Genomic DNA, 288,358 nt, shown 5'->3' with positions numbered 1-288,358 from the left:
CTGGAAAACAAAAACAAATGAAGAGAGAGAAGAAAAATCAGAGAAGTGAAACTTTGTAGCTAAAATACACATTGTGCTAGCACCTTGTTGAAATTGAAGTGCTTTGGATTGTGTTGGAGACACTAGATAAAAAATTGCATGGAGAAAGTCTGTGGATATCAAATATACCAGTACTTAAGACAATTTTTTTTTTTCTTTCTGATTAATAACTATTTCCTAAATTCCAGAGGTAAGGAAGATGCAGCAGAGTCGCATGAATTTCTTCAGAACTGTAAAATCTGTTGGAATATGAGCAGCATGCTGCCTGTCAGCGATAATAGATGGAGTCTGATATTAAGAAATGGCAGCACTGCAGAATGAAAAATGTTTCAATTCTGCTTTCTTTCAGCTTACAGGGAGTGGCTAGAGGATATGTAATGCTGTCTACATTCTCCATTGGTGTACACTTGAAGAAAGCATGACTGTTTTAGACTGACATGGAATATCTATATTAGAACTAGATGGTAGGAGGGCAAATGGCATTTGTTCCCTGATAGTTAGCTTTTCATAAACAGTGAACCCATTTCCAAGTTGCAGGTCTATTTTATTTCAGAAAAAAAAAATGTGGAAAATCTTTGTAGTTAAAATACACATTGTGCTACCACCTTGTTGAAATTGAAGTGCTTTAGATTGTGTTGGAGACTCTAGATAAGTGAACTTGTATTTTATTATATGGAGAAGTGAAAGACTGCAAACAACTTCTAAAAATGTATAACTTTTTATTCCTGTCTCAGCAAAATAGAAGGCAAAAGTAAACTGAACACAATTATTTCTGCTGGAGAGAGCTTGTCATCTGCTGGAGGCAAGCAGAAAGAAATAGTCTCATGCAACAGATGAATACTGCATTCAGATATCCTGATGATAGGGGTTCTTACTCAAATAGGATTTTAAAATAGTAGCAATAAAATTAATAACTAAAATTTGTTTCTGAAAGTCATAAATACTTTGCTCCCTTAACCTTACTGGGTTTACAATTACTCCAGTGCTCAAGAATATGTGTTTTGACTTCTATAAATATTTCTGGCAGGTTGTGAGTTCTTTTAGAACATTGTTAGCTCATCTACCACTATTGTTTTTCAAGCCAAGAAATAGACGGAATGAGAAATGTGCATGCATGCACTGTTCTTTAACTGTGCACTCAGAGGCAGGGCAAACCTAGTGTTCATACTCCAAGGAAAGAGAGATTAGTCTGTGGCTCATTTTGACTATATTGTCATGATCAGTAATAGTTCTGCCCGTCTGCAACGGTGCACAAATAAATATAGTATAAACATTGTTAAATAAAAGACTGTTGCATTAAGTAATATGACCTTGCTACCTTTTAGTTGCAGTGTTAGAGTACAAACTTATTTTAATTAGCAGTCAGCAACCAGACTGTAACTTCACTGAAGGAGCATTGAAGAATCACTGCCTATTAACAACCCAGCGGTAAGTAAGCCAGCACAAATACTTATAACCAAATAGTGTACATTTCAGGAGTGGAGAGGATTAGCTATTGGGCACACAACACAGTGGAGGAAATTGCTTTATTCCCAGTACTGCTGGGTACCAGGAGGCAATCACTATGCCTCTAGCCCATTAACAGCATTCGGAGTGTTGCTTCCCATAGAAGGGGTTATTGGCTAACCACTGGGTGACCAATTAAAAGCTATGAATAAGTCCCAAACCAAACAGCATGGGGCCTGTTTGTGGCACAGTGGTATCATTACTAAAGTGAAAAACTTGATGAGAAAGGAGCATATTTAATTATAGTACTATACAAATGGCTAATTAGGACTATAAAGTGAAATGAATGACTTTCCAGTGGATTTTTGAACGTTACTGATAACTGCTCGGCTTCTTTGGAGACCATGAAAGTGATCTACAGTGCTAGCCTGCACGTTATAGTAATGAATGGATCTTCATTACTGGGGACATGTTTGACCTGGTTGCTCAGGTAGCATGGGCAGTCCTCGATTCCACTCCCTGCAAGGGTTCTAGTGCAGTCCCTGGTCTGCTGTGGGCTTCGCTTGCTTTCACCCCCTTCTCACAGGTTTAGAGGCAAAAACATTACCTGCAATCAAAAGCCCCTCTTACTTTGAAATCAAACATCTCACTAATTTTGCAGAAACTTAGACCCATGCTTAGATTTGGCCTTTAAAATCACTAATGGGTTTGAAAAAAATCTTTCCCCTTCATATCCCTCCCCAGGATCTTACAAACTCCTGCACCTGTACCAGTTATTTTAATCTTTACTGCACAAAGTAGAGATTCCTTTAAATTACTTAGTCTAGCTTCCAAAAGAGACCCCAGAGCCCAATGATTTCTTAATGAGTAGTGAACTTTTCATTTCTTCGCTACATGTATCCTCAAAATGAGGAGAGGAATGTTTCTACTTCACAAAAATAAAGAGACCTGATTTTTTAACTGAGCTTTTTTCCAGCTGCATAAGCACTCTGAGGCCTAGAGAGGATGCTTATCCAGGCAAACAACCCATGCAATTATTTATTGACTCGATTAGTGGCAACAGGAAAAGGAGAGGCTGAATTTTGGTTAGTGTAGTGTGCATATTCTACAGCTGCATAAACATTATGTGTTAAGATATATCCATGCCACACAAAGTAGTAAAGACAGAGCAAAGCCCGGCCATTGGACTGCCTTAATGCTGACAAAAACCCTTGCAAATAATAGGTTTTAGAGCTACAAGAGTTGTGCTTACATTGTTTAGACAGTGTCTGTAGATTCACTGAGGATGGGGGTCTTGCATGTTCAACATACACAAAGACCGTGGAAGGCCTGGCAGAAGTTTCTGTGCACTCATCCCTAGCCAGAAATTGGACTCATTACTTCTCAGTTTTACTTTTAGTGAGTTTTGCCTGCATTTCTCAGTCTGCAAAAGAAAATTGTCTTTCCTCCCTGATTTGCAAGATTTTTCACCCTAAATGATCAATGTTAAAGGCCTGAAAGATTTATTGCTGTCAATGCGTTATGGCCTCACTTTCATTACATCCATTATCATATAAGTACACACCAACTTTTCTGTCCTAACATGAAGAAATTAATCTAGGTCCTTGTTGACAAATGGAAAATCAATTAAATGTTTCAAATAAATAGTAATCTCAATTAGATCAACATGCTTAAAATGCCTTTCTTTGCTAATCAACCTGTGAGTCCTATTGTGATTTAACAATGCACCATGGAGATGACAAATACCTCACCAAGGCTTACTTTGATGTTTGGCTAAGATCCTTTGAATATATTTCAAAGTGACACTAACCACTCTTAGGTTTTATACCTCATGAAATATGAAAGTTCAGGCTATGATAAAATCAGCTGTGTTTGATTATCTACTTTTTGAGGAAGGTTTGTTTTTTTCTTTTTTGGGTGGGGCAGTTAGTTGGGTGGTTTTTGTGGTTTTTTTGCTATTTTCACCAAGATAAGACTTGCCAACAGATGGTTGTGGATCTGTTGTTTCATAAGCCTATAAAAGAAAACAATCTCATCAACAGGAGACCTTCGGATTTACCTACAATGTCCAAAGTCCTTGTCTCAAAAATAAAGAAACTTCTCAAAAGCAGCAGAAGATGATCATCAGAACCCATATAATGCACATTTCATTAAGAACAGCAGCTTCTAGGATATTTCAGATTGTGAGGCTTTTTCCCTGAAAAATCTACCATGTGGTTTTTAGTAAAAAAATGCATAAATTAATGACTTGTAGAGAGAGGATATACAGAATATATTTCTTTGCAAGTTTTGTATGGAGTTAAGTCATAAAGCTGGCATGTGATTGATTAGCACACGATGATATTGGACAGAGAAGTACCAGAAAAAGAACTTATCATGGATCATTCAATACTCTTGTGAATCTGAAGTTTTCTACAGATGCTTGTATTAGAGATTCATATATCAATGAAAAGCTTCTTTTCATAGAATCAAGGGGGTTTTTTTCTGCATGATTTACTTGTGAACACAGAATAATGCTGAAAAATTATTCCAAACACTAATCACAACTGATGCTTTTCTTTAAATCACACTACGCAGCAGTAATCACTATAAACTGTTTTCATCTTTGACCTGAAACTGTAGCAGAAGATCTATCTTCAGGGCTGAAATATTGTTTACAAATACGTCTTGTATTGATTTCATTTATTAATTGATATTCAGTGAAAAGCCGACAATAAAGATGTGAAGTAACTGACATCACAGAAAGTGTGGGAATATTTCACCTTTAACACAGGAAACACTATTTTAGTAGTGTGACTGTGATAGAGGGAAGATATTTAGAAAATGGTAAATGATCAACTCTTTAAAAATTACAATTCCAGCTCTAATATGCAGAATACTTTTTTTTAATTTCTGCTTTAGGGAAAGATCAAAAATGTGATTTGTCCAAATCTTCTCATAAACTTTTCATTCCTAATATGTTCAGTAGTCTGTAGCTCCCCCTATCATTGATAAAAAATTGATATGATCCTATCCTGACATGGACTGTACCATTTCACACTATCAGAAATTTTTCAATCCTATTATGAAACTAAAAGACTTTCTTTTTTATGCTGAACAACTGTGGTAACAGAACAGAGAGTACACAGTACAAATTTTTAAAAGCAGCAATTGCAGCAAGCATAGCAATATGATTTGTCATTCTAGATTAATCTGAATACCTAGACATAATTTACTGATGTGGTATCGTGCACGGATTAATATATTGCAGAACTAAAGGAAAAAGCTCCATTCAATGCCCTAGTTAGTGCCTGTTGTCCAAGTTAAAGTTGGCTATGTTTGTTTTCAAAGAAAGGGTAGAAAGGTGTATAGTGACCACCCATGGATCCAGCAATCAGACAATTGTTGCAATTTCAGTGTTCTTTGGTCAAGACAATGGTCATGGTCTTGATCTATCAGAGGTGAGAGAAGCCCAAGAAACACGAAGTTCAATGTGCTAATTTATGCTCAGGCTAGGTGGGAACACCCAGGTACCTCCCCTGGGGTGGGGAGTCCTGTGCTGCATGATTTAACCCTGGGGATAGTGAGGCACTTCAGCAGTCTCATATGGTCTAGGACACCCTCTGAGATGTGACAGCTGCCTCTCACATCAGCATAGTTGGGCCAATTATGCCCATCAGAAGGGATGAGTACCTTCAGGACAACTGCTAATGTGCCAGTACTTCCCAGGGGAAGTTTTCACACCAGACCCAGTTATGTGAGCAAGGACAGTGTCATGATACCAGCTTGCAGCCTCCTGTAGGTGTTGGGTGTGCTCCCCTTCTGCACCTAGGCAGCTGCTTCAGCAAAACACCCACTGCTTTTGCAAATGGCCAGATATTTTCAGTTACTAACCATTAACAGTTTGGTCTACCACACTTCTACTCTCTCGTATATTCATACAAAACATCATATTTGATAAAGGTTTTCTGATAGATAAAATTTTATCCTAACTTAGTGGAAAGTCAACTGCCACAAATCATATTTTTTTGCCTTTGTTATACCATAGACCTACTTAATGTTCCTCTTGCTTCATATGATGAAAATACTTGCCACTGTAGTCCTATGCAGCTGAATAGCCCAACGTGCATATTAGTCTTTTAATTTACCATGTTTGTAAATACTATATTCTTAAATTAGAATGAAAACGGTGGCATATATGCCGTTTCTTTCTTAAGAACATTAATGTAACCTGAGACTCCAATGCTGAAACAATGGAAACAAAGATGTGGCTAAACAGACATACAGTAAAAAAATGAAATTTCCTCTCCAGAAAAAGGCGGTGTGGTGGGTAGACCTTGGCTATCCTCCAGATGCATCACCGAGATACTCTATCATTTCCTTCCTGGACAGGGGGAAAAGTACAAAGACAGGCTCTGGGCTGAGATAAGGACAGGGAGCAGTCACTCACCTATTACTGTCATGGGCAAAATAGTTTTGGGAAAAATAAAGGGGAAAATAATTGGGGGAAAATAATGCAACTTATTTTCATTCAAATCAAAGTAGGAAAATAAGAAATAAAAAGTATCAAAGCACCTTTTCCCCACCTCTCTCTTCTTCCTGGACTCAACTTCGTCCAAATGCTCTACTTCTTCCCCCTCCAGTGCTGTAAGGGAACATGAATGGGAGCCTCTCTGGAATGGAATGACCCTCTCTGATATGAGGGGATGCTTCTGGCATCTTCTCAAGGAAGCCACCCCTGTAGTCCACTTCCATTACCTAAACTGTGCACATAAACCAAATATACAGAACTCTTTTTAGCCAACAGAGATCAGTGGAGGCAATCATAATATTAAGAGGGCTGTAGAGGCTGTAGAGGAAAAGAGATATGAGTAAAGCCCCAGTAGTTGCCAAATTCCTGTAAATGGGTTGAATATTTGGGAACAAAGAAATTACAGTGAAAAAACCTAGTATCTATAAGAATGCATGTTGTCTAAATATTGGGATGTTGGGAAGAAAAGAAATTAAATAGATATAGTCCTTAGAAGCATAGTTTACACAAGCACATGTAATTTCTTGTGTGGGCATTTGTTGCTGAATAGGTGGACATGAGATAGCTGGTAAAATAAATCAGTGAAGCACTAGACCTCAATGTCTGAGCTCTGCTGAGAAGTGTTGGCTTAGACACATTTAACATAGTAATGCAACCAGATGTCTTCCAGACAGAGACACAATCAAGCCTGAACACCTTGAAGTGAAGGGCAAGAAGTTCACAGCTCTTACTTGGACAGTGACAGCAAAACACTGCAGATTATTGACATGTTTGAATTTTGATGTTATGTCTTTGTCTGATGAGATTAGCTCCCAGAGAACAATGAAAAAACTCGGTTCTTAGAAAAATGGCTGCTTACCTATGATTTCTTTTCAGTGTAATTTTTTTTCTGGACCTACAATTACCCAAGATTACTTTAAGGAAGACTGTTAGCAGCAATTTTCAATCTATATTTGGTCATCTAATAAATGATATTTATGAAGTTATCTATACTTTTGAATTGATTATGAATGCTTTTTATCTGTACCTGAGACCTAATTAAAAAAATATATATCATACTCATTGCCTTCATTATTGAGATCCCTTTTCTCTTAATATGCTGAAGAATTAATTCTTATTCTATTTCCAAAAATATGCTTACAATACTTAGAGATACAGACCAAAAGCTGAAATTTGCAGAGGAACTGCAAAATAAATCTGGCTTTCATGTCAAGTTTTGTGGTTCTCATAACGGTACTACTATGTGATACTCAAAAGATTTCTTTGAAGCAAATTCAAATGATGATAATGAATTTTCTGTTGGGTCTTCAAGATTTTCCGCATCTTTTTCTGCCGCTTTTCTTGCATGGTTCATTTTCTAACAGCAGAGAGAAATCATCTTCAGTAGTCTAAAAGGGAAGGATCTTCAAAGACAAGCACAACACCTTTCCTTCCCTGTGTGTACACAAGCTCCTTCAAACTATACGCAGTGATTGACATCTTCCTATGCATACTATGGTATCTTGTCAAAAGTGATGGAAACATGCTGTGTATTTTTTTAATTCCCTTTGAACATCTAATTTTGCATTTAAATTCTAAGTAGCGCAGTCAACTTAGAATATCCCATCTAATATAGTTGCAGTTCAGCCTGAGAATAATGACTGACTTGCAAGGTGAGCTGAATAGCAAGCATGACAACAGTGAGATTGCCATCAGTTTACTATTCCCTCAATTTTCACAATGATTATATGAGAGGTACTTTTATCTTTGACCATAGAAAAAATCAAATATTAGTGTTTCTTATACAGAAATAGAAATATGAAATGTGTTTCATTATCTAATAAATTTTTTGAAAATATTTTTATATCATTTCACGTCAAAGAAGTTTTATTTTTGGTGTGATACATTGTTGTTCCATGGACGAGTAATGTTGGCCTGTTGCCTTTTTCTTTTCGAGTGTTGGTGGTTGGATTGGTGTTGTGTCATTTCTTGGCACCACTGATAGGTGCAAATAAGAAAGTGGGTTTGTTTTGAAAACTAGGGCACCGACACTTTAAAGAGTAATTATTGCTCTATCCAATTATCTCAGGATTTTCTTGCTTTGGCCAATATTTGTGTGCTAGGGAAGTACTGACATGTCTGTCAAAATATTTGGCATTTGACAGCCAGAATAAAAAGGAAAAGGTATCTTATTTCTTCCTTGAACACTCACTAAGGTACAGTTATTTCAAAATATATCTTTATGTTAAACAGCAGATTTGTACCCTATGCAGTGGCATTCCTTCAGTGCCTAGTCATGAAATAATGTTAGTGACCTAACTAACACTAGGATAACCACATAAAAGGATGTGGTGGGGGTTTTGTGCTTTTTAAGGCAACTTCAGGGACTGTGGTAATCTAAAACAAACAAAAGTTTACATCTGAAAAAAAACCAAACAGTTTCAAAATGCTGTCTCTGTTAAGGGAAGGTTAATGGCAGTCCATAACATCCACATTTCACAAAGAAATTTAATTTGCTCTGTCCTCAAATCAAGGCCAAAATTCAGAGTTTCTGGCCTGGAAAATTGAGCTTTCTCTAACTGTGAAAAACCACCTTTTCCTTTGCAATAAATTGTGACTTTGATTTGCCTTCAAACTGAAAGAGTTATCTTCAATTTGGTGCAGCAGCAGTAGGGTCACAAAAATTCCAGGTAGAGGAAACAAGACTGATCCCACAGGTCAGTCCCTAGGAGTTCTGACACTTGCAGGCACTATAAAATTTTTCTCATATGGAGTATGGGCTATTAATTCAGGAACTTTATTCAAATTTAAGAAATCTGCATTTTCTGGCTCCTTGAAGAAAATGGAAGAAACAGGGAGATTTCTAGCTGTATTGCTTTAAATAAGATTGAAGGGTTGTGGGGCAAGAATAGGGAGCCTGAGAGGAAGAGCACTGTGAGTACTCCTTGTTTTCACAGTAGACTTAGAATCTTACTGCTGCTTCTGAATAAGAATTGATATAAGAAATGTGGGGATACTTTATTTACATTAAACACTCTGCTGTAGACAAACTGTTCTGTAAAATATGTCTCAGTAATAAGTCCCTCAAGCATCTGTAACAAATATCAGCAAAGGTGCTGCTTTAATTTGAATCCATGCATTTGGGGATTCCATTGGCTAATAATGACTTACTACTCTGGACTATGTCAAAGGCATCCATAACACTCTTTCAGCCTGAACTCAAGGAGAAAGAGTTTAATTAGCTTTAGCTATCAGCCAAGACTGGTTAAACTCTTACTCAGTTTTCTGGCAGTACAAGCAAGAGACAAGCAAAACATCACTGGACAAGGCACAATATTTTCACCTAAGTCATGCTTGGAAACCACTGTAAAGGAAAAAATACCTCACCTGTGATTTTCCTCTGTGCTTATGACAATAGGATTTTGTATACAAATAATAAAAGCCATAAACCAAAGAAAAATTAATGGACCTTCTTCAACTCATGACAATCTTCAGGGTTATAATAGCGAATGGCTTCTTGGGAAATAGGTGACCCAAGCAACACTTATAGAATTGGGTTGTCAAGGAGCCAATCCACTTAGAATGCAGGCATTTAGTTACCTGTGCAATTAGAGCAGTTAATCACAGCAAATTTGTCATGAGTTGAGTTAGGAAGGTTTTTATCCCCTGAAAACATGTGAAGGTCTGGAGTAGTACAACTATATTAAGGTCTTCATGTACATTCTGAAAGTAATTTCTGGTTAATGAGAAAGATATGTTGCTAGTAATTGAAATATTGCATCATCATTTGTTATTTTTCTTGTCTGTACTCCTGTTCACCTGAATGAAATGAAAAAGTAAAATATAAATCAATTAAAGTAAGAATTATACCATGCCTAACAAAATGTGTAATTATAAAAAAAAATGAATGTTCTTGGAAAGGTTATGTACTCTATCAAAATGAAGAAATATATTACTGCTTAGATGCAGAAAGCATATTAAATACTGTCATAAATGTGAAATAAGTTAGAAAATTTGCATGCATGATCATCTTCAAATTAGCATGTATAAAAGTAAAATTAACTTAATTTTGAAAGTTGTGATTTTCGTATGGAAAGCTGGTATTCTAGGTCTACACTGAAAATGTCACTGCAACAGTAGACTCAAAACAGGAAAGGAGAGTGAAAGCTTTAGTCCAAAGAAACATAGTCAGTATTTGTCATTATGGATGTTCTGTTCTTTTTGTGAGCTGCCCTAGGTCCCTAAGAGAGACCTATTCTAGAACATAAGAATTTTTTATTTGAGTTATTATGTTAATATCAAGGGACATGCCCAGGAAACTAATATACCAAGAAGTGGTATATGCTTGTTCTGACACTGTCCCAAGGCTAAGGGATTAGCTTTGCCGTAGTCCTTAATTTCCATTTTGCCTGGGAAAAAAATGATTACCAGATGGCACATGGCTATTTTTACATGTTGGATGGCAAGATTCCAGCTGATAATTATGACATTACCGCAAGAATCTATGTTTTGTGTTATGAATATTTGGCACTTAGCTTAGTAACCACTCCTTAGAAGTGGTTTCTTCTCTTGCTCTTTCCTCCTCTGCCTTTCTCTCCTCCCTTCCCCTCTTTGCCATGTTCAGCTGAGACAGAAACAAATTTCAGGAAATGCTATCTAAGAAAGAAATAATATTTTCTGGAGTCTATGCTTCAGAAAGGAAAAAACAGACAACTTGCAAGTAAAAACCTCTTCCATTAAACATGTCTCACTTCCAAAAATTGTGTAATTTTTGGGTTTGTATTTTTCATTTCTGTTTTGATGTCTTAGACTCTATCGAGGTTAAGTCAGGAGAAATTGTCTCATTCATTGAACATCAGAAGAGCCACATACTTCAGCGGTGAATTTGCTGCTAATGCTTTCAGGCCTGTCACACAACAATGTTACAGCATTTACTTACCTGTTTTATTAGCAATTTTGCTTTAAAACCTCTGAGAGAGCCTGTGAGAGAGGGAGAATCTGAAAGCAAAGGTAATTGTAATTACAGCAATTTTGTGCTGCTTTGGTGCAGTAATAAATCTAGAATTGCAATGTCGCACTGGAATAGAGAGGAGTCTTAAAGAATACTGGAATTAAGAGCTGTATGTTGTTAATGAGCCAACTCACATACATTGAAACAGGGAAAACATTACTGTATTATTTTTTTCCAAGTGTGGAAGCCTGTCTTGATTACTTTTACTCTTCTGAAGACTATGTACTTTACCTCGAATTTCCTAGAATCTTGCCTCTATCATCCATTTAATGCTCTTCAAAACATATTTTTAAAGGAAATATATCCACAAATGCAAAAAATATATTTGTATATACAGCATAAGCAAGAGATGGGAGGGGGAACGTAAGAAAATGGAAAGTGAGTATTTTTTAGGATAGTTGCAATAGAATGGGGGTTTATTTTGTTACTCATGATTCATATATGTTTGCCAGTTTGTTTGCCAGTTTCCATGATAGCAAAAAAAATGCTATGTTGCTTGAATGAAAATTAGTTCCTTGTGTGCAAAGAAAGTCTTAGTCAAAAGCTGTGCATTTACAAACTGTATTGCTCTGCTTAGACAAAGTGAATGGGAATCATGCACAATTTGGCTCTGTTCCTTCTGTACTTGTTTGCCTTTAGCATGTACTTTAGGCTAATTAATCGTGTTGAATATCCTTTGCGATTCCCCACTCCAAATAAATTAAAAATTTGCTTTCTGGAAATGAAGAGCTGTAAATTTCTCTGAGTGAATTGTACAAAGCAAAGCAAAATGCAAAAGAATAACATTTGAATATTACTTACTTCTGTTTTACTCAGAAAAAAACTTAAAGGAGCAATGGCCCAAACTTCCCTTAAACTCTTAGTATTTTGGGGGGTTGGGGGAGGAGAGGGAGAGTGGAACATCATCCAGTAGCAGACTGCATATGCCTAGTCCAGTTTGCAAATGCATTGGCCAGACACAGAGAATAATTCTGAGAGGAATTGGGAGCTCTAGTTCTATTTCTTACAGAAAACAGAAAAAAGCAAGCTTCAGAATGAGACAATCTTTTCAAACATTCAAAAGAAAAAAAAAATCAGAAGAATAATAGGAAGAGGCTATGCAGTCAGATTCCTTTTCTCATTAAAACCAACCAACCAAATAAAAAAAAAAAAAAAGAACCCTGGTGTCTGTATAAATTGAAGCTACAATGTAAGTATCTGCAGAAAATTGAGAGCTTTATTAACAACCTAATAAGGAGAAAATGGAAATAATAGGCAAAATGTAATGACAGAACAATGATTTTAAATCTTTGTCCTAATGAAAATTTTAAAGTAAAAGCATTTACACATGCTAGACATCTCATGTCAATGGACTCTGTTTTGCCTTTAATGATTGATCTCATTACAATTGAATGTGGCTTTAATCCTCTTGTCCTTTGCTGCACTGAATTTGAAGATTAGCATTCTGAGAGACTGAGTTATCAGGTTATTCTGAACAAGTTGCAATCACTGACTTTGAGACAAGTTCTGATCAGTGCAATACAAGGTTAAGGTAATACTTGCTCTTCTTGACATTTTGCTTCTCATTTTCGGTTAGGGAGACAATCAGCTGGCTGTGAAAGATTTCACAAGAGAAGGTGTTTTAAAGTATTTTATAAAACCAAATTAATGGCACAAAATAATGGGGAGCCAACCTATTATAAGGCCTAATTTAAACATATTTTGCCAAATTGAAGTGTAGCCTTTCACCTGTAGTGCTGAACATCCTATCCACATTTGTCTTTTCATTTAATTTCTGCAGAATAGCTCAGTCTGAGACATCTAAATACCCAAAGCAGAAGTCATGTAAGCCTGATACCATACCATATATCTTCTATAGTAGCATGCTGTCTTACTGGACAGGTGTGGAGGAAGTTCATGTTGTTTTAGTTTTCAAAGTGAGAGAGACTGACATAGTGATGGTTTATGCAATATCTTTGCTTACAAGATTTGTTTTCCAAATTGAAGGCCATTCCCCATGATGGTGTTTAAAAGTTGAATTTACTTTTATACCTTAATACTAAGAAATTACTTTCAGGAAAACCTTTTATCTCTTGGCTTTATTATATGCATCTTAATGAGTTTCACAAGATGATGATTTCTTCTGAGCATTGCTCCTTGCTGCATTTGCATTCTCGTCTTTCACCAGAGAGTTTTTGCAGGCTCCAATATTTTTAATTTTTATTTTTTAGTTGATGACCCTGTTCTCTGTGTAGTTGGGTGGTTGATTTCTCTTCTGGCAAAGACATGTTGCTTTCTTAGTTCTTTTCTTTGGTGTCAATAAAAGAATTCTCAGTGTCTCTGTTTTTCAATAGGTATCACAAATGCACATCTATATGCTGCCTATATATGTAGGCAGATAACTCTTTGAAATTTAGTTCCTTACACTTTCTTAGCAGGCATCATGATAGACAAAGGGATGTGTGTATTCATGCTCTCAGTTCTTACATGTAAGTAACTAGCTATTATTAAAAAAAAACCCTCTTGAAAATAAGAACTATCCTAATGACATATATAGAAATATGCATTTACTGCTCCATAAAATTATACAAGATCTTTACATATAAATTCACATTAAAGAATATTCTCCAAAGTATGAACATATTTTCAAAACTAGTAATGGATACATTGATTAGATAAAGCATCAAAGACAAGTTTGAATTAAAATACAGTTTTACTGTAAATTAACATCTTCAAAGCTTCAGTTATTTTTTGTTTTTTCACATTCTTGAGCTATTTTTCTAGTCTAATACCCAGCATTGGAAATTTGAAGACCTAGTGAAGAGCTAGATATTGACAATAATATCTTTATTTAACAGATTTTTCTTCTCCAGAAATTGCAAAATTATTGTTTTAAAAGGTATTGAAAGAAGAAAATCAACAGTTAGACAAAAATTTTAAAGAGAATGCATTCTGAAAGCTAAACTCAATAGAAAACAGAAGTGCAATATATACACAACTCATTTAATGTGCTCACAAGGATTTCTTGTTACAATGGTTTTTTATCAATGAAGGTAATTTCAAAGCTCTTAATCGGAAAAGACTGCTTTAAAAATATTTTCTTATTGAAAAATCTTTAAAACTTCTAAAAGCTTCATGATTTCATAATATTTTAGTGTTTAGAAAGAGATAGTAATTACATTCAAGAAAAGCTGAACTTGCTCATAAAAATAAGATTTTTAAAAACCAAAGTACTTTTTTTTCACTTATAAATTTCAGATGTTCCACTTTTCAGCTGAACTAGAAAAAAATTTTTAGGAATATCTTATGTAGCAGAAATACTGATTCCTTTATATCATGAATCTGACTTTTTGCTGTGAGGATGTTCATAATGTTAAATTCAGAGGCATTGCCTCTCTGTCATGGTTGTCTATAACTGACTCAATTATCATCGTCAACTCTGACAGTTGCTGCTGAGAGTGAGATTCATCAGATATTTAAACACAAAATCTTGACTTCTAATAACAGTTTTCTCCTTCAGCATATAGGTTTGTTTTGTACATGATGCAGAACAACACTTTTCTGACAAAACCTCTTTTCTTTTGCTCTTAAACAGATGGGGACAGAAATTGTGTAAGGAAAAGCTCTGTTTGGTTTGGTGAGGGAGGCTCCTACATTATTGAGTTTATATGTGTGCTATGCTGGGCTTTTTTGATTTTCTCATCTGAAATTTTCTATTTCTTGAAGCATCAACTGTGCTGACATTAGACAATTTAACAACAATATTAAATCCATATAACTGAGATATATGTATATTAACCTTTATATCAGTCTTCTGCTATTCTATACTTCCTTTCCCCCTTTTATCATCCTGTTCTGTCTGTGACTGCTCAAATACCTTTTAACGGCATGTGCAATTAAACCCCCAATTATTTAACAGCTGTTTCCCTGATCTCTGTGGTCTATTATGCTAGAATACAATGTGCAAATGTCAGAATTACATATACTGCTGTCATTATTTGAAACTTTTGTGGGTTTTATGTATGCAGTCTTTTTGTTTGTTGCATTTTTATTCTCAATATTCATAAACTCATTTTAAACAATTTAGAGGAGACCAAGCAGAGTAGAGAACCTGACTTCATTGATTTTCTGCTTACAAAATTTACAGACATTTGGTAGTATGTATTTCAAGACTCATTTAGAGTAGCAGGGGACAGCAAAAGCTGTTGGTTGGGAATACATGTAACACATCAATGTATTTTGGATGCCTATTTTTCACCTAACATGGATCACTTCAACTTCATCACTGGAATTTCAGGAATGTCTTTATACTATTGGCACATGTCTCTCCATTCATACATATATATACACATATGCACAGACACACAGATGTGAATACATGTATGTGTCTTCATCAGTTAACCTTTTAAATTGTACTTCTGTATGTGTGTGTACACTTAAAACTCCAGTGGTATTTCTGTTGTTGCAAAGTATTATCACATCTACAAAAATGAATTAACTTCGTGGCAGAAACCTGGGCAGAGTACCACTCTCATTTTAATATATTTGCTGGTAATTGTAAATTTCTCAGTTGTCCTTTAACTGTCTTTGAAATGTGCTGTCCCTAGGAAATATGGTTTAAGTCTTCATTGTCCCTGCTGGTGTACATGTGGGTACCTAATCTTAAGGGGCAGAATATAGAGAACCAACTTCATTGTCAGATGAGTCTACCAAAATTTCATTATTTTACATTTCCAGGACTGAGAATGGGGCAGGTTGTGAAACAAACATTGACAGTAAACCATATGAAATGCACCCCTTAAAAGCTGAGTAATTCGAGTGCAAAGAGGAGTGAGTTGTTTCTTAAAGCCAGTATGGAGACTGGCCTGGACAGTGTCTACAAAGACATGTAAACACATGCAGGCTGAAATTGTGCCTGATTCTCATCATTTCCACTTCTCTTCACACTTCTACATGGACAAGGTGTGTTATAATGTCTAACAAGTCAAAGTTACTACCACACAACTCTCTCTCTCTGCCTTTACATATATATCTATATATGTGTATATATATATGTATGATTATTATGAGTGTGGAGAAGATGCTATTTCAGCCTGGTCTAGACTGAGCAGGAGAAAAGGGTATCTCCAAAATAGATACTAAAGCCAAGACTGCTGCCAAGTGGTTTATTTTTTTCACTTTTCTAACAACTATTGAAAGGAGGTAAGACTTTACTCAGAGCACCAGCCCAGCCAGAGCTGTGCCAAAGGAGAAGTGTGAAGTCAGGTATCTGACCACCTGGATTCATGGTGACTCCCTAAACTTTGCCACATGTAGGAAGAAACACTTGGCACCACGCTGTTTTAATCTGTGGGGAAGGCTAAAAAGACTTCTTTGAGTGAATAGGACACTGGAAATAAGAGAAGCTGTGCTCATCACTGGAAATAAGAGAAGCTGGTGCTTTGAAGCAGGACAAAGAGAGAATGAAAAGACGGGGAGAAAAATATAAGGTGGGTTTTGTGGTGGCAACATGAAGAAGGGAGAATACAGACGAGAGATTAACAGAAGTGAGGAAGATTTAAAAAGTAAGATTTACAATAATTATTTGCTATTTATATCCTTGAATTTTGGCAGATTTTCCAACTGTGAATTTATCATAGGTAATCATGTGTGCATATTAAGGCAAATAGTTATACACATATGCATATCAATAAATTAATAAATTAATGAATACATTAAAAAATAGACAAATCAATAAACAAATACATTAATAAATCTGTGCATAAATATATCTGTGTAAGTGTCCCTGCATGAGCATCTGTATGTATATATGCAACTGTATGTGTATAAAATCATGTATTTATGTGTATATGTATAAAATGTGTGTATACCTATTTTTGTTGTTTCACTGATTGTATTGACAATAATATTTGCTCTGTTTTGCTTAAGGTTGTATACATTCACAAGTCTGACTGGAAAATAATTACTATTTCTTTATAAGAGTTTTAGTTTGAATTTTAGAAGTTGGATTTTTATTCTCATGTTTGGTTCTGGTTTTTTTTAAAGAAGGCCAATATTTAACACTTATTTACTTGCCCTCAGTTCTCCAGGCAACCTCAGTGACCAAAATTTGTTGTTACTCAAAATACTGAAATATGAGATGGACAAAGATATTGTTACTATTAGATGTTACTATTAGATGTTGTTACTTCAGCTAGGTGAAGTCCCAGTGATTTGTGAGACGGAATCATCACATTTATTTCTGAAAGAGGTAAAAAGAAGCATGATAAAACCACTGATCCATCAGCCTTCCCTCTGTGGCCAGTAAAATCCTGAAACTGATCTTGCTGGACAATTTGTCAATTGTATCAAAGACTGGAGATTGCCCTCATGGCTGCACCACAGGCAAATTGTGTCAGACTGACCCAGTGGCCTTCTATGTTGGAGTGACTGCAGCAGTGCACAGCTGAACTCCTGCAGATGTCATCCACCTGGAATTCTGTTACACCTTGGACATGGTCCCTCCCAACAGAGTTACCTCTTGATTGGAGAGATATGTGTTTGATGGGTAAACTGCTAGATGTATGGGCACATCCAAGCTGTCTCAATATCTTAAGGTGGAAACCAGTGGACACCAGTGGTGTCCCTCCTGGGTCCATACTGGGACCAATAGACATTTTTACATCAATGACACAGACAGTGGTATTGAATGCATGTTCAGCAGGTCTGTGGATGACACCAAGCCGAGTAGTGTAGTTGATTAATTGGAGGGAAAGGATGCCCTCCAGAGGGACCTTGAAATGTGCGAGAAGTGGGCTCATGGGACCCTGTTAAAGCTCAACAAAGCCAATTACAAGGTCCAGCACCCAGGTTAGGGCAGTCCCCAGTATCAGTAGAGGCTCTGTGATAACTGGATTGACAATAGTCCTGCAGGGAAGGATATTGTTAAAGGAAAAATATATGAGCCAGCATGACCACTCGCAGCCTAGAAAGCAGTAATATCCCATATAGCTTTGACAGGTTTTATAATAAATTATTGAAATCATAATTTTGTACTTAGAAACAAAATGGAACATTTTTATAGTTGACATTTGACTTTAATTCTTTTATATAATCTGGGCCTTTCCAGTGTGAGAACAATCTCTACAGAATTTGTATCAGTAGTCACCATTGTTCTAGAATGTATTCAATAGCTGGGAAAGAGATGGCTGTTACCTTTAAAAACAACAGAAGAAAACTGTAGTCCTCATTAGCAGCAAGAGCCTATAAATCCATTTGGGTCATAGGAGTACAACAGGTACTCACAGAGAAAGGCCATATTTCTTGTAAGCAGCAAATTTTAGGAATAAATGCATTGATTAAAAACAAATTCATCTAAGGAGAAGAATTTAAGTATTAATTAAATAAGAGTTTTAAAGGAATTTTTTAAAAACTTCAGCAGTATTCTCAAGAGACATTCCAACTCATTTGTGTTTCTACACAGTGTGTTTGGAAAGGCTGAAAACTGTTTCTTTGTTTTGGATGGCGGGAGATAAAAGATACAAAAAAGCCCTAGATATTGTGTGTCTATTTTGCAAATGCATGCAACATTTGACATAGTAGCTGGAAATCAGAGTTATAAATCCTATGTATAAATTGGCATCTTCACTGTAATCTTCAAAAAAGGTGTTGCAGTTGAGAGATGAAGTTTCAAAAAATAAGTCTTTATCACTCTTTCCTGATGATTCATTTAGATGTTTCCTCCCTGAACATGCAGGGCTGTGCATATCTATTTTTAAAACAGTATTTTTACATCATCACACAGGCAGTTCAAGTAACTAATTTTGTCATGGTAGGAAGAGACCTTGCATTAATTGCTAATAGTGTAAAGAGGTTTTACCATTTCATGAATGGTCGCTTTAATTTTATTGCCCTATTCATAAGGTAACACAAACTTGCAGGAAGAGAAAAGATTCCAGATGTCCATTCAGCATAAAGCAAGATCTGCTTCCTACTACTTACATCTACAGTTGTGATAAAATATGGGGAACTAATAGCACTAAACACAATTCATATATCATAGATAATTATAGAAGAATTAAAAAATTTTAAATCAGACTCCAAGACTTTAGGATGTATATTAACACATGCAATAACAATGCTTACAAAATATTTTAACAATAACTTTTAGCAAAGTTTGAATTCCTGGACATCCATGGGAAAACTAATGGGACATATAATATCCTCCTATATAAAAAACCACTTGTATATTTAGTTATTCATCAGTTATGAAACTGACTCAAAGTCCACCCAATTAAATGGTTGGGTTTTTGTTGGGTTTTTTTTTTTTTAATCTGGAAGGACCTAATTCTTCTGTTGCTGTAGTCACAGGGATTTTCATTTTAGTGTAAGACCATGATCTGTCTACCATGACGTGATAACAATGGATTAGGACAAGGCTGACAATAAATTTTCCTCAGTTTTCAATGGCAATTTGTCTTCACCCACCTCTCAAGTGGATGGAAAGCAGGAGTGGGCCTGGGGGAGCAAAGTCTCTTGCACTGTAAGAGAAGAGCAGGTTTGTGACCATCTGAAGAACCTAAAAGTCTATGGAAGCTGATGAGATGCATCCCAGAGTCCTGAGAGAATTGGCTGATGTAGCAGCCAAGACATTCTCCATGATATTTGAAAAGTCATGGCAGTCAGGTGAAGTCCCAGGTGACTGGAAAAGGGGAGAAATGCTAGAAAGAGGAGTCCAAAAGCATTGGTCAGTATTAAATGTTCAGCTCCTCCAGGCTCAAGAATGATGTATTCCAATGAGGAACAAATTAGGTCAAGGGTGCAAGAAAGCTCTGGGGATGAATAAGGAACTCCTGCACTGCTCAAGTACAAGCAAGAAATACACAAGATATGTAAATGGAGTCAACCTACTTGGAGGGAATATAAAGAGGTGAACAGAGCAGGCATTGTTGAGACTAGGAAGGCCAAGGCTTATCTAGAATAAAATCTGGCCAAGGATCTCAAGGATAAAGAAAAGGGCTTTTCAAATGCACAAATAACAAAACAAAAAGAAAGAATAATATTGTCCCATTAGTTAACAGAGACAGGACAATGGTAGCAGGGAATACAGAAAAGGCAGAGCTATTGAGTGCCTTTTTTGCATCAGTTTTTACAGATAAGACCACTCCTCAGAAACCTCTGACTCATCAGACCAGACTAAATGAATGCTGGGGGAAGACCTTTGATTAAGGAGGATTGGGTCAGAAAACACTTAAACAAACTCAACATCCAAAAGTCCACAGAGTCTGACAGGATGCTTTCATGAGAGCTGAGAAAGTTGGCAGACATTACAGCCAGGCCACTCGCAATCATCTTGGGAGGGTCATGGAGTCTGGGAGAGGTGCCTGAGGCCTGGAAGAAGGCAAATGTCACTGATCTTCAAAAAAGGGCAAGAAGGAAGACTCAAGAAACTACCTTCCAGTCAGCCTCACCTCACTCCCTGGAGAGGTGATGGAACACCTCATGCTGGAGGCCATCTCTACCTACATAATAGACAAAAAGGTGATCAGGAGCAGTCAGCATGAGTTCACTGAAGGTAAGTCATGCTTGACCAACCTGATTGCCTTCTGAAATTAAACAGCTGCCCAGATGGATTAAGGGAGAGAAGTAGATATTGTCTTTCTTGACTTCAACAAAATTTTCCACACTGTGTCTCATAAAACCCTCGTAGCCAAACTCAGGAAGCATGAGCTGAATGAGTGGACAGTGAGGACAACAAAATATTGGAGCATTTCTCTTACAAGGAAAGGCTGAGGGAGCTGGGCCTATTCAGGCTTGAGAAGAGACAACTGGGAGAGTTGAATGAACTCTTGAGGGTTCATCAATATGTACAAATATCTAAAGTGGTGTGGTGCCAAGAAAATTGAGCCAGGCTCTTCTTGGTGATGCCAAGCAATAGGACAGGAGGCAATGGACAGAAACTGATATGCAGGAAATTCCACATGAATATGAGGAAGAACTTCTTTACTGTGAGAGTGACCAAGCACTGGAACAGATTGCCCAGAGAGGCTGTGGAGTTTTCCTCACTGGAGATATTCAAGAACCATCTGGATGCAATTCTGTGCTACATGATCTGACGTTACCCTGCTTGAGCAGGAAGATTGGACCAGATAACCCACTGTGGTCCCTTCCAACCTGACTGATTCTCAGGTTCTGAAAAACAAAGGGAAATTTTTTTCCTTTTGGGGGAAGGAGAGGATTTCCCCTTGTATGGGGTCCAGGGGGTTACAGCTGGATGAACATAGAGAGGAGCACAGCAGGAACCTGGTACTTTGGACAGCATAGCCTTGCTCAGCACCAAGCAGCAAATCCATGGTCTGGGAGTCTGATGAGCTGTGCCCAAGGGGCACCCACATACAGCACTGCAACATTTTTTTCATTTCCTGCAGTAGAAAATAAACAGTCAGGTTCTGTTCAGTTAGAGCTGGGACTTCCTGATCTTAATTCTCCCTAGATTATATCACTGGGAATATCTCAGCAAAGCATATGATAAAAAATTATGCCTACTTATATTATGCTCATTAAGCATGTACTTCATTTCACTGCTCTCTTTCGTATTTTAATGTTTACTTTAATATTCCAGGAATGCAAACAATGGAGAGTTCATGGAATTAATAATAAAAATTAAAGTTTTTATATCTGTTTAATAAAACCCAACCAAACTACCAAGAATCAAAGAAATTCAGTCTATCCAAACTTAGTGCATCTAAGTTTTTACTTTTGTGTATGTTTTGTTCTTTGTCTTGGGTGATATTTGAGTGACATTTACATCTCTATTACTTTTGCTTTTAGACACTCACATGACAAGCACAACTAACAAGAAAAGCATATAGATTGCAGTTGGAATGGGCACCTGCATTTGGGGGATATACAAGAAACACTCTGTGACTTTGCATAGTCATTCTTCGTGGCATTTCGTAGCTCACTGCTCCCCAGAGGGTTGCTCAGGTATTGAAAAGCAGCCCCAAAGTATTAAACTGTAGCCATTAGTAGCAGCACATTAGTTTCTGGGGAGCAAAATTAAAGTTCAATAACCAACTTTAAATATTGTATACTGACTGGAAACTGTTAACTATCCCTAATTTCTGTAGGCAGCCTGTGTGTTTGCACCTGCAGCCACTGATTGTGGTGGTCTCATTCTTGCCACATGGGTAGGCATGAGGTAGCCCAAAGCCTCTAAGAAAGACTGATCTAGAACTGCTTTGAATGTTGTTTTGCATCACCAGTATGTTTGCAATTTTCCTCCCTTTCAGCTATTGATTGTTATGTATTCAGTATTCATGGATGAGTGCATGCTGAAAGCAAAGTAACAGAACACATCATCCTCTTTCTCATGCTTTTGATCTCATGCAGTCCTTTGTCTTCTCCCTGCATACCTTTAAGTTTGGGGGTTTTTTTAATTTCACATACTACAGGCTTCCATTTTGCTTTTGTCTCTCTTGGTTTTATTTTCTTATGCATTCTAAAGTAAGGCCTGTCTTACCATGTTTTCTTCAGAATTAATCACAGCCATTGTAACAATATATTTCTAATCTCACTGGTTCTGTTTCATCCTTCTTCACAACATTTTTCTTAATTATTTTGTCAGAGGATGTTAAGGACTTGCTAAGGACAGCTGTTTATGAATGCTTAGATTTTAGGTGGTAACATTTTGATGAAAGAACTGTAGAAGAGTTGTTACACTGGCATTCAATATGTGATATACCCTGGAGGGTAATATTTCTCTTTTTTTGGATTACTTTAGGTTATAAAGACATATATGATCTTCTCTTGTCAGAAGAAAATTTTTGTTCTGCTTAACAATATTGCTGAAGTATATGAAGTTCTGCCTCCATCATTGTCAGTCCAAAATACTGTTTAATGATATTCGTTTTTACCTGTGTGCTAATGCGTTTAGTTTATGTTGCTGCTTCAGAAGATTTCTAATCCTGTAACTATAAATTAGCTTGCTTTAGTCTGCCTTTGTCTAAAGTGTAGGAGGTTAAGGTAATCTGTAAAAACTGTGTGGACGTATACAGTCCTCATAGGTATCCAGTTTATCTCTTTGTTTCATCTAAGTCATTATGTCTAATGAGTGTTTAGGCTAAGACATTAATTTCTGCAATCACCTGAAACAGGGAAAAATACCATAGTATTACACAGTACATCTTCAAAATTTTGAGAAAGACAAAATATAGGGCTAAACAAAAGGTGACCCCAAATCATTACATATAACTCTGAAAAAACAGCGGAAGTCAGCGAAAGTGTTAGTTAATTTGAAAAATTTTATTTCAGAGAGAAGTGCTGCAGAGAAAATCTGTAACCATATAGAAGCAGACATGCCTTGTTGGTCTCCTGCCTTTCAAGAAAGATGTCTTGAACAGATGGTCTGGAAGAACAACGGGAAAAAAAAAAGGCTGAAGTAGGACAGAATAAAAGCAGGGGGCTGTACAGGATTGTGAGTAAAATTAACTAGTACTGATTTACTAAGCATTTGTATATATTCATATAAGATTCATACAGAATCACATACTCATAGAATCATTTAGGTTGGAATAGACCTCTACTGACATTGGGTCCAACCATTAACCCAAGACTGCCATGTGAATTGGAGGGGACACAGCCAGGACAGCTGGCCCCTGGCCCAAACTGGCCAACATGATGTATATGTCTGCTCAGGAAAAAAAAAAAAATAAGGGAAAGAAGGAGGAAGACACACAAATTTGTTATTTACATTGGTTGTGTTCCAACATCTACTTCCCAGAAAGTGGCAACCTGCTGCTGGAAAGTAAAGAATAAATATTTTGTTTTCCTTTCCTTTACATGTGGCCTTTGCTTTTGCCACATGTAAAGGAAGGGAAAACAAAATATTTATTCTTTACTTTCCTTTACATGTGGCCTTTGCTTTTGCTTTATTAAACTAATTTTATTTTGACCCACCAGGCTTTTTTCCATCTTATTTTCTCCCCTCTTTACTGCTAAGAAGAGGAGTGGTATGACAGCTTGGTAGGCACCAACCAAGGTCAACCAACCACAGATGTCAGTTCATGTGGTAATTTCTGAGTCAACGGAAAACACTGTGGAGTCATACAATAGCAATCCTTCTTTCTTTGTTATTACTTGAGCTTGTGAGATATTAATTTGCCACTTGTTGATCAACACATCAACCTCTAATTTCAGAGGGAACTGAACAAGGTGCAGCCTCATGGTCTGACATCACCTTGGTTTACCTCAGTGACCACTCACATCAGGTAACCAAAGAGAGGTCAGGAAATTCTGCTCTCGATCACTGTGGAGGTGAGGCACTTTCCACTACAGAAAGCAGAGACAAATCTATTTAAATATAAACAAAATGTAATTACATATCTGGTAATCAGTGTTGGTGCAGGTGTTGCTGGCATAAGATTCAAGCAGATTAATTATTTACACAGATTATGTCTATGATTTGCAATGGACTTATGGGAGGCTTCCTGGCAAGGATTGAAGGAGGTTTGTTTGTGATTAACTTAAAAGCAAGGATAAAGCAATGCTATTATTAAGTAAATACTGCAGTCTGAATCAACATTTACTAACTGCTGGATAAGTCTTGCATGCTGATTGCCTTCAGCAGGCAGCCTGAAGACAATGCAGAAAAGGTATGGGGGGCAGAAAGGGGCAGGAGAGGAATGCCATGAGCATACTCAAATTCTGTATTTGTGTTTTTGTACACACTCCCTAAGAATGGCTGTCTAGTAGCAAGAGAGTGGGAATGAATTAGAATTCTCTAAACACCGAGATTCTGTTGACATAATGTGCTTATAGGTATTATAGTGGAAGTGAGTATCTGGAGGCAGATTGAAAGACTTGACCTAATGCCCTTATCTCTCAGTCCTCCAACTCTAATCTAATGAACATATACCCATAATTATTTCTCAAATAGTTTTTATCTAATTTTAAAGTGGTAATTTATAGCACTTGTAGAAAAATGCTGTAAGTTTTATTAAAATGTTCAGCATTAGAAGATCTTTGAGCAGAATATATTTCCTCACTTTCCTACAAATCCATACATATTTATATTATTAAAAACTCTTCAGTTGCTTTAATAATATTTTGTTCCACAGATCTGAATGCTAATGTTAATATATCTGCTGCATGTATTAGAAGGCTGTGCACAGAATAACATATTTTATACTTTCAATTTTTTGCATTTTTCTGATTTTCATTTATTTACCTTTAATTAAAAAATGTTTCATTATAAACACACATTGTAAGTAAGAAATAAAGACATTGTGTAGAAAACTAATGCTCTGTGGGGCCCCAGCCTGGCAGCACTGAACATTTAGAGAAGAATCATAAAATTGTTTAGGTTTGAAAAGACTTCTACAATCATGGAGTCTAAACCAAGCATTGTCAATTCCGGCACTAAACCATGTTACTAAGTGCTATACCTGCACATCTTACAGACACCTCCAGGGATGGAACCTCAGCCACTTCCCTGGACAGCCTTTTCCAATGCCTGAAAAACTGTCAATCAAGAAATTTTGTCTATTATCCAATCTCCACCACCCCTGAATCTCAGCCTTCCCTGATGCAACTTGAGGCCGTTTCCTCTTGACCTTGTTACCTGGGAGATTAGGCAAACCCCCGGATTGCCACCACTTCCTTTCAGATATTTGTAGAGAACAATAAGGTTCCCCCATGAGGTTTCCACAGACTGAACCGCCCCAGCTCCCTCAGCCACTCCTTGTCCTCCAGAACTACCATCAGCTTCGCTGCTGCAGTTTAATTCTCTGCAGGTCTGACTGCTAGCAGCTGTAGCTGCTCTATACCAAGCAGGACCCAACCTTTGGGCTGCTCCACTGTTACTGAAAGGTAAGGCTTTGTAAAGGAAAAGGCCTTGTAATATGGCCCAGGCATGTCACTTAGGATAAGTAGAAGGCAACTATGGGAGAATGATTCAGCTGGAATAGAGGGACATGAGAAACTGAGAGACTGCTGCGTGGCATTCGAGTGTCCACCTAGTGGTGCTTGGTGATTGGTTGACTTGGGCTTGTTGTGCCTTAAAACTATGTAAACTCATAACCAGTTAACTGCTTAAAAAGCAGTTTTTAAGCTTTTTAAGCAGTTAACGAGTTTTTTCTAATAAAGGGTCCTCCTTTGCACCTGCCTGTGGTCTCTGTGTTGCTCATTAGCACCACAGCCAGCAAATGAATGCAACACTTCACCACAGTGGTAATGTGTGGGCATGGGCAACACCAATGTTCTCACCTGGGACAGATGTGCCTGCCTGCAGCAGTAGGGTTGGAGGTAGATGACATTTAGAGGTCCATTCCAATCCAAACCATTCTATGATTCTCTAACTGTGAATCTACTCAATGTAGTAACTAAGCAGAGATAATTTTTTCAAAATGCTGATTTTCATGTCTTTGCTCCATCTGGTGTACAGAAACATCAAACACCAAGGCTTCTTCTGAGAAGGAAATTCTAAAATTGCTGGAAAACAACCTAAGTAAAACCACAACAGAACTGTGTCAAGTTGAGCATCTAGGAGTGCATCTTCCTTGGTCTTCTCTGTCAGCTATCCCGGCCCGGGAGGGTGGTACCTCCTCAGGGAGTGCCGGGGTCCTGCGACTGGGCAGGGTAGTTATGCCAAAGCTGCATTTGGAGAACATCACAGCTGTGCATTACCACCAAAAAGTTCAGACCTTATCTCATCAATGAAACTAACAAAAAATATTGCTACACTTTTGTGGGTGCAATTCTTCCGCTGTTCATAACTGGAACAGTGTTCTATTTTCTTAGCTTCCCTAAAATGCTCTTGTCAAATAAACTACATCTGCTCAAGACCCATGAAGTAGCTGTACAAAGTGTTTGGGCCAGCAGATAACAGCCTAGATGATGATGTCTAGTGGAGTAGAGAATGCCTAAGCAGGTATACATTTCTTCAACGGCAGACACTCATGATGTTTTAGGTTTAAAGTACACGTGCAAAAAAGTGCCTTGCAGTAACTTTGGACACGCTGTCTGCAGGCAGAAACTTCTAAAAATCCTGATTCAAAATTAAATTTCATCACTGTATCAGCATGCTTGTGTTTTCACTGAAATCTCCTTCAGTTTACTGTGTACCTGCTGGGAAGTGTGAATGTGGTTGTGTCTGTGCCTAGGTAAGTGGTTTTACCATGGCTCTGGGCATGTCAGGGTTTGACCCTGACTAAACGCCAGGCACCTCGACTCTCTCTTGCTACAGAAAAAAAACCTGTAAAAATACACAACAATCTCATGAGTCAAATGAGATAGGACACTGGTTGGTAGGACGATGCAGAGAAAAAGGGCAAGCAGGCTCCAATTTAAATCTGTATAAAGGTGATTTAATTACCTAACAGAGTTGGAGGATAAAATGCAAGGCAAAAATAAACTTTTCATCCATTATTTTGTTCACTCCCCCCTCTCCCTCTTACGAATCCATAGTATTCACCTCTTTCCTCTTTTATAATCAACAAGCCTGGGTAGGGAGGCAGGGTGTGGGGTATTTACTCAGTCCACAGAGCAAGTTCATAAATCTATTCATCACCACACTTCTTCTACTACAAATACTCTTTATCTCTACTTGTTTCTATCTTTCTCCAGACAGTTTTTCTGCTCTCACCCCCACCCTTTTAAGAAGCAGTCTCTGTGCTCACCCCCCTTCCCTCTTTCCAAACCAGCAACACAGACAGGGGGCAGGGTGAGAGGGATTTTCTGGTCAGTCCAGTCAGGGAGAGGGGTTGTCTGCTTAGCCAGGGGTCCCTCCCATGAGAGACAGTCCTCTGGGAACTTCTTTGGCGTGGGTCCAATCTCATGAGCAACATCCCGCCCGAATTCTGCTGCAACATGAGTCTTTTTGTCCATAAGGTGCTGTGCAGACTCTCCTGAGCCAAGGCCAGGCTGCTTCCATGCCAGGAGCAAGGCCTTTCTCTCCCTTGCAAGGCCTCTGTAGCTTTAACTCTTTCAGTGAGACTCTCACTGGTTCACAGTCTTTTCCAGGCATCTACCTGCTCCTCTGGCATGGGCTGTGGGTGAATTTCTGCATCCTTATGCACTCCATGGGCTGCAGGGGGGAACCTGCTGATCCCCCCATGGTTTTCACCACGGCTAGCAGAGGGTTTTCAGCTTCGGTGCCGGGAGCCCCTCCTCCCCCACCTTCTTCACTGACCTTGGTGTTTCCATGTTGTTTTCTCTCTACATATTTTCACCTCCACCTCCTCTTCCTCCAATTACAAAGAAGTGAAAGAAGTGCATGCCTACCTTGTTTTGATTTCTTCTTAAGTATGTTTTCACAGAGGCATAACTAGCACCTCCAATTGGCCCAGACTTGGCCGGCAGCATGTCCATCACCTTCAGAGCCATCAGAGATTGGCTCTGCTGGACTTGATGTAAAAACTTCCAGAACTTGCACTCAGGACACACAGGAGCCATCTTTGTGCCACTCCCCACCCCTCCGACACCTCCCCAGGCCTACTACAACAGCTTCTGAGGGGTCCAAATTTCTCCTAGATGTTAAAAAATACTTTACTGATGTTTTGGGCCAATCAAAACTACCACAGGGCATATGGACAAATAGAAGGTGGGAAAAAGGAATCTTGAAAGTGGAATCTTTATTACCAAAAAGTTAAATATTTGTTAAGTGGCTTATTGCAATTTGTTTTATTTTTTAAGGATGTGAGTCTATGATCTTTTGACAATCCTGTATAATGACTACAAAAAAAATTGTGGACAGTTAGGAAATCAGAACACAAGAAGACCTGCGTAGGACAATCATTACAGGAAACAGAAAGATGAAAAATTGTGCTGCTTAGTAATAGGCACAGCAGGAATAAAAGAACCTGCAATATATTGCTGAATTAGGAGCTTCACAAACGGATTAAAGGAAACAAATCAGTCTAGCACAAATACAAAATATTAAAGTAGGATGATGAAAACATAGACATCCCATGGGGATTTATATAATTTTATGTCCACCCCTCATCCATCTATCTGTTTATGTAGACATGAACAGGGCACAATAAGATTTTTAAAATGCAGGAAGTTTTGAAAATGTTTAAAATATAATTAACTGAAAAAAATGAGTCAGCAGGGAACTGTGTTCATGTAAAAAAAAAAAAAACAAAACAACAAAAAAACCCCAAAAAAACCCCAAAAAGTCCCCTCATACATTCAGAGATAATGTTACAAAAGGAATGCAAAGGCTACAGTACAATTTGTTTGTTTTTTCCTCCCTCCACTTCCTGTAAGTATTAAATTACTGAGCAGTTTTACACAGCATACTTGTCTCTTCTGGCAAAACATGGAGGCTTGGTAGAAAACCCCCACTTTTGTTGTAAAATGTCAATTCAGTAGAACTAAGATTTTATTAATAGAAGAGAAACACTTTAGAATAACTTTTCAGCTGGAGAAATTTTAAGTAATATTTTCTCCAAATAGCTTTTCTAAAAGGAAAAATTGGGATTTTATAACTTAAAAATGCATTAATCTTAAACTACTGTATTTTAAATATTCAATCTAAAACTAGTTAAAATCTAAATGAAAAACTTCTCAGATGTTCAAAAGGAAATGTAAAGCAATAAAATTGTCTTCTTTCCATGTGCTACACCTCCACAGCTTGTTGGCATTTTTCTTCTGAAACAGTGTTAACAGTAACAACATGTATTCTGAATTTAGGTTAGAAAACTTTTAGACTGGCAACTTTGAGGCCTTCTTTAGACTTACACTACTTCAGAGACAAAAATTACTTTTACTCACCCCTAATCTCCACTCACTGTTGTGAAAAGACGTTATTAGTATTAGTGAGAGAACCGTGGAGGAGAAAACTAATATATAATAATGCATACACATAGAGTGCAAGATATCAATAAAAATCCTGCCATAGCAAAGAAGGGGATAATTTTTAGTTGTGAGTTAATAGAAAATGCATTTGTTAAAAAATCAAAATTTTGGGGGAAGACATGAAACATGCTTTTTCAGGGGTGGGGGGAAGGGCATTTTGCTTTGGTTTCTTTCTTTTTTTATCAACCCCAGAAACTTCACAAAAAATACAGCTCTCAAGCAGAAGTGCAGCATTATGGAAAAGTAAAATATTTACAGATAGTGCAGTGAAACTGACAAATTATTATGAATCCATTTTTAGTGGGAAATGGCAAATTAAAACATGATGTCTCTCTCTTTTTAAAATCATAGGAACTTTTCATCTGAACAAAAATAATTCAAAATTTTTGTAATTTAAATTTAGGTCAAAAATAAATGCTAAATACGAGACATAGCACCATATTGATGGTTACAGTAAGGCATGTGTATGTGGAGTATTGGCCTCTATTATCTTTGCCACTTAGGATTAAAAAAAAAAAAGTAAATTTTTGAGAGGTTTACCTCAGTTATTCTATTAATAGATAGCAACACCATCACAGTCAAAATCATATAATTAATTACCAAATCAGAACAAGCCCAATATGATGCAACAATTTCCATAAAGGTTCTCCAAGTAAAATTTCTCACGGAAAGTATAATTGCAGATAGAATAATTATAAGTCAATGTTTAATATATTTGAAGTGCAGTACAAACTATAAGTATCATAAAAAAAGAGAAGATAGCATCAGCAGAGATTCCTGGTAATGTTCCTTACCTAGGAAAATCAGAAGTGGTAGAACTGAACTAGTATAGCATGGATATCCAATGTTCTTAAAGAACTGCAAAAAACTTTGGCTTTATGTAGATCCTTCAGATCTGTAAAATTATCTCAAAGCAGCTTATGAAGTAATGATGAATCAAAACCAATATAATGCAGAACCTATTTGAGTAAACAAGGTCTTAGTGAGAGCAGAACAAATATATGTAGAGATTTATGCAAGTAGGCATCCCATCAAGCTAACCCGTTAATCCATATTTGTGCTGAGTGCTTAAATTACTGGTTCCCCCCCACCCCCCCATGCTCATTGTTTTGACATCTGGATACAGCACAAAAATATATAAGTGTACAAAAAAAAATTGAGGACTTTTCAGAAAAGGGTAGAGCACTAAATTACTACTTCCAGTACTTCAGAAAGATGAAACACCTGCCATAAAAAAATCTTTATGAAGTCTTGTTGATACTAGTAGAGATGAAACCAAGTTCTTGCATTTCTGCCAGTTCACCAGAGCTGTGTAGCGGAGAACAAATGTTGCACATGAAGACTCCTGAAAGTCTCCTTTTGTCACAACTGTATTAAGAGCAACCAAGCCAGGAGACTCCTTGTATGCTGTTTTGTCAAACAGAAGGGCTTTTTCATATGTTTTGCTTTGCTGAACTGGTGTAAACAAGAATCTGCCTCTGATTCTGGTATTGTGGTTTTGTTGTTGGCTTTTTTTCTGTAAGAGATGAAAAAGAAAAGGCACTTTCATTCATTGGTGAAAGAAGTTAAAAATATCTGAATTCAGACACATGGAGAGCGTAGATCTTAGCAGAATGAGGCCTTAATTAGGCCTGTGTAAAATCCTGAAGGAAGAGAACCAGACTGTCACTAAGGCACTGTTTGAGATAATAATTTACACAAAACCAGAGATAATAGGTAGATCTAAAAGAAAGGATTAATCTATAAGCAGTTCAGACAGAATTTCTTTATGCAGAGGATTACTGAATAATGGAACAAATTGTCAAAGGCAGTGATAGAATCAAGTGTGAATTATTCTGACACATTTCTGGACGAGAGAATTGGAAAGTGCAGTTGTGGGCTAGATTTCCAAGATAAATGATGCTATAAGAATTGCTTGCATTTCAACTTGGTGAGGCTAAGGAAGGGAGGAACTGTATTAAAAAGTCACAAGGTTAGTTGTGGGAGTTCATAATGAGCCATGCCCACTTCCTGATTCCCTTAAAGTTCCTTTATGGTATTATAAGGCAAAGTTTTTACATAACTAATAATGAAATACCCTAGAGGCCCCTAAGAAGAGAACAAGTTACTTACTGATAAAGATACGAAAGAGCAAAGGATCACAAAATATTTTTGTTTTTCTTTGTGTAAACATTTTCTAAGGAAAGGGATTTGCAGGAATGATTTGGCAACTTTAATAACATAAACAGTAAAAATCTTGTATAAAAAACCACTGTAGTTGGGCAAAGCATTAAACAAATCTTTCAAATGTGTGTATGTGTGGTCATATGGTCACTTGTGCTAAAGCCCTTGCCACAATGACTAGTAGCCTTGCAGGTGTTCTCAACATTATAAGACACTGTGCACAAAAAAGCCTAGAATATTTCATTTTTAAAAAGAACACATTAATATTTAAAGCTTAAACAGAAGCACTACGTGTTAATCTACTTTCATACACAGATTCATGAAGGATGAAAATGTGACAATAATTTGTCTTCTTTGCTCTGCAAGTCACAATGAAAACTTTAAGTGGAAGAAAATAAAAGCTGAATGCTTTCCTTAGAAATAAATAAAAATTTCATATGCACCTGGTTGGAAGTAACTGTCTTCCTTCTCAGTCTACTACTTGAAATAATGCTTACTAATAAAGTTCTGCACAATAAAGAGTACCTATGATGCATATATCATATTAAACCACGGAAGAAAAATGTGTTATAAACAACTTGTTCATCTATTGTTAAATCTTCTAAAGTAGTCGTGCTAGTGTTGATTTTTTCCTTAGGGTATTTTTGGCATATAGCTCCCATTATGTGAAGATAGTATATTAGCAGAAACAAGTTACTGCTGTTCTGTGAAAATTAATTTGACAGATTTTAGTCATATGACAGATTTATGACATTTGACTTTGGGTAATCAAAGAGTATTTCCCAAACTCTAATGGAGTATGAGTGAGAGAACTTATTCTTCCATTGAATTCGTATAAAATCCAGTGTCCTAAATTCTCAATAGAAAATTTAAATTATGACTCAGTTGAGGGATATATGTATTTGCTGGTTCTTGTATCAGGTTTACTAAAATGTTATGAAATGTTTTTAAATAGGCAAAACAAATATGCAACCAATCTATATTCATTAAGAAATAAAATTGTTTGCTAAATTTAGCAAAGTTAGATTCAGGGAATCCAGAACACTGTTCTCCAAATTGCTATGGGAGACCACTTTATTTAATCAAAGGAATGGGGAACAAAACTCCCATCTGAATGAGCTAATGCATCTCAGACTACACAAGCAGCAGATTGGTCAAGCATCTGCTTGAGCTACTTCATGAGCCATTTTCAGTGATAGAGATGGGAAAAATGGGCTTCAGGACTTCTGCATGGTTTTGGAGAAGTCTCAACAGATCTGAGGCAGGTTTAATGAAGCAGGCTCACCAATAAGGGTAGCTTATGAGGGCAGTGATCATTAAATAGAATTCTAAAGATTTACTTTTGTGTTTCACCTAAATGTATTCCATTAATGAAAATTTTGCTTTTTAGTAGAATGTAAATTTTTGTCCTAGGCCTGCTCTCATAATAGATGCTACTGGATCATCTGAAACAAGTCAGATACTCTGGCTCCCTGAGGCTGGCACACCCACTGCTGACGCAGGCAAAGGCAAATTTCTAGAGGCTGCCTAACCCAAAAGGCTGTCAGATGTTCAAGAGCCTGTTGGACAAGCAACAAATAAGGTGAAAGCATTCAACAGAAGATGAATAAAATTAGATGTTGTGGGGAGGCATCTTCATTAAATGTCAACAGTGTCTCTTAATTATACTTGTGTTATTTTCACAAGAATTGGATATACAGAATATGTCCTACTTTTTTTTCTCTCCATCAGCCTATGAAACAAATAAGACCATTAATTTCTCCTCTAACCACAATAACTCCTAAGGAGACTTCCAGGCAACCTGAGTCAACTATGGATTGTCCTTTGGATTGTCCTTATGGTTTGGTCTGGTGACAGCAACACCAAGGATATAGGAAAGAAAAAAATGTTCAGGCTGATCATTTCTGAGCCACTTTGCACAGGTTTTTGCTCTCTTCATGGAATGTATTTCCATATCCCAGAGAAACCCATTATATAGTCATTATTAATCATATCAAACATTCCTTTTTTATTTCTACTTCAATGGATTCTCTTTCCTTTTTTGTTCCACACCCTTCACCCCTCCCCTCTGTTTTTATAAAGTTATATAATCTTTAGGGAAAAGGGAAGTTGTTTACAGTTTGTAATCATTGTACTAAAAAAAAAAAAATCAAACCACAAATTCATTGCAGAGCGTTTGATCCAGAATATTGTTAGAAACATAATTAATAGCTGAAAGCATTTGAAACCACAGTCTTCAACTTAGTTGTCAGACACACAAAAAAATACAAACACCAAGCTTTTCAGATTTTAATGTACAGATATTTGTTTTTCATTTCAATATTTGAAAAATTAATTTGGTGAATCATTTTGTTAATGGAAAACAGAAATTACCCCACTTTATAATCTAAAAACACTGTATTTGTTTAAGGGTTGTTGATAGTAAATATGCTGAACTTCACTGAAGGCTCTCATTTTGCACCCACACCACCTTCAAATCTTCAGAGAGCCTTCAGACCCAGGAAACACAAAGGGAACAGAACACACAGGCTGGGATTACACACTTAGTGAGCTACATACCTAAATAAGGTTCAAATTACATGACAGAATCACCATTTTTAATATGTTTCTCTGGCTAGTGCAAACCAGTGCAACTCTGGAATTGTGCAGTACAGTGTCAGCTCATGGGGGTTTTGACCCTGGCAGAATACTTTTCTTCACAGTTTTCTTCCAAGTCTCTCTTTTGTTGGTTTCCACAGTTTTTGTTGTACACTGGAAAAAAAAGTTTTATGGATCATTAGGCTTCATACTGTTCATCATTGCTCATCTATTCCCACTCTGTTATTTTTACTAGTACTTTTCTTGTTGTACTTTGTTTTCTTTTGTTTTGAATTCAGACTACATACAAGTGTGTGCATCTTAACAAACTCCAGTTGTTCAGAGGGATTATTTTCTGCTCCTGTACTTTCCTCCTTCTGGTCTTACTTTCTTTGGATTACTCACATCATGGTAGTGCCTATTCATGGGTGTAGGTCTCAAAGCACACAAGAAAAATGTCTTAGTGCATAAATTGACATCCACTAGGTACGAGTAACTTAGATTTGCACCTGTTATATTTGTGAAGGCATAATGCTGCCAAAAGTGTACTGAGAAGGCTGGGAAGTTTCTGCAGTTTTCTGGGTGCACTGCAATACTGGACAACAGAAGCAGGAGAAAGACAGCTTTCAGTCAGCAGTCAGGCTAACACCTTTAAACATGGAATAAGATCTAGAGCAACTTTCACGGGGCCTAGATACAATGGATTCCCACTCAAAGTAGAGAAAGTTGTTTTTTCCTCTGCGGTAATACCCATGTCTAATGATGTTTCTAAGGCAATGGAGGTTCATCTGGGCTATGCAGTGTTGTTCCACTGTTGCAATGATTTGTTGCAAGAAGTCTGTAGCAATAAGATGATCTCTTTTTGCCCACGCAGGAAGCACAACTTGGGAAAAGTTTGTCCAGTGGCTGCTCTGTTAAGGTCTGCCCTGCATACATAGCAGGTCTGTCTGCAGCTGGATTTGCATATCCTTTCAGGATTATCTCTGTTGCATAGATATCAGCACAGCATTTGTCAAGGATTTTCAAATATTTGAAGTCTGAATTATAATACCAGAGAAAGAGAAGAGAGCTGGAAAAATTTAAATGTTCTAAACAAATTTACTTTGGATTTGATGTAGTCAGTTCCTTTAGCAGTAATCTTAATAGATGTATTTTGTCACAAAAATTTTGGATGGGTTTGTGCTGTTTTTATTTAATTTACTGATTTAAGATTCTAGGGATACTGGTCCAACTGATATAATATTTCTACATCATTTCCATTTTAGTTTATCTCAAGTTTTCCCTTATGCTGAGAGAGTTAAAAACTGATGTTATTTAGGCTGGACTTACCTTAATAAAGTATATGAAAGTATAGTAATTTGTGAATTTTATCTTCTATAAACCAGCTAAACTACAACAATCTCCTAAACTGAGCATAACTAGTAAGTCTTAGAAAGAAGACCACTCTTGTCTATCACTGAATGCTTTATTTTAGTGCATCGCAAAGAAAGATGCTGTAAAAGCTCAAATTGTAAGTCAAAATTCAGTTGCCAGACAAATTTGTTTCCAATACAAGTATGCTAATGATCATCTTGTGTGTGGAAGTAATAATGATTCAAGTGTTCCACTGGGATTTCATGAAAACATATGGCTGAATGGTCTTCTACTCCTGCAGCAAACTGATGGGAAGTGCTCCTGTTTGTTATTAAATACAAGCAGATATTGTTATACAATAAAGGCAGGAGTCAGATTACTTTGTGCTGCTGCCTTTCTCTGTACAAGAAAGCAGGAGAACAGCAAGTGCCTTCCAGCCCCATTGTCTGTTAAACAGAAAAGCTGGAGTCTAAACATCCTGATGTCTCGGTAAGGCACTAAGAAGCGTCTAAACCAATTAGCAGAAATGTCCAGCTGGTACCTTTACTAATTCTAGTCCAGACTCTGACTGTCTGTACTGGAAGTAACAGAGAAAATCCCACAAGCCTGTTAAGTGCCTTCTGCAGAGGTCAGCCATACGTTCCATACCATGCAGATGTTTTGATGAACTGTTGCAGTAAGTAAAAGACTATAGTTGACCACTGAGGGTGGAATATACACTCCTTGACCTCCACCCTTCATGGGATTCTGATGTCCATGGGGGAAGACTTTTCCCCATGGTATCTGTACAAGTGGCTTTAATCATAACCTGAATGAAAGCATGAATCCTAGACCTTCCAGAGCTATGACCTCCACCTGGTAAAAAGCTCCAGCTGGCTGGGGAAATTAGTAATCAGGTGATGAACAAATTGTTTTCTTGTCTTTTTTAAAAGATATTTCTTGGTGAGTGAGTGTGTTTGGATTCCTATTTGTGTCACAAAATCCATGAGAACTAGGAAATATGGCAAAACTATTTCCCATTTTTACTGAAAGACTGTGTTGTCCTTTCAGCACAGGTACTCATGTCACTGTAACTAGGTGCTCTCTAGTGGCTGCTGCCTAGAGTATGCCGTGGAGGTGAGCTGGATGATTTGCCATAGCACCCAAGACTCGAAACTATTCTGTTCCCTTCATCATTTTTCATTTTGCTTGCTTTCCATGATATATTGTGCATCATTCATGGTGAACTTCCAACCAGGAATCATCTGCTATCAGACTTGTAAGTAGAACACAAACTATATGCAGCCAGGAGCATTTTGGACCAATAACTTTTAATTTAAGAGGCTTGCAAGATGGATGAATATGATCAATATAAAACTGTTCTGCCAAAGTAGTTTTCAGCATGAGGACTATTGGCCAACCTTGCAAACCACTGTCTACCTAACACTTGCATTGCATCCAAATAATCCTAAGTACACTGCAAATTTTCTGTATAAATAACAGTCTAAGCTATGCTCTTCTAGATGATTCCATCCCTTTTCCCAATGCAAGTTTTTTCTCCATTTTTGACTTGCACACTCTCACCTCTGTGACTCCAAAGTTTCCTCATATGCTACCTCAACTCCATTATAATGCACCAAACCTTCTGTAAACCGATTGAGACCAGGGGCAGGGGGAGGGCAGCAGGGCAAGGAGAGAAGCAGGAAGATTAAACAATATGAAAATTGAATGCAAGTAGTAGGAAGTATGTTTACTTCCAGTAGTTTCTGTAAGAAAATTGTATCTACTTAGAGTCTTTGCTTTAGCTTTTAATATATTACATATACCTATCCTTAGGTTCTGTAATCACAAATAGGTTTTAATTTGCTGTATGTTCCATGAAGTTCTTGTAGGACTTTGTCTTTGTTTATTATGAAGATATTATTTGCCATTTAATTAAAATTTTTCATTTCCTTAACTTGAGTAAAGAACATTTGATAGTCTCAATCCTCAAAACAGATATATGGTTAGGAATATTTTCCAGGAAAAAATGTTTTCTTTTGTCCTTAGATCATAATTATATGGGATATGCTGATCTAAATATAAACCGCATGAAGAAGTATATCCTTCATTTTTTATTTTCCTAAAATCTTTGCTGCCTAAAATCTTAAAACATTTTAAGTCATTTGTGATGGGAGTGATCCTAGACCTTCAAAAGCATATGACAGTTTTGAATCTACTGCCTTTGAAAAGGAATGTGATCTTCAAAAACATTTCTCTAAGCTTTCCTACAGGCATCTCCACGAGAAAATGACTGCCATCTTACCTACAATTAAGTCTGTTTTTCCAGGTGCTTCATATTTTACAAGGTCCACTCTTCATTTTAGAGGGGAAAGAACAGAACATGTGAAGTGCTTTACCCTGAAGAGAGATAAATAATTAATGAAAAAAAATGCAGAGTATAGCTCCTTTGTGTCTTAAAAATATGTAAGATCCTAAAGGGACTGATTTCATTGGATAAACGGAACTAAATATCATATTTACAAAAAGAAACTCCAGGACTGGACAATACACAGAACAAATGTTCCATGGTAATAACTAGGGAAAGAAGATTCTCAGATGTTGCTGGATTTGAGGAGATGTATAATATTTTCCTGTACTAAAATATTTGTTATGGACTATATTGACACAAGAAACCAAAATTTTCTCTCTCTCCTCTTTTAGCTTATATATCCATTACTAATAAATTCACAGCCTTGCTAGTTAGAAGTATATGAAGTTGTCCACTGTGTTTAGCTTGACATTTTACCATGTCTGAACACCTTCACTGTTGGCAGGCTGATAACTCTTCATGAAGCAGGTTTTAACAATGCTTTCATGTTTCTGGTTTATGATGTCATCAAAGTCATCTTTTCTCATATTACAAATAGAGGTATTCTCAAAATAATCCAAGCAGCAATTTAGTATAGCTTTTATAAATTCCTGTATTATTAAACTTATTTGAAATATTAACATTGTTTGCATTTCCAAATATACATTTCTTCTTAGTAAGTATGGCATATCCCTTAGGCTAACAGAAATGTCTATTGTCTGAAAGTCAGAGGAAATTCAATTGTACTTTAGGAATGTGATTCTGGGGCACAATTCACTGAACAGGAAAATTATGAATTTGATGGCAGCAGTGCTGATAAAGTAGATACCTACATGAAAAGCTCAGATTTTCAAAACACTCAGCACCCAGCAGTTCTCTTGAGGATATTCAAATCAGGTCATGCAGTCTAAACTTGGAGCCAAATGTGCATTGTCATGATACTGTGATCCTAGTTTATAATTAATTCTGAGGGAAAAAAAGCCTTATAGCACAGAATTAAAAATTATTCCACGTTGGTTTATTCTGAAAAGCCTATGAAAAGTTCTATTACTCTACCAGATGTTCATCTTTTCTTTTCTATCAAGAAACCTGTGGGACCCAAGCATTTGTTTTAATGGATTTTATGTACAGTATCAATATTCTGTCTTCTTTGTTAGAATGATATCAGAAGAATGATGAAATGCCATGTATAACAAGATAATCCCATGCTTGCAGAAAAAGTAGGTGTTGAACAACAGTAAACTTTATTGCCAAAGATATTTGCTCTATTGGTTTCATGAAAAATAAATCCTTCAGAACCAAAGCAGGCTGGATGATAATATTGTCCTGATCTGGGAAAAGAACCTTACAAGCTGCACACCTCTGTAAAGTAGCAGCTGCACAAGGCACTGTACTCACTAAATATCAAGAGTTCAGCATGAAATAAATTCTGCCCTTAGTCTGCTTTTGCTGCAAGTGATAGGAGTTCTGGCCTCAGTCCAACGGATCACTGAAGCACATGCATAATTTTGAGATTGTGAGTAACCCACTGATTGTGATGACCTTCTGAAAACAGGACTCTCTGTGCATACCAGGGAAAATAAAAACTGTTAACATGGTAGTCTCCACTGGATAACTACTCCTCGTAAGAAATCTATCATATTGTCAATCAAAATTGTGTAAAAACCTTCAGTTGAGAAACAAGAGCTTGCATAAATTAGTTATACTTTAACCAATAGAAAGATCTATTTTAAATCATTGGAGCTTCCTTAGTGTTGGGTATGGAAGGAATTGCTCTAACAAACAGAAATAAGGGATTTGCCCAGAAGAAAAAAGAATGTCTCCCCCTATTCCTTTCAGACTCTGCACATTCTCTTCTGGTTGAAGCTGAAAATTTAAACAACATGTTAAACAGAGCAGATGCTATTCTGTGCTAAAATACCTTCAGATTATAATGAAAATATGGTGGGGTAAAATCAACTCTAAAATTATACGACTACTAGTGAACTTTTATGAGTAAGAAAACTAAACTTTGGGCTTTTCTAGAATGTGATTGCAGTCCTGCAGAAACAGATGCTTTCATCAGTACAACAGAAATGGAGAATCATAGTGGCTTGAATTAATTGTCAGTTGTCAAATATTTAATCAGAAAAAAAGAAGATTATATGGTATCAAAGACAGAAAAATATTTTGATTTTTCTTGTGTTTCCATATGCATTATAATCATTAAATTGTATCATGTGGCCCTGGAAAAAACTTTTGAAATCAGGAAACTGTATCTCACTCAAAAGGTATTGGTTCAATATATCTTAATTTCATCTGTACTGTAACTTAGGTAAAGAAGCTTGCCCTATATTGGATGAGAGAATGGTAAATAACCAGAGAGTACCACATCCTGTACCTTGTCATTCTCATTTATATTATGGGTCATGGTCCAGTATTTCCTGTTAACTTTTTTATTGACAGTTTTATTAACAGTTAAAGCTTGTTTGGATTCTCACTCTTAGAACAGTTGAGTTATTTCCAAGTTTTATAGTGTTTTGGTGTTTTCAAAAAAAACACTGACAAATATGTTTTATCCTCATTTCAAGCTTAAAACGTTTCACTGAACAGATGACTGTACTAAAATCCGGCAAAACCTCTTAACTGTTGATATTCCACAGTATGTGTACTACTTCCTTTTTGCAGAATCATCTTCATCATAAGAAATCTTTACATAAACTGAGTAGTTGCCTCTGAGGTCATTGATTACTTCGAAAATTCTCCCCATTTGTTTTAAGCATTGTTTATGTCTTTGTATAACATCACACAAAGTCTCCACAGGACACCATAACACAAACTATAAAATTCATTTATACTGTATGTTGTTAATTCTTCACAATCTTTCATACCACTGAGACCTGTTCCATGATCTTTTCTCCGAGTTTGACAAATAGAACTTTATGATGAAAACCCCTCAGCTAATTTCTGTCATGAAAGGAATGTAGAAAAGTTTGGAGGAAAGAATTGTAATAATATTTCCAGACATTATATGTGAATAATATTTCCAGACATTATATGTGATAACTGTATATTATACAGTTAATCCATCAGATTATTTGTTATGAAAAGCTATCCTCTTCAGAAAAAATACATTGTCCCAGAGGACTCCAATTTTACCTAACTGATTTTTTACAAAATTATAGGTGAAGAAGCTGCAATAATGTCTATGTACCTGGGCATTGGTAAAAACACTATAGCATGAAAAGGGTAATGATTATTTAGGCTAAATATAAGGGATCAAAATTTGAACCAGGAGTAAAAGTGTTCTGCAGAAGAAACAACAGTTGCTCAAGAGATTCTCTCTCAGTTCAGATTGTAAAATCGGAATAGAGTCCACCAAAAACAAATCTTGGAACTGACCTTGCTGGATTTTTAAATAAAGATAAAAGGTAAATATATCAGGGTTCATAGGAAGAACTACATGATCTTGAGAACATAATTTTATTGTATTTACACACACTCCTGGGAACCACTGTTATAAATTGTACGCACATCATTTCGACAAAGAGAAAGAGAAAACTATCACCAGCATGGATGAGATTTTAGAGTAATTCACCTAGGTAATGAAGCTGTGAAAGGTGAATGTTTTCAGAAAATATGCATAGTGCAGTGTATTTCCAGCAGATTTAGTTTGTTTAATGCTGCAGAGACTGTAGTAGGCATCCTCAGAATACCCAATGCACAGCTTGAGAAAGATCCAGACATCAAGACCAAATGATGATTGAAAGTCCCACAAAGAGGGCTTAAAGAACCAGGTTATGTTATTCTAGAAACTCTGGAGTGATTATGAAATATTAATATTTATTAATTATTAATATATTTCTTGCACAAATAACATGAAGGGAAAGCAAATATTTTAGACAATATACATAGGAGTTTTATAACAAAAAAAAGTATTTTCCCCTTGAGGCCACAGAACTGGTGAACCAGTAGGATTCCTCTTCTACCAGAGCAATTCTGAAAGAGTTTTTCATTGCAAGTTTCAGGATAAACAAATTATATTTATATTTATATTTATATTTATATTTATATTTATATTTATATTTATATTTATATTTATATTTATATTTATATTTATATTTTTATTTTTATTTTTATTTTTATTTTTATTTTTATTTTTATTTTTATTTTTATTATTTATATTTATATTTATATTATTTATATTTATATTTATATTATTTATATTTATATTTATTTATCTGCAAAGCACAGCACTCTAATGGACTAGGTCATATGTCTGCTAGAAAACAAAACTGAAGAGCTATTATGGCATTTTGGGGAGGAATTTCTTCAGAGGTACATTCTAGGAAAAAAAGGTTTCTTTACAAAAAGAAATAATAGTGTGAGACACTTTTAGATAAGGAGAGTCAAACTACATATTTTAATGTGTTTCTCTTCACCTATTTCAAAATCACAACTTTTTACAGGCATGCAGAATAAAACTTATGCCAGTGCTTGAAGATGCTGAAATTATTGTCATAGGCACATAGTCCTTAAGCATGTTTATGCACACTGTTTCATTTAAACTGGGAGTAGAGTGTTTGTGTACAGAGCTGCATTGCCTTCCCCTTTCGTTTTTTCTGTTATGTGCTCTGCAATCTGTGAAATCAGTGATGCTCTTTGCTTAAGATTGTAATTCCTAATGCATATTGCACATTAAATAACTCCTAATTCACCCTGTGGGGAAGTTCAGAGAGATTATTTGGAATTTTGTGACTTTTGTGCGCAGTTTAGAACTATATTCATTTGAACAAGGGAAATAATTTTCATTAAACATTGAGCTATGATAGGTCACTAGAGTATATCTTGTAAACTCATATCTAAAAGCTACCACTGGGAGATCACATATTTCTGTTCCAGCCTAAAAACTCAGTTAAAAATTGTCTGGCATCCAAAATGTGCAGTTGTCACATGTTGTGTTTTCTTATTCATTCAATACTTTTTAGCTTCCCTCATTATGAATAAAAAAATTGCTCTGGCATCTCTCAAGATGTTTTGTTATATACAAACAAAATTAGCTCAACTAAACCAAGGTGTAGGCAGAGACAAAACAGTGCTAATGGAGACCTCTGTTTACACATTTTGGGCATTCCACATTTGTTATGCAATCTTTTTCAAGTGCCATTTTCAAACTGAAAATTACTATGCCTTGTCATTCCTTTTATGACAAGCTTTGAACAAATTCTCAAGTATATGTTCAAGATTTTTTGACACAATTGTTAAAATGAATACATACAAAATATGACACACTACACTAAGAAAAAAGCTACTTTTGTATTGTGTAGTAATAGATGACAATGGAAACGTTCTTCTACTTTGATAGATAAAAATAATAAAAGTGGCAATAGCAAGATGAGGCTAGCAAAGAAATAGAATAAATCAAAATGTCTCTTCAGCTATCATCTCTAACTTGTTTCCTCTCTGATTTTTCCCTGTGATCTCAAGAGAAATTAATCTCTGAATTTAGTACCAAAACAATCCATATTTTCTGAAATATGGAGAGGTTTTGAAAGAAGCCATGAATTTGCTTCAAAGTCTCCTTTGCTGTCCAAGATCTGCTGCAAGTGATTTAGATGAAGAAGTCATCCTTTTTGCAATGCCAAGAGAGGTGGTGTCACAGCCAGCATACTGATACGCCATAGAGGAGATGGGAGCTTGCAGAAGCTGAAGTCAGACATTAAAATGAAGGCTAAGGAATCCACAGCTATCTAAATGAACAGTAGCTTTCAGTGTGTCTTCACTATATTGTGCCAGATGACACTGGCACAATACTTAGAGGATATATCTTTATTAAAGGTAGAAGGGATAAAAAAGGAAAGGCAAAACAGGTCAGCCCAAGGCTAATGTCAGATTCTGAGTAATTCTTCCCAGTTCTCCTGTGTTACAAAATGATTTTTTTGAGGGAAAAGGAGGAAGTTGAAATGTGAAGCAAGAAACAGTGGTCAAACTGAATTCAGGAATATATGACACACTTTTTTCCCATGAAATAATGAGTAATTTCAAATGTACCCAACTGTCAAATTCTACATGAATGAAGTGTTATTCCAATCCTAAAATTTCAATGTACAATTGGAAGGTTAAAGCCATCAGTCATACGCCATTTATTTCTATACAGTATAATCTGAAATTTTATATTACAATCAGAGAATGAGAGCAAGACATGAGCGAGTGGTACATGTATTGGGTCTTCAGTCCCTCCTTAATCTAACACCCTGTGGCAGTTGTTGGTTGACTGATCTCTGAACAGCAAAAAATATTATGTTTCATAACAAATTATTTGATTGCATTTCACCTCACTGGACACAGAATACTTAAAATATTAGTCAAAGTCAAGAGAAGAGACAGTAGAGAAATCTGTCCATGGTGAACATAAAACTTGAAACAGTGACATAGATTTCTGTCATCTAATTTTTTTTGTCCCTGCTGCTGCTGCTGTGCAATTCACAATATCTAGATCCATTTAAAAATATTCATCCTGCAACTTATTCTGTAAAGGACAGTCCTCAGATCCAGAGCTAAGCTGCTGAGCAGTGCTGAGGGGAGAAGAATGGCCAGCCCTGGAGAGAAGCTCTTGTCTGCAGGAGTGGCTGTACTTCAGCAGAGGTGAAATGTGGCTCTGGGTGAGTTTCAGCACAGAAGTCATGTGTGAGTGAAAGCAGAGAGGCCTGTGTTCAGATGCCAAGACTGCTGCCCAAAACTCCTCAGGTCAGAGGGTATGATCACTGAATGTCACCATATGAACTGTGTGCACACACTCAGGATGTCTTGTATTTTTGTAATGTAAAAGGAGAATTATTTGTACAGTTAATGAGAAATCCTTTGCAGAATATTAACATTATGAATGCTACAATCCCTTTTGTTGTGTACAGTCAATAATGACTGCACTTAGATCAAACTCAAATGAAGTTATGCACCGCTTCTCCCAGGAGCTTGTGCTCTAGTTCAAATACAAAGTGTTTCAGGCACAGACGGCACATGGTGTGCCAGTGCAAGGTGTTTTGAGGTAAAGCAAGAGCTGACCTGTTCTCCTTGTTCTAGCTATGATACATGTTCTCTGTGTACTCTAATTTCCTCATTAGTACTGAAAGAGGGTAAAAGGAAAGATGGATTGGTAGCTTCCTTTTATTTTCCTTTTTTTTTCTAATTTCTTTTTTAATTACAGAACCATAAGGAATATCTCAGTTGCAGAGAGAACATGAGGAGCTGCTGATCAGCATGCTGGTGTAGCAAACTGCAGAAAACAGCAATGCATCCATATGTGGATTTTCCTTAGTAAATTCATGCAGTTAAGTGCATGCCAAATTTCTAATTGCAACAACTGAGTGGTGGTTTTAAGGACAGGTTCGGAACACGCATGAAGCTCAATTTTAAAATCTCATGAAATTAGAAACAGATATCTAAGTTAAGACAGAAAGTGTGGCAAATACATAGAGTATTTGAATAAAAATAGGTACCTGGCATTCTTCTAATTTTTATAACTTATAATTTCTCACATCCTTAACCTAGTCTACTGATAAAATATTGGTGCTTGAGGAGGGACATTTTTCTTTAAAAAAAGATAAATTGGGACTTAACCATGGGAAAATATAACACATGTTACACAAACCTGGTTTTATACGGAGGTCTCCAAAATGCCTAGTGAAAAAGGCAACACTATGAAAATTAAAAAGACAACACTAAGAAGAATCTTTATTTTCATCTAACCTAATATTTTGGCTGATACTAGGAAATTTTTTTGGCTATATCTTGAAAATGCACTTGTAATGACAAACAGTGACACTAATGCGACACTGCACAAATCCTGCCATTCATCATTTGTTTGAATATTGACAGTTAAGGTGGCTTTATAGCTATTAGCTCTGGTCCTTCTACCACAATAAAGGAAAAAATTAAGTCAGGATGGTAATAGTAAATTCTTTCCTTTATAATTTATATTTTTCCTTTTAGGAGGGGGCATACACAGAATTTGTAAGCCCCTGTACAAGTGTACTTTCAATTGAATCTTGATAGAGCTTGTATTTATTTGTGAATGAATCCTCATGGGGAAAAGAGCAGTTCAGTAAGCTACTCTATTTATAAAATAGAAAGAAAAAAAAGGAAACAAAACCAAGTAAAACAAGTTGCAGTTATACAACATATATTTTTGGCTAAAATGGTGTGAGGTGTGAAAGCTGCTTCAATTACAGGCAGTAAAAAATAACTCGGTAAAATCACACAGGAAGTCCTTATTCAACACTTTGCTTTGCTCTTTCCATTTCTTTGAGCAAATCTGACATTATAAGCACAACTGACTCTCTAAGGAGCTCTTAAATAATTTAAAGATGCTGAGCTTCATATTCTGTGGGCAAAAGATGCTGACATTATTTTAAATTAGGTTTTTATACTTAAAATATATTATAGTGCATTTTGGGGAAAGGAAGTTTTGCTATCTGTGCTTTTTTTGAGAGCTACTATGTGCAGAACAATACTGACACTGTGGGTAGAATAATGTTCACATGCATAATGTTCACATGCATTTCTGTATATTTTAAAGAATATTAATAAACACAACATTGTCTTTTTCAAAGATGAGCTTGATAAATCTATGTTATCTTCTGGAAATGTACTAGGTCACATGGGGTTTTTTGCAAATTATTGTACACGATAAATGTAGATAGTGTTTATATCAGGTTTCGTGAATAGCTAAAAACATACCAGGTAAAATTGTACACTGGCCTTTTTGAGGGATGCTTTGACTTCAGTGAAAGTCCAATTTTGGTCTTTCTTGCCAATAACCTGAACACATTACCCTCATTGTTATTTTTACTTCTAACTCTTGATGCCTAAGTTATTTGCCACAAGCAGCTGGCCTCTGTCTTACTCACCCACGTTGTTCTCAGATGTCCTTCAAGTCATAAACCAAGCGAGAAAATGTAAAGAGACTCATGGATAAATGAAATTTCATTTTTAAAATACGGGGAGCACTGAGAGAAAGAGTTGACTCCTGCATGACTTGTTTGTGAAGTTTATTTTTATCTTCTTATGGCTGTTGGGTAATACTAGTTTAACAAACAGAACCAAATAAATCCCTTGTAATTCTCCTGAACTAAACCAAAACCAAAAGTGACCCCAAATTTTTGTGACTGTGCTGCCTGCTAAAACCTAATGCATGCTGGGATTAGGCATTTGCCAGTTATCTTATTGATCATGTCTGGCAGCGCAGACGTGATCAATAACGCCAAAAGTCAAGCATCTCCATATCAATTGCCATTGCATCATCTGTGAAGCCCTAGAGATGAAAGCATTTCACAAAAGCAACATCCTATGCCCCCTCTCACATTTGGCTTTCAGCTTAAAATAAGAAGCTTTTAAATTCATAGCAAAGCAATACAGCAAATCCAGCAAATCCAGCAAATCCAGCAAATCCAGCAAATCATTGCTGTATTTACCATCTAATTTTGAAGCCATTGGACTCTACCTGCTCCACATTTTCAGGTTTTACTCTGAAACTTCAACAGCTGAAATTATCTTTTCTTTCTTTATGAAGTGGTACAACTCTCCTGTATTCATTGCCCAATTAGGAAAGACATAGGAAACATGTCTACATGTCTAATTTCTGCCTTGCAGACATCCAAGGGGAGATAAAGGACTCATTGTTCACCTAAACTCATCTGTTACATTATGAAATAATATAAATAATTTCTCTTTTGGTCACAAGACTCTGGGAAATTAAATTCAGAGGCTAGAAAAGACTTCTGCTGGGCAGTTTAGCTGCTCTGCACCTCTGGCTACTGCTCAGCAGTCCTCCAGCAACCTTCACTGATGGTAGTGGTTGTGACTAGCAGGAAAGCAAACTATGTATGAGAGAGAAGGACGTAAAGCTCATCACCATTTCAGAGGCTTTGATAAAACCCTACCCATATTTCATCTGTTTAGTCAGTTTTGTTGTACATGTCAGTAAATCCAGTTGCTTTTTTTTTCAAGGATAAAGCACTTGCAACCAAAGAGCACAGTACATCCCTTTCGATGAAGTTAGAAGATAAGGTAACGGGATTTTTTTGTTGATTTTGTTGCTTTCCAAATGGGATGGCCCCAGAAAAAAGGGTACTTTTTTCCCTAGTGGCAGCAAGTTCACAGAAAATATGATATGAACTCTTATATTGACCAATGACTTTGTGTTCAGTCAGTTCTAGATGACCTCAATTATGGCCATCACTTATAAAAGAGTTTGAAAAAGGGAATTACTTTCATCATAGCAACAGATATGTCATGCCTGTTGCACATTGGATGGACTTGGACTACACAGGCCAAAGAAGACCTAGGATTGAAGGCTGCAAGCTCAGTGAGCTGTAAACTGCAGCTTTCTGAAGTTATCCAAGAGGGACTTTCACTCTGGTCAGAGAAGTGCAGCTGCAATTCTAATGTCTTGCATGGAACACACTTTTTTGTAGTAAGTAGGCAAATGCCTCATATACATGTTCACACACAAGGACTCCACACAAAAATAGCATTATCAAAGGTTGACATTCATCTTGCAAACACCATCTGGTGAAAAAAATGGAAAGCAATCAATACTTTTGCATAAGACTGAACTTATGGTGGAAACTGTCAAACCAAGAGGCTATGCTGAAAATTTGGCTGAAAGTCTTGGAAGTCCGGGCAGAAAGGCCAACAAATAAACTATTGGACACTTTTGTCCTTTGTTAAAGTCAGTAGTAGAGATGGGAGTAAAAAAAATTGTAGTTGCCTTAGGCATGCTTTCAGTGTACATTTATTTTGTTGTTGCTGCCTGGTTCATTGAGCTGGTTTGTCTTTAATGGTTCATTAACCTTTGACTACTGCAGAGACTATGGTAATTTATTTTACTGTAGTAATGTCCTGGGCTGGGACATATGTTGGTACTTTCAAAGTACCAAATTAGGTAAATATCAATAATGTAAGTTTTCTTACCTGAAATTAACTCCTGGACTCCAAAATCACAACCTTGTTAAATGGAAGATGCCAGTCCTGAAGGACAAGGGATATTGTTTATTGGTTTGTTTTGAATATTTAGTGTTTCAGATACCTTGACTTGAGATTTAAGTAATATAAAGTGCAGAGGTTTATCTGAATTAGAATTAAAATGCAGATAAAATGTTATTTGGAGCCACCAAACCCACGAGGTTTTAAAGCCAAACTACATTCACGGACATTTCTCTTAGGAGTAGAGTGACCGAGTGTGTTAAGTGTCTCTCCTGGTTTCAAAAAAGTTGTTATGGTCCAATTATTACAATTATTAGGGAGGTGCTTCTGCACAAATTTAGACGCTAATGAGACCACATGTTGAAGTTGATAGTGAGGAGTTTGTTTAATAGTAAACATGAGACAGAGAGATAGAAAGAAATAGGAAAAAAGAGACTCAGGAAGAGAAAGAAAGTGACAGAGAGACAGATTAAGTAGAAAGGTATCACTACCCCTGTGGATGCACTGTTGGATTCTGTAATCTATGGTTTCAGTTCAGGTAAGTCTAAATCAATTCTTTCACACTTCAAAATCATGAAAACCTTACTGCTCTAAAAATTGTAGTTTGGTGGGGTTTTTTCATTGACATCATTAAAGATCCCATACAGCAAGTAATTTAAATATGATTGCCTTCTCTTGATGGTGAAATCATGGAGTAAGTGACACACAGAATGCCAGTATTATTGAAGGTTCCTCACATTTCTCATTCTCCTCTAGCCAATTAATTACTTTTTCTCCTGACAATGATCATCATCATTTTCTTTCTTACAATGAGCAGAAGTAGGATAAGTTTTGTTTAATATTATCTATTTGGAGGAAGTTTTGTTTGTACCATACAGCTCTCCAGTATCGTAGGCCTACTGACTGCTTGTATTGTTTGAATTTTTAGAAACCATAGGGGGTTTTGTGCAAGAATTATCAAAAAGCATAAGATTAATCACCTGAAAAGAGCCAATTTGTATGTCATCCCTGCAAAGACATTAGCACTTTTTTAATTTGCAATAAGCGTTGAAATAAGTTTCCTCTAAAAGTAGTATTATAGATAATATTGCTGATTCTGTCCAATGTGCTTCAAAATATTCATAAGTAACTTGTCCTGAATAAACCAAAAGGTAACCTAGGAAAAGTTCTAATAAAGTCAACTTCAAAAGAAAATTGTAGCTCTTTCAAGACCTGCACCAAAAATATGACTATGAATATGTGGCATGCCTATTAGTGAATATTACTGTACTGTTATTGTTCCAAAATGCATTTCCTACCCTTAATTTGGTACAATTTTCCCAAGGGAAAAGTAATCACAAGACAGTTTGCTTCATCCCAAAATCTCCCCATGAAGAGATGGGGACAAAACTTCCATGAAAAACCCCAAAAACCCATGAACAAATACAGAAATAAATGGAATAAAATTCATGCCTACTTTTGGTATATTTTGCCTTTTTCCAGCCTGCTTTACTGCTACCCCTAGAATTCTGTCACGATGGATTTGGATGGCTTAATTTCTGCCCTTGTACCATTTAAGCCTGTAGTTCTATAAAAGAGAAGCTGCAGCTGGGAGGTTACACTTCCTTGCTTTGCATTTAGAAGTACAATTGTAACACAGTGCAACAGCAGAAGAAATTAGTTTTGAAGTTGTAACAGTGTTGACATTAGATCTTCAGAGATGAACTTGAAAGGTCTCCGAAATGAAATGCATTTAGATGTTAAACCTGTCTCTTCCTTTCTCTAAAGCTTTCTCTTGTATTTTTAAGTCCAGCTTCTGTTTTAAAGATTTAGTGTTTGTTAATAAGTTCTTTGTACACTGATACATCATTTCTGCTCAAAAAAAGAGTGAATTTCAATGACTGATACACCACAATTATGCAAACTTATTGCTTTTCATATTCTTCAAGCCTACACCTAACATATCTAACTTCACAGCCTCACTAACACACCTCAAGGGTGTACAACTGCAAAAGAAGACAGAGTCAGCAACTTCTTTATGTGACTTTTCTTTCCTTAAAAAAGAAACTCTTGGAAAAGTTTCAAAAATTTTAGGAGTGCAAATTATTTCCGACAAGGGCAGAAACAAAGTTTGTGGTCCTCTTAAACACTGACACAATTTTTAGTGCTTCTTTTTTTCCAGTAGAAAAGTGAGGTAACAGCTTGGCCAGTGCGTTGAAATGGCTACTAGTGCTATACACAAAGCGCTGTGTTGCTGTTCTTTCTCTTCTTTATTCTTTCTTTATATCATTTCAGATTTATGCTGAGTCAAATTTTGGTCCTAGTGAATTTTCAGTTATTTAGAGAAATCAGAATTTTTTCCCACAGTCTTTCAGTATATGATTTCGTGAAAGAGAACAAAAACTAATTTTCTGGGTAGTAAATGTTTCTGTACCCTATTCCAAGCCCTCTGGAGTCAATTTTCTCATTGACTTCTGCAGGCACTGAGCAAGTCCATAGATTTGGCTGCATCAAAGTCACAGACTATAAAAATATAGATTAGATACCTAAAGGATAAAAGTCCATGCATACAAAATTGTGCAAAGCAAAAGCCTCTAAAGTTGGGGGGGGGGAGTAAACAAACTACATTCAACAAAAAGTTTTCATTTTCCTGAGAAACAGCCTTTCATTCACAATATTAATTAATAAACCTGGTAGTTCCTAGACTGACTCATGGCATTTATGTGCATGCAAATCAAATTCTCTAAAACTTCTAAAGAAGGCTAAAACTGAGCACAAAGCTCTAATATGGCTATGTGGCTATGTGACTGAATTTTGTCTTCCAGTCATTGCCACTGGCAAAGCTTCAAAGTCAAGGTATGACCTCAAACAAATCAATCATCTCCTCTAACAAAAAGACAACCTCTTTCACTGTCTGCATTTTTCTGGACTAATGAGATAATATTTGATGAGTCATTCTCCATGGAAGATTCAGTCATGTTTATCATAAGCTTGGCAGCCCCCAAATGAAAAGGTAGGTGTAATACAGGTCCAACAGTATTTCTACTTCTTTTGTTACCAGTTTGGTCTCTTCCAAACTTGTGACATGTAAAACAGGACACGTGGAAGGAGAGCCATAACCTAGAATAGAAAAATAGTGTCGTTTTCTCACTGCTGTTTTCTTCTGTGTTGTATTCCAGTGGTGATAGTTCTTGCACTCACCCTCAGTGTAAACACCAAAGAAGTTTATAAGCTTTGTGCATATGTACTTCAGCAGACCACAGATTTTTTGCTATAATAGAATGCAGTTACAGGTCTCAAAACACTGTCAAAGACACAGAAGGAACTTCCCATGAGATAAGCCACCAGACTAAGAATTCCCATTGTGAGAACTTGAGATAAGCATGAATGGCAACAATGGGAAGATGCTAATTCTTTACCTGGTGAGTCAGATCTGGGTTACCTATCCTGACAAAAATTCACACAGGCAAACCATAGGGAAGGAAGCAAGTCCCTATACATATGTCAGCCCAAGTTGTGGGAACAGCATCTATGCCTCATGGATACCTGGGACTCTTGGTGCCTTCAAAAGAACAACTCTGAAATCCCCATCACCAAGAAGACCTGGGTGATGAAGGACCAGCTGGACACTGTGGGATTCACATGGCAGTGACTCTCTTTCTACTTAATCTCTCTCTCTCACACACACTCTTTTCCCCCACTCCCTGAACCTGTCTTCCAATTTCTTTCTATCTCTCTCTACCTCTTTCACTTTTCATATCCTTCTGGATTAGAAAAATTAATAGAGCTAATTACTCTTCTGAATATTGCTGGTATGGTAATCAGAAACATTGCTAGCTAGAATTTGTCTGTTTTACACTACAAAACCATTTTAACACCTCAGTAGCAATGTGGGGAAAGTAGCCCATTAAACAATAGGTCTTTTCAATCTCTTTTTGTATCCTAACAGTGAGATGTATGTTTTGTTTCTGGCCAGAGCAGGGTTAATTTTTGCAGTAGCCAGGAGAGGGCATGGGTAGGACATGGAGGTTATTCTATTCACCTCACAGTACTGCCAGGGCCAGGGGAAGGATTCTTTTCCAGGGACAAGGGGCTTCCTCCACTCAAGCAAGTGTGGTGGAAAGAGCAGTCAGGGTAGCATGGCACCAGACCTGAGCTGGAGGGAATGGTGGGGTGGCATGGCTGTGGTTGGGTCAAGATCAGGGAGCCTCTTTGTGGGAATCACTCTCTCTTTTGTACTCTTATCAATATTTTTGGTGTTACTGGCTGTTTTCTTATCTCATTGCTATTTCCAGTAAATTGTTCTTATCTTAATGTCTAATCTTTGCCTTTGTGCCTCCAATTCTCATCTCCATCCATGGAGGAGTAGGGGGTGTGAGGGGGAAAGGAGAGCACGCAATTAGCAGTGTGGCTTGGAGAGTCAAAGGGGGCAAACTAAATTGGGGAGTACCATTCTTAAACCAAGACAATCTCCCTGTGTAACAATTATAAAACTCTCTTCCCCCTGCACGCACACACACACACACACAGAGGCATGTAGAGATGTATATATTTTAGAAAGAAGCTGTTAGAGCTCTAATTTTCAAAAAATTCCATTTACTTTTCAGCAAAGCAGAACAATCATTCAAAAGGCATCTAGATTTTACTTTTTTAATCAGAGGTACTGAGGAATAAATTTGTTGGAGATCAAATGTATTCTACTACATGAAAAAGATTGTGATATAAACTTATTAAGGTATTACATGAAAGAGGTAGAGAAGTATTTCAATTCAAAGAGACCAGACACCATACAAAATTACCTCCTTGCTTCCAGGTAGAGCAGAAGATGTAAATGTCAAGATGAATGTGAAAAAAGTGTACTTCTGCAACAAAATTAATAGGGTGTAGAAAAATCTGGTGTCTTTTGTGTTCTTTTGCATGGGAGCAAATGCAAGGAAATTGTTAATGAATGCCAATATTTTTACCATTCAGTCATATGACCTGCACAGACCATTTGTTTTCTCTCTGTTTATTCTAATACTAGATACCATAAGCTCTCTACAAGCACATCTATGGCCTGGCAATGAATATCACATTTATTCAGACAGATACTAAGATTATTCTGATCATGGTCCTGACTTCTGTGACAGTCAGTGTCCTCTATCCCATTCCAGTGTCATGCCCTCACACTGGAAAACATGGGCTCTTTACCCATGTTACAGAGTTTGAGGGTGAATCACCTGATGTTTTTAGCAGAACCAGGTTGTTACCATTACTCCCCATTTAAAATAATCTCCATTAATTGCCATAAATACCCTCCTTATGATATCACTACAAGTGTCACTTACCTAAGATAGTTTACAACTCACATTTATATGTGACCTGATTTTAGCAACGTTTGCAACATGGACACAAAGGTGAACTTGATAACCAACCTGCTGCTTTAACTATTATTTGCTGTTAAAATTAACCTAGCAAAAATATTCATAGAATCATAGAATCATTAAGGCTGGAAAAGACCTCCAAGTTCATCAAATCCAATACAGCAGACTATAATTCATTTGCATGTTTTAGTTTTTCTGATTTGTTTTCTCATTAACATTTATCATTCTTTTAAGATAGCAGCCCTATTTTGCTGGTAATAGTAATCTAGTGGATTCCAGGTGCAGCAGATTCAATAGTCCACTGTTTTATTGTTCCGTAAGTGGGAAAGCTCTATAGGTATTGTCAAAGACACTAATCTAGTTAGTAGTGGAGTTATCAGTTTGATTTTGTAGAGCTAGGATAACATTCAGACTGCACAGTCCAATGTTCCAAAAATTCAAATCAACAGCCTATTTAAACAAAAGCTTTACACTGAATTCAGTTGGAATATGTGATCCTACTTGAGAAGTGGCCTTAGTCTTTCCCTGTACCTATTTTTCATCTCTAAAATGGGGATTAGCAACCTATCCCCAACTCACTACAGGGCAGATCATTTGGATGTAGTAACACACAGTCACACCCAGCTCTCTTCACCTGCCTGTGCCCCACAAAGCCTCCAGTGTGAAGTTAACTCTAAGGTGACTGAAAGAAAAGGGGAATGAGGCAGCAATGGTGTGTAGGCAGCCAAGTAAATCTGCCCTTGGGTGCTAGAGTGAATAAATCTGGGATGGAGAACTATAGGTTCTTACAATAGACTCCTTTTATAAAAAATAGGGAATTGAAGGCTGCTGGAGAGTGGGAAGTTTTGATTCTCAATGACTGCTATGGTAAGTAACTTGAACTCAATGGTTACCAGAGTTCATGAAGAGCCAAATTAGATATACCTTGCGCATACATCTAGAATTAAATATCTGTATATAAGTATTTAACACTGTTTGGTTAAGCTATCAAACATCAGTCAAAAAGAATTTTTTGTCATCTTGTTTTTGTTCCAAATTCTTTGCATTAAAGGTTTCTGCAATTGCTCTTTCCCTGTCCTTTTCATTGGTTACATAATTCTGTAATGCATTGTGGCTTAAAACTTTCTTCAAAAGTAGGAACATAAAAAATAAAAAACTTTCTTCAAAAGTAGGAACATAAAAAAGTAGGAACATAAGAATCATCATGAACTTATCTGTATCAGATCATCCATTTCCTGTGCATTATCAGGTTACTCAGCCAGCTCAACAGACAAGTAGTGTTTAGCAGTGTTGTACCTCCTTGATTCTGTGGTGAGCTTGCGACTACCAGACCTTGCTAGACAGAGGATTTTAAAATAAACAAAGTGTCATGTCTTTAAGCACAGAGCTTGCCATACAGTACATAAGTACCCTCAGTAAATCATAGAAAACACTTCTACAGACAGCTCCATTCGCTGAAAATGCTTGCACCTAAATGAATTTTAGAGAAATATTTCCCACTTTAAAAAGGTTTTTTTAATGTGAGCTCTTATACTATTAACTTGTTTTCCAGTCACTCAGATCTTTCACCAGAACTTGCCAAACTGTGATAACATTAGGAATCAAAAATCAAGGACAAAGGGAGAACATACTCTGAAAATAAAACCATGAGTTCAAAGGATATTTCTGTTTTGAATCTCATATCTAACAAAATGCTGTACTGCAACTAGGCTAAAGTTATCATCATCTGTATTCACAAACTCCAACCACATACAGTGCAAATTAATTGAGATTTAAACTTCAGAACCAGTTATCTGTATTACAGAATTAATCTCTTATGAATTTCACATGATTTCCCCATCCAAACCTAGCCCAAAACATCATAATATATTTTATTAACCCCTTGTATTCCATGTGTTGGTTTAAGTCCAGGCAGTAGGAGAGAATCTGCTTTTTACAGAAGTCCTTATTTAATGCTGGATGTTGCTATATACAATCGATTGTCCCACATGAGTTCAGTCTAGTCTTGTAGCAAATATATGGAGTGTTCAGGGAACCTAAAAGGTTGCACAGAGTATAGTTCTTTTTTCTCAAAGTTGGCTGCTTGTATCCTGAAAGAGACAGAGCTCATGGCATTTGAAATCAAAACCAGAAAGTTAATGAGGAAAGTATTAATCTTCTTACAGAAATTTATAACTCCCTTTTAAATTAAGTAATGAATTTACTTTAAATAATTTTCTCCAAGTTCTTCTCTGACACTTGAAATTCCAAGTTTGCATGACAACAGTGAAAAGGATTTCCAAATGTAAGAGATACAATCAGGCTTGATACTGCTAAAGCAGATTTCTGGCTTTTGCAGTCGGATGAAAAGAGTAGAAAAATGTTAAAATCAAGGTATTTATTTGACCTATTATAGTCATGATACCAATGCTTCCAATTCTCTTTAAGAAAGCCAAAGGAATTTCACAGAGTATGTTTTCAAGGATGTATTTTGTTCCTTAGGTAGCTTTTATCTAGGAAAATCAAATAACTTAGCCATCCTCTGTACAATCAGCAAACTTCTGGCTGCATTATTGGATGGTTGTTAGGGAAATAGTGAGACTAATTCTTCTTTTACTTATTTCAGGTTGACTGAAGAATCTACACATAGAATGCTATAAGTAAAAACACTGAGATAACGAAGAAATGAGAATGCATATTTTTCTCCCTCCAAATTGTGCGTGGATACATACATACTTGTATATTAAAGTCTGATGTTTATGAGTTTCACTTTTCTGTACTAATGATAATTTCAATACAATTTATTAGATATTTCACTGCCTTTTCTTTAAGGATCATTGTAAGGACCACTTCTAAGTGGTTTGAGAAGATGAAAACATTGGTAGTATGGAAGATGAAATACACAGGTGACTAAGTAGCACAAAAAGAGAGATAATTTCATCCCTAACTATCCCTCTGGTATATTAAAAGTACATTTGGCACCACATAGCTAAGGATCAAGGAGGTGTGATGAAAAAATGTCTGCTACTAACTAGATTAGTGTCTTTGACAATACCTGTAGAGCTGAGTGTCACTGCTTTTTTGAATGCCACAATTTCAATACTGAGTCCCCAGCAATACAGCTGAAGTGTTTAAAAAAAAAAAAAACAAACCTACAATATTTTAGTAAAGTTCTTGCTAATGTATCACACTGAAGCAAATCAAACTCACAAAGCAATCTCACCTCATTCCTTTGAAATCAGGTTCTGTGTTGTACTGGGAACAAATCTCTTAAATAGCATTGTCTAGTGTGTGCTACAAATTTCCTCATTTCCGTATTTTCCAAGATGCTGTATACATGTAAATATTTTTCAGTATTTGTCAGTACTTTTCAACTGATTACTTACAATAATAACAATGAGACTGCAATACTAAAACCTGCAAAAAACATTGTCAGTTACTTGCTTTACCTTTAGTAGTGGAGTGTATTTCTTCTCCAAAATCATGCCATTTCACAATGTGATGAAAAGCAGTCTCTCTTTCTGAGGAAAGAGAATTACCTAGTCCAGAAACTTCATCAATGTTGTGGTAATGCCAGTGTATTACAATTCTTCTGAAGGGTGGCATTGTACAAATTTGATTGCAACACTGCATGTTTAGTGCTGACTGAGTCTAGATAGGTAGTCTGACTTTAGATTCATTAATGTTGTGCCATGTCTTGGTATTGACCAAGGGATAGTGTGAGTGAGAAAGAGCTCCATATTAAAATGGAGTATCACAGAAATAATTCTGAATATGTTCAAGATAATTAAATAAAGTGGTGAATACACCACTGAAATGACCTTTCCAGTATTGTCTTCTCCTAAGCTGTAGAAGAAGCTTAACTAGAAATGTGTTCAGATTTCAATGAAGCTGTTGAACTAAGGGCTCTAAGTCTTGGAAAAATCATTCACATTGGATAGCACAGAAGTGTGCAAGCTACAAAATTATTCAAATACTCTTATGTAGCAATGTGGTTTTGCGGGGTTCCACGAAGTTTTTCCTTTGTTCCCCTGCTTTGTATGTTACTGGCTCTTTTTGAAATATGCATCCTGCCTTATCAGTAATCTGTTGGTGTGTTCCCCTGCCTTTCTTCCCCTCAGACTTCCTGGGATTGGCTCTGCAGAGCCAATCCCTCCCCTCTTCTCTTCCCTTATAAGCCGGTGCCAGCGTCATCCCTACCCGTCACCATCTTCGGCCTGCCAGCCCCTTCGCCCTGCCCCGGCTTTCCTCCCCCTTTCCCCTTCCCTGAAGACCCGAATAAATCTCCCTGGAAGACCGGAGATAGTGTCCAGTATGTCCAGAAATGCCTCACCTGCGTTTCCTGAAGAGTTTCTGTCGTTCGAGCCTCATGCCACACTGCGCACTCCCGCGTGCTCAGGGCGGCCCGGCCCCGACCGGCCCGGACGGCATGGGAGCTCGCCTCGAGGGCGGCGACCCTCTTTTCATGAGGTTTCATGGTCCTGCCGCCTCCCCTGAGCGAGAAACCTCACTCTTATTCCCTCCACTTTTGGATGAGTTTTCCATTGTTTCTTTGAAACAAACTGAGAAAAATCCTAAAACATAGCATGTTCTGCCATAGTTCTCCAGCACTACAGTAGAAAATGCACTGAATGCTGCAGATGTCAAATGTAAAAACAACCTCTAGCTATGTAAAAACAACCTCTAGCTATGTAAAAACAACAAGTATTACCACTTAAATACTTAATATAAAGCTTAGTACAGCTTAGTATAAAGAATAATAACAGGTGGTAAATAGCAAGTCAGGCAGGGACATCTCACAACCACTGAGGGAAGGGTGCAAGCCTTGGACTCATGCAGGTATTTATTAATTACAACACAGCTGCATCACATGACAATTAAGTAAAGTAAAGCAAGCAAAAGTGCTAGAGCAAAGAGCCATGTGCACTATTAATTCATCCATATTGGGATTGCATGGCATGGTTTTGGTTCTGTGGGGTGAAAAGGGTGGCTTTTGTGAATAGATGCCATAAGCTTTCCCCATATGCTATAGAGTAGTGCCAGACAACTCCAAGACAAACCCACAGCTGAACAGGTTGTGCCCATCAGGGCCAGAAGTAGTGCCTCTGGGGTAATGTATTTATGGGGAAAAAATTATTGTAAGGTAGCAACTGAAGCCAGAGGAGAGGAGAGTGAGAGACAGCCCTGCATATACTCAAGTCAGTGGAGAAGGACAAACAGAAGGTGATCTGGGTGCCGGGGCAGAGGTTCCCCTACAGCCCTTGGTGAAGACCATGGTGTGGCAGGCTGCTTCACTGCAGCCCCTGGAAGCCCATGGGAGCAGAGATCCACTGTCAGCCCCTGGAGGACTGTACACTATGCAGGTGGATGTCTGAAAGAGGCTGTGGGGCTGTGCAAAGCCCGTATTGTACTAGATTTCTGACAAGACCTGCAAGACCCATGGAGACAGGAGTCCATACTGGAGCAGGTTTTCTGGCAGGACTTGTTGCCCCACAGGAAAGCCATTCCAGAGCAGTTTGTGAAGAACTGCAGCCCTTGCAAAGGACTCACTTTGGAGAAGTCCATAGAGGACTGTCTCTCGTGGGAAGGACACCACACTGGAGCAAGGAAGGAGTGTGAGGAGTCTTCCACTCAAGGAGGAAGCAGCAGCAGAGACAGAGAGACAGCATGTGATGAACTCACCAGAGCCCCTATTTCTTTCACTCCCTGCACTACTGGTGAGGAGGAGGGAGAGAATCTGGAGCAAAGCTAAGCCTAGTAAGAAGGGAGGGGTGGGAAGCTGGTTTTACTACTGGTTTTTTTCTGTTTTCTTAGTTTTATTTTTTATTACTTTTCTCTGATTGGTAATAAATTGGAAATTAATTTCCTCAAATCATGTCTGTTTGTCCAATGGTGGTAGTTGGTGAATGCTCTTTTGCTGTCCTTATCTCAACCCACAAGCCTTGTGCTTTATGTTTTTTGCCCTGATCAGTTGAGGAGAGAATGACTTTGGTGGGCACCTGGCATTCAGACAGGGTCAACCCAGCAGGTCATCCCTCATATGTGTACCTTAATTACAGAATCAGATACTATCTATTTTCCTCCCAGACCCCAGCTTCATTCAGCACTCATGGCTTAGTTGCAAACTCTCTAGTGATTGTCTTCAAACAGAAGAATTTTTTTTTTAAATGTGTTATGCTTTCACTGTACGTGAAAGCAGGTTTTCCCCACATACTGCAAAATGTGAGACCCTGGCACAAAGAGTGTACCTCCCTATCTGTTATCTTTCTTGGCCCAGTATTAAAGATGGAATTCCTATATGGTTTGTTTCTTTTCAATAGCTGAAAGTCTGTTCTTAACTTCAGTGGAGACATATATTCCTTCTTTGATAAAGCTTCCTGAAGCAAGCATGACTTGTTGCTGCATGTAATAAAAATAAAAGAAACCCCTTCAGCCTGAATTGCTAACATGTGGCAAATTCAGAAGCATTTACAAACCAATCATGAAACAGCAGTAATAAATTTAATTACTGTCAGCAATTTCAGCAGTATGATAAAAATCTACTGTAAAACATGTGGAAGTGAGCATAAACCTTTCAAGGTCAGACAGTAAACCTGTGAAAACAATATTCTGAACACAAGAAGTATACGTGGATTTCAACAGAGAGTGGACAAATACTTGGAAAATGCACCCTTTGAGATCTATTAAACAGGTAAAATATAGAGCTATCAAGAAAACATCTAGATTAAAAATATGCCAGGAGAGCATTGCATTTTCCCACCCCCTCTTACTCCTTCCTATGTCTCTACTTCAGGCACATGTACTTTGGCCTTTTGTTTTCTTCAGATTAGACTTGTCTCACATTTTGCTTTGTGGCTCTGTGTTTCCCTGGGCAACAGCATTACCTGTCTAATTGAGCAAAGCACATGCCAGAGGGGTTGTGACCGTGACCCAGAGATTGTTCAGGTGATTATTAGGAATGGCATGCTGCAGATGTCAAGATGCCAAGATGCCAACTCTGGTGCCCATCTTGTACCCAGAGGTGTTCCATCCAGCTGGGGATTATCCATCTTTAGATACTTACTCTTGGTAAACACACCAGGGCACTGTCCCAGTCTGTTTCCTAGTGTGATCAGGATCCCAGTCCTGGCAGAGCAAGTGGGGTAAGTTAGCCACGAGAAGGGGAACACACACAGCTAGGAAAAAGGGAAATTCTCAATCCTCACCTCGTCACCATGGCTCATATCTTCGCCTCTGTGTCTCAACTCCTTTTAAATAACAGCTGTGGTGCTGGTCTCTATGGAATATTGACCTGAATCAGGAGAGCTATTATGCTGCTGGTAGCAAAGACAAGACAAGAAATATTCATGAGTGCATCAAAAAATCTAGGATGTTGCAGAGATTCCTTTCAGATTCCTACCATCAGATGGAAAACAAAAGGTTTTCCTAAGATCTGAAGAAAGAATACAGACACCTGAGTGGCCTATTGCTTTTCTGAGTGCTTCTAATCACTTCCATGTATTTTAATTCAAAGATATTAATTCAAAGTATTTAATTCAAAGTAGTTGGACATAGCACCTTGACCATTCAGAAATAGATTAGATGCTTGGCTATGCTTTAACCTGGAAAAACCCCACAGCCTGAAACGGATGCATTTTGACCTACACACAAAGGAATAATCATAGGAAAAATAATTCCAAATACGTTACAGTAGATCTCTAGTTACAGGCACTTTGGGAGACTTACTTGCTATATGAAGGGAATTTTGAAAAAAGCAGCTTGAAGATCAGCAGGACAAAAAGAGAAGAATTACAAGGGGAGATTGACAAGTTGATTGTATATAGCCTGACTGAACAAGTGCCAAATGACAAAAAACCCCAAACCACTTACAACCAATTGATATTGTAACTACTGTCACAGAACTGAAGTTGTTATTCACAGGTGTTGAAACATAATTAATTTAAGGGTATTAGAATAAAGCTGAGAGAAGAATCGGGATCAGGAAGACTACCCTGGAAGTGACATTTGCTGAATTGCAAGTCTCCCAAGGGTATGGGAGAGTTTTCAGCATATAAATCATTTAACATTGAACTGGCAAGTTTCTCAAGAATATTGCCATCTTGTATTAGCACAGAGAAAGGCTGGATAATCTTTACAGAGCTTTCTTCAGTATGTTAATGTAGGATAATGTAGGATTATTTTTTTCCTTACATCAGATATATCTTGAAGCATATTCCATTAGGAAATGATGGCTATATAACTCCTCTTTTGAACCAATCTCTTTGCAAATTAGTCTCTGTTTAAATTAGTCTCCTCTTGTATGTTAAATTTCACCCTGCTTTGTACTACACATATTTATTTTTCCTGTGTTGTAACAAAATCTTTGTTCAATGTAGTCAAACAAATTACAGCAACTACAATTAAGTTGAAGTAAAACTTTCACAGGATACAAGACTTCATATGTGTGCTTTCTGAAAGACACTAGAACTATAAAATGACAACAGGAAAGACAGAAGGATAACACAATGAGCATGACATTTTTTTTTTTTATTTCATCTCTGATGAAAGAGAAGGCTTGACTTTACTGCAGAAGAAATTACTCTTCTTATCTGTCTCTTATGCGATTAGCCGCAATTTGAATTGACCACAAGGTCCAAAATTCAGAGTTGACCTGTGACATTATTTGACAAGCCAATCACAGTCAGACTTCACTGCTAAGACAGAGCAGAGCCTTTGCCCTGCACTTACTAGCTTGCCCACCTTTCCTGGACTTTTTTCTTCGTGCCCTCAAGTGGGCACGAATTGTCACTGAGTGTGTAGGGCAGAGAAGGTGCCAGTACTTGTCCAGAACAGGTAATATTTAAGGGTCTTTGCAGTTTTATAGCAGCTTTTTCTCTAAAAAGCTGGTGTTAGCTTTAGCACCCTGAAATTAGGTAAATCCAGTGCAATAACTAAAATACTGTCAGATTTGTAAAAGAGACTTTTCATGTTAAATCAACATTTTATTCAATAATAAGTTTCTTTGTAAGATGTTTTCTCAAGGCAGGGATTTTTTAAGTTTTCTATTTTAAGAATTTGTGAGAAAAAGTCTTCAACACACGGAAGTAGAAGTTACATCATACTGTTTGACCAAGCTCTTTCAAAAATTGTATGTGGCCTCCGGATGCAGGGATGGTCTTGGGTGAAACAAATGCTCTTGCTAGGACACTCAAAGCACAGAACCCCTACCTATGCTCAATAACTCCAAGATCTCTGGATACAACTAGTCAGGGTTTCCATACATGAATTTTTGGCAGTGGTTTTGGAGGGGTTTTGGGGGGTTTTTATGTTTGTTTAATATTTGACATTGCTGTACCTTTCATTTTGCATGACACTGCCTAACCAACCTCAAAGAGAATCTGTCTTTCTGTCATGAGTCATAGAAGAGGAAAATAGCCAAGACAATTTTCATTATTGGGGACAATAAGTGATATTTGACTGAAATAGCTGAAATTCAGTGTCAGTGCATTATGTGCAAAAGCCTGAAGTTTTCACAGGAATCTAACTAAAATTATGATAGTTACTATCTAGAAATACCATTTACTTTAGCATCAGCCATGTCATGCTGCTTGGTGCCAGCACTTTTAAACAGCTTTACAGCGATGCGGATGGAAATTTTCATAGACTGTGATATTTCTTCTTTTTCCCCACACAGATGTGCATACTGTATGGCTGCTTCTCTCTCTTTCAGATACTGACATGTTGAAGCTGTCTTCAAAAGATGGGAATATACTGAAGAGTATGTCCAAGGTACAAAACCCAAATGGTTCAATATCTAATGTTCCAAATGAATCAACTCCACCACAGGGTCAGTGAGATCAGTGCATTGATTTTGAAGCTTGCAGTCCCTGAAAAAGTGGTCAACACCAGCTGGTGTGACAGTGTTAGGATTCTACATCTGAATTTTTGTTTGATTTCTTTTACATACATTTCAAATTAATTAACTAGTGCTTCTGCTGCTTATAAAGAATGAGACTTGGGCTGTGAAGTGCTCTTTGCAAACTGAAACTTGTGAATAATGACCTGTGCCAAGGTTACTTTTGCACTGCCCATGGTTCTTCTTCATGTTTTGCTGGGATACTCTCAGGCACACAGAGAAAGGGAGTTATTTGCGAGAGAGTCCCTGAGTATGGCTGTATTGCACTTGTAGAGCATGCAGAACTGTAATTGCTGTATAACCATGCACAACTTGCTGTAAACAAAGCATTTTAGATCAGAGTGCCTGGGGATATTTCTCCCTGCAACAGCACAGCGTATCATGGGCTATTCTGCATATATCCAGCTTATGTGATCAGTAAACCTCCATGTGCTTATCAAAGTTATGCCAATTTAGTTGACGCTGAGAAAGGAGTCCTAAAAGTTTGGAGGGTTTGCCCTGCTAATTTAGTGGTCAAAACACTCATTGATTGTACCCTGTAGCTAAAGAAATAGAAACTGCTTTTAAGCATACACCACATCTCGCATTAGGCACCACTGCCTTTGCATGAATACGGTTTGGAGAAGGTCAAAGCTATTCCAGAGTGTGTATGTTTCCTGGGAAAGGGCATTCCAGCAATGCATTAATACATAGTCTGATTCATGCTGAATCAATGAAGTAATTTCACTATTGTGAGCCTGCACAATAGTGAAATTAGTGGGCCAATGATACATAAATCAACAGATGGGGCCTCAAAACATTCATGCTCATACTCTGTCAACATGATCTCCACTGAATTTCCCTTATTTTTGTCATCATTTTCAGGACTGTTTGATGGTTTGTGTATTGTAACTAACCAGAAAGCATTTTGCCTAAAGATAGTCCTCTCCAGACAACAACACATCATCAGTTTCTGACTGAGAAAATATGGGCATTCATAAGTTACAGTTTGTTGATTTTAGCCACTCAGTGGTGGTTTGGCAATTGGTTGTCAGCTCTGAAAGGTCTGAGGTACAGAGTGCTGTGCAACTTTGTTCAAGCTGTGTCTTGATGAGATGAATTCTAATGAACCCCTCCTCTACACGCTGAAGCTTAATCCCTATTCAGAAGGGATTAGTATTCAAATTTATCATAGATTCAAGACTGATTAGTGGTCTAACACAAACAGTATGTCATGGAATATTCACTGGAAAGCTTGTGACAATTCTTGTTTATTTCTCAATTTTTTGATATTCCAACAGTTAGCAGGGTGGCCTTTCTCACTGTTGTCATTTGCCACTAGAAATTATTGATTAAAATGCTGCGAGGAGCTGGTGGGGAAAACTTCAAGACTGCACTGTGCGACACTCAGCAGCTGTATGCAAATTACGAGAAAAGTTCTTCGTTTCCTGGGGGAAGGTCAGTATGAAATCTGGTTGGGTGCATTGGCTCAGTAGATGTAGTTTTGATCCTGCCTGCCTAAAGAAGTTTCTGCTGGGACATTTGATCACAGTCATGAGCTGCAGTGGCAGGCTTGTAATGGAGCATTTGACTGAAGAAGTCTTGCAGATGGAGGGCATGGATAGGAGGGCTTTGATTAAAGCAATATTTTAAAGTTCCTGTCTTAGTAAAATGGAGCTGTTTCTTCCAAGACTTAGAAAAGCCTAAATTATCCGAGGAATTAGATAGAACTAGTTTGAAGAAAACAGGAAAAGTAATACAACTAGGTATGTGCACCACCAATCAACTCAAATTGGCAGTGGTTGCTGCTGTGAATCAAACAGCTCCTGAGTTCAGATTAACACTTTTTAAGAAAAATTTCATCACAGGGGGCTGTGGTCACTAATGACTTGGTAATGACTTCAAGATTTCAGATATGCATTTCAAAAGCACCTTTCTGTCTCCCCCTTTTCCTCCATAGTGCCCATAAAGGAAAGAGTAGGGAAAATGTTTCAGATTATCTCATAGAGATAGGTGTTACAGAACATAAATAAGAACAATATTTCTTTCCACTTCCATTAAAAATGCAAATGTGTAAAGTGTTATTACATACTTTTGACAATTTTTTATTTTAGTTCAATTGAAAGACTATTGAAATCAATGGAAATCTTCCTTTGATCTCAGTGTTGTGTGGGCCTTAGTGCTTAGGAATGTTGAATGAGAAATAGAAGAATGGGGAAGGTTTCCAGGTCAGAAAAAATGACAAGGCACCAGGTTAATATATAGGTCCCTGGATTAAAAAAAACCAATCATATTGTCAATATATAAAACAGTCCAATACTTATTACTTGCTTATAGATACTATCAAGCAATTGCAACTGCATTCATTCTGCTGCCATACCAGCATGTAGATAACCAGACTGCTCATGGAGGAGTCCAGTACTTTATGGATTTATTAAATATTTGATATAAATAAAAAGCTGAGCAAGGGACAGTAAGGGAGGGCATAGAAGCACAAATGGTTGTGCCTACTTAAGCTGGAAGTTGTGATAGCTCAGTAATGTGATGCTACTTTGCAATTTTTTATACCTAGTGTTGGGTGTTGTGATCTTTCCTAATCTCAGATGTTAGGTTAATATGAATTCTTTTATGAATTTTTATGAATTTATGGATTTTTTTTATTTATGAATTCATGGATTTGAAGCCAAAAATGTGCTCAGCTACCCAGGGAACGTGAGCTTCAGCTTTGTCTGATGTAAGACAAGTACAGCTCAAACCACCATGGTTAGTTGCACCTATCTCCATGAGCCCTAGCAGAAATAGATATTTTGACCCATCTCAAAATACATCCCTGAAAAGAATGTGCACTTTTGTTTCAAGGGAATGGACTAGAAGTCCTAAAAAGTAGGAAGAATGAGAACAGACATATGCTGATAGCAAGATGTGGGTAGAGAACTGGTAACAGTGAAGTAGTGAATGGTGAACAACAAAAGGAGATTTCTGACTCCTTTTTGAAAGCTGTTTTTTGACTACAGTCTATGAACTTGGTTAAAACTACACCACTCCTGAACAGTTATATCACTTAGCAGCTTCATCCTTCTCACTGGAACCTCATACATGGCAAAATACCTTCTAAATGCCTGTTGCACCGATGTTTTATTAAAAGAATAGCAAAAATAATGTGCTGTCCTGCATGCACTCAGAGCATTCTTTTGCAGGCAGAGTGTGTCAGAGAATCACAGATTGGTAGAATAGGCTGAGTTGGAGGAGACCCAAACAGGATCATCAAGTCCAACTCCTGGCGCTGTGCAGGACACAACAAGAATCACAGCATGTGACTGAGAGTGTTGTCCAAACACTTCTGGATCTCAGACAGACTTGGTGCTGTGACCACTTCCCTGGGGAGCCTGTTCCAGTGCTCCATGGCCCATGGGGGAAAGGCTTTTTCCTGATATCCAACCTAGTCATCCCCAGACTCAACCTCACACCATTCACTCAAGTCCTGTCAGTGGTCATGAGAGTGAAGAGATAAGTACCTGCCCCTCCACTTCCCCTCATGAGGACACTGAAGATCACAGTGACTTCTCCCCTCAGTCTCCTCTAATCCAGGATGAACAAACTAAGTGACCTCAGCTGCTCCTCATACAGCTTCCCCTCCAGACCTTCACCATCATTGTGGCCTCCTTTGGATGCTCCCTCACAGCTTAGTGTCTGGTTTATATCCTGGTACTCACAATTGCCCCAGCACTTGAGGTGAGGCTGCTCCAGTGAAGAGCAGAGCAGGACAATCCCCTCCCTTGCCCAGCTGGCAATGCTGTGCCTGATGCACCCCAGGACACACTTGGCCCTCCTGGCTGCCAGGGCACTGCTGACTCATGTTCAACTTGCCATTGACCAGGCTCTCCAGGTCCCTTCCCATGGCACTGCTCTTCAGCATCTCATTCCCCAGGCTATGCATACAACCAGGGTTGCTTCTTCCCAAGTGTAGAATCCTGTACTTTCCCTTGTTAATCTTCATACTGTGATTGCCCATCTCTCTCATTTGTCTAGGTCACTCTGCCATGCCTCTCTGCCTTTGAGGGAATGGACAGCTCCTCCCAATTTCGTGTCATCAGGAAACTTAGAATTCCTTTCAGTTCTGCATCCAAGTCATTTTTGAAGTTGTTGAAGAAAACTGGCCCTAGGATGGAGCCTGCTGAACACCACTAGTGAAGTTCCTCTCCTCTGCCACAGTAGTTTTATTCTCATTTCTAATGCTTCTCTGCACACAAGCATACAACCAAATAAACATAAAATGATTTCACTAAATCTCTTTTCTGGGTAATCATTGATTAATCTTGGTAGTTTGAAGTCTGTATAGCTAAAAAGGGGAGTAAAAGAAAAGCTGATAGCAAAGTTTCTTCTATTTTTCTTATACAACTTAAAATGAGAAAAAGAAAAAATTATAATTATATATTGCATCAGTTCAGAGAATTAAAATAGCTTCTCTGAGTCAGACCATGAAGCAGAGACTGTGGAAGATTTTGTGTATCAAACTCTGCAGTACTATCCATACAATCAAAAAGTTTACTACAGTACTGTTATCTGTTCTTCTATATTCACGACTTAGGTGATAATCTTGTTCATTAGATAAGTGATACTGCTTGCCTCACAGATGCCTCACAATATTTGGAGTATGTTACCAGGTCTTGGTTCCATTGCAGCCTGATGGTGCCACAGCTGGTTTGCTATGGATTTTGCTGTCTCTATCTCCTGATCAGGTATTTATAGAGTTTCATCAGTAACCCACAATTGATTAATGAGATGAGAATACAAAATACTCCACCTGCCGCGGCAGCCATGAAAACTGAATTAATGAGTAAGTAAAAAAGGGAAAACTAGTCTCAAGGCTTCAGCATACTGGACAAGCAAGAGCAGCTGCTTATTTGCCACAGCTCCTAATGATGCTTTTTGCAAATGAGTTAGTTGCTTCCTCATTTAGACCACTAACAGACTGTCATTCCAGGGATAATTATGCATTACTATAATAATTATTGTATGCCATAAAAAACATCCTATCTGTCTTTAAGACTGTGATCTTTAGGAAAATTCTTCACAGTCATTATTTTCCGTGTAGTATTTAAGAAGAGTAAACTGCCTATTAAGATACAGAGTGGAATAAATACACTGAGGAGAGTTTTCATAGGCTGTGGAGAATGTGCATTGGATATAACTGACATGTTTCCAGTCATTTTGTTTGGAATATGAAGGAAAAATCTTTATTTACTTTATTTCACATTAAGCAATTTAACAACCATAAACTTGGGTCCAAACTGTGTGACTCTCGCAAGACATTGAGAAAGTTTCTCAGTCTTTCTTTCAAATATGTTAGTAATCCTTATTTGAAAGGTAACATATGCAAACAATCACATCTTCATTTAAAACTAGATCCATTAATTTCTCTGTTATGTTTAAATTAATGTAGATCTTAGCAATCCATACCTAAACAGAATCCATGAGTACTTTAATAATCAAATAAGAAACCATGTGCTTCCTTTAAGTGGGGAAGGCTTTCAGCACACTTGGCAAAATAATCAACTCAAGCTGTTGAGCCGAAGGGAAATCCAGAAGATAGTAACTAAAACTGTAGTCACCACTTTTGTTACTTATGAAAGGAATGTGTCTCAGCAGCCAGGTAGATGGAAATGTAAAGACTTTTACATTTTAAATGCTGCCATTTTAAAACTAGTTTATCAACTTTTTTTTTTTTTAAATCCGCAGAGTTTTGAAGACATCATTTGCAGCTGATTTTTTAAACCAACACTTGCAGTTTTCAGCGAACAGTGAGGAACTGACATCTGCAAGCGAGAGTTCTCACACTCAGCTACTGACTGCCAGCAGTCTTTCCACTTTCATTTCCATGGAAACTGAGCAAGAAAAGGTTGTATTTTTTATCTTTTTTTAATTCTTATTTTTATTCACCCAGCCACTTAACTTGCAAGGATGGGAACTAGCCCAGAGCATCTAGGGGAGTTTATATGTGACTGGTGCTTTTAGCAGATGTAGTCCAAAGCTGCTACCAGATCTAAAGTTCATTGACTGGAGCTCCTTGTTGTGACATTTCTACCCTTGTTGGTTTTGTTTACTGGTAAGTCTCAAAAGCTTTGGTGTTTCAGTAGCAGTTTTGCTCCTTAGGTGCATACTAAGTAGAGGGCTGATGAAAGGTGTAGATTTCTTCTGTAGGGCTTTACATGCAATTTCTAGACTCTAACTACTGTATAGCTCTGAATCTGTACTTGTTCCCCCTATCTATAGCTGAACACCACTGAAGAAGGGTTCTGATTCAGAATTAATTTATTTCATATTCAGCTTGTGCAGTTGTATGTCTTCATGGAGTTTAATTAACTAATCCCACATTTACCTGAACATTAGATTTATATCAATTGCATTTAAGAAACGTGAATGTCAGCTAGTACTTCGGACACCACTGCAGCTGGTAGCTGTCTCAATGACAGCACTGAAAAATATTATTACTGCAAGTTCTAGAAACCTATCTTCCATAGCCAAATTTACCTCTGTGAATCTATTTAGTCTTGTGCAAGAGTGTTTACAAAAGGAAATATTTATAAAAATGCAATGTTATCCACTTCCTCTAACAGCCTTTATGGCAGTGCTGGATCTCATTAGTTTCCTGGTTTTGTGGCCTAAGATATTAAAAATTCCAGAAGTGGCTGGATTAATCAGGTGGCATTGAATAAGTAAGATGAATAATGAAAAAAAACCATGAACCTATAAAAGTATTCTGATGATTGGTAATAAAAAGTTCAGCAATTATTTGGTCATATTGTGAATAATTTAAAAAAAATGGAAATTTATTCCAGAAAAATGTCAAAATTTGTGGTATGAATAATTCATAATGAATAATTCATCCATCTCTACACTATATAGAAATGTTCTTGGCATTCTCCACATACATGTATACCATTACTTTAAAGCTTCACTTCCAGTGGCTCCAAACACTGTTCAGCAGCTGAATACATTCAGGACTCCAGCAACCTTCCCATGCAAAAGAGAAGACCAAATAAACAATGCTTGCTCATGACAGCCCAATTGACACATTCACCATTCTAGTTCAGACTGATCAGGGGTGCACAGGAGCTCTTGAATATGCTCCCTTTCCAGGGCCAGGTGTTGGAGTCTCCAGGGAGAGCTTCAGGCACAACTAATCACTGAATTTCTGAGGTTGCATCTCCGATTCACATGGAGAAACATTTCTAAGACACTATTCTCCCCAGTTTTGACCTGCAAGGTTGTTATTTCCCTCCCTGGGAGACATCTCAGTCTCTGTATCACATTGAATTCAAAAGCTTGTTATTATACACCCCACCTTGCCTTTCTCTTCAAGCTGCTCCTGAAAAGTCACTGACCAGAAGTCCACATGCAATTCAGGAACACGCTGGATGCAGTCTTTTCAAATATGGGTCTCCCACTAGCTACTGAAGCCCAGCACACTTTTCTTTGTTACAGCAGACTGTGGGCTTCCATGTATCATTAGCTGTATTTTCTTGGAAAAGAAAATAATATTTCAGAGTTGCTTTACAGTTGCTGCTACAACTACCACTGCTCCCGTTCTAGGGAATCTGTAACTTGAATGTCTCTTTTGACGACAGCTGTGACCTCAAAGTAAGCTAAAAACTATTTTTACTTCAGCCCATTTTTCTCATTACTAACTTACATGTGAAGCTCCCTAAATACAGTAGTGTAAAACATCACAAACACTTTCTTTACAAGGAAACATCTTGGTTACTGCATGTAGTGCATGCAGAGACACTTTCCTAGATGCAGAACAGTAGATTGTGCACAAATACTTCCCTTTGACACCAATTTTGATGTTTCAATGATTGTTCACTGATTTGAATAATTGTATTTTAGCAAGATGAAATTCTGGTCATTTTTATTTCCTTTTTCAAAAACATAAGCTGCAATGGTGTTTTTCTCTATCAGATTTCCCTTTTATGTAATTTTGTAAGTTTATTGTGATAGCATTCAAAAGGCTGTGCCTGAAAAGTTCTATAACATATGGCATATATTTAACATTGCTTGTGAATTAAAAATAACTGCCTGCCATCTGCCTTTCTGAGCAGATTTTATCAAAGTCTAAATGAAAAGCTCAACGATGTGAATGTTGTCAATTAAAATATGAAACACTCAGGTTCATGACAGGGTAAAAGTGTTTAGACTTACCTTACTTGAACCTGAGTCACCAGCAGCTTAGCCTCCATGTTCGAGTAGTTATTTTATAGAGAAATAAAACATCTTACCAAGCATCAAGAGCAAGTCTGGTTTTAAGGAAATATGAGCTTCAGAAGTCAGCCTATTGTCTGTTGGTTTATCACATATGAACTGTTTGAAAAAGTGTGATATCAGTAATTTTCACTTATGCTGACTACTTAAATGAGCATTTCTATAAAGTGTCTTTAAATCTTTTCAGTAGCAATTAGCTGATGGGTTCATAGGTTTTGCTGTAGTAGAGCAATACTGTATCAGCAATATCTTCCCCCAGTTTTCTTCACTTATTGAAGTTAGAATTACTACTAATTGATCGTTGACTCGTTTTTAGCTTTAGGGTCATTTGCTGGGTTTTGGGGTTTTTTTCCCCAAGCATGTAGGTGCTTTCACCATTTTTTTTAATGAGGAAAATGACAATCTATTTTAAAGGAGAAAGTAAAATTATTTCATTTTTAAAATGTCAAAAAGAGAAACAGAGAATATTGAAAGAAATCTCCCACTCCCTCAATCTCACTAAATTTTTTAGCTAAAATTGCATACTAAGTTATGAAAAGATATAATGGTAGCCTGACTGACACTGCCTGCCCATAATATTCCATATTTTTGAGACCTTCAGAGTTGATTATTGCAACTTTTTACCCAAACTGCTTACAACTGGTGTACCGCCACCTGACAAGAATTACAGAGTTTTGTCCTTGTCACCCCTAGAACCTGTTCAACCTCAAACATAACTCAAAACACACACTGTAATAGTGCATCATAAATAGGACCAAACTTTTGTAGCTTCTGCTCAGTTCAACTCTGAGTATGCTTTCTGTTTGATGTAAATACTTTTTATTTTCACACTCACTTTTTAAATTCTTTACTCGTTTTTTTAACTGATTAAGCTTTTATATAAATTGAGAAGAGAGGGAGGAAGCAGCAACTTTTGTTTCTACCTTCAATACAGAACAGGACCTCAGATGTCACAGTGACACTGTACAGCATCTAAAAGAGTTTGTGACATCCATAAAATGTGTCACTGGAAAAAGAGAAGCTGGTCCATGTTTCAGTCAGTTGCTCCATCCTTTGCTCGTGTATGATACCATATCACACAGAAAGCTCCTAATTCAAGTAAAATAAACTAAACTGCGTATGTGGGTGGTGTGGAACCGATTTCTGTCACCTTTAGTTTCCCTGAACTGCTGTATGCTGTCTAAAAGAGGGATCCAAGAACAACGTCTGGAATCTGATTGCTTCACAAAAGTGTCTAGTATGGGGGAATCTACCAACATCCCTGGAGAGATCATTCCAAATGGCTGATTGTTCTCAATGTGGAATAAATTTTCCTTTTGTGTCCAATCAGAATCTCCCCAGGAGTAATTTGTAGCCATCACCTCTCATCTTTTCTGTGTGATTCCTTTTAAAAAGGGACCCTAGATAAGTTAATTTGAATTCAGTGCTCAGTTTGCTTTCAGCATTTTTAGTAAAACTTCAGTGACTTCAAAGAATGTAATAAAACTAGGTTAATATAAAACAAGTGTAAGCAAGTTCCAGTTTTTAAAGAGAAAAGCAGAGTTACCTTTTTGAGCAGCACCATGAAGTAAGGGAGTATTGAGTTGCAAGCAACATATGACCTGGTCAACCTAGATACCTTAAACAAGTCAAAATAGATTTGCTTTTGATTTCACTAGGAAAGTGTTGGAGCAATTGTAATGATTTATTTAGCTTAGAGAAAAGACAAGTCTTATAATCATATTCTCTGCAATATGTAGAGTCAAGAGCACAACTCCAAAAATGTATCGTTAGGGAAAAATACAACTTCTTCATGAAAATGAGCTTTCTCTTTGTGAAGGTGGATTGGCATCAGAAAGTGTCTGGCGATGAACATCTTTGAATCAGTTACCACAAGACAGGGAAAAAAAAGCTTCTTTGAAAATGAAGAAGTAACTCAATGAAGATATGAGTAAATAAGATCTTACATCAGGCCCTCCAGAAAGCTCATAAAGCTGCAGGAGTTGTGGTTCCTCACTTACATACTGTTTTGGAGCACATTTTGATAATGCACCAGATCAAATGCATTAGTATTTTACAGCCCGCCAAGTTCAGTGTATCAGTGCTCTCTCAGACACAATTAATTTGTCTAGCTGCAAACATTCAACAGCTTCTCTGTAGAGCAGCCTGAACTTTTGGAGTTTTGCCATTTCTCTGACCTAGTCTTGTTTGGCCATTTATCATCATCTCGTTCCATTTCACCATCTAAGTAAATAAACAGAAGCAGAAGGGATGTAGAACTGTGTAATTTTTTGTCATGGACCTAGTGAATCTTTTGTGTAACTTCCTGTGCAGTTGGGGGAACAACAATTTGAAGTAAAGAGGAGGTTTGTTGTTAAAGCAGAGGAGTAGTAGTCAAGAAATGGTCTTCCTTTCTCAGTTGCCATGGATGTTCCATGAGATCACAAGCCTGGTTTCTGCATATTGATACTTAGAATTAGCATTGATTTGGGTAGAAATAGAAGCAGACTCATAATCTTATATATCATCTAAAAAGTGGCATCCTCTTTGATCCCATAGAAAAGACTGTGATCCTCATAACTGTTCTTGAAGGGCTCCTGGGAAGAACAAAAACATTTGTGATGACAAGTAGGTAGTTGATATATTAATAAGATTATATAAAGGATGTACCTGCATATATACATAATCTATAATTCATTCTGTACAGACTTAAGTAGATAACAAACCGTTTGGGAAAAAAATTGCCCTGCATTTGCCCCCTAATTATCCTTCCTAATCATCTCTTCCACATTTGCCTCCAAATACCATGCCTGGTTTGTTTCTCTTTTTTTAAATTTGACTAAACTGAGTAAACTCTGAGAAGAAATTTTGATATATATTTCTAAGCCACTTCTGCCAGAAAAAAAAACCAAAACAAAAACAGGTGTAAACCAGGAAGTATTTTACTTGGAAGTTGTCTCTCTGTCATTTTCAAATTTCTTATGATTTGCTGGGGAACTGGAAAATTCTGTTTCTTAGGTTTCATTGCATATCTTCTTCAGCTGCACACTTCACAGAATTACAGAGTTGTTGGGTTTGAAAGGGACCTCTAGAGTTAATCTACTCCAACACCCCAGGCAAGACAGAGTCATGTTACACAGGAACCAATCCAAGAGGGTTTTGAATGTCTTCAGGGAGGGAGACTCCACAGCCTCTCTGGGCAGCCCATCTCAATGCCCTGCCACCCTCAGTGTAAAACAGTTCTTCCTTATGTCGAGGTGGAACTTCCTGTATTTTAGTTTATGGCCTTTGCTCTTTGTTCTGCTGCTGAGCACCATCAAAAATAGTCTGGCCCCATCCTCCTGACACCCACCTTGGAGATATTCATAAACATTTATTAGATCCCCTTCAGTTTTCTCTTCTCCAGACTAAACAGGCCCAGCAGCCACAGTCTCATCTCACAAGAGAGGTGCTCCAGACCCTACTACCTTCATGACCTCCACTGGACCCTCTTCAGTACTTCCTTGTCCTCCTTGCTCTGAGGAGCCCAGAACAGAACACAAGGCTTTTTATGTGCCCCCAGATGTGCCTCACTAGGGCCAAGCAGAGAGAGAGGGTCACCTCTCTCAGCCTACTGGCCACATTTTTCTGAATGCACTCTGGGATACCATTGACCATCCTGGCCACAAGGGCACACTGCTAGTTCATATCAATTTGTCAACCACCAAGACTCCCAGGGCTTTCTCTGCAGAGCTTCTCTCCAGCAGGTCAGCCTCTGATCTGTACTGGTACTTGGGGTTATTCCTCCCCAGGGGCAGCACCTTACACTTGTCCTAGTTTAACCTCATTGGGATTCTCTCCACCCAGACCTACAGCCTATAAAGGTCCTGATGAATGTCAGCACAACCTTCAGGTGTGTCAGCCACTCCCCCAGTTTGGTATCATCAGCAAACTTGCTGAGGATACATTTCATCCCTTCATCAGGTTGTTGATAAACATAATAACACTTGAGACTTAACAAGCTCTGTTGGTCTCTTCATCATTTCCAGATAAACTCTTGAAATGGCAATTTAAAAGGCCATATCAGCTGGAACAATCCTTCCCACACTAGGCTCCACAGAGAAAGTTTCAGTGGTAAAGGTTCTGGAGTAATACTATGAACCTGTATAAATTAGCAGCACCAGTTGTGTGCTGTAACAGGTCCTCATCACTGAGACCTCAGAGTGGTCCATTTGCTTAGTTACTTCCAAAAGTAAAGATAAATATTCCATCACTAAGGAATTGTTTAAATGGGGAGTGTCAATTTTGTGGTTTATGTTTTTTTGTCTTGGTTCTTTAATCAGCAGGTTTCTACATTTCAGAAAGTCCTCTGCTATAGGATTGAAAAGGAACCCTCCACAAACATGTTTTTTGGATCACACTGAAATTTAAATATACTTAATATTAATTTCTAGTTACTTACTAGTTAGGATTTAGAAAAACAAGGAAAATAATTCACAGAAGGAATCCTAACTGACAATGCAGTTGTAAGCCAAAGAATGAAAGAGCTAATTTTAAAAATGAAAAATATAAAACCACAAACAAACAAACAAACAAAAACCTCCAACCACATAACCCAGCTCTGGCAATCAGAAACAAAATGTTTAATTTCCACCCCAGTAGTTTCTGGGAACTTATCTATCAAAAAAAGGAATTATCAAATTGAGGTGGTATTGGATCATCCGTAAGAACTTGTTTCAGCTTCCAACAGTTCTCGCACTCTCTGCTAAAAGCTCTTTCCCTTTTTCATGTCATATGAGTTGACTTCAGAATGACATGGAGAAGTGGGTCTCATGTGGTCCCTGCTGAAAATTCCAGCTTAGTATCTCTAGTGACAACAATAAGTGTTAAACCAGAAAATACTTTCCAAGTCTATGTTGAATTAAACTCTGTTGCCTGTTAAGAGACACAAGTTGAGGTAACTACATTCCTCATAATTCTGGAAGTGAACAATATGGAGAAAAGAAAGAGCTCAGAGAACAACTCCTCAATAGCCAGTGTTTGCTCTTAGTTTGTCCAGAGGCTACCAACTAATAAAAATTATGTATAAATGCTAAGGACCAAACAGTGGATCCCAAACAAAACCAACAGAACCTACAACGAAGAGACCAATGAGAATATTATATATCAATTCAAATATAATGAAAGATCTAGATGGTCATTCTCACCTTCCCTCTGTAAATATCTGCTCTTCTTTAGAAGAATGCGTATAATTTACCAGGAAAAAGATTTATACATTTCTCTGAAGTGGAGATGTTAACATCCAGTGACCATGACTCTTTCTTTAGCTAACCGCTGAAAAAGATAAATGACAACATATTGTTTAATCAATGCAATGGCATAAAATCTGTTTCCTGAAGCTGCAGGTAGTGGACATGGAGAGAACAACAAGTATGGCCTGCTGTTTACCTTGGCTCTCCCAAGCACAAGGAGTCAGTTTGGCTGCTGCTGCTACTGGGATAGCAGCTGGAGATGCCATGTACCAGAAGTCGACCCCACTGTCATCCACTCTGTTTCCCTGGGATGCCTTCGCTTTCTCTATAGCAAAAGCAGCTCCAGCACCTTTGTCTGAGTTGGCAGAATTCAGCCATCTCTCCAGAACTGAAAAACCCTGAACTTACTGATGTCTTAATAATTTTGGGGTTTTTTTCTCTTCAAGTGTCTGTAACTTGGTGTAGTTCTGTGCTCTTACAGAATGCTGCAAACCTCTGTTCCCAACACGTTTAACCAAAACAAAGCCCTCTGGATAGAGATTCAAGGACATATTCGTTAAACTAGAAAATATGTAATCAATGGTGGAAAGGGGGGAACAGGGCCTGGGGTGGTCAATATCATTGCCTGAAGGTGTGATTGGAGAATTAGGGACCAATATGCTAACAAGACAAAACTTATAAAGAGCTCATGACCCAGTGTCCATTTTGGGTGTAGTCCCCAAGGGGGACTTTGCTTGCCTGAATGTACCTTGAAGGCCTTGAATAAATTTGTCTGCTTTTTACATACCTAATTGTTTTGGCCTCTGTTTCAGGTAGCATGTCTCAGGCATCATTATCATGAATTTCAATCATCAAGCACTTTGCATTCAAGTATTTAAATGTAGTAGGTAATGCCAGTTAATTCATATGTTGCAAAATCAAAGTGATTATTTTTGAAATGTTATCATTTTTACATTTTTCAAAAATATTAGGAAAAATACTAATTTTTTACTCTCCCAGTCTCCTTTTTGTAGCAACAAGTATGTTTTCAGAAAAACTTCACATTTATAGGCTTCATAAAATATGCTTCTTTTATATTTTTTAACTAAATTACATTTTAGGGGAGGAAATGCTGACAAAAGAAAAAATCTCACCAAATCCTAGTAGCACACAATAAAAAACTTTGGATTCAGTAACCAGCCATCAAAGCCTAACTTCCTGTATATGTAAAAGCAGCAAGCTTCAAAAGCAGAAAAGTTCTATTTAAGGCAAGACATTGTTTATCACTACTATAATTTTGTCAAGCGTGTATTGCCAGTGCTAATGATTGCCAGCTGTAACAATGTGGTCTCTTTACTACACTCATTTTACATATTTGGGAAAATGACAGCAATTCTTTTCATTCCAATTTTCTTTGCCCATATAGGCAATAGTGTTAATAAGAATAATGGTGTCTTCTCTTGGAGCAGGAATTCTTGTTTTTCTGCAATTTCTGCAATTCCTGCTTTTCTGTGTCGTGACCTCTGATACTTCAGGTAACCTGTATAGGAGGCAGAGGCCTCCTGGGCACATGTTCCAATTCCTGTGCCTAACTAGAAGCGCAGTATAGTGCCAGTCAGTAGCTCAGTAGCTTTACAGTGTCAGTGGCCCTGCAATGCCTTGCAGTGTCAGGTGTGCTGTGCCTGAGAGGAACCTCTGCAACCACTCAGAAAATCTAGGCATAATGGGACCTGACAGCTAGGTGAATCCAAAATTGGAAAGGGAGAGGGTTTAGTTAGGGAGACCTGCATACTCATCAGTCAAGTCTCCACTAAAGGAATGAAGAAGCAAAGCCATGTGACCTGGGATGCAAGCAGGATTTGCTTGTGCCTGTGGGGTCCTAGCACATTGCTGAAGCAAGCAAGGGCTGCCAAGCATTACTGACAAACAGCTTCTAAAACTGCAGACCCCCGTGCAGCAGCACCCATCCTACAGCCACCCCTGCCAAGCAGACAATAACCCAGCCTCCCAACAGGGAACCTAGAGGCCAAAAATGCACAGCTTTACAACTGTGGGCAGAAAGCAGTGCCAGTAATCTGAGATGACAATAATAAAACATCTGGAGCTCAAGCCTTGAGTCAAGCTACAAAAAAAGAGGAAGGAAAGAAAAAATAATCCCAATGACACAAGAAATCTATACTGGGAGACAAAGATATGGAAAGATGTTAGAAATCCTACAGAGGAAGAGTAGCAGAAAATACCATGTCACCAACTACTTTTGGTGTCATGTGCTACTGGCTGTATGGCACAGCCTAGTTATCTTGTGCCTGTTCTCTGTAATTTACCTGGACAAAGAGAGGGATTTTTTTTATCTGCAAAAAGTTGCATTGTAAAGGGAGTTCAGAGATTTGTGTTGGTTTAAACCCTGCAGCCATTCTGAAACAAAGAGTTTGTGATTAAGAGAACAGTCACTAGCAATAGTGACAGATGTTGTGGTTTGACTGGGTAAAGCGTTCTCTCTTTTTGAAGCAAAATTTCTATTGGAAGATACATCTAAGTGTATCTTCCCCCGAGGCTTACAGTGGTGATAGGTAACTAGGCTGTAGGTAGCATTTTTGACTCTGTTTATGTTCCACAGAGATCTGCCCAGTAAATTATTTTTCCTTTGCACTAGCTGAAAATGCTTGTTGATCCAGAACATGTTTATTTGAGGGGAAAAACCTTTTTCTGAGTAGTTTTAAGTATCATTCAGTTTTTTCTGCTATTTGACAGTATTGAGCATACCACAAATTGCACTAATGAAAATGCAAACCAAGGGTTTTGAACAAGTTTAAGAAGAATTAATGATTTCCCTTTTGAACTTCTACAGCAAGAGTGAAAGGACTGGCGTAAGTAATTTCTGTTTTGCGCAGTATGTTCGGAGTTCAAAGACACAGAAATCCGTGGCAGGCTTTAGCAGGATCTGTGTAAATCCTTTGCTATATAATTCAGTATAGGTTTTGTGTGTTATAAGATGAAGGACATACTAGGATTTGCCCTGGGCACTGAAAATTACTGGGCTTGTTATCCAGCTTGTTATCCATTCTGCGTTGTAAAGTGACAGAAATAACTCATGCCAGCTACATGTATGACACATGCAAATTCCTTTTTAAAAAGCACATGTTAAGGCTTTTTAGTATAGCATTGCACAGAGGTAAATGTAACTCATATTGGTGGTGCTGGAAGAACATAAATTAGATCCTAGGTCTCCTCAGCTGTTCCTTAACTGTGAAATCAAATTTGAGTTACAACATTTCTTCTCCTCGAAGAACAAAAAGAAGTTGCTTTTTTATTATTATTTAGTTCTGACACAATTTTCTGCAAATACAAAACAGAAGAGTCAACAGCCAGCAGAAGTTTAAATCAATTAGTAAATGTTTTTCCTAGAAATTTATTTGTATTTACCCATTTGGTCCTGTTGGTCACCAGAGCCAGAATCTAACCCACAAAAATTATACTGAGGTATCCTACAGTATGAAATTGTACAGTAATTCCATGGCAACACTAATTCCAGATTCTTTTGCTAGTTTGTTGTACAGATGTGCACTGCATTTCTCTTTCCTTCCTGACATAATCTTCATAGTCTTATAGCTCTCAGTTATTTTGTGTGCCCCAGCAAGGGCTAACAGGTGAACTTACAGCATTATCAGTCCCATTAAAAATATAAGGATAAAACATTTCATGCAAAATATTCCTTATTTATAAGAAAACAGATTGAAACACAAACATAATATATATTTGAAGGCTAAAATTTATTACATTTCCTCAAGAGCAAATTTTTGACATGAGATGGTTACAAAACCACTGTAGTTGTATCCACTTAAAATTCAGCCATATTTCCCTGCTGATGGACACAGATCAACAGAAAGTTTTAATGGAAATATCCACCATGGGCTTTACTCTGATTTAAGAGTGGCAGTACTATAACCCTACAATCTGTGACTGGTATCTGACTTCAAGTCATATATACAATGTGTAATGTGTAATGTGTAATGTGTAATGTGTAATGTGTAATGTGAGAAAAATACAATGCATTTAAGTCAAGTCATGATATAGGATTGGTTTATTACAGAACACAGAAGCAATGGCACTGGTTAAGGATCAGATAAGATTCATACTGGGCACATGAGGTTTTTGAATTTGTTTGTCTGTGCTAAAGAGCACCTGTGAGGACAAGGAGGTATGTCTGACCCAAAGAAGGAAATGAAAGTGATCTGGTTTGACATTTATTTAAGTACTTCTCTTTTATAAGACAGCGACATTTTGGTATTTAAAATAAAAGTCAAAGAGTCACAGAAACTTAGTATAATGAAACATCTGGATTTGGAAAGGACCCACAAGGATGATCAAAGTTCAAATCCTGGCCTAAAACAGGAGAACTCCAAAAATCACACCATGTGCCTGAGAGGGTTGTCCAAATATTTCAGAACTCTCTCAGACTTGATGCTGTGACCACTCCTCTGGGGAGTCTGTTCAGTGCTCAACCACTGTCTGGATACAGAGCCCTTTTCTAATATCCAACCAAACGTTTCCTGACAAACTTCCTGCTGTTCCTTCAGGATCTATCACTGGTCGCCCCAAAGAAGGGATTGTTGCCTGCCCCTCCACTTCCCCTCATAAGGAAGTTGAAGATTGTGATGAGGTCCGCTCTCAGTCTCCTCCTCTCCAGGCTGGACAAACCAAGTGATCTCAGTTGCTCTTCATATGGCATCCCCTCCAGAACTTTCACCGTCCTTGCTCTCTAACTGTTCAATGTCTGTTTTACATTGTGGTACCCAAAACTGCACCCAGCATTTGAGGTGAGGCTGTGCAGAGCAGAGTGAGACAATCCCTCTCCCTTGCCCAGCTGGTGATGCTGTGCCTGATGCACCACAGGATACACTTGGCCCTCCTGGCTGCCAGGGCACTGCTGACTAATACTAACTTTCCACTGACCAGGATCCCCAGGTCCCTTCCCATGGCACTGCTCTTCAGCATCTCTTTCCCCAGTCTGTGCACACAAACAGGGTTGCCTCATTCCAGGTGCACAATCCTGTACTTGTATTTGTTAAACTTTATATGGTCCAGGCTTCTGATTTGTTGAGGTCTCTCTGCAGGGCCTGTCTCTCTTTGAGGGACTTAACAGCTCCCTCCAATTTACTGTCCTCAGCAAACTTACTCCATATACTGTGGAGTCATATATCCAAGTTGCTCATGAAGGCGTTGAAGAGAACTGGCGCTATGATGGAGCCCTGGGGAGCCCTGACTGATTGGTCGTCAGCCATCTGGAGTGGCAAATGCCACACAAGTTCAGGAGTAACTGGGAATTTATCATTTTCACAGCCTCAGCTCAGGACACAACACTCACATTCTCACATCCTCCATCTCAGTACACTGGGACTCGCACAGCCCAGCTTTAGTGCTGAGGACTGAAGCGAAGAAAGCAATTGATATCTCTGCCTTGTCCATGTCCCTGATTGTGAGGTGACTATCCTCATCATCCCCAAACAGGACAAAGTCATTACTGAACTGCATTTTGCTGCTGACTTATTTTAAAAAGCACTTTCTTTTGTCCCCCACAGTACTGGCTAACTTCAACAGGAGTTGAGCTTTGGCCGTATGAATTTTCTCCCTACAGTGGTAAGCAGCATCTGTGCTCCTCCCACGTCATCTGACCTTGCTTCCACAGGCCATGCACTTTGTTTTCTTGCCTTAAGGCCAGAAGAAGATGCCTGCTCATCCAAGCCAGCCTTCTGCCTTGTCTGCTTGACTTCTGACATATTGAAATTTCTTGCTCCTCTGCACTTAGGAGCTGGTGCTTAAAAAGTGACCAGCACTGATGGACCCCAGCTACTTCAAAAGTGTTTTCCCAGAAGACATCATTAAGTAGTTCCCTGAGAAAGCTTAAGTCTACTCTCTTCATATCCAGAGTTGAAGTTTTTCTAGCACTTTTCCTGCTGTCACCAGCTTCATGATGTCTGTGGTCAGAACGGCCACCAATAACCACTTCAGCCAGAAGACCCTCTCTGTTAAATTAAATCAAAATAACAAATCAAGGAGGACATCTTTCCTAGTTGGTTCCTTTGTGACTTGTACCATGATCTTATCATCCAGGTATTTAGGAACCTTTTAGCAATGTTGTGGACCTGTTCATAGTCCTAAAGACATTATGCAGGCAAACCACATCTCTGTCTCCCTTGTTAGCCTGCCGTTCTTTGTCACAGAAAGCCCAAGACAGGAAATAAGGATGTACACAATACTCAGCTGAAACTCGGAAGGAAATTTAGGTATCAAAATATCTGAACTGGCATTTTGCCAGAATAGTTAATATCAGGTCTCAGTGTAATAAATCATGAATAGGATTTGTAAGCTTCTTAATGTTGACTTGTACACTGAGAACAGGACAGCTGATATCCACCAGTGTAAATACAGAGTATCTTCATTATCCACCAGTGTAAATATCCACTCCTGTAAATACAAAGTATCATCACCATCAGATGAGCAAATCACTTTTCAAGACAATAAAAGAGTAACACTTTTCATAGCAACTCAATACAGCATAGTCTATAAATCTTTAATACAGAAAGACTTTCCGAAAGCAATCTTTTACTCATGCTTTGCAAAAGATTTTGACCATGTCCGGAAACCGTCATTCCCTCCCTGAAGACAATGTGCTGCTGTTGAACAGCTATGGGGCAGACATGGGAAAGGACCAAAAATACCCAACAGGGACAGACTGAACAGAAAATAAAGAACACCTAACAGGGTTAGAGGGACATAATTTATAGTAATTTTAATATGGAAATTGTCCCCGATGAAAGAAGCCATCAAACTCTCTTGTTTAGTGTAAAAATGTGTAGTCCAAAATATCTCTTTTCTTCAAGAGCTCATGACTTCATACAGAAATAAGAGAAACACCCTGTTAATTACACAAATGCTTCCTACCACACACCTCCCAGTCTTGGGAAGGTGGCTTGCATACTGTCTGGAATGCTGATGGATAAAACAATCAGGGGTCAAGCTGTTGATGTGCGAAGTAACCTCCCACGTGCAGAGGGCAGAGCACACCCACCACCTCAGGATATGAGTTTAGCACAGAGCAAGGTCAGAAGAGAACTCTGAAAGTGGGGTACTGCCTCCTTGTCCTTGGTTAAGTGAATTCAGCCATGATAACTCTCTGGCCAGGAAAGCACAGGACACTCACACATAGCCTGAAGGTATTCAGCTCTGCTGATGGGCCACAGTGGGCCATAATGCACTGGACTGCACTGATGCAGGGGCACCTGGCCACAGAAGGTGTCAAAGACTCTCGAGCTGTCCTGTGATCCACAACATCAGCTCGCCCATTGTGAAGCTCCTCACCTCTCAGGGGAGGTGCCTGGATAGTCACACCTGAACCTGAACTCTCTGTTCTGTGGATATCCCCCACCCCTGTCAGATCAAGACAGCAACCATCAGACATTGAAATTGCAACCACCAAGCCTTGTTGCAGGATCCAATGAGTGGTGACTATATACATTTTTGCTTTTATTCCTTCACTTTCTTCTCCCTATTTCTTTCTATCTCCCTCTACCTCACATTTACTGTTAAACAAAAATCCATGCTATTGACTTCAGCATATTGGCTCATTTTCATGTCCTTTCTGGCAGATGCCTCTCTCTAATAACCTTAATAATTGGATAATAACATTATTCAAATATTTTTAAGAGAGATAAACGTAGATTTTTTTACTATCATTTCACAAAATTCCTTTGTTAAAAAGAGTAAACAACCAAGAAACTCCATTGTTTTCTTATGACTAATCAGCAGCTCAATATTTAAGAAGTAAGAGGATACAATGGCTTAAACTGATCAGTGTGTCCTACTGTGTACACTGAAAAAAGTCCAAAAGTCTTCTGCAGTGTTCCAGAGTTCATTTAATGGCAATGGAAAACTTACCAATGAAAGCAAAAGACACTGATTTAAGATCACTGCTTCACAGTCAGTCTCAGTTGTGGCCCCTTCCTGGTTCCTTGGCTGCACTCCAAAGTTTAGGTACAATAAATATTGATCTCACTGCAAATTTAGGAATGGCAGTTTGTAATCAGATAATGATTCTAATTTCCCTTTTTCTTCTTTTTTATGTTTTTAACTGATTTTTTCCCCACTACATTTTAAAAAGCCTCCTTTAGGGCTTTTCTGTGTTTCTTCTGGAAAATGCAAAAAGCAAATTTTCAGTCAAAATTAATTGTGTCACTCACGGACTTGTTTCATGCCATTTTCATGAGCATTTTCCTCTGATCCCTTGTTTGCCTAATGCAGACACCTTGACAATGTCAGTAGTGACAGTGTTGATGACCATAAACAATTTGTGACAATATAATCCCCGTAGAGAAAGTAGAGAATAGAGAAGGACAATAAATTTATAATGGTATAATGTAATTTATAGGGGGACATATTTGATTTCTAGTAAAACATGACAAGCCTGTGACTGAAAATACAGTTCATTTTCCTGTCATGTTCTAATATGTGGCTCTAGATATGTAGCTTGCTAAAGTAGAAGATTACTGTGGTGGGTTTTTTCCTTTTATCAAGATTTTTACCACTGGGGAGGACTTTTCTTTTTATCAGCCTCTCCAGCTTCTGTATGGTAGCATATGCCTCCAAGTATGCTATACACTTGCATCTCAGTAACAAGAAAAGCAGAACACTGGGACAAAAACTGGTATGGCAAAGTGTTGAATACAGAACTCTGTTCATTAAAGGAGAATTCACTTTATTTAATTGGACATGAATTGTTGTGTTCTTGTGGTGCCCTCATAATCTCATACCTCTTGGCATAAGTGGTATGCTTTTTTACTAGCACAGTAGCAGGCTATGCTGTGCTCAGCCTTTTGTGCCTGAGCCCCTGAGTGCCTCACTGACTATACCTGGGCAGGTTCCCATGGGAGGCTGTGTGCAAGGGTTCATAACAAGACCTCCAACAAATACCACTAAAATTATAAGTGAAACAAGTGTGACTGAAATGGGCATAGTGTGTGTTCAAAACAGTAGCAGAAGGCTGACATTTTTGAATGAAAACAGGAGGAAATCAAACCTTCCCCTGCTCTCTCTGCTTCTAGGCCTCTGATTAAATTTTCAATTTGATTCAACTAAGCAAGTTCACACAGCAGGCTGACAGTCATACTTCAATTATGCCTGTTTTTCTGCTAGCTCTTGTGACTTATGTCACTAGTACTGCAAAAGGAGGTCTTCACTGGAGTCAAGAGCCACAGCATGTAATGTTTATAGGAATTGGTGATGGCAATTCAACTACATTTGTGTTCTTACTAAAGTCAGCCTTTTTAGAAACAGACAGAAGGCCTATGACTAAGAGTAAAGGGAGGTGTGCTTCAGCTTTGTGTACTGCAATACTTGCCATTTCCTTCAGAATGAGATGGCATGGCAAAATGACTCAAGTAAGTAAGAGACAATGAACCTTTTAACTTGTTAATTTCCTGTGGTGATCAGAGCTCTTTGTCATGTACATACATGTGTTTTGGCCAAGGATGTGATGGGGGCAGAGCCTTCAGCCATATAGACATGTCGAGGTTGTTGTTCTATATTCCCCACATCATCACTGGGGGCAGATGTAAGGTATTCTCACTTCTGAGAAGAAGGGGTATGACTTTCGGTGGAGGATAAAAGGAGCTCATGGTGGGCCTGCAGCCATTTTTCCCTTTTCTGGGGGACAGAGTGGCAAGTGAAGCAGTTTGTCCAACATTGTTTTTCATTGTCTGAGACTGGGGAGGAACAAACCTGCATGTGGAAGGTCTGGTGGCCATTTTGTTCTTTGTCTCAAAGGGCCACATGGCACCAGACCAGATCAGTTGGTTAGTGAGCATTTTTTGTATGCCAATCACCCTCTTTTAAAATTTTGTTATTAGTATTGTTGCTGTTACTTCATTTTCTTATCTCATTGCTATTTCCAGTAAATCGTTTTATCTCAGCTCTGGATCTCTGCTTTTTTTCTCTTCCACTGGACTGGGTAGGTGTTGTTAAGCAGCTCCATGGGGCTTAATTTCAGCTGGGCTTAAACCATGACAACACGTCACATTTGTCTCCTAGACTTGGTTTGAGGTAGTTGCAACTGATTCTCTGTCCAGTTCATGGCTGCGTAAGAAATGTTGTATAGAAATGAACATTGGTATATCTGGCTTTCAGGCAAAGAAAATATCCTGCTGTTTTAAAGTGAGGCTGTATATTTGATTCATTTGCATGTCAGCCACATATTTAATTGCTGAGAATGTATCAGTTAATACCAATCTTTTAGACAAATGTCAGTCTTAGTGTTCTGTAGCTGGATGTGACCTGCAAAGGTGCAAAGTACAAAGCTTTGGCTAAAGTGCTATCTGTATTTGTTATAAAGCAGAAAACTTATGCAACAAGTATGATAACAGAAAGCAAACTGAATTTGTTGCTTTACATGTTGAATGTACCTGAGCACCATGAAATATTAAATAATTAAGGAATCATACCTAGAATTAAACAGTTGTGCTGCTTTATGAGCATTTAAACCTCAGTAAATATAATTGTGTTTACTTTTTTACAATGTTTTGTAAAACACTGCCACATCCACATATTTCTGGAGAGTCTAGCACATAAAAATATTTTACATTTACTAATGACATTTTTAACAAATGTACACAAGACAATGATGATATATTATACTGCAAATACACCTGCAAATGTCTATTCAACATGTCATCAATAAAAGGGTGTTTTTTGGAAAGCATTGTAGCAAACACACAGACACCAACAACAAAAGACTTATCCTTACACATTAATTTAACACTAATTCTATTTTTCCAGAGACATTAATGTCTTTAAACAAAACTAAACTCTCTTATAGAGAACTCCTTCTTTCAGGGACATTTCAAAGTAGGGGACTAACCTGGGCACTCTAGGTCGTTTCCCTGAAAAACTCATTTGTACCTCCAGCTGAGTGGAAGAGAAAGAAGAGGAAAATTGCTACTTGTAGGTCCATGTTGGTCTGAACTATCCTTAAAACTTCAAAAGATTAACCCCCAAGACAAGACTAAGTAACGTGGTTTTATATTAAAGAAATAGTGAGTAAATAAACAGATAAAATATTTATTGGTTTAAATGTAATCAAACAGATGATCTGGAAGACTGGTGTGATGAAAGCAGAAATTAAAACTGTTACTTCTCTAGAGAAAAGATCCCTTCCATGAAAAAATCCCTTCAGAATACAAGAAGTGTTAAATTTCATAGGTGCTTCCAAGCAGAATTGTTACCTAGCTGCTGAGTAATTGATTTCATCCTAAAATGTTCCTGACACCTAGGAGACATTAAGCAAGACATGTCAACAGCTCCATCTCCATCTGAGATGTTTCCTGTCTGAGAGTGCAAGGATTTTCAATTTATGGTTTCAACTCCTTTTTGAAATACTTTCCCAAATGGTCCCGTTTCAATTTTCTAATTGTGCTTTTCATGTATAGACCGGGCTTTTTCATTTTAATGCATTTGAGCTGTAAAGACAACAAACCACGCCAATTCTAGGGTGAATATTTTCAAAGGGCTTGAGGGACATTTCTTTCCTAATTTAACCTCTTTTTCCTCATTTAACCTCCTTTTCCTATGCAAGGTTTTAAGTCAATATTTAGCCATTAATAAAATGCTTGATGAAGCTATCAGTACAATATATCAGTGCATTTATTAGGAATTATAGGGATTTATTAAAAGTGTGACAGAATGAGTTCAGAGTTATTTGCTGGGTTTTAGTACCCAAACTGGGTATTTTCTGATCACAGATCTCCAACAAAAATAAATGCCTCTCCTAAGCTAAACTGGCAAAACATGCAGGCTGCTAACAGTTTGAAAACTTTGTTGCTTCAACAGAAACACACAAAAAAAAATCTTCTCTGGATTAAAACAATACTGGTATTTGATTTGATGACATGTAACTACCACAGTAAATGTGTATATCTACATGTACTTTTGTCACTATGGAATAGAGTGCATCAGATTTGCCTTTCAGCATTGTAATTTAATGTCAAATACTCAAATAAAAAGACATGCAACAGTATGAAAAGATATGAAACAGTATGTTTCACGAATATCAGTGTTTTAAAGACTGGGTAAATAGTATGATGGGGTAAGAAGATGGATATGTGCATGCCTCCTGCTATTTCTTTATACAAACATTTATGACATCTCAGTTCACTCATCAGCTAAGAGATAAAAGAGGCTTGAAATTCAATTGAAGAGCAATGTTTCTTTTTTTTTTCTAAACCCATTGACTCAGTGACTTCAGCTATGTTACCAAGGCAATTTTAGGGAGCCATGCACAGGAGGCAAGTGAAATTTTTACCTCCTTTACTACACATCAGAAGTAAAAACTTGATGACAATTTGTTAAGAACTAAAGCATGTAAATGTCAAACCAGGAATTTTAGACAGAGAGTCAAGTGCTTAGGCTAAAAAGGCAATTGTTGTTTCATTGACATTTGGAACTGTATCAGACCAAAAGCAGTGTCAAATGGTTCCTAATTTATGTTATGAAAGTGCAGAATTAAATAGGTCATATAGTTTACATGCCTTTTCTTAACCTGGGTAAGACATGAGGTGTTCAGTGCTTATCAGGTTTCTGCACATCTGTCTGTTCTCCTACCCCATGCTTTTTTTGATCTACTGGGTAATTTCAATTAAACTTGACAGGTCTCAAAGACAATTCATTTTCTCTGAATACAGTGAAAATCACTGATTGGTTAGATGGTAACACCCCTAGTTCAGGATAAGTTGAGTGAAAATCAGCTATTGCATTCTCAGATTTCACCTTACTTTCTGGCTAGCCAGGCAAGACAAATATAGCACTGGCGATTCACGCAGCAGGGCAAAGTCACATTGGTCATTGGCATTATGAGAAAAGATAGGAGGATGCAAAGGACTGAAATAGTGTGAGAGGAAAAGGGATAAAAGGGTAAAAGGACACAAAACATGTAAAAATTTAATTCATTAATGTTCTTTACCGTGTGTCTTGGGTACAGAGACAAGGGTGTTGAGATCGTCAGTGCTGGCTATTCAAGTACCACTCACATCACAGCCATGGGTGCAGTTTTGGCAGAGAAAAAGCCATGGCCACAACTGGAAAGAGGTCCATTTTGTCCAGCTCACTGAAGTGAAGGGCAGACCCCAGCACAACAAAATCAGCAGGTCCTTTCCTATTTCTGAGCCTTTCCAGGACACTTCTGCAGGACAAGGTGGTGAGGACAGGCATCAGGGCTATTCCCAAGTCAAATGGTACTGAAGTGACAGCTCCAGAACTTCAGCTGGGACCAGAGGATCAGAGGGAGCTGTTCTTTGGTGACTATGATGACTAAAAGCAGAGGCTAAGACAAATTAGTAGTACAAAAAGCAGACAAATTTATTCAAGATATTCAAGGTACATTCGAGCAAGCAAAGTCCCCCTCAAGGGACTACACCCAAAATGGACACTGGTTCATAAGCCCTTCACCTTTCATAAGTTCTGTCCTATTGGCATATTGGTCCCTAATTCTCCAATCACACCCTTAGGCAATGATGTTAACCACCCCAGGCCCACTCCCCCCATTTCACTGTTGTTTACATATTTTCAGGCTCTAGGGCAACGAATGTGTCCTTGGATTTTCTATTCGGAGGGATTGTTTTGGCTAAAGGTGCTGAGAACAGAGGTTGTTAGCACTTTGTAAGAAGCATAGAACTACACCAGGTTATAAAAACACGAAGAATAAAAAACTAGAAATTATTAAGGCACCAACCAGAGAGTCCATTTCCCTCCCACCCACCCCCTCACCATCGGGGCAGTTACCCAAGACTGCACTGACACCAACTGAGTCCAGCGGGCGGCAGGAGGAGGCAACAAGGGGCAGCACTGACCAAACACACCCACCCCATTGAGGTTGCTGAAAGGAAGTGGGCCTGACACCAATAAGGACAGAAGAACTAAAACACAGCAGTGCAACCTTGGAGAAATACATAAAGGATGTAACTTGGGTGAATATGAGTTAGGCACAATGCAAGCAGCATGCCAGCTCAGCTCTGCTAGGCTGACAAAGTAGAAGTTATGCAAAACAACAATATTGCACTTACTCAAAAGTGGGGATCGAGGAATGGCCACCTGAAACGGACACCAAACATTGAAGACAGACCCAAAAGAACCACATCAGAACTTCTGATAAGAGTACAACCATGTAAAACAAAGTAATACATATATATGAAGTAAGCGGGGATAGCTGATGAATATGTAGTCTGTGTATGATAAAAACTCTGTTTACCCAGTGCCTGCAGCATGCAGTTAGAGGAAGGAACTGTTGAGAGACCAGTGCATTGCAATAAAGAATGACTGATTTCTAATACTCAAAATTGTGTTAGAAACTTTCTAGCCAGCAGATTTTGGTGCCAACACTCCAGGGCCAGAGCTTCCCAGGCAATGGCAGCAATTCCCATCTGCCACCTGAACTCCTCTGTAAGCCCCTGCCCTCCAGGTTTTTTGTTCTGGGGGAACGTTGAGCTGAGAGATGCTTTTCCCCCATATTGTTTTTGTCTTCTGGTACACATGGTCTGCAGAAGGCCACCATCTTGGGGGGAAGGGTCTTCTCCCCCATCTTCTTTTCTTGGTTCCCAGGGGACCAGGTGACTCAGCACCCTTGTGTACAGTGGTTAAAACTGAAGGGAACATAACTAATTTTGGAGTCTTTGCCTCTTATAATTGTCTTAAACTGAGACACCATGTAACAAGTTATTAAACTACTATGGTAAGGAACAAGAGTTTAACTGATACCTAAAACAGAATATCTTCATTTTACCTTTTTTGGATTGAGAAGAAGGAGAAAAGAAGGAAGATAATACTCAGAAGTTGAGATGCTTTTATGTCCATGGACCAATTTTTTTAGCTGATTGGGATGTCTTCTTTTATTAGTTTCAGGGAGACTTCTGGAGTTACTGTACTTCTGACTAGTATGGCTATACTTTGAAGTTCAGTAAGTGCCTGTGTGTTTAAGTAGTATAAATGTCAGAGACCATATATGAATGAAATCTATGGTAACCTTGCTGGGTTGAAATTACAAGATTGGCCGTTTTTTCTGCAAAGGATCTCTTCACATCCTCTCTCTTCAAAGAAATGAACAAAAATATATTTATAATACCATCAGGAAACACAATACTTAAAAGCAAGAGGATTTTGAGACTGTGTGAATCTGCAATTTACAGTTACGAAACAGTTATAGCTATATTAAAAGACATATTGTGGACATAATAAACAAAGGGTTACTCATTCCAGGTTCAAATAAATGTGTATCTGAGCCAAACAAGTTGATCCTCCAACCCATGTTTTCTTGATTGTAAAGTTCCGTTTTGATTATCCGGAAGAAAAATATCTCATAATTTAAAAAAACTGTAGCATAGATATTATAACAATTAATGTCTTTATCAAAAAAGAGTACTGCTCATTGTTAATTCAGTTATCATTGCTTTTTCGTGAAAGTAATGGTACATCCTTAACATAATAAGAGAAGTAATGAGCACTATTAGTATTAAAATTCTGTCTGTGTCATTGCATTTAGGATGGATCAACATATGCCATTGAAGTGATTTCCTCAATCTTCATTGTCTCCTTGTAGATGGACTTAGTTGTAAGCTCCTAATTCATTAGGCTGCTGCTGAAAGACCAGAATATATGTGAAATCTGTGTTTATGATGATACATTTTAATGTGCAGACAGAAGATGGAATGAGCTTGGTTTCATATTTGGTTTAAGGAATTCAGAAATGAAAGTTATGTCATGAAGACTGTTATGACCTACTGTGGAGCTGCTCTCCATATGAGACAACACTCAGAATGTATTTAGCTCTGTCTCTGATGAGCGAGTAGAGATCTTATAGGTCAGGACAAAAGGGGGTACAAGTAAGGGTGACACTGTTGGTGTGTGCTACAGGCTGCCTGATTAAGAGCAGGAAGTGGATGAGGCCTTCTACAGGCAGCTCGAAGCAGCCTCAAAATGAGGCACTGGCTTTTAACTGCCCTTACATCTGCTGGATGTAAGGGCACACAGCACAGCACAAGCAATCCGGGAGGTTTCTGGAAAACACAAATGACAACCTCATGTTTCAGGTAGTGGAGGACCCCACCAGGAATTATGTGCTGCTTGACCTCATCCAAACAAAAATGGAAGGCCTTGTCAGAGATTCAGAGGTTTTTCTGAGTTGGAAGGGACCAACAAGGATCATCAAATCCTACTCTTCAATAAATGGTCCATGCAGGGATTGAAACCACAGCCTTGGTATTATCAGCACTGTGCTCTAACCAGCTGAGCTCATCTCAGGCTTCTGTGAAGGTTGGGGGCAGCCATGGCTGAAGGGACCATGAGATTGTGGAGTTCAGTACCAGGTGAGAAGGAAGCAGGGCAGGAAGTAAGACTGTAACCATGGACTTCAGGAGAGCTAACTTCAGCCTCTTCCGGAATCTTGGAAGAATGCTGTGGGATGGAGAAACCTGCAGCTGAGAGGGGTCCAAAAGAGTAGGTTAATATTCAAGGATCACTTCCTGCAGGCTCAAGAATGATGCGTCCTGACTGAACAAAGTGGGCAAGAGGCACATGTGGATGAAGACAGAACTCCTGTCATTACTCAAGCATAAACAGAAAATACGTAGAAGATGGAAGCAGTGTCAAGCTACTTAGAATGAATTGAGGTTGTCAGAGTAAGGACAGATGAGATGAGGAAGGCCAAGGCCCATCTGGAGTTAAATCTAGCCAAGGATGTCCAGGAAAACAAGAAGCTCTTTTCCAAGTATATCAATGATAAAAGGAAACCAAAGTATAATATGGACTCATTACTAGAGGGGGAGCCCTGGTAAGAAAGGATGTGACGAAAGTAGACTTACTGAAAGCTTTCTTTGCATCAGTCTTCACTGACAAGTTCATCTCTCAGAAAACTCTAACCCAGGAGACCAGGGTGAAGTAAACTGGGAAGACAGATTCTAACCCAATTCTCCTTGACTCCTGGTCAAGTAGACTCAGGTTAGAATCATCTAGGTAAACTTGACATCCACGCGTCCATGGGCCCTGACAGGATGCATCCTTGAGTGCTGAGAGAGCTGGTGGAAATCATAGCAAGGCTGCTCACCATCGTTTTTAAAAGGTCATGGAGTTTGGGAGAGGTGCCAGAGGGCTGGAAGAAAGCAAATGTCACTGGCCTTCAAAAAGGGCAAGAAGGAGGGCCCAAGGAACTACCCACCAGTCAGTCTCACCTCAATCCTTGAAGAGGTGATGGAGCACTTCATGCTGGAGGCCATCTCTATCAATGTCAAGGAAGTGATCAGGAGCAGTCAGCATGGGCTCACTAAAGGTAAATCATGCTTGACCAACATGATTGCGTTCTACAATGAAACAACTACCTGAATGGACAGGGGTAGAGCAGTGGATGTTGTCTACCTTTAGAAAGGCTTTCAGCATTGTCTCTCACAAAATCCTCATAGGCAAATTCAGGGAGTGTGGATTACAAGAGTGGGCAGTGGATGGAGAACTGGCTGGACATCAGATTTTAGAGTGTCCAAATCATTGTCACAGAATCTAGTTGAAAGCCTGTCATCAGTGGTGTCTCCCAAGGTTCAGAAATTGTATTCTGTACCCAGAATACAATACTTGGGCCCAGTATTGTCTAACTTATTCGTTATTGACTTTGATGAAGGGGAAGATGCCTTCTCATCAAGTCCACTGGTGACACTAAGCTGGGAGGAGTGGCCAATACCAAAGACTCTTATGTAGCCTCTCAGAAGGACCTTGACAGGTTGGAGAAATGGGCAGACAGGAACCCTCTGAAGTTCTACAAAGACAAATGCAGAGTCCTACAACAAGAGAAGGATAAGCACAGGGACCAATATCAGCTGGGGGCTGATGTGCTGGAAAGCAGCTCTGCAGAGAAGGACATGGGGGTCCTGGTGGACAGCAAGTTGTCCATGAGCCAGCAATGGGCTCCTGTGGCCAAGAAGGCCAGTGGTGTCCTGGACTATATTAGGAAGAGCATTGCCAGCAGGTCGAGGTAGGTGATCCTGCCCCTTTAAATCATCTATACAGTGATGATGAATGCCAATGAAGTTTGGTAGAATAATATGTGTTGAATGGGAAGCTACAGAACTGTAGAAAGAACATAATTAACTAGACGTCTAAAATAAGAAGATGGCTAGTAGACCTGTAATTCAATAAAGAAAAATAAAAGTGTCAAACAAATAAGAAAAAATACTGCAAGTTAAGATTAGGAAGTGGATAACAGCAAAACCAGAAAACTTACATAAAAGAATCATACAGCAACATTAATATGAAATAGTAGCAAACACTTAATTGAAACAATAGCAAACAGTTATATTTCAGAAAAATTTGTGGTATAAAGTAGATCACAGGTACAGATTCCTGAGAAATCTATACTGTTCAGCTTAAACACAGGCATTTTGTAAGTCAGACAAACAAATATAAGCAATTAAATTAAAGCTTTGGCAGAAAAGCAGGCATGAAACAAGGTATGAATTTTAAAAAGCACTTCATTGAAGGCTGGATTTCAAGACTTAAACAACCCTGATTTGAACTTCCATTAAAAAAAATACATTTTCTCCATTTCAAAATCATAACCCTTCAATCACAAATCATCTTTTTTGTAATGGTTGTTCAGGTACTTTAGATGCAAGCATAATAATTTTCTGTGAATATTCAGAATGCTTTTGCAGTCTTCAGCATACAAAAGAACTTGTGAAAAAAATGTTTTCCCAGAAGGTAAGTACTTTGAATGTTACAGTTATAATTGCTGGTTTTGTTATTCAGAGAAAGTATGTTGTAGAAAATTAAGTTATTTTATGATTGGAAATAAGCAATGAAATAAAATACACCAAAATATTTCCCAAAACAATATGAGGGCACACTGGGTTTAAATCCTATCTAGAAAACAAAACCCGTTTGAGCTGCTCCCTTCTACCACTGCCCCTTCAGAAAATGGAGGAACACTGGGAGGGATTATAAATTGGAATAACAATTTACAGAAACCACAATAATCTTAATATTAATGATAAAAAGTGTACAAAAGAGAGACGGTGTTTTATTCATAAAAGAGTATCACCACCTAACAGACAGAAATGCTTCCCGAAGGCAGCACCTGGTATGGTTTCCCAGACAAAGGCAAGATGGCAACTGGCCCTGCACTGGGACCAGAGGTATTTGGGAAAGCAAGAAGAATGTGATGAATGAGAGCTTCCACAGTTTAATGTCTCCTCGCCAAGCCCTGGTCCAAAAGCAACAATGGAGAGCTAAGGCAAACAAAGCCTCTTAGAAGCTGCATCATCTGTGTTGCCCCCTCAGATCACTCCATTTCTCTGGTTCACTTCCACACAGCTCCCTGCAGCTCTGCTCAGCTCTCCTGGAACTTGGGCCCCACACAGCTCTGCCCTCACGCTGCTGCTGCCGCTCTTGGTCCTTTTTCTTTCCTCAGAGGGGCATCTTGGGCTCACCATCACTGTCTTTCAGCCACAATAAACCAACCCACAAAAACTGCAGCTTAGAGGAAAGGGAAAAGGAACGGCTGGTGGCAGAAGCAGGGCCAGCTCCATCAGCCTGACCTAGTACCTTCTTCCTGGAGACAGCCAGGCAAAAATGGCAAACATTTTGCTTCCAGCCCCAGCTTTTTCCTGTTGAAACCATGACCCATGTGCAGTGATGTGAGTGGTATTGTGTTGTGGTGGATGATACCACCTCAGGAACTGCTGGGGAGCCGAGTGGTTCCAATACAGCAGGGCTCCAGTGGTGGGAGACATCTTAGTCTCCCCCCTGGAGAACACGATGGTCCATCCCCAAATTATGTAAGTCCCCCCAGCTGTAACCTAACCCCTGATTCCATCCCTTCCTTCTCACCATTGGTTGTGGTGTTCCCCCCGCCTCCTCTCCCCTGACCCTCCAGCCATCCCTTTAAATGTAGACGGCTGGGGTCTCTCGCCCTCTTTCACCCTGGAACCCTTCAGAATAAACCCCTGGAACCTCCGGCTGACTGAGCGCTCTGAGTTCTTTGTCTCTGGTGACGCACGAGTTATCCAACTCCGTGGGTGAGTGAGAATCTGTGCCTTACACCGGCACGGGTGTGAGAAGGGCCTTTCTGTACAGCACCAGGCAGTGCTGGCTGGAGTGATCTCTCGATAGCCATAGAGACACTTTCGGTAAACGCAGAGGCCTGTTCCACCCCTCCTCCCCCACCGCGTTAGTATTGAATAGATATCACTGAAAGCTCCACTCCCTTGTCTCTGTACCCAGGAAACAGGGGTACAAAAATCAGGTTGAATATATATAAAATTATAAAAGACAGTGATTGAAATTTGAAAAATATAGGCTCCAGGATATTATAAATAGCTTTGTGAACTACTTTGGCTATGGCTTTTAGTGGCAAAGTCACAGTTTGAATTCCTTTACGTTTCAGTTTGGACAGAAATACTTCTTAATTTAGATCTGAAACACATCTTTTTCTCTCTAAATATTAAGCAGCTAGGTTTGCAGTGTAGTTTAAGAGATGCAACAAGCAGGATTTCTGATATTCCTGAAATCCCCATTTATGAGCCAAACTGCTTTCAGAGCCCTGACAAACAATCACGTAAGAAGCAATTAATGTGGTAGATGCTCTTGTGCTCTGAGTGTGTAGAGATAGATGTTGTAATACGGACAATGTTATAAGCACATGGGCTACATGGGCTCTGTGTCTCCATTAATGTAAATTGAGATAGGTTGCTTAAATCAAACCTGAAACTGGATTTTGTCCTGGAGTGAGTTAGGACAGAGAAATGGAAAGTGCTTTTTCTCTTACTCCAGCTGAACACAAAAGATATCTGCTACAATTACTCTATGCAGGTTCACTGGCCTCTGGCAGGAAAGCAATGAATGTCATATCTGTCCTCCAGAGGGTGACAAGGTTTCTTAACTTTCTTTTCTCCCATTGTCTGCATCTCTGTATTCCAAGCACTGGCACATCCACTCTGAAAAGGATCAAATCAAATGAGAATCAGCTACATGTGAATATTACCTCTAAATAACTGCTTGTCATAGTTTTGTTTTAGGAAGTGATTTAGGGTAAAATAGAAATTACTAATGTAAAAGAACTAAAAGCTGGATAGTAGTAATAATAATATTTTTGAACTGATTTAGAGAGCTAGAGATTGTATAATGATTTACTAAGATATGCCAGCTGCGATCCATTTATTATTTTCTTGATGAATTTTTGCCTACCTGGCATCGGGGAGGATGGAGAGAGGAGAGCCAAATAATTGAGAGAAACCACCAAGTGTAACCGAGCATCCCGCCCTTGGACCCCAGAACTGGTACGAGTTGGTTCTCAGGCTTGGATGTGGACCAAGGACCAAGGGAGCATGTGCAAGGGAACAGGGTGAACAGTTCATTCTGATGAAGAGTATGGATCATGTAGTAATCAATCATTTGGGACCCTTGCCCACAATTAATCTGGGACACTGCGCTTGCGCGAGCATATTTAAATGAACTTTGAACTCATTATAATAGGAAGCGGGGATAGATAATGAATATGTATAGGGGCTTTGTGTAACTTTATGCATATGTAACCTGTAACCTAATATAAACCTAGTGAAGTGCTGCTGAAGGTGTGCAAGCCTTTGGAGGGGCTACCCCCCATGCACCCCAGCTGGAATAAACACATACCTACTTCATAACTATCTGAGTTGTGGAGTCAATTCCGTGCTTCAGGAAGGCAGGACAAATTTTTCCCCTAGAAGAATTTTCATACTGCTATTGCAGTGTAAAAGAAAGCACAGAGGTCAAAATAGACAAAATAAATTTAGATTACATGAAATTAAATAACTTTTTTTGCAATTAATGTTTGCAGTCTTTAGGTTTGACATGTAACACATACCAATAGCGTCAGAGAAATTAAGCTGGCATCAGTGAGAGCCGGGGAGCTGTATTTCACTCCAAACTTACAATTATGCTGTTTAAAGCTGGATTAGGGAAGAAAGCTCATAAACAACAGACTGTGTTGGTGGCTGGTATAAACCAGTTCTTTTAAAGCCTCTTGAGTATGTTGATTTCAACAATTTTTGGTGATTCTACCACAATATTAGTAAACTGCAGTTTATATGCAGCTTCAGATGGGAATATATTTGTTCAATGTGGTAAAATATTTAAAACTACTTAATCATTTTCTTAGCATGTTGTTCTTCCTCTCATATTTGTGCTTTTCTGTTTTTTCTTTAATATGTCTTCTTTTTAATTCAGTAATGCAATTAATGACTTGCATTGTGTGATTGTTCATATGTCAGTGTTTGTTCATATGCCATGTATACTCAGTTCCCTGATGCATTTTGTCCTGGTTATAGCCAGGACAGGATTAATTCTTGCAGGAGCCAGGAGGGGCCATGGCTAGAATCTGGAGGTTGTTCTGTACCACCTCATGTCATTGCTGGGGATAAGGGGAAGAGGGTCTCCTCTGGGGAGAAGGGATTCCAGTCTGGTCAAGCAAATGTGGCAGAGAAAGCTGTCTGGTATTGTCTGTTGATGGTGGGGTTTTGTGTGAATCCTTTCCTTCTTGTACCCTCTGGCATTTATACTGTTGCTGTTACTGTTTGCTTTCTTATCTCATTGCTGTTTCCAGTAAATTGTTCTTATCTCAACACTTGTTCTTATGTCTGGTCTTTACCTTTTGTGCCTCCAATTCTCCTCTGCAGCCCACCACAGGGGAAGAGGGATGAAAAAGCAGGGGAGTGAGAGAGAGAGAGAGAGTGGCACATGGTTTTAAAAGTCTCAGTGGTGGCACTGAACTGGGGAGAGCCATTCCTAAACCATGACACATTTCCTCTGTGATATGAAGATATTTCTTAGTTGAGATGCTTGGTGAAATAGTTGAATATAGTCCCCAGCTCTGCACAGTGCACTCAGTTGAACTTCTAATTGGTGGAATTTTACATGCAGCGGTGTCAGTAACTTGGGGGTTTTTGACAAGTCTTTGATCCTCTACATTTGATGTATAGGGAATTAATCAAGTCATTTTTATTGCAAGGGAAAGTAAAGTCATATGGATCTCAGAGAGGTGTGTTCCTAAACGGTTACTGCCTAATTTTTTTTAGACAGAGCCCAGAAATTTTCTAAAAGAGTGTAAAATCCTAGCAGTAATATCTCAGCAGGTTCTCAGTCTTACTGAACTGCTCAGTCCCAGATCACAAGACTTTCAAGAAGACATATTATGTTACCAGAATATATTATAACCAGGAAAGTCTAAAGGATGACATTTTTATGGTAAGGATTCTATTTATTTGGACCTTGTCAAGAAGTGGCATATTAACTTCAGTCTTCTCAACAAGCTAATGAATTTTCCATGTTGTCTTCTATCACAGAGTCAGCTGTGAGGGAAGAAAAGAGCAGAGGTCTGAGGACAGGAGCAAGAAACAATTTATTAATAATGTATGTGTAAATAATAATGGTCTCTTTATACCCAGATGCTAACACACATTAACACATAAACACATAAAACAGAAGCATGTGCAAATAAAATAGCATATTCTTCTTTTGAATATTTGGTCAGTATTGAACAAATTGGTTGTTTTTCCAAAACTAGTCACTCCAACTCTCAAAATAGAATTTTTCAAGCAATGAAAAATTGTTATAAAAAGGGAAGTAGAAAAGTTATACACTTATTATGAAACAGAACTAGAAATGTGATATACAAGATACATAGACAAATAGGAATGCAATTAATATTCTCAGTAGGTTCAATCCTACAAAACCCCAAGGACTATATATAATGAATAAAATACCACTAACAACAAGTTATTCATTTCAGTGTCCTGACTTAATTCAAAGAGTGTTTTCTGTTGAAAATATATCAGATATTGGAAGTTAATAATTTTCAGGTTTAAGCCCTTCTAGCCTGCATGCAGCTAGAACCTCCACTGGAGCTTTATATCTACTGTACTAGTATTTATTTCTCAATAAAGGGTGCATGATAGAATAGACAGTGCACATGTTTTTCCTTTTGCAAAAGTTTTTAAAAATAATATATTGCTATCACTAGGAGATAATTCTCTCTGTTTCCTGCATTTAGGACTACTATTCACTCATATTTGGCTTTTCACATTTAATTATATATTTCTCAATACATCAGCTAATAGCTATTTCTGTTGAAACATAATGCTCAAACAACAAGAGTCCAGGAGGAAATCTTGCCTGCTGTATAATCAGTCAGTCTAATAAACTGAAAAAAGCTTGAAGCTGGGGCTTCAAGATGAGGTAGGTAAAAATCCTGTGTATGCTTAGGACGAGTATACTGTGCAGTTGCAAATTTCCAAGACTTAGTGAGTCTTGGATTTCCAAAAGAAACTCACTTCACTGTTCCTGTTATTAATAATAGTTAATAATAAAAATTTCGAGTTACAGGAGGAAATGGAGACACACATTTATAACATATGAGACAGATATGATCCCATCCTCTCCCACAGAGGCATAACAATATAGGTATAGTCTCTCTTTGGGTGTAAAATTCAACTTTAGAAATATTTTGAGGTTTGGTCGCACTGTCAGCTGATAGTAATAAGATCAGGTTTGCCACCCAGATGCAAATCACAGTAAGGAGTTTTCATAGCTCTTCTTATGTTAGACAGTTATTGTTTCTTGCGTTTCTCTGACTTTATCACTTATCCAGTTAGTGTATACTGGGAAATGACAAGAGAAAAAGGAAGTGTCTGTCACTGCATCTTCATGTGCCTCTGCCTACAGCTCAGATCTGCCCATATTCACACATTATTATTAATGATTTCTGTTTGAATCTATTTTTTTGCATCCAAAATGGGTTAGATGTTATATGAACATAGGAGAAGGGCACTGTTCCTACCATGCCTGCTTTAAAAAAAAAATTAAATTATCAAGTGATCCATGAAAGACTCATCAGTAAATGTCAACAGAGCAAGCAACAGTTTGGACCATACAAAATGGAATTTTAAAATATCTCATTGGATATTTTGCTAGGAAATTTCTTCCTGTAATGTATAAATGCTGATAAAGTTAATGTTTGCGAAGTTATGAAAGGAAATTGAAAAGACTGTTTCAATGGTTCTTTTAAATGATACAAACTGCCCAGTTTTTGTGGAGTAAAATGTATATTCCCTGAGGCAATGTGGAATGAGTAGTTAAGAAGAAAATACTTTTTTTTTTCATTAAAGAAGAAAAATCACTCATGAACAATTATGAAAGATATTATGTATCCAAGTCACCACCCCCAGAGTATGGCACTTGAGGACATGGTTAAATGGTCAACATGATGATGAGGCTAGGTTGACAATTGGACTTAAAGATTGTAAAAGTCTTTTCCAGCCTCTGTGATTCTATCATTCTGTGAGAGTCATACCCTACAATTTGTAAAATTTACATATGAATTTCTCATTATTTCTTTAACAATCTGTCTACAGGATATGTTTTTCTTGCCTTTGGGGTGCAATTGAATCTGAATTCAGTTTCTCAGAGGTGGTTGTTTTCTGCCTTTTGTCATTGCATTTTCAGGACAGTAAATGAAGTAAGTGGGTCTGTTTGCAGTGCAACCCACATGTTTGAAATATAATTCTGCTGTCATGATAGCAGTGTCTGAAGCTAGTCACTCTTCCCTGGCTTTTCCTTCCTAACTCTGCCTTCTGGTATCCCTCTTCCCTGCTCACACCCTCTCTCCCTCCATGGAAACTTCGTCCTGAAGGTTCCTTTCAGACCAATTACACTGCAGCAGACCTACCAGGCTTGGAATAACTCAGAAAGGTAAAAGTGCATAGAAATGCTAAAAGGTATATTTATCATCAATCACAAATCAAGTCACACTAATCTACAGTGACTTAAAAAACAGCACAGAATACTTGAGACTGCAATAAAGGAAAATAGTGAAAAGATAAAAAGTACCAAACCTAGGGTTGCCACAGTCTTTTTGCAGAGAAGTCAGCTTTGCCTGTAGTTTGAATATTTTCCCTTAATTGGTAGTCCCCATGGTAAAGGTTTTACCATTTATCTTTTGGTAGATTTTGCTTCATATGTGTAGCTAGGTATGAGAAATACACAACAGCTCATCTTAATCTATCATTGTACTGGGTTTGGCTGGGATGAAGTTAATTAAGCAGCCTGTATAGTGCTGTGTTTAAGACTGGTGATCAAAACACTGGTGATACAGGACATCAACACTTTATTCATTGCTCAACAGACCCATGATGCCTCAGGACACCAAGCAGGGGATGCAGGGTGGACATGACCAGTTGAGACCGTTGCATGGGTTATCCTGGGAATGCAAAGCATGCCATTATCAAAGGACCCAAGCAGGTAAAGCTCGGCTTTCTGGCACAGAGGGTGTTGGCTGAGGTGCTCATATGGGGAGGCCTAGCATGCTGATTGTATCACAGTACCAGGAACATGCCGAGACTAATGCCACTCACTTACAACAGTGGAAACTATTGCCAGATGGCCAAAAACACAACATGTGACCAATACCACTGCCTGGAAACAACATCATGAGCCTTGAACAAAGCCTCAAGGCAAGAAAGTACTCCAGTATAAATCAAATCAGACTTTTGTACTCATAGACACCTTGACCTGTCACAAACCAATCTTTAATTGAACAGTTAAAAACTGTACTTAAAATTATGGGTGCTGGGACCTTCAGTCGCTTGGGATACAAATCCATCAGAGGTCTTATCTGATTAACACAGGAGGGTCTGCTAAACAACCTGGTTCTGCCCAAACAAAATCCCCAGATAGTGTAGGAACATGTACTATAGTGGACATTAGTGACTCTACGAAAGTATGGATTAGGAAAAGGCAAACCCATTCACAAGATTCCTTTTGCTCAAGAATCTTGGTGGATAAAACAAAAGGATAGGGAAATCCAGGGTGCACCTCAAGGAGGTTTAACCTAGGGTGAAAATAATCTACGATCTCAGTTGAATTTTGCCATTGCTGTGTGATGTCATAAGTATGTGATGTCTATGTCAGAAGTACCAAAGCAAGAGTCATGCAAACAAATGGAGGAAGAACTTAGTAAAGAACTGGGCAAATGCAGCAGCGACCTAACACACCATCTCTCCTGCCCTGAATGACCATCAAAACTTGTGGAACCCAGCTCATGGACTGAATTAACAGAATGGACATTTGAATGGATATGTGAATGGGAGTGGTCCATGAAGGGAATTACACCTGTAAATAAGTCAAAAGGTAGGAAGAGTTTGGTGGTGCCTTATGAACACAGATTCAGTAATGTGGTACCTGAGCACTATAAAAATGGTATGGAATAACATATAAATTGTAATCATGTGGAGTTAATTTTCTTCACAGCAGCCTGTATGGTGCTGTGGATTATGTGACAAAAACTGTCTTGATACTCACTGATGTTTTAGTTACTGCTTAACAGTGTTGCATGGCATCATGACCATCTCTATTTACCTCTTTGTCCTCTCAGCAAGGAGGCTGGCTGGAGGAGGACACAGCCAAGACAGCTGAACTGCCCAAATCAGAGAGCTATCCCATGCTCAGTGGGATATCCCATGTCATGTTCAGCATTAAAGAATGGAGAGGGGTGAAAATTCTTCTGAAGTCTCTTTTGCTTGGGTACTGGCTGTGCACTGATATTCTGGTGATGAAGAACTGTGTCTTTGCAACACTTGGAGGCAGTTTTCCTCTTCTTTTTCCTTATTTAAGAGGCTTTTCCCCAACCCACAAGTGCTCTCATTTTTGCCCTTTGGACTCTGTCCCACGTGCCACAGGGGACAGAGTTAGTAAGTGTGCAGCTGTGTGGTCCTTAAGCGACTTGTGGCTGAAGGCACATCCCCAAAGGAAGACTTGGACTCTTAACTCCTTACTGTCTCTTTTTAGAAAAGGATTTATGTTGAAAACTTATATTCTGTGGAGAAAGCTTGGATGCTGTGTGTACATTGCTAAACACCTCATGGGTGTTCATTGGAGAAGGTAGTGAATATTGGGTTCTGTCAATTAAGGAGAGGAATTTTCAGCAATGACATTTCTTAATTGTTCTCTTTCCTCCTAGTCCAACAAAATCCTAAACTTTTTATAAAGAGTTAAAGTTTTAGAAAGTTATTTCTTGTTAGAACTATAACAAATTAGGCTCAAATGTTTGCCTTGACAGAAGCACTAAAATTGGTGTTTTGGACGTATTCTTTGTTAGGACTGCAGCAGTAACATGTAGGGAGTTAGATGACAATAATAGTGGTGGAAATATCTTCTCTTTACTTATGAAATGCCTTTTCCTTTACACTCATGGGAATAATTCAGGTTCAGCTTTAAAAATATTTTAATTGCCAAAACAGCAACAACAACAACAACACAGAAGCTATTGGTTAGGTACTAAACCAAGAAATCCATTATTTATAAAGCTTTCATTTTAAGAGGAAAGTACCCAAAAGAAGAACCCTGCAATGAAGAAATTGTCTTTAATGTATGAAATAATGCCAAAATTATGGGAAAATATAAATTCATATTTTGAGAACTTAAAATGACACAGGAAATTGTTAAATTAACAAATTATTAAAATAAAATTATATTCCTTTGTAAAGGCCTAATAACACACAGAGACACATACATATGTTCATTTATACAAATTAGATTAAGACTAAAAAGATTTCATGAAGATGCGTTGAGCTTGCAGTACCAGAGATGATTTAAACCAACTCTCCTCCCGAACACAGGTACAGATCAGCCTGCTGGTATAAACAGGTGAGCTAAATTAAAGCCAATAGCTACAAGACTAGGGGGCTCATTCTCTAAAGCCAATAGACAGCACCTGAGCACCCCATATACACCATTTGGGCTGACTGACAGCTATCTCAAATAAACAGATTGTCTCCATTTCTGGTGTGCTGTGTAGCAACTGGAGGAAAGTTCAGTATCTGGGGGTGAGGTTAATCTTAAGATAAGATGGACAGATATTTAAGAATGACTTCTGTGAATGTTCTTTCAGGCTTTGATAGCCCTTTTCCAGAGCTGGAATGGGAATAAAAGAAACACCCTCTTCTTTAAAAAAAAAATGCTTATTCTTTTATGAGAATCCCATTTGAAGCAGTTCCCACTTGAATTTGCAGCATAAATAAGCACGAAAACAGCAAAGTTCTTTACCTTCAAATTTGGAGCTGGAAAATAACAGAGATTATTTCTTAGAGACACTTCACTTGTGGGTTTTAAATATAACACATGCAAAATTTGATTTTTAAAGATTAACTAGTGCAGAGATTCTATTTTGATATGCTAATTATGAAAAACACATGAGGTAAAAATATTCAGTTTTATTGTGAAGAAGATGCACACTTTAATCTCACTGACATACTGTAATTATGATAGTCATAGTTTAATAATTTAATATTGGTATTATGTTTTAATATAACACTGACAGTTATTGTACTATACACTTTGCATTTTACTACACACATTGTGGTTTGGGTCTCTGTGAAGTAGGTAAGAGAGTCCTAGTACGAGTCTAGAAACAGAAGACTGGAGAACTGCAACAGCTACTATGTAAAAAGAGAATAAAGAACCTTTCATTTAGGACCTTTAGAAAGACTTTAATTAAAAATAAGATACTTGAGCAACTAAGAGCCAGAAACCCGACCCTGCAAATCTCCAGAGCTATGGAGGGGAGACCATTCCTATATCCAGGAGGCGCTAGAGAAAAGAAAGCCACCTTGAAAACAATGCCATATGAAATAATATCTTCGAAATTTCAAATATAATGAAGTATAATATTTTCCATGGAAAATGTCTTCATAGGGAGCACATGCCTAGAACATCGGGGGAAGGTATTTCCAGTTTTTGAGACCTCCACTATCTGTGAATATCAGACACTTCTGGGAAGTGATGCAGATGCAGGAGCATTTCTGAGATATTGAAGGCGAATGATTCTGGTGCAACAGCAGAGTGTAATAAAACTTGTTGTGAATTGACCCACCATATGGGGTCTAGTAATATCATGACTAGCAAGCACTACTTCCCTAGCCCAAACAATCTAACGTCTACATGTAAGGGTTCAATATTTTACTATTTTTTCTTCCATTAACCTAAAACCCAAACACTTTCACTCACAGCATATGGAAGTTAGATTAAGAAGAGGCCTGTATGTTTTTAGACCAAGGAAATTTAGATACATTATGTCCTCCCATTAACCAAAATAATCAATACCATCTCTAACTGTGAATTTAAATCATATTCCATCATGGATTCACATCATCAGTCTAGTCCTTTGAAACCGAAAAATTAAAAAAGTTCTTATTAACTAGCACTTCCAAAACCAAAACAAAACAGAAAATATGCTATAGCCAGGCAAGAATGTATAGCTCACTGATTATTTAATTGTGATGAATAATGAGAGGGAGGTTGTCTGGGTATTCTTTCTGTTCTACCTTTAGCGGAATATTTTTTTTTTTATCTGAGAGCCTTTGAAGGAGCTTAAGCTATATAACATCATTTTTCTCTGATGAAAAGACTTGATGCCTTCCTCACTGACCCCTGTACTTGCCACACAATACTTGCTTAGAAGCTTTGATTCAGGTTGAACAAAGTAAAGGGAGATCTTACTCTTAACTGACCTAGGTGTGATATTTCCAGCCCATTCATCTATAAAAAGTGAAGAAAAAGGCATTGCTTGGAATGAAAGATACATATTATCACCTCTTACTTAAGTATGGCTCACTTATTTGGCAGTTTTCTCTTCTCTTCTCTTCTCTTCTCTTCTCTTCTCTTCTCTTCTCTTCTCTTCTTCTCTTCTCTTCTCTTCCTCTCTTCTTCTCTTCTCTTTTCTCTTCCACACATTTTTCATTTCACCTTTTCTTCCCATTTGACATGTTTTGAGCATGGTTCTTTTTCAATTTATATGTAGTTTATTTATTGTGTGAAAAGACATACAGCAGAATTCTTCTGTAATACAATATGACTGTTCAAAAGCAGTGTACTGGCATATCAGCATATGCAAGCATATCAGATAGTTTCTCAGATAGTATCTGGTGTTATAGGAGTACTGTATAATAGCAGAATTGTGCCAATAGAAGCTGTTTTCTTTCGGATGTATATTTAAAGAATCATTATCAAAGTGACTGGAGTTATTTGACAATTTATTCAGGTCTGTGTGAGAACTGAATGTGCCAGTACTTTGATTTAATTAAGCTTTTGCTTCTAAAGTCAAAAAGGAGTAAATTTCCTTCATGCTGTATTTCATTCTACTCAGTGACAGGCAATAAATCTGTCATTGTGTATGTAGAATATGGAAAGCTCCAATGAGAACCAGACAAAACCAGACATAACTCTCTCAATCCTGCGCAAAATTGGAGCCTGGTTTTGGAATGTAGCCTATGCAAGAAGGGAGAATCACATGGATTTCAGAATAACAGAAGTCCATTTGGTCTCATTCTTCACCTATTAATTTTGTTTATGGTGGTGTACCTCAGCTGAATCTTGCAGAGTTATACTAATCTAAGCCAGTAGGGAATTTGTACCAGTGATTTTAAGAGCATCCTTACTTGTGTAAGCAGGAGAATTAGCTTCACAAGCCTATCCAGAGGTTTATTATAACCAGTCAAATGAATATCTTAATGAAGTTTTCTCTTTAAAGAGATAACTGAAGGAATCTGCATTTAAATTTTGGGGAATAATATTCTCAAAAACGGCCATATGGCTCAAATTTTATGAAAGTCCTTCTGATATCTGTGTATTCAGAATATTTTTTTCTGTGCTGGAGTTCAGTGTTCAAAGGTAGTATTCTTTACAGGTGATAATTACATAAGTTGAGTTTGAAAAGTACACTGAATTCCCAGATCTGGCTGTCACACAGCTAAAGACAGGAGAGAGGTTCTAGGACTTTGGAGGTGATGGCATATATTCCACTTCCACTCACGTTAGAATGCTGGTCCCTTTACAATGCTTGTGGACACCCTGCCATTTGTGTCACCACAGTTTACAAAATAGTATTCAAAGGATTGAAATTGTTAATCATCTGCCTGGAGTATATATTTACCACAGCCTTAAAAATCACAGGGATTTAAGAATATGTTCAGTTGTCAGTTACACTGACCTAAAGCCAGAATAATTTCTGTGAAGTCTGTGAAATTAATCCAAAAGTACCTATGTGACAGAAAAACATTTCCCATCATATCTAGTCTATTAAACACTATCCCTCCCAGCTTGGAATTTTTCAGGATAAATTTCAGTGGCACATGAAAGTATTCAGCATTAAGTTGCATAGTTTAATCACCTTCTGACAGTAAGAAATCATTCCAAAACTTTGCAATGTCTGGAAATCTCAGGTTGGCAAAATGGTCTGTTTTGGGAATTTATGGTCTTCATTATCTAGAGAATTTCTGACCTACACCTGTTCTGAATCAATCCCTTTATCTTCCTTAAGATCAAAATTTTTCAAAATTAGCTACCATGGCTGGATGAACACAGCAAGGATATTGTAGGAGAGTTTAAAACTGTACATTAAATAAAATTCAGCTCTGGTACACAAGGCATGATGCAGCCCTAGCCACCCTCTATTTCATCTTTTTCCCATCTAGATGTGCTGCTAATAGTGTGAGAAATTATTTTAGTTATGTGATAGGAAATAGTTCTTCAGAAGTAATAATAATTTTAAAACTTACTTACTCTCTTGGGGAAACCAGTGGTTTTTAGAGGTGTTTCAATACCCACCTTTGGACAGGAAATTAGGACTGGATAAGAAGAACAAAGGTTCTGCTGATTAAGCTAATTTTGCTTTTTAGCACCTCTTGCTGATTAGTGTTATGATGAGTGTTATGGTGAGTGATAAAAGTGGCACCTTTATCACATGTTTATTTTAACTGGATGAAAGAAGATGAAGGCTCTAAATGCCTTCACAAGTAAATAACATTGTGTTTATCCAGGTTCTTTTCAAAATCTCAGCCTATAGAGAAATAGTACCTAAGTCCAGGAGAAGATGCGACCTTTGAAGGTTGTGGAATGAAATGTGAACAACAAGCTTATACATTTTTCTCTGTCACACAGAACTTTCAAATTATCACAAGTTGGTTTGCATAGAATAAAAAAAGCTTAGGCGGGGATCAAATTTAAGTTCAAGTCAAAAAGCTGCTGTAGTTAAGATATTTCTGAAGATCAAAAAAAGATGACATCTACCACAACTGGAAGATGTCTGCTGACTGAATTACTAGTGGTCTTTTCATTAGCATGTCATCTTCTCCATTGAATTGATACTCCAGAATATTTTGGTTTTAAATGGTTACCTGAAAAAGTAAAAATATAGGCCCAGGGGATACTAGAACAGTGAGAGGCCATTGTTTAATTATAGGATGGAATTAAATAACCCACATAGTAATGTTGATATTCAGCAACCACAGGCTATCAATGGTGTCTTTTTAATATAAAATATTTAAAATTATGTTAAGCACACAGTGCAGGCCTGCATTTTTGCCTGGAAAGACATCTAATGCCACATACTGTAATTGCAAAATGCAAAACTCTCTTCTGATTCGAGAAAGTGCCAGTGAATTTTCCAAAAAAGGTGACAATGAAATAGAATTTTCTTCCAGTTCTCTCTGTGAAGATATTCTGGGCTCAAAATCATTGTGATATTTTAAGTATTCATTGAAATGTATTAAAAAATACTCAGAGTTGGAAACCAGTGTAACATAAATTTAAAACTTATTTAATCCAATATGAATACTGATATTATCTTTGCCTGACCAAAAAAAAAAAAAATCACTATCTGAGTGAAATTCAGGTTTTGTATATAAAAGTCTCATTACCTTTCACAGTGAAATATGCATCATGTTGTCATACAAGTATAGGTGCATTCTTTTGAGCTACAATATGGTGAAGATGTAGCTGCTGCTAGCAAAACTGCTTTAAAACAGCAGCCAAGGGATAAGAGAAAAATATCCTAATCATGAATATCACACTTACAACAAAAATTTTATTCAGAAGAACAGAGAGGAAAAAGAAACGTGAAATAAGAAAAAAAAATCTCTTTCATCTGACTATATAAAATCTAAAGTGTGATTATCTTTCTGTATGCTTCTGTGATGTATATGCAGAAAAGCATGCAGACATATTCTTTACAGAGTATCTTCTGTGCATAATCTAGAAATTTATACTTGTATATTTGGTGCATTTAAACATAAGAAGCCTTGCAAAGAAAATCCATTATAAAGGACTGCATAAAAGTGATTTGTTAAAAAGTGTTCTTCAGAGAGGGAGGAAAAATGAGAAAAAGCATGGGCCAGGGCAGAAAAGATTATGTTTTACCACTGTTGAAATAAATGCCAATATTGGATCCCACCTCACACGAGGTTAAAAAATTCATGTTGCCAGTTAGCAGACTGTTTAACTAGAAAATATTTACAAAATATGCTTCCTCAATTTCATAGTTCATAGTAATATATAATGATAGACATAAAATAAATTAAGAGACTTAACAACCAAATGTGTAACTCTCATGCACAATACACAATACAAAGTCTGTAACATCACATCTTAAAATCTACCGATACTTGTTGCTGTTGAGCAGCTAGCAGAGTAATGAAAGCACCAGTTCTCAGTGGCAAGAAGGAATGACCTTTATTGTTTTGATTTCATCATATATATAGAGTTCTCAAAAGTCACCCAGATTGGTCAGTCAGAAGCCTTCCCCCAGGCCTGATTGGCCAGGCCTGCACTGTCCAAGTTCTGGGACACTGTTCCAAAAACATCCAAACTTTATCTTTATTTATAAAACACAAGAAGAATTCTCATGAGAAAAGCCTGTGCTAGCCACAGATACTCTTACTAGATTGCTGTATCCTAGCAATCCAATAAAATGAGACATATTTATCTGCATTTACCTTGACTGATACTGACTGCCATAAATGTTATATGAGTACTCATCAATGATTAAATGAACATCACTATGATTTTACACCCTTTTTTACTAAGTCTGGGCTCTAGCTCATACTGAGATATTTGTCTGTTTCCTAATGAAAGTAAAAGATCTTGATCTATGCTCATTAGTAATGGCTTTTGGGATGCTGAAAATTTAGCAAAATATTATATTCTTTAGTAATTATGTCCACTGAGTTGTAGCATTTTAAGGGGGGAAAATTCAGAAGCCCAGCATATGGTGGAATACTGTGTTGCAAGGGAGAAATGGCAAACCTGCATGTGAGGACAGGGAGGTGAGCCCAAGCCAGCTATCTCCACATCACTGTGGACAGCTGGAGTTCATGGGACAAGCTCCTGCTGGCTGGGTTTCTGTGTCCCAGAGAGAGCAGACACGCGATGGCACAGCTGAGTGAAGAGGAAAGCTTGGCACACGGCTGCAGATCTCAGATAGAGGCATTGGAAAGTTGTTGTAGCTGCATCAGAGAATGATGGTCTTGCCTGCAAAGGTTTGTGATGCTGAGAATGTCGTGGAAAGCCATGGGGCATTCAGTGTACCCCATGCGGTGCTATTTTCTATAGTTAATCTTTGTGTGTCTTTCTCCTCTCCCATGCAAAAGCACACAAAAAATTCAGATGCCATGCTGACTAACATCTTTTCAGTCTTTTGGGAAAAAGATGTGCTTTTAAAGCCTGTGATTTTTTTCTTTCCCTTCTTTTAACTCTTAGTCTTAGTTGGGACTCTTGATTTATGATCCTGTGGATTTATAAGCAGGGCGCAGCACATCTTCACTTCACTTATGTTTTGCCCCTAGTTTGTCTTGGAACAAAATCCGAGGGGTAAAAAGAAAAAAAGAAAGAAAATCCACCTAGATTTCTAGAAACCCCATATTGAAATGTGTTTATCCTATTTGGAACCCTTTTTTCCTTTTTTTGGTTAAAGACAATAAAAATGTATTTGCTGTTGTGTGCAGCTACCTAACGCCATTATTATTCTTGTTCTCCTAAAACTCTCACTCTTTTTCTTTCTTTTAACTGTCCTCTACCACTACTTGCCATAAACATTTTGCAATAGCTGTATTTTTTTTAGTGACTGGTGGCAACATTGTATCCATTTGCTATAACAATTGTTGAAAATAGCCCATCCACCACTGTTCTCAAATAATCCCTGTTAAAGTATTTTTTTGATCCTTTCCCGTGTTCATTCCCCTGGGAATTCCTATAGCTGTAGCTATCCTGAAGGCAAGAATCTGCTGCCTGTAGTGAAGAGGTGGCATTTATTTTCTGAGCTGTTGTTGTTCCCATAAGAGGCCAACTCACCAACGCTATGGTTTGTTAGTCACTTAAATATCTAACTCTTCCAAACCAGACTCAGATAAGTACAAAATAGGCATTCCCTGCAAGCTGAGTTCAGCTTTTGAAGAGTAAACAAACATTTCATTAAAATGGTCTCACTAAAGACGGGCAGAGAGATCTGAACTGAGCTGTCACCTTGTATTAGTCACACTCATAAATTCTGCCATGTTACAGTGCTCACTTGCAGTATCCCAGAGAGCTTGGAAGAGGCGATTCCCTTCCTTTGTTTTGGAGTTTTGTCTGGGGGGAGGTTATCATCTTTCTTGCAATGTCCAGTATGTTTGCATCAGTAATGCCACACTCACTTTGTGAACATGTACTCAAATACTGACCCTGATAGCAATAATATCCACTAGGCTAGGGCAAACATACATTTTTCTTAGGAAGACTTCTATTTCTGTATCAGCTCCTCTCAGATCTGAGACACAGGACTTCTGACGCTGTTGGTTTTCTGGTCTTTTGGATTGTTTTTCCTTCAATAGCAGCAAGACTGAATTCAGTCTTCCTTTGACATTCTGACTACTGATATCACCATGGCACAGCTAGGAGTAGTTTATTACTTTTAGTAGGGTTTACTTAATTCAGCTTCACAGCCTAAGGGAGTGGGGAAAAAGATTTAACTCAAAATCACATTCTTGCAGGAGTCTTTTAGTATAAGAAAAATGGTCAAGAGGACAGAAAAGCAATGGTTGGAAAAGCACGTAATGTGAATGTAGTTATTAAATGCAATGAGTCATGGAATTGGGCTTGGTAAAATGTTATGAAGCAAAAAATTAGAGGAAAAAGAATAGCAACAGGCCTTGTAACATGTGTGATAAGGAATGAATAAAACCTCTCTGCCCGAGATTTTATTGGGGTACTGGCTGGATGTTTTCTTTCAAAGTATAGAATTCAAAAAGGAAATATAAACTTAGTCTCAATAATTAATGCTGGAAAGTTGTCTTTCCAACAAAAAAAAATTGAGTAGAAACTTTTTTATTAAATAAATCTTACTTTGCTTTCCACGACTCAAATGCTGTATTATTTTTAAATTAATAAGGGGGAAAAAAATCCTTGTAATTTCTTTAAAAAGCAGACAGAAATGTAATGAAGGATTTACTTGAGTTTTTCGTAGCTTACCTCTCTCTATGAGCACTTGTTAAAGAAGATTGTGTGAACAGTGAAATTACGAGAGCTGCCTATTGCACTCCAGTATTCCAAATTCAGGTGCCATTCCCAACCCAATACCCCTGACTGATCAGGAATTTTCCTCTCTAACCTGAACTGTCAGAAAGCAATCAGTTTCTTTCAAACAAACCAGGTCCCAAACAAGGAATTTTTTTTATGCTGCCTTTCAATGCTCATGGTAAAATTAATTTATTTATGAGAAAAAAACACAGGAAAAACAAATTGAATGGAAATAGTTTAATAAAATTAGAAAATATTCTAAGCTCTACCTTTTACATAATTAGTATTGGAGGACTTTTGCTCTTCTTGTCCTACAAGGATTTTTTTGAATTGGTGAAACTTCCATGTCATGATACCACAGACTGTCAACTTTTTTTGATATTTCATTTGTTTTTAGGCACATGGGCTATCCAATCTGCTGAGAAAGTGAGTACTGCTTGGTAAAAACCCAGAGCAGCTTCCTAGGCCACAAGGAAGTAGAATGTTCTTTCTCTGCAGGGCTGAAGAATGCTTCACACCCACTGATAAGCCTTTCATGTTTATGAAGTTGGTGATTTTTTGTACTAATAAGCAACTTGCTGAACAAAGAAAATAGTTACCTAAATGGGTAATTTGAAAGTCAAATGTGATGACAGGCAATAACCTCAATATAATAACGGTTGTAAGAAAAAATTACTCCCATGCCTGCCATTCAGGGATGCTGAAAAAAAGAATGTGGGATTACCAGAATATAGTTCTTTTGATATTTCATTCTTTCCAGGTTAGTATCTGCAGTGAATTTACCCTGGACTGTACCATCAGTCAGTGAGGTGGGAGCAGCAGTGGCTGAGGTACGTCTGGATGTGACTGTGGGATCACACTGTGCAGGGGAGTTTCTGGCCTCAGGGACACAACATCAGCAGCTCAGAGCCCCATGGGGACCTAGAAGCCCTCAGGAGACAATCATACATGGGGAGGGAGTTTCCAGGAGTATCTGTGGGAGATTTAACTGGCTCCAGGGAGCAGGTGAACAGGGTGAGCCAGGATGTGGCACAGCCCTCACCCTGCAGTGCACACAGTGGAGCACAGTCCCCAGCTGTACCTGAGGAGAGGTTTGAGACTCAGTCATCACCTACCCAACTAGGACAGGATTAACTGTGCTTTCTGCTCAGTTAAAAGCCACTGTCAAAAGGAGTGCAGCGATCCAGACAGACCTTGCACATCAACATGCAGTGGTCCAGCTGCAATGAGTGCCTGAGCTTGTCACTGATGCTGGAGAGCAGCAGAGATATCACCTCCCTGTGGTGTGAACAGGTGGACAAGCTACTTACTGGCACTGCTGAAAGAGGAAATGGAGAGGTCATGAGGCACCAGGGAGGGCGAGAGGCGTAGCTCACGGAACTCTAACAGGTATGCCCTTGGTGGAGGACCTCCAGCAACAGGTGGTCAGGCTGCAGGAGGCAGCCAAAAGAATAAGAGATATCAAGGAAGCTCCGAGGGCATTGGACAGTTGTTCCAAGCCCTGATGGTGTGTCACCGTTGAGCCACTGGCAGAGAAAAAGACCCGGATTCTCAGCGTGGCAAGAAAAGATTTATTATTTTGATTCCAACCTATATATACTTTTCAGAGGTCACCCAGATTGGTCAGTCAGAAACCTCCCCCTAGGCCTGATTGGCCAGGCCTGAACTGTCCAAATCTCGAGACACTGTTTTAATAACATCCAAACTTTATCTTTGTTTATAAAACACAGGAGAAAAATTCTCATGGGAAAGACCTGTGCTAGCCACAGTGGTGGGGGAAAACACAGCCCACTGAGGAGAAGCCAAAAATTCATCCACTATTGCTCATGGAAGTGAGGGAGGGCATTTACACCGGAAGGTGGGAAGTAGTGAGGGGAAAAACTCAAACAAACAAAAACAAAAGGAAGAGGCAATAAAGTAATAAAAGGAAGAGGCTTTCTTCAAAACCAGATATTCCCGCACAGCTGAACACAGAGCTACCACTTTGTAGCTCTGCAGGCTAATGAGGCAACACCCAACACACTGGAAGGACAGCCAGAGATAACTGGAGCAGCCCAATCTGCTCCACAAGTCAAGACATTAACAACTAGTTCCCCCAAGAGAAGGTGGCAGGTGATAGTAGTAGATGACTACCTTAGAGGCACAGAGGCACTCATCTGTCAGCCTGACCCATTTTTGTGCCTGATCAGAGATGTTACTGAGAAGCTGCCAAGCCTAGCTAAACTCACTGATAATTCCCCACCATTAGTGTTCCTTGTGGGCACAGGTGATATAGCCCACTGCAGGCTGTGAAGCATTAGAGGGACTAGAGAGCCCTGGGATAGGTGGCAAAGGGCTCTGGAGGTCAACTATTTTTTTTCATTAATTCTCCAGGTCAAAGGAGAGGTGCTTGAAATGGCCAGATGAATTTGGCAGGTCAGTAAATGGTTGGAACTATGGTACCATAGTCAGGTCTCTCAGACCATGGGACTTGTTTTGTCAAGCCTGGCCTTCAGGGAGCTGATTCAGGCAGCTTGAGGGGGAAAGTGTCTTTGGTCAGGGACTTGCCAGACTGGTGAAGGGAGATTTAAACGAGAATTGTTAAGGGTTGGAGGGCACCTATCCATCCCAATCCTGCCAGTTGGCTGCCAATTCCAGTAATGGATGCCTGTGAGAGTGCAAAGGCATTCCAGACACTCCAGCCTGCAAATTGGCTTTGTCTGGGGCCTTATCTGGCTCTGATGCCTATACACAAAAGCACATAATATGGGGAAAAAGCAAGAGGAATTAGAGCTGTGCACTGCATCAGTATGATATCATTGGCATTACAGGGACATGGTGGGATGACTCCTATGACTGGAGCATTAGAATGGAAGGTTTTAGGCTTTTTAGGAAAGACAGGCTAGGGAGAAAAAGAGGGGGCATAGGCCCTATTTCAAGGACCAAGTGGAGGGCATGGAACTTTGCCTGGGGAAGGATGCAGAGCCGACTGAGAGCTTGAGAGTCCAGATTAAAGGGAGGGCAGGGACAGGGGATACTTTGTGGGAAGTCTACTACAGGCCACCCAGCCAGGAGGATGGTGCTGATGAAGCCCTCGATAGACAGATATGAGCACTGGTCCTCAACTATGATGATGTCTGTTGGAGGGACAACACAGAAGGGCACAAGCAATCCCAGAGCATCCTTGAATGTGTCAATGACAACTTCCTTATACAAGTGATCGAAGAGCCAACAAGGAGAGTTGCCATGCTGAACTTTGTGCTCAATAAGGAGGAGCTGGTGGGGACTGTAGTGATCCAAAATAGCCTTGGCTGCAGTGACCACAAGATGGTGGTGAGGTCCTCATGGAGGTAAGGAGGGCATGCAGCAAGCTCACTGTCCTGGACTTCAGCACTTTGGCCTCTTCAAGGACCTACTCAGGAGAGAGCCCTGGAGGCAGAGGGCCACAAGAATGCTGACTGGAGCAATGCATCCCAATAAACAGGAAATCGGGCAAAAATGTCAGGAGGCCTCCATAGATGAATAAGGAGCTGACGATCAAACTCAGAGCAAAAAGAGAAGCTTTCTAGAAGGTAGAAATTGAGACAGGTGGCCTGGGAGGAATACAGGGAAATTGTACAGGCTGCTAGGGATATGGTTAAAGAAGCCAAGGCCCAATCAGAATTGAATCTGTCCAGGGATAACAAGGATGAGAGAAAGAGTTTCTACAGGTGTGTTGCAAACAAAAGAAAGTCTAGGGATAAAGTGGGCCATCTCCAGTAGGAAACAGGAGACTTGATGACCCTGAACAAAGAGAAGGATGAGGTTCTCAATGATTTGTATACCTCAGTGTTCAACAGGAAATGCCCCAGCCATGCTACTCAAGCTGAGAAAGGCAAATTGAGGAACTGGGAGAATGAAGACCCTAAGCTGGCTATGGGAAAGAATCAGGTTTGAGACCACCTATGGAATCTGAATGTGCACAAGTCCATGGGAGGACCTGATGAGATTCATCCGAGGGTCCTGAGGGAGCTGTCATAGTTGCTAAGCCATTTTCCATCAATTTGGAAAAATTGTGGCAGTCCAGTGAAGTCCTCAATAACTGGAAAAACTGAAATATAACCCCCATTTATAAAAAGAGGAAAGCGGAACACCTGGTAAACTACTAACCAGTCAGTCTCACCTCAATGCCAGGCAAGATCACGGAGCAGATTCACCTGGAAACTATGCTAAGGCACACAGAAAACAAAGAGGTGGTTGGTAACAGCCAACAAGGTTTTCCAAAGGGGAAATCATGTCTGACAAATTTGGTGATCTTCTATGATGGGGCTGGGAAGGGGCAGAGCAACTGACATCATTTACCTGGACTTATGCAATGCATTTGACACTGTCCCCCATGACATTCTTGTCTCCATATTGGAAAGAGATGGCTTTGATGGATAGATGGGTGATCCAGTGGATAAAGAATTGGCTAGATGGCCACATGCAAAGAGCTGTGGTCAATGTCTCATTGTACATGTGGAGACCAGCAATGAGTGGTGTCCCTCAGGGATCAGTACTGCTCAACATCTTTGTCACCAACATGGATTGTGGGATTGAGAGCAGTCTCAGCAAGTTCACTGACTACAGCACACTGCGTGGTGAAGTCAACACACTGGAGGAAGGGATGCCACCCAGAGAGACCTTGTCATGCTTTGGCTGACGCAAACCTCATGAACTTCAACAAAGTGAAGTGCAAGGTCCTACTTTTCATGATTTAGCAATGTTATTCTCCAATTTAGTGTTTCCACTGAAGCACTCCAAACCATGTGCCACTGAGACACGCACACCTCACCCACCCACCCCCTGTAGAGGGATGTAGAGCAGAACTGGAGGCACAAAGGTAAAGATCACAGTTTGAGATAAGAACAACTTACTGAAAACAGCAATGAGACAAGAAAACTAACAGTAACAACAACAGATTGTACAAGATAGGAGAATGACTTACAGGTAAGTGCTCAGCATGTGGAACCTGGTGCTATCCCCACCACTTGCTTCATCACTGGTCTGACAGGAAGGGAGCCCTTCCCTCTCCACCAGCTCCTGCACATGACATGAGGTAGTATAGAATAACCCAAGGTCCTGGACATGGCCCTCCTGGATACAGCAAAAATTAATCCTGTCCTGGCTGGAACCAGGACACTACACCTGGGTCAGGGCAATTCCAGACACACCCACAGGCTGGGTGGAGAAGTGATTGAGAGTAGCCCCTGTGGAAAAGACCTTGTGAGTGATGGATGATGACAAACTGTTATGATCCAATTATTAAGGTTCTTTAGAAATACCTCTGCCTGAATTAAGGCATAAAAGAGACCATATGCCAGTCAATAGTATGGGTTTTATTTGATAGTAAATATGAGAGAGAGAGGGAGGAAAAGAGAGAAAAAGAGAAGTAAGAAAAGAGGTGGGGGGGACAGAAAGAGGGTGACAGAAAATATCACCATCCGTGGATCCCAACAATGTTGCATTGATCCTCTCCAGCTGGTCTTCTTGGTGCTGATGTTCCCCCCAAAAAGCACAGAATGCCATGGGTTAATATGCACTCTGGCCAGGGGCAATGTCCAGGCATGTCCCCCCAGGGGAGGGGACAGTCTCTAGCAGAAGGATCTGTTGCATCACATGCAGTCCGGTAGTGCAAGGCCTAGAGCTTTGGGGGGTCTGTGATGGATTGTGACACCTCTCAGCTACATCTCACATGAAAGTCCCATGGATGTGGTCTGTGGGGTTGGGGGTTCCACAGCTGGGCCAGTTTGTGTAACAGAGGATGAATGGGTGTTTATTGCCTCTGAGCAGAGGTTACACCATGCACCCCAAACCTCCTCCTCCCTCCTTGGCTGTGGGGGAAGTATGTGCAAACCTGGCTTCTGTGAGCTGTGCTCTGCCCCCACCCCAAACTCAGCCAGGGATGATTCTCAGAGCAGCTGAGGTTTGGCCTTTGTGGATGCATACATTTCCCTCAGGCTGAGATGACTGAACAATAGGTTTCCCCTTTATCTAATCTCAGCAGTTTGACTCTCAGTCCAAAGTCCCAGTCAGGTATCTTCAGGGAGGCTTCTTCGGTTGTAGATTCTTTATGCAGTTTTTATTAAATTGAGCAAAACTTCATATCAATGTTTGAGGCATGAACTATTTCAGTCTCTGACACAAACACAACATGAGCTGGTAGTGTGCATTCACAGCCTAGAAAGTCATCCTGGGCTACATCAAAAGGAGCATGGCCCCAGGCTGAAGGCGATGATTTTGCCCTCCACTCTGCTCTTGTGAGTTCCTAACTGGAGTGTTGTGTGCAGTTCTGGTGTCCCCAGTGTAAGGACATGGAGCTGCTGAAGCAAGTCCAGAGGAGGGCAGTGAAGTTGATAAGAGGACTGGAGCACGACTCCTACAAAGACAGGATGAGAAAGTTAAGGCTGTTCAATGTGGAGAAGGTTACATGGAGAACTCAGAGCAACACTCCAGTATCTGAATGGGGTCTACAGGGAAGCTGGGGAGGAGTTTTTCATCAGGAACTGTGGTGATAGGAAAAGGAGTAAGAGGTAGAAACTGAAAGAGGAAAAATTTAGGCTAGATATTTGTGGGAGACCAAAACATTTACAGTTCATGACTCAAACTATTGTCTATTTGCAAAATGGCAGGGTGCTTTGCTGAGGCCAGGTTTGCATTTCCCAGCAAAAGGGGAAGAGGAGATGGGTGTGTGGATTGGATGTGTGATGGTGAAACTTCAGATCTGCATGAGAACAGCCCAGGTGCAGAGGGGGTGAGCACCCACTACCAGAGGATGACAAACCAACCTTAATTTAGCAACAAAATGTTTGTTTAGCCACATGAGGGAAAAAGCTGGTAAGAAAGAGATCCTGTGGAGACGGGATAAAGATTTTTATCATGGCAATTACATGATCAGTCGTTTCAGGTACCTCGGGGGAGGTACTGGGACATTCATAAGTAGACCTGAAGGTATTCATCCCCTCTGACAAAGCATAAGTGGTTTAACTATGCTGACAGGAGAAGCACCTGGTTGTATCTCAGAAGGGACCATAAACTAAGATGACCCTTTACAGGTTTCTGGGGTCTTCCAACACAGGACTGGGTATGACCCACTGATGGAACAGGCAGTGTAAAACCCCCCTCGGGGGAGGTACCTGGGTGTTCTCAGCTGAACTTGAACCGATGTGAACCCATTGAAGACTGTGTTTCACAGGCGTCTTGCACCCCCAGAGACCAGGACTGCAACCACCACTTCACTCAGTGGACACCTAAATTGCAACAACTAAGTCATGTTGCCAGATCCACGGGTGGTGGTATCTTTCCTCTCCACTACAACGGACCCAGAAGGTGGCTGGGCACTGGAACAGGCTCCCTGGGGAAGTGGTCACAGCACCAAGCCTGACAGGGTTCAAGAAACATTTGGACAATGCTCTTGAGAACATGGCGTGACTCTGGGGAATGGCTCTGTGCAGGGCCAGGAGTTGGACTTGATGATCCTTGTGAGTCCCTTCCAACTAAGTATATTCTGTGATTCATGTATAGACATATACATATATATGTACATTTAAATGCTGAACATTCAGTGTCACTTCACTCAAATCTGCCCCAAGTGGTCAATTAACCGGAACCTCAGGTAACCTCTATTCAGGTGTGGATTGTAACAATAATAGGAACAAATTCTGTATTTTAAGGGTGGTGAGACAATGGAATAGGTTGCCCAGGCAGGTTGGGGATACCCCAGCCTTGGCAGTGTTCAAAGCCCAGCTGGATAAGGTCTTGGGCAAGCCCAGTCTAATGGGATATGTCTCTGCCCATAGCAGGGAGGCTGGGACTAGATGGCCTTTAAGGTCCCTTCCAACCCTCAATATTCTATGATTGTACAGATCAGAATAAAGTAATAGATGAAATCATGTACGAAAGGTGGCATTTTGGGACATGTATATTTAATTAATCTCTCTTCTTGATTCCTTTGCTCACTTTTGGCCTTCAGTAAATCTGTGGTTGTCTTCAAGGGAATGGAGGTTTGTGACAGGACTTGTTTTTATATTACACATGCTGTTTGCAAAGTAGAGGGTCAACAGAGGAATGCTTTAATCTCCTGCTTCTGTCATCTGTAATCTTCTGGCCATGTGTTAGGAGAACATTCATCTTTGAATAAATAATCATCTGAAAAGGCAAACTAATCTGATGTTTAAAAGTTGGTGTGATATATTTTTTTCAAGTGAGTTGTGAACATAGACCAATACTAGTGAAAAAACAACTACAAAAGAAAGAAGTCGACATTGTGAGTGTTATGAGTTTATAGAAGGAGCTTAAAGAAGGTTTTTAATCAGCTGCCAGTGTAGTAGCAATGACAATATGAATACACATGATCTGGCCTAATTTTTCTGTACTGGGCAAGATATGCCAAAGGACTGAAATGCTTGCAGACCCCTCAAAGTTGTCTTATTTCCCAGTGAAACTTCATCCTTTTGTCTCTCCCCTTAAAAAGAAAATGGCCTGATAATGATCAATACATACTTCCAACAGGAAAGGAAGCTTAGGGAAGGCAAGCTTAGGGAAGGCAAGCTTAGGGAAGGGAAGGGAAGGGAAGGGAAGGGAAGGGAAGGGAAGGGAAGGGAAGGGAAGGGAAGGGAAGGGAAGGGAAGGGAAGGGAAGGGAAGGGAAGGGAAGGGAAGGGAAGGGAAGGGAAGGGAAGGGAAGGGAAGGGAAGGGAAGGGAAGGGAAGGGAAGGGAAGGGAAGGGAAGGGAAGGGAAGGGAAGGGAAGGGAAGGGAAGGGAAGGGAAGGGAAGGGAAGGGAAGGGAATCTGGTAGTTTACTGCACAGAACTTGTGACCTGTATATTAATGTACAATCTGTACATTTTACCAGATCTGGGCATCTCCAACCCTCATATACAAACTATACCCTCATATACAAAGTCAAAACAAGCTATCTTCAAGCTTTCTGCGTCCACAACTGCAAGACCTCAGCTTATCCTTCTAAATAAAAGGTTAGCATTTAGGGCTTTTATTTCTTAAAAAAAATCTGTCCTTCTAGGGGTTAGAATTCAGTCTACAAAGTATGAGTTTGATCCTGTTTGACTCTTTGGTGTTACAAAAGTCATAGCATGTGCTTATGGAACTTCAGTGTAACCGAGGAATAGCTTAAAAATGTAAATATTGGATTGTGTGAATTACTTCAGATCAAGTTACTTTATTTGCTGCAGTAACAAATGAGAACCTTCAAAGACTACCATTCTTCAATGTACATAGTTTTCACATCATTGCACACACTTTAGAATAAGTGGCCTTCTTTGAGCTTAGTTGGCATTTGGAATGAGTGTGTCTTCCCAACCACAATAATTTTAAAATCTGTTGCTAGTATCAATCTGACTTGACAGACAGTACTTGGAAGTGATGATGATTAAAGTTGGTAGATGAATGGGCAAAGCAGAGTATGAGGCCCAGCTGAGGAAGAGGTCTACAGGGCAAGTAGATCATAAAGGAGAAAAGAAAAGAAAATACTTTTGACAAGTAAATTAGATTTATTTGGAAGTCACATCTTACAAGCCAGATCAATTCATCTCAAGAAATAGGTTGGTAAAATACAGTCTGTGTGTCTCAGAGAAGTGCTTACAACTTATCATTTGTTATGCAAAATTAATGGAAGGGACATGCACCAAAAAGACAAAAGAACCTTCAGCCTCACTAAAATTGTGTTCTCTGTTATACAACAGGTGTCTTCAGAGGGGAGGAGAAAAGCAAAGCACTACTTGAAAACATTTTCTACTTTCAATTCACAAACTACTGCCAGATTTTTACCAAATTAGGCAAAATAATTAAAGTGTTTAGCCCCTGAAAGTACATGCTGATAACATGATTCCTTACTTAAGGCATTATGAAATCAGCTCTCTAATATTACACAATACAATTGCTGGAGCATTACCTTAGATGCTTGATTCAAGACTGTAAAAAAGTTTCAATGGATCCATGTTCCATAAAATGGACTAACAGCTGTGAAAAACCCACCACTTGGGCAAAAATATTTTGTGCTGAGTCACTAGGTAAAGACCATAATTGTTATTTTTCAAGTTAGAGAAAAGTCACATTAGTTACACTTGGATACTGTGGTGTTGAAAATGGTCCAAGGAATATCACAAAAAGAAAGGACTTCTAAGATGCACATTAATAGGACTATTAGATTGCTTAATTACATCAGCTTTTCTTCATCTAAGGAGACTATATGATATCAGAATCATCACATTAGCCTGTACCTACTGCTCTTTCTTAGCCACTGTTCTTTACAGCAAAGGTACATATGAACAAAGACTGATACAAGTGCTTTTATACTCCAGTTGGACTTATATAACACAAATAACAAATAAAAGTTGTCACACAAGTTGGAAAACTGAGTTGTTTCTAAATGCTTAGGAATATTGCCCAGATTTTCAATGGAATCAAGAAATAAAATTATTGCACTGGAATTCAAGAACAGTGAGATAAAAGTTTACCTGATTCACAGGCTGATCTTGCATGTGCCACTTGGGTCAGTATCTGCAAGCACATAAACACTCCTGCATCTGCTATGAGGAAGAAAGGTACTTAATTCAAGCTTCTGGTTTATATTTCTGGACTGTAAGTCCTGTTTTTGCTTATCACCCCTCATCTAGTCTTTGTAGGTTTCTTAGTCATTTGACATCTGTCCTATTCCATTCTCTTCTGTTCTATTTTCTTAACTATTTCTTTTACATTTACCTCTCAAAAGAGAAGTCAAAGGATACTTTGATTAGTGGAAGTACTGAATTTAGTGGTTCTCATTCATTTTGCAGTGTTAGATTGTGTAGGCAGTTCTTACTTCCGTTTGCTGTGCCTTTAGTTTTTTTCTCCTCAGCAGTGCTCCATTGACAGGCATGCTGACAATCCCACTGTGCCATGTCACTGCAGAGAGGGAGCAGGATGTGCCCCTTGCTTACAGGAACCCAGAAGCTCACCATGCACCACATCTGTTCTAGGTGGTGAAAGGGTCATTACTGTATTGTTTTTAAGAGCTTGAAATGCATGACATGGGGTCCCCAGAATTCTTTATTTGTACAAGTAAGGGCTATAATTGTAAAATTAATTTAATTTAAAGGCTTCTATCTTGATCAGGAATTAAAGTTCTAAATAAGAAAGTCAGCAGCCTGCTCTGTGACAAGGAAGACTTCCATCTGGTTTGTAATATGACTCTAGATCCTAAAATCAGTGTGGATTAGCATAGGTCTCCTTAATTAAAAAAGGGGATTAATGGAATACCTTTCCTGGAGGTAGCAGATGTGAAGTGTAGCAAAGACTGATCAAGCCACATCCTAAGGGAGGAGGGTTTTGGAGATTTTATTTACTAAACTCTTGCAAATATTTACTTAGCCAGGTGATAACTTTGGTTTCTGAAAGATTCGTAACTTCACCAACTAAGATGAATTTTTATGAAGATGGCAAATGTTAATCCTCAGGAATAAAGGGCTCAGTCCATAAAATTCTGACTTTTCCCAACTCTGAGGTTTATCTGTACCTGAAAGAAGGAAAAGATTGGCCCCCTTATAAAGTTTATTCCAGGACAACTGAAGAATTCAAAACCTCCCAAAGCATTTGGCTAATCAGAGACAAGATAAGAAATTTGGGGCACTATTCACTATATTTTTTTGTCAGAATTAAAGTGCATTGTTGCTCACAGTATCAGTGCAAGCCAAAACTGGAGAAAAAGTCATTTGATGGTCTCCAACTATAAATTTCTTTCCCAAGAGAAATTTATCTTTTCTTCTGATAAACTTGTGAATTACTTAAAAATTGTCATGTCTTTCCTAGAGCTGTGAATACTGAAGCCATTTAGGGGAGAGGCTTCAAGCCAACCTGAAAGGCAGTGGCAAAGAAAACGTAGTAATTCAAAGCTTCCTGGTTTTCAGATCCTCCGTAATTCACTAGATTATGAGATTATGACACCTTCTAGATTTCTTTGTCTGTCTCAGCATTAGAAATTGTATAATTTTTTACATGTGGTGTAAATTAAACCAGTGCACTACCATACAGCTTTAAAGATGCACTCACAGTGATCAATGAGCTTTTAAAGATTATTTAAGGTGTTTGCCCATTTTTGGTGTTTACCTTTTTTCACATAATTTTTTCTCCTTCTCATTGACATCCCAGACTAAAGCAGATAGTCTTTAGCTAAATTTGGGACAAAATGCAGCCAATAAGCTAATCTCTTTGAGAGGAGAACAACAGACTATTCACCAAAAACATTCTCTTTAAAGACTACAAACACCAAGGTTGAAATCAATTCTGGTGACCCATGCCATCACAGGAACCTTATTTTTTCAGAAAGCAAAGAACTGTATTTTTTATTGACACCTGCAGCTTTATTAACAAGACCAAAATTTTGAATTTCTCTATTTCATTTCACGACATTTTCACAACCTTTTTATATACAGATTGGCATATGTGAAGCTATAAGGAGCTTTCTACACTACTCCTCTGAAGTCACATATAAATAATCTGACCCACCTCTAATGTGCAGTTGGCAACATCACTCTGCATAACTTAATCTCTGTCTATTTTTCCATAATATCAGTGTCATTGGCACTATCTGAAAAAACATGAAATATGACTTAGGGTCCTCTAGACTAGCCTTTATTTTCTCTTGCTTCATTGGTTTAACAGCTAAATGTTATGGAACAGATCAGTTTAGATTCATTGTTTCCCAGTGATTTTCACTCCCCCCCCCCAAATATTACTGAAAAATCCTTAAACCAAAATAAAATTATAGGAAGTTTTTAATTAAATTATTTAATTTCTAGTGGGAGGGAAATCAAGCTGGCGTAGAACTACATTTTTGTAGTTATGCCAGTCTAAGCAAGAACTTTCAGTTGCTGTTCCACCACCTTGCTTGTGTGCCAGCACAGTGATCTGGATCAGGGAACAATTATGGCTGGAAAACAATCATTTAAATCATTACTCCACATCATTCTCTTTTCCTGAGAACAGATGTGTTTCAGAGTTTTCCAAGTTGCAGAAGGGTGTTCTAACCTAAGAAGCTATGTTGTCTGTGCTAGTTTTATTCCCAGCAGGGCAATTACATCCCAAATAAGCCACTCCCCTTCCCCTGCCCCTTTCAGTGAGGAAGAGACAATACATGAAAAATTATGGGTTGAAATAACAATTTACTAAAACCACAGTAACAGCAGCAGTATTAATAACAGAAGTATAAAAAAGAGAAGGTATTTTACCCACAAAAGGGTATTCACCACTGGGAACAAATTTAAAAAAACCCACTTTCCAAATATGGTGCTCGTGACACCAGGTACTTGGGAAGCCAAGGCAGTGTGGTGAGGAGAGCTCCTGCACCTTAACCTTCCCGCTGTATCCCCCAGCCCAAAAACAACGGAAAGCAGCGACAAAAAAAACCCTGGAACTACGCTCATCCAAAAAGGGACCGTGCAGCCGCTGGCTGAGCTCAGTTCTCTGCAGCTGCTTGCACTGCCACCTCCAAATCTCTGCCACCGTGTGCTGTGTCCGTGTCTCAGTGTGTGTGCGTGTGAGTGTGAAACCATCTGTGCCAGGGATGACCCCTTGCCTCCCGGCTCAGCCTGCCTCAGAGCTGTCCACTTAAGCACCCCTGCTCTGCAGTCCTGCTCTGGAAGAAAGCTGGGACAGCTGGGAGGTGGTGGACAGCAGAAGGAACCAAGTTCACTGGGGTTTGAAGGCAATAGTCCACTCTGCTCCGGCAAGCCAGGTAAGATTGAGAACTTCTGGTTTCTGGTGCCCAGCTTGTCCTGCTGAAACTAGGGAAGACATCAGCAGTATTGAATAAACACCATGGTCACACCCACACAGCGTTAAAAACCTCCTGCCCCATCTCTGCAAGCAGGACACCACCACGTTCATTTCCTCTGGTAGAAAAATACTGTATTTGTGCATCATAAAGTGGATCTCGAGCATTTAAGAGAGTCTAAAAATATCTGAGAGCACCCATTATATGTCAAATCTGCATTGGCCAAATTATCTGAGGCACCTGGTAATGCAAGAGAGAGATCAACTATATTTCATATTTCGTATTATTAGTTATCTTTGTGTGGGTTAAGAGCAGTTTATGCTCTTATATATACTCAACCCAGAACCTTGATTACAATGGATTATGGCACTATGTAGTACAGTGGTCTGTGAATTAATAATCTTCACAGTCTTTTACATCCTCCCTCAAAAAGTGAGAGAAATCTGTTTCTGCTACCTTGATTTAGGTGTGATAAAGCTTTTGAACTTTTGTCCTTTGTAGTATAAGGATTCTTCGAACTTCCATTGCATTTACAGCACAACGAAGACCTATTCTTAGTGAAAAATCACATAAATATTATAAATGCTAATAGTCTGTATGGTCTTTTAACAAAAAAAGCCAATATACCCCAAATAATTTTTCCTAGATATTTTAATTCAGGCAGTTAAGATGCTAAAAATATCCTGTCAAGAAGATATATAAAACTGTCAATTAAAAAAAAAAGCTCTGAATTTGTTTGAAATGCAACCTTTAGAGCCATTGACAGTCAATTTTGGCTTTATTTTTTTTAAGAATGACATGTCAGGTGATAATGGAACAAGACTTTATTTCAAATAAAAATGAATGAATGAATGTATGAATGAATGAATCAATGTATATTACATACATTGTAAGTCACAAAAACTGTTGCGTTACAGTCACAGTCTCATTTTGCTGTCATGTCCACATGAGTCTCAAGGCATTGAATCACTTCCACTTTTAGTGCTTTCACAAAAAGCAATCCTTTGTTCCACAACAAGACTCATTTCTCATTTCTGCTTTGAGGGGCTAACTGTGGGAGAGCACTTCCTTGGCAAGTACAGAACCAAAAGGGATCTGTGTGTACGGCTTGCAGCTTCTGTCTCTAAGACCCACTGCATGTTGAATAATGCGCAAAGAGCATGGCAGCCTCTCCTTGCAGCACAAGCTCAGCAGAAGCATGGTGCAGCCACAGGATGGGAGTTTGCAGAGATGCTTTTTGTGTGAAAATTGTCTTCCTTGAGACTGGCCACTGAACAATAGACAGCGGCTAACCATGTTTGCTCTAAGGCCACAAGGTAGGGGAGATCGGAAGTGGAACAAAACTAACTACACCTCCCATAGAGGGAGAAACAAGAAGCAAATATTTAAGGAAGATGCCTTCAATTTAGGCATTATTTGTTGCCACATTTTATAATATAAATTTAATAGCGTCATCTAGTTTGGTAAACCAGCAAAATATTTTATTCTCAAATGAAAGCTTTGATTTTTTTTTTCTCTTTTAAGCAGATCACATACTTTCCACTTTAAAACAGAGCTTACATACAAGAAAATACCTCATATGATTTTGGGAACTCTAATATTTTCATTAAAATGTTAGTTTGAGAAATATCTTCAGTGTTGTGCTGCTAAACCCAGGGAAATGAAGATGATCTTCACTGAACAGTATTTTCCACTGGGGACTCCACTGGCATTCAGTTGTCTCATTTAATTATCACTTTCCTGATTCAACCATTATTCATGAGCTTCCTTGTGTTCTTAAAAAGCTCTGAGCTGTGCTTGCCAATGTTATGGCACATTATGAAGCACAGTTATGCAGCAAGAGGGAGGGGGTGATAATGCATTGGTCTATACTGCTGGCATATTTTCTGTTTGATCTCCTCAGCTGCCAGTGGAATGCAGAGCTCTTTATTCAAAATCTACTGCTGTTTCTTAAGCATTGTGCTGGTAGTACAATCCTTTGCATTGCTCCACTAAAATAGAGCAATACTGAAGCTGTATGAATTGTTTGCATGGAGTTTACACTACTTTCCATTTGACTGCATTTCTCTTTTGTAATAGTGGTGAAAGAAAAGCATGGAGAGAAAAGTTCCTAACAGATGCAGGGAAAATACTCCTGGGTAGGTGGGAGATGAATTTTAAATGCCATCAGTTCTACCCATAATGAAGCTGGAGTATACGTCATTTCAGATCTTCGTGCCCTCTCTGCCTAATTTAAATGTTTAGATTTTTAGCTAAATTATATGTTGTCAATTTACTAGGTTAGGATTTTTACTGAGAATACATAGTCCAAGGTAGTTATGGGAATGATAAGGACAGAAAATCTAAATTAAAAACAGCTGCTCTCCCAAATATGGCTCAAATCATGCCATACCTAATTTAAAGGTGGGCAGAGCAACTGAAATTATATGATTTCTGTTCTAAACCACTGAATTTAGTTTGTAATAGCAATAATCTTGAGGAAATCAGTCATTAATGAAGTTAACAGCCAGCTTGCTAGAGTGTTATCTGTCCTTGGCTTCACCCTAGGATATTATGTCAAACCCCATAACTTTTTAATAAGGATTTTTAATTTTTTTATTATGCTTAAATATTGAATTAGCACTTTATAAGCACATATATAATTTTCAGAATACATTTAAGGCGGAACATTTATTTACTGAGAGTACAGAAACACTGCTATCAATTCTTATTTTCAGTTATGGAAGGCAAAAACCGGAAAAAAACTCAGCATGTTTCTAAGCAGTCTTGCATCAAGTATATATGAAAGTAAAAGCTGATTCTCCAAAACTCATGCTAGGGTGAAAGGAAACAGCTACTAACACTTTTTACACAGCCTGGCTGAAATATTTATTATTCCAAATTCCTCTCTGAAGAATGCAGAGCTCCAAATAAAACTACGAGGCAGTCTGAAACAAGATGCAGTTCCAATAAATTCAGCACAGTTGCTTTTACTTCAGTGTTACATAAGTTTCAATTTGGTAGCAAATTATACCTTAACTGAATATTTACAAAGTTGTGAAGTCTTCTCTTAGTCAAAGCTTTCCTTAATTTTGGTGGGGACAGTAATATTACATGAGTGGGAAGTTGCTTGAATAAACATTAATTTAATATCCAAAGACATCAACACTAGTCTAACGCCAACATGTTACTAACATCCAAAGACATTAACACTAAGACTAACATGAATCATAAATGAATAAAACAGGCCAGCATCTATGCAGAATGGTATCGGTGTAACTCAGAACAGAAATTGGCTTTGTCATACCTGCTATGAGTTGTCTATGAATGGAAAGAGGATGTGCCAACAGAGCAAGTGCTGAAGTTGTTGCACCACCTTTGCTCCAAAGACTCACAGACTCATGGACAAAGCGACCTGCACAAAACCTGTATTTTGCCAGCTGAGGACTTCAGGACAGGCTTCCATGCTACAGAACATTTCCAGATCTATATCCTGTTCTGTAGAGCAAGATGTTCAGAAAATCACACTAAGAAAGTAAGACAGCAGTGAAAAGGTAAGTTTTATAGATAAAGCCCCAGTAAGTTCACAGGATGCAAGTTTAGTTTGAAGACATTACCTTAGATTTCTAACAAGATAAACAAAAACTGTTGTGACTGCTGCTTTGGAAAAGAACAAAGTAAGTTATTTTTTTTTAATGCAGGATATGCAGCTCAATGTAACCAGAGCATGGCATTGCTTAAATTGAGATTTTATATGTAAAATCAGCCTTACCACATACACCAAAATCCTACATTTTCTGTTCTCTAATTTTCATTTGATCACACTTACAAGGCAATATAATGCATGGATGGTGCAGAAGAATCACAGAAAAATAACACAGGCAATAATTTCATAAGCTGCAAGGAAAAGTACAGTCTTATTTCTAAATTGCACACAACATTCTTTCTTCTAGGCAATGCACTTTCTTTCACTTATCAATTTAGCTCTTCTACAGCTTTTCTTCCTAAAACACTACATTTTAACTATTATTTCTCATTTTCACCAATAAGTATTTGGTTCTCTGGGACCTTAATTTAAAGTGCCATCAGAAGAAAATATGGGATGACAGCTGCATAAACCCTCAAACCTCACCAGAGTAACCAAAATTATACTTTTCTCCAATATTGGTAATTCACAGGCAATTCCCATATTTTCTCTGCCAAGTATCACTGCAGATTTACTACACATGTCACTTAACTGAGTGTTTAGTTTTGCCAGTGCCTTTATGGCTTGACCATATCACATATAGTTTTCCTTTCATTCTGTTGTTTCCTTTCATCCTTTCATTTCATGTCATTCTGTCATGACAAAGAACCACTGCTATATGCAGCTATTTCTCAGTGACATCACAATCTGACTCTGCAAACACAGCATACTAAATAAAGATTGTATTTCTATAGCATGTATCGAGACAACTACACTTCCTGAAATACACAATTTCACAGTATTTACTATGTATTCAGAAAACTGTATTTTTAAGATCCTATAGAATAAGATAGCTGGTGGAAATATTTACCCTACACAATACATTTTAGAGTATACAGAACTGGGGGAGGGGAAGATGAGGAGAAGTGGTGTTAATACAACATAGCTACAGGCACAGAAAATTTGAAAATTCAAATAATGCAGTTTTCACTGGAAACAAAATTTTTTATGGTCTTCATTGCTATAGAAATTAATTTCAAGTACAAGATCAGTCCATATGTCTTCATCTTCCAGTTATTTATGCTTATCATAGAAAGTCCTGCGGTGTTTAGGTGGTTTCTGGGACCACCTAAAAATATAAGGAAAGAGTAATTGAATAAGACCTAAAAATATAAGGAAAGAGTCATTGAATAAGACAAAAAATTCTGTATGAAAGCAGTGGAAGGTGCCTCTGTTTGTGACAGTTGTGCCACGAAGGAAATATGACAGCTGGCTAAACTGGAGTTCTCTAATCATCAATAGCTTCACATCCAGCTCTGTTTCAGGGCTGCAGTTCAATCACAGAAAGTAATTCTTTTGTCAGAACTGGAAGAGGTTGCCTTGATATACATTATTGCCAACTATTTTAAATGATACTTTTTGGTTTGAGTTTAGCAACAAGAAACAAAGAGCAGCCATACACTGCACACAAACCAATGTACATTTTCAGAACACTGTGGCAGGACTGCCCATGAGAAATAATTTTCTTTGCTATTTCCAGATAAGAAAGAGCTTTGACTGGTTTTGACCAGCTCATTTCTTCCCAGCCAGGCTGGAGGTCATAATAAGATGCAGGACAGCTAGAACTGAACATCACATTTTCTGCTGCCAGCACTTAGGTGCTCCTCTGGTGGTTTACATAAATTATGTAGGGAGCTGAGGGGAAATAAAACTGATCCTTGTGCAAGGTAAGTTTACAAGTGAGGCATCAACTAACAGAGATGCAGTTTCACAGGCAAGACAAAGGTATGAATGAATAGCTGTAAAATGCTGCAGAAGGACCTAACAGACTGAGAAGAGATTTAGTGAAATCAGAAGGTAATGTCCATGGACCAAACAATATTTATCAATGTTGACTTCCGATCTTGCTCTGAAACAAAATAGTTTAAGACTGAAACTGAAATCTGGCCTTTGGTTTCCTCTGTACAGGTATATTTGGGAACGAAAGATTTGATTATCATAGAAGCTGTTCCAAACATGTGACACACAATATGGCTGGCCAGGGGATGTACACAGAGCAGTGATTTGATTTGTTTCTTTGTTTGGTGATTGATTCTCTGTATTTAGAAAAGTGGCTGCTTGTTTAAAGAAGATGTCTGTTTCAATAGCATAGCTCATAACACCAAGGAAGCAATGAAAATATTTTTTTTAAATTTTGGAATTTTAATGGGGTTTTTTTGGTTAGTTTTGGTTTCAGTGTGGGTTTTGTTTTTGTTTCTTTGTTTTGAATGAAAGAAAATGAAACATACACCTACTATGACTTTGAGAGCTCCCAAGGAACAACCTGACATGATTGGCATCTGAATAATGTTTCCACAGTTGTCATTTGAATATTGTTTTCATCATTCTTTTGACACTTTATGTAATTTTGAAGAGGTTTGGAAGTGCTTGACATTATTTTCTTTTATTTCTTGATAGTGGACTCTCTTGTTTAATGTCTTCCCAATCAAAAAGAAACACTGACTATGGCAGTATAAAAGTGTCTGTAATGTACTACCTAATTACCTAATCAATGTCGACAATAGAGTACCAAAGTTTTCTAACGTAATACTTTTTCTCCCAAAGACAAAGCTTTTAAAAATTATTTTGACACATACAAAGTCATACCAGCATAGCACTTGTATGTTCTTTCAAGCTTTCAGAAGTATAGAAATTATCACACTTTATCATATAATGATCGAAGACAATATTTATTCTCCAAAAATGGCAAGCACTGCACTTCTTATTTGCAAATAAATGAAAATCTCAACAGCTTGTAGACTTCTTCAAGAGCTGAAAAAAGAATTTTCAAGACCTTTTCCAATATGTAGCACTTACCAGGCTTCAAAAAATCCCTGCTTCTATGGATTGCAAGCATTTTCAGTCCGGTCAGACTACTGTCGTTGCACAGAACAGAAGGAACTTGTGTAACACTTGCAAGTTCTACTAAAACCCAAAAGATTTACAAGAAGCATTATGTTGCCTCCCACACCCTCAGTATTCCCTCTCTGGTCGCATCACAGTAATGTGTGTCCTGGGCAGAGTTACAAAATACATGTTATACAAAACATGATGTAATGCAGCACCAAGTAGGGCTCCAAGGTACCATAGAGTGCTTTTAAGGATATTTCTTAAATTCATTTGTTTTTAATTTCTGTTCTTATGTCTACTAGTACTTATCTTCCTCATTATTCTCTATCATTGTTCTTGTAAATAAGTGATTTTAATAAAAATGCTGTAATACTATGCATAATAAATAGTAATATAATTCTCTAACCCACATACAGTAAATCACTTATTTTGTGTAGCTAAAATGGCAGCATTCACAAATCAGTTGAAATTTGGAAAGATAACAGGAGAATAAGCATTACATTCATTTCAATTTGTTGTGGTTGACAAGGCAATTATTTTTGTACTTTTCTGTTTCCCCGTGTAACTCTAACCTTTGCTTGCAATCACTAATTTGTGAATACAGGGGTTTTAACCTATCCTTTATTTCTTATTTTTACTCTATTGAAAACTGTGTCCCTGCTGTTCTTCCATGAACATTTTCCAAATGTTTCTACATTCTGTCTGTTAATTGAAATTACCATAATGTTTTCATATTCCTTAATCACCTAATACCTCTTTGTACAGTTGTCCCTTGCCCACCTGCCAAGAAAGTTAATGTGTTCTGACACATCAGCCATCTCCCTGCAATGCAGTGGCAACCTACCATGGGCCTGGGGGACCCAGGATCTTGTTGTTGCTGGCATTAAAAGCAAAGAGAGACATTTGCTGGTTTTTTACTGTGTCCTATTATAAGCAGTCTTGAAGTAGTTCAGTTCGTCTCAGAATCTTGCAATAACTGTGTTTGAAGATTTACTTTTCATTTGCATACATGTCCTACTATAAGTAGTGTTCCTTCAGAAATGCTTCATTTCTTTCATGTCATGTGAATATTTCTTTCTTGACAGAGAGCATGCATCTCAGTACCAACCACATTTGACACAGGAAAGTTCTGAGTAAGGGGGAATTGCTATCATGAATACGCCACAGTTGTAGAATAAAGTGTGCATTTACAGGTTTATAGTGTACAATGTACCTTAATACATGTTCAGTGTGTATTATATATATATCCTAGTGCAGTGTAGCTCTAGCCCAGTTAAGTGCTTTTTGCCAGGTGCTTCTGCTCTATTGGATGCATTTTGCCTGACAGGTATTATGCAAAATATTGCGTAGCAGACACCTCACAATAGCATGAAGTGCAGAACAGGCTGCTAAACATGCCCATGCAGCAGAATAAACTTCTTGCACAGAGTAAGCTCTCTGCTATCACAGCTTGACTGCTGCCAGTACCCAAAATACTTCATTTTAAACTGGCTTGCGTCTTTATGCTACACTGTGTCCTAGTGGGTCTTTACATTTTCCTGTTCCTGGCATTTAAACCGAAGATACCAGTGAAGAACATTTGCAGTTTGTCAGGTGCAACTGGCCATCCTGGAGAACTGAGATTTAAAGGAATATTAGCTCCCTGGTCTTGGTTATTTCTGTCCAACCTGTGTGTTTATCAACCCATGAGCCAGCTATGGCTCGAGGTACTGGCATCTTTAATAGCTGAATTACTTAAGCATTTTCCACTTTTCTGCTGTAGTGACATATAGCAACAATAACATCAGGTGGTATATGTGCCAAGAAGTCAATATGCACCAGCATTTATCAGTTTCAAATATATCTTATGAGAACTTTTCTGTGCACATCTATTCACAAGTATGAGTGGTTCAGAGATTTGGTTATCACTCTATCTAGAAGTTTTCTCCTGGTCTCAGTCATAGCCATCTAACCACAATCAGCATAGGAAAAACAATTTCGGAAATAAACCACAAAATGTTCATTAGCTAATTTATGTAACTCATACAAATATTTATATATTCTATGTATCTTACCATAAATGTATAAAACTAAAGAAACATTCAAAACAATGCGACTTCCTGTATTATGTCAGCCAACACAAGAAGATTTTCTTAATATAAGAATTTTAGCTAAATAAGCATTATGACACAGATCCTAGTTCAGAAAAGGACATAACCACGTTTAATCCTAAGCATTTGCATTACTACTTTCTCAGATCAAGACTTCCTAAATCTGCCTGCCTCGTATAAGGGGTAGAGCTGGGGCCATTTTTTCCCTCTTGGGATTGGCCTATGAACTGGAAGGAAAAATTTACTGCATAAATTGAAGTGCTGTTATAGCTTTATAAGAGAAAGAGCTCTTTTAAATGAAAGGGGAGCAATGAAACTAATTTCTGCTTTTGTAGACTGTTTTTGTTATCTGAGGTAACTATCTTGTTTGCTTTGTGTTGGCCTGTAAATGTATCAGGCGAAAAATAGGGGAAAGCAATCTGCAGGTTCTTGTATTCTCTTTAAATATATACTTTAACATTAGAAAAAATCTGCTTTTCAGTATGTGTACTTTCAAAAACCTGATTCTATCCTCATCTGCTTCAAAAACTAGGCCAACAATAGGCACTTTGAATATTCCTGGCCTTATTGTTTGTGTTCAAGCATGTTTTTTCCAACTGTCTGAAAATAAGTGCATTTTGGGATATCAATTCTAAAGCTAACTATGCTGAAAGCAATTTTATTTTTTCACTGTAAAAATAGGAGGTAACTGATGTATAAAATTCTGAAAGTATTTGGAGTGTCTACAATGCAAATAGGTAGCAGTTGTTCCCTATGGTTTTTATGTGGATTTCTTTTAGTTCTTGTTTACAAACATAGCAGGGGAAAAAAGAAAAACTGTATATATCTCAGGAATACTCTTATGTAGTAAGTGCACTTTAAATGATGGAAAAGATTCTTTCTGTATCAAGTCATTCCATAAATCGTCTGAGTCAAGGAGGGAAGGAGAGAAGGAAGGAGGGAGGGAAGCGAGGGAAGGAAGGAGGGAAGGAAGGAGAGAAGGAAGGAAGGAGGGAAGGAGGGAAGGAGGGAAGGAGGGAAGGAGGGAAGGAGGGAAGGAGGGAAGGAAGGAAGGAAGGAAGGAAGGAAGGAAGGAAGGAAGGAAGGAAGGAAGGAAGGAAGGAAGGAAGGAAGGAAGGAAGGAAGGAAGGAAGGAAGGAAGGAAGGAAGGAAGGAAGGAAGGAAAGAAGGAAGGAAGGAAGGAAGGAAGGAAGGAAGGAAGGAAGGAAGGAAGGAAGGAAGGAAGGAAGGAAGGAAGGAAGGAAGGAAGGAAGGAAGGAAGGAAGGAAGGAAGGAAGGAAGGAAGGAAGGAAGGAAGGAAGGAAGGAAGGAAAAAGGAAAAAGGAAAAAGGAAAAAGGAAAAAGGAAAAAGGAAAAAGGAAAAAGGAAAAAGGAAAAAGGAAAAAGGAAAGGAAAAGAAAGAGAAGAGAAAGAAGAGAAGAGAAGAGAAGAGAAGAGAAGAGAAGAGAAGAGAAGAGAAGAGAAGAGAAGAGAAGAGAAGAGAAGAGAAGAGAGAAGAGAAGAGAGAAGAGAGAAAGAAGAGAAGAGAAGAGAAGAGAAGAGAAGAGAAGAGAAGAGAAGAGAAGAGAAGAGAAGAGAAGAGAGAAGAGAAAAGAGAAGAGAAGAGAAAGATTAGAAGAAACTGAGAAGACACTTTGGAACAGAAGCCCTTAAGCATCCTTAACTGCAGCTGTTGCTATGAGCCACAAGCTGTGGTGCGTAGCAGTAGACTCGATGTGCACTGGAGATAAGTCTAAAACAGAACACCAGGTATGAATGCCCCAAAAGCCAAAAGAAAGGCAACATATTGAAACCTAAATATATCTCAGCTGAGTAAATATTTTGAGATAAATACATATTTTTCAGTTCAAAACCACAGAATACTGCCATTTTAAAATTGCTTAGTCCAAATTAACCTTTTACCACCAGCCCATCCTTGTTCTACACGTACTAATGTACTGTGACATAATAATAAATCACTGAATGATCAAGAGAAGGTTATGGGTCTGTCAATATGTTTCATAGCTCCCATAAAGTCCAAAATGTTAGACCCTCTAAATTTTTCTGTTTCATTTTCCTGTCATCCTTTATATCCAAGATTCCAGTTTCAGTGATACTTTGTCTTGAAATGAATACACAGTATTTCTGTTAGCCTTAATTCTACCTCTTTTAGAAGAGAGTTGCTAATATGCATATGCCTTTACATGCTACTCATAGCAAAGGATTGATTTTAAAAAATTATGTAAACAGCTGTGACATACTAAGTACTGTGATTTTCTAAATAGGTATTAACTCAGAAATAATAGTGAACTATATAGCATATGATGAAAAAAAAATTGGAATAAAGTTTGAACTTCTTTGATCTCAAAATATAAAGCTGTAGTGGGTAAATAAGAACAGGAAAACTGGGATTCCACCAGAAAATTAATTAATTTCCAGATGAATAAAATAACTGTATTCTGAGTGTGTGTTTTTCCAGTGAAACAATATTAAAAATTTGAAAAATCAGACTGTTTTCATGAGGCAAAATTAATGTTTAGCTGGAAGGTCAGTATCCATTTAAAGGGAAAAAAATTTTGCTTGCAATCCATCCTTGCATTTAAAGTACTTTACTTCATGAGAGCAAAACACAAGGATACTCAGAGTCTCATTCCCAAGCTACAGTGTCAAGTGTTCAGAGGCTGCCAGGAGGAAGATCTGAAGTACTGATCAGAAGATAGGTCCTCAGTCTCCTGCTTTGTTCCTAGAGCACTTTATTTTGCCCACATATTCCTTCCGACTCTCATCTTTCTACCTCCCTCATTGAAGCCTATTCTTGGTCTTGGATTGCCTCAAAACACCTTAAGAACCCTTGGACCTGCCAAGGATGGAGGATGTGGACACAAATCAGGGCAGGTCACAGCTCCTTGGCAGGCTTTTTGCTGCAGGAAGAGTGTCTTTCACTGCTGCCTCCTCTCTCATCAATATTTGAATATGCTGTAGTTTCTCCAGAGAAAAATCCAGGTTACTTGGGCATACGTACTACTGTCAAATTTAGCTCCTTCCCTGGCTAGGTGTTAGAATCCAAACCATAATCTCAAAATTTTTGTGTTCTAGGTTTAGTGCAGCAATTATATCCTTACAGACAGTTTTATCAGGGGCTGGACATTTTGTCAGGGAGTGAGGTGGTGATGGTATCTAGTATCTGAGCTAGTATCCACTCCTGTTCAAAGACATGTTTCAGTGGGACATTTTATACAATGATCCAGTGACTGAAACCGCATGTAAAGCAGGGGAATTCACAATACAGCTCCTGCCATTAAGGCAGGGAAGAACATAAAGAATGAAATATATGTCATGAAGTATTCACAGGAGTTGAGATTCCTTACTTGTGGCTAGAGATTGCATTCCATCTCATAAGACAGAGGGAAAAAGTCAAGCATGGTTTTTAATTTTTTTTCAAGTTTCTGGTTATCCTGCCATGCATAATACATTATATTTTCAGCTTCTAAAATTAAATTGCAATAATCAAAGATTTTTCAATTGCTAAATGTTTCTGATTGTGTCAGGATTTTCCAGGGCTGCTTTTAAAATAATTTTACTAGTTTGGAAGAAAATGCAGAGTTTTTGAATTAAATAATATTCTGTGGAAACAGTTTGGAATTGCATAATGGTTATAAGGCTTTATAGGAGACAGAGACAATATAGTGCACATGCATGTTTTCAGATTGCAGGCAGCACAAAGACACAGGAAGAATTTTATAAAGTTAATCTTAAAGTGAAGAATCCATGAGAGAAGCTCAGACTCCTGAGTCTGTCAATAACTTTGTGTAAAACTCATAACATGAAAAATTATAAAATCTTTCTCATTACTTACATGAAGTTAGTAACGTCTGGTAATGAAACTGGAGACAGATGAGATGAAGAAAATTGTGACCAATGCTACTTCTATTGAATCTAAGAAATAAATTTTGACTATAGGATGCCTCTGACTTCCTTTCATGCCAACAAAAATTAACCATTGATATCCAGGGGAATGAAATGGGACCTTCCTGACACAGTTTGTTTTGACTATTTTCTATTCAGTACTTTTTAATAAAGCAACTGAATTAGGCATAACTTACTACAGCTCTAATGAACATATTGCAAATTATTAAAATGATAAAACTATGTGGCCTTAAATTCTGTCTTAGAGGACTGTGATCCAAAGAGCCTTGGAAAGATGCTAATACAAGTGAATATTTTGAAAAGCAATTTCTCATTGTTAATTTGCAGTGAAAATGTAATAGCAGTAATGTACTTCTTTAGCCTTAAAATATTTATTTATATTTTGAAGCAAAACAAATTAGTTGTTGTATTTTAACTCTATTTGTCTGATGATTTCTAAACTTCTCTGAAGCACTCATCTGAAATAAGAAAAGCCTGAAAAGGCTCTCTTTGAAATCTAACTAACATCCTACAAGAATAGTGGGCTAAATTGTACTACTCAGTTTATTTAACTACTGAAGATATCTGTTCTGTTTTTAAATATTCTACAAATTGCTGTATGACCTCAGATCATGTGGCTTTCTTGTGTGTTGTTTGCCTATTTCAACATATAAGTTTCATGCAGCCCTGTATTTTTAAATAAAGTATTTATAATTTGTCTGCCTCTGACTGAAGTTCACATGTGTTTATAATATGTCTTATTCTTTCACCACCATTACCAGCACTTAGCAGGCAATATTTCATCCTTAATAATAAAATATATTTCAAATTTAACAACTTGCTCTAGCTAGTGAAGAAGTTAGCTCAGATGTCATTATGCACAACCTATATTGGTACAAGAAAATGGAATAAACTAAAAGTCAACTAGGACTCTAGGACTTCTGAAAATAGATAAATAAAAAATTGCCAGTCCATATGGCAGTGAGAAATGTAATTGAACTCCAGAGGCCAAATTATGTGGGGTTTGTAGGGGAAAAAAAATAAACAACATTTTTTTTTCTCCATTGTCAAAATCTCCATTGTCAAAATCATTGTCACATAAATATGAACCAGAATTCACTGTAATACTGTTAGGTATTTTGAATGTACAGCATAACAAGTAGATAGCTTGTTATTTACCTAATAGAGTTTTGATTGCTGTTAAATGTAGCTTTAAAACAATCAAATCTAATAACCATATTGGCATGAACAAGAAGAAGATGACTTGACCATATGAAAAAAGAGTATGTGCCTCCTCTTGAAATTCACCCGTCTTTTGTTCCTACTGCTAGGTGAACATTCAGTAGGGAAAAAAAAATGTTCTGGTTCCAATACAACAAGTAGATGAAATCTCTGCTCTCTCTCCCAGTTGCTTTTGTAAAAGCCACAAGCTGTAATCAGGAGCTAATCAATCCTTCACCTAAATTCCACATTAGGTACTAGGTAAATTATACCTATTATGAGATGAGACTCCCTAACATGCTTTGCAAAATTATGTCTAAGAGTTGTTTTATTGCAATTAACTCAGAAACTTTTGAACATGAGGAACAGATTGAAGAGATGGTTGGTGGGAAAATCCATAGAAGAGAATCCTGGAGGCAAGCCTGACTGCTGCCAATCACATCTGCTAAAATCCCAATTAAAAAGAAAACATGCCCCTGTAAATTCCAGGTCTTATAAACTGAAAAGATGGAGAGCATGTAATTGTTACTGAAAGGTGTACTGATATAAGCAGACTAAAAAACAATTGGTAAAAGTTTCTGGATGAGATCTTATGAAAATGTCCTACATGAGTATTAACAACTTTGCATGCAGTATATAAATTGTATGAATACAATGGTCAAGAATACAAATCCCATCTAATATCTTAGGAATTAAGGGGGTTTTGTTTGGGTTTTTTGTGTGTCTTTTTTGTGTGTTTGTTTGTTGTTATTTTTGAGTGGTTTTTTGGTCGGTTTTGTTTGCTTGTTTTGGGGATTTTGGGGGATTTTTCTTTTTAAAATTTTTTACTGACTGTCTTCACTACAGCGAATGCAGTTAAAATTCACCACAGTCAGGTAAATCTAGCCATTTTCAATAGCGGCAGAGCTGATTCTTTCATGTCTTTTTCAGTTTCAGTTCTAACAGGTGTTTTGAAAGAGGCTAACCACAAGAACTGCTTCCTCTAATCCTATAACCTTGTTCCCCAGGAATAAAGCTTTGCCACTTTGCACTAACAGTGGACACTTCACTTTGTATCTTTCCTATAATAAATCTCGGAGAGCAAAAGAGATCACACCTATGATTTCTTGCAAAACAGACCTAGTAGAATTTGGTCTCATAATTCATGTAGTAAAGAATAAATCTATTTTAGCATGTCCATATTTAATTCAACAGTATCAAATATATTTCCCATTTTGATTTGTGAGATCCATATAGTAACTTTGCATGGATATATTTCAGTTAAATTAGGGTTTTTCCATTTTACTCTTGGAGTTAGGAACTGTGAACCTTGGTAACAGGGACTCGTTCTTAAGATGATTCACTGAAACGTACAGTGGTTTTGTTCCATGACCTATCATACAGGAAAAAAACAAAACAAAACAAAAATTGGAAAGATCCCGTAGTCTTTTTGTTTGTTTGGGTGTTTTTTGCTGTCTTTTTTTTGTTTGTTTGGAGGGCTTTTGTTCGGGGTTTTTGTTTTTTCCAGGGGACAAACATCAGCTAAGCAGAGGAAGAGCCGTTAGTCGTGAAGAGTCCTGCTGGCCGCAGAACACACCGCTTTCTGCAGAACCTTCTGCTAGTCTCACACCGGAAAACAAACTGCTTTCGACGTCCAGATTCACTCTTTAATGAGAAAACGACTCACCACCAAACTTTCGCATTCCGGTCGGAAAATGCAGTTTCCCGACGGTGGTCACACAGCGGTGACCGAGCGCTTTCGCCTTTCTCCCCGGAGACACCGCCTCCTCACTAACAACGCCACACGAGGTGATTTTCGGCGCCCGCCGCCTTTCTCCACACGCTCCACAGCTCTGCCGGTCCCATCTCCGCACCAGCACGCCCGGCGCAGGCTGCCGGGCAGGACCCGCGGCGCTGCCGGGGGAGCAGCAGTCGCGGGGCGCGGAGCCCGGCGGAGCCCGGCGGAGCCCCGAGGAGCCGCAGGCACGCTGCGCGCCCGGGCCGGGCCGTGCCGGGCCGGGCGGCGGCACACGGGGCCACCCGCGGCGCCGGAGTCGAGCCGGCCGCGGCGATTGGCGGCGGCGCTGACAGCGGGCGGGGCGGCGGCGGCGGCACCGCCCACCCCCCGCTATAAGCCTCTTTGCCGCTTTCTCACTGGGTCTCATTTTCCCTCCGTGCGTTGCTGTGGCTGCGCAGTGGAAATCCGAAGCGGGGAGCTGCCGAGGGGCGCCGTTGTCATGTGAAAGCGCACATGCTCTGCCATCCACGCGGCACCCCCCTCTCTTCTGCCTCCGCGTGTTTTTCCTGTTTTTTTCTAACGTAACTCCTTTCCTCCTCCTCCTCCCCTGCTCAGCCCCTCGCCCCCCGCAGAGGCTCCGCGGCGGGCAGTCGCGGGGCGGCCGCCCCGGAGCAGCGCGCCCGGCGGCGGGGAGCCCGCGGAGCCGCGCCCCGCGGAGCCGCCCCGGAGGTATGGTTTTCCCGGAGGAGCAGAGCTGCGGCGGCTGCCACCTTCGCGGGTGTTGAGACGGGATTTGTGCGGTGTGGTTCCTGGGCTCCTAGCTTCATGACTGCGCGGAGCGGGGAACCAACACCATGCGAGGTAAGCGGGCCGGGGGGCGGCACTCTTTGGGGAAAGCTGCTGGGCGAGGGGCCGGGGAAGAGGTTTCGTACTAGGGTAGAAGGTGCGGGGGAGAAAGTTGATGGGTCGTGCCCGCCTGCCGGCGTGGCTACTGAGGGTACGATTCCTAAACCCGCGGGAGCCGCGACCCAGCGCGGGGAGCTTTCGGCGCAGATGGTGGGCGGACACCCTCCCGTACCTGCCCCGGGAGCCCGGCGCGGCCCTGGCCCGTGCGGGCGGCACCGGGCAGGGTCAGGTGCCTGGCGGTGTCTGTGCCTCAAGTCCCCTCCCGCAGCTGCCCCGGGGCGCGGCAGGTGTCCCGTACGGCAGATCCCACTGCCGCTCGGTCCCGGCTCGCTGCGGGCGCGGAGAGCGGCTCCCCTTTTGCAGCCCAAAAGTTGTCTGGACTTTGTTCTCCAACCGGCACCTCGCATGGAGGCCCCCATTCTCCGCGGGTAGCTGACTGGCCGGGAAGGGTTGTGCTGCCCGGGAACCCCCTCCCCGTGCCCTCAGGTCTCTTCGGGCTCCCGAGCCCCTGCTGCCTGCGCAGCCCCATCGTGGAGGGCGGTCAGGACCTCCTCCAGTGCTTGCAGCCCCACCCGGTGAGGGTCCCGCAGGGGAGCAGAGCATCGTCACGGGCGGGACACGCTCAGGCGTGGAGAGCTGCAGGGGTGCTTGTCCGGCGGGGCTGGAGAGGGGCTGCGTGCTGGCACGCCGGGCACTCCGGTGGGTGTGGGGGGCTGCGGCAGGCGTGGGAACGCGCTGTTTCCAAGTCTCACAGGACCACACTCCCCTGGGCCCTGTCTCCGGGCCAGGCGAGCACCGGCACCGGGGCAAGAGCAGCCCCAGCCAGCCTCGGGCGTCTGCGGGGCTTACACAACTCTTCGGCCCCCATCTTCCGCATTGCCCTTTATCGCCCAGCTTGTCATAGCGGTTGCTTTCCTCAGCCTGGCGCGGTAAAAGGGACAGCAAGTAGTCTGCCAGGGTGTTGAACGGAGGAGAAGGGCTTACGGGCAGCGGGACGCGCTCGGGGTTGACAGGGACATTGCGTGCAGATCTTCCCTTTAAGGTCGGGGGACACACACACTAGAAGGAACTTCTAACTAGATTTTCAGCTTGTTGGTGTCAGCTCCTGTAACAGCGTGTGTTAGCAGCACTAACAAATCACACGTGTGTAATTGGCTTTGGAGAAATTGTACCTATGACATTTGCGCAGATCAACTTAAAAAGACCTTCTTTTCCCCCAGCGTTCTTTGTTAGGGTGTTGGCTGGGGGGCATCTGGCAAGAACTTGCTAAAAAGTGTTTGTTTTTGTTAAGAGCAACAGGAAACAGAGAGAAAACAGTCAGTTCTGTAAAGTGGCCCTGTTGCAGCTTTGCTGCTTGGCTTGGGGGTTTTCTGTTTGTGTGAGCTTGGGGTTTTGGTTTTATTTGGGTTTTTTCAGTCTCTCTTTTTCGTGCACAAGAGCGCCTCCAATTTGAGCAGAGCCGGCCATTGTCTCAGGGGATGTTTTCAGAATGTGCCCATCCAGTGACCCCTGGTCAGGAGCCACATCCCCGCTGTTTGTGCGCAGTTCGTCCACCCAAGCCGTGGTTCTCCTCCCGTGTTGGGGGTAGCCTGCACAAGGGGGAAGTGAAATGTCCTCCCTCGGATGCTTTCGTTTGAAGCAAGGCCCCAGCTGTCCCGGGCAGGTCTTGCTGCACATCTGGCGGTGTCTCTTGTGGGATGTGCCCCAGCCCTGCAGCCGTCTCTGCCATCCTTTTAGCTGTGCTGTCAGCTGCTGTGAAGGGGTGCAGCTCTGCCCTAGAATGCACATTTAATATTTGCATTGTATTTATGCTTACTCAATGGGAAATTTATACGTGGCGAGGAAAAAAGAGTTGGCATGGAGGGAGGAGAAAAGGAACAAACGGGCAACTACCATCCTTGTTCAGAACTCATGTGCAAGAGGTTACTGAAGGGAAGTTTTACAGCAGGTGTGTGTCCAGGTAAAAGCAGTGCTTCACAATGCCCCAGATAAAAAGGAGCATTACGTGTTAATTGAGCATCTGTCCATTTGCAGCCTTCCAGATAATGGAACTAGATGAGTGTCACAATTCACAGATTGTGGGCTCCCATGAAGTCGTGCATTTAGAGAGCTGTAAACCTTCTAGTGAAATGGTTTCAACTATATTTGCAGCTGGTTTGAAGGAGGAAGCTCTCTATCTTGAACATGTGAGTTCTTCTCCCAAACTTTCCCAGCTGAGCTGTGATCCCTCCAAGCTGCAGTTGATGCAGTTAGCACAGCATGCCTGGGATGTGCAGGGGCTGCTGTGGTGCATTACTGCTCCACACTGAGATGGAGGCCTAAGGGTGCCTGAAAACACCCAACCTATGTTACTGCCTATTGAATCCCAAAGTTCTGGACAGTCACAAGACCAGTCAGTCATCCCATCCCATGGAAGCCCAGCAAACGTTGTCACCTGTTGTGCCAGTATGTTACAGTCATTGGTCATGTCCTGTACAAAATAATAATTTTCTGCACTTCAAATCTTGATTTAAATCCCAGTAAACATATGTAGCCATGCTGATTTACAGCAGAACAATGTACAGGAGACTGAGCATTTGTTGTTTTGGTGCTCTAATTGTTATGGTAGGTCCAGATATTTCCCTCTGAATGGGAAATGGAATTTTTTGAAGTTGATGGCTTTCATATCTGTATTTTATAGAAGCAAACATAGATATGAAAGAAATTTACAGTGAGTGTTCATCACAGTCTTCCTTCCATCTGCCCCACTCCTGGCAACATCCTGTGACAGGATTAAGAACATAGAAGGTGTACTTCAGTATATTTTTTAGAAAAAGAGAACAGAAAATGCACTAAGGTGATTGTGGTATTTAACTGAAAAAGAACACTTCTATTTTTCCTTGTAATTTAATTCTTTCTAAAACTACTTGCAAATTTTAAAGCTATTACAAGTTAGTCAATTCTGCATAAAGTGCAGCTGTTACACAGGCATGGAAAGTTGACAGTGGCAAAAAAACGATGTCAAAACACCTGTTTTCACTCTGGGAACATGCTACTTGTACACACACCAAAGCCAAGTTTCTGATCTTAACTCTGAGTTGTAAAAGTGACGTAAGTACTCAAGTACTCCAGTTGTTAAAGTAATATTTAAACTTGTAGTTGAAAATCATACTAAAAAGCCTTTTCTTTTATGTTTTGAAGAAAAGGAGCACAACAACCCCCTGAAGCTAAGTTATTTAAGTGAGTTTTCTGTGTAGTTTTCATGTTGGTGTCAGGACTGAGCCGTAACGCGTGTTATATGATGTTACGTAGTTACTCCATTTCTTTTAGCATGACTGAAATATTTATAAAAAATTCGCAAAGTGTGATCAAACAAATCCAATTTGCAGTATTTCTGAGAGCTTATTAAGTAACATATACAAATAGACTGGCTAAGAAGTTCTCCTCAATTGAATAGATGAGTACAGGGGATCTCTATTGATTCATTAACTTAAAGGAAAATTATTTTGAAGTTTATTCCAGGAAGAGTAAACACTACTCTATTTGGAATAGGTTACATTAATATCCTAAAATATGTCAATGAACACACAGACTATTTAAAGAAAGGGCTTAAGACCTGACCCCACCAATTGTGGGTGGTTGTTCTCCAATTTGTCCTCACCATGTAGTGCATCTAGCTACTCCTTAACTGAACAATGTTATTTGACTTCATTGGGATGCCTTGATATGTGATAAAACACAAGTTTCTGAGGTTAGGTGTTTGCAGGTAAAATTTCAATAAATGTCAGTAAATGCTTAGAAAATCATGAGTCAGGAATGAACTGTGTCTCATGATAAAAAATACAAGTGTGTACAGTCAGTAAACAGTGACACTTCTCTAGAATGAACAAAAATAAAAGGGAAAGCATGAGAGCATATTTGTTCCTTAGCAATACTTTTACTTTGCATTGGGTCATGTTTACATTCCATATGGTATCTTCCATTTATCTTTAGTTGTAATATGCTACAATATTGGGGATCAGAGGAGAGTACATAATAAAAATTCATCAATAGACAACTATATGATTTAATATAATATAGATACTATATAAGAATTTTTTTCATAATTTAATTTTTTTTTTTTGGTTACATATGTTTTTCATAGATGGAAGTCTGGTGATAGTTTAAAAACTATGGAAATAACATTTGGCTGGAAATAATTTCTCTTTTGATGTTTGGAAAATGTCTGACTTCCAGTGTTGGTCTTTTACAAATACAGTGACAAGCAGTAATTTGGTATTATTTTTCTAGTTGGACAGTCCAGTCATGATTTCATGTAGAGGTCATTTAAATTGTGTTTTGTGATTAAAAGCTATTTTTGGTATTTGAGGAGCGAATCTATCAGGACAAAAAAACCCGATGTTCTGAGTAAACAAGAATTCTGGAAGTCATAATTCCTGTTTAAAATGTACTTGTGCTGATTTGTGGAAAGTCTTTAGGGCACTGTCAAAGATGTTGCTGTATATCATAGTGATGTTTGCCTACTCAGAAATGTATGGATAATGTATATCTTCAGCAGTACTCAGTGTTATTAAATGGTTCCAGGACCCAGAGTCTGCCATGGTGTGGACACTGGTTACCTGATATAGGAAGATGATTCAAAGGGGTGAAAGATTACCAAGTTATCCAAGAAATTCCTGCCTCTCAAGCAATGCAGTGTATTCCCAGAAATCAGGGTCTGTGCTGTGAAATTGAAGAATGTATGCTTTGTAGCTGAAGATGCACCCAGAAGTAAATACTGATTGAACTAATAATCTGAGGAATGGAAACGAGCTTTATCAGTACAACAGTATAATGACTAATGTTAACTAGCCCTTTCGTAGTCCATACCCTGCCCTTTCAACCCATCACCCTGTCCCTTTTGCTTTCAATGAAGGAAATCACAGGTGCTACAACAGCAATTTATTGTAAATTGGGCTAAATGTAGTAGTTGTTCCATAGGACAGAATGGAAATAATTAAAAAGAAATTAAAAGAGAAGAAAGTCTGAGCATTGCTGCACAATCCCGAGATAACAGTAGTGTGTTGGTGGTTATACATTGTTTTACAGTTCTAAGATGCTGTCTTAGATCGCTTGCTGTTGAGTTTAGTAATAAACCTGTTATATCAACTTAAATCAAAGTGTAAATTAAAAAAAAACTGATACATTTGAATTTAAAATCAGTTCTTTTAGAGAGCAATTTTAACAGCTTTGTACATATAGCACAGTTGGGGCTTTCCATAATGACTTTCATAGACTAGCTATAGATGTCAAAATGTTGTTCTTTGTGCTCCGTGTTTAAAAAAGTTCAATGTTGTTTTTCTTCCGATTCTGTATGCAGTCTGGCAAAGTCTGCAGTGCAGCTTGGAGAATAAGACATCACACAGTGTCACCGGGGGTGGCAGACAGAAGGTGCCTTTTGGATTGTGCCATTTCCCTGTTTGTTTCTAATATTGGTTTCATGAACGTATTAAATCTCTAATTTATGCACAGGATTGAGAATACTGTACAGCTGTGATGGCCTGGTCCTTGTTTGACTGAACAATGCTTACTCACTTGAGTGGTCCTATTAATGAGACATTTGGCCCTCTGCATTTTTGCAGTCTTGGAACTATTTTTCATAAAGCAGAAATGTTCATGCTTAACTTTGCCAGACACATTCTGCTGGAAGTTTATGCAAACAGAATAACAGCTGTTTCTGCCTCTGCTACAAGTATATATGCTAATTTAGTTTGACATAAATGTTGTTACATTGCTGTTAATTGTGAATTATTTTGATGAATTGCCAATTAAAATGCATGTATACAATTTTTATGGAGGATCTACACTTTTACTGCTGCACAAAAATGCAATAATTTTTTTAAATCTTCTGTTTATCTGGATCATGGCCATTTAAAACCACATACTTATTAGAGAGTAAATATCAAGTAATTATGTTTGCTTGACAGACAAACTCATTTATAAAGAGTTATCATGGGCCTTGTTTATGTGAGTAGTTCAGTTAGATTTTATGGGACTATTCTCAGAAATAAGACAAGCTGAATTTAAGACTGCTTGTTCTGTGTCCCTTGGAAATCCAGTGACTTGATTCCCTGTGGCCTTTATAATCATTCATGCTGCTCACAACTTCAACATCATAAGGAGCATGCCAAATTAAAAAAAGTATTCTTGCTCTGAAATTTCAATAAAATCACCTTCTAACTGTCTGCTACTCTTCAGTGCTTGAATACAGCTGTTGGCTGTATAAATATTTGCTAGAAAGTAATGTTCATAAATATGCTACATGTTTTCTCTGCTAAGGCTGACACATAAAATGTATTCAAAAACATTGTTCCTCTGCCAATTACCAATAAACTACTTTGTTTAATTGTTAGGCTTGTGCTTATTGCTCTGTTGTTGCTAGTAAATAGTGGCAATATCAATCTCTAAATAAAGATTAGGAAAATATATACATTTGTAATATATTTATGCAAGAATATACTATGTAGGTTAATAAATACTTTAGCATGGCTAAAAAGCAATATAAATTTAAGAGCAATTTTGATTATTATTACACAATCAGTCTATAAAGTAATCTGTCTACTTACAGGTGTTTTTGAGATGGTTTCACATTTAACTGATTTGTTTTAGTTATCCATGGTCACTTAGGTTTCCTGAACAAGCAAATGCCTTCCATAAAAACATTACTGTTTTTAAGAGTCATATTTCTGCTTCATTAATCCACGGTATTCATAAGTGAGTTTATCCTTCAGAGTAACACTTCTAAAAGCACATGCATTCCTCTTGTATTTAATTTTTTTTTCACTCTCTGAAGCAATCCTTTAGAGGAAAAATGCCTTACACTTATAAGCAATGTATTTGTTGCAAGGTTCAGTTGCTGGTTTTTTGGTTTTGTTTTTTCTCTTTGTTTTGTGGGTTTTTTGGTTGTTTTGTGGGGGTTTTTTGTTGTTTTGTGGGGGTTTTTTTTGTGTTTTTTTTTTTTTTTTTGAATGGAGACATTCATGGGGGGAAAATAGTTAGATCAAAAGAAGGCAAAAAGAAATTAAATTGCAGCTCAGTCTACTGTCAAAATAATGAGCTGTCAAGAGGGTAGCATCTTATGTTTTGTTGGTCTCAGGTGAAATTATGGTTCTCCTAAAATAAACTTCAAATGCAAAAAGTAAAGACAACCCTGCTTATAAATAAGCAAGCCTTAAATTACTATTCCCACTACAACAGGAGGTAAAGACTGATAGGCTTTTTACACCTGAATAGTTTGCAGAGGTTACATTATTTAGTGTGCATTACACATTGAAAGTTCACACTTGGTTTAGAGATATTTGGAAGCTCTCTAGACTCAGTCCACAAGGTGATGGCATGTATCTGTTCATTAGCTAGCAGACTGAGAACTGTGGAGCAAATCATTTACCAAAAGATTTATTGGAAATAAGGATCTTTTGGAGGACAGTTCAGTGACTTTAGTATATGTGAACTGTATAAAACTGAGTTTAAAAAAATTAAGGACCACATTTTCATTAAAAATGCTGCTTTTTAATTGAGACATTGACGTGTGATGTCTCCTCTTTCCTTCTTGAAGAGTATGTCTGGTTTTACTAGGTGATGATAGATTTCTGCCAGTTAACTTTTTAATTTGAGAGCCTGCCACAGAAATGCATTTTGGAAATCCTAAGACTTCCCTGCTAGCACATTTTTCCTTGATCATTTGTGTATGTCAACAGTGCAGCACTGATTTTGCTTTTCTAAGTAAGATGGAAAAATGAAAATAAATACTATATTTCAGGTCCTGTCTGAGTAGTGAAACAGGTGCTCTGTTGTTTCTTTTCATATTTGTCTATCTGGAAGAAAAATAAATCAGCAACTGGCTGTGAAAAGCATTGCTTACTTCAGTGCACATTGTTGGGGGGATTTTGTACAATATTTGTACAATGAGCTGCATTTAGTGATTAATTGGAATGAACTGAAAGGAGAGACCATGTACAAGAATTGAGGCCAGATATTCAAATACAGCAGCAGCACAAATATGAACAAATGCAGCACAGTCTAGTGGCACAGAGAAGTAATGGCACTGGGGAGGACGTCTGTTAATAAGACACAGTGCCATGAGTTGATTTCATCTTCGTGTGGAAAAGAAACTTTTCTTTGGAAAGAGTTGCACTGATGACAAAGGAGAAATTATTTCAGTTTGTTTAGGAATTTATATTAAACATGTCATTGTTTTCTTTCAGTGCGTTATACAAGCTGTACAAGTACTGGTCATTGGAATTGTCTGTCAGCAAGCCAGGCTTCCCCTTTTAATGACACAAACTATTGTCTCTGTAGAAATAGATATGGAAATGGAAAGGTGAAACAAGAAATACCAGCTTAACTGTTTTGTTTAATGTATGGAAACCTATAGTAAATATTACACTATAGGTATTATTTAAGTAGTGCTGCACCAGAAATCGTTTTTTAAGATATGCATACTAGAATACTGTGAGATTAGCACTTAAAATTAATGTTGCACTGAAAAAAGTAAAAAATCAGCAACACTTCCACAAAATATTCTCATTCAAAAATCTTCATATTTTATTTAGAATACTAGTTTGCTTGTAGCCATAGCCAGTTTTTGGAAAATTCGGTTCATTTTAATCTCTCACATGATTAGTTGCAATAAGGAGGAAGATTAAAACAACTATGTCAGTGGAGGCAAAATATGGTTGATTAATATCCATTGAGAGTAATTTAAACTACAGATTATTCCAGGGTTTGAAGAATGTCAACATCATGTTCCACTACAATTTGTAAAGCAATTCTACATGCTTATGAAAATTCCTTATTCAGACCTGGTTGAGGAAAAAGGCACTACCAGTGCTGTAGTAGCTGTTACAGTATTAACGATGAAACTTCAAAAGTATCTAGTAATCTTCATAATTTATGGATAATTTAATTAATAATTACTGTGTTATTAACGAAACAGCAAGACAGGTATTGAATGTAAGATCTACTCTAACATTTAGAGAAACAACAATAATCACACAATGTTTTTTTTGAGAAACTGTTTATATGTGATAGTATTTCAAGCAAATGTTTATTACAGTAAATTACATCAATTGAATGATACCTGTCTTCAGAGCTGTGTATAGTTAATTATGAAATAGAATTCCCTGTAGACTTTGCTGGAACGTTTTATGTAAAAATCATGGTACAGTGTGTTCTCATTGGATGTTTACAGCCCACTGGTTTTTAGAAGATGGGAGAGCTAATCAGTTTTGAGTTCAGTGGATAAGATGTGAGAGAGCTTCTGCTGTCTTAATTCAGATGCCTATGCAGAAGTTGCTTTCTTGATTTGCCTTTACCAAAATTCCAGTATTTATTTTTGAGAATACAATTTGCCAAGATGTGTTCTAAATTAGCAATTCCTGCAAACTCTAGTGGAAGTGCCATAAAACTAGATCACTAAATAAGACCTTTTGCAGCAAGCTATTTTCAGGCTTCAACAGAATTGAGAAGAAGATTGTACCAGCTGCATCATAAAGCTGAAGGAGAGAAATGTATGCTTTCAAGAGGGAATTTAATCAGGAGCAAGAGAAAATAGGGATGAAAAAAGGATGGTGAATTTGTATAAACAACAAACTGAATAGGAAGAGTGCTATTTTGAAAGAGAGTTATGTGCAAGAAGTGAATGAAGATGTAAGGGAAAAAAGCAGAATATAAAACAGAGGAGTGAGGAGACTGAAGGGGTTCTGATGTGAATAGTCCTGTACTACAAAGTGCTGGACTTTTCATTTCCACTCCTTGCAGGGGGAGTTAACTACAGTGGGCCTGCCGTTGGAAATAGAAAGAGAGAAGTGTAAGCAGCAGAAAAAGAGAGGAAGAACAAAGAAAAGAATAAATGCACTGTATGAATCTATTCATTGTGCTGCTTTCTATTACTTGGTGTTGTATGTAGCTTTGTTGTAATGGGACTTCAGACTATTTGATAATCAGCTAAATGCTAACATTAGACATCCGCTTCCATTCATTTTCACTATGTATATCCAGAGCTCTGCTGCTCAGGAATGCTGCAAGTTGGAACATCACATATACAGTTATGTAAGCTGTCTGTGCAAGCTTGGCATTCGCCACGTTGCAGTCAAGTTAGTTATTTGTGAAATTGAAATGTCATTTGCAAAATATGTCCAAACCTGATCTTTTTAAACTCCGGATCAAATCAAATCAGGTTTGGTTGGATTTTTTTCCTATCTTTCTACTATTTTTTCTGTTCTTCTTTCTTTCTCTGAATTTTTTTCAGTCACTTTTGTTGAAAAGCCATGTACTCAGAAAAGTACTTGACACTGAAATTCATTCAGTTGTTAGAAAATGTGTAATTGGTTCCCTGAGCCATACATCACACATCCTCGTGTATTACAGAAAGTTATTTTGTTCATTTCAGTCTTTCATTTCTTTTGGTTTGCTTTGCTTGGGATATGCTGCAAGGTAGAAACAAGCAGTTTGTTAAATCTTGGCTGGGTTACACTTCCATGAGGTACCTCTATTACTTTTGTATGCCTGTAGCCTGGGAAATAGATGAGGTGCTTGAGAGCTGAATCTCTGCTTCCCTATTGCTTCTTGCTTGCCAGCACCTGCTCTTGCTCTTGTCTGGTAAAAGAATATGCCAGTATCTCTCCATTTGTTTGTTGGGGTTTATTGGTTTTTGGGTTGGGGTTTTTTTTTGTTGTTGGGGTGGGTGTTTTTTTGTTTTATGGTGTTTTTTTGTTTGGTTGGGGGGGGTTGTTATGTTTGGGGGTTGTTTGTTTTCTGAGGGTTTTTTTGGGGAGTGGAGTTTTTGATTGAGTGTTTTTTGTGGTTTTGTTGTGTTTGTTGTGGGGTTTTTTTGTTTGGGTGGGGTTTTTTTTGTTTGTTTGGGGTTTTTTTTCATGAAAAACTCTGATTCGTTACATAGATTTTAGCTGTTGGAGATGGTGCAAATACACACAAATAGAGATTGTGTCCTATCTGTTTGCAGCATAATATTTTTTTGTAAGACAGAAAAAACATCTTTAGATCTTTTCTCCATGCTCAGAAAAAAAAAGAGAAATTGAGAAAGCTCTTACAATGCTCTCCATTTCTGTGGGACCCGGGCAATTGTTCAGCATATACCCTTGACAAACTTTTCTTTCTTAGCAGCCCCACAGAGCTTGTTACAGAACCTAACAATTGCAGAACTCTCCATGACCAAAAAGAAAAAGATCTCAATTTTCAGAAAACTACACTGGAAGTGTAGGAGGTACATTTGTATGAAATCTCTTGATTTCCCACATCCCTCCTGAATTTTCTATAAGTCCTAAGCATAAAACAGGCAGAGAGCCTAGCTGTCATCCATTCACATCTATTTCATCCTTTCTCAGGATCAGTTGAGCTAGAGGAGGTATATGTCTCAGAGTCTTCACGCTATTACTGAAATGTTTAGGGATGCATTAGATTTTGACCCAGTCTTAACCTGCATTCTTTTGGGCACAAATGGGCAGCAGGATAAAATAATTAAAGAAAAAAGAAAGCTATTAAATGTATATTGTGGTTTTTCATAATCTCCAAATGAGCATTTTTCATACATGTTTTGCTGTGGAACAAGCCAAAGAATAAACTCATAGTTTACTGTCAGGAATAATATGAGTTGTTTAGGAGTTACATTCCACTTAAGGAATAAGGCTATTTTTGTGTGCTTAGACCCTGACTGTTGATATTTTAAGGAGCACTAAACAATTAATATTTCACATGCTGTTCAGGTAGTTAACTGAAAAGGCTTTGGATGTTAGATGTGTGTATAGAAATGTTTCATATTTTGTGAGGGAATAGGTGGTATTTGGATACATTTATGTGTAGAATTGTTGAACAGTCCCTTAAAAACTAAGTAATGTTATATTCCCATTATGTGAATTCAGAAAACCATGTACAGTAGGAAATACATGCACATCCAAGTAGACAGACTTTACTTAAACAGCTATATAGTTTTGTAGTTTATAATGAAGCTTGAAAAGGTAAAATAAAAGGCCATGTTCCAGTCCTGTTTGTATATGGGATTTTTCTCTTCCAGCTAACCAGTTGTTATGATGTACATTCATTGGTTTGGGGGTTTATTGCAGTTCACCTTTTATATTTTTTTGTGGTGCATTAATTTAAATTCATTTAAGCAGTACTTACTGACTGCTTCTCAGTGCATTTCATATTCTTATGGTCTTTGTGGTTGTTAATTTTGTCACCTGCTTCTGTAACAGGCAGACTCAATAGAAGAGGTGTTTAACTCTTGTGGTATTAAGGGTGAACTTGGAACGTGATCCTTTCACACTGTTCACTGGAGTCATTAGAAAGGCATGTTGCAGAAGAGTCTCCACACCAGGCTAATCCATAGCTACACACACTGACTAATGCTTTCTGTAGTGGCATTTAGCAACTATTCATATACAAGAAAGCCAAGAAGTTGTGTTTAATTCAGTTAAACTCCTGAGTTACATTTTTTATTTACTTTGTTCTGCATTATGTTTTCTACCTGTGTGACAGGTAATAGTTCCTCTTCTGTTGCAGATGTGGTCAGCATCTTGTACAGTAAGAAAAAGAAGCAGAAGCCTTTTGGACAATGAAATTTTGTCAAATAATTTGAATTGGAACTTTTTTCGGAGTTTTGCTCTCAAGTGCCTTCACACATTATATTCCTTAATTGGAAAAGATGCCAGATTGGTGCCTCTTCTGTACTCTGCAGAGGTTTAGCATCTGTTCCTGAAGGGATTTTTGACGTGCAGAAGTCCTTGTCAGGCTGATGTTGTTTGGTGCAGACCCAATGGAGGTCTGGGGAGCTGAACTGCCCATGGCACTGAGTTCTCTCCCTCCCATGCCGTTTCCCTATTGTGCCTCAACAGTGACCTTGAAAGACCCTTTTCCTTTGGCTGTTATAACCTTGGCCTAGCTGCTGACAGTGACAACAGGGGTGCCAATTAGTGCTGTGTGGTGGGGTTTGTTTTTCCTTTCTAATGAACAAAGTCCATTGAGGACTGGATTGACACCACCAGCTTACTTCATGCAGGCCACCAAGTGCCATGGCATTTTTATTTTGCTCAGTCACTACTGACCTGGTGTTGAACCTTTGTGTGTAATCTGTATACATTCTCTGTGTCTACCATTAATTTTAAATTGTACTTGATAGAACAGGTTTGCACCTGAAGTAAGATGTGTGATTAAAGCATAGTATTTTGTTACAAATATGTACAATATATCGTTACTTCTTGCTGTTAGATGCTGAATTTGACTCTGCTCTTAAGTTCACGAATTTTATGAAAATTCTGCAGAATAACCAGGCGTACAAAAAGGGAACAGCAGGAATGAGAGGATCATTAGAATTTTGCTTAAAATAAGGAGAATCCTGTGTGTTGCAATAAGCTTTGCAATCTAATATAGAAACATGAGAGTCTCTCTTCTGTTACATATATCTCATAAGTGATCTTCGGACATCTTTAGTTTACTGGAACCTTTCTGTCAAAAGTCTTTACACATATTCAGACATACCACAAACTTTTAAGGTTTCAGAGATAGAAAAGTGAGCTGAAAAATGAAGTTGTTCTTTACCATTATGTGGAGCCCAGGATTGACTCAGTCATTCTGAAACGTTTTTTATTTTTCTATCAAATTTTACAGGAATTTTTATTTCTTCTTTTAAATATGCATGAAAAAAATTTTCTTAGCATCCAATAGAAGCAATATCCACTAGTTTGCATTTATTAAAATCTGTAATGCCAAATTTCAAGTGACATGTATGAGGGTGTGTACTAGACTTGTCAGCTCAATGCAACAGTCTTCACTTTCTGCTTTTGCAGTATTTTTGATATTTTAAAATTTTAAATTATTTGTTTGTTTTCATAATTGATGAGGAAACAGATTTTACAGTTCAGTTTTGGCTGGGTTTTGTTTTGTTTTTCTTCTCCCACCAAGTGAAAGCTGTGATCCTTTATAGTGAGGTGTATTATGAGCGTGTCTGCAATTTAATGTGGTAATGAAGCTAAAGTTGAGGAAGTATTAGAACTTTGTTATTACCAACAGTAGCAGTCAGGAAGGCACAGGGAGAGCAGAACTGTGTTGTTTTGAAATCATAATAGGGCTGCAGATTAGACTGTGGATATATCCTTTTCAAATAGCTGTCTCGGTGCTGAAACGAACAAGTATTGGAAGAGAGTATTATTTTCAATACATTTATAAAAGAAGCATGTAAATGTTGAAACAGCTTAGCAAAGTCTGCAAAAAGAAAAAAAAATTACTCCAGTTCAGTACTGTCTGAGAAAGAGAAGGGACAAGTGTATGACTCAGTGTGAGTGATATTGTGAAGTGGGGTAAAGAGTTCTGTGTAAAAATGAGAGAATTTGGGGAGGGAGACACTTTAGCCTCTCAGTACATCTCCCTCCTGAGTACATGTACTTCCATCACAATGGACTAGAAGAGATCTTTGTTTAGTAGTGCAGTGCCCCTGAGATCTAATTTAGCTTTTATAGCAAATTCAAAAAGCGAGTGAGAAAAGAGAGAGCAGAACAGAGATGCAAGTTTGCACAGCAAATATTGGTATTGTAGTTGCTTCTGTAAACTCTTTAAAAGAAATTCTTCTGATGTGGATTTTCTGCTAAAGGAGGGCTGAACTTCAGAGATGAATATTGTTTCATTATCTGTCTGTGATAATGAGGAGATGGTATAAATCTGTATTGTAGGGCAGCAGTGCCTTTATTAGTCTTAAATAACAAGTAGAAAACTATTAAAGACAAGGACAAGTGCAGCAGAATAATTTTGCTTATAAAAAATATGATTTTTTATTAAGTCATACTGTTAAAAGCACATATTGGATCTAATTCTTTGAACACTACAAAATTTCATTTTCAGGAGTCTCAAAATTTCAGTGAAGTTCAAAAATTCAAAAATTTCTTACTCCTTTATTTGAGCAACTTCTCTGTGTTTAAGAGTTCTGAATGGTTTGCTTTCATTTAGCACATAATTTTGGAAAGTTCATCTTTTGCCCTATGGATTTAGGGTTATTGTGATGTTTTTTTCGTAAGTTTTTCCTGTAGTTTGCAAGTATGTTTTTGTGATGAAGGATGTTGCGTTGTGTGTTCATGTATCCCCATGAATCTCAACCAGTAGGACCCTTTGCCCCCTGAGTATTGACCTCGGCTCTTGATTTTACCACACTGAAAATGCGCCTTATGCCTATTTTCGAAGTGGAATATTAAAAATTCAAATGTGGGGGAAGTTTGCTTTGGAGTAATGTAGCATTCTGCTATCAACACAGAAATAGTGCTTTGATGTTCAGAGTTACAGACAGATGCAGTAATATATTTTTGGTTAAAATTAGATGAGATTAAATAAATCTCCCATTAGTTGATTTAACTTGAGGTTTTATTGGTGCTTTTATGGCTCATCCAGTTGTCCTGAAGGTTCATATCTTACCATTTCTTACAGAAATTAACATTTCTGTCAAAGTGTATTTGATAAATAAAACATGGGCTTGTCAACAACATATGGAAAGCTGATTTGAATCAGCTCAAAAACAGGCATTTAAAAATGCATACTACTAATAAAGTCATATTTATACTTCATTTATCATCTGATTTTGATTTGCTTCTTGTTCCTTGTCTGAAGAGCTCTCACTAGTAAACACGCTACTTCAACAATCTTGTGCCCACAAAGGCAGTCACTGGCTTGTGTCACCTCGCCTTGCTGAAACTTGTTTCTGCAGTTGCTAGGCAGCCCCATTTGAGCCAGCTGAGAGCACAGAGCAATTCCCCTCAGCAGCAGATTTCAATTAAATATCTGGACATACAGCTGGTTTGTTTGGCTGGTCAGCTCCAGCAGTAAAAGGAAAGGCTTCAAGAGCTGTGCTGTGCAACAGCTTGATTCCTTGGGGTTTTCTGTTGTAAATTCACGCTGGATATCTTAGAAAAATATTTAAACAAATAATTGAGCTGTTTCTGTTTTTTCTTGTATACATCAGCTTGCAGGGGAGGCTACTGCTTGCATTGGGTTTTTTTTCCTTCATTTTCAAATTAGATTTTATCCCCTCTGTGATGGGTTGAGGAGAAAAACAGCTGAACATGAACCAACAGAAAATCCCATCTTAATCTACTGTATGATTTGGAATCCCTCAAAGATGCTATGCAATATTCTCTTCTGCCACAGAAGGAAGCATATTAGACTTTTTCAAAAACAACTCCAGCAAAAATTGACAGTAATCAAGAAGCTTGGGATTAACGTATTGCCTTACCATTCTAAAATAATTTTTTTAAAAGTCTATTTCGATATGTTTAGGAGTTTGCTGGGAACTCAAAACCTGGGAAAAGGAAATGATACTAGAACTCTGTGTGTTGTCTCATGGCTGGAAAAACAGAAGTGACGGAAGCAGGTTTTGGTATGGTGTCATTTGATAAAGTCTGGGTTAGTTCTGCTGGCTTAATTAATTTAACTTAGTTACACAATCTGAAATAGAGATTGAAGAATCCCTTTGGTTGACTTGTGGCTGTTTTGCACTACCAAAGTGTAAATACTTCGCTATTGCCCATCATGTTTGTGGGCCAGAAAGGCAGAATTTAGCCATTTATTTCGTGTTTGGAAATATGTCTCTTGTTCTCTTCCTCAACACTCTCTTAACACACATTTTTCTACCAAAGATAACACTTGCTTCTCAGAATTACACTGCACTAGTGTTTTTTTCCAAATTCTGATAACAGATAAGTCTAACCTATTGTTTGATCTTTCTATGGAGAAACATTTCTGATAAAAGAAGCAGTAAGATCATGGAGAATGAGCAGCACATTTGACAAGGTTTTCCACAGCAATGCAGTGAAATTTATTGCAGTTTGTATTCTGATCTCTGTTGCCAGAATGCAATTCTGCAGTTTCCCTTAATTTGCCGCTGTTACTGAAGAGATTATCTGTATTTTATTTTATGATAAATGTGTCTGAGGGCTTGGTTTCTCACCAAGTTCTGTCCAAATGCAAAGAATGTTCTATGCTCTGCAAAGAAAGATGCTGTGTGTCCATTTCTAGGTAACCATTTGGCCACATCTAAATGGTTCTAGGTCTCCTAAAGCATTCCCAAGGTTTGTTCACTCCTTCACTCTTTCTAGTTGCCAGAGATGGTCTCTGGGGCACCATTCACGAGCTTTCCAAGCATCTCTGTCAAGATCATCATAATGCTACCCAAAGCTGGTGCTCCATACATAGCCCCATGATCTACTCCATGTTGTGTCTTCTCTGTCTCATTTAATGCCATTAGGAGGTTCTGTCTGCCCACTGGGAGGTTTCTTCATTGTCTTCTTGCCCCCCCCATGTGGGCTTCACACAGCCCTTTGGATGTCAACATAGCTCAGTAGCATCAAAGAGGCTTGTCATAGAGCAATGAGGGGAATTAAGAGAAATTAATCAGGACATCAAATCAAGAGAGGGGTTCTAGGATAATATATTCACTTAACACTCAACAAGGGCCAGTAAAGCTTACTGTTGACAAGGACCAAGTATTTTGTTTCTCCTTGTTCAGGCTGTAGATTAAGAATCACTACAACTCCTCACACCCTCAAAAAAGAAGAAGCTAACCAAAAAACTGCTTCTCTTTAAACATTCACTTTGCTTTTGGTGTTTGGTGGGTTTTTTTTATTTCCTGAACTCTTTTTAAAGTATTTGATAAGGGATATATTCATGGCACACTGTGTAATGCTGTGGTATTCAGCACTTGAGAAATGAGGCTGAAGCCACCAAGACCACAAGGTGAAAAATGGACAGCAGCAAAATAAACATCTTCCACTACAGTCATCTGCAAGAAGACTGTTAAATTAATTGTACTTCCATGTCCACAACAATTAATACCAAAAGAGTCATCAAAGAAAGATTTATTTCAATGCAGTTTAAAAATAAGGGTTTCTTTTCCAGACACTAAGTCTGAATGAAAAAAAACACTGGACAGGTGAAAAAAAAGCACCAGGATAATTTCCTGCCAAAAAAGCATTTAATGCTAATTCTTGTAACGATTTAAGGGTTATTGCATGTTTATTGTCTAGTTCATCATTAGACTAGTTGTACTAGGGAAATGTCTTTGAAAGTTATGTTGGTCATATCTTAGGAAGATCTTTGTCTGGAATAGAACCATGCCAAATACCATCTTTTCTCAATTTACACACAGGAGGAAAGGACAGACATCTTTTTTCTTCTATCATGGCAGGCCAAATTATTAACTTAACATGTACTAGGATAGGACAGGCTGAGATAATGGTCAGACCTATGAAGTCTTCTGGGTTGGTTGTTTGCTTATTGAGAAAAGATGGAGGGAAAGAGGAGAGAGAGCAGGGTGGAGGAAAAAGGCAAGAGTGGAGTCAGATTTGTACTGTAGCTACAAATGACTCATAATATTTTTTATGTATCTGTTCAGCCCATCGTTTATATTCCATGATGTGGCCTGAGAGGATCTGAGAGGAACAACGCTTCAAAAGGCAGTGTGAAGTCACTTTCTGTTCTTATCTTTCAAGTGAAATACTCTCTGTGTCATCTCTGTCCCTGAGCAGTTAGCAACTTTCTTGAGGGTGTCCAGTGTCTTTCCATCTCTTAAACCCAAGGCCTACACTAAAAAGTTGTTGCTATATTCTTTGTAGAAATGGCGTGTTATCTTGTGGGGTATGTTTCATAGCTATTGTGCTCTGAAGACCATCAAACGGATACTGCTGACTTAAGTTTTTGGCCTACAGTAATCATCTTGGAGGGAGAAAGTCATGTGAAGTGTGTTCTGCTTGCCCATGCCCATCTTTCAGCCTTCTCCTTGTGACACATTTCACTCCCTAGCTGAAGCCTATCTGAATCATCTGCCTGGGGAAGCAGTATTTAGTTTTGCAAGGAGCCAGCTGTAGATAGGCTGGGAAAGACTGACTGTGATAGAAACAGAGATGTTTCTGTGCATCACTCTGGGATGTATCTATGGAGTTGCTGTCTGTGGCAAGCATTTCAAACACTGCTCCTTGACAGGCCTAGGGGTGCTGAGGAAGTGATGCTTGCAGGTATGGCCCAAGGCAAAGATAGTATGCACAACGGATTTTGCCCAGAGGAAGTTTCCCAGCTGTGTTCTCACACGGCAGTGTAGATGCAGTTTAGAAATGTTATTGGTAATTTGGCTTTTTCATCACACTGTTATATAATATCTTAGATTCTCTTAGATTTGCAAACTGAGAAGGATTTGGTAGGAGAATCATGGGATGCTTGTAAAATAAATTGTGATCGACAGACACGTCAATCTCTGAACAACTAAAGCCAAATAGGGAATGATGAAAGCAGTGTGTTAGAATCCTACTAACAGGTGTAGGTGTTATTCTAATGCTGACCTTTGTGTAGCTGCATGGTATAGAGTCCGCTTCTTTTTTTTATGAGAGCAGATCAGTCAAGCATTTCTCAAGCTAAAATAGCAAAATTAGGGTTCATGTAGAAGGCAACTTCACTGACAAACATTGTATTCACCTGCTCAGTAAAGCACAGAGAACAAACTAGGAGATAGGTAGTTCTATGAGTCTACTGTCTGTAAGAAATGCTCGCTTAATGTTTTTCAGAATTTCAAATTCAAAACAAGGTTACTCTGGTAACAGTATATAAGTATCATTAATAAGCTTACCACTTACCATCTCACAATGATTTTGTGTTCTGTGTTCTAACCAGAGAAAGTTGAGAGGAACAGATGTGTTAGAAGTTTCTGAAATGTACACTTGAAAGGTGTGGCCTGAAGTTGAGCAGGAGGCACTCGTTCCCTATTTTCATTTTCTTCTGTGATTCTTCTGAGGATAATAGTGTTTCTGTTGAAATCAAAGAAGTCATTACCTTGTGTGTCTGAGGACTTCTTCCCAACCCTAACTTTGTAGGAGAAAGGTGAAAAGGATAAATTAAGGCCAAAATGTTTTCTTGCCAACCTCTGAATAAAGCATTACAGCCATCTGTTACAGTTTTCTTCTTTTACCTGTATTTCTCTTTTACTAGTCTCTTTCATCTGATGTTTCTACATTCTTCTCCATTTTCAGTCACTTTTTACTTTACAATATCCAAATGTCAGTTTTTCTCCTTGTATTTGGATTATTCCTCCTCTATTGCTTTAGCCCTTAAAAATATGACTTTGCACTAGTCACAGCTTTTATGGGCATGTTGCCTAAACTGCTGAGTCTCCAAAGGTCATGCATGCAGTTCAGGCTTTCTAATGAGATTGAGTTAGTTTTTTTAATGTTTTCATCACTGAGGGTGCATCTGCAAAATTATTCAGTGGTTATCCTGGACATACACAGTTCTTTGGTGGGTTTACAGAGCTCATGTTGTCTCCATGAAGATTAAATATTTTAAAAGAAATCACTGATTTCACTGTAATGCCTTACTGATTTGGTATACCAATATTTTTCTGATGCCATAAAAACTTAGATTATTATCCATCAAATCATTATAAATTTAGTTTGGTACCTATCATAGGTGTGCATCTACAAAATTGTAACTCTAAAAGCCTCTTCTTAGCTGCAGAATCCTTAAGCTCTGTGAGCCCATTTGCTTTTGAGATTTAGATTCTTCAGAAACCGAAAGTTCCTATTTTCTGCTGCCTTTGTATCTCTCAGAATAGTTCTTACAGGGCAGAGAGTCTTCCTCTACACCATGCTCTTCTGAGGATCAAATCCATAAATACATGAAGATATACCTAACAGCAAGCTATATACTGACCACAAGTGGAGAGGCAGATGAATGGAGATTTATACATTGGGCAGAGTTAACAAGTTTCCACAGGACTTCAGCAACTGCATCATGTTCCTCCTCAGAAGAGTACTGTAATGAGGGCAGTTTGTAGCAAGAAGGGAGTGGAGATGTCATGTTTCCATCTTACTTGATGCTTCTCCTTTGTAATACCTTTGGAGATTCATTGGGTCAGAAATAGTGTAAGAATGATCCTTTGGCCCCAGAGAGCAAGACCAAACATCCAGTTTCCATACTCAAACCTTGGATCTGTTTTCCAGATTTGAAACTTAATGGGATGAAGTAGCTATTGAGTCTGGAACTGAAGCAAGATACTCCTCCTAGAAAGACTGGGGGACAGTGCTAAAGAACCATGCTCCCTCATTGCCCATGGATCTTCATTTTACTTCCCCCCTTTATTGAATAATGGGTAGTCCAAAATTGAACAGTGACACGAGGAAAAACAAAGAATATTAATGATCCCTAGTAATGTGTTTGAAACTTATCTAAGTTTGTAAAGATGAGTATTTTGCTGTCTTCATTCCTCAACATGTATAGGCCTTAGTTGCCATACCATGCAGCAGTAAAAACAATTGTCTGGATTTCCAGCTTGTATTAATCATCACTATTCTGTTAAAAATGCTGAAGTTGTGATAATTTTCTCCAGCTGATAATTTGCATGAATGGGTGAATTGTATTAATGTTTTTAAAAATAATAGTTAAGGCACCGGTGTGAAAATGAAAAGTCAACATTCATTTGTAATGGCATGATGAGGGTATCTTCCAAACACACAGCTTCAAATGCCAAATATTAAACCAGGATGTTAAATGATTAGCAAAGTCCCAAAAAATGAAGCTAGATAAGGATGGCTTGTTTTGTTTGGAGTGTTTTGTTACCACAGGTTTTTTTCCGTGCTCTGTAACAAGGCAAAGCATTTTAGTTCCCAATTATTTATGGTGTCTGTATCCACAGAGACAAGAAGTTCACAGATTCAGGCTTGGTACAGGTGTTCTGCTAAGTGGTGTGGATCAGCAATAGCCTCTGCAGTGGAACAGTGCTGTCCTCAGAGGGTAGTTCTGTCTCTAGCAGCAGTCCTACCTGTGGGCAGTGGTTCAACAGAAGAGCAGCAGGGTTGGGATCTCAGTTGAACATAAAATTACCCAATCAAGTTAATGCAACTTAACTTACGGATCATCCTGTATAGCAGATTTTTCTTTAAATGGTCCCCCTTGATTTTGCTGGGGATAGTAGAGCAACTGTAACCGAATATGAGGATTATTTTCGTCTCAAAGTACCTATTATTTCTGTTGCTCAGTTTCTTGCCTGTGTACAATAAAGATATTTCACAGAATTTCAAGAGGTTTATTGTGATTTCTCCTAAAACATTAGGTAGCCAATTAAATAATTTATTATTTTATGTAGACTAAACTTGATCCTCCTGGCTGACTTCTGAGTAAATTCACTCAATCTTCTTTCAAAGAAGAGGGTATCCAAAGATACATTGGTCATTTGAGTTGTATAGCTGACATCAACACAAATAACTGGAGATGGGTTTGTTTAGAATTCTGTTTCTGAAAGAAATAAGGCCAGGCTCCTAGCAATTAATTTGTATTCTTTTCATTGTTGTTGTTTCCCCCCTTTTTTCTTTTCATACTCAGAACAGTGTCTGCATGCAGGAGCGAGAGATGCAGTGTAGAACTCCGCTTGGATATTCATTACATTTTCTCTTACTTGTCTCTGAACGTGTCTCCAAACACTTCTCCTTGCATTACCAAGTTGTTTCCGTGTGTCTCACTATTTCAGGTCCTTTCCCTTCAGCAATCTTCTTGCTGTTTCTGCTGTTTTTGGGTATTTCCAGCTGTTTCTGACGTTGTACTTCCTTGAGGTTTGAAATAAACTTGAACCCAAGCATTTTTCCGCTGCCAGTGATACCTCTTTCTTACTAAGTGTTTACAGTGTGTGCTGCACAGCCTGTGTTTGGACATCACTTCTCTGCTATTACTTAGGTAATATTTGAGGAAAAGTCTGCTTTCCGCTGCTTAAGACTATTGTTCAGATTATGCATAGGTGTCATAACACTGAGGTAACAAGTGCAAACCTGGCCCTGTATTTCGTGCTGCCCCTAATGCTTCTGTACAGCACTGGCAGTGCAAGCTTACAGCTATTCTCTAATTTCTCTTTCCTCAACATGTTTCACCTACTATTTCAGACAATGCATCTGTTCTTAAGCCCATAGTAATTACTTTGCTGTGTGTCAACCTTTAATGCAATGTGTCCTGCTAGGCCTCTAGTCTGTTTCTTTTGATCTTTTCTCTAGGTTAGCAGCAGTTGCCTCTGTTTCTTCTCTTACCCCAGATGTGCTTTTGTGATGGACCTATTGGAAACTGTATCCTAATTGTCTCTCTCCAGCTATGATGATACATGGTCTAACAGATAAAATCTCTTTCTGTATGTTGGCTACATTTACTAAATAAATCACAAGAAATTTAATGAACTGTATGCCCAGCTAGCTCTGCTTTTTGTTACTTTTCAAAAGATACTCTGTAATGTGGGTTTCCTCTTGCAAAAGTACAATTAAACAATCAAAATACGATCAGATATATAATGGTGAAAATACAGACTTTCTGACCAAATCAGAGATGTATTAAATGTCCCAAATGCTGGTGTCACTACATGAAACATCAACATCATGATATCTTTAATAACCTGAAGTATTTGGATAATAAAAGTTTCTGTTCAGTGGCCTTTTTAAGAACCTCCAGTCTGGAAAACACAAATTTTCTGTAGGGTTTTGTATTAATAGTTAATTAGTCCTTCTACTAGCTATTTGTCCTTGCTTTTATTTCTAAACTTTCTCTTGGTGTTTTGTTTTAATGAATACTTTGCCACTACTTAAATTTCCTGTATTCGCTTGGAAATTGTGCCTGGACTGCACTTGGTAAGAAGGCTATCTTTTCTGCTAGTTCTCCACAAAGAAAAGTCAATTTCCCAATACCTTTCAATATACAGCCACCCTGTGATATATTTTATAATGTGTTATTTAAGATTGCTGGGTCATACCACGGTCACTTTGCCAATTCCTGTCATGTGTCAGTGAGTGACTGGTAATTCAGCTATTGGTAACTGAGTTCAGCTGGTAAAATGGGAGCCTTTTCCTATTTTGGTTCACATGTGTATTTGAATTACCAACTCTTCTCCAAAATTTTCTCATGAAATTGGAGGTGATGGGCAGTATGTTCAGAAGATGCACAGGAATCAACTTTCTGATGCTCTTTCCCCTGCTACATTTCAGCTTTATTCCTTTGTAAAATAGGAGTAACAATTTCTGTACTCTTGGGACATTTGGTTGTTAACTTGCTGAGATCTGCACGTTGTTAAATCAATGTCAGGGTATTTTTAAAGTTTATTTTACTAGATAGGAAACTTTTTTTCCCTTGGGGCATTTTAACATCAATTGCTGAAATTGAATGCAGTTGCTTTTCCCCTGTGCTGTATTACCCACTGATACAAATAAAAAGTGGTTACAAAAAAGAAGAGGAAAAGTTGTGGGAAGGAGAGAAATCTCCTACTCAAATAGGCAGGGTGGCAGTAAGAATTTGCCAAATTAAAAAGTTGTTGTAATATTTCTGAAACACAATGAAGTCATCTGATATCTGATTGCCTTTACTTGAGGTTAGTGTACTGCCCTAAATAAACTGTTGGGACTTTTCCCAGAATCATGTCTAAAACATTTGGCTCATTAGACATAAAAAGGCTCTGGAGTCTTTCCCTGCATTTTTGGCACATTTACTCTTTTTGCCTTCAGTGCAGCACAGAGTAAGACCTTTTTGAAGGCCATTAATATTTTGAAAGAGAACCACGTAAAAAAGCTATCAAAATGTTTGCTTTTTCACCACAGTATTTTGGGTGTTTTTAATGTTATTTTTATTTTAACCAAAAAATGTGTATAATTGTTATTATTAGGATTTTAATACTGAAACCTTTAGAGTTTAATTGCACAGACATTCAGTCTCTCATTGCTTTCCTTAATTGGTCACAGTGTCTTCGGGAATTCTCAGAATTTTCATTGAAATCTGTGGGTTTTGGCAAGTAGCTTTGGAGTGTTTACTCTGGCACAGAAAAATCTGCTTTGTGATAATTGTTAGCATCATCAAGAGAGCTATGCAGATACCTTTTATGTTTCTTAACATATCTCATTTGATTTCAGAAGCTGTTTGTGGAGGAGTAGGTTCAGGCTGATAATTCATATGTGTGTATGTATTTTCTACCACTGTATCCTCTGCTTGTACATAAGGATTCCCATTGCACTGATTCTGTGGTGCCAAAATAAAGCTTTAGACACTGTGGCGTAAAGAGATCATGTTGTTCGTTCAGCTCAGGATGTGAGAATATGTAAAGATTATGCTCTTAGTCACCTCTCATTCTAACCTAATGCTGTTTTTCTTTATGTAAAATCATTCAAGTTAACTTTTCAGCAGAGACACTGTTTTTGATACCATGAGGAAGTTGGGATTTTTCCTTTTCAATTTCAGCTGCAATACTAGAAATAACTCATAAATTTACTTGTCTCAAGTAAGAATGTTGGTTGAAATTTGAAAACATAGGTTTCCAAGTTCCATAAATGCATGTAGTACATAGAATATGTAACATAGTTAAGATGGGGATTTGGAGTCTGTCAAGGCTCACTTATCTTGTCTCTTAATTCAGAGACAATGTAAGTGAGCCTTGACAGACTCTAAACGAGACAGACTCTAAAGCTAAGGCAGGCAATACAGTTTTAAATACCCAATAACTGTGAATGTTAAACAAGCCATGGATTATCGCTTTGTAATTTGATTGGGGTTTTTTGGGGGGTTTTTTTGTGTATAACTTAAAAGAGAATGATCAGTTCAGTATGTCATAATTACAGAAACATCACATAGTTCACATAGCTGGAAAACAGACTGAAGGAAAAAACCCAAAATAAATTCCTGCATTGCACATATTGTTAAAAACTCAGTGAAATGGAAGATAAACATTATAAAAATTGAATGGCTTACTGATTTTTCATTATTGGATAAAGGTTTGCTTACAGCTGAAAAACTGGGAGCAAATAATAATGGCTGTGAAATCCTTTTGTCGAAAACAACAGAAGCAGGAACACCCATCTGCCTTCATTCTCTGGTTTGTGTGGTGTGTACAGATAGTGATGCAAGACTTTTTCATTTCTGATGTTAAAGACATGGGTGGAAAATGTTTGGTTATTCTGGTTTGTTTGGTGTATGTTTGTAATTAAGTATATGGAATCCAGTTAAACTATCCTTTTTTAAGAAATTTCTTCTCCATTCTCAAGCACGCAAAATGGGAATGCAGTTTCCTTCAATTATTCATGTTTAGTTGCTGAATTTCCTCCATAAATAATCTAAAGTCTGTAGAGTGTCCATTAGGGATTTTTTTCAAATATTTGATATTTATAATTCCAGGTGGGCTCCTTCTCTTTCAAAATTATGACTTTTTTTTTACCAATGAAAATGACTCTAACAAGTGACTTCCTAGTGTAAGTGTCCATAAGTTCAAAATTCCTTAACATTCTTTCATATTTATTTAAAACCAGCGTTTTTTTGGAAGTTAGTGTAGGGCTTTTTTCCTAAAATATTTGTGGAAACTGAGTGTGAAAAGTACACAAATAAACTTAAATGCATCTTCTTTTATTTTTTCAGAAATAATTTCTGGTAATACTTTGTGTGTTAGTCCACATATCCATTAGTACGGATATTGATACAGTATCCATATTAGATATCGTATCAATATAAAACTCTCTCACAAAGCTACACAAACAAATAATACACAAACAAAAAAATGAACTGCATGTAATAACTACAATATCCCAATCTTGTTCCACAGTGGTCACGACGAGTTGTTTCTGTGACCTGCTGCTGTAGTACATGAGCTCACTCAGTGCCTCTATGGAGACTGATCAGCACCTTTCAGTATTAGACCCCATAGATTTAATTCTGGATTAGTAAACTTTTGCTTAATTGAACAGCTGTTTACTTAGTTTTTTAGTTATGATTGAAGAGGCAGTATCAGACTATTTCTGGCACCAGCTGTGGTTGCTGGTTTTATGACAAATGCAATAAATAAATGAAAAAACAACCAAAAAACCTTTTTTTTTGTGATCTTGATGCAGCACAGACTTCATGCCATAGTCATTGTAAGCACATATGAAATGTTGCTCTGGAGAACTCGAGGGCAGTAGTAGGAACAGAAGCTGCTTCAAATCTTTGTTTCACTGGTCAAGGTTACCTGGCGCCCAGATACCTCTTCCAGTCATTTACAATTTAGTGTGAATTTTGAAGGATTATCTGTGTTGCTTTATAGTCCTACTCTAAGTGATTGGGAGTGTGTGCTTCTAATTTCCGTGGAGGTGTACTCACAGAATTCTCAAAGGACAGAAGCACCTACTGTTCTCCTTTATGCATATTTGTATTTAGAAAACTTCCTGGTCCATACAGATGCCTAATTTTTATTTTAAAAAATGACAGTTGCCAAGCTTCCATGGGAATTTCTGTGAATTTAACTGCGCGGCTTTCAGCCTCACAGGTTACAAAGCCACTGCTGTGGATAGTAATCAAACCTCATGAAACATCATATGAAAATACATCTTGAACATTTTAGGGTTCTGATTGCCAGCGTTCTGTTTCCAGAACATTGTGACTGTGTGTTGTTTTTGCTGGTTTGTAAGTAATTTTTGATAGTTGCATATTCTCAAGAGTATTTTTTCTGGTAGTTTATTATCTAAATGTGATTATTATTAAAAATTGAACAAACATTGTTTGGCTTCCCTTTGAATAAAAGAACAGTTCTCTTGAGACTGTTACTAAACTTTACTCCAGGTATTGTATTTCAAACAACAGGAAATCTGTCAGTTATAAGAAACAAACAAACAAAACAACAATAAAAACCCAGATAAAAGCCCATGAATATTTTTGATTGAATTCAAGTGTGCAGGGGCAAATGAAGAAGCAAGAAAGCCTTTTGCTGTAAGTTAGATGCAGACTGTAAAACATGGTGTTCAGACCTTCCACCTAGAACAAGGCTGGACAAATCCATTCTTGCACTTACTGTTCCAGAGCCTCAACTTCCTTATGAGAGGCAGGCATTAAATTTTGTGCAGAAAGGTTGTCCTTGGGTAGCTTATTTATATACAGAAGACTTCTAACCTACATGGTATCCAGTTCTGCCAACTCTGTGCCTCAAACCGTGTGTGGAATGTGGTGTGTCATTTAGCACCTCTGTGTTACTGGTCTTGGGTGCAATACTTGCTCCTTTTCGACTCTAAGGCCATGGCTTGGGGGAAAATCAGGTGTCAGTCAGATAGCCATGTGGTTTTTTTCTCCTGCAGCTGAAGACTGTTCTTGAGTTGTGTTGAGCTGCTGAGGCATTGATTGTTAGATGAATTTTGCTAACAAGCTAAAGAAGAAAAAAAAATGAAAAGCAAAATCCTCTCCTCGAGTGATGTTGCTGGCCTCTGCATGTGTTTAGATATGGTTTCCTATTTAGGCGCTCCCCACTAAAGATGACCTTGGATTTTGATCTTTCATAAGGGAGATTATACACTGGAAGTACGCTTGTAATTTCTCAACCATTCCTGTTTTCAGACAACTGCTCTTCTTCAGGTTACTGAGGTTGGTTTTATCCTACAGAATCTAATTCTATAACTGTAACTGAACTTGTGTTAGTCAATACTAAAGGACAGTTTGGTTTTCTCTGGCCCCTGTTAAGCGTTGTATTTTATCCTTCAAAAGTATTGTCAATGACCTCAAAAATGTAGTGTAGAATACAGTCTCTATCATTTGCACTGACCATGTACAAAGAATATTCAAAGATTAACAGTAAAGATTGTATTCTGCCCCAAATCTGTGGGGTCTACATATGTAATGCTAGGATGAAAAGTTACTATGTCTACATTAAAAAAGTTACTTTAAAATGCAGAACACAGCCATTTTCTGAAGTGAGTATTGCAATATTAAATATTTGTAATACTGAATGTACTATTGTAATGCTATATTGTGTATTACAATTACATATTATTGTAGTGCTATATGTGTGACAATATTTTAACACTGACCATGTTCAAAGACTTGCCAGTTTGCAGTTAAATTATCTGAGTTATTTCACTATTATCATTGCTTCTGTCCTCTTGCTACAGGGTAAACACAGAATAATTAAAATTATGCTCTGTAATTACCTCTGACGTTATTAGACAGTGAGACTATACTGATTTTTTCATTTTAATGTGCATTTTCTGACTGAATGACTAAATGACTGAAAATACAGTTCTTTGTACTTAATTCTGTGGTCTAGATTCACATAGTTTTTTTGTTCCCATACTAGCAGACTTCGAGAGCAAAGGATCCAGGATGATGCTGCAGCAGGGAGAGGAGAAATCTAAAGGAAGTATTTTGACAGCTTGTCAGTACTTTGACAGCTAGACTACTCCAGGCAGGATAGAACTCAAAATAGTAGGAGGAGAATTAATAGGAAACTGTTCATGTTAAAATTAGTTCAAAATATGGAAGCTGCCGCAAGAAGAAGAAAAGAAAACAGAACAACAAAATAAGTGCTAGAGGGAGAGGAGAAAGATTTAAGAAATCTGAAAACTTGCTACTCAGAATTATTCATTATAGTAATGCTATATGAGAAGCTTAAATAAGTTCTGTAATTGTTCTGTAATACACACCAAATTCTTGCCTTTGCTAGACTGACAGTATTTCCTTGGTGTAAGGAAATATTTTTGTGAGTAATTAATAATTGTTAATTCGCGGAACTAAGGAAAACTGGAGAGATCAGAAGAAGTCTGGATCTCGGAGTTGTCTTTGAGGTCTGTGCTTGCATTTACGGATGTACCCAAAGTTCCTGCAACTTTTTAGGCTGCATTTAAAGTGAAGTCTTTATAAAATGCCTGCACAGTGCTTTTTTATCGGGATAGTGCTTCTTGCACTAACAAAGAGCCTGGCTACAGAGGAGCCCTGAATACCTTGGTAAGAAAGCAAGGTGTCTGATTCACACCAGTGATCATCAATGTAACCTAGATTAGGTGACCCTGAGAAGCAAGAAAGGGAAGGAAACAGATTTGCCTATATTCAAAGCCGGGAAGAGTTTTTCCAATATCAAAAGGAAAATCATAAACCTCCTTACTGATTGTGTTGAAGGTAAACCAAACATTTGCCATTTCTCATTTAACAGATTGTGTGGACACTCATTCCTAAATATGAGTATCCTCTTGTTTCCAGACTGCTGATACTGAAATATTTCCAAGCTATTGCATGGACTCTAGTTTCAAATGCACAGCTGACAGAATAAGGCCCATGTCGCCACACAGATCTGTCACTTTTGTGTAGAGGAGGATGAGCCATTGAATTTCAGCGTCTGGGTGTGTAAATCCAGACCCTAGCTCTCCATCTTGTTCATGCACAAACACAGATGCACAGTATATATCATGCAGGCTGAAATATAGAAACCAATGTTTGCTTCTAAATCAGACTTCCACATGGCAGAACAGTATCACAGAAGCTTATAGTATTAATTATTTCAATCCTGTTTTGAAATAAGTGTGCTATTGCATTCTTCTTCTTCAAGGATCAATGCAGTGCATTAGCCAGAGGCTGAGACACTCCTTGAGAATAATCTGTGAGAAGGGGTTTGGGCTCATTTCTTCTCCATGTTTCTTACAGTCTTAATAATCTATAGGAATTTTCCAGTTCTTAATTGATATGGGGATGAATTGGAAAAGAAGTTTTAGTTGATACATGACTCATATTACTGTTGTAAATAATTGGATTGTTTCATGTAGGACATCAGCTTTTGTGAATGTGGTATGGCTGTTATTAGCTCACACTGAAATATGTGTTACTTTGGGTAGCTTTTTTTTATAATGGCCGATGGGGATCCCATGGAATAATAAAAAGACCAAATTTTTTCAAGTGGATCCTTTGGTTCAACAGCATGATTATTTCATTTTTCCACATTGTCCTTCTTTAGAGAATTTTTAACCTTTCAGAAAATAAGATGGAAGGAATTGCAGGAATATATCGTGACTCATGTTTTATAGGAAGCTTGGTTGTAAACAAGACTATTAGAAATCAAGTAATACACTTTTTTTTTTTAAGGAACACAAAATGAAGTTTTCTGTGAACAAATACATCCATATTAAAAAGATACTTCCCTGTTGCAGCAAATTTTGTATTTTGTATGGCATTAGGAACTTTGTGGTGGTGAAATCAGTAATCTCAAGCCCTCTCATAATAGTCCATGAAAGCTGTAAGATCCCACCATTTAAATAGATAAACCTTAACATGAAAGAGATCAGACATGAAGCTGAAGCCTCAGCAGGTTGCTGGTACACACAGTGGCTACACTGTGAGAAGTCTGACTCATAAAGGGTCTCTTACGTAAAGCATATTATATAAAGTAGCTCTTCACTCGATGGTATACATTCAGGACTTCAGAAAGTTCACGAAATCTCCCGAAGTTTGGATGTGTCACCATGTTTGAGTCTGCCTGTGCATGTAAGCATGTGAGATTTTTTAAACACATATGCACTGATCAAGCCTCCTAGTGTAGTTGAAGCAGCAGCCAGTAAGGAAAGAGAAGTCTGCAAGTTGGAGAATTTGGCAAATACTGGCTTTTGCCAAAAATATCAGTGCAGCTTTAGTATCTGCACAGTGCAAGTAAGAATTTAGCCTGTGCATGAAAGATTTTTGTAGTGAACTGTCTGAAATGGAATAGGAGTTTTCCTCTGTATGGAAGTACAAAACAGTTCTGTATATGATGATTAATAGTTACTAATTTTTTTATTTTACTTCTTTAAATTGCTAAAGTGCTGAAATGTGCAATAGGAATTATATTTCAGCTTGCAAGCACATCTTGTTCAGCTCAGCTTTGCTTTGCAGCTCACAGGCTCTCAGCCCATTAATCACAAGGTGACACTCCTAAGTGGTAAACCTGATGATACATATTAATATTTATGGGTTTGCTGTAGTGTACTCTTGCATTTGCTATACTGGGAAAGAGCAGTTCTGTCTATCAGTATGAGCTAACACCTCTTTAAAGTTGTAAACTGACAAGCAGCACACTGGCATTTTTTCTAATTACTTTACCAAGCCGATGACAACTAATCAAACTGAACTGCCTGTGTAGTGATGGCACTAGTTGCTTTTAGTACCTGCTTAGTGGTTTAAGGAGTTTTCTTTCTCACCATATATAGCATGAAGAATATAAAATACAGAATACTGAATATAGCATACTTCTTGAATGCAGATTGATTTACTAATCTGCAAAGAATAGCAACTGTAAGGTCAGCCCAAAGTGTTCCTGCTTTCAGATACTCTTTTGTTTAATCTAAGCAGACATTTTTAGTAGAAGATACTGGGTCATTCAGAAATTAGGCCAAGCACTCAGGTATATAAATTTATAGAGAGAGACTGTGTGTATATATAATACTTCCAGTATAATAGTACTTTTCAGTATAGTAGTACTTTGCTTATAGTTAGATGCCAATTCTGCCAGTATTTTGAAGATAAAGCTTTCCAAGTGTGCATCATGAATTATTTTGAAATACAGGGCATTTTTCAGTGTTTGCTCTGGAGATTTTTTTTAAACAAATTTTACATTTTGGAGAATGGCCTGTATCTGTGGTTGTCTGCTATTTCTATGGGAAAAGGAACTGATAGAAATTGCAGACTTTTCACATCAAAAGTTATTAATTTTTACACCATTTGACCTTGAAAAGCAGCATTTTTTTTTCCCTGGTCTGAGGATCTCCCACTCCCCTCACACCCCTCCTTGAGACTCAATTTGCAAGTCACATGGATAGAGCCACTTGCATAAAATTTCTGTTGAAATATTCTACCCTGAGAATACTGGCTCAGCTCTTGTTGGAGTTCATGAGTTCAGAGATTTTTGGTAACTCTTAAATTTCTCTAAAGCTAGCACTGCATAAAGAAATCCCTGTGATCTTTCTTGGGCAAGCTGACATGTTTCTCTAGCTGAAAATAAACTGATCCAGTGTGCTGAAACCAGATTCTAGGCTCTGTATTCTGTCGAGGCTACTTTTCCTTAAGCAGGTCTCCCAGTCCTTAGTCAAGTCTTTAAAAAAAAACCATACAGTGCAGTGGGTAATAATGCATCTACTGATGTTAATTTGTGCAAATGCTAAAAAGTGAATTAGGAATATTCTGTATTGCTAACATCTAATCACTGGTAAATTATAGGTTCAGAGAAAATCTGCCACCATACTGTAAAGGCATACTTGAAATTATCTGCAGCTTTTTTGTGTGTAAGTGTATCTATATATACATATACAGTTGTAAATAATGTATGTAATATGTATTCTTTCATGTATGCATACTCAGAGAGGTACACATGTTTATATAGCCACATCTCAGGTCATTATTTGATCATGTTCATGACCTTTCTCTCTGTTTGAACTGTTAATTAGTGAGTCATTCTGTTACATCAAAACAAAAATAATGGAAGCTTTTAATTATTCAAAAATACTATAGATTTGACAGTGGTATTCTTTTTTAAGTTGTGTGATCCTACATGCAGAGTGTTTGTGGAAAACTGCATCATGTTCCCTTAGGGTGCATATATATATTTATACACAAATCCTTTGGCCGAACCTATTCTCGTACATTGACTTCATAAGCTCTGGTTAAATGTGACACTGCATGTCAGTTGTAATATTCAGGAAGAATAAGTTTGTGACATCTGTTTTACATGGTAAGCACAGTGTTCAGTTCCATATGAAAGAAAAGCAAGAAACTACTGCAAGAGCACCAACAGTGACTCAGTCTCCTTGATGGACTCATTTCCTGCCTCCTTGGTTCCTCATCATATTGCAGTACACAGAAAGATTAGGCCTGCACTGTGTATGGGGTTTGCCCTTGATGAATCCAGTCATTTCAGTTCTCATAAAGAACAAGCCTCTGTAAAACCAGAGTGGATTTGTAAAGTATTTACTAAGCTTTAAGACTCAGCATTACAGGCATGATTAAATAGACACCAGTGACAAACAAACAGTTCTGTAAGGAGCAGCACAGCACATACCAATAACTGTTCACAAGTTTATTGTTTGTTGCTGCTGCTGCTTTCAGGGAAACTGAAAATGTGAAATATTTTCTCTTTCAGAATTTGTTGGAGTACTAGAAGAGCGCTGTTTATTGTTTGAGGGTTTTTGCAAATTTTTTACAAAACAGTGCTCTCTTTACTTCCAGTGGAACCCCAAAATAAAAAGACTTGTGAACAATACAGTGTTTGTGACACTGTTGTGCTTTAGGTGTGAAGGCACTGCTGAACAAGCAGCTGGGTATTTCACTCGGTGTCAACAGACAGTTACACTGCTTTTCAGCTATACCATAATGGTGAGAGACTGCCCCATTTTATGGTCTCACATTAAGGTACAAACCATCTAGCAAACTGATGACCAAGTTTGTGCACTATGTTTGCAGCAAAGTCTCTCCTCTGAAGACTAGAAGGGACATTCAGGCAGTGGGAAGCATCCCAGCTGTGCTGCATTTGGTCCTGCAGCCCTGGCACAGTTGTCCATGTGGATGACAGGGTAAATGGCTTGCCCAAGATCAAGCTGCAAGTCAAAGTCTGGAAATACCATTGAGGAACACTGGTTCTTTGTCCCGTCATTATAAACTGCTACATATAAGTTATATTAATCTATAGAAATGAAAATTAATACAGCTACTATTACACAGTGGGAGAAAAGGTAAAATTCATTCTACTGCTCTTCTTTGATAAGTGGTAAGGAGCATGATATTCTGAATGGAGTCTTCTGTCCATCAGAAAAAAGCAGCATTTAATCAGTGTGATTAAATGCACTTGATAGAGTGGATGCTATCTTTCTAATGGTATTCCTATACTTTTAGCTTAAAAAATAATTGCTGAGAATATAAAGTGCCACCACAAATAGGTGACCAGCAGCCACATTGCACAGAAGGGCATAGACACATTGTCTAAAAGCCCTGAGGAGGGTCAGACACAGACCTGCATGAGGCCAGCAGTCTCAGATGTGTCTTCTGAGAAGCCCAGAGAAGGGAAAGACTTTTGTAAATCCTGTGTGCCTGACACCTCACTTTATAAATTTTATTGCCACGGTAGTTCTATTGAAATATCTGTCCCTGAAAGATAATTGTGATTTTGATGTGCTTTCTTGTTAAAGTATTTAAGTTTACTTTGGACTTTCAGATCTAATTGGCTTATGGTCTAGAGTGGACAGATTGCAACAGAGAGAGTCACAAGACCAGTTGCAAAAGAGAGAACAGATAGGAGGATACAGAGGTATGAATAGAGCATTAAATATGCAGGCACCCAGCGTATCCCTCTTCGTACTGTTCATCCCTTCTTCCACTCCTGTGTGTTTTTACATTTGACTTTGAGTGGATGCTTCATGTGATTTTCTGTGAGCTTCATCCCTTGTCCTGAGTAGAGACATCACAGCATCTCTGCAGGGCAGGGTAGATTTGGAGAGGCAATAAGGGCTCCTTTTCTTGCAGGTCACATGAGGTTCTGATTGCCAGATTTGAGTAGAGACTGTGGTCTTCTTTTGTTTTCTTTTATTTTCAGTTTAACTGAATTCCACTGGGATAGGCATAAACCATGTCAGTCCACCGGGTTATGCTGGTATATGCCAATGCTTGCACTTAAAAAGTTGGTGTCATCCAAATATGTCATTGCAGGTTGAATGCCCCTCTAACAGAGCTTCTAGAACAGGGTGTTTTTGTCTGAGAATAACCTGTACTTTTTTAAAGCAATGACTCTTTAGTTTTAAGGTAAGCCTTAAAAATTCAAGTAGGCTATTGTTCACTACTTCAAACAGCCTGAAGATTCTCCATCCCCGGAGTTTCCATTATAGTGTAATGCTGCTGTTTTGTGTGTTTTGGTAGCGACACATTTAGCTGTACAAAATGCCGTCATTACTGACAGCCTCAGTGGGGGTAGATACCTGCTTCCACATTGTGCTGTGCTGGACCGTGTAGTGAGTGCACTGCAGGGACATGGGGAGATGATGAAATAACTCCAGGATAACTGTGGTTGCCCTAGAAGACAGAGCACAGCACTGCAGAGGTTCTAGGAGGATTTTTCTTCCAAAAGTATTTATGTCAGGACACCCCTACTTCTTTTTTCTGTTTTTTCAACCACAAAACTAGGCTCAGAATTTGATTTGGCAGCCACTGAGCCACTGTAATATACCAGCATACGAATCTAGGCAAAGAACAGATCTATCACTATATCTGACTGATCTCTCTGTTTATGCACAGTGACAAATTCTCACCTCTCCGTGTAGATCAGCAAGCTCTGTAACCAGTCAGTCACGCATAAGTTGTGACAGCACATTACAGGCTTGGCAGTTTGGAAGCCCAGAGTACAAGGTAAAACATTCCATTTTTTGAATGAAAACAGCAGCCTTTTCCATTCCAGTACTTTGTCCCTGAATCCCTCCAAAACATTCTTTTTCAAGAAGGCATCAGGTACCTCTATATGTCCCAATCTATGGAAAAGGAAGCAAACAATGAAGTGATGAAAACAAATCTTTTAACATTAATTTGCTGTAATGTTTATTTATTTTTCAGTAACACATTTTTGTTCTCTCAGCTCGGGACTGATTAAAAAAGAAATTATTCTTTACTATATTACATTTAAAATATGAAGCTGAAAACCACAGTCTTGAGATAAAGATACAGGTGTGTGAATTGATAGAGATATTATCATGGGAGGAATAGTATAGATATTATAAGTATCGTCATCTATCTTTGACATGGAAATACATGGTTTAGTTACAAGCTAGTGACATGGATAAAAGATATTTTGAAAGTAACTTTATAGGTTACATTGCTCGTCTGTAGAATTTGAATTACTAAAACATTTGGACATGTCAGAAAACCCATCCCATTTAAAGGCAGTGGCTCTCCTTTAGAGGAACACTCTAGAAACAAGGTGTTTCAAAGAAATGCTGAAGAATGTATGAATTTTATATGTTTTCATGTTGAATGAAGCCACTAATAATCACAGAAATGGGGATACGGAGTTTAAATGTACAAAACCTCAGTTAAAATAAGTAAATTAATTAAGTGGATTTTCAAGTATTTTTATTGTTGATAAAAAGCTATGGAGCACAAATGAAATATGCTTATTCTCCCTACCATGAGACCATTGAAAACTCTGAAAAATAGTTGTGTCAGTTTTATGGTCTCTTCTGAAAATGTTAGTAAAAATAAATCAGTTTTCAGTTCAGAAATCTGAGAGGAGATTTATAGAAAAAGTAATAAATAAGGTTATAAAATTTACAAGTTTAACTGTCATGTTAGTCTTGTTCTGTTTTCTGTTTCATTATGTGAATCTGATGGAGATCTGCCCATGGCACTGCAGCATGGAACTGTCAGTTAAAGACTGTTAATGACATTGCATTTCATATGGTAGTTCTCAAACTTTTAGTGATCACTGTACCTAAGTTGTATTCAGATGGTTTTATGGATCACTATTCTGCCCTAGCATTAAACTTTTAATTTAAAATGCTCTTTAAATGAAAATATAGCACTAGCTTCTTTGGAGCAGCTGAAGGCTGCTGAGTATGAACTGACAGACCACTGACTAATCTGGAGGCCTCAGTCTTGAAACTGCACTTGATGGGCTTTTTTGAGGGGTTTTGTTGTTTTGGTTTGGTTTGGTTTGGTTTTTACAGTTTGTGTATAATTTTCTGTGCTTAGCTAATTTCCTAGCCTGTCATCCACTGTCTGAAAACCCTGTTTCATTGTTGGTGGAGATCACAGACTCCAAGTTGGACATGGAACAGCTCTATCTGCTCATGAGGTAGTTTCTGCTCTCTTGAAGTGCCAGCATGCAGGATTTCAGAAAATGCCACTGTACTGTAGCATCCTTTGCTACTCTCAGTACTGTACAGTGAGAGTGACTAATAAAAGAACACATCACAAACTATGGCCTTGGTCACTGAGACTGGCGTGGAAGCCAGGCAGTCCTTTGGTACTAGAAAATTCAGGCGTTAGAATAATAGCAGCTTTGAAACGACCCAATATATTAATTAATGAACTAATCCAGATCCCTGGTTTGCGAGGCCTGAAATATGGCATTGGTTGTAATGATAATCTGGACTATCAGGAAGCTAGGAGAACATAGAAGCTTGCAAAGCTGGCTTGCTTCAAGTAGGGTAAAGCCTCAGAGCTTTCCTATTTTTAATGAACATAACAGGTAGGGATAACTAGTTCATCAACATACCAAAGTACATATCTAATTCTGGAGCCTTGATAGAAATGATATGAAAAAGGACATGAACTCAAACATTATTATTGCTGATTTTTCTGTTGTGAGAAATAATATGCTTTTGCAGCACTGTAAATTCTGGAGTGATATGGCCATATGCAAAATGTGCACATGCCAGTGGTTCTGAGAGGGAGCTCATAAGGGATAACTCTGAAGGCAGTCAGTTTTAAAAAGCAGAGTTTCCAGAATGCAAGCTGTCTGCAATTTTTCTTCATAACAGTTTTAATACGCAACCTAAAAAATACTTTTTGTTTTTTTTTTTTTTAGTTGGGGTGGCAAGGCATTGGTCAGTTATGTTTTACGGGACTTGGAGAACCTCAGGGACATGCAGTTCATCCACTGGTGGGGGCAGCAGTTAAAAGTATGAGTTCCAGCCCCCAGAGGTGTTACAGGGTATGTGAATATTTATAGAATTATCCATCCTGTTCCATTCCTGTTCATGAGGACAGCGTGGTTTGAGCAGGTGGAGGACAAAAAATGAGTCCAAAGTGAAGAAAAAAGTATAAGACTTAAAATATTTCTACATAAGGCAAGGAAACCATCTTCTGAGCAGAGACCTAGGGATGGATGTTCACTGCATGACAGTGCTTTCAGAAAACATGGGACAGCATGTGAGAGAATGGAGGACTCCTAATGACCACATAGTTTCTTCCTTTCAAAGGTACCATGACATTTCTTGTGTTATTCACAGTGAAGCCATTTTTCATAAGCATTTAATTAAATAAGCATAATTTCTTGAGAACCTGTCATAGCAGGTTCTCAGGACCTCAGTTTTAATATTAACTATCTGTTACTCAGCGGCTTCCCTGTCCAATCTCAGTTTTGCTTGCCCTTCCTACACGCATGCTATAATGAAAGACTTGGAAAAGCTGCTGTGAACTTACACCGTGTGGCATCCTATGGAAGACACCCACGTGCCCTGCTCTTTTCACATTCTGTGGGGTAAAGTAGACACAGTTCAACAAAAACAACATTCAGAATCATACAGCTGAGTCAAAAGTACTTGTTCTTTCATATCACAGTAGTAAGGTAAACAAAATCATACTTTCATAGTCCCCAGGTGTTTTCTTCCAGAAGATGGACATAATCCTTGAGATAATTTTTCTTCTAATTACTTTTTAGTTTCAAAAGGTAAGCATGTATTCAAGGTGTTCTTACCTTTAGGTTTTCAGGTGGTTAAAACCCCTTTTTTAACTGCTTCACCTTTAATGGCTGAAGGATATTCTTAGGTATTTTAAATTCCTACTTTTCACACTACATGCCTTGATTCACTGGGATTTTTGCTGCTTCTTGCAATTATGTTTCAAATTCCGCATGTATTCTTTAGGAAGGAGGGAAAATGCTATCTCGGTGCTTTCTGTTGCACTGAAGGCAGTACAAAGACTGAGAAACACAGAGTTGCTTCTGCAGTTCCAAATGTCTATGGCAGGTGGATCATTTACCGTGTGCTGTTTGTGACTCACGACCACCCAGCCAGTGTACAGGGAAGAGCACCAGTTCTGCCTGGCATCCAAGGTCAGGTGTGCCAAAGAAAGCAAGGAATGATAACAAATGCCAGAGCCCACGGTAGAGTTCTGGTCAGGATCAAAACATCGAGTAATTCCTTCAGAACTGTCCAAAAAACCACCTTCCCAGGGAGATGCCTGGGCAAGATCTGAGTCTTGAAGAGTGTGAAATTTAGGGGAAAGAGGCAGTGTTCCTGTTGCTTGTGATGTTGTAAGTCATTGTGCAAATCTGTGAGAACATTCTACAAAGATTTAGTTAAAACCAGTGACTACCATCTATAATAGCAAGTACACAATCAAACAGTCATTGGATATGTGTTAGGCAGAATGTAAACCATTTATAAAAGATTTCTTTTTCCATGCAATGTGAAACACCTCTTGTCCTTGATCTCTTGCTAAAGTATCCATTTCTTAAGCTTTTTCAGGGAACAGAAAGCTTTACTTAGGAGAATATCTTCAGTTCCCTTTCATTTGACTAAGTCAATGAATAGTTGGTAATATAAACCCCTAAGTAAAAAAAAGAAAACAAGTTACGAGTGTGCTTAGAAATGCTTTATGGTTTCTGTTAGGGGAGTTGAGGCACTACATTCTGCTTTTAATTTTACACTAATTCCACTGAAACCACAGATGGAACTGGATTTGTAAATGGATACAACTGGAAGTCTGATACATGTGCTCCTAAAATCATAAATTAGGAAATTATCTGAAATTTCTTTTTCTGCATTAAGGAAATCAATTTATACTGGCAGAAGGTACAAGGGAATCAGGTCTTCTGTCTTTATTCTTTGGCAGTCATGCACTTGTTAAATTAAGTTTTGATAACCTTTAATGAGATGGGACCTCTCTTTAGCTCCTTTCTGTCTTGCAGATAAGTAACAATAATTTGGGGGAAAAATAGCAGGACCTCGACTTTAGGGAATAATGTAGAGCTGAAATGCTTTCCAAGATGAAATAATAAAACTCAAGCAGCCATCCCCAACCAAAACACTGATCTGTAGAAATCTTTAAGTGCATTATATCGTGCCAGGAGCTGGCGTGTATTGATGGAGATAAACTGTCCGTCGTTCATAGATAAAATGAGAGGTCAGCCTAAACCCAAATTTAGATAGTACTGCCTGACAGTGGACCATTTGGTGTCCAGAAATGGACACCAAATCGATGGCTTGCATGTATGCATTACAAGAGGCCATCAGAAAAGTTCTGTGTTGTGTTATCAGCGAAATGATGATGTGAGTCAGGAAGGCAGTGTTCACTTTGCTGTTCAGGCAGGAGGCCAGACACAATGACTCCAGAGCTCCCTTTTGAATTGAATGATCCTGTGATTCTACAAACCCTGTAACTAAGCCCAAGATTTGTGAAATTTAGGACACTTTTACATGGCTCTAAATAATTAGGACTGTCTTGTATGGAAGGAGGATATTAAGCACGTTGGACTCTCTTCTCTCATCCTGCATAACATATCCTTCTTTCCTAAGTGTAATGCAGTTTAGTTGCTACCTTCATAACCTCATTTTTTTAAAAACAATTCCCTGTAATTTAAGCAATGAAATGTGGCTTCAAAAGATAAAAGTCCTCTCTTTGTCATCTTGCATAATGTAGGCATAGGGAAGGAGGCTTGGATGCAATCAGAGGAAGTGATGTACTGTGAAAAGATGTGAGTACAGTGTCATTTGTATGGCTATCTCTTAAACATTTTTCCTTCTGCACTAGTAAATACACCTGTAATGAAGACAGTCCATGCATCCAGATATGCATCAAAAGGTCATGTATTGTTCTAGCGAGATGAGGGAGAGAATTAGGATTTTGCATAGTGTTTTAGTCAAAATCTGCATTTAGCTTCCTAGGTGTTTTGCCGAAGTCTAGGGATTTTTAAATCTGTGATTGAGAGTGTGGTTCGACTTTAATATAAATACATTTAAACAAATAGTATAATTTTATTTGGGGGCTGGGGATAAACTACTTCTGTAAACAACCTAAGCTAATTTTTATGCTAGATATGTAAAATGGGGTCATGCCTGAATTAAGCATGAAGAACTCAAATTTCTAAAAAGTTGCCATTAACTTTTTAAATGTCACCATTTTAGGGGATAAATTAAGACCTCCAAGTGCCATTTTGGCCATGTGATACTTTGACAGTACAGTGCTGTATCAGTTTCACTTTAGAAGTCATTATATGAGATAGATTCATGCAAAACTTGTAAAACTTTACAACATTTCTTTTGAAAATCATACGTATTCTTAAGAACAGCCCATTCATTCTCTCTATCATGCTGACTGATTATTCTGGTACCATAAACGATTATATGGGTCACACTGTGTTTTGTATGGGGTTTTTTTGTTTGTTTTGTCATGTCTTGTATGCATGTAAACATTTTAATTTTTCTTTTGCTGTTTGTCTTCTTTTTCTTGAATGTTCAGGGTTGTAGTCACAGCTTCACCTAGGTGGTATAATTTTGAGTGTTTCCTCTCCAGCAATCCTTAGTAAATGTGAGGACAAAACGTGCTGCTACCTGAGATTTAATTTCTTTGAAAACGGTATTTGAATATCTTTAAGAAGTAAGTGTCCGGCCATTATTCCTTTCACAGGATTCTTATCTGATTGAAACTTCCAGATAAGTTGCCTTTTTGTTAAAGAATGAATTAAAGCAGATAGTTCCAGAAGAAACAGAAGGTGGTTGAAAAACTAACCTGCCTATTCTGATGATCCAAAAGTACTTAAGCAAAAAGAGATTGGGTGACATTTTCCCCAGACAGTTTGGGTGAAATGGTGTTAAACAAAATCTTGTTTGTAGTTTCTCATTATATTACCATGTTAAAAGTGAAAAAAAAAAGCCATATAATTGCTCTGGGGAACATATGAATTGAGAAAAGCTGAAGCTGGGAATATTATGTAGGACAGCAACAAAACCAGGTTGAACCTTCCATTCTTTCCCAGTTCCCTTTTTCCCTATTCCTTTGACTGTTTGATTTCCTGATGTGCTGAAGATAGAACATGGTCTGCCTCCTGTACAAGTCTGAAATCAGAGCTGGCATGTGGTTTCTTTCAGCCTGTCAAAGGGGCAGTATGCTATATTCTATTCAACAATGCTGCTTAATACAGCATATGACTATCTTCTTTTTACATATACTGCACTAGAGACCTTCGTCCCTTGTGATTTACCAGGTTTTATTCAGCAGTAAAAGGACTTCTGTTCAGGAGCTGTTTCAGGAGGAACTTAACTAGTCCTGAGAGAGTGCAGAAAGAAGGTAAAACTCTGTTAGTAAACAAAAACACAAACAATAGCAATAACAAAATATGATGCCCCGTACAAACAAACAAAAACCACAAAGCAATAGAAACAAATCAAAATTTTTATTTATTTCAAATTTTGAGCAGGTGTTGCTTACAAAATTACAGGTCTGGAGTTAATAACTGGAGACGTAACTATGAAAGCCTTTGTGGTCAAGAGGGCAGTGTTTTGTTTAGTAACTATGCCTCATAATTCCTGAAAGTTCTTACTGTTCATGGTACTACAAAATCGAGCCGAGGCTTGGACTAATTTTTTTTTTTAAGTAACTGTAAACAAGAACGAATGATACCATGTTTAGCTGCTTCTGAATGGGGATTTGACAAGGCAGCCTCTATGTCAGAAAAAAAGAAGGAATCAGTATCTGTAAGCCTACCAAAAGTCTGTGCAGAAGACATAAATCAAGCCAACACTACTGAATACACAGTTTACATGCTGAAAAATATATATTTAAGCCTGAAAGGCCTGTCAGTTACTGTATTTGTATTGCCAAGATTTAGCTAGGCTCCACTAAAATCATGTATTGTATTGCTATGAAGTGTCATCTATCTGCTGCCTATATGTCATTTTAACCTAGATTTCTGAGTAAAGCATTTTGGAAGAATTAAACCATGGAGTTAACCGACTCTTCACTGAATTTCTGAGCCACTAAAGAAGCTTCATATAGATTAGTTTGAAAACATTGTGCCAAGGTCTTTATAATTCTTAATGCCAGCACCTCCTGGTAGCACAGGATAGGTTTCCTGATCTCTGCAGACTGATAAGGTTTAGCTGGCCAGTGGAACATTTGTTCCTCCTTACAGGAGGTAAGTTGCAAATACAAATGGTTAAGAAACTGCTGATGTTGATATTGATCCATAGCATGCAGAGGGCAATCAATTGTTCTGCAGACAGCTCGGATAAACATGCAGTCCAGCAGAGCTCCCATTTACACTCAAATACTCTGAATATGGATTTAAATAGGAATATTAATGAAAAAATGTTTTGTTCAGTTGCACAGTGAAAAGAGAAAAAAGCCTTGAGATTGTTCAAAAGCATGTTGAGAGAAGGCATAGGGGCTAAGACAAACCCATTAGTACACTAAACACGATGCTCCAATAAGCAGAAAATGCTAATGAATGTGGTGAAACAGCAGTGAATGAACAGTTTTCTCTTGGTTGTTTATTAATGATTCTACAAACATGTGAAAATGCACAGGAGTGTATCTTCCGTATACTTACATGTTTATCTGCAAGGCAAAGGTTTGGGTTTTTTTCCTATGACAAATAAATAGAAAGGAAAAATGGTGGGAAAACTAGCTAGTGGGTGAGAGGCTGTGAAAATAAAAAATTACAGGATTATTGAAATCAATGTTGTTTGCTCAATAGTTAGGTTAAAATATGTGCTGTTTTATAAATTGGTGAATAACATTTGCACAAGCTTAAATGAAATTTTACATTTGAATGCAGCATTTGGGAAATGTTGAAATTCTTACCACATTTTAAGGTTGGTATCTTTATATAATCATCTGAAGTGAAGTTAATTTCGGATAATCCCTCTACAGTGCTTGAATTTGTAAAAACATTCAGCTCTCCCCTGCCTACTCATCCTGTTATTTATGTGGGCTTCATGCAAAGATGGGAATTACTCTCATACTGGCATGATTGTATAAATTTTTCTCAGAAAAAATTTATTACAATGCATAACTGTGTTGTGTACTGGATATTTTTCTTACTAATGTTAACTCATGTTGACACTAAATGTTTGGGGTTTTTTAAGTTTAGCCTTAAAAATGTCTGTCCAAATAAAAGTTTAAGTGCTTAATTATAATTTACTAGCTTTAGGGTTACTTGTTTTAACTCAGGGAACTTGGTGTTCATCTGTTTGTGACTATACAATCTCTTCATCAAACAGTAGAAATTATTCAGTTGACAGCAAGCACCACAAAGGAATGAGGTGTTTACGTTGCAATATTGAATATAATGTTGCCCAAGGAGGTGGGAGCAAGGAAAAAAAAAAAGTAGCATGATTTTATGAGGTATGTCATGTTAAATAAAGCCTGCCAGACAATGTCAGCATAATTAATACCTTGACCTAAACTTGCATATTTCAGCTTTCCCTACAGAAACTGAAATTTCTTGCCAGTTTATACTTTTCAGTATATATCACTGCATAAAGATTGAACACCTGCCCATGTTCCTCTGTGTGTGTGTGTGTGTGCAGGTGCACATGCACATGTACATTAATACAGAAAAAGCCAAGGTATCTGCTTTATTCAGCTGTTTTTCTGATGACACAATGATAATGATCAGGGTGAGCTGGTTTCTACATTAAATTAGAATGTCTGCAAAATTACCTACTATGTAAAATAAGCAGAAAAAATACAAATTTCTTTTGAAGTAAGAAAAAGAGGACAAAAATTTAATAATAAAAAAAATCTTGCAAAACTTCTAAATATTTGGGGTTTTTTTTAACTGAAATGCTTTTTCTTTCTCCTTGCTTTTTGTTTTTTTTCCTTAAAAGTGGTACTTGGCCGTGAATTTGCCTTCTGCCTACCACCTTGTTTCTAATCCTTTAATGGAATCCACAATAATTTTAAATTACTAAGCATTCTTATGGGTCTGTAATTTCAGCTACTTTTGTAGTAATTATGTAGTAATTATGTAGTAATTATGTAGTAAATCAAGTAGTTGTCATATAATTGGGGTCAAAATATATAATCCCAGAAATGTTAGGGCATTGTAAAATTTACTGAACTTAATTGAAACAGTTAGAAGGCTAGGAATCATATTTTGATGGAGTGCTTTGATAGAAAGAGAATTTAAGATGCACTTGTACATTTTTATGCTTACTGTTAAGCCGTACTGTTAAGCAATTTCAGATTTTTCCATTATCAGGGAATAAAACTATGGTAACACCAAAAAGAAGAGCAGACAAAAATACAGTGTAATGTCAAAGCTGTGTCTTGATTCTTCCATAGATTTTGTAGAACTACAAAGTGCAAAAACCCTTTTTTATTACACCCCGCCCCCCCCTTCCCCCACAAAATTTTGTCTGGGAGCAAACCTTAGGAAGTACTTGGTGTTTCAGGTCCCTAGTTTTAACTAAATCAAGCCATTTGAAGGCCATAAACTTGAAAGTTACTGCTAAAATCACGCACAGTAGAGCATGCACACAATTTTATGTAATGCCAAAATCACTCTTGCTTATAGGAATGCAGAAATTGATACTGCTTCCAGGTGTGAGAGTAGAAGATATTCAGAGGAAGTGTTGCATTTGGTAAATGTCTCTGATCTCTTAGCAGATCTATCTACAATTTTTTTTTAATAATCCAGGAACAATTTTTGCAGCTCATAGAATGCAAAAGTTAAAAAGGTGTCTTATACAACAGCCCTCAAATCGTTGGTGGCATGCTTGTTGCTTTTATAAAAGCCTGTTATCATGGTTAAGACTGACAGATTAGTATCAGCCAACAATTCTCCCTCTCACTTCAATCTTATTTGCTTGATTACCTGGATTTATCTTTGTTTGGGGTTTTTTTTTCACTCCCCCATTTTGACCAACTCATCTAACATTTCAGCTACCCCTTAAAACATCCTGAAAGCTCAGGAACTGCAGATCATTGATATTTCTTGTGCAATAGGACTGTATTTTGTGTACAAGGGCTGAAAATGCCAGAGGGCAGTTTTTTGGCTGATCTGCAACACAGGATACCTGATTAGGTGTCTGCTAAAAAAAGGCTTTCAGAAGTTTTTGAGCTAGTGATTTTCATTTTGGCTATTAGAACTTCTGTAGCTGTGCCATACGTGGTGAACTGGAAAACAATTAATGATGTTTCAATAGCAAAACCTGCTAATCCTTTTTGATATATGTCAATAGGCTCCATTGTCCTCCCATCTCTGCCCCTAGAAACACAAATCAAAATTCAGTCTGCAGTTATGGCATTGAATATGTATGACATAGTAGAATGCAAAATTAAATATAATTCAGCACAGACAGCATCTTTTGTAAAATGAATGAATCAGATAAAAATTATTTCATTTCTGTGTGTGGCTGCAACATTAATTTACATTAATTTTACAGAAATTAAAGTCAATGTGATGATGATGATGATGATGATATTTCTTATTTTATCTAGTGATACAGGAAAGTGACTAAATGAATGTGTCTATAAACACAACTATCACTTGTTCTCCCCAGAAGATCCAGTTAGAACATAACAGATTTCTTTTCATACTGAGTAACCTGTAGCTTTCAATCTTCTGTTCATAATTTAAAGCAAAACCACAAAAAGGCAAATTAGAAATGTTCTACTGTTCAACATTCTGGGACTTTTTAAATATAAAATACTACTCTGAGCCTTCAAGAAAAATAAATATATTGCAAGCATTTCTAAACCTCAACCTATAAATTATGTTCATAATCTTGTCATTCTCAGATGTGAAATCATGGAATTAAACTTAGCCAGGCGCTCAGCTAGTAGCTCCATTAAGGTCAGTGTAATACTAGTGTACTACAAGTATGAACCTGAAATGTGGAGTTGTACTTGGCAGGGGTTTTGCAGGTCAAGTGCCTGTGATGGGATATGCACAGCTGGGTGGTGAGAGGCCTCACTGTCACAGGCAAGTATTGGATGGGGTTCCACACGCTGGGAATGCTTTCCAGCAGTACAGTACAGCCAAGACTGCCACCTCCCTCCTCTCACCTACAGCAGTGATTCGTACCTCTTGCAGTTCAGCAGTTAGGAATACATAAGGGTATCACAGATACATCACATGTCTCACCTAAATGTAAACACATGGATTTGCATTATCTAATTCATATAATAAATCTTAAATTACTACGGTCTTTTAATATTACAATGCAAGCACAACAAGTCTTTAAAAAAAGGACCTTTAGGAAAATATTCCTGTTGTTTTCTGATTGTCATTTGAGAACTATTAATTAGTCTCAAAAAACTGTCACTCTAGTGGGGTAGGGATCACAATTCTGCAAAAACTACTTATTGTGGATCTAGGCTTGATCTCCAGAGATCATTTTTTTGCTTTCTCATGTGCTGTTGTGGATTATTTAGCCTATATTTGGATATATTTAGCCAGTTCTTAGTGATTTATATTTATTCAGTTATAGTCAGATATGTAAATTAACATGAGCTTGGTAATGTTTCATAAGCATTTAAATTACAAGCAAGTCAAGTAATTTCCACTAGATGGAACCAGATTGTCTGCTGCATGCTTCTGTGTCAATATTAAGCATTTAAGCTACTGTAGTAAACCATGTCAAGTGAACCTCGCTGGACATTTATGAAGCTATTTGTTAATAATAGATAACCTCTCCTTTCATGGTTTTGGCCTTCTGCAAGAATAATTGCAGAAAATAACTTTTAAGTCAGTTTAATTATTTTCAAGTTGCAGCCAGACAGATTCATAAGCGGAGTATAGTATGTGGCAAAATCAGCAAATCTACTAATAATCACGTTGAGCTGTAGTCTTAGAGCAGCCAAGGTTTTGTTTTGTCACGGGTACTGGTGTTACTACTTGGATGGAGACAGTGTTCCCATTGGGTAGATTCACTCAGCTAGTACATGTTTTGTGTGACAAGAGCTGCAAGCATCTTGGTCATTTCTGGGTGCTAAAGAGTAAGAGAAGGAGCATCCCAGAACTTGAGGTCAGAAACACTCCAAAACAAAAAGAAAAAGAAATTCCAACAAAATAAACCAACCAAACAAAAAAACCACAAACAGAAAAATTGTCAATTTCCACCACAAAAAGTCGACAAGAATCAACAAATGCAGTGGCTTTGTATATGAAAGACATAAACTTTGGACCAAGCTCAACCTTGTTATAACTATAATTGACCTAGTTCCAGAGAGCTAGTCTGTAAATAAAGGAATTATATCCAGGTTGTGTTTTACATTCTATTTTGTAAATTTCACATTTAGAATTGCATAAATACACATGACATACAGCTGATAGTGATTCACACAGCTTCATCCAGCGGGTGTAATAAATCCATGAGTACATTAAAATGGGCACATTCTATTCTACTTGGTACCCAACCTGTGAAAAAATAATTCTGACTGAGCGTTACCATTGCAAATTTCTAATCAGAGCCTAATTTTTCTCTCTTAAAAATTTTTTAAAACGTGTTTGCCCTAGAGTTTTTCTAGCATGTAACATCAGAAGAGAGACATGGAGTGAATTGTTGTGTTGTCATAGTATTAAGATAGAGGAGGCTTTCCAGAATGTGTGAATGATCCACACTTTTCTTAAGGCTTATAGTGCATGATAGTTTATTAGACAATTAACAGAAACACTATAGCCTAAAGAAATCAGAGACATTTTCTGAAATAATTGTGATGTATTATTAATTAAGTGACTGGATATGCCTGGGCTTGTCTCCAAACTCTGAGAGTGCCTAAGTAAAGAGGGATGGTGTCAGTGCTGGAATTAAGCTGGGACCCACCACAAAAGCATTTTGGTCATTCAGAGAGCTTCTTAGTTTTAAAGCAGGAAATTGGCAGATTGAAAACTGTGTTTTCTACAGTATAAGTCACGCAGTAACTTGCAGGGCTGAGACAGAACCGCCAGACAGTAAGTAGAAACTGTGCTGATAAACACTGAATTGGGAGCCAAAACTGTTTGTCTCAGTGGGCAAATCTAGCTGTAGCACTATTAAGTGTTATTATTGAAGTGATATTAAACCCAACTAAAAATTTGAAGAGGGAGGGAGTTTTGCCTTATCTTCCACTAAATTAATTTAATGCACCTGCTGGTCTTCAGTTTTGTTGTATTTTATAATCAAATCTGGGGAATGACACTATGAAATAAGGTAGCGTTTAATTGGGACAAATTGTACTGAAATTACTTTTCCTGCACTAGTGATGGTATTGGTGAAATAAGTTTGACAACTCTATTGTTTTGAAAAGCAATTGATTTTGGTTAGGTTGAGATTCCTAGATTTTGAATTGATGAAACATATGATGAATTGATGAAACATATCCTGTGATTTTTGGGGGGTTTTTTCAGTCTAAAAATGTTTAATAATCAAAATCAAAACTGCCTATGGGAACAGGCATGCCACTTTTACAAGGACAGAATATTTGGATCAGAACAAAAGCCCTGAAGACAGGAAGTGAGAACTAGCAAAACCTTCTCCTGTGGCAAACAATCTTTGCTGGAGGGTAAACTAGCCAGATGGACTTTTGGTGTACTGTAGTTAGAGTCTCTACTGCAAGAAGTATTTCAATATTAGTTCAAGGTAGTATAACCCTGAGTGGGTTAGAATAGCCAATGGTGTGAGGAGGTCAATACAAGAGGGCAGATTTTATTTTTATTTGGAAGAAGCAGGACAGAGAATTAAATTTTATTGCATTCATGTAAGTGATTTACCCAAGTCCTGAGCTGTTCTACGGCTGGTATATCTCACATATTTTTCGTAGACTACTTCTAAAGAGACCTCGAATTTAAGCTGCAGAGGTTAGCTCAGTTGGTTGGAGCATGGTGCTAATTAACATTGAGGTTGTGGGTTTGATCCCTCCATGGGCCATTCACGGAAGAGATGGACTTGATGATCCCTGTGGATCCCTTCCAGCTCAGAAGATTCCGTGAGGTAATTTCCCATTACAGAATGAGAAGGCCTGTGAAATGCCCAGAATTTTCACAGTGTAGAAAAATACCTCAACACCATATCTAAAACAACTTCATCAACGCTTTGCAGTCAGTGGATTCCAGTAGGTGAAGCCAGGCATGATTCAGGTCAGATTCTTCTGTGACTTGAGTTGTCAGTTCAATTGACTGTATTTGAATTGTACCTGGGTTTGGGTTTCCGTTCCCCATTTTAGAACAGATACATTTATATGATGTTTGCCAGGTCTAGAGAGATGAAGCCATGTGTTTTTATTTGCATTTTTGGGAATTTTTCAATCTAAGCAGTTATTCCTGTAAATCAGTCTGTCATTCCAGGCTCTTTTCACTTTCTTCAAACTTCACAAGCTGTGTACCACAACTTCGAGCTGTGTTGAAGAGTTTGTCATACTGAACTGAAGTGGTATCTACCTGTGAACTATGTTGTGAACAGTTCACAATATAAACAGTTTCTGGAATATTTTTAATATAAAGTTATTATAGCACTTCCAAAATTGTTGGCATGCAAAGTTTGAAGAATGGCCACATCGCTTAAAAGTGTGTAACTTGAGGTGCAATCATGTAAAACTTCATATTGCAGTTTCTTGAAATTTCAAATTCTTGAAATTTCTGCACTATTTGGTGAGTAACTCTAGCCTTAAGTGTTTTCCATGGTGCTGTCTCATACTTAAATGCAAAAATACATCTTCATGGTTTGGTATGATACGTTGACGGTACAGTACAGTTCATTAACTCTTTCCTTGGACATTAATACCATGACCAAAGGATTACAGGTTTGAAATGACTTACTCTTAGTTAAGAATCACTGTTTTATTTACTGAAATGACATATGGCTCTTTTGGAGTTACCTTAGAAACATCCGTTGCAGTGTTGAAGGCATAGTATGGTTGTGACTTCTGACTTTGTCTAGAGTTCTTGTTATGTTAAAATCATGTCAGATCACGAGACGTATGTTAAACAGTCCTGTTACAGTCTTTTCATCATCTTCTTCTGAAAATAGGGGAAACTTAGCTCACCTGTTTAGAGCATGATGCTCATAATGGCAGGGTTGTGGGTTCAGTCCCCATATGGGCCATTCGCTTAAGAGTTGGACTTGGTCATTATGTGTCCCTTTCAACTCAGAATGTTCTGTGTTCCTTTCTGGCCTTTTAGAGAATACCAGGATTAGGAGGAACAGAGGAAAATTAAGTTTCTTTTCCCTCACAATTGTTTGAAAACCATTTATAGCGAAAAAATACGGGCTGTGTACAATTTTTTATCTGTAAATGTAATGGAAAGTACTTTCTGCTTATAAATTGTAATGCCATACAAGCAGATTTAATCTTGCAGTGTATAGATAATTCAGTCATTAGGTGGAAAAATCTTAGAAACATCAGAAAACATCAAACCAAAACAAGGATCAACAGCAGCCTTATTTCTGATGACTTTGTTCATCTTAAACTAAATCTTTGTGTCCTTGCTTTGCCAGTCAGTCAGTTGGCAGTTAGTTCCTCTGGCCAGACGATAGGGAGAATGGTGCAGAACTTAAAACAGCAAAACTGTACTGTGGAAGTTTGGTTTCCTCCTGGTAATTAGTCATGTCTTATGTAAGTGGTTGGATTTCAGCAGCTTGAAAATGGGCGTCTTTTTATTCTTCATTTAGTTGTCACTAACTGGAATGACACAAAGTTGCACAGTTTAAAAATAGATACTAGACAACTGAGATGTCTGGTCTGTTTCTTTTACATAAGGACTAGATTTTTTCGCAGAATAGTCTAGACGGTGACAAGAATGAAGTGAGGCAGCAGCCCACACTCAGTTTAGGGAGCAAATGCTTAAACAGGTTTCTGAGCTCTTCTCCCACCCAGAGATTTTGATATGGAAAAGACAGAAAAATTCAGAAGCATCTTGAGTCTCTCTATGCACTAGATAGGATGAGAAAAAAGACAGCAAGTGATCAGTCTCATTACTCTGACGTTAGATGCTAAGAGCACACTTTTGTGGACTCAAGATGGATCAGAGGGAAAAGGGAACACAGAGAGAGCTCTTTGTTAAGCTTTCTCAAGCCATTTCTAGAGAAGTGACAGCAATTTGTCATGAAAACCGTGATAGGGAAGGATGTTCTCATAGACACAGAGTAAGGATCCACAGCATTCATGAAAGGAGGAGGGAAATGGCCAGCCTGGGTGAAAGCAATCTGTAAGCAGCACAGTATTGCCTCTTCTCAAAGGTGAAACATTTCCAGCCCAGCAGGGAAGAAGGAAATTTGGAATCTGATAGACCAGACAAAGAACTGTCCAACAGACTAGTCATTGTACTCAGTGCTTGTCAGGAAAGGACAGATTGCAGGATCATCAGAGCATGTGTCTTAGACTGAAGAAGACTAGCAAGTTCCTAGGATGTGGGGGGAGTTTCTAGATTTTAAAAAAACCATAGAAATGTTGATGCATTTTAGCATCAACAAATGGAAGAAAAAAATGAGCTAACCAAATCCAGTGATTTTGAGTTGCAAGACAGAAGAGCATTCAGATCTCTCAGGTGTTGTTTTGCTTTATTTTACTGTATATGTACTGTGTTGCCCCAGCAGTATTTTTAGGTACACATACACAATGCAGCTTCTGAATGGACTGTCCTCTGAATATCAAAATACTACTCAGTAGTTTACTGCCCTGTTTTTATGACCAAAGCTTTTGAAAATGTGAGGCAGTAACTTGCCAGCAGAAATTATTCAGTATGTGACACCGGTGAACAGTGATCTTAGAAAGGAAACTTCCAAAAATCAGTCAGTTACTTTTTCATAGTGTCAAAACACTTAGGGTATGTCCACACGTCACCGAACAGTGCTTAAGGCCAAGGTGCACATATGTGTGTGGCAGAGTGCAGCTGTGGGCAGACCTGGCCTGCCTGATTTGCTCCACCTTCACAGAAGGCTCTCCAAAATGCCTGAGAGTGTATTCTTGTGAGAGAAATGTTTCCCTGAAATCATTTGGGATTTATTACATTAATCTCAAGTGTTTGATGAGTATCATTCAAAACACAAGTAGGCAATAAACAGGCAGTCATCAGTGGAAAAGCTGGATTAATCTAGAATATGAACCTGGGTTTATTTCATCTCAGGGTTTTGGGACACAGGGTAAGAGAAAGTAACTGATAGATTGCTGACAGGAACATACAGTAATGCACTGAATAGAATAATTTTTCTAGGAGTATTCCTTGGGCATCAGTTTCTGTGCTGACCTTATTGAATATGTCCATTAATGACTAAGGCATGATTATTAGGGATATATTGACATAGCAAAATTGAGAAGCTTTGTTAAGCTGAAGAATGTTTGGGATCTACTATTGGAAAAACACACATGGTCGTAATAGGAATAAAAATGGGGTGAAATTCTGAAATACAAATTTTATAGTGTATAAGTGAGGATATAATGATTGAATTTCTTTGATGCAGAAACTTCGCTGTGGAAAATGACAAGGAGAAGGATCAAAATAAAGTGGTGAATCAGTAGACCGCAGTATTTCCACTGTGGATTGGAGGGGTCTTTTTATTGGGTTTTTTAATTTGTTTGTTTGTTTGGGTTTTTCTTAGTTTCCAGGTGAGATTCCAGAGAAGATTTAAAATAGATTCACAGTATTGACTGGTACCAATAAGGCAGGCTTCCCCAACTGCAAGGGTACGACTTCATAGTTTTCTAGTATGCCAGTATTAATGCCAGTTTCCTGTGATCTTTGAGATAGAGATTTAATGACACTGCTGCTGAGGTAGAGAAACCCCACACACACACAATGGTGAGGGGTAGATTTGTGGCTATATGTGAAATACTGAAATAAAAAGATGTGATGGAGTATCGTGAACCCCAATGCTTCATGAACTTCTCCCTCAGGAGAGAGAAGAAACTCCTTGTTCTCTAAGTAATAAAATACTCACTAGTCTGAAAAAGGAAGAGTGTATTTCTTTAAAGCCAGTGATGGGCCAAAGTGGAAAATCAGCTTGGATGGTGAGTCCCATGAATGATTCTTTACAGCTCCAAATAGAACCTTCAGACCTTGAATATTTTCCTTCTGGTTTCATTAAGGGTCAGAATTTAAACACTATTTGTTCTTAGGATTTAGTTTTCTTTTGTTTCATTCTTTTGCTAGTAGTGGTATTATTATTTACCAAAAGCTGCTAGATACAGTATTTGAAACAATTTTTTGCTGCTTATTATCTATTTGATTTTGTCCAAGAGCCACAAAAAAAAAAAAAAAAAAAAAAGTCCAAAACCCAGAAAAACTAGACTAACTCTACCAGCAAGCTCAGTATATAAAAATCTGTAGTTGTCAGTGAGGGACTTGGAATCCATCTTTTCCTTTTGTATTTTTGTTCTGTTTATTTAGAAGGAGATTTATATGGAAAAAATAAATTGACTCATTCTCCTAGCACATACATTCATTCATTCATTCATTCATTCATATCTCTGTTGGTCTATGGAGTTTTGTGTATTGAAGAGGATAACTGAGATTAGAAACAAAAGAAGCAGCCACCAGCAGCATTTATCAGTGTAATTTTAACTAATGAATTCCTCCATTAATCCTATATTTTAGGTGGTAGCTTTGTCACTTTTTATGTATTTCACGTGGCAGCTGAAATGCAGAGCTCCTGTGAGTCTGATCCAACAACCTTCACCACAAAGGCAGAGCTTCTGTTTGACAATTGGACTTAACGATCACAGCAAGCAGGATTGAAATTTTAGTGGTGTGCTTCTGTGTGATTGTGACAGTGTTGACACTAAATCAAATTCAATTATCACAGGCTTGTTAATGAGTTATAATGCTTTGCAAAGTAGAAAGGGCAAAGCATTTTGCAATCTCCAGCCTGCAGACTAGTTATTCCCAATGTTAATGGAGCAATAGCTTAAGGAGCCACTGCTGGATTTTTTTCTCTAGATTAACGTTAAAGAGTGCTTTTTTAATGAATCCCTGAAAAAATGTGTTGTGTCTTACTGGAAGGGGGGTGACAGAGAGAAAATACAAGCAGCTTTTTTCTCCTCAAGTGCTCTTGAAGGAATTTATAAAACCACTCTGCAGCATAGTGAGCAGTGGAAACTGCATCAGCAGATGACAGCATGCCAAGCAAAGTATCACGTTGGGAAATCTGTCCTGTGAGCCCCCAGACCTAAAGCCACTGCCCCTCATGCTGGGCTGGTGGGTGTTGCACATGCCAGCAGGGTGCAGTTGGCAGCTGCCATGTGCCAGGCAGGGGATGCATGGCTGGCCACACCCAGCAGAGTCCTGGGCTAGCCTGACCACTGGGCCAGGGGCCAGGGGCTTTGGCCAAGGCTGCAGCACTCACCCTCTGCTAGACCTGGGCTCTGTCAAGTGAGCAGCTCAACAAACACGGCAGCTTTCCTTATGAAGCACTCACCAGGGCAGGGTGGGAGGTGTGTGTTGTCTGCCTCAGTTGCCTTCATCTGTGTTCCACACAATGGTCACCTTGTAAACCTGTCTTTGTGGGTGAGGTCTTTGGGGGAAAGAGCATTTTAAGATCTACTTCCTAATGCATGGATGAGGTGGTCCCCATTTAAATTGCAGAATAGCAATGACAGTAATAATTTCCCTTTTATGATCGGCTGACAGATCCAGTAATTCTGGACAAGTCCATTAAGTAATTCTCCAGCAAATTACAGATGTTTCATTCAAACTGAATTGTTTCCTTATAGTACTCTACCAATATATCAATATTAACTTAAAGTGATAATTTAATGTTTTGAAACACTACTATCTATTCCTAGTAGATACAACACCTCTCATTTGTTTGCACAAACACACTTTACATTAATGTGTTTGTGTATAAAATCAGTGTTATATTCTGATATCATAGGACTCCAGTTTCAGCTGATGGTAGTTTTGTAAAATTTGCTTACTTCGGACCAGTGTTTTTTCCCCAAAACTCATGATTTCCTTACCAATAAGTGCTCCTGGAAAATTTTAGTAACGAATTTCACTTCCCGAATGAAGGTTTGATAACAGTGAGGCATACTGTCCAACCTGAAGTCATAACCAAAACTAAACTTGTGCGTTACTGTGTAGCCAAGTTCTTTAAATTTGCTCAGGTTTGCCCCTGAGCATTAATAGGCCTGTCTTGTTAGTAAGCACATATAACACACTGTCTATGGTAACCCCTTTAAAAGGGGTTCCAAAGTAAATCTGGAACCAAATCCAGTAATTTACAATTTCAGTCTTCTCAGCTGATACTTTCTTCGAAGTCAGAGTTGATCAAGGCACTCATGCCCCCAAGCTGCAATTCACCATGTCCTGAATTTGCTTTGTAAGAACTATCCTGAACACTGAGTTGTCCAAATCATCAGACATACTAACATAATAATAGGAGCAAGAGGGGGGAAATGCCCCTTGACCCTTAGCATCACCTTTTAAGGCAAACTACACTGCACTGGTGCAGCTTTACCTGAAATACTACGTAAGGGCATCTCATTCCCACAAGGACATCAGACTCCTAGAATGTCTAGGGGAGAGTGACTGAGACAGTGAGAGGCTTCCAGGGCCAGTCACATGAGGAGTGGCTGAGGTCACTTGTTTTGTTCACCTTGGAGAAAAGAAGGCTGAGGGGTGACCCCATCACCATCTACATCTTCTTAGGGAGGGCAGGTGAAAGGCAGACACTGGTCTCCTCTCTCTGGAGACAGTGACAGGATACAAGGCAAAGGAATGAATCTGAGTCAGGGGAAGTTCAGATTGGATGTGAAGAAAAGGTTCTTCAATGATACCATGGTCAGTCACTGGAGCAGGACACCTAGACTGCCAGAGATCATGGAGCCTCTGAACAATTCTCTTAGATGTGTGGTTTAGTCTTATACAGCTCTTCAGAAGCAGGCTGTTGGACTTGATGATCCTTCCAGGTCCCTTCCAACTTGAGATATTCTGTAAAACACTGATGGTTCAGTAAGAGTTGCCTGATTCTCAGACATGCACGTCCTTTCATTACGATGGAGATTCACTCCAGGGAAAGAATATTTTGCATGTGTGCTGTAGAGACAAATGCTTGATGACTAGTAGATGGCTGGTTTCCTGAAACTTTTGGTCACCAATCAGCATTTCCTGCATGAGGTCTGTGGAAGACTTGAAATATTAACTTTTTTTATTGTAGCTGAATGTCATTCTTATCTGGTAGCTAGCTTTTCTATAGCTTTTGATGATCAGGAAATGGCAAACATTTTAAAATTAAAAGATCCTCCTTGTTTCATCAAAATTGTTTCCATAAACAGCTGACAAATCAGCATCTTAGAAAGTAAACCACCTAATTAAGGAAGCTTCTGAAGAAGTTTGTTTCTTTTATTTTAGTGTCTCTGTTTCTCAGGTGCTGTTTTCTAAAATTGGCATATGCTTATCTGGTTAATACACTGTAAAAATAAGTATATTCATAATTTTAAATATTGGAATACCAGTGAATATTAAAAAAAAAGGCTAATGAGAAAATTAAGAATTCTCTTCTTAAAGCACTATTTTGTAGTGTGTACAGTAAATAAGGCCCCAGGCCAAACACTGAACAACTAGCAGAAAACAAGCTATTGACTCATTGTTTTTCAATGAACACCACCCACCCTGTGTTTTATGTGAGGCAGAGCTCTGTGGAGAACAATAATTGAGTCTTGTAATTCACAGCTGTATTATAATGCATGCGCACCAGAGGGGAAAATTGTTTCTGGTATTTCCTGTCTTCAGATAGCTTGAACCTTTTTGTGTTGTGCACATTTTGTAGCATGAATGATGACACTATCAGACCATGAGATGGTTCAATGTGGTCCAAATACTCAGCCAGGAACACTTAGAAAATACAGTATTTTGCTTCATCAGTGAATCAGATGATAGTCTGCATTTTCCATTAATGAAGACTAATGTTAGGGGAGACTGGACCTTCAGAGCTTTCCCTTCTTCTGTGGTATTTTGTATTAATGATTGCCTCTGGACAAGTCACTTCATCAGCTTCTGATCTTCTGATCTTGCCCTGAAGTAATTCAGACCAAAATAAAGGAGTTGAACTCAGTTTATATGACCACAACAGACCGAAATCTGTCTCTGAAAGAGCAATGTAAGAGCTAGAGGAAGTATAAATATTACTTACTGTCTTATTGAACATACCAGTTTTTTATTATTTCACACAGAATTTCTCATATTATTTTTAAGTTTAAACATTTATTTGTTTCCTCTCCCTTCTACAAGGTGGCAAAGAGAATAATTTTGGAGAAGGGAGTATTTTCTTTCCTGTTGCAACAGTATTTCAAAGTTAAGATACTCTTTCAAATATCTTCTGTTCCATAGAGAGAATTGTTTGTGGTATGTGAAATTGCTGTATTGAAATCAAGTAAATCATAGCATCCTGTTATCCTTGAACATACTGTGTGGTTCTGAGTTTTGTTTTTATTTAGTGATTACTTCAGGGTTTTCCTTTAGACTTTGTGGAAAGTTGCTCTATAGCCTGGGATTATGCTTTGTATATGGTAAATCCTTCCATCTGTGAAAGGGCTGCAACTCAGGTAATGTCCCACTATTGTCCTGAAGGAGTAAAATACATCTAGTTGATAATTAACACTTAAAATGACATAACCATTCAAGTGGCAAAGCTTTCCATATTTTGGCTCTCTGTTTCCACATCTAGCTACACTACTGGCCCAACAGACATAAAAGGTCCGGGGAATAGCTTTAATTACATCATGAATTATCAGCCTTTTTTACCTCTCTGTTTAGAACAGTGACAGGTACATACAAAGTGGATGGTCCCACAGAAAGTTTTAATTGCAGTAAAAAAAAAGTTGCAGTGATTTAGACTCAAATGAGTCTAAAGCTGTAACAATGAGAGAGAAGGCAAAAAAAAAGGTGGAGCAATTAATGTGATTGCAGGCATACCCATGGTTAAGAAGTGGAAGCTCCTCCTTGGCTAACCAGCACTTCGGAGCCATTTATAGAGGTAAGAGAATTACTGAGAATTTTTCTCAGATAAATCCTCTTACACTGAAGGTTTAAGTTGCTGTCATTAACCTGATCTTAGGTAGGCAGTAGTGTGAATACCAGTAATAAAGCAGGTTTTCTTTCCTTACCAGAAGTGGAACTGGGATTCCATATAAGACAAGTAACCTTTCTTTCTCCTCTGCTTTTCTTCCCTCTACCTAAAATGCTAGTAACAAGTAGACAGACACCTATTGTGAAACAAATTCAAAAGTAACAGGTTTGTTCATAATGAGATAGAATTGATAAACTGAGTGTAATTTCTTGCCTAAGTTTTTGAATGCTTTTCAAAAACGCTTTTGAAATTTTTTTTTATAATGACCAGTGCCTGAGGAAAATCACTGATTCAGACTTGGTCCATATTCCAAAGTGTAATTTTAACTGCTGACCTCACAGTTAATTTTCAGATATTAATCTGCTGCTGTTAGCTACCTGACCTACTGTTCTATGGAGGAAGGCTGTAGCTCTAATATAAAGGCTTTGGTATGTGAACACTGTGAATAGGGAGATTGGTCAATAGATTTATTTTATTAGTACTGCTGATGACAGGCACTTGAATTTTGCTTTTCTATTGTTCAATTCATACAAGAGTGCAAATAGGAAGGGGATACTTCCCACTGAGACAGCAAGCCTAAATACTGATGGAGCATGGTGTCTGGAGGGAAGGTGGGGCAGGAGACTCTCTCCAGGCAGTTGAAGCTGAAGCAATGTACTGGGATGTAGAAAAATAGACAAATTAGGATTTGATCAGGGTTGTTACAGGAGAGATGCAGCAGCAGATCTTGTTGTGCATCCATATTGCATGGCAATTGTTCTTGGCCTCTGGAGTGGACCAGATTAGACCTTGCCTCTCAGTTATCAAGCTCTGCCATGTGCTTTGGACACGTCATTCTGTTTAAAAAAAAAAAAAAACAAAAACAAAACCCAAAAAACCAAAAGTGTTATACTGTATTCAAAATCAATCCTGGAATGACAAGAGAGATTTTATGTGCTGCCTGTTCTACAGTTTTGTACGTCCAGTTGCTTAGATGACATTGGGAAGGCTGCTATGGCTCCAGTGTCGCCTCTGGATCTTGAAAACTTGATACACCAGATAACTGGACACTCAGCAAAAAAATTGCCAAAAGAGAATGTGAATGCACCTAGAGCTAGGGATGAAACCAGAGTGTTCTCTCCTTCCTGTTAGAAATCTCCTTTTAGGAGATCCCTATTAGAAAAGAGATGTTTAGGTGAACATGACACTCAAATTCATATTTACTGGCCCTTTCAAATTCATAGTGTTCTCTCTCAGCTAGGAAAAAAAGCAAATGAAGCTGCATCTTGAGGTGCATTAGAACTGAATCTAAGCGTTGAGGAAGTCAAAGTGATTAAATGTGGACTGGCAGCTTGACCCCATTTGTCTACTACTGTAGGCATGACTGAGCCCACCCTCTGAGTGTTCAGTGCCATCATTTCTCTGGGAGTTATTAAAATTTATCACCTATAAATTATTAATTTTGCAAATACTATGAATCCTCAAAGTTCACTCTATCTTAGAGAGTGGGTCTGGATGTATTTTTTCTCCAGAAGGGCAGGAAAGCCCTGGATGTTGTGAACTGTTCTTAAAATTATCTGTGTTGCTCACTGAGATGTTGTTAAATCTCTTCCTTAAGATGCTGAAAATGTGGTAAGAGCTGTTCAAAAGTGAGCTGTATGGACCTCTGTTCTTTCTGAAATGCAGGGTCTGAATTTTTTTACTGAATGACACGACTGAGAAGTATTACTAAGCAATATTGGATGGATTGGAATATCAAAGAAATAGTAATGTACTATATCATTGTCATCCTTTCCTCCTACTGCTTTCTTAAATCTTTTTCTTCTTTGAATTACTTCTGTTTGTGTAGAGATTTGGATGTAGTAAGCCCTCAAAGCAATTAATTTATTAAACTGGTGAGTTTGGTTAATATGCCAGTTCGACTTTGGATATTTTATTTTGTTTGTACTACCTGATGGTACCTGAGTGAATTTCTAAAATAAACAGGTGATGATCTGTTTTACTCGTGAAACTGTTGTTCAGAAAGTGAAATGTGCACCTGAGGGGACCATAGGTTTTCCATCCCCATACCCCTTCATTTGATTTAATAGAAACAGGCCTACTTTTCATGATATTTTAATAAAATTTTCTCAGAACTTTGCCAATATACATGTAATGGATCTGTAAGAGTATACCTAATATGTAAATTCAAACAATCGAGCTTGCCACCAAATTTCATGCTACATACTCATTCTGCATGCATGGTAGCATAAGTAACAAGCATGCTGAGAAACAATCATTGGGTTATTGACCAATAATTGTTGGTTGCTAGATTGAGATTTGTGGTTGTAGTGATACATGGACAAACCACTGTGCATTTACACTTCTGTGTGTGCAAATGTACTCTTTGTAAGGGAAGGAACATGGGTACAAGTGGAAATCCAAAGCATATATCACTGGGGATGGCTTCTGCATCATTGGAGATCAATATACAACTCATGATGTGTGATAGACACTCATACACCCCAGTGAGTGCATGATTAGTTGTCTTAGCTTGTAGATTTTGTAATATATGATAATCTTTTACAGTTTTACAGCACATCTAACTGGTTACAAGAAATAAAAATACATAAGTCCTTGTGCAGGTGGCACTCTAACATTTAGTTGAATGACTTCTGCTTTTAACATTTAATTAGCTGGTTTTCTGCTATGGGCATAAGATAACATTTTTTTTTAGATACATGATTTGGCCTTACTTTAGAAAGAAGTAAATAAAAAATGGTCTGTCTTTGAAAAGCTGAGTCTATGAAGATCTTGTATTTTTTAAATTCTCCATAGGACATAACACTGCATGAAAAAATTTCAAATTTTGTCTTTTACTGCTTTCAGTACTCACTGTGATGTATTTTTTACAAAAATCATATTATGCCCACCAAACTGGAGTCTTCTGCTATGCACTGTGAGCTTTAATGAGGTCTCTGCTCACTGTAGACCTAGGGACAAACTGGAAAAAAGCAATAGTCTAGTCAGGACTGAAGAGATGTAAAAAAGGCTATTCTAGTTGTCACTGCTGTTGCTGAATTTCAGAATTCCAGTTTATTTTTGTCATTGCTCAAATGCAAGGCATTTTGTTAACAAATGCTACAGCTATGATTTTTTAAGAAAAAAGATAAATTCTTATATCTTCCCAGAGATAAGAACAGAATTGCTTCTATATTTCAGCTGCTGGAGGGAAAAGTGTGTCACGTTCTGCAACTGATACTTGCAATTTTTGTGTTAAAAACTGCTCTGCAGGTCAAGTCTGCAGTTGCTATCAAGAAAAATGTGAGAGCTAGATATTGTAGTTCCATTAACTGAAGGACAGGTGCTTGATCTCTTCATGTCACCTACGTAAGTACTGAGAATTTCATGCCAAGGGCTGGACAGAACAAGCTGAGGGAGGGGGTGGGGCACATGATATGACTGTAATAGAAGATGTCACCAGGGCTGTGAAAGCTCTTGTTTTAAAGGCACTATCCAGCTGATAGCATACAATACCAAAAGGACCCGCTGGGACACCATAGGTGTTTGTGTTTTCAAAGCTAGAAGTGAAAAACAAACTCACTTCTTTTACTTTAAACTCAGTACATCTAGAATGGTAATTACTGAGAGAAAAAGTGTGTGTGGAGCTTCCTATCTTCAGTGAGTTTTTGCAGAGAAAAGCTGAACTTCAGGAAGTTTCATACATTAACACTGGCAAGTGTAGCCAGTGCTACTAAGGTTTATTGTGCACAGAGGATTAAGGGTAGTAGGACCTACCCAGGAGCAAAGGAAGAGATGCTGAATAGTAGAGTATCTTCAGGTTGCTTCTTGTTACGGCGCAGGTTCATGGGTGGAAAGAAGGATAAGGCAGCTGACCACTAACATTTTGCAGAACCAATTCTCTTTCCACCCACCTGTCACAGACATACATAGTGTGGCTAGCACAGGTTTTTCCCATGAGAAGTTTTCTTGTGTTTTGTAAATAAAGATAAAGTTTGGATGTTGTTGGAACAGTGTCCCAGAACTTGGGCAGTGCAGGCCTGGCCAATCAGGCCTGGGGGAAGGCTTCTGACTGACCAATCTGGGTGACTTTTGAGAACTCTATATATGTGATGAAATCAAAACAATAAAGGTCATTCCTTCTTGCCACTGAGAACCGATGCATTCATTACTCTGCTAGCTGCTCAACAGCGACAACATAGTCTATGACATATAGACTATGTATATGTAATAGACAGTAAATATAGTTGTGTTTTGCTCTCTGAGTGATTTATGTGTCCACTGTTGTGTAGTCTGAGCCTGTCAGTTAGAATTCTTTAATAAGCTGGTTTAGTTACTGCAGTGAAGTTCAGGTCTCTTTAAGTTGGGCCTTGCTTAAGAACAGTGACCTACAATATGGGCATCTTGTAGATACTTATATTTGCATGATCAGAGCTGCTCCTTTCCTACCCAGTCTGAGGGCAGTAATCATTGGGGAAACAATATCTCTGTCATTGCTAAGCAGAATTTCACTGACACAATGATTAAAACCAGCTTCAGTTTCACACTGTAGTTATAAAGAAAATATTTACATCCTGTGAAGAAGCAGTGATTATTTTCATTGGAAGAAAATATAAAGGGGAAAACATTCCTTAAAATACATGGGGATGACTTTTATCCGTGAATGAATATCATAGCTGAGAGCCAAGCTCGTAAAAGAAAAACACTGCTGGCAGATATGCCATGAAGAGCAGGGAAAAAATACTTTTAAGTACGGAGAATATAAAAAGAAATCATACTGGCAGAAACAGGAGAGGAAAGCACAATTTTTTACAAGAACAAATTACAGGACCTTGTCAAGCAAAGGAAGGATTTGAGTCCACATCTAGAAAAAATACGTCTGTTTAGGGGTTTTCTAAGAAACTTCTAAAGTACATAACATGAAACAATGCATTTTGTTATTTAAAAAAATTTTGGTACTTTAATGGAGAGGAAAAAAAGACAAAAAGAAATCCTAGGTTGAAACTGGGTTTGGTAATATTCTGGTTAAGTCCGAAAGTGAAAAATCAGTCTTCTATCCTTCTTGCAAAAGGAGACACTGAAGAAGTAACTTGCTCCCTATCACCAGGAATGTGAGCAGAAGAAAATTTTTTATCATAATTACCCTTAGGAAGCTATCTTGATATTACTAAGTCAAAAGACTGAGGACCCTTTGTAAGTTGTATGTATTTTTTAAATATATCCGTATGTGGGTATTTATATGATTACCCATAATACATGATTACCCATTGTTCTTTTTTCATATAACCTGTTGCAGTTCTTTTTTTGGAAATTGCAGCTCTTCCATTTACAGGATGCCAATAATGATTGTCAGACAATGAACGTAATTTGTTAAATAAAATTCATTTGCCCCTGTGAGTATTCCATTGTCCAACAGTGAGACATGAAACATTTCTTAGATCTCTACTACTTTGCTGGCTGCTTCAGTGTTAGGGTTGGTAAGTGCTGGGGGACAGCCTCAAGAAAACCCAAATAAATGCTCAGGGCAGGAGTTGTGTGAGTCATCATCTTGCTCTCAGGCTCTACTTATCTCTCCCTTCTAGCTTAAAACTCGGAAAGTGAAAACAAGGCACCAAAAATTACCTAGATCAGTCCTCTTAATGTGTAGATTACTTGAGTTATTTATGCAAAGTGTGTACCTCTGGGGATGGACGTGAAAATACTTTCTCATGTCCTTGATGTGACCAGGATTTGTATTTATTCTGGCCTAGTGCTTAAGATTGCCTAAAACATTGTAGGGAATGGCAGCAGTGTGCTGTCTGAAAGGACCTCATAAAGATCACCTTAAATGTGACTACAGCAGTCAGAGAATGGACATTATCGAAGACTAAACATAAATGGAGGTGGTACTTTGTACTTTAACAGAGAACATTTGATGAATGCAATTCTGTAAGGTTATCTAAAGCTGTCAAAGTAAAAAGCTAGTCAAGAATATATTTTGTTGTTGTTATCATTGTATTCTCATTTGCTATATTTCTCTTCCTGGAGTTGTGACACCTGGAAGAAAATTTTAAAATGTGTAAGATTGTTCAGCCAAACTCACTTGTGACCTGTGTTTGACTTCCATCACCCCTTTGGTTTTGCACTGGGGTAAATAGATAACATGGGCAGTTAATGTGCTTCTGTGTGGTGTTGTCAGTGGACTAGATTTTTCTTTGCTGTATGCTTCTAAAGATATCCATGCATTTTTAATATAAACAATAAAATAAGAGCACAGCTTTGACTCTGAATTTTAAAGCTAAAAGGAAATGAAGTTGGTTGAGCAGCACTTTCTGTTGTAAACCCATCCTGACTATGACCAATGACTGTGTTGTGTCTCAAGTGAATTTATAGAATCACGGAGTGCTTTGGGTTGGAAGGGATCTTAAAGATTGTCTCATTCCAAATCCCCACCACCCCAGGCAGGGGCACCTTCCACCAGACTCAGGAGTCTCAACACCCCATCCAGACTGGCCTGGAACACTTCCAGGGATGGGGCATCCCCAGCTGCTCGGGACAACCTTTTCTGGCAGGCACTGGTAATACATAAATCTCAGACCATATGTACATATTAAAATGTAATGTTTCAATATTTGTATTGGAATACATGGTTTTTTCTGCTTACTACAGAAATACATCTGCTCTAGCTCTTTGAGAAAGTAATTGTGACAGAATTTTATTATTAAGATTAAATATAAATAGCTGCATTTGTTCCTAAACAGCATTTTAATAGCAATGTGCAGGTTTTTGCAGAGGTCCCATTTTTCTCAGAAGTCTTTTGGATTAAACAGCATAAATATATTTATAGATTGCATCAAACTAGAGTAAATTGTTTACCAGAGTAAATTGTTGGAGCCTTTTCTCAAATCTTGATCCCTTCTGTTCCACTCCAAGAAAGTCACTGGTAGTTACAACTCATTTCCTCGGGACTGAAAAAACCTCAGGTATTGTGTTTTTAAAAAGGTAGGGCTTTTCTTGTTCAATTTTGTGTAAATTATGGGTCATAATTTTTTTTAAGATTGTTTGTCATCACATTTATTTCCCACTGTGGATTTTGTAGTGTTTCTTGTTCATCTACTAAGAGTATTCTTCAAAACTCTTAAGCTTCTTTTCGCAAGGATATTTATCTATGGGATACCTGTTTCACTCTAAGTAAGATTGATACATAAATTACATAAAACTAAAATACTATTTAATTATTTAGATAACATTTCAAAGGAAATTACAATGGGCTGCTTAATGCTAGGAGAAGTATCCACTGTCAGTGAAGCCTTGTAAGAGGTTCTTTGAAAAAAATAGTTCAAAAAGACATTTGACATACTTCCTCTACTGTTCAGCTGTGTTGAACTTTCTGATTCTTTCAAAGGTTTTAAATAGAGTGACTAAATACCGCCAGGGGGGCTTTTCTTGGTATTCTTTTAGCTATAGAGTAAATGAAAATTTATATAATTAATATAATTTATAATGTCTTTCACTTGACCCCTTTTTTAACAGAGAATCAATAAACTGTTGTCCATTTTTAGATCATCATTAGCATGAACTTGTCAATCTCTTCCTGACAAGCTGATTTTATGCAGTGATGATTTTAATTACCATTTTTTCTGCTTTGCTCTTTCAGATCAATCTACTTCCCTTTGGGCCAGGTTCTGTTGATGAATATTTTGGAATCTGTGCAGTTACTAATAGTACTCTGTATAAATGCACTGTGGAATTTTTTTGCTTGGTTTGGTTTAGTTTTTGTCATGAAGAATACGATTGTTGCTTTTGCCATTTTTAGAACAAAAAGGCAAAGCAAAGAAGATTATTTTTGAATACCAGAGGGGGAAAGACAAAATATACCCACACCCATGGGTTCTGTTGTGGTATCTTATTCAAGTTCAATAACCTGTTCCTTAATTCATATTCTCTGCAAGTCAAGTTTTGTCACTAGTCACTAGTTCTTTGAGAAGATAATTTGTTTGTAAAGTCTGTCGTTAAGGGTGGAGATTGAAATAAGCCATGCAGGACCAGTTAAATAGATGACACTGCATTATACTGCAGAAAGCATTCATGTTAGGTATATTTTTTTGGTAGCTGTACATGCATATTTGTAAAACCTTCTCTTGCCAGCTTAGTGTAATACCAATCCCAGACACAATGCTGTCTCAGAAAACTGAAGAGTATCTCTGTGGACTTGTTCCCTCAGGGTCAGTTTTCTATATTGGTCCAATATCAGGTTGCCATTGTAAACACTGAACACATATTCCTTGTGAAAATGCTGTTTATTAACACTCCATCTAAGTACCCAGGTGTTGAGCAGACCACTCCAGTAGGAGGGCATATTCCAGTCAAATAAGCTGGCAGAGGGAGCTGTCCAGTATTGTCTGTTGCTGGGTAGGGGCATTCCTGTGAATAGTTACTTTCCTTGTACACTCTGTCATTGGTATTGTTGCAGCTACTGTTTCCTTATCTCATTGCTGTTTCCATTAAATTCTTACCTTAACCCACAATCCTTACATTTTGCGCCTCCAATGCCCTGCTTCGGTGCACTTGGGGCAGAGGGGAGGGGAGAAGGGGAGGAACACCTGGTTTTAGGGAGTGTACTAAGTTGGAAAATACAATTTCTAAACCACAGCGCAAGTGATTGTCCAAATGCCCTACTTGTTTATTTCAAAATGCTTGAAAAAGATACATAACTGTTCTGGTACATAGAGATGTAAGATTATTCTACAAATGTAATTATTCTTTGTTCTCAGCTTGTACAAACAGTCTTTAAGCTGTTACCATGTTATTTCAGTTCATCCTTTCATACAGGGTGGATAAATTTTAGCAAAGTGAACAGGTAATTTAAGTAGAAATACATTCTTTTAGTGTGACACCACACACTTCAAACTGTGCAATACTTGCTTCACCTCCATTGCTTGTGTTCTTTCATGAGTTCTGTACTCAAAAATTACAGTGTGGAAGCTTGATGTTTTTTCTTATTGAGAATTTTACACTTACGAAGTCCAGAGAGACATAAGGCATACCTGTCATTCATCAGAATCTGAAATTTGCCATATGTAATGTGTCTAATTTACATAAGTTACCTACTTTGGACACTAGTTGAATTACTTCTTTAAAGCTGCCCATCTGCTTGTGTCAAGGATGACAAACTGCTTACAGATGTGAATATATGTCATTCATTTATGGGTCCAAAGAGCCTTGGACACTCACAAATCAGCATTATATCTTGGAGCAGTGAATTTTTTATTTGGATCTTCTCAGTGGAAGAAAAATGCATATACTGTCTGATGATACAAAACTGGGAAGAGTGGCTGATAGGCCTGAAGGCTATGGTGCCATTCAGTGGAACCTTGAAAGGCTAGAAAATTGCCTGGAGAGAAACCTAATGGGGTTAAACAAGGTCAAGTGTAGGGTGCTGCACGTGGGGAGCAATAGCCCCAGGTGCCAGTACAGGTCAGGCGCTGACCTGCTGGAGAGCAGCAGTGCAGAGAAAAACTTGGGAGTTTTGGAGGATAACAAGTTGGCTTGGATGACAAGTTGACTATAAGCCAGCAGTGTGCCTTGCTGCCAGGAGGGCTGATGGTAGCTTGTTGTGCATTGGGAAGAGCGTGGCCATCAGGTTAAGGGAGGTGATCTTCCCCCACAGACCTAGGGAGGCCACATCTGGGCTACTCCACATCTGGAGTCCAGTTCTGGGCCCCTCAGTAGCTCGTGAGACGAGACAAGGAGCTATTGGACAGGGTCCAGCGGGGGGCTGTAAACATGATGAGAGGTCTAGAGTTCCTCTTTCAGGAGGAGGGCCTGCAGCAGCTGGGCCTGTTTTGCCTAGAGAATCACAGGGTCATAGAGTAGAATGTTACAGCATTGGAAAGGACCTTAAAAGATCAGCCAGTCCCAATTCCCCCTGCTGTGTGAAGAGACACCTCCCACTAGAGCAGGTTGCTCAGGGCCTTATCCAGCTTGGTTTTGAACAATGCCAGGGTTGGGCATCCACAACCTCCCTGGACAACCTGTTCCCTCACAGTACAGAATATCTTCCTAACATCTAACCTGAGAGGTGTTGTTAACAATTTGAACTTCAACACACACTGACATGTGCTAATATTGTCATAGGCCTAAAGTGGACCTACTGCTACATCCTCATATGTAATAGCACTCTGAAATAGCTTTTAGATCTGAAACTGTAGAAACAAGAAGAAACAGTAGTGAAAAACTTACCTGTCACAAGGACTGTCCAGCCTTGCACATCATATATATCTGATCAGCTAAATCCAGCTTCCAGTTGTATTGCCTGAACTAACACTGTATAAACTGCTACCAGGGCTGTATTGCTCAAGGAGGCTTGAGCTTGATGTGTGATTCAGGAACTTAAACAGAGCTTCAGTCCTCCTCTGGATAAAGGAACAACACAGTAAAACTGCAGAAAAGCCCACTGGTAGACTGTCACTGGCTGCTAGTGATCAAAATAATCATCAGTGCTTTTCAGTAGCTAATCAGTATTATGTCAGGGATACATTTTAAGAAAACAAAGACATTAACCTGGAATTTGCTACTTCTAAACAGCGCATTTTAGAAAGATCAGCTTGCTCCTACAACAGAAAACAGGTTTTTAAAATTGTGGTTGCATAAATTATTTCCTAGTTGTACCAAGATTAACACAGTGGAGAAGTCTTTTTTCTTGTGTATCAGCATCAGCCCTAAAATGAAAACCAGGACTTCCTCTACCAATTACCACCATTCTACTCTCCGGGTACCTTATCTCTCTTAACTTTACTCTGAATACTCATGTAAGAAAGAGCTCAGAGCCTCGTTAGCTTTCTAAAACTACCTGTTTAATGACAACAGTAACAATTTGTATTGATTTGCTAAAATCTCTGAACGAGCTCATTCTTTGTTAACCTCAAAATGGCTAAACTTAACAATGTCCTTTTTTTTTAGAAAAAAGTTCTTTCTCTAAACGTTCAGAACTGTGAAGCCTTGTTATGATTCTAATTGCAACTTCTCTTTAAACTGTGGAATGCAGATAAATAGGAGTGACTCAGGCACATGATTCCTCAGTAGCCACACTGAATGGCTTACTAAAGGCACTCTCCACACGAGCAGTCCATCATACTAGATACTGTACTTGTGTCTTCTAAATGGAAATTCCCTTATGGAAAATACAAGTAAATTACTGTTCCTGCACCTAGTGTTTTTGGTCGCATGAAACCTCTCATATACTGTAAAATATGCAGGTCCTGGAATAGAAGGAATTTTTCAGCTCCAGAACATACACAGTTCACTTCTGAGTGAGATAGAAATCCCATTTTAGACTTTGCTGAGGCATGTTAAGCAGTTTACAAAAGAGATGTGCCTTCAAATCCCTTAGGCAACAAGCAATACTTAGCCTGCCACAGTCATTAACTGATCTGTTGGGGAAAAGAAAGTGTCAGCATCTCCATTTCCTTGCTGATTCTGCATTCAGATCCATAAAACAGTTGATGTTTTTCCCAAGAGGAAATAATTGTTTATGCTTCCAGAATGGGTTTCTTACAGTAAACACACACCTAGTAAACAAGAACCCTGGAGTAGATGAGATCACATTTTGTTCATTTTCATAAAAGGCTAATACTAATAATATGGTTTTGATTATCTACTAGCGAAAGTAGTCGAAACTGCAAACTCTTCGGTCCTCAACACTCTTCTGTCAGTAATATGTCTGTTTTTCTACAATCCGAATGTCTTTGTCAGAAGAAACACGCATGTCTTAAATTATATCAACACACTTCAGAAACCCCGGAGACGTACAGAGTTGAAATACTTTGAGTGATTACGTGAGTTTTGGCTACTTGTCAGTCGGGATATTTTCCTCGAATATGTCAGTAACTACTACTTAAATACCACATAAACATAGTTCTGCTCTAGAATAATTTTTCAGTTGATTGATTTGCATTGTTTTGAAGTTTCAGTAAAGAAAAACCGTAACTTACACATTAGCTTCAGAAAATAAATCATTTTAGGTACTTACAGTCAACAAAAACATAATTGTCAAATGTAATATGATTGCTACTTTAAAATCCCTAGTTCACTCTTCATTTAAGTCTGCATAACAGATACTCTTTTCTAGGTGATTCATGAAAATTGTCTTTTGCAACGTGACATGAAAATTGTCTGCCACAACATGACATTTATGCCATTATTACACTTAATGTGATTTTCATTAATATTTTTGATTCAAAATAAATTGTGTTTGAATTCTGAAGCAATTCTGTTATAAGGGGTTTTATTACAAGCCTCTCTAATACATTTTGACTACATGGGTGGATGCTATTGATATTGCAAATTTGACTTCTTCCAACAGCGTTTTTCTTCTAACTGGCTGTGGCCTGGTAACTTCCATTTGAAAATATTTACCAAGGACTCTTTCTGTGCCAGTTCTGCATGGCAGGAGCTGAGCCCTGATACTGCAGTTGTTTGCTGTGAACAAGTAAATACTGCAACTTACAGAACTTTTTGAAATGTTTGAAAAAAGTATGGGAAAAAAATCCCAGTATGCAGTGTAGGGTATGTGCAGTAAGTGGCCAGTGCTTAGGGCAGGTGAATGAGTCATTGGCACAGTGGTGGATAGGCAGTCAGGTGATCCTTGCAGTAAAAATCTGCCATCCACCTTCTAAATTGCACATGGTGCATTGAGTCAGAGCTGGCAGTAACAATGCAAGCAGATACAGTCTCCCACTTGTTTGTTCTGGCTCTAGGGATGAAAGAGGAAACTGAAAGAAAGAATTCGTTCATGCAACTTCTACTGGAAAGCAGAGAAACTGTGTTATTAAAATGGCTGTATAAAATCCATGACTATTTTCAGGAAAGAAGTTAACAAGTAGGATTTGATCATAAGGTGGGTAGTTAAAGTGTTGGGAAGCTAACAGGGACACATCTTAAGCCAGCTTTTGGGAAAGGAGACTTAGCAGTAAGCAACAGTGCTGATTGCACTTCTGATGTAAGGAAGAGGAGAAGGAAAATGAAGCCCCAAATAGTGTTTTCCAGAATCTTGTAGGTACCCTGACAGAAGAAAAGATTCGAATTCACCATCAATCTAAACTGGAGAAATGTGCAATCTCTCTTTTTGGAGAAGTGATCAAAGTTTGTCATCTTTTCTGACATCCAGTACATGTAACCTAATTGCATGCACCCTGCTAGGGGTAAGAGTGAAGGCCTGTAATAGAAGAAAATAAAGATCATAACAGCTGTTCTCAAATAATTTTTTTATCAGTTCAGTGTCAGTGATCCCACTGAAAATATATTTAGGTGCATTACTTACAGGAAGGATTTGGATGCCACATCTTCACAGATAATCAAAGTTTGCTCAAGTAAATGTACCAGTGTGGACCAGGATCATCTGTCTTTCCTACAGAGAATGGAGACGGGTGCATGCTGTTGGGAAATTCTTACAGCTGGGATGATGCAATGTAAAAGTTTGTAAGTGCACATAAGTCTTAGTTAAAGGAATAGGTAAAATTTCCTAGAATCCTTACAGTATCACATGATCACCTTGCTTAGAAAAACCAGCTGTAATCTGACACTGAGCTGTAGAGTCACTTAGATTTTAAAAGACCCCTGAGGTCACTGAGTCCAACCTTTGACTGATCAACACCGAGTCAACTAGACCACGGCACAATGTTCCATGTCCAGTCATTTCTTGAATACTTCCAGGGATGCTGGCTCCACCACCTCCCAGCAGAGTCTGTTCTAATGTTTAACAACCCTTTCCACAAAGAAATTACTCCAGATGTCCAGCCCAAATCTTCCGTAGTGCACCTCCTCTCATCCCTTCAGTGTTTGCCTGAGGACAAGGCTGACACCCACCTGACTACAATCTCTGGTCAGGTAGTTGTAGAGAGCAAAGTTCTGGCTTCCTGTGGTGCCCCCTTCTATGGAAGCCTTCTCTGATGTTGAGTGTGTTAGGTGAAATCCAGCTGAAGCAGTGTGCATGGCATAAAGACAAGTGAAGGTACAAAAACAGTACATACAGGAAATTGAGAAGTGCTACCAGTCAGGAACTGTGACATGAGCCATCTGAAACTCCATTTTTTGTTGGTTTTCAGTGATTTAGTTGCATTTCAGCAGAATAGTAAATGTATCAATGAAAATACATAGTTGCACAGTCGATATTCTTGAGACTTCAGTCAGTCTTTTTATATCTCCTTGTGGGGGCATTTTCTCAGAGATTATGGACATTGTTTATGCAGAAAAGATAATTTTGAAAGTTGCCCAATGAAGACATGTTCTCTCATAGCTAGTTACTGATACTTGGATTTGACAGAAGGAAGAGGGAGTTGTACATAGTTGCATACTAACTGTTAGTTAGCATCATCCACATTTGAGAGACCATTAAGCACAGGGCATGCTGTTACACGTAATAGCCCTGACTACTTTTTGGGAAAAGAGCATGAGTCACTTGAAGAAAAGAGATTAATATTTTTTCCCAGACATGTTGTTTGAAGACTGAACTGTATAAAACAGGATTGACATTATATAATTACTTTGCATCTTACACTGTGCTAACTCAATTTGCTTTTCATTCCTAGGTATTTAAAAAACTTGTTTTCCTGTCAGACTTTGCTGTTTGCCAATTAAAGCTTTAGACCTCTGATGTGGAGAGAGAAATTGTTGCACAATGTTTCATGTAGACATATTGAAAACATTTGGTTTGAATTGCTTTTCTTACCTTTTTTTTAATGTTTATTCTTTTACCAGATAAAACAGTTTTCATGAGATTTTTAATAACGTTTTTCAGTGTTTTTCTGTGAAGAAAAACATCTGTTTTTGAATGCCACATTTTCTTAGTAATACTTGCTAAGTCAGTATGAGGAAAACCTTCAAATACTGAAAGGAATTTTATCTTCCTTTGCCTTCTTGGCTCTAACAACTAAAGCTACAGTGAATAAGATGTTAACATGGGCTGCATTTACGGAATATATCCCTGGCTTACTGTTTCCCCCTTACCTAGGTAGGTAGTTCTCAGTGGGGCCAGTATTACAGTTTTGCTCATATTTCCTGGGTCACATGATCAGAAGTAATTAGTGTCCAAGGGAACATGAGGTAGGGTTGGTTAATAATTGAATGTAGAACTACTTGAATTGAAAATACTAATGCTATCTGTAGTTATTCAATGTCATCTTTAGTAGTAGTAGCTGTATTAGTAAGGACTGTCTCTGGTACAGTAATGTGAGTTAGGGTCATTTTTTCCTTTGTGTAGTTATGGGAAATGGTTGCATTGTTGAGGTGCAGAAAATCATAGTAATTGCCTTATGCATGTCACCTGTGCAAAGGAGTAGATGACATACACTTTTCTTTCCTCATAAATAGCGTTTGTGGGGAGAAGAAAAATGGGTAGAAAGGTGATTATAGGCAGACCTGAGTATACTGTATCATTAAGACGTTTCTAATAGCAATTCCATTTTTGGTATCTGTAATACAACTGTACTTCCATGTTTAAGAATGCAACAGACAGTATTGTAGTATGTACCATTCATAAATATAGTTGTTCTGGTGTACCATTCATTTACCTTTTTAAAGCAAATCAAGTTCTCAGTCTCAGCACAGAGTGGGAAATCTTTCACTTTCAAGTAGATATGTCTTGTCTGGATACATATCAGAATTAAAAATGGCAATAATTTTTTTTTTGTACCCTTTTTTTTTTTTTCTGTATCCTTCGATTTCATCAGCTATTCTACCTCATTAGGAAGTTATATCTTGTATTGTTTTCAGGAACAGTCAACATAAGTCAATGAAGAAGGGCTATAATTCATGGCCTAGGAAACCAGAATCCTTTTGCTGTACATTTTTATGTTTTATGAAGATGACTAACGCTGTAAGTCAGCTATTTTCTGTCTTTAGCTTTGGTTATTTTGAGGTTTTTCTTGACTCTAAGTGGTAGGTGGTAAAAGTTTATATTTCACTTCTCTAACTTCATTGGCAGCTCCTGGAAGGGGAAGACAGAAAAGTATACCCAACATAATGACAGAGCAGTGTGACAGTGATAAAAAGTTACAGTAATGCCATTGTTCTCCTAGTGGTCTCCTCTTCTTACAGCTTGTTCTCAGTTCTTTTAAAATGGCTGGATGAAAGGCTTCTCACAAGGATGTATTATTTCACTAGCATGGCAGGAAGCTGTATTTGTGATTCATTTGATATTACTCTTTCCCTTTGTTCCATAGCTGGTGATAAGGTTTATCAGTTGATGAAAGGGAGGCTCTTACTGAGGCTTCTCACCATGTCTTGTGAAAGTGTTCAGATGCATCGCTCCTAGTAACCCAGCACACATTTGCCTAATTACCTAAATCTCTCTGGAGTTCTGTGTGGCTTGAACATTTTGCACTTACTGGTCTGCATGGCTGTTTGGGGCTTACACGTCATAGTGCTTTGTCTCAGGTGTGGCAACATCCCAAAGGCTGTCAGGGATTGGCTTACAAACAGATTATTCTTTGCCCTCTTGCTATAACAAAACAAATAAACAATACCCCACCCAGTATGTTTTATACAGCTAGGATAGCAAAGCTGTGTTCTGTTTTTATTCTTAAAAATAATTTTTTTTAAAAAGTTACAGCTATATTCATTAAAGTTTTCTCAGAAAAAAATGTCAGGTACTTCGGGCAAGGGGGCAGAAACATCACTGCAAGCAAATTCTTGGATTTGTGCATCTAATGATGGTATAAGAATAGCTCGTTGATTGCTTCCCCCATATTCTGGTGTCATTAGTACAGTTTTATTAGTTAGTTGCTGTTGAGAAAGAAATTAGGTAAATTTTCAAAATGAAAAACATCCCTGGATATGTTGCCCAAAGCACCTAAGATACTGTCTTTTCTTCTCCAGCTTTTGTGTGTAAGCAGTTCACAAACCCAGACCCAATGGTAAATCACTGGGCTGCCTATACACTGTAGAAGCATTTAAACACTTCATACAGGTTTACTAATCCCTCTTTGAGTGTCTCAAGAGACAGGTGTCTGAGTACTGAAGCCTTAGGGGTCCCTGTTCTTCAGGGTTTTTTGGTTTTGACCCTAGTGTAGCTCAGTGTGGTGAATATCTTTTGCATGTCAGCAGTCTGAATAAAGCTGTTGTACTGATTGGAGTTTTCCTCCATGCCTTCATGGAGGACTTTGAAGGCTAATGCCACAAGCTTTGTCATGTGCTTCAAGATTCTGTGGAACACCATAACTAAAATAGCAGCACACTACATTGAGTGGCTCATGTTCACTCTATTACCTGTCATCTGCCTGCAACAGACATGGTCTTTAGTTAATAATTAATTTTTTTCACTATTTTAAAATTTGTTGAATTCTGCATCTATTATTCACATGCTGTGCTTGGAAACAAGCCTGCGGTAGTATTTAGAGCAGTGACTTAAAAGCACTCACTCTTTCTGTCAAAAGCACAATATGTGTCTTCAGGAGTGCAAAGGAGAAGTGCTGGCAGAGGTATTACAGCAAAGCTCTGGGCTTGTTGTTTTAGAAAGGTTTGATGTTCATTTGTGTATTATTAATGAGCATGAGATTCATGATTAGAAACCCAACAGTGATGCTTTCTTTGTGACTGACCTTATAATGTAGCAGTCAGTGTTCTTGTTTGTGAAAACTATCCAAGTTTTGTGTAAGGCACAGAATCTCCATTCTCCTCCCAGCTAGATAGAGCACAAATTCATTAGGTTCAGGATGCCCATTGAAATATTTCTGATGTGTTTGTCATTTCACCTCTCTGTTTGTAGTGCTGGGGCTTGGCAGACTGAAGGGAAATGATACAAGCACAGGTCAGATGCAGCATTGCTGCCCATCAAATACGATTTGCTAATACCTAAAATGAAGAGGTCCCAGAGAGAATTTACTGTTTCCTTACAGTAAAGTGGAAATACAGAGGTCTTGCACTGAATTATGAATAGTGATTGTGGCCATTGACAGATAAACTGTCCCCCTTTATTAGGTTTCCAACAAGACATTATGGTTATAGGGAGTCTAGAGTTTAAATTGGAACACATTATAGGAAGCAGAGTGTAACCACAGCAGTTTATAGGAATAAAACCAAGAGGTTTCATTTTGTTCTTTGGTTAAGTATAAAAGAATATGGTTTGCATTTAGATACTAGAAAGCTCTTGAAAAGGCTTTCTTTTATGATAATTTACTTTATTACCTAACTTCCATAAATACTTCTGGTTTGGTTTCTATTTTCAATGTGCAGTCACTACTCTTGTTAAATGATCACTTCAGTACCTAGAAAAAAATATTTGGGTTGCTGAATTTTATGTATTATAAAAAACTATAGAATGCAATTTACTCTTGCTTAAAGAAAAAAAATAAAAATACCACCTTAGATTTATCTCTGCTTCCTTTGTAAGACATATGTCTGTGTAAAGCACAGCTTTCCTTGACAGGTCCGGCCAACTGCTCAGGAGACAATGGTTCTGCTGCTGCAGAAAGCTGAAATTTATTGTGGACACATAAAAAAAAAAGAAAAGAGCAATATCAAAATTATTTCCCTTACTGTTCAAAATTTGGGGCGTGTAGCTATTTATCCTGTGCAGGTAAAAAAATGTACTTTTAAATGTCCAAACTATGTCTTTCATATTCAGACTCTGAAGCAGAAACTGTGCAACATAGATCAGTGCTTTCAAATGGAAAGCAGCTATAAAAGTGTTCCTTCTCAAAAGGTGATACGCAATTTAGAGATTTACTGGCTTTTTAAATCATAATAAAAATATTAACAAATTTGTCAACCAGTGAAATTTGGAGCAAAGCATATTGGCCACTAGAAGAACTAAATTGACCTACATAAATATTCAATAGTTTCACAGGCAATAGCCAATTACAAACTATTTCCTCCAATAGTCTCAGCCAATAGTGAGATATTGACGCATGGCGCATGTCACACACAAGGTTTGAAAACAGCAACAATTTTTCTGGAAAGTCAGTTTTTTCCTACAGCAAAAGTCTGGTGACCTGATTAGGTGATATGTAAACATCTGGATTGTAGGAGTCTAAAACACCTGACTTGCTCCTGTATGTATGTATGTACCTGTGAATTCTCTTTACATGCGTTTGGGACATGTATCATCCATTTTAGGGAGAAGACTTTTTTTTGACATGAGAGGTCAGTCACTCCTTGGAAGGTAAAACAAGTAAGTGGTGAGACGAAAGAGTCAGTCAAAATAAATCACATAAATCTTGCAAGTTTAAATTAGGAAGTATGGTAATAGACAAGCTGAAAATCTGAGCTCAGCACTTCCAGTGCGGTTCAAAGATATTATTTAGTACATGTCCATAATTTCTTTTCCAGTTTTTCTATGGATGATACTCTGGTCCTTAGTTCTTAACACTCATTCAGTGTTTTTCAAAGACTTGAAGAGTTCATATTAACAGAGGAAGTCTGTCACCTCAACGTTACAAGGTTGTCCAAAGATACTTATTTTTTGTCCTTAAAGGTATGGCCTCTCTTATCATTTCTGAAGTCTTTTAACTTAAAATGTACTGCACAGTGGCCTTATAGACCTTTAGAGCATGCTCTGTCTCATTCATGGCTCCCCTTCATGCAGTCTGCTGAGATCACTTTTCAGAAAAAACAGAATAAAAAAAGAGCTGACAGAAAATCCTGCTACCAATTTCTTGTGCTTATCATTTTGCTTTGATTGGGGGAATCACATATATATTATGCCATCCATATTCTATCATATAGCATATATCTATATATAGTAGCTCTGATTAAAGCACCAGGATTGTTGATACATTTCTATTGATTTTTCTTTAAACTTGAACGTAACATCACCATTTTTGTATCTTTAACTTGCGAGTGGAATAGAACTTGATTCACATTGTTGAAATGTCCCTAGGGCTGCAAAGACTCAGATTTACAGATCACAAGGATTTTCAGGATACAGTAGGACTGTTCTTTCTGTTCCATATGCACAAAGGAGGAAGGCCAACATCCAAAAGGGCACTGGCAAGGTTGATCAGAGCTTGCATGGCTGAAGAATATACAAAGCAAAAGACAGAGCGAGGTTCATCTGATCACATTCCCCAAGGACAATACCTACTTCCTAAAATAAATGAACAGAAGCACCTTGTTCATAACTGTGCAGGGCCACAACCTAGAAGCTGCTCCTCAATTTTCTACAGTTCTGGCAGGTAAAACCAGGGTTGTATCATATGCAGCCTTCAGAAGGAAAATAATAAAATTACTTACAGCCTTTTTATAACACTCTGTTTTTCAAGTGTGAAATAAATGAAAAGAGGGAGGCAACCCACAATCTAATTCATATAATTTGGCACAACTTCACTGTCTTTGGCAACCGTGCATCAGTCCAAACCAAATGAGGTTCTGAACCAGTAGTCTTGCCTATGCACAGATAAACACACTTCTTTTTTTTTCATTTCTCTTACTCCCCAGACAGTTGGATATTTTTTTGATTAAAATACCAAGAACAGCAAAAGAAAAAGAATTCTGTCTCTGGGTATGGCATCTTTTAGGAATGGAAGTCCGCAATTTAGTGCTCCCACTGAGCTTCTCCAAAGCATATGCCACTTGCTCTTTCCCTTCTCCCACTGCATGATGGAGAAGAGAATTGGAGACACAAAAAGTGAAGATCACAGGTTGAGATGAGAACAATTTACTGGAAACAGCAATATGATAAGAAAATGGAACAGTGACAGCAACAATAATAATAACAAAGTGTAAAAGGTAGTCAAACAGGTCACATGTGGTTGCTCAGAATGTGTGGTTTTCGACCATCCTCAGCCTCAGAGCTAGGGTTATATGACCGCTGTGTCTGCCACACTTACTTGACAGGAAGGAACACATCCTCCTCAGAAGAGACTTCCTTTCTCCTGGCCCTGGCAATGACTTGAGGTGGTATCAAATAACTTCTGGATCCTAGCCATGGCCCCTCCTGGCTACTGCAAATAATTGACACTGTCCTGACTGGAACCAAGACATTCATCCCTTATCCTATACTATCAACATCATACCTTGATCGTACACCTGCCACCTATATACATTATGGAGCTATATGCACAAGCACAGTTTCCATAGTCAATGGTTGTCTCTCCAAGATGTCTGTGAAGTTCCGTGAGTCTGTGACAGTGGGTTCTGTCTGTCCTAGATGTCTTCCAGGGCAGGAGGGCTGGTGTGCTCTCAGGTGGTTGCAAGCTGCATCACAAGCTCATGATTGGTGTATCTGGAGCAGTCCATACTCACTGTCCATAGTAGTTATGGCACACAGTGGCAGAGTCATTCAGCAACCAACATTACATACATACTTCAACATTAGACTGTTCTCACTCTAAAATCAAATCCCCTAAACGTACACATAGTGTTTCCCAATCCCTCTGCATTACCGAGTGCACCAAGGTCATGGAGCAAAAAGAATCCCATGGGTGGGTTTGCCTTTGCTTGAGACAGGACTAATCCAAACTGACATACCTAACACGTTTGTCAGATGCACCACACAGGGACTTTATCCCACTCTGTGATAGGTGAAGGTTTTGATTGGGCAGGGCCAGCTCAACTAAATTGGTGGGTGTTAACTAACTCAGTTAAATGGGTGTTAACTAACCAAGTGACCTTGCCAAATGAAGGTCCCAGTGTGTGACTGTTCCCCCACTCATGGCTTTCAGTGTGGTTTTTAGCAGTTCATTATATTGTTCAGCTTCCCAGGGGCTGGTGTCTGGTAAGAAATGTGATACCCACTCAGTACTGTGGTCTTACATCTAAATTAAATCTCCTCTGACTCAGTTTCATGTTGTTTCCTTGAGTCCTCTGTTCACAAGAGTGAAGAGATCTGTACCTACTCCTCCACTTCCTCTCATGAGGATGTTGAAGATTGCAATGAGGTCTCCCCTCAGTCTCCTCCAGCCTGAGCACACCAAGGCACCTCAGCTACTCATAAGGCTTCCCCTCCAGACCCTTCAATATTGTTGTGGCCCTTCTTCAGTGCAGAGCAATCCCCTCCCTTGCCCAGCTGGCCATGCTGTGCCTGATATCCCCCAGGACACACTTGGCCCTCCTGGCTGCCGGGGCACTGCTGGCTCATGTTCAACTCACCATCGACTGGGGTCCCCAGGTCCCTTTCTGCAGCACTGCTCTCCAGCTCTCATTCTCTGTATAAACATTCAAGGTTGCCCCAGTCCTGGTGCAGAATCCAGCATTTGCCCTTGTTAAACTTTATATGGTTGCTGATTGTTGAGCTCTGTTAAAAGTCAAGGTCTTTGCAGGGCTGTCTGGGAGTCGATAGCTCCTCCCAGCTTAGTACCATTGGCAAACTTACTTAGTATTCCCTGAGAGTTCTAGATCCAGGGTGTTAAATGAGTATGTTGAAGAAAGCTGGGCTGAGGATGGAGCCCTGCAGAGCCCCACTAGTGACCAGATGCCAGCCTGCTGTTTCCCCATTCACTAAGACCCTTCATGCCTGACCCATGAGCCAGTTGCTTACTCATCAGGTAACACAGTTACTCATATTTGGGCTGGACATTTTGTCCAGAAGGATCCTGTGAGAGGCAGTATGAAAGGCTTTGGTGAAGTTCAAAAAGGTTACATCTGCTGGGTTTCCTAGACGAACCAGGAGAATTATGCTGTTGTAGAAGGAAACTAGATTGGACAAGCAGGACTTCCCTCTCACAAAGCAGTGATGGCTGTCAGTGAGACTGCGCTGTCCTCCAGGTATTTTTCAATACTTACCAGAAAAATCTGTTCTGTTTTTTTACCTGGCACTGAAGTGAGACTGACAAGCCTGTAGTTTCCAAGCTCCTCCTTCTTGCCCTTCTTGAAAACTGGGACAATATTTTCCAGCTTCCCGCCAGCTGGGATATCTCTAGATTCCCAAGACTGCTTAAAAATCATTGAGAGAGGCTTTGCAATCACATCAGCCAGCTCTTTGAGGATTCTTGGATGAATCCCATGTGGCCCCATGTCTCCCCCAGGTCCATGAGCCATTAAACTGACCACAGCTCAGGCCCTGCCCCTCGGGTCTATCTTAAAGGTACAGGAGCTGTGGGCATTAAGCAGGCAGGTAAGGAATAAAGTGGTTTCATAATGTTACCCCAGGACACCCCATAGATTTATAGGGGTCCAGCTGTAGCAGCAGATCCTGCACTGTTTCAGGGTCTGCTGGGAGTTGGTTATTCTTGCTGTCATCCTCCAGCTCAGGGCACTGAGAGGCTCTTGGTTCATCCTCTGTGCTGAAGACAGAAGCAAAGAATGCATTAGGTACCTCTGCCTTGTCCCTGTCCCTGTTTGAGGTGACCATCCTCATTATATAATGGGCTGATGCTAGCTCTGCACTGCCATTCACTATTGAGCTAAAAAAAGTCTTTTTATCGTCCCACAGAATTTTGGCCAGAATCCAGCTGAGTTCTGCCTGCATAAATTTTCTCCCAACAGTGGCAGCAGCATCTCTGTATTGCTCCCATGTCACCTGACGTTGCTTCCACTGACCATGCACTTTGCTTTTTTGCCTTATTTCCAAGAAAAGATACCTGTTTAGCCAAGCCAACCTTCTGCCCTGCCTGCTTGACTTCTACATTTGGGAATTGTTGCTTCTCTGCCCTCAGGAGGTGATGTTTAAAAAGTGACCAACACCAATGGACCCCAGCACCTGCAAAAACGTTTTCCCAGGAGACCTTGCTTGCTGATTCCTTGACCTGCCTGAAAGTTTGCTTTCCTTGTGTCCAGAGTTGAGGTTTTGCTGGCACTTTTCTTACGTCAGCAGAGATTTTAAACTCAATCACTTCATGATTGCTGTGGCCAAGACACCGATGGCTGTGGCCAATCTCCACTTTGCTCACAACATCCACTCTGTTGACAAGCAGTAGATCAAGGAGGGCATCTTTCCAAGCCAGTTCCCTTAGGACCTGTTCCATAAAGCTGTCATCCAGATTTTTAAAAAAAGTTTCTTCATGTCCTCCCTGTGGTCACGCAGGAAAAACCAGAGGTTCCTGGTAGTGTGTACTCTCTCTCACACAGGGGCATGTTTTTCTTCCAGTAGCAGAGACTCTGGTCCATACTGGTGGGGCATGGGGTGTTTCCATCCTGCTCAAGTCCTTCAAATCAGTCTGCAGTCTTGGACAGTCTTTCCACAGCCAAGGTGCAGGTCAAGACAGTGGAATAAAGATGATTTTTGTATTAGTAAAGCTGGGTAGGTACCTGAAGAACTGTTTGTTCTCCTTTCATTGACATCAATACCAATGAGTTGACGTATGATGATGGCGTGCACTTGGTGCAAACTCTGGCAGATGGATTGTGTACAATGCAACGTCATCTGGATCTACATCTGCTGCTTGCTCCCTTCCCTCACACTCTTCCTCTTCCTCTGCCTGTCTTGGCGCTGGAGAGGAGAATTGAAGGCCCAACAGGTGAAGAGCAGAGGTTGAGATAAGAGCAATTTACTGGAAACAGCAGTGACATCAGTATTAATAACGAAAGTGTACGAGGTAGGCAAAATTAACTCGTGATTTCTTGGAAACAGCATTTCCCAATTGTACCCTCCAGCTTAAAGCCAGCAGTACCTGACTGCTCCTTCTGCTGCCCCTTGTTCCTGGAAGAGAGTCCCTTTCCTCCTCCCCCAGCAATGACGTGAGGTGGTAGAGAATAATCTCCATGTCCTATCCATGGCCCGTGTTGTCTACTGCCAAAATCAACACTCTGGTCAGAACTAAGATGGGGTGCAACTTGTGTCTGCTCTTACCAAGAGTAAGGTTGCTAGATGGAAGTGAATTCCACTGTGCCTCCTTTCCGATCTCCACATTTGTTATCTCTAAAGTGATGGCCAGGTTTTCTGTGCTTTAGCTAAATTATTTTTACCTCAGCTAATAACTAAACCAGATTTATCTACGAGACGCTGAAGGACTCCCTGAGCTATGGAAGTGCACAGGGCGGCTTCAGCACACCCTGTTGTTGAGTATTTGTAGTTTTTACCAAAAAAAATAATACCCAGTCAATTTTTAAATTTTAATAGCTTTGTCTTTCTGAAGAATGCTGTTAGTTTTGTGGGAGTTTTTTTACTGTACTTAAATAATCAGTTTCTGTGCAATAATTTCTATAGTTTATTTTTTCCCTAAATTACTGGGATAAATTGTTTACATTCCTCATTTCCATAGTTCATTCTCTGGTAGTGTGTGTTATAAGATGCTATTAACTACTCAGCAAATTACACTGATGAGAGAATTTACTCATTTAGGAATAAGGCTGTATTCCAAAGTGTTCAGTGGTGTCAAATTCCTTCCTTTCTTAATATGCCAGTTTAAAGCACAGCAGGAAAATTAAACCCACTCAGATTACCCTCTTTCCCCCACCCTCTTCTGATAGTGGAGGAAAACTAGAGAAGATTATGAACTGGAATCACACTTCAGTGAAAAATCACAATAATGACAAAAATATTAAAGAAGAGTGTACAAAAGTGAGTGTTTTGCACAAAAAAAGGGTATTCACCACTGAATAAACAAAAACACTTCCCAAAGACAGCCAATGTGGTTTTCCCAGACAAAGGCAGAAATGGTGACTGGCCCCATGCTGGGCCACATGGTACATGGGAAAACAAAGGCAGGCAGTATATGTCAGGGAGAGTTGCAGCTTAACTTCCCTCCCCAGCACAAAAACACCGGAAAAACAGGGACAAGACATAACCTGGTGGGACCTGAGAGGGCTCTGAAGCAGGTCAGGGGACCCTTGTCCTGGGCCTGTCTTTGTGGGAGCAGGAGTGGAGCTCTTGGCAGTTCTGGCTGCAGTTGCTGTGGCTGCAGCTGAGGCTCCTCGCAGCTCAGCTGGGCTCTGCTCCACATTGCCAGTGCTCTCTTCCTTTTCTGTCTGTTAGCACCAAACCAGGAAAGGTGCAGCTCAGAGGAACGGGGAGTAGACAGCCAGTGGCAGAGGGGGGCTGTCTCTGCCAGGCTGACCCCAAAACTTGTACACATCCTCCCTTGAGCCCATGAAAAGATAGCAGCCCTGCCACTGCTGGCCCTGCCTTCCTCCTGCTGGAGCCATACCCCCACCATGATATGGGTGGTACAGAATTAAACAGTGCTAGGAACTCCTGCCCTTCTCTCCATAACCACTTACCTCAAAAATATTCATTATATTAAAAAAAAAATCTCTTTCCTGTTGAACACAATCAGGCAATATTTTGTCATGAATGTGCAAATAAGACTTTTCTTTGCTCATTGCAGGAATTCTGGAACTAGATGACCTTTGAAGGTCCCTTCCAACCCAAACTATTCTGTGATTCTATGATCTCTTTGTGTTCAAAGAGTTAAAAAGAAAGCTAGGTGCGTGGTGATGCCTTTTATTGAGATTGTCTGTTGGTTCATGTTATTAAGCCAGCTCATAGGACAGCTTCATGGTCAAAAGGAAGCTTATAATGCATGGATTTCACAGTTTGTTTTAATCTGTGCTATAGATGAGGGAAGTTTTCATTTTGTATTTGTTTGGCTGTTGAAATTATTCTTCAACTTAGGGGTTTTTTCAGCTGAGAGTCAGTGGGGTACATTTCTAGAAATAGATACTGAAAATCATGTTGTATCAGTATAGTTCTCTGAGAATTAAAATACTTCCATTTTCTTCAGGAACTGAGGTCTCATTACAAAATGTAAATATTGCAGAGACTTCTGCATCCAAATTCTTCCTGCCCTGTGTTAAGATCCAGTTGTTAAGAGATGCCTCTGCCTAAATTAAGGCGCAAACAAGACCATACACCAAAGTCAATTGTATGGATTTTATTTAACCATGAAAGTGAGGTAGAGGCAGAGATAGAAATAGTAGGAGGACGGGATGGAGTAAGAGATGCAGCAAAAGATATCACCACCACGTTGATTTCTGTGGCATCCTGCTTTATCCTTCTTCACCCTGGTGTGCTAAGTGCTGGGAGTCCCAAAGCATTCTTCTGGAGGTACCACTCTTCTACAGTCCAGGTCCCCAGTATCCATGAGACATAGATGCTGTTTCCATAACTTGGAATGGCGTGTGTGTAAACAGCTGTTCCTTTCTCACAGTTTGCCATGCTGGGAATTTTTGTCTGGACAGGTTATCCTGATCTGCCTCACCAGGCCTGGCATCTTCCTCTTGTTGTCATCTGCACTTTTACCACAGTCTGCACAGTGGAATTTGTCCAGTGTGCTAATTCCAAACCTTCACCTCCACTTAGGTCTGGTATTAATGCCTCCCTATTTGCCATCTGTGCTTTTCTTAAGTTCCTGTTGTGGTGGCTTATCTTAGGAGAACTTCCTTCTCTGACAGTGTTTGAGACACAGTGTTTAAGTCCTTAGACCCTGAAGCCTGTAGAGGTAGAGCACATCCAACAGGACATACAGTGGGATTTATTAGGCTGCTAGTCAAGTGATAGATAGATTTGAAAGCCAGTGTGTCTGGAATCATTGCTCAGTACCAGTTTGGTAGTAAATCATGCATCAGAAGGGTATGTAGTATTTGGCAGAAATCTACTGATTTCTTTCTGACTCATGCAGAACTAATTTTCAGTTACACAAATTAGAGAGGGAAAAGAGGGGAAAAAACCAACTTAAATACTGTTCATTTCTTTTGGCCATTTCTTTGATCCATGTTTTTTATCTGAGAGGAAAGCGGTGTGTCTAATGGGAAACTCTAATATTTTATGAAACACTGAGACTTAAAGATCTTGTTAGGCAATCAGTACTTCAGCAGAATGAAATGCTGTTGCAACAGAAGTAAAATTATACACCAATTATTTACCCAGTCAAGAAAAATTATGCTTCATAACATCAAAGGGCTTCGATTAATGAAATAATAGAGAACTATTTTTTACCAAGCCAGGGAATATTTATTCATCAAAATGCCATAGGCCAAGAGTTTGAGACTGCATTTAAGATTATAAACCCACAGCCACGCATGCAGTCTATATATGACTAGTTCTAGGAACAGACGTGAAAAAAATAGCTGTGTAATGCTTTTGCAGACTTAAATTAGTTGTTGCAAATAATTAACTCGTCCTGTTACATATTCTCCTTCAAATAATGTTTCCAGTATTATTGGGAAAATATATTTTCAGCCTGATTATTCCCAACTCATGTGTTCATTTGTTTGTTTTCTGTACTTACCCCAATCTCCAATAATTCTGCTTATTTTCATAAACTTCAGAATTCTCCCCTAATATTTCCTCTTGCTTTGGTGTCTTTATTTGAAAATTCCTCAACTGTTTTATCTAAACCAAGCAGGCATTCAAAGCAAAGTGGCTGAGATGGCAGTTCTGAACAGGTTTTTTTTCCAGTAGTATGTAGGATTAACAGTCCTCTGTATGTATCAGGCAAACTGAATCTTGAAGTTGAAGTCCTCTCTATTTTATCTTTGGTACAAATTCCAAGGAAATTAATATGCAGAGTTAGCAAGGCAGAACTCTTAGAATCTGAATCAGTCCTTATTCCAACAACATCTTTATGCAAAAGGCTAGGGTATGAGAAAACAGATTAAAAAGGAAAGATTACCTGGAAGTGAAGTAATGATGCAGCAGAAAAGCCTGGGAATGTATAATGGGGAGGTGAAAGAAATTCTTTCTAAGCACAGAAAATCCACGAAGACTCAAAAGGGAAAATGAATTAGTGAGACGCAATGCATGTAATGTATTAGCTGTCTTTAGAAATGCTCTCTTCTTATGCACTGTTTTGCTTTATTTTTGACAGCCTGTGTAAATCTTGCTTTGTGTTCAGCTGTGTCACATTTGGTGCATAACAGCCACTGCATGCCTTTGCAAGTGTAACCCATGAACCAGGATGCAGTTCTAGCTGTCGTAGAAGCCATGGGGAAAAAAAACAAACAGTAGTTCCAGGCTCTGGGCAGCTCTGTTAGGGATTGATACTGAGAGCTTACCCTTTAAGTTCCTGTTTTCAGTACAACCTAACGGCAACTGGGATTCAATTAATATTCCTTTAATGTAGTGGATGTTCAACAGGGACAATTCAGACAGGTCTGTCACATGACATCTAAAAACACTGGAAGAAAATTTACTTTTTAGCTCTGGCTGAAAGTAGGCAGGATATAGGTGTCATTTCACAACATGGGGATTTTATCTGTAATAAATTGGCATCTTACATCTACCACTCTAATCCTCCATGTCTTATGGATGTCTGAAACAAAAACTGATGACAAAGGAAAGCTGAGAGTTATTTTCAGAATTTCCAGAAAAAAAGAAATCTTAAAATCATTGGACTGAAATAGATAATGCATACATTAATAGAGTATCAAAAGAAAATATTATTTCATTACTTAGTGCCTCCAGCAGTCTTCTTCCCTTCTTTAATGAAATGGAACAGTCTGTGTCTTATTACTTCTTTAATTTAATCTTGTTAATGCAGTCTGTTAAGACTCCACTTTTGTAACAGCACAGGTGTAACTGTGAACAAGTAGGCTAGTAGGAAGACTACTGTTCTGGTCCTGGAGGTCTTATTTATTTACAACAAAATGTGTGATATTCAAACCAGAATAAAACCTGATGCAACTGGTGAGTTGAAATATTTTTATTCTTCACTTCGTTAACAATATGGGACATTACAGTGAAAAATAGGGGGAAATACTAAACATGTTGTACAAGTCTACCCTTGAGACAACTGCACTTGGAGTTTTACTAAAGATTAATTCTTCCTACTGTGTTTAAAAGATGGCAAATTATATTGGTAAGTAGACAGCTGGTAAGTAGAACATTTTTTCAAACAGCAACAGATGCAAATCCAAGAATATCTCCAGCTGATTTAAATGCTTTTCAAAAAGATGGAGCACAGATTTAAATAGGAATGAGCAAAAGTGAAAATCCATAGCGATTAGCAAAACTATGAAGAAATACGTAGAAATTCAGAAAGTTCTAAGAAGGCAACATCAGAATGATTTCAGAGTCATTTCAGGCTGAAATCACTTTTATTATTTGTTTGTTATTGCCTGTGTCTCACAACTTTGCCTTGTATGAGTTATACTGTGTCTAAAGTAAGGTATTGCAAGAAAAGTCATCTAGGGAAGTGGATTGGAAGCTTTTCCTTTGACTGTGATGGCAGTCACGGAAAGTCCCAGACAATGCAAGTTAGGTTGTCATTTTGCTGCACTGCTATAATCTAACAGTGCAACAGTCCTCATTTTCCTTGGAGATTTTGCATGGCATCGAATTCTGGGTTTGAGTGTTACTGAAAGTGTTGGAATTTGTGGACATCCAAATGAAAGCGTGCAGGTCTAAGGGAGGAGAGGAGGGATACAAAGATTGTCAGTGTGCTGCAACTGCAGTCCTGTAGCAAAATGCTGGAGAAGAGGGTGCTGCCACAGACAGAAGAGCTAAGTATAACCACCACACCCTCCTTCCACTGCAGGATTAATTAAGTTTTAAGTTCACTTCCATCCCACTCCAGCAAGCAATAACACTTGGCTGGGTGTGAGGAAAGATAAGGTTGTGTGTGATCCCACAGCCTGGAAAATAGGTCTACATAGCATGTTCCTGCAGCATCTCTCCCTGTGTTGCTCAGCTTTGTGACTGTACAGCAGAGATCTGTGCATATCTAACAACAAATTGACTTCAAGGTCCTGACTACTGTATGACCATTTCAGCCACCTTTGACAGGCAAAATGGACTATAAATATTTATCGTGCTGTTTGAACTCTTCCTTTGCAAAGCTCATTAGTCCATTTAGCCAGAAGGAAAAAAAAGGAAGCCATGGATTGTTGTCTTCAGGAAATAATGGGTTAGAAATACCTGCCACACTCTTAAGTAGCTTTCTGAGTAAGGAGAAGTTAAGGAGGAAAAATAATTTGTCCTACTAAATGCCTGATATATTATAAAACATTTTAAATGAAACATCGACAAATTATGACAAACAGTTTGCAGATTAAATACTAAGTATAGTTCTCATAGGATAGAACTTTGCATATGCAACATATTTCCTGTATAGGCTGCTGGTTTTTTACCAGCACTTTACCAAGTGCACTTTCACTGTTTTAGAGAGTTGCATAGAAAACATGGTCATCACTACTCAGTCATCCTGACCAGCTTATATAAACACTAGCTAAAGCTGCTGGAGATTATTTGCAGAACATTGGATCTGATGAGCTCTAATATAAGATAGCATGGGTAGTATAATATTTGGGATTACCATAATAATCTCTTTAGGGAAAGTGTGCAGTATCAGCAGAACCATTGCTTGAGTCTTTGAGGGAAGCAGAAACTGTACAGTAATAATTCAGCATATGTTATATACTTAAATCTTTCCCTATGAATAGGGCACATTTCTGAGCTCTTTATGGGGCCCAGGGTAAAGCTTTGATCATTTAGGTAAATAACTCTGATTTAACTCACATGCGGAGCCCAAATTGTTAGTTAGGCAACATTTTTTTGTTGTGTTACTGTCGCACAACAGTACACACACAATGTTAAACACACAATTTGATGTGTAATGTGTGTGTGATGTTACACACACAATTTCCATGAATTTGAGGTACTAGGGTAAATAGTTAATAGATTAATACAGAGACGTTCACATTGAGAGGCAATGAAAATGCTTCTACACAGATGTGCGGAGTGCTAGGTGAGCTGTCAGAGTTTACTGATCCTTTGACACTTTCTGACCTCTATGAGCACAGCCTTTCAGGGATCAAGCTTTGAGCCATAGCTTCTGAAAAAGGACCTGAGTTCTATTTTTTGGGATCTGAGCAATGGGCTGTACTCTGTTAGTCGTCCCTGCCCTGCAGAGGATACAGGCAATTCTGCTTCTCTTCTGCTGCCTTCCTCGGCTGTGAACCATTCCAAAAAATCTGGGAAAGCCCTGAACACTTGTGCTTGTTACTCACTTCAGCCACTCTGTCCTCTCCAAGTTAAAGAAACAAACAAGCTTCTAGGTAGCAATTCGTGTACCTTTGTCAGATTCTTTATCTCTTGGTGTTTCACTGAGTGCTGCACTGACATTCTTAGCAACAAAGCTGTGCAGTATTTTTCTGGAGTCCAGGAAATTGCATCACCACCACATGTCATTGGTACTAACCCAATGAAAATCCTTATTTTCTGTTAATTTACAAATTACATTGTTAATTTAAATAATCAGTTCTGCAGAAAATAAAAAATATTTGTAATCCAAAATAAATCATCTCACAGCATTATATCACTGCTCTTAAGATTGTTACTTTTTTTTTTTGCACACAACTTCCTCTGCTTCACAGGGAATCATCCACCCTTGCAGATCTTGCAGCTTTTTTAGTTGATCATCAAAATTAAATTCAGCTTGGAGCAGTTATCCTTAACTCGTTTTAAGCTTGAAGTCCTCTGCTCCCTTTTAAGACATGATAAAAAGCTAGGGGTCCAAAAGCATTTCTTTTAAAAAGAATGTATCTCTCTAATAAAAGATACAAAATTTATCTGAAAATCTCATCTCATCTGTATCCCTGGACCATCACAAATGTAACAACTTTTTACTGTTCATAAATTGTCGAAGAATAATGCTGAATCCAGTGTAGTTACACTTAGGAAAGGAAATAATATTGGAACAAAACTTTTTTTCTTGTTTCAGTGCTTATTAGCACTTAGGGAAAAGATTGTTAAAATGTGCTCATTTTTCTCTTCAAAATTTCACCTTCTCTACTGAATGTATATCATTCTTTCCAGACTTTTTCCAAAATTATGATGTAACAATAAGATACAAAAAGATCAGAAAATATCAACAACTTTAAATTATCTTCAGCTGTGGAGCAGCCATAATCATTTGAAGTCGTATTACTTCACCTGTTTCAAACCATTTGACAGTGGTCAGTAAAGATTACTGCAGCCATGAAACTCACGAGGGTATCTTCCAGAGTTTGAATTTACAGAGCAGATATAAGGACATTTCTTCATATGCAAAAAGGCTAATATATAGCATGTAATTTTAAAAACTTACATCACTCTACAGACATTAGCACATGTGTTTCTAAGGTTTGATCTTTTGTTTTAATAGATTTTAAATGCACACAATAAGGATGCACAGCGTAGCTACATAAAAGCTTTCCATTAAAAAAATGAGGTTTCAAAATGCACTTTTCCAATGGTCTTTAGAGTAGCCATGCAATAAAAGGCAAAGTTTATCTGTAAGAAGAATTGGTATACAATTAAGTGCACTTTTTTTTGTTTTGGTTTGGTTTTTTGGTTACGGGTTTTTTTGGAGGGGTTTGGTTTTTTGGGAGGTTTTCTTGTTTGGTTTTGGCTTTTTGTGTTTGTTTTGGGTTTTCTTGGTGGGTTTTTAGGGGCTTTTGGTTGGGTTTTTTGGCTTGGTTTGCGGGGGGGCAAGTTTGATTGTTGTTTTGTTTTGTTTTGTTTTGTTTTGTTTTGAGGGTTTTGTTGCTCATTTTTTCCACAGTGGAAAGTCATGAAAGAGGAAGGGAAAAAGAAAGCATATTACCAAATTGCCTTCCAAGTGACATTGGTTATAAACTAAAAGAACTTCAGCTAAGGGTGTGTGACGATGAAAGAAATCAGACATGACAATTGCATGCCATTTATGCATAAAACCTTCTTTTTTTGCACTAATGTATCCCATTTCTATTTTGAATAGTGATCTATCAGATTTCTCAATGTCCAAATTCCAGGACTATCTCTTACCTTGATATTCATGACACATTTTTACATATTGTGTAGAGATAACTTTTAATATGTGTGCCCAGTGAGACTCAGAGATACACATGAAATGTTGCTTCTTGGGGTTTGTCTGTCTGGGACTGGCATATTTGAGAACCATCAACTTTGCTGCTCATTCAGAGAGTCTTTGTTGCTCTAGCAAAGTCCAGGGGCCAGACCCACAGTCAGAGCTTATTGTATCACTGTGCCAAAGTGCTGAGATTTTATGAAAACATTACTTTTCTGGGTGAATTGTGCCTTACCATTTCACTCTAATGGCTCATTTGGGGTATGACTGACGACTAATGTATCTACAGACACATTAGTTAATATTTTCTGGAATTAATTAACTTGCTGAGATTACTAACCTCAGGTCTCACTGCATGAGGTATGACAGAGGCAAATGTAACTAGTATTCTCTGCTGTATATTTTCAGATTATTAAATACAAATTCACAGCACCTGAAGTCTTACTGTGAAACCAGAGAACATCTATTCCAGTAGCAAAGGGGATGCTAAGATCTAGTTGGCAGCCTAACTTACCATGGAAACTTCTATTGACAGTAACATGCAAGGAAAAAAAGCATTTCGTACTCACAGAGGTCAGGATAAAAACTATAGAATTGGCAAGTCGATAAAGATGTTGAATATACTTAATTTTAAATCACTTAGGGATGGACACATGAAAGTGAACTAGGCCAATCTACCAGCATTTTTCAAGAAACTCCAACAAAAGGATGAAGGGAATTCTTGAAAGATGAAGCAACTGTTTCTTTCACTATCAGTTCTCTGATTAGGCTTGATGCTTCAAGTACAACCCCTCGTGGATCAACAAATAAGAGTATTAAAAGGCTTCCTTTTCAAAATTTATGCTTGGCATGCTTTATTATCATCTTTTGATCAAGAACTAAATATTGAAAGCTCTTTCCCCCCCCCCCTTAAACCAGAGATACAAGTCTAGGAGATTATAATCCTGTCTCTCCTAAGTGAAGTTCTTCACATATTAAACTGAAATTATATAGAACATGGGAGGGTTTTTTTGCTCTGTTAGACATCATATGCATGTGAGTGACAATCCCCACAAATACATCCAGACACATTAGCTGCCTTGTTGACTCTTACCTTTCTTTCAGTAGGAATTCAGAAAATTAACTGTGTGTCCCATTACAGATTCATTCCTAATTTAACCAATATAACTTTTGAAACCTGATTATTTTCCTACTTTTAGGATAATGAACTTCATGCTCATGAGTAAATGTTTTATTGTTGAGGATAAAAAAGGCAGCTCAGTGTACTTTTGATCTTTCTTGAGATGGCATTTGGGCTAATGTTTTGTTGGAGGATGTTTTTAAATACTTGTTTGTTCATGTCCAAGTGGTCGTTTCAAATGTGTGAGTCTATTTTGGATTTGCTTCCTTGATAGAATTTGCCCTACTTCCTGTTGTCCTGAGAGAATGAATTAGGTTCCAGGTGGTTATCCCATTGTCTGTGGAGTATAATTACTAATAATGTAAAATTAATTAATTTCCATTATGGCATTACAGTGTGTAGAATGTCTTGTAAAACTAGAGGCAATTCCCTGTCCTAAAGAACTTTGAACCTAAGTATGAAATAAGAGATGAATACTGCAGAGACATGACTCTGTGGTGCTACAGCTGGTGGTAGGGAGTAATCACAGTGCAGCATGTATCCAAACATTATAAATGTTTTCTTAGACGTCAGGGTGATGGTGGTTTTGCAGGCTTTCATCAAGTGATACATCTCAGTGTACTTACTGAAAAATTGGACAAACAGACTCAGGCTGAGGCTTGCTTCAAAAGAGGCAGGAGCCACACTTCTTGCTCATAGTATCTGAGTAAGAATGAGTGAAAAGGCAAGTGGAAAGACTTTTGAAGTGGAGCTAAGTAGTTTTGCTCTTACTCTTTCCTCACGTTTAGTACATTGGGAGAAAATAAGTTCTGTTCCTGTGCTGCTGAAAGTTATCATTGTGGGAACTCCACTATTGATTTGTTCATTCAATTTTTGCCTCAATATTTAGGAAGTGGTACTTCAATGCATTTTAATATTTTTAAGGAATTCAGAAGAAAGCTGCTTGTTTTGTAATAGCTGTAAAGAGAGTCTGATATATAGGTCCCTGAACTGTTTGGTGGTCTAATAGGTGAAGGGAATTAAAAAACAATGTAAGATCATATGTAGACAAACAAAAATGGGATGTGCAAAAGGTGCAGCAGTCTGTGTCAACTAGTAATATCGAAGTTATGCATTCATCGTCGCCATATGGGCCACTCAAGAGTTGAGCTTGATGATTGTTGTGGGTCCCTTTCAACTCAGAATATTCTGTGATCTGTGACTTGTGATTATATCTGCAGAAGAAACATAGTACACTCTATGTTCATTACAGTAGCTCAAGACCCTTCTGGGAATAAAGTGGCTTGTTTTTTATCTGGCCTGTACAATCAAGATTTCTGTTATGAATCCTGAAATTGTTCTGCTGTTTTATGAAAAACAGAAATGTCTGGGGACCCATAGCAAAATACACTTTTCTAAACTATTCAAATGCCTTCTGCGTCCTAAGGATGTCTTTTCTGTGTGTTCTCTGAGGAGAAATAGTAGCAATTTCCTAGACAACTCATACTTACTAATTTACAGAATCGTTATTTTTGAATAAAGGTTTGAATTAACTGAAGAGTCACAAGTCTGATATAATGTTTACATATTAATTGAAACTCAGAGCCTTAGCATTAGGGATTTGATCCACAAATACTATGAATATAGAGCCTATAATTACAACTCATGCATGAAATTATTGGTTGCTTACAGTAAAAATTATTGTGCTAACTGCAGCCAGTGTCACAGGATCAATTCTTCTATCTCTGTTCCTATCAGAGTTACAAATAGTATATGCAAATCACATTAAAAGTACCATCATATATTTCTTGTGGGTTTTTTTCTCTGTCTTGTCTTTTCCTGAAGATTTCTTCACATTCTCATTGTAGTTTCTGCCTCTGACATTGACATGTGTGTTTGAGATATAAAGCAGCACATGGTCCCAGAGCTGAGACTTTCTCCATCCACATGGGTCTGAAGCAGAGACCTGTGAGCAGTTACTCAAACTAGCCTCACAAACAGCAGTGCCTGGAGGCACATGTTTAAATGTTTTTATTATCACAGTGGGCATAAAGCATAAGAATCTTCGTGCAGGATCAACCTGGAGAAATTTCCAAAGAACTGCAGGTGCTTCTCTGTTAAGGAATTCCAGCTATACAGCATGGATTAGGAGCAGTTTTAAAACTGGTTTCCTTGCCTGAGCAATGCCTAAAACTATGCTAGATCACAAACAGTATGTCAGGAAAAGGAGCCCACAGTGGTGAGCTGACGTCTCCCCAAGCCATCCGTGTAAGTTCTTCTTCCCTGGGTCCCTTGGAATATGCTGTCCCAAGAGAACAGTTGATTAACTTTCCAGAGCAGAGGGCCTGCTATTATTGACCTTGTTGTGCAGTTTACCCCTGTAAGCCTCTGCACCAAATAGGAGGATAAAGGGGTCGGGTATGCAATGCACCTTTCGGTGGGAGGTGGTGGTGGCTCACTGGGACACAGCTGGGTTTTGGTTGTTTAAGTACAAAGTGGTAAGAAGAAGGTAGTGGTAAGAAGGAAACTCCTGGCTTCTGCTGAAAGAGACAAACGAAAATCATTAGTAGAAACGGGGCAAAGTCCAGGCTATGTGATTATATTTTCACAGCATCCACTGTACAAGCATATTTAATGCTTAGCTTACAATGTGCACTCATTTTTAAGTATGGGTTTTTTCTGGTTCTTTTAATCTTTTCAACAGCCCACAAATTTGAAATGGAATGCTCTTCTTAGGATTAGCAACTGGACAATAATCTTGTTTCCCTGTCTCAATCCATTTTAGAGTTAAATGTGTCTTGTTGAAGTACTAACAGTTAGCTAACCTTGTGCTTGGGGTAGCTCTACCAAAAAAGCTTTTCTACCCAAGGATTTGATGAGAGACTTGAGTTGCAGAGAACTGATGCAGTTCCTGTCCTGGACATGGAGAAACAACATCTGCCAGGAGTACTTTCCAAATGTGATTCTACTTTGGAGTAGGAGAATAGCAGGGAGGCATGCATCCTACATTGAAAATCAAGTGAAAAGGAAACAAAATAAGTTTTAGGTTTCTTCACAATTCATCCGACTAAAATAAAGGCACAATTCTTCCTTACATTTCAAAGTATGTTCTGAAAGGAAGGACACAGAATTCACAATAACCATGGGAATCAAACAGCTATGTTAGCAAAAACAAAAAGTATGGAGGATAGTGAAATGCATTTTCCTTCTCAGAATCAAATGACCACTATGTTTATAAAAAGTTCTGAAGGATGTCCATATTTAAACATTTTCAGATCATACCTGACTCTCCTGGTAAACAATCACTGTCTACCTCAATTCCATCTGTGGGCCTTGCCTGCCCGTGACCTAGTGTTGAAGCAAATAGTTTGAAGAAATGGGGAGGTTAAGCAAGGATTTACCAGCCTGTCTCTGACAGTGCTGTTAGTATCTTTTTGTCTTGAAGATGTAATTTGAAGAAAGTGAAAACTTCATCACCTCTACTCTGCTTTAAAAACAGGCATCAGAATGCACCATGTATTTCTACCTCAGAAAAATAGAAAGTCACAAATATTTGAATTATGTAAGAAAGGACAATTCAGATTATTATTTAGGATCCTTAATGACTGTCATTAGCAACAATGATTACGAAACTGACCAGTTAAAAAAAATACTTTAAAAAAGGGAATATGAGGAAAAACTTAGTAATTGTGAGGCATCTTAAAATACTGAAGAGTTTTGTGGGATGTGGCAGAAACAACATCATATGAAGCATTTAAAATTTGCCAAACCAAAGCATTCAGAAACAAACATACAATACAAAGCAGTTTTGTATTGGTGGGGGTCAACTGGTTATCTGCTTTCTAGCTCTAGTTCTAAAGATCTTCTTTTGAGAACAATATTAAATACACTTACATACTCAAAATATATGTCTTGTTTTCTTTTTCAGCACAAATTGAAGTGATACCATGCAAAATTTGTGGTGATAAATCCTCTGGAATACACTATGGAGTCATCACATGTGAAGGCTGCAAGGTATGAGGTTTTAATACAGCACAGTCATCATCATTTGCATTAGCCTCAGGCACCTGTGTACAGTGATACACTCTTACATGCTTTTAAACAAGTGATGCCAAAGGCTGTAAAGCATATTGCTGATAAAGATGCATTTCATGCCTAATTTTCCTAGTTGCTTTTTATTTTTTCAAATGGTCTTTAGAGCTACCTCCTTGTTTGAAACATGAATTAATTACATCTGATGCAGTGTAAGTGCTGTACTGGCAACTGTAAGTCACACCTGTCCTACCTTAAATCAGCTTTGACAGAGGTGGATTTCTTATCTTGTTTCCTATACAACCCATGTAGCATTACACTTGGCATGTTATTTCTGGTCAATGTTTTAAGAGCTCACAGGTGTGAGTTTGGTCCTTTTTTATCTCCTTTGCATTATCTGCAGGCCAAATTGTAATCTCCAAAAGAAATAATGCTTTACATTAAGAGCAATATAAAAGGATCCTTTGTCTTCTTCCTCATAGGCTTCAGTGTAGGGCAATTGCTGGGAATTAGAGGTTAAAAAAAATGGGGAGGAGAGAGATGCATAAAACTCTTCCATGCTGCTTAGACGTGTTAACATATTATCTCAAGCATTAGTTCAAATAACACAAATCAGACCCCAAGCAAAGAGAAGAAAAGCTTCAATTTTCAATTTTAAAAATTGTCTGTGATTTTATTTTCTAAGGAATTACATTGTTACTCATGACAAACTGGAATTTCATACTATATGTTGGTATTTCAGTTTTAATTGTAAATGGGAAGTTGCAAAGATGAAGAGGCAGCATCTCTGATTTCTTCTATGTGGAAACACACAAACTGGGACTTTTGAAAGTGGGTGCCTATTTGCAGAGTGAAATACAAGTTTGCACTTAATGCTTTAGAAAGTGTTAGAGCAGCTGAAAAATATGAACATTTGGGTGCACCCATTTGCAAAAGAAACATTTTAATGCCAACACATTGAGAACCAATATACTGGTAAAGATCAGGGTTTTTTTCAGGAACATTAACAATTGTAAGCAGAACAATTTGCAGTTTGCTGTGTCTTACTGTGGCACTGGACTAGAAATAAGCATCTTCTTATGACGATCACATGAAACAGTATTAAATTAATTGATCTTTATTTTGATATTTCCAAATTGGCACAAAAGCTATGGAAGAAAATTACTTTTAAGCAGAAAAAGAGCATTTTCTCTTAGTACTCAGAGCCCACAGAGTGTTTAGGAATTTAGTCTCCTGTAGAAGTAATTAGGGTTAATGCTGGCCCTTGTGTGTGCCTCAAGAGGAGATGATACCACTGTGCACTGAGTAGACTGCTTATTGAGATAAAGAGATTCTCTTCCACTTGTAACAGTTTTAACCCTATTGGGTTTGTGCCAGTTTTGCTGTATCAGATCAATTAGTCTAATCTTGTTTTGTGAGCCTGTGTGAAAAGAAGATGTCAGTTTTTCACACCAGTTCCACTGGGAGGCATCTCAGTCTGTCAGAGCTCCCTGTTAAAGTAAGCACTGTTTTTGGCAGTGCAGCTCTGCTCTCCATTTAAGTGCCCAGCATTTAAATAACTGTTCACTCAGCCTGCACACTGGTCATCCCTGTCTCTTTTTGTCTCAATGCGTTAGAAGTCTGAAATAATTAGGAAGCAAGGCCGTGTGTGGAAGAAAGAGGGTAGAATCCCTCTGCAAGCACAAGCACATGTTGAGCCAGGCACCAGGCAGGCACAGCACTCCAGGACACAGCATCCCTGAATTGCAGTGCCAGCGGCAGTGCTGCAAACTGCAAGGAACAGGAAATCCTGTAATTCAGTGTCCCTGCATTAGCTGTGCTGCTGCAAATCCATATTATAAGTGCTTAAGGGTCATGATGAAAATTACAGGTTGGTTTGTATGCATGCCTGCCTATGCCAAATGTGCTCCTGGACCAAATGCAGTGGACTTGCTGCACCCAGGCTCTGACACTATCCTTACAGAAGGGGTGAAACCTGATGATGAGTTTGTATCCCATCTATCTCTGTGGCTCCTTCTCTGCCAAGAAGGCTTTCATCATTTCTTCTGCCTACCCCCAGAGCAAATTACTTTCTACCACTCTTTTGTCATGACTTAGAAAGCAGTTCATTGGGTCATTTCCTTTCTCAGACTGGCTGTGGCTAGTAGATGAAATGATTTGTTCAAGAGGCAGAAAGACTTGTTGCCCACGTTGGAAGCACTGGGAAACCTGTCTTCAACTCTTTAGCTCCTCAGTGATAAACTACATCTTCCTTCACTCAAAATGGAATTATTCGGAGTAAGGGTAGCCAAATCTATATAAAGATACCATAAAAATTAAATGAAAGGACTATACCAACTTTATAAGACTACATTTAGATCTTATGCAGGAGAATGAGAGCATAAAATTCTCCTCAGAAAAATTTATCACCTGCTGTAAATTAATTTTTTTATGTAACCCTTGATACATAATATTGGCATTTTTTCCTGAGGAGGGCAAAGAAGAAGCAAATTCTTCTGAGCCGAGGTGAACCTTAATGGGACCAAAAAGTACTGCAGGAGAAGGCATTGTCAATGCTAAATGGTTGTGTATGATCCTTTAACATTACTTAACTTGTTTGCCCAAATCCATATTGACAAGATGCTGCTGGAATCTAAACCTGGAAACAGAAAACCCTTCACAAGTCAAAACCAAAATTGGCTATGTTCAGCAAAGAGATCTGCAATTAGCATCCATTTAGTCTTAAATTAAACACACCTTCACCATTACAGGAAAGTTTTGGTCAGCTAAGATCAGATAAGTTTACACCAGAGAGAGCTCCCTCAAAGCACACCTACATTCTGAAAAGTGCAAATAATGAAATTTAATTTATATTTTAGATACACTACAATCACTGATAGAACAAGGTTGAACCAGTTCAAGTGGGTCTCTTTATGCTTGACTTCAGGCACTAGCACTGCCAGAGTCCTTGCTGGAACACCATGCCTGTCACCTTTTACTGACACGCCACAACACTGTCATTCAGTTCTCCAGGAGCTGAGTGAGAATTCATGTGTAACCTGCAGCAAGTGAGTTGAGTCCTGTAGCACTGTCACCTTGTGACTTTTTCTATTGCTCACTATTAACATCCATCAATCTGTGCAGAGATACTCTATTTTTCCCCCAATAAACGCAGTCATCTGTTGCTTTCTGGCTTTGTTCCAAGGTGTTTGCAAGCCAGCCCAGAAAGGCACAAGCACTTCTGTGTCACTTCTGGTGACTGCAGTAATGATATTGCTGCTGTTTTACTACTCACAGCCTCCTGCTGTGGCCAGGCTATCCTTCAGCTTTCCCACCATTCAACTTGCAGCTGCTTGCATTTAAAGTTGCCAGACTGGTTAAGGAACTTCTCTACTTTGTTTTTTTTCTTGCTGGACTTGAAGATCCTCCTGACCTTTATTTTTATTTTTTTATTTAGTGCAGACTTTTTGTTTGTTTGTTTGTTTGTTTCTCTTCACCCCCTGGTTTCATTCCTCTTGTCACCTCAGCTCCTTCATGTCACTTCTACAATATAACAGTACCTTTTGGTGCCACTCTTGGTACCACGTCATTGCAGCTGGAAGCTCATAAGGACTCAGGTGTGTGCACTTCTCCCCTAGCTCTCAGACAAACTTCCCCTCTAGCCCTCAGACAAACAGCCCATGGAAAATGCCATTACGTTCTCATGGTAGTTTCTAAAGGTGTTGCTTTCTCCTTTGTGTGTTGGCTTTACTTGATACAGTCATTATATCCTAGTGCTTTTGTGAAGCTGGAATTGGAATTACTTCCCTCCTGAAGCACATGCCCGTCCAGATCAGATCAACATTTGCCAGGTTAAAGTGAAGAGCAGACTTCAGCTTCTCATGCTGTGTGCACCCAACAATAGTAATTACCAGTCTCTTCATTAAAGGGGAAATTAGTAAAAACAAGTACCTTTAAGTCAACTCTTACAAATGCTGACAAGTTCTCCTCTATTAGGAGCAAGTGTTAGATGATATGTGGTCATTATTGCACAATAAAAATGTATTCTGTCCCATTAGTCGAGTTTTAACTAAGTAGAATTCTAGTCTTTACAGAATAATGCACAATTCTCCTTACTATAAGTAAATAATAATTTATTTAACTAAGTAAATAAGTAAGTATTTAAGTAAATAAGTTTTTTGATACAATGGCACCATATCTACAGAGCCACAGCCTAAGTAGCAGTGCACTAAATGAGAGTTTACTGTAGTTGTTTGCATGCTTTTCTCTGTGTGTGTGTGTCCACATGCATGCACACACACACATACAAATGCTCGTGGTAATACTTGGTCTTTCCTGCTCTCTTTCCCCAAGGGATTCTTTCGGAGGAGTCAGCAGAACAATGCATCCTACTCGTGTCCAAGGCAGAGAAACTGTTTAATTGACAGAACCAACAGAAACCGTTGCCAACACTGCCGACTGCAGAAATGTCTTGCCCTGGGAATGTCTCGAGATGGTAAGGAGTCAAATCCGTGCTTCACATCTAAGCCCTTTGAAACTTTTCTTCACTGCTGACTTACTTAAACTCCCTCTAGGTTTCTGCAAAAAGAGAGGGGAGAAGCTCCATGCTTTGTAATACATGCACTGGTGATGATCTTTGCCATTCGGTTAACAAAGAAGGCTATTTTCATGGAGAGGGGTGGGAAAAATCACAAAATGGAGAGCAGTATTAGTTTAGAACAGAAAGAGTCAGAGTGAAATATGTTACTCTCATCAAAAGCACAGAGCACAAAAAGGTCACCTTTGGAGAAGTGGCTTTATAGTATATTAAACATTAACATTTATCTTAACATTAAATATTGATGTGCAAAAGCATCCATTCCCTGAGATTTCTTAATGTCCATGGTAGGAAGTAGGTGCACCCCTACACAAATCTACACCTTGATAGCATTAGGGCTTTCTGTTTGTTTTATTCAGAGCACTTGACCAAATATCTTGCATTGGCAGAAATGCCACTTCTTTTACTTGCACATTGCCTCCTGTCCCTGTCTGGGTCTATGGAAGAACATTTCCTAGCTTAGCACTGAAAATGAATCCTGCGCCAAAGCTCCACAGTCTATCCCATCTGAGGACCTTTTGGTTCTTGCAGAGCTCTGGTCCACCTTCCAAACACTGGTGTGATGAGCCAAGATCAGCAGGCTGAGAACATGCATCACACCAAAACTGCAGGCAGGGAGAGGCTTGGGCAAGGTTGCCCACAGCTGACGTGCCCTAGGCACCGCTCCTCATGCAGGGGGTTTCTAGCTTACAGACATGTTTTACATAGACAGAAACTATTAGAAGAAAATGTTCTAATTTTTAAAAGCAGTTTATATTAATTTCATTTGCCTGGAAGCAGTTTTCTGTCTTAAAAAGTTTGCACAAAATGTATATTTTTTAATTAAGTTATTGATGGAGAAGTTGATTGAAGAGCTATTTCTTTAGATGGTCCACAGACTATAAACTTGTTTAAAATCTGAACCATAATAGGTCTTCTTCTACCTCACTGTGTCCTGTGTCTCACTGATGTGACTTGTTTACCTGTCTCACCAGTCTGGGAGGGGCCTTGCAATCTGGCCTTTAATCCATAAATTCTTTTTCAAGAATGAAACTGGTCCTAGCATCCAGTTTACTTGACAATTTAGCTCCTAGTTCTTCATGGTGATTAAAGTAGTAATGTTTCAGCAATTTAACAGCGCATGCTTTCCTCCTGAAAGTAGTATCTTCCAATGATTTAAGGTATCACAGGGGCATTTTAATGACTGACAGTGCTGTCTTCCCACCCAGTAATCCAGGGACCACTGCAGACAAGCAAAATGAGTGATTCTTCCAACAGCATCACTTCATTCTCTCATAGTTCACGTGAGGGTCTTTATGGTTGTTTACGATTAAGAATATTAAGAGCAAATTTAAAATTGGCGGTGTGAATTTTTTAACAGAAAACTTTAATTTGATTTTTACCTCTCAGCCATGTAATAAATTCATTTTTATCATTCAGAGGCAGGATGCTAATTGACAGCAGCTGGAGAATCCAGTTAATGAATATGTAATGAGGATAAACAGTGGATGTTTGCTTTTTTTACTGAGGCCCTAAATTTGAAGAAAATACACAGTTGCATTATTCAAAATTACTTAAAATACAGTCGTTGTGTTTTGTCCATAAGGGTATGCAGCATACCATGGACTGATTCCAGGGGCAGGATGAGTTTGTGTGAGGTAGCTTGCAGCCTGAGTGCAGGGCTGCAACTAAACTGAGGTTGGCAATAAGAAAAAACCCTCTAGGTACCAAAAAAAAAAAGTGGACTAAATCAAAGCAGCTGTTATCTTGTTGTTCTGGCGCTGTATTTTCATATTATGCTGTACTTTTTCAGTTCTTTTTCATGATGGAAGAATTTCACATTTATCCACATATTGGTTCAAACTCTCCTCGAGGGCTAAATGAGAGTTCTGTGCTAATAAATATGATTCTGAATTGATCCAAATTTCAGATGGACTGGAAATACTCAGTATAGAAAATACACCTCATAATACGTAAAAATTTGTATTTCTGGAGCAATGGCCTCTTACCTCTTCTAATGAATTGTGCTGAATGTATCTCTCATTTGTTTTAGAGCACAAACAACTGCCTCTTCATTAAGATGTCAAGTTCTGGCCCAGAGAGATAGGGGTGGAGAGTTATAATCAGCTATGATGTACTTTATATGCAGGCTGTGAATTTACACCTCCTAGTTCCACAGCAATCAGCCTGTCACCTTTGAAAACTTCAATCTCTATGTAGTGAACCTGGAGAAAATGGTTTGCCCTCTTATATTTTCCTCCCTTTTTCATCAGAAGGAGTGCATGGGTTTGTGCATGGAGATTATTAAAGTGGAGATTGCATAAATCCCTAAGAATTTCCTCAGTGGAAAAGATGACATTCATTTGTGCTGTTTACCTTCAAGTCTGTTATTTTCCTCTAGGTTCTAACCTGTAAGATAATTTTTTTAAAGTGGGAAGATAACACCCCATTGAAAGGATGTGATAGTAAGGCTTTAGGGCTTGTTTTCATCCAGAATACTAATCTTGTTAGTGTGCTGTTTAAAGGTTTGTAGAAAGTTAGTAAATGGATGTGTACAGACTGTACATTTCATACAGCTCTGGTTTGTTGTTCAGGGAACACAGAGATATGAAAAGATGCATGGTCTTTTTAACATTCAGAGTGGGGAGTGAATTGCTTGACTGAGGCACTCCTGTCAAATAGGAGTCGTTGTTGTCACCTGATAAATTCAAGTACACAATATTTTTTCTTTGTGACATGCACATGGTGTAAAGCTTTGCGTCCATTGTCATTTTCACAGGAAAATATGTTTCCACTGCAAAATGAACCCTGAAAGTAAACATGAAAAGAGTGGTGGGGTTGAGGAGAATTGAGAAAAATTTGAAGATGACAGTGTTTCACATTGTGCTTTGCTTTTCAGCTGTGAAATTCGGAAGAATGTCCAAAAAGCAGAGGGATAGCCTGTACGCTGAAGTGCAGAAGCACCAGCAGCGCCTGCAGGAGCAGCGGCAGCAGCAGAGCGGCGAGGCAGAAGCCCTCGCCAGGGTTTACAGCAGCAGCATCAGCAATGGCTTGAGCAATCTGAGCAACGAAACTGGCAGCACCTACTCAAACGGGCACGTCATCGATCTGCCCAAGTCTGAGGGTTATTACAACGTGGATTCTGCCCAGCCCTCCCCAGACCAGTCTGGGTTGGACATGACTGGAGTCAAACAGATAAAGCAGGAACCTATTTATGACCTCACCTCTGTACCAAACTTGTTTACCTATAGCTCCTTCAACAACGGGCAGTTAGCTCCAGGGATATCCATGAGTGAAATAGGTAAGGAAAATTCTTATTCCTGTACTGCAATATGTATATATAAGCTAAGCTCCAGTACTGTCTTTATTAAAATGTCATATAGGCATTCCATACATGGGTACACAGTAGTTGTATGTCCACATGTGTGTGCACACACTTACAGAGAGTAAAGGAAAGAAAATCAGTCCTGGAACTAATTGACATAATATTGAGGCAGCTCTGTTTTTAACAAAATCTGCAAATTATGCAGTTCTTAAACCCAGCAGTTCATGTTCTGTTTATTAAATAGGAGCATCAAAGCAGGTGATGAATCAATCATAACCAAGTGATAATTAGGAAGGGGCTTGTTTCAAATGAGCTCATTACTAGCAGGGTTAAATGATCTCTTCAGCCAACCATCCGTATTCTTGTCAACACCCAGCATCCCCACAGCAGCTAATTCTAGGGTACTTACTGTGAAAAAGTACCAGTTCATACTTTGGCTGCACGGATGTCAGTGCAGAGCAAGCTCACTAAATTCATTAAGTGCACAAACTCTGAATGTATTTGTGTGGATATCCCTGCTTCTCTGCCAGAAGGCCTTGGATAACCTGTCCCTTGCTTTCGTTTCTGAAAAGTTACAAAGAGGCCTCTCTGTGAGGTAAGACTGTTGGAAATGCAATGACTAATGGTGATCTTTGTCTAAGGAGGATTTCTGTTCATCTAGTACTTCTAGTTGTACTTCACCAAAGGCACTGGAAGTACTACTTCTATTACAAAGAAATAACATGAAGGAAGATTGGCATCCTAATTAGTTACCTCAACAAGTGAAATACGCTGATTTGGTTGTGCTGAGAATATAATCAAAGAGTAACACTTTCAAAATGAAATTTAATTGAAAAGAAAGAAGAAGGAAAAAAGTCATCTTCGAGAGCACGTCTAATGAATTAATTAATTTCAAATCATAAAAATACTCTGTAGTTCTGTCCTGACTTTGCTGCCTCATGTACATGGATGTACACTGAGATCTGCAAATTTGTGTGTGTACTCAGACCTGCTGAGGACCCTGGAGGTGGCTTCCACTCAATATAGATTGCAGTAATGGTATATATAATAGTTACTATCTGATAAAAAAATGAAGTTGTGGCTAACATTGGTGGCATGTTTTCTGCCCAAGGGTGCTCATGTGCAGGAGGCACTATAACACATTGTGTGCTTTAGCTGCAAATTGTGCACAAGAAAATTAAGTTCTTCTGCCGCTCTGTTTATTAGGACATGTTTCATTATCACATTTGGCCTAGGCTGCTGTCCAGCAAAACTGGATGCCCATAGTGGAGGATTAGAAAGGAATGCACGCTCCAACTTCCCTCTCAGCTCTCATGGCCATATGACTATTACTGACATGTGGCTTGTGCATTCCTCAGTCCTGCAAGAGTGGATCCTGGCACTGTAAACCAGCTGAGAGAACTTAAACAGTCCTTAAGAGCTGTTTCCTTGCAGACCTGATACCAAAGAGAAAGGTGTTCTAGAGGCACTCAGAGGAAGTTCAGAAATGCAGCAGTTCTGATAATCCATGAATTTGGGTTTCTGCTCAGTTACAGAAACGAGCCCAAAGACAGAATATGACCACGGGACTGTATCCTTAGTGGCCAAAGAATGGCCCTAAAGTCAATGCCCCTTTTTGACTTCAGAGAATTATTTATCTCTTGCTGGTTCACTTAGAAATAATTTATAATACTTGATTTTTTTTTCTCTCCTGGCTCTAAACTAGCCAGCCGTAAACCCACCACACATTTCCCAGTCTTTCATCCTGTGTTTTCCAGCCACTCTTCCTTTTCTCAATCTCACAAAGCAGGAAAAAGCCCAGAGCACAGGGAGTGCTGTGTAGCAAAGGGCCTGTCTTTGAGCTGACAGCAAGATTCAGAGGCTCTGAGATTTACCTCTCTTCCTTTTGAAATTGAAACTAGGGGTCCTAAATTGCTAGGATTTTATGCAAGTACTGCCGTCTGGCATTAGTGGCACCTCCAGCAGCGAGGTAAGGGTGACAGTGAGAGGCAATGTGGTATAACAAATCAGCTGACTCATCTGGAAGAGATGTACCATAAAATATGTGGATTAGTGCGCAGGCAAATGTTATTTTCAGTGTTTAAAAAGAAACAGAAATGCCTCTTAAAGCTGCTGAGGGTGGTTGGACCATCTGTAGAACTGCAGTCTTTCGGTCAAAGTAGGAAAACTCTAAGCACTGGGATGTGCTGATTTCATGTTAGAGTGTGCTTAAATTTCATTGCAGAATTCTATCTCACTCCAGTGAGATTTAGGAATAAACTCATCTCATGTTAAATAGAAGTTACTGCTTTTAAGGAGAATATATAGAAAAGCTATACTGCATTGGTTCTTGCGGCTGATAGAAATTTCTTTGTACCAACATGTCTAGTGATCTAGTGAACCAGTAAGTATCCCAGATCATGACAGTTCTCTGCCCTGATTATTTTGTAGCTGATAGAAATTTCCAGTCTTAGCTTTCTTTTGGCCTTTACATTCTTAAAAAAAATACATACATTTAAGCACAACCTCACTTGCCAGTTGCCTGATCTTGAGTGCAACCATCTTATTTTTTTCTCATGAATGAGTGTGGGAACTGCTTTCATCCTTGAGTTCCTAGAAGTTGCTGTAAGCTCTCCAAGGAGCAGACTTCTTCACAGGCACTCAGAATGAAAGTAGTCTGTGCAGCTTTTGCCTTACACGTCAACGAAAATCCAGTTCACTTACTCTTTTGGTGTTAATGCTTTGCTTGATTCAAACTCACTTCTTTCCTATGTAGGGCATTTTTTATTAAGATATAGTTGACTGCACATTTCCAAGTCTGAATCTCATTTTCTCTTTCTTATTTTTCTAATCTTTTCAAACCTGTCACATTATGTCTCAGTTTTCATTGATGCTTTGTGACTTCTTTCAGTTTAGAATTGTCTCTTAATTAGCATGCTATGAACCTTCTCTTTCAGATTATTATGAAAATGTTACATGCTTGTAAAACAAGTCCTAAGAATGGTCCCTGCTGCACCTGACTAAAATACTTGCTGCAATTGCATATATTACTTTAGTATTTACATTTGGTTTGCTAGCCAACAGTAAGTTCTCTGAAAAATCCAAGTGACAAGTCTTCATTTCCCTGTCAGTTTGATTCATTTACAAAAATAATGTTTTCTAAGATACTCTATGACATAATTTACACATCATTTACATGCTTTTCTTCACATGTTAATTTATTAGTTTCACCAAAAAGTAATCTAAATGGTTAGAGCTACTTTGATCTTTAACAGTTTTGTGCTTTAATTTGAATGTGAAAGTGTTCTTTTCCATGAACATACATTCATCTGCAGAAGACTTTGTAGTGGAAATGGAGATTGTTCAACTTAACAGTTTTGAAATGCAAAATTTTTTACACAGCAACTGTTTTGACACATAGTATTAGAATGGAACAGCAAGGCAAATATAGCTTATCTTGCATTGTATGCTTACTAGTATCTGTATACTGTTCTGGCAAATAGGTGTGGGAGAAAGACATGCAGACAAATTAAAGTTACATAGGGCTCTGTCACACGTGCTCAGTATTATTAGATTTTTCCAAATGAGGTGAATCGACCAAGATACAACTGCACAGTATCTGATCACTATAAGAAGCAGGCAAGGCAGTGTCTCTTACGGAGGAGAGGGTTAAGTATAACAAAAAGCATTTTCAGATACAGGCACAAATTTCTCATGTAACTGTCAGAGCTTATGATGGAGAAAAGTTGTACAAAATCAGGTGGTTCCCTATTAGGCACAGCCCTCGTCAATATTCCAGTTCCTGTTACTAAAAAAAAAACGCAAAGCATAAATAAATCACTCCAAAGCTCATAAATAAACATACAGGAGCAGAACCTCAGCTTGGCATCAGCTGCATTTCCAGTCCAGATCCCTTTTCTTTAAAGGGGATGTATTTTTGTTCTTAACGCAAGGCATCTTGTTGGACACTTGATACGGATTTGGGTGGGCTGAACACAAAACAGGTCAGATGCAGTGGCCAGATGAGTTAGGCAGGCTCTGTCGCTGCCTGTCCTGCTTTCCATGGCTGTCATGATCCAGCTGTGTCCCATCAGCCAGTGAAGCTTGCCAGCTTGGGAGACACCCATGTCCCGAGGACTGAAGCTTCTAGGGACTTGGCAGCATGGTCCTGTTTCTCCATGACCACTGTGCCGTCTACACATCTGGGAAGGCAGAAATGTCTCATGATGCAATGGGAGCTCAAAGCATGGGGTGAAATCTGTTTGTCATGTCAAAAGCAAGAATTTGTTCATTTGCAGAACAGCTTCCTCCTCACAAAGCAGATCACAGAGATCAGCTGATGGGTGAGAAATTCTTAAGTGAGAAGGGAGCTCCAGTTCCTGATGGCAATGCTTGCTTCCAAGTGTGTTTTTAAATTAGGAGGCATTGAAGGCTTATTGTTAGACTTGGTGAAATTAAAAGACTGTCTTGTTTAAATATATGTTCATAACATTATCTGTCACTGAGCTGAACATTGCATTTTCCTCACTAAATATGCGGCTCCAATCTTTATCTGAAAAAGTTAATGGAAAGGCTTCCCTCCCTAAACGGCAGTTGAAATTACCAACCTGTGATTTCATAAGGATAAGATAAAATTATTAGTGAAGGCTGTTGGGGATAAAACAGATTGGTTAAGGTTCACTGCAGGTCAAACTGAAGGGTGCCTTATAGCTGTGTGTATGTAGGTAGTCAGTAAGACACCTCTACAATGTACAGGAGGTCACATAGCCCACCCTCTACAATTACAGATTAAAGGGTTTCCATGTATTTACATGACATTCTTCAACATCAGGCCTGTATGAAGGTACCCAAAGTCTTGGAGAGCTTTTATTTCTACCAAAATTAAAGTAAGTAATTAGGTTTGATCTTCCCTCTCGCCAGTCCCTCTGTGCCTGCTCTGCTGTGTGTATCTTAGGGTGGGCAATAACTCTCTAAGCCTCATGTGAATTGGAGGAGGCATCACCTGCCTTATGCTGTAATGCACAGCTCTTTTGACCCAGACACATAGACTGAAAAATTGCTGTAAAGGAAAATCTTAAAAACTTCTGAAAGACTGACTCATTATAGGTATGTAAAAGAAAAGTCCTCTTGGTCGCCACAAATGACATTCAGTGCATTTAGTCATAATTTAGCTGGATTCATCCATTCATCTCAGGACCACAGTGAACAACTTTATATTCTGCCAAGTTATTAAACTTCCATGCTGCAATACCATACAAGCAGAAGTTACTTCACTCTGTCTCCTTAAAGGGAGTTCTTCACCTATTTGAAATTCCTCTGCTGAGGATCTGTTTGAAAGCCAGTTCCACACCTTTCTCTTTTCAGCAGAAATCTTCTCATTAACTTCAGAAGAATTTAGTTTATTCCTCCATGTCTATACTGTTCATGGATGTCCACAATACTTAATGTTGCATATGCAATATATAAATATGTATCAGCATCAGACTGATGTCTTTAAAAGTCTGCTGTGCTTTGGTTTTGAAAGCCCTTCTCTTTGCAAAAGCACTTCTCTAATGTGATAAGCATTTCTTATCATTGTTCCCTTATACCCTTCTCTTTATCTCCAAGGTTTGTTAACAGACAGCTTACTTAACATGTGCTGGTCAATTAGGAGGTATTTAAAGGGACACTCTAAATCACATTCAAAATGCAATGAGCTCTCCAATTAAAGCACATACCTTAGGTGACTATAGCATATACATTTACATTCCCTTTACAAAGCCACCACCCACCCCGCAGTGAAACAGAAATGATGTTTTTGTAGTCCTGTGTAATGTTCTTTCACTTGTTTTTCTAGGCCATGATTTAATATTGCTCCTACCAATGTGACAGTCAAAATTTACAGGGTGCTGTCTACACCCTGGCAGCTGTATTTAAGAGAAGCAATGTTGCCATCTAGTGAGCATTTAAAATATGCAACATGTGCATTTCTGTGCACACACCATCAGGACACTGTACCTTACCATCATTATCTTTTTAAAGATGACAGTCAGAATACATTAGTATTTCAATTTTCTGCTCATTTCAGTTCATGTGACAAAACTTAGAACTTCAGCTTGTTTTACAAATGAACTAAAAATATGCATAGAATGGTAATAAAACCAAAGTTATCTGTAGCCTACATTTTTAACACATCATAATATAGGTCTTTAATTTGAGCAGATCTCTAATTCTTTAAAGTATATAAAATTACTCCTTTTCTCCAAAGACAAGAGTATTTCCTTTCATGACCAAATATGACAAAATCTGTTCATTCTACTGAGAATCCAAAAAAAGAAATCAACCATTTGTAGCAGTCAAAATATGTAAAATACTGTATCATATATCCCATATATTACCATATATCATGGCAATCTCTTCAGCAATAACATTGTGCTGTGAATATTGTCAGATTAGAAATCACACAAAGATCAATGTGAATCTAGTGCTGTGATGAGTGCTAAGGCATGCTGTAGCTGCCAGTTGTAAGAATAGACTTCTGGCTGGTTCCCTGTCATCTGCTTTGGAGCAGCATCGTCACTAGCAGAAGAAATGTATTTCTGCAAGAAGTGCTCAAAAAAACAGACTGGAGCAGGTACCAGAGCACAGAAGGCCTGGAATGTGTGCAGGAGCCCCCCAAGAGGCAAACTGCAGGTGAGGCTCAAGAGTTCAAGGCAATGATGCTGTAGGAATTACTGTGGTGTATGGAAGGGGCCTACTATCTGCCAAAATTGCCATGGTTTGAATTAGTGGTTACTTGTTGCTTTCTCCCTCATCTGAGTAATGCCTTCATGGATTTAGTGTCAGCTTTTCCTGTGCATGTTTTTGTCTGGTGTTTCTGGGCAGTGAGCACCTACAGCATGCATGTTTACCTTGTGCTTTCTGAGAGCGTAACCTGGGGTCCGTGTTGTATTTCTTTGTCATCCTGGACAGCACTGATTGATCATTCCTTAATCCTAAGGCGCCACGAAGGCATCAGAAGTTTGGGTTTACAGTTTTTTTTCTTTCCCAATACACATGCAACATCCTAAGTTTGCCTTTCCAAGGCTACAGTCCAGTTTTTCACACTGTGTGCCTTTGTCTGGCAGATTTCATCACTCACTTCAGGCCTTTCACTACTTTCCACTTTGTTCCTGAGAATAAGGTACTTCTGCTTGTTTACATTTTGTGGTGCTGTTTCCAGCATCGTAGGTAATGATGTCTTTCTTCAGTCCATTCAGCTTTTAATAGTTCATTTCACAGAACAGCAACAAGACTTCTATACAAGAGTGAAAACTTATGAAAAAAAATTCAAGTGAAATGCATGAGAGAGGAACATAGATGTGTTTAGTGGAAGAATTCAATGTGACAAGACATAGGGCTCGGACAAATGTTGAAACTGATTTTCAGAATGCAGATTTTAGAGTGCAGTAATCTTTGAGGAATGGAAGTCACATGTCAGTGGGAATCATTAATACAAGATATTAAGGCATGGAGCCCTGTCTTGTGTTCCTTTCTGACTGCATGGATGGTTTTTCTTTTGATCAGTGAAGTATCTGGTATTGCTTTCAATAACCAAATTATTCCACTTTCTGACTATACACTAACATCACTTCCATCCAACTCATTTGCTGCCACACTGCAGGAAAATAGAACCATTGTAGAATGTTTTGTCATGACTTTTTAACATGTTTCTATAGATAAATTGCTTAAAATCTTTATGAAAAGCTAGTTTGAAGACTGTGACAGTGAAACAAGTGCTAAAAAATATTTTAACTTCTCAGCTTTTTGCAGGCTATGACAGTGCAAACCCTTACAAACCTGGTTTAACACCGGTAATATTCCAATTATTCCATACATATTTCTCAGTTTAATAGAGACCAGTGTCCACTTCAAGTAATGTTTGCTTAATTGTAAAAAATTAAACCCCTTCCTTGTTTCAGAACAGTCTCAATTTTAATACAAAGATCTCTTTGTGTAACGTATGCTGCTAGAAGAAGCTAAGAAGGAGCTCATCTCAATAAATTTGTGATAATTATACGGTGCCTTTAGAGTCCATTTGAACTCTAGCTATTTCCTTGGTTAGTGTTTTTGCTGCCAGTTAAATTATTTCTAATTTTTACAAAATTGGCTGAGTCCCAGGAGAAGTTTTACTAAGTAGAGACCATTAAGCATTTATAGAAATCCTCTAGGATCTAACAGAATTCTGGGTCCATCCTCTAGCTTCCTTAAGATAAGGACTTCATTCCGTTATATTGTCATTTCTATTAATTTATTAGCATTTTTAGAAAGGCAAATGAAGCACTGATTTATTTTGAAAGAGAGAGAGGAAATAGAGAATTCACACACATAACATATACTCTTCGTGCAATCAATCTGTTCATGACGTTAAGCAGTCAATAACTTAAACATAAAGAAAGGTTGTTCCCAAACTAAATTCTAGAACTTCTAGTCTTACATGAGTGTTTTTATGTTTCATACTATATTCCTAGGCTGCATATCATGTCGTGTTACAAATTTATTAAGCAAATAGGCGTTATGAAACTTGCTAGTATTTCAAAGAGAAATAGTTTTTGCACTATTGGCATTGAGAATGCCATGGACAGATGAAAACTTGAATGAACTTTTTGCAAGCACTTTTAGGAAAAAAATGTTTCTGTTCTTCTGCAAGAAAAAAAATCTGACTTTTCATCCCGTTCATTTTAAAAAATTGAGACCCATTATTCATGTTTAACAGCAACCACAGGAGATATTTTTTGCTTTATTCCCTGTGTCACTGCCTCTACAACTGTCAAAGAATTTTCTGAGAATAATCTATTTAATGAAACCAGTTTTCAAAAATTTTCATTATCTAGTCACAGTACTCATGAATTATCATACGAGAGTGTTGATCCAGTGCTCAAGTTTTTGGGTCCTAGAACAGAGATTTTATTTAGAATGCCCAGCTGGAGTTTTCGTAGTTGTACAATTCGATATGTATGCTTACAGCAGTCAGCCAAAGCTGTGATGTTGCTGCAGCATTAATTCAAAGTGGATTCCTGCAAGAGCTCAACTTAGGATATAAGCTGAGCTCTTAGCTACCCAACTGGATCCTAAGGGTAAGTGGCAAATTAAAAATTCATTATGCATTTTAATTGAAGAAGATTATCAGTGTTTTAGGAGGCACACTTCAAAGATTTTCAGTTCCCTGTGCAAAAGAAGGGAATGCTGAGGAAAAACTAGAGTCTCTCCTGAGAAAAGAGAGACAAATGAAAGAACTAAGGAGCCTGTAGGAAACAAATGCTGCTGTGGATAATTTCAACTTAGCAGGCCAAATTCACAGCTGGTGACTGTTGTGTGCACTCCCTGGATTACATCCATCCCTACCAGCATTGTACTTGACCTCAAGTTGGAGTTTTTCCTCAGTATTGTTGTTGGAGATCTCTGAATATTGCAACAAAGTTCCTGAAAAAGGCAGGACTGATTTACCAGCTGATGGTAGACCTCTGTGGGTCTGTGCTATGCTGATTTTGATTGGTAGTAGGTAGGTTGCAGTGTTCAGTTTTCTGTATGTACTTGTATTTAAGCAGTTCCTACTCCACTGATGCAATAAATGTTTGAGCAATTGTAGTCTTTGCAGAGTGCCTTTTGTGAGGTAACTCTTGAAATCTAAAATAAAAAAGTACAGTAGGAGGAAAAGAAAAAAAAGAGCCTGGCAGAGCAAGCAAACTGATAACAGAAAGGGTCATTTACTGTTCTGGAAGTGAGGAGCTGTAGTCCCAAGTTCATGCACTGTTGCTCTTCTCTTGCAACGTATGCTTTTGGCCTGTTTTGCAGATGAAATAGGGCTTTTACAGTCTTTCTGTCTCCCCAGTCCTTCTGCTAGGGCTGGATTCTTTAGCTACTCTCCAGCTCCCATGAAATGAAGCAGCAGTCTCAGACACTTGAGTTTCATGCAAGTTCTGGAGAAGAGATTACTCAGTAGGCAAAGGAGACAGACAAGTTTAGGGAAAGGTAGGAGCTGCAGCCCAGTTCCGTGTTCACCCCAGAAGGCAGTGGCTGATGACCAGTCCAACTGAGCTGACCAGTCCCTCATGCACAGACATGATGCCTTTTGCCCACCCAGACACTGGAGATTGAAGGTCAGAGGGGGAAAATAGCAAGTGATATTGGATGTATTTGTAGGGATCCAGGTTTGTTGCACTAACTTCACTGCACAGCTTACTTCATTGGGCAATCCTCACAGAATCAAGTCTTTTGGTTCCGTCCTCTGTTTCAGGTAGGCCAGCCAAATGTAAAAGCTGTTTCTTTTCCTGAAGCAGCATTGATCTCTCGTGGTCCTCTTTGTCTTCCTGATGTACAATTTTCAGCTTCTTCTGGACATCTCCTACTGTGCATTATTATTTTTTTTTTAACTGCTGCATTGCAAAATCCCACTTGAGTCACCTGTCCATCTGTCTGGATCTCTCACAGCCTCACCAGACCTTGCCACAGGCAGGGCAGAACCCCTGAGGCCAGCCTGACCTCTCAGGTTTTTGCTCTCCAGCCATGCCAACAAGCACCATCTGGATTTCCTTGTCATCTCCCAGAACAGATGAGTCTCTGCAGTTAGAATAGAGGGCCATTATAGAAAGCCAGTCAGATAGATGCAAGACAGTAATGAAACGTAAGTGGATATTCCATGATGTGTTTTGTTTGAGCGTTTCTGAGTTTTGAAATCCTCATATTGCTTACAATTATTGACAGTGTCCTTGATTGAATATATTGTTTCTGGTTTATCTCTCTAGAAACAAATCCTTTTTTCTAGATTTTATTTGTTTTAATGAAGTAGAACGTTTGTAGAAAAAGTGTCTGCTTTTCAAGAAAAGATTTCAAGGTACCAATACTAAGAAATGCTCAAATTTAGAATCGAAGCTGTCTAATGGGTATGCTTCCACATCCCTGTGTATGCCAGAGTTTGCACACTTGGAACAGTATTTTCTGTGGACCATGTTCCCCAGACAGAGTCAATCTGCCAGATGTGATGTGATTTTCAAATACTCTGTGCTATCATGTAATATCAACTAATTGTGATAGGAGATTTAGCCCTGATGTAATAAACCCAGTGTGCAGGCAAAAGAGGAGTAAAGCACCTAGTCTACATTTGTGTTTACTTACTGTGGGAGATAAGCTTTACAAATCCTGCAGTTTAGACTGGTGGTGAACTGTCATGCAGGCTCAGGAATTGTTTCTGTTAGCATTACTAATTTTCACTCAACAGTTGGAGCAGTCAGTGCTTAAAAAATAAAACACTGCAGACTTTGATTCTCACATCTGTGTGGCCAGAATCATCTCTTTTTTTTTCCTTTTCATACAGCAAACCTGCTGTAACTTACGTAAAATGGAAACTGACAAGATTCCAAGCAGAAATGCAGTTCACAGTTAAGTCACAAGAATGAAGTTGTCTTTTGTAGTCTTTGGAGTCCACCCAAACAGAATTTCTAGTTGTTATCCAGTGAAAGGGAATCCTTGAAATCTATGGCCCAAAATTTTTGAAAATAAAATAAACTAAAAGTCAAAACTTGATATGTGAAGTAATCATAGTGGACTCTTCTACGGAGAGAAGTGGAGAGGAGTGGAGAAGAGGGGGAACATAGCAATTAGCTTTATCACCCCAGCAGGGTACCTCCCCAGGCTTTAGGCCTCTGTATCAAGGCAGTATCTCTCTTCCTGTTGTGTGTAGATGTTTGCTTTCTTTCCTCATTGTCCATTTCTTTCAAGTTCTACTAAAAGAACTAATCTCTTGAATTTGGTAGTCAGCATGTTTCAGAGCTGCCAGGTCTTACAGAAATTTGTGTATTTTAGGTACAGCATAGTACCTGTGATAGGACAGGTTTACATCAGATGTCAGTATATTATTCCCAGTGGTTAGGGAATATCAGTGTGCTTGAGACATGCCAAGATGTGTACTGACTGCAACTTCATTAGCAAAAAGGTGCTGAAATATGAAAATGTTGGGGGCAAAAAAAGGGTATGGTCTGTGAAACCCTTTGAAAGTGATGTTCTTTGGGCTGCGTGCATTGGATCTTCTGTTGCTAGACCATCTGCGAAGCCAAGACAAGTTTCTACTTCTTTCACTTTTTCCATCATGTCAGCTCTGCCGCCCAGTGTGTGCTGTATTTGCATAAAGCTCCTTCCAGGCATTCCAGTGTGGAATGCAGGCAAGCAGCCTCCTTGCTGAATGAGCAGTTCCCTTCTCCTCAGAGAGCCAGTGTACCCTTTCCTCACACACTCAGCCCTGCCTAGCCTGCGGCACCAGAGTTTCAAGTCTGTCTTGCACCTGATTCCTCTTTGGATGTCAGCATTCAGAGCTGCTGCTTGCTGCGATTGCCCCAGGCCTTTGCACATCTAAATGGGTTTTAATGTCAGCTCAACATAAGCGTAAGTATGTAAGGAAAAGATGCATGGGGTAAAACACAGGATGCCAACCCTACAAGGCCCTGGAGAGTTTCTCAGCTCTTCGTTCCTAAGATAATAAATATAGAAAATAAATATATAAATGCTAGGAAAAGGAGTGGAGCTGAGAAGTTTTTCAGTAATGTAAAACTGCTAGTCAAATGTATTTTGAAGTCAGTGAAATCAAAGGTCTTGTTTTCAGATTGTTGGCATCAGGTCACCTTACCTGATTAGAAATCTGTCTATATGGTGATGCATTTATTATAAGTAAGATGCCCATTTATCTTCAATATTTTTATTATAAAATGCAACAGCTTATCATCACAGATTAAGACTTGCATCTAACCTTCCACAACAGAAGAATGGGTAGATGACTGTACTAACTAATACACATTCTTAGTTATCTTTTGGCCTGAGACAATTCTTCCATCAGAAAACCCAAAGATAATTTTGACCTACAAAGGGATACCTGTCAAATTCAGTTAAGCAGGTTTTACTTTTCCTATACAAACCTGCAACTTTTTTATCTTCAACACCTTTTCATTGAGTCTGTTTATTGACTGTGAGAGTAGCACAGGCAGCTGTCCTTCAAGTAATATTCCTCTAGCATTGTTTACAGGGAGCATATACTTTTGCATCCTTTTTTCAGCTTTCCTTCTTGCTGGTGTTAACAAATTCAGTCAGAATTTAGAAGCAGTCTTGTTTTGGAAGTCCAGGCTCCAGATCCCTTCACTCTATGCAAACTGTTGAGGATCTGAACAAGCAAATTATGAATACCTAGTTCTTTCTACTTCCCACGTTCAGGTTTGACTAATGCATTGTCAGTGTCCTTTCCCTATTTTGACAAATGTTTTCTGTGCAATGCCAGTTCTGCCACAAGTGCTTCAGTTCACTTCTGTGGCTTCAACTTTGTTCATTTCGTTGAAAGTTATTTGGCTTAAGCAAAGTTTGCGTGCTGAAGCACTGAGCTTCTTTAGTCATGTAGGTCCCAAAGTCGCAAAATAGGAAATCATCAGTTCTCTGTAATGTGTTTTATGACATTTCAACTACTAATGCTAATGAATTCATGTTGGAAGTTTTTGTGAAAATCTTTTTAATCCACTCAAATTGCTCTAAGGGCAAAGGTCTACTTTAAAATATTTCTCTTAAGAAATTTACTCATAGTATCAGTGGGTTTCCAGAGCAACACTGAATGCTTCCCTTTCTGCTTGCATCCTGCATTCCATTTTGTGAAGTAGTTTCTAAGGCTGCAATTTCAGGGTAACTTTGAGATAGCTTAGTGCTGTGTGAGAGATCTGTGTCTTCCATCTCTTCTAAACCCCAGGATACTAGTTCCAGTATCACTTTCATCCCTTGCTAAAACCAGTCTCCATGTTCTTGTTCATCAGATTCAATCACAAATTGATCCAGCTTAAAATTAACTTGAGAAAAAAGAGACCTGTTTCCTCTTGTTTTCCGAGTCACCCCAAGGTAATGAAAATGTTCGTGTCAAGTTCAAGCAGTCAGTCAATTTCTGAGAGACCTGGCAGCTCTGAAACATGCTGACCACTGAGCTCAGCAGATTAGTTCTTAGTAGAACTAAAAGGAAATAGACAATGAGGAAAGCAAGCAGACATGTACAAACACGAGGAGGCAAGATACCACCTTGATGCAGATGCCTTTTGGTTGTGGCCTAAAGCCCGAGGAGGTACCCTGCCAGAGGGATAATCAACAGCAGTGTTCTCCCTCTTCTCCAGGCTAGAAGAGTCTACCAGTTACTGCATAGGCTTGGGGCAGACAAAAGCAGTTGGGTAAACAGGGTCTCCAAATGAAATATTTTAAACATACTAAATCACTTTCAGAATGATGATTCTGTATAGTTTCACAAAAATCATTGTTATTTTAATCTGCAGATCCACTGTTTATCAAGATCATTTGGCTTTGGGTTGAATACTGAAACATTTTGCAACCATCATCTTGAGAAATAAAAACAAATGAGAAAGGTAGCATTGAAAAGAAAAGATTAATTTCCTTAAATGTGCGTTTTCCAACAGCTTCAATGTTGTCAAAATTTTGCTGTTGCAGATCACTGCTCACTGTTTCATGCAAGCTGTTTTTTATTCTCCTTTTCACAGATCGAATTGCACAGAATATCATTAAATCTCATTTGGAGACATGTCAGTATACAATGGAGGAATTACATCAGCTAGCATGGCAGACCCACACATATGAAGAAATAAAGGTTTACCAGAGCAAGGTACAATCCTGTAATACGCTTTTACTTCTGCTTGAAATTGTTAACAGAGTGATTTATTTGGCAAGAAAACACTGATAAGTTTCGTATAGGCCAAAATGCAGTTTTAAGTATCTTTGAAGAGCTGGTTACTGAAAACGAGGCAGTGACACTTCATAAAAAGAAGCTGCAGCTTTCCAGCATGTTGGGATGTTTGCTAATGTTAAAGCTTAGGTATGGTAATGGAATTCAGTTTTCTGTGCTTGTTATCCCAGATTAACCCTCATGCACAAATTCAGTTGATTTCAATGTGATTGTGATTGGATCCTCTGTTGTAAGGATTTTAAGAAAATAATGCAATATAACTTTGTTTCCTTACAATTTTTAAAACACATCTGCTTTTTATCCGTATAACAAATACTTGTCACTTACAACAATAGACAGCAACAAACTGAAAGTAATCCTTAAACTGAAGCTGTTCAATATTGGGTGGAAAAATTATCTCATTACACTACATTTTTGTTCTGCTTCTGTGATTCTCAGGTCAAATTCAGTCTATTTTCCACTGGCACCTCTTCAGATGTAGTCCAGTCAACAGAAACCTCTGTGCCTCTTGCACCAGCTTCATTAGCAATGAGCCTTCAGTCAGACTTCAGTTGGCACATTAGCTGGTCATGTAAGAGACAGGAGAGACGTCAGCTTGTTCTCTGAAATCTGAGGGGCTGTGCAGTATTAGCAGGAGCAAAAACACCACAGCTTGCAGAGCTGTGGCGTGAAACCAAGAACATCCAAATACATTTACACACATGTGTGTGCAAGGCAAATGATTATCAAAAGTGAATTTTTTTATGTAATCTGTGTTCAGATTTCAATGATGCTTTAATTATATAATATTTTAAGTTTCAAACTAGGACAAATACCCTATTGAATAAGTTAATAGCATTGTGCCACTTCTTACCTGAGAGTAGAGTGGGATGTGTACATTTTTTGTGCCGCTATTAGTCTGTCCTGCACAAAAAGCAACATTAGAACCACATTTTAACACTGGGCAGTTCATTCCGTTCCTTTGAAGAGGCAATGCCAGAGATCTGATGACTGGGGCAGTGGATTGTGAAAACAGCCTTCTGATGAGAAGTGTTGGGTACCTAGAGAAGAGATGCTGCTAGCTCTGCCTGGGTATGGGGATGGAGTGTGGGGAGTCCACCTGTCTGCAAGGCCACCTGAAGAACTTAATGCTCTGATGTACCTGCTTGCTCACCACTTTGCTTTTCCATGTGTGTTTTCCCGGAAGACGAGAGAAGCGCTGTGGCAGCAGTGTGCCATTCAGATCACCCATGCTATCCAGTATGTGGTGGAGTTTGCAAAGCGCATAACAGGCTTCATGGAGCTCTGCCAGAATGACCAAATTCTCCTTCTTAAGTCAGGTGGGTAAACACCAGAGGCTTGAGACTGGTTTAGCACCCAGCACTGTATAGAAATGTGCTCTCCTGTCTTTTTTTGCAAATCATTTCAATTTTGAAAGAGCCCTAATTTCAGTCTGTTTCATTAGGTACATTAACCTTTCTGTATTTTTCCACATTAATCATGTTACTGCCTTCTGATCCCCTTTCCTCTACAGTTGGTTGTGGTTATTAAGTACACACAGACACACACAACCATTGCAAAAACTGCTGTCTCCAACCTGACATGTGGTGGAAGGAGCCTGCAAATTGAGCTGGTCGAATCAGTCACCTGCCACCCTGTAAAATCCCGACTTGTCATTAATGAAACGAACGCAGGCTCACTGGGGCCTGTCTCTGTGGTCATCTTTAATCTTTTTAATGAGACTACAGAAATACTCTACAGCCAATGCACAGGAGGGAAAATTCCTGCTGGTGCCAGTTGGTTTCAGAATAAATGAGAGCAGATTATGGCAGTGTGCTCCAGCCATGCTCTCTGTGCATGCCGGGTTTGCATGTGTGTGTGCATAAGGGCAAGGGGAAAAGGCTTTCCTTTCTTGTCAAGGGGACTTGGTAATTTCTGTCCTCTGAAAGAGTCATGACAAGATTTATCGTGACTGTGCAGTAACACTGCCAAGCCCAGGAGGACAAAATGGTATGACTAAGTGAACCACAAGAACCTCAACTGATAATTAACTACATTTACCCTGTCATATCACTTCCTTGCTCCCTCCGTGTATAAAAGGTAGGATGTGTGTGAGGCAGCTTCTTAAAAGTTAAGAAGTGCTTCTGTTTGAAGAGAGATCTCTTCACTAAAGCTGAAAGCCTGTGTGATTCCTCACTCCATGCTCAGAAATCACAGAATATTCTGAGTTGGAAGGGACCCACAGGGATCATCGAGTCCAGCTTTTCAGTGAATGGCCCATGGAGGGATCAAACCCACAGAACTGGCATTTTGAGCACCATGACTGTCTCAGTGTGGGACTGGGCTCTGATGATGGGCACAGGTTCAGGGTGATACAGAGACACAGGGGACACACATGCGACCTGTTGGGAAAAGGGAATTACAGCACAAAAACTGTTCTTTTTAATCTCATACTAATTCTGAAAATTCTGCAGATACCAGTGCACCCCTAGGAAACTTCCTTCTTTTGACTGGCAACACAACACACCTGCACCTTCAGGAAAATACTTATTTGACACTACTGTTGGAAAACATTGTTAAGCTATAGCATGTAAAAATATGTAAGGTTTTATTTTCTCTTTTGCTGCTAATGCTGCCCAGGAGTTAGAAAATGAGGACTTTTGTCTCAAAAGCATGTTTGCAGAAGAATCTCAGATTCTGAGTTCATCTTACAGGAGATCTGGATTTAGTTAAGGGATCTTAACATTTTTCCTTCCACTTCTCCAACTGCATATTTTTGCTGTTAGGAAATAACATGCAAAGATAAGGAGTAAAAAAAAAAAAAGCATTCCTTTCACTATTCAAAAACCAGTAAAAAAGAGAAACAAAACAAGAATTAAAACCTCTTTTAGGGGTGCTCTTGACAGCACTTTAACTTTTATTTTCTCTCTAAAAACACTTTGTGATGTTTTCCCTCTCTGGCCAAAATAGGCTGGGATTTTATATGCCTTGAGTAAAGCTGCTTTTTATTGAAAAAAAAGAAAATAGTTTAATTATTAAAAAGGAGTTTCAATAAATGTCTAATATTCAGGCTAAAGTATTTCAAACTGAAATTATTTGCCCGAGGTCTAAATGCAGATTGAGTCCAGGCTGCTAATTTTCTGCAGAGGATGAAAAAGTCAACCTAAAGGAAAGGTGGTTAGACTGGACCAGAAATGCACCTTTCTATACTCAAAGCAGACAGAAGTATTTTTTCTCTTATTCTTAGGCATGTAATCTAGATGTCTTCAAAGAGTGTCTGTCCTTTCTGATGTTTTTAATGGACTTATGGCTTCCTAAATACCTTCTTGAGATTTCCTGTGCTCTGATGTTGGGCAGTAATATCTGGTACCTTTGCTTTTCTTTGTGTTTGATAGGCTGCTTGGAAGTGGTTTTGGTGAGAATGTGCCGTGCCTTCAACCCACTTAACAATACTGTTCTGTTTGAAGGAAAGTATGGAGGGATGCAAATGTTTAAAGCTTTGGGTATGTTGCTCTTCTTTTCAACCAATTGCATTGAGCCACACAGAAAAAATTTGTCTTTACAAAAATAGTGATCCACAATGAAAATTTTCACTAAATGTTGAATCCCTGAGTCTCCAAATCTCTAGGCTGGAAGAGAAAAAGAAAAAAAAGATGACTCCATTAGTTGCTAGCAAGAATAGGTGTTTTTCTCTAATAAAAAAAGAGCAGCAATAGGGTTTTTTGTAATAGATTTCTTGCCATCTGAAGTTTTGATAAACCATGAGTTTATGGCAGAGGCCTTTATCTTCACTGTTCAGTTACACTTGATACATCAAATGCCTCCCACTAATTGTGTCCTGCAGAAGACAATTTTAACCCCAGCAATGAGGAGACTAGAATAACTGGTACAAAATACTGACAAGGACTTAAAATACTGGTTTGCCTAAAACTGTTAAGTAAACTCATTTAAATTTGTGTATTGAAAAAATTACTTTGTTTCTCAACATGATGGTGAGTGCTGTCTGATATGTTCATAGTGAAATGTTTGTGTTTTGCCCATCCATCAGACTGATATTATCAGAAATTGACTGAGGACCAAACTCAGAGAGATATATCATTCAAATATGTATATTTATCATATAGATATATATCTTTCTTAGTGTGTATCATTAACATAATACTTCTTCACAAGTTTAAAGCATTTATGAATGGGATTTGTTTTTTTCTTTATGATGTTTTTGCAAATTTTCATAAGTATTAGTACTGTTAATTAGTAAAATTATATATGAAAGTTATTTAGGGATAGTCCTTCATCCTCCTTAGATTCAATATCTGTTTGGAAATAGGAATTCTTTCCTCAGTGTGAAAAGAGCACTCTTTTCTAAGATGTCAGTGCAATTTTTGTACTTGATCCTAGTTCTTGATAACTTTTTCACTTCAGTGTATGTATTACTGCCATTTTCAGGTTAGGTGGAATTTTAGTAGTTAATAAAAAACACTTGCTTTAGCAGTACAGAAATTGAGTCACAAGTTTTTCTGACTGCAAAACAACCCCAGTAGTTAAAGAGCTGATTTCTAGCATTGGTTTTGTCCTCTTTGGTCTGCAGGTTCTGATGATCTGGTAAATGAAGCGTTTGACTTTGCAAAGAATTTATGTTCCTTACAGCTGACTGAGGAGGAGATTGCCTTGTTTTCATCTGCTGTTCTGATATCACCAGGTAATTTTTCATTCCAAACACCACGCTGATTTTTTTTCCTCTTTATCCATCTCTTTCTACATACTTACCTATCTGTTTAGGCTGTATCAAATAATGTTAAGCAATGTATTAAGCAGTGGAAGAATACATGAATTACCCAAATGTACTTCACTCTCTCTTTGGTAGGCCATGAGGAATTACATGCACTGGAAGTAGATGCAAAGTGTAACATGGAGCAGGATTGTGCTGAAAAGCAGTGCAGGCTGGCCTTCTTCCAGACCACATAAACAGAAGCATGTTACTCAGGAGGTGCAAGTTCCTCCTAGCCTTTTCAGGGAGCACAAAACTGAGCCAGCCTGAGTAGGTTATATAGTCTGTAACTATGATGGGCTGTTTCTGTGAGAATGAGAGCATAAGCAGTAAAAATTGGTGTGCAGTCCTGTCTGAACTTAGTTCCAGGTGAGAGGTAGTGAGTCGAAGAGCAACATACTCCTTTTCATGTATTCAGATATCATGGCTCTGCACAGGCAAGCATGCATTTAAGTAAGTAATGTCTGGCTGACCACAGAGGAGACTTCTGTGATTAAATTGACTCAGAAGGTGTACCTAGTAAACTGGCTCACACTTTAGTGTGGGATTTTTAAATATGCCTCAGGGAATGCAGACACAGTTTTATCTAAGGGTAACCTCTTGAAAAGCCTTATAAAAAGCCCCACTACTAATTATTTTTCCAGCTTTTTCTGCTAACGACTTCTTCTAGGTCACTTTGTCCTTTTCGGTGGAGATCATGTTAGTCAGAATTAGACTATCACAGATGGTGTCAGCACATTTATTCATATCATTAATGACACCAGCTGAAAAGACTACTCCTTTTGTTTTCACTTTGAGCAGTTCTTGCCATCATCTGCTCAGAGATGAAATAGTTGATCCAGTGGCTCTTCATGGTGGTAGGCCAAAATACTGCAAATACAACTTCCCAAACATCAACCATTTCCACCTTAGAGGTGTCCCAGCTGTGTGTAGGGATGAGAGGTGCTTCTCCATTATCCCCCAGATGTCCCCACTTTCTCTGGGACAGCAGCCTGGCAATGTTCTGATGGGTCTCTGCCCATCATTCCTTCCTCAGTCTGAAAAGACCAAAGCTGGGAGGGTGACAGGGGGTGTTGGCTTCTGGGAAAACTAGATGGAATCAAAATTCTGATTAATTTCTGCAGTTCTGCATAAGTCCTTTTAGTTTGCAACCAAGAGGATACATGGAGTGTCTCCTATTCCTTTAACTAAAAAGAAATTTTAAAAAACAGAAGTGTTTGGTGCTTGCAGACTGCTTATTTCTGTAGCCTGTGAGCATGTCTAAGTACTCATAAGACACAAGAAGAAAGAAATGATGGGCTGCAGCAACATATGCCTGAGTGATAGCAATCTTTCTTCCATAAAAAACCTGCAAATTTGGATTGTGTAAGTAACTGCTGTTTCAGCTGGGCTGCTACATTTGAGAGTGGGGAGACAGAGAAAATAGTCCAGAATGAACTGACATTGAAATTTGCCATTTATTTTCTTACAAAAATAGTAACAGTAAATCATAGAGAAAGAAATATTTCCTTCCACACTAGATGTTATGGTTCTCTCACAATAGAGAGTTTCATCACATGAACACATGTAAAAATTTTAAAATAAAGCAGTGCTTCACAGAAGTACCTGCACCAGTCCTTTCATCAACTAATATGAGCTTACAAAGATTGCCTGTTGGAAGTAATCATATTCAGGTTTCTTTTCTACAGAATTCACCACCTGAAAGGTGATTCTTGTGGCCTTGATGTCAATATTTAGGCAGTTTACAGGAACCATTGGGAGTAAGGGGCCTAAAAACATCAACGACTAACATCAATCAGTAGTTTCACAAAGTTGCAAAGCCCAGTGTCATTTTTTATCTAATTCAGAGCACAAATCTGGATTTTCCATTTAATGGTGGGCATAACCACACTGCTTGAAGGTGATTCTCTAATTGATTTCTGTTTTCAGAAGCTAAAACACTGTATGACTCCAGTAAAGATTGCAGAGGCATCTCTACCTGCAAACATGCAGAAGAGCCATGTGGTAAGACAGGGACATGTCTACCCCCATGTGCCTCTCCTGAAATTCTGGCTGGCCATGTTCCTTCTTTCCATCTTCCTTTTTGCAAAAGCAGATCTTGTAAGCTGTCTCTCATCTTATTTCCTGCACTGCTCTCTAGCTTAGTGGACTGTGCAGTCTTCAAAGATACACAAGCTCAAAACCCAAGAGGAAAAGTACATTATTTGAGTTGCTGCTTCTTTATATGTGGTCATTGATCTATTGACTTTTCCCTGCACTTTTTTGAATACAGCTAGAGTTACCTTGAAATTCCAGCCAAATTTACAGACAGTGTTCAGGTGGTAGAAGCCACATTTTGGGAGACAAACTTAACATCAGTTTTAAAAGTTTTACCTAGAATTTTCATGAATTTTGGAACTCTCGCGTAATATGCAGCATGCTTCATGACAGTGAGTGATAAACCTGTCCTTCAACCACCTCAGTCTATTTTTCAGCTTATCCTTGTGACAGAAAGATAAACGTTTAAGGATTGGTCTCTGTGATAGATCTTTCTAGCTCCAGTCTGCCACAATAGGCATTAACTTACTCTATTGAAAGACCAAGTTTTGCAATAGCATAAAGTTTGGCATCTAACCTGTGAAGTTTAAATATTACTGTGTGCTTATTACACAATAATGTAGAAAGTGCACATGCTCTCAGCTAATTCTGTTTCTGTGGCCACTGATGGCACAGGATCCATTGGCTTACCTTCTGGGAACATGATTATCTAAGATTTGCAAACTACTATTTTCTTTTCCTGATCCTCCATTAAGTAGCTGAGGTTTGGTTTTGTCTCTTTTCACAGTACTTGACAGTCAGCTCTTTTCATGCACCCCTGCCAAGGACAGTCAGAGAAATGGCAGAATTGTGCTCATCTTGTGATGAAACACTGTTTAATTCTGGCCTGTGTGGCATGTGTGCTCATTGAAGTGGTTCACTTAAATAATTTTTTTAGCTTATTTTAGTGATGGATGAAAGAAAAGTGAAAGGGTTTTTCCTGAACTTTTGAATTGGTACATGAAGACTCATGCCTGAGGTAAAAGAAGTTTTCTTATTTCCTGTTTGGATGCCAAAATCTATAGCCAAGAATTGGTCTGGATTGAGGGAGTCAAAAACCAGTTTGCAGTATGGGAAAACAGAATGTTCAGTGGTGGTACAAGCACACAGCATTAATCAGTTTGGATTGTCTTGGGGTCTGCTACTTCTCTTTCTGTGTGTTTGTCTCCAGAACTTAAGACTTGTGAAAATGCAGATCTTAAGGACAACCTCCTGCACCTGGGGTTTGAGTCCAACAGAAGCCAAATAGGTTCTAAAATAACTATGTCTGTAGCTGTTATTCTTCCAGATAATCTTACATTTTGTGTTGTTTAAAAAGCGAACATTTTTAAATAATGAGAAATTTGCAGTTTACAATTCTTTTGAATTATTAAAGAAATTCTTTTGAAGGAAGCAATTTCTTTTTATTATATTTTGTCACAAAATGATAGCCTAGTGAATAATGAGATACAGTTTAATGTTTAAATAATTATATTCTCTTATTTTCAAAGAACTGTTTTGATCAGTATGTTTATTATTTATACATTAAGACACTGAGATAACATGACATGTTTATCACCTAGCCAGTATGAAATCAGAACACTGATTGTTCCAACAGAGAATAATAAAATGGTTGAGCCATGTTTCATTTCTATTCCCATCTTTATCCCTAACATCCTGTTTTAAACAAAGATATGCAGAGCCAGCACTGTGTTCTTGTATGTTTTGTATATGTTAATTAAGTGCTCAGGTGATCCTTTAATGGGTTAAGACACTTTGACTCTTAAACCATGTCTTAATTACCATGGAGTCTTTCCTCGTGAGAATTACAATTCCTGTGAATCCTTGCCAGCAGAGTACCCTGTGTGCACCATGGGCATGCCCCACACTTGTGCATTCTTTACCTCCTGTTTTCCTTTTCCTCAGATCGAGCCTGGTTAATAGAGCCAAGGAAGGTCCAGAAGCTTCAGGAGAAGATTTACTTTGCACTTCAACATGTTATCCAGAAGAACCACCTCGATGAGGAGACATTGACAAAGGTAAGTGCTTAAAATTAAATGCCAAGCACTCCTCAAACATGACTGGTCTGGTTTTTGCAGCCATTTCTGGATGTATTGCCATGTTAGTGTAAGCTAAAGTAATGCATTGTGTGCTTGCCATGCGTAGCAGATTAGCTTGCTTGGCTCTTCTCCTTGTTTCTTCTTACTCCATTTTTTGTTCAATATACCAATAATTTTAATTCATACCCTGTAAAGAATGAGACTGCCATAAAAAATACTTGTTGGGGGTGTTGCTTGTTAAATGCATTTTTGGCCTTTGGTTAAAACTTTGGGGGCAGTTGTTTTTAGGTTATTATGGTAAGAACAATGTCTGGTCCTTTGGATGGGTTTTGATGAAACTTAGAGCCTAGCTTTCAGTTACTCAGCAAAGTGCTAACATAGTTCATTTTGGGAAGTGTAATTTATGCAAAATTTGCTTCCACCTTCCTCCTTGTTTTTTTTTTGTTTTAATGTCTTACAGTTAATAGCCAAGATACCAACAATTACTGCACTTTGCAACTTGCACGGAGAGAAACTGCAGGTATTTAAGCAATCTCATCCAGACATAGTGAACACACTGTTTCCTCCATTATACAAGGAGCTTTTCAATCCAGACTCAACCACTGGCTGCAAGTGAAGGGGATAATAGAATTTTCACGTAGTCATGGAATGCATCACTAGTAAGACAAAAAGAAATGTTTTCATGAAGAAATTATTAAAAATGTCACTACTGCAACACTAGGAATGTCCTGCACCTAATAGAATTATTTTTCACCGCTACAGTTTGAAGAATGTAAATATGCAACTCTGAGTGGGGATGTCTTTTTTTCTCTTTTGTTTACTTTTTCTTTTTTTTTTCTCCTTTTTTTTTCTTTTTTGAACTGACAATGAATATACAAATATAGGACACTGGGTGTTACCTTTTTTTTAATTTACTTTTATTGGGGGATGTTTTGGGAGACAACTGTTCCTAGAATTTTATTGTAGATATACATGATAATAGAGCAGTACTTTGCAGTATTACTCTTGCTGTTTATTGTTCGAATATAATTTAAGAAAATTCCACTAATTAGACTGCCTAGTTCTATGTTTTTAGATAGTTTAATGCATGTGGAAATTTGTAGCTGTCTTGGAAATGATGGTGCATATATGGAAGACACACACACATACCTATGTACATACATATATGTATGTATGTGTGTATGTATTATATGCATACCTGCTGTAACTTAAAAATCACATGCCTACATTTAAAGGATGCTCAACCCAGCTGTCACGTATTTCTTACTCTCCAAGTAATGTATTAGATTTACTTTGGGCAATCAAGATTTGCTTTGCCAGAGTCAAATTGTCAGCTGCCAGTGTGTAATGACAGGATCACTCCTGAGATATGTGTAATGTGGTGCATGTGTGCTGTGTGTAAATCAAACATCAGGAATGTATCAATGGTGCAAAAGCCTTGTCTGGATGGTTTTAGTGAAGAGAGGAATAGATTGGGGTTTATTTTATTTTCTCACTGTTACAGGAATAGAACATATATAAAAGTGAACCAAGTAAGACCTGATCTCCATAAAGTATCTGAAACATGGAGTCAAAATGTAGACAATCCCATATGGACATTTTTCTGATTTCACACATGATTTTGTTTTATATATACTGCTTTGAAAAGTAGCTTGCAGTCTTGGTTTGTTTTTTGCTGAACTCGTTAGAAAGATAGGTTGTAAACTCAGTGAAAACCATAACAAGTCTAAAATGTATCTCTGAAGAGGAAGGAAAGGAGGGAAGGGGGAAAGTCAAAAGTGAGTGAAGTCCATGGTTAAAAAGGACAGCGTAATTATCACTGTTTCTGACAGTCATCATCTAGATGGGACTGATGGGTTCCATTACACACATACATCTGTGTATGGTTTAAACACATGCATATATGTATGTATATATCTGTATGTATATAAATGTGTATATGTATGCATATATAGGATTTACTTTAGATGCATTTCAGGAGTGAAGCAAAGGATTGGAGCTTTCTTGTCGTCTGTCTCTAAGTTGACTGTATGTGCATTTGCTTGCAAAACCAAAGGCAAACACAGAGGGGAGTAGAAGGCTGCCATGGACTTAATCTTGTGGATTAATTAGGTTTAATTAGCAGACATTATTAATGCGTTTGCATTCTGCCGGTAATACAAAACTCAGACATTTTAGCTATGAAAGAGGGATTCTGTTTCTGCTGCATCTCTCTTTACCACCACTTTTACACAGCGTGAACTTTTTCAGAGAAGACTCCTCCTGGAATGCCAGCAGAGGGCACAGAGCAGAAACAAGAAAAAGCAGGCAATAGAGAAGAAAGGAACTGGAGGCAGGATCACAAGCAGATGCGTTTCTTTATTTCAAACCATGCAGAAGCCAGTGCAATCTGAGGCAGGGCAGGGGAAGCATGCTGGCAGGGAGGCCAAAGGACCTGCCTGTTTGCCAGGCTCATGGTGGGGCAGTGTCACAGGGAGCCCTTAGGGACACAGATGGACTTCAGGGTGGGTGAAGAAACATGGTCTGTTGTAGTGACAACATAATGCCTTGTGCAACTCTGGTATCAGTCTTCTCTTTTCTGCGTGAGAAAATAATTCACAGGCTATTTCAAGTACTTCATGGAGATCTCCCTTGCCTTCCATCAGTTGGTTTGCAAGTTTGCATATGTATTTTGGGGCAGAATCAAGTCTAGAGAATATCACAGTTTGTTCTATTTTAGCAATGCCAGAACAGGTACAAGCGTACAGACTCCCAGCCAATCAATGTTTCTCTGTAGGTCCATTACAACTTAGAAAAAAGAAAAAAATCTGCTCAGCAAATTCAGTTGTGCCAAGAATTTTGTTGCAAATGTGGCATACTCTTCAAAATTGCTTAATCCTGCTGAATGCAATTACTAAAGCACCTTTTTTGCTCCAAATTCAGACCACATTTCTCTAGTGATTACGTTAAAATGTCTTCAAGTAACATAATGAAACATTGCTCTTGATGCTTCTTCATACAACTCTAACTTTAAGACTGACATGCCTTTATAAGATGATTTACCTGTTTGCAGCCCTTTTTGCATGGCAAATCCAAGAAAAGGATTCTGAATTTCAAATATTTCTAACATCAAAAAAAACTTAATGAACTGTGTCTACGTAGTGTTTGTGTAGATTGATCGGGGAAAAATCTATTCAAACTGAACTATTCAAACTCCCCTCAGTTTTAACTGCAGGGGATTCATGGTCTCCTTGTCTTTCCCAACACAAGAACACACACATATTGTTTAAAATACTTTATAAATTCTTTTTCAGTATATCAGAAGTATATATTTAGCCAACACATAGAATCACAGAATCAGAATAAGTGGTAAATGCTACTGTTCATAGTGCTGCTTAATAAAGAGGTTTGTCATGTTTATAAATAGTCCTTCACCATTGTGTGTTACATCTTGAATATGTTGTTCTCCTCTCAAATAAGCTAATCGCTCCTTGTGATTTTTGAATTACTTCTCAGGCAAGATAACTAAATGGAGATCACCAGTGAAAAAGAAACTAATCATTATCTTAAAGGCTTTTAATCCTTAAAGCACTATTCTTATATCACTACAATGTCATGACCTTTTCAATCAGTAATGATTACAATCATGTTTTAAAGGTGTGGAAATGAAAGAAAAAAGGTTAAGTGACTTGTCAGAGACCTAAAAGGTAGCAATATCTTTGTTTTTAGGAATAAATAGATAGTTTAGGAATAAAAATGGATTCTTGCCTTTTTTCCTAAAAATTCTAATACTCTGGCATACAAGATCATCATTGCCATTGGTAGGCAATAACCTCTACCAAGAATTTCAAATATTGACAAATTTTTGTTATTATTTGTACGGAATTTGAGCAAATAGCACTGTTGTTTATTTGGAAAATGAAAATTAATTTTCAAACTTTATTTATTTATGGAACTGTGCTGTGGTAACTGTAATTATATTCTATTTAATTTTCTGTCATTTGTGCCCTTCATTGACTGGGTATAGAACAACACATGCTACAGGCTGGATTTTTGTGATTAGTTTTGCCTACATGGTCATTTACATTCAAAATTTCAAATTCGTGATATTGGATTTCACATGTTCAAGTTAACCATAGACTTTAAAATAGCATCAATTTTAGTAAATAACTTAATAATTCACAATATTAGTCTTCATTTTAGTTTGTTTTGGCTTTCAGTAGTCCGCAATAGAACCTGAAGCTTTTCAATGAAGTCCCTAAAACTAGAATTTGTCACATCTTCTTTCTATAGTAACTGAATGTTTGTTGATTTTTTAGTGACAAGCTTTTCAAGTGAGACACATTTTTTAATGATTATTTAACCTGGGACCTATAACAAAAGGATATTTAAAGCATATATTTAAAGCATGCATTGAATCTACTACTTCTAGCATGGCTCTCTGATAATTCAACCATATTGCTCTAAATTACCCTTGGCATTGAGGAAGCAGATGTACAGTGTCCATTATACTACCACAAAGACTTTATTTTGCTGTAAATATCACTCTTGCCTGCTCTTTATATAGAGAATTAATTCCAAGATTCATATTTCCTTCTAATGGAAATTGCTAGAAAAGAATCTTCTTAGTGGAAGGCACCTCAGTTGAGCAAACTTGTTTCCAAAAGCAATATATATTTTTGATTGGCTTGTGATAGGCAGCATTTAGAAATTGATTCTGCAAGTTTTCAGACACTGGGCTCTCACTAGAGTCACTAAAAATTGAGTCATTTCAGCACCAAAGAGAAGGTTCTCAACCCATCACAAGATTGGAGGCCCTTGGCATTAAGAAGTCGCCCCTGAGCTTTGCTGAGCAGAAGACAGATGTCATACTTGTATTAGAATGCTTTGGCTTCGTGCTTTGTGGTGTTCATGTCAGCTCAGTTTCACAGTGGTCAGTTTATTCTCCTGTTGCACCTTGGGCACCAGTGCTGTTTCAACACCTGTGCTGGGTTATGGTGCTGCAGGTGGAGCAGCTACCAGACCTGCCCATGAAGATGAGCTTTATTGTGCGATTTAATTCGTTCAGTTTCACGGTAGCAGCTTGCATGGGTGTGTGTTTCCCTTTGGGACAGTTTGCAGGATTTCTGATGTAACAGCTTCTACACAAAGAGAATGCAAAGCTGCTCATATGTGCTAGCCTCTCAGCCTCCCACCACCAGGCTGTGCCAGCTTCTCTGAGATTGCAGCAGTCTCAAAATTGGTCAGGCAGTTTAGTTAGAGGTGTGCAGCTGATGGCTTCTTTCCTGTTGACTCTGCCACCCGTCTGAAGCTGTGCTTCAAAGGTCATGTGAAAGATGTTCAGGCTTCCCCACTCCTCCTCCCTCCTGACTCTGCATTGATTATGCTGTTTCCAGAAGAGCTAAGGTCCAGGCTGGAAGGTGGTTCCTATTTTCTGTCATTGTCTTTTGGATATCTTAGGAATATCTCACGTAAGACCAAACTGAAACATGGAAGATTTTTTTTATCCAATTCATTATGTGTAAGGATGTATTAAATGGAACCCTGAGACAGAACAGCTTGCTTTTCCCTGTCCATAAAATAGTAGTGTATTTGCACCTACCAGTCCGTCCCAGCACCTTCTGCCTCCACTGTAGAAATTCAGTCCTATCTCTGACATCCATTGGGAACAGTGTGTTGGAGGCCCCATCCTCTTCTTTACTCTTTAAGTTTCACGCTTCGTAAATGACAATCACTGCTTGATGCAAATGTTGCACTCTATGCCACTCAGGGATGTTTCATTACTAAACATAACCATAAATATAACAGTGATAATATGGAAGAGAATGTTAGAGGCTTTGAAGGGCGTGGGTTGAGCTGCCCAAGTGAACACGACCCAGACAAGGCTTTCAAGCCAATGATTAGAAGTCACACTGGTATAAACTGAATTCACTGTCAGCATTTCCTCAGCTTGATATGACTTTGCCTGTTGTTTCACAATCAGCAGAGTCCTGCAGACCCATCAGCTCATGATGTTAAAGTCCTTTTGGGCACAAAATGCAAATGAACTTTGTACCAATTACTGAATTTAGACAACTGACAAAGTTTAAAAGTACTCAGTTTATGTACCATTAATGTGAGCTCATACTCAAACTTGCTGCAGGCATGTAGGAGGAAAGGTTAAGACATGGAATAAGCAATAGTATGTCAGCAGTGGCAAGAGCACCAAGCTCCGACATGGAGAAGTGACTGTAAAGAACAAGTAGACATGAGCAAGTGGCTAACAGCTACCATTTTCTCTCAGGGATGCACCAAATCACAGCTAGCCGACGACTCTGTGGCAATACTTCTCCATGGTACAATCAGTCCCTTTCTCACATCAAAAAAACATTACCCCACTTTATACTGTGCTAGTGAAAAGTACTCCCTCTTCCTAGAGTTTTGAAATGTGCTTATCCCTAGCTTTACACCACGTTTTCTTTTGTTGTAAGAACACACACAGAAGGATAAATTGCAGTGGATTATATTGCCAGTCACTAAGTTAATTCCATGTCTTCAACCAAGAGGTTTTCCTCAGCTCTGAATATGATCATTGCTCCTATTATCACAGTGAGTATGTATGTTTCTCAACTCCCTTCATCCTCTGAACTCACTCCACCTAGAAGACTGATGGACAGCTTCAGGAGGTAGAGAGGTCAGCATTCCTATGCATCAAGACTTTCACAATCATATTCTTTACCAACCATTCCATTGCAACTTTTATTTTGATCTTTCAGGTTGCTAGGAGCCATGTCCAAGTGACTGAAGTTCTTGGCAGTGTGATACCTTCCCATTAAAAAGTTCAGTCTTATGGTCAGAGGACCTTGCCTCTCTCTCCTTTTCATTTTACTCCTAGCTCCTAGGAGTGGTAAATGATTCATCTTCATCTTTCTCAAAATTGATCTGTACTTGCAAGCTGCAAGGGCAGTTCCACCCAGATGGTAGGAAGCAAGCTTCTTCCTTTTCTTCCTTCATGTTCTCACTAAGTTGTGTTGTCCCTGCATGCATTGTCCCTGCACATGTTGTCCCTGCATGACTGTGTGACAGTGAGCCCAGCATCCCAGTAATTACCATTCAACAAGGTGTTTGCAGCTATAAAAGCCACTTGTCTATGTAGTCTGCAGACAGAAGTCATTGTGAAGAGGCCTAAAACTTCTACAGTGGTAGCTCATAGATCAGTAACTCTCCTAAAAAGGTAGGCTGGATGTCCAGTGACATTGCAGCTGTGTCCCTATCCTCCAAATGACTCTTGCATTTCATTTCTCTTGAGAGGGTAAGGCAATGAACAAAATGCTCTGGAAAAGAAGTATTTCCTGGGTGTTACTGCAGGCAGCGAGGATAATACTGCTCACAGTGAGTTCAGTAACATGATGTACTATATTTGCATAATTTCATCATCCTCACAATTCAAGCACAGCACATGGGGAAAGTGAAAGAAAACATCATTGGATATAGCAGCAATAAGTAAATTGTAAGTGTTTCTTTGTAATTGTACTTGCAGAAATGGTTTGCTTTGCACGTGGTCTTCTGTACAATAACATAAAAGAAAAAATTCAGCTAATGTAGATATCACAGTGATTTTGCATATTTTTTGATTTGTTGGATATAGCTGCTAATTTGTGAATGAAGAAACTGCTGTTGAGAAAAATTTTTGTGCTTCAAGAAAATGCTGAGGTCCTTGTTTATGACTATACATTGACAGCAGTAAAATATGTTCAATATAAGACTCTGTCTGGAGAGAATTTTAAAAAATGTCTCCTAGTTTTCAATGTTAGGAACACATTGGCCCCTTATTCGGGCAACAAGAATGCAACTGCATTGAAACACAAGCAGGAGCAGATGGTTAACCACCAAGAACAGGAGAGAAGAGGCTTTACGTTGATGACTGTTCAGATAAAACCAGCTTATTAAAAAAAAAAAAAGAAAAAAAGGAAAAAAAAAAAAGCACTTATACTTGTCTTGATTAGACACGCAGCTTAATAAGTCCAAGTAACTACATTAGGCTGTTGACTTTGGGGATTCAGATTCAGATGCACTACATTTGTGGTTTTTTTAATGTGTCACTTCAATGTCAGAATCAGGCAAAAAAAGGTGTTTTGTTGTTAGTAAAAAAAGCTAATAATCATTTAACCCTACGGAGTGTGGACCACACATTCTCGTGCAGTAAATGGGGATTTATTCGTGCACTTATTTTTAAAAAGCCACTGAGTAGCACAGCCGGTGAACTAGCCATGATAGTCTTTGCCTCTTGTGTGACTGCCATGTGACCTCTAGGACACTCTGGGGAGCGGCTCTGTGATTGTACTTGTGGCAACAAATAAAGCACAACTGAACTCTCAGCTGTTACCAACACTCAGCTAAATCAAATACACTGGGTGTTTTGAGATTTATGCTAATCGCTATGAGATAATTCCCATGTTAAACTAATTGCTTCGGTCGTAATGAATGGATGATATAAATAATATAGGAATCATAATAGCAACAAAATCCCTTATTTTACAGCTGCACTCTCTGCCTCATTTGATTAACACTAAAGAACTTACTTAAAAACTAAACAAACAAAACAAGAAGAAAGAAACCTGAGTATGTATTGTAGAAATGTAGAAGACAAATAAAATATTTTTTCATATGTAATTACTTTTAATATATGCTTGTGGAAGGTCCAATACTATGTATGCTGTCTCTGTAATTTTTGCTGTAAATAACTTGGGACAGTGAATACACTGATTTTTTCTATGTCTCTGTTTAAACATAAGACTTTGTAATGTTGGGTTTGTTTTTTTTTAAGAGGAAAAACATCAAAGAGCAAATTATGTACTTGCTTCCTGTAAGTGTAATGTACTCTTCAGTTTTTATGGAAACTGATTGTAATAGATAAAGCCTTTTGACCAGCCGTTGATATTTAGTGTATGCTTCTGTTCGTAACTGGGAAAAAAAATGTGGGATTGTCAGTGAAACATGATCCCAGCAAGTCTGTACAGTGAGTACTATAATAATTCCTGCAGACTGTGTTTGACTAATACAATTGGAGAAAAGTTGTTCAAGCAAAAAAGGTTTCCGTATGGCATATGGCTTTTATGAATCCTTCTGACATGACTTATATTAATAGAAACATTTCTCTCTTTCCAATGAGCAGAATATTTTTGTATGCCTTTAATTTCTTATTTAAATTTGAGGTCAGGTCACTCATTAGCTGTAATCTGAAGCCATAACTGATCTTCACCAAATGCATGTTTTAAAGATCGCAGTGGAAAAAAAGAAACTATGTCCAATTTATGAACAGTAATGCAGGCAGGAGCATAAATAACAAGTAAAGTATTTAGATGCTTTTCTGGCATCCAAATGTGACTTTAATGGCTAGTATTTTGTGATTACCAATTTATAAAAAAATAAAAACATAATTAAGATAGATATTTAGATTTAAATGAAGCTTTTTAATATTTTTGAAATATCCCTGAAGATGCTTTTAGGATTATGAGAAGAAGTGATTTTTCATATACTTCCCACTTTCAAATATCTAATGTTTTTATCCTATTTCCAGTTCATTTTGTTAGAGTGAAATGAGATGTTAAGACCCAGGATCCAAGCCCTGAACTATTTGGTGCTTGGCTGTAGTTGTATTGTTGTAAATCAATTTAATTTGAATTTTAGGGGTGTGTTGTTTTTTATTTGGTAAGCATGTTTACCACTGTTGGTAACACACAAGAGTTGCATTGCCTGTCAAGAAGTATGATAATAAACAATATTACAAAATACTGAGTAAGACTCAAAATTAATCACGCTCAAAAGACAAATAAAAATTCCTTTCTAAAATCAAATGCCTCGTAGAGTCAACAGTGATTTTTTTGTTGTTGTTTGGTTTTTTGTTTGGGTAAGCTTAATTGTGTAATAACTGTGATGTGTCTTAACTGGCTTGAAGATGCAAAAAGCAAAACTGCAAATGAATGATGATGTACTGGGTAAAAATCTGGCTCCATTGAAACCAGCAGCAAACCCTTCACTGATTTCAACAGTGCCAGGAGTTCGTCCAGCATTTTTACATCTGCAATTCTCTTCTGACCTTTCTCCCTTGTTTTAATATAATTGAACTAATTTATGTGTATGTGAGTAAAAAGACAGCCTGATTCATTTAGAAAGTGACCATTGAGGGTTTTTTATAATGAATCTTCTAGGACCAGCATCCTTGTCAAATGAAAAGGTTCTATATTACTTTAGAATGTAATAGATTTTTGTCTTATTTTATAACCTGTAAATTATTAGTTAAACACTGTTAGCATTTCATAATAATGCACACATGATTTTTGAATGTTTTCTGTAAATGACAATCAATGTTGATGAAGTTCCTTTCTTTAATGCAAAATTAAAAAAAAAGAAAAACAAAGCTAAAAGAAAATAAATTCTGTTCTGGGTTTTGGTTTGGGTTTTTTTTTCTGTCCCTTTAAATTACCTGTATCTGCCAGGAAAAGGTACAATGTGTGCATTTTCAAAAGAGAATATAATCCTTAATATCACATGTCTCTACCCACAGCAGGGGAGCTTTAACTAGATGAACTTTCCAGTCATAACCATTCTAAGATTCTATGATCAGAAGCCTGTACTTTCTTTGAGGTTTTTTCTTAACCAGTGGAATTAGGTACATAGAGTGTTGAGACATCAACTAACAGTGGCTCTGTTTTGCAATTTAAGTTAGAGCTGTTACTTCTGAATATGGAAATTGCTATACTTATTAATTTATTTGTCTATTTATTAGGGGGAAAGTCTCAGCTGGTAGAAAAGCAAAACAACAAAGAACCAATTGTGTGAAAGCAAACTGCACAGTAGTGTAACAAAAGGTTACCTTATTTAAAAGACACTGTATTTCGAATCATAAATACATCAAATAATTTTTAAGTCTGTGTATGTCTGGCTGTCAAAGCTGTAGTACCTTTCGATGATTCTATCTTTTCATTTTGAGGAACCTGAATTTAAATCAGAAGTAAATTTAAAAAGACAACATCAAAAGGCCTCATTTTGCAGATTGTTAGGCACATGTTTATTAGTGTACTGACCTCAGCAGGTTTAATGCAATGCATGCACTTAAAGACAGCTATGTTTAAAGTGTTTTCTACATCAGTGGGAGAACAACTGAGAGTATAAAGGTAACAGTACAGAAATCACATGGGGCAATACAGTTGCTGCTCCCTGGTGGAATGCAGTGAGCCTACCCAGCCTCCCAGACACAATACAACCTTAGGGGTTTAAATGCAGGGTGGAGCAGAGCCTGGACACCTCGGCCAGGCTCTGTCACAGCCCTTGCAGAAGAGGGAACTCAGTGTCCTTCCCAGCTGGGAGCCTCACAGCAGCTTAAAACCAAGGGACAGAAAGGAAGATGTCCTGCTCTTGAACCAGCAGCTGTGGGGAAAATCACTGGCTGCACATGTCTGCATGCCGAGGTGATCTCAGGCGCTGTCCTGAGCTATCTGCCCTCACAGCACACCCACCCCTCCTTGTGTCACATGTATAACTTAGTCACTCGAGCTCCACCTGGGCCTAAAGAAATAGCATAAAAGTGAGGTAAGAATGGGAAGAAGTTAGGGAAGACTCCACTGTACCTTCTGGGATCAGTGGACAAGTCAAACCTGTCTTTTCCCTCATAGGGATGTCTGTTGGGTTAGAATTGTTTCTATTCACACTAGATCATTAATTCCAGCTAGCTTTTATTGGGTATTAGAGCTTATTCTAGCATATTGCTTTGAATTAGTATAATGCTTTGAATACATTTTTGCAGTCAGATAGCATCACCAGCAATCCTCAAACCTTAACCTGTCATGATTTTGTTAATAAACAGTGTTATTCCATAAACTGCCAGTGTGAGTCTTTCAAGGGTGCTGCAAGTCACCAGCGATGGGTAAAGATGTGGAGATCCAGGAGGATGGGGTGTCTCTGTGACCCTGAGCCACCCTCTGATCTGCTGAGCTGCTCAGTGAAAGGTCCCCATGACAGGACACTGACAGACTGGTCAGGCACCAGGGCTGTGGCTTTTCTGGGGCACCAAGAGATAATCACATACTAAGTGTTTGAGTAAATCCCTTTTCATGTGACAGCATCACAGTACAGGTAGGCAAGTCTGGGTTATGAGGTGCAGCAGATGCAGCTTAGCTTGGTCAGATTTTCAAGTCCCAGATATTTAAGGCTCATTTGGAGGTTTCACAGCAATCTTTAAAAATTTCAGGCAACTGTAATGGAGATTTCATACACAAAACATTTATATTTCAGACACCATGAAGCTGAAGAGTTGACTAGCTATATGAAATAAATGGAATGTTGTATTTACACACATTATTTTCTGACACAGTTAAATGAAAGTCTTACAGGGCATAACTTACTATGCTATTGTGCTGGTTAAATGTCATTTCAAGTTTCAGTGTGTGCAGGCCCACAACAGATGTTTGAAAATGAACTGTTGTATACGTTTTTCACACTGCAGGTTCTTGAAAATAGATGGGTGAATATAGGCTTTCTAGAAAGACAATGGTGAAATACAGCATAAAATCATGGAAAAAATTCTTCAGTCCCAGAAGAATTACACACTAACAGGTGTTCAATTAGTTACAAACCCATGCAAATGCAGTCTTGTGGATCACAATGTGTATCAGATGTATTCAATCATAACTTACCATGCACTTTGAGCAACATCTCTGTAACAGAAACTCTTACGAAATGTTATCAACATCCTAGAAACAGTCCACTGTTTGTATTGGATAAATTGAAATCTGGCTGAGCAATTTTTTTGTCTCTCTTCCTGCTTACTCCTATACTGTTCATCTCACTTCCCACCCCCATACCCAGGAGAAATCTTGGGAAAAATTATTTGAAAACTGGATTGCAGATTGCTTTGGGAGGACAAACTCTGACTTGTTCTGGTGCAGGTGTAGCTGTAATGTTGGTGTTAAAGGCCATGCTTCTGTTCCTCAAAAATGTTTGTTTACCTTCCTGTATATGCAGGAGTTTAATTGTGGTTTCAATGGTCTGCATGTATGAGAGAAGTGAAATTTACAGGAGGTGTCAGAGCTTCAGTTAGTCCTGATGAAGGGACTCTGATCCCAGAAGGATTCTATTCCAATTATAGTGAACAGTCTAATAAAAATATTATCTTTAATAACTTAGGGCAAGTCCAGTGAGTGTAGCTGTGTGCTGGTGTTCAGATGTCCATAGAACATTTAGGTGCACAACATCCGTACTTAATACAAATGCCTGGAATTTTGCATGTATGGAAGTGAACAGATTGGACACTATCAGTGGTTCAGAA

General features: G+C 38.4%; 1 protein-coding gene across 1 annotated transcript; it reads left to right on the top strand.

The window, feature by feature from the left end:
• Window positions 1-144,939: 144,939 nt before the first annotated feature.
• RORB (RAR related orphan receptor B) lies at window positions 144,940-284,888 on the top strand. The gene is made up of 10 exons (XM_085042113.1): window positions 144,940-145,351; window positions 243,521-243,606; window positions 247,957-248,098; window positions 251,079-251,480; window positions 266,009-266,130; window positions 267,398-267,530; window positions 269,586-269,693; window positions 270,779-270,889; window positions 274,940-275,052; window positions 275,534-284,888. Exons 1-10 carry the CDS (start codon window positions 145,345-145,347, stop codon window positions 275,687-275,689), a joined length of 1,380 nt encoding a protein of 459 aa, XP_084898239.1. The 5' UTR covers window positions 144,940-145,344; the 3' UTR covers window positions 275,690-284,888.
• Window positions 284,889-288,358: the final 3,470 nt, after the last annotated feature.

This window comes from Lichenostomus cassidix, chromosome Z (genome assembly GCF_008360975.1).
Source record: "Lichenostomus cassidix isolate B80296 chromosome Z, HeHo_3.0, whole genome shotgun sequence".
Taxonomy (NCBI): domain Eukaryota; kingdom Metazoa; phylum Chordata; class Aves; order Passeriformes; family Meliphagidae; genus Lichenostomus; species Lichenostomus cassidix.
The sequence above is the reverse complement of the archived record's forward strand: the minus strand, read 5'-3'. Positions and strand labels throughout refer to the sequence as shown.

Coding starts and splice junctions, on each gene's coding strand:
- RORB (XM_085042113.1), top strand. Junction 266,131..267,397: donor TAAAGGTTTACCAGAGCAAG/GTACAATCCTGT, acceptor TTTTCCCGGAAG/ACGAGAGAAGCGCTGTGGCA. Junction 267,531..269,585: donor AATTCTCCTTCTTAAGTCAG/GTGGGTAAACAC, acceptor TGTGTTTGATAG/GCTGCTTGGAAGTGGTTTTG.